The sequence below is a fragment of the Puntigrus tetrazona genome, chromosome 14 (assembly GCF_018831695.1).
Source record: "Puntigrus tetrazona isolate hp1 chromosome 14, ASM1883169v1, whole genome shotgun sequence".
Classification (NCBI taxonomy): domain Eukaryota; kingdom Metazoa; phylum Chordata; class Actinopteri; order Cypriniformes; family Cyprinidae; genus Puntigrus; species Puntigrus tetrazona.
This window is the reverse complement of record NC_056712.1, coordinates 22,482,122-22,770,479: the sequence shown is the minus strand read 5'-3', so window position 1 is coordinate 22,770,479 and position 288,358 is coordinate 22,482,122. Positions and strand designations below refer to the sequence as shown.

Below are 288,358 nucleotides of genomic sequence, written 5' to 3'. Positions count from 1 at the left end.
CAGCAATGAATGTTTGCAAAAAGCAAATAAATCTTGCCCTTGTGCTCTCCTTCAAATCAATACATTTTAAAATCACACTTCTGGACCGCTACATTTGGGAATCCAAGTGAGCAAAATAGTCTGCTATTAAGAATGTCGTTATACGTTTCAGTGACATGTGTGAGTCTGCGAAGCGTGTCTAAAGGCTGTAATGTATCATTAAAGAAGCTAATGTAGAAATAAAAAAAATTAAAAATAAACCGTTGAATTATTGCAGTCTGATTGCAAATAAACCACAGCACAGAATCAGTTCAACTGTCAATTGTTATGGCCAGCTATTTCATGTTTCTCCTTTTCTGTTTCGGCTGCTTTCAACAGTGACAGGACAAAGTGAACATGCAGACAGTTTAATAAAGCAAGAGGAAGAATGAAATCAAAGAGCCGTTTATTGTTTTGAGTCAGTCTAGGGCATATTCTTTTATTTGTGTGTTTGTTTGTCAGTAAGTATATATACTACATTCTGTACGTTGTAACATAACCCAACCTATAAAAAACAATGATACGGTTTATTATCATATCTTAAATACTTCTTCTTCAGTCAAATCAGGCGAATATATTACTCTATGAGCAAAGCTTTGTAAAAAAAATTTCCTCTATCTTTAACACTGACTCTTGGTAAGTCCCTTCAAAAAGGTTGGGTGAAAACTAGTGACAAGCAAAAGGTAATAAAGTTGTTATGACCTACTTTAATTTCTCACAGGCTTCAAAATGATAAATTATGCATTATTTTTAAAATTGTCATGTACTGTATTGATCACCCATAAAGATACATATCATCAATATATCTATATTATTTTAGGACACACGTGTATATGTGTGTATATATAACAACGCTCAAGGAAACCCACAAATAACTTGGCTTTTGGGCCTACAAGCGATATCTAAAGTGAGTGACAAAGATATCTTACACATACACATGCAGTTTTTATTAATAAATCTGTTGAATCTCTAACGTAAGACGAGGGAAACAAATGAACAAACATTTTAATGCCAAAGTCAACATATTACCATAAGAGAGATAAAAGAGCATTAGTTTGAGCCGCAATCAGACAAAAGACTTTTTGTGAATCTTCAGAAGGCAATAAAAATAGGCCTAATAGAGGTTTGTCAAAATAAAAAGTATGCCTGGGATATCCACCTGTGTATTTGTGTTTTGCAGTGTTTTAAGAAGGTGTTTTTTGTAGTTTTTTTTTTTTTTAATTCAGTCATATCAAGGTTTTAAATATATCCACTAGAGGTCGGTATTATCAACTAAAACAGCGTGTGTGAAAGAGAGAGAGAGTTTGTGCGGCCTACATTTAGTATGTTTACATTTATTGACCTAAAACGTTCCAATAAATATCAGAATGTTTATACAAAAACTAAGCAGATTCTAAGCAGATTCTTATCTTTAGCATAAAACACACACACACACACACACACAAATATATATATATATATATATATATATATATATATATATATATATATATATATATATATATATATATATATGTATACACTAAATAAGTTATTTCTTTAACTTTATTTACATAAAATGTCTGAGTAGTGACCAAACATATGCCCACTTAATATCATCAAGACAAATTAGAAATAACAAGGTCCAAAAATAAAGAATAATAATTTTTGAACCGAAAAACAAATAGAGCAAACCAAAGCAGATTCAGGATTAGGGAGATGGACAGAAATCAAAGAGCCTCCATTAACCATTATTATTTCTAGAGTTTAGCCAGAGATGACCTTTCCTCTTATGTAAAATATTAGCTACAGTTGTTCCAAATAAAATAAAAGTTGTGTGACGGAAAATTATGATTTATAAATATGTTTCCAAGCCAAAAGCATCTGTTAATGACAAATTGATAGGGAGTTTACTAACAGAAAAATGACACATTAATAAAAGAAATGATACCACCTAGTTGTGAAAATATATACAGAGGGATTATATTCCAAATACAAGACTGATTGTGTTATTAAGAGACAATGGTTTATTCAGTATTAGTCATATTCTTAAGCCTTACCTTCATTTTAGTGAAAGAAATGTGCTTTGTTTATATAGTACAGACCAGAAAAAGGTGAGTGGCTTGTCATATCCAATATTACTTCTTAATAATAAGGATAATAAATCAATAAAGGAGCACATTTACAAATAATGATTCATAACCCATGTATTGATGGCCTCTCTGACATTCTGAATTCTGGTTTTGTTAAATAATACACATTTTTTAGTTACTGGCCTGATTTACCTGAATGTTTTAAGATAAGTTGAGTTTAAGCAGAAATTCTTTTTTGCTTTAAAATATTTAGATTTTTATATATGGTATTTTACATATTTTATACCTTTTTCACATTTTACCAAAATATGTTTGTATGTGATGTGTATTTATGTGCATGTCTTATAAACAAACGTCAGCTGGTCCCAAACACAGCGGCTAGAATCCTTACTAGAACTAGGAAGTATGACCATATTAGCCCGGTTCTGTCAACGCTGCATTGGCTCCCTGTCAAACATCGGACAGATTTAAAAATCATGTTGCTTATAAAGCCTTGAATGGTTTAGCTCCTCGATACTTGAGCGAGCTCTTATCACAGTGCGGTCCTGTATGTCCGCTGCGTTCTCAAAATTCAGGTCATTTGACAATGACTTAGAACGCTCTCTACATAGAGTGATATCAGACAAATTGGGCCATTTTTGGTTTTGAAACATTAACTCCCCCACATTTTTTGAGATGACAGTGTTCAGTTAAATACAGTCAGTCAGACCACAGAAACGTAAAATAGACATTTCTGATAAAACATTTAATTATGTAATAAATTACATTAGAACATCGATTTGAACTGCATAGACAGAGAGAGAGAGAGAGAGAGAGAGAGAGAGAGAAAATGGGTCGTGGCTTGATGAAGGCCAAACCAATTGAGAACCACTACACTAAAAAGTATTAAGTTCAGAACGATCATTTTAGCATACCTGGTCTCATTAACACACCTTAGTGCACTTCTTAGCGAGCCACGGAATATGTACCAATAAGTACATCAGTGCAGTTTCCAAAAGAAATGAACACTAGAGGCAGCAAAACTCTGATACTTTTTATTCCTTTTCACACAAATGTAGAGTTTCGATTAATAAAGCGTAATTTTCATGCAATTACTTGAGGAATATTACGTTATGACTTAATATTAATATTCTGGGAGACTCGAAAACTGGTGTTTTTGAGCGTTAGCATCACACATACTTGGTAGCCCACGTGATGCAGTGTTGCACTTAAAACCGTTTAAATCTGAGTAAAAGGCAGTTGAAATGGCATGGTTGCATCAACAAATGCCTTTTGATATTGGTTTTGCAATTGTTTTACACTATAGCCATTCACTATAGGAAGGTTTAGGTTTGGATTTGGTGATAGGGTATATTTCCAACATGATAAAGCAACTTTTAGCGACAGCCCACAGATATTTTGATATTTTAAGCAATGCAATAAAAACACAGCAATACTGACCTATGTCAACGTCATAAAAATGTGCCAGGGTCACGTATTGAACCTGTGTTTTAGCGCCACTGTGGACATTTCTCTTGGAAACTGCGGCAATACGTGCAGTAGTACATAAAACAGTGTTACACAAAAAGTGCATATTTTTTTATGAGATCAGGTTGTTTTTAGCGGCTCCATTTATCAAATTATTAAAATATAAATTAGATTAATTGTGTTGTTAGTACATATAATTTTATAAGTAAAGGTAATTGGAGAGAGAAATACATTTTAAGCAAGTCGTCGAAAAAATCAGGTTTTATATTATTATGAAACAACATACTGTTTAAATATACATTCAAATGCATTTTTGGTGGTCATTTGCATAATCGATTTAAGAAATTAACAACAAGGAAAATACAATCATCTCTTCTTGAGGCATGGTTGCAGATTTGATGTGATTAAACACAGGAAGTAAACAAAGATATACTATATATGGCTCTGTTGCAAGAACAGGCTAATGAAAGCATTTTAGTTTAGTTCTCCATTTGCTAATTAGTGGCTAATACTCTACACCACTGGATTGTCACGCTTACATTTTATCTTTCATGCAGTTATCTATTTTACATTTATTCTACATTAACAGATAATCCTTCATGACTGTATTTACTATACTATATAACAATATACAAACTCAGAATTGTACTCATACTGCATGACTGTTCGTGGCGGTGTAAAAATGAGTTTGGTTTTGACCAAAACTCAATTCTGAATGCTTTTCCTTTTTAAATGTTTTTTTTTTTTTAATACGTATTTGTCTCCTGTATCGCTAATGACTAAAGGAAATAAGGAGGAAATGAGTTACTATCTCCTCATGCCAGTTTTCCTGTGCAAATTAAACTTAAGGTGGGTGGACAGACAGTTCTCTATAGCAATCGTTCAACACTCCCTAGACTTTTAGGGACTTTACATAACCTAATATCTTCTGATTTACTTATCATGCAAATTTCATGATCAGGCTGTTCCCTCGGATCTGGTAATCTTCGATAGTAAGGTTATCTTTGTCCTCAGTTCTGAGGAGGACTCTGAATCAGACCTAGAGCATCGGAGAGCCTCCCATAACTTCTTTCTGAAGTCCTTAGACACGTAATAAAAGATGAAAGGGTCGAAGCAGCTGTTGAAGGTGCTGAAAGACAAAGCGATCTGGTATGGGACATAAAGGTCAAAAGCTGATTTGGAGTAATGCAAAAGCAAGAGAATGTTACTAGGCAAAAAGCAAACCATAAAAACCATTAACATCAGCACAGTCACTCTAATCGCGTGGGCAAAACGCTGGCCTTCGGCCATAAGAGTGCGTAACACTGCAGAATAGCAATAAACTACAACCAGCAGCGGAAGCAGGAAGCATATGGAGAAGAGAACAGCAAAGTACGGCAGAAAGTACTTTTCATGCTGTTCTATGGGCAGTGCATCATGGCAGGTTGTTTGAGTGTCGGTTATCGTCTGAGACTGCTGTGAGGCTAATATAGGCACAACGGCAGCTACAACCACTATCCAAACCAAAACGCTCATGCAGACAGAATTCTTTTTACTTCGAAGCATCTTGGCACCAAAAGGGTGAACGAGAGCTATGTAGCGATCCACGGCGATCAGTGCCAGACAAACCACTGAGCCATACGCGTTTCCATAGAGGAGCCCGATCACAACACGGCAGAACGGTTCTCCAAATGTCCAGTTGTTGCCCAGGAAGTGGTAGATGATACGGAAGGGGAGCACCAGCAGTAGCAGAAGATCGCAGATGGTGAGGTTGATCAGCAAAATGGTGGATGGGAGCTTCTTGGTCCGGAAGAGCAGCACAAAAAGGGCCAACAGGTTTGACGGAAGTCCGATGAGAAAGGCAACGAGGCAGATAAGAGGCACCACTACTGTAAAGCTGTAGCTCTGGATCAGCACCTTATACTCTTCTGGAAGTGTACCGTTGATTAAAGGCATGGTGCGCGCCCCTAAATGGAGGAAAGTCAGATTTTGTCAGTTTTATTTCTATCTATAATAAGATATTTCACATAAAAAAGATGTTTACATATAGTCCGCAAAAGAAAACAATAGTTATAAAATTGATTGCTTATTAGCATGCCATGCCTTTTATTAGAATATTAGCCAATTATTAGTGCTAATTAAGCCTCATTCTACATCCCTAATACTAAACTTAACAACTACCTTACTAACTATTAATGAGCATGCGCTATTAAGTGTATTAATGTAACAAGTGTTACCTGTTCTAAAGGGTTACCATATGCTCGTACGAAACTATCACAAAAGGTTTAAAAGCTCACCGATGCTTCAGAAGGAAAAACAAGGGGGTGAAAACTTTTTGAATTCGAAGATCAGGGTAAATTCAACTTGTTTCGTATGTCTTCCGTGGCTTATGAAGGGCAGGACTAAATTATATGTAGGCAAAATAAGAAAAATGTACACATCTCCATTCTGTTTAAAAGTTTTAAAACTATTAGTTTTCAAACCACGCGTTTAGTATGATCCCTCTTATTTTGGTAAAATATTTAATATTTTGCAGAAAGGAAGAAGTAAACTTTTAAACCGTCATTTTTCTAATGATAGAATAGACGTCATTCGGTCGCAATGCAGGACCACCCGGAAAGCAGTCTGGTTTCCTTTTCCCTACACCTTATTTTGCTATTTCTGTCATCATTTGCTCATTATGACTAATCATCACAAGTCAAAAGTTACAAAAAAGTTGAGGCCCATTTTCACCACCACCGAAAAAAAACCCCACTATTCTAAAATGAAATGTCTAAATAATAAGATTTAGAGAATAGCTCATACTTATGACTTATGATGTACATTTATTAATCCTGTTTTCTTTAATGATTACGAGGGTGAGTATGAAATTATTTACATGTATGGGTCACCTACATTTTAAAGGATTATTTATCCTTGGGTCTAAAAAAAAAAATGTGCTCACCCTGTAGCCTACTGGTAGGCCAAAATAAGTGAAATAGGCTATGTTAAATGAAATCTCTTGTCTGTGCTTGTTACAGCTCAGTGCCACCCACATATTTTCTACATATTCTGTGTTGACCTAAATTCTATACGAACCGCTATGTTACAAACAAGATTGATAACAGCAATGGTACTTTTCTCTCATGTTTCAATAAAAAAAGTGCATGAGTTAAAACAAAACGTTTTAACCCTAAAGTCACTGATATAATGAGAATCGAGACTTACTGACTGAGCTGTTCGCCCTTGAAGCTGATGAGGCGTTCAGAAAAATGAGGAGAAGGAGAAAAGGCGGTCGAGGAATTGCAAAGAATGTCATGGCTCTAAAATCTTCAGATAAAAGGTTCAAGTTGAAATCTCTCCTTTTGTTGATATTTTTTTTAACAGCGTGCTATTCGAAGGTGTTTTTTTTCCCGGGTTGTGGTGCTGGTCCGGCTTTACCGTTTATCATCTATTCGCTTTGGTAGATGCAGCGTGTTTTAATAGTTTGTTATCTGCTGCGGTTTGTCTTCCCACCCCTCGTGAGGTTAGACCAATCAGTGAGCCTCTCTTAGCTGTTTTTCTCTCTGCTCGTCTGTGAAGATTTGAAACGGATTTAAATGTCCCCCTCACTGTTTGAATATTTCCCTGCCGCTTGCTTCACGTGGGTAGACTTATAGCTCAAGTCGTTTAAGAATCACAGCTACCCTAATCATTGTGAGCGATTGGTGTTGGAATTATAGAGCCGGTTGATTTTGTGAGAGACGTCTGGAGATAATTATATATAGCTATAGCTGCATTTAACTGACACAATGTACAACAGAGATCTGGAATGTCCCATAACCGCACCTCTACACCAAACAGGAAGAGATAGGAATTAGGGAGGAAATGAAAAGTATTATATGGGGAATATCGGTTGCTGGACAAAATACTTTTTACAAAACCATTGGCTTTTCTGTAGTTCCTTTTTTTAAAAAAACGGAGAGAGAAAGCGAGAAGGTGAATAATAGCGTTTTGTTCCTTAAAGTATTTGAGGCTTCTTTATTTATCTCACCTAAGAGATTCCGTTAGGATTCGGTCCGATGTGTGTTTATTCGATATTTCTTATCTTATAAAATAATTTAGTAAATTATTTTTTTTTTTTTGTAAAGAATCAGAGTAGTGCCGAGCAGCCCTGACCCCTGCCGGATTATTATCCCCCTAGTATTGATAGGTTTAGGGATTAGGCGATCAGAATTAGTCGATCGGGTGGCGATTTAAACGAGGGGAGTAATAATTTGGCGGAGAGTCGAAAATCAGCACAACACCTGGTTTTCATCTCAATGAACACGACGCGTTTGAGTGACGTAACTTCATTCCAATTGAGCGCTAGATGGCGCGGTCGCTGCATTCTTGATGCGCGTTAAATCATACAACTGTTTGGCGCGTGTTTGATTCCAGTGATGGGCAATATTTCCTACTGCAAAGCATCTGAAGTTTTAAGTATTGACAGAGACTAGAAACAGTGAATGAAACCAGTAGGGCTGTGAATTATGACGGGAACCGCATCCTTTTGTGGATGGTATACGAGTCGTTTCTTTTATACGTATTCGTGTGTATCGTTTAAAAATATATATATATATATATATATATATATATATATATATATATATATATATATATATATATATATATATATATATATATACATACATACATACATACATACATACACAATGTATTGAACATTAATGATATGATGATGTGAATGTCGTTAAATTATTCATATAAAAATATACCTTAAAATACAGAAACAAGATCATTTTAATGAGTAAAACTTCTGAGAGTTCCGAAGGAGATTTAGTAATAGATATATATTCACAGTAGTAACAACAAATGATGTTTTATTATATATGATTAGTGTGTTAATAGATTATTAATATAAACTATTATATAATAACAGTTGTGTTAAAAATTAATAACATGATAGTCTATTTTGCTTTTTGTAATATTGTAAGTGTATGCATTTTACCAAATGAAACAATATGCATGACTGCAAACTATTAACAGGTTAACAGGTTAATTTGATAATGTGAATCAATTAGTTAAACACTTTACAATAATAATTTATTTAACATTACTTAACTACATTAGTTACCATTTTTTCATTTAGTAGACGCTACAAAATTACTAAAAAAGAAGATTAAAATGTGATTATTATAACACAAAAAGTAACATTATCCAAGATTAAATGCTTTAGGAATATTGTTCAGTTGGGTAATTTCTCACATTTAGGGTACTAATACATTTTTGTAATTAAAGTTATCAGTACACAATAAGCAATTGCATTTTTTCAAACTAACATTGCTAAAGAAAAAAAATCTGAAAGTTATATTGTTAGTTATTGTTAGCTAATGTTGACAAATCCTATTGTGAAGTGTTACATTTACTTATTTAAAGGGGTCATGAACGGAGAAACCCAAATTCTTTTGATCTTTAGACATATAAGAGGTCATTGTGTTATAAAATCGTCCTTTAAGTTCTTTTTTCAGAACTCAAAACTTTATTCTTTGTCTAAAGACAGTCTAAAGGCAGTCTTTTGGGATGTTCTACTGTACTCTCTGATGTAACAGTGTGGATAAGCACCGCCTCCGCAGAAGAAGACCAGCATCACTGCCTGCTTAACCCTGCCCACCATCTTTATGAGAAAGACGAAGAAGCAGGTCTACCGGATTCACTTGCAAACAAGGCACAAGATTTTCAAAAAGATGGAAAAAAAAAGATGACGCTTTGCAGACTATATTGGGTCTGACAGTGATATCACAACACAAGTGTGAGTAACAGAGCATTGTGATGAGGGGGTGGAGGTTTAAAGAAAGGACAGAAAATAGCTTATTGATTTAAATAATATATTTTGATGTAAAACATTGTTAACATTGTAAGTGACTTCAGTACCAAAAAAAAACCAGTCTGATTATAGATCATGAACAAATATTGTCAATATATAACAAACCAAAACGCTTTTTGATTTAGATCAATATATATATATATATATATATATATATATATATATATATATATATATATATATAGAGAGAGAGAGAGAGAGAGAGAGAGAGAGAGAGAGAGAGAGAGAGAGAGAGAGAGAGAGAGAGATTTGGGAGTCTCTGACATCATCAGTACTGTATTATGCTTTACATGCTTCTGGCTTCTTTTCATAAACACCGTCTTCCAGATGAGCAAGCTGGAAGAAACAGCTGAGATCACCAGCAATGTAGAAATGATTTATAAAAAAACGCATTAAATGCATCACTGTAGTGAACTGTATACTCTTTAAATGTAAAGTTAAACGGTCAAAAAATGCTACGGCTGGTAGTAAATGAGTGATTAAGGCCCAGCATACGCAGAGAGGATGGTGATGTGGCCCGTCTTTCCCTCCCACTGATCTGATCTCACAGTGCGAGAGACGCGCTGCGTCGCGCATGCGCACACGAGTAAGGCTCAGTGTTGGAGAGAAGGAAAAAAAAAGCGAGCAGAACAGCAACACATCGGTCTGCCTATGGCCGAACGAGCCACGGCGCTGTGAAATACCACAACAAAGATAGAGTCCGACTGTAAATAATACAGGTGGAAGCGCCCGAGCAGGTAAGATATAATGTCATATTCTTTTTTTAAGTGAACCAAAATCTCAGCTCGTGAGGAGAGGTGTTTTTGTTGCATAGCTGTTGGGTTTAAGGGCTGGTTGCGCGAACAAAGCGGACCTGACAGCAGAAGAGATACAGTTGTTGCCCTTTAACTGTCGTTAAAAGCCAGTGTGCTAGTTAAAAGACCTGTAGACAAGCTTAACCGCCTGTAATAAAACCAAACAGTGATCGTTATACGAACCCAAGCCCCTCCGCTGAAATACACGCATTTTGTTGCCATCGCAAAGTCAGTAACGTCGAGAAATCTATCTAACGTAACCCTTTCTTTCTTTCAGTCTCTCAGGAGAAGCGCCGCATGGCTCTTCCTATGAACGTTGTGCCTTGAGAGGAGGACAGCATGTTTACATGAGGGCTCTTGTGACAGAGCGCTGACCGTTGAAAGATTCGCAGAGTCGGGTTGCGTTGATCGGTGAAGATATTGCCGAAGATGCTGAAGAGATTGGCCGCGCCGGCGTCATGCAGCAGCTGCCTTCTTGCGTTCCTCCTCGCCTTCGTCTCGCCCAGGTGTACGCTGTCTATCGGTGCCGACAAAACTATGGTGAACAAGGAGGATTATTATAGCGCCACGGTCAACGCCACCGTCCTGGACCATAAAGGCAATCCTCAACAGATGGTGACGAAGAATGACGGGCGCTACGGGCAGAATTCCCCCAAAACAGAGGCGAAGGGGATCGTGATCGCACCTGCTGCTGTTAATGGGGGTGAGAGAGAGTGTGTGTGTGTGTGTGTGTATATATATATATATATATATATATATATATATATATATATATATATATATATATATATATTTATTTATTTTTAAGCAGGTAAAACAACTTGACTTATCAGAGACGATGACACTTGAATAACCCTGTTGAGGGAAAGGGTATCTTGAAGCAGTCTTGATATAGTTTGAGGGCCGTCTCTGGTCTCCTTGTCTATGTGAACTGGGCTGTGCTTCCCTAAAGTAAATCATAGACCTATTGAAACCGATCGACTTAAACTGCTTGTGGGAATCGCAGCCCTGGTCTGTAGTTTAGCTATGCAGCTAAATGGCTTGAAAATACCCAAAACCTTCGTGAAACCAGGCCGGTCAGGCAGAAAGACCAGGTAAACCATCATAAGCTTGGTATATGTTCATAGATCATCTTGAACCAACTAATTTCTATAATTGCACCGGTGTTGAAACTGTATTTTTGTCTACATAGTGAACCTAATATGTTTTTTATTGTTTGTTTGTTTGTTTTATTTACTCACTTTTGCAAGTATTTTAAAATCGTTCTTGCTTCATGAAACGGAACAGCTTTGACAGTCATTTTAGTAAAACGTGGGCATGCAGATCAGAAACTTCCTGTGATATTTGACATCTAAACGTGACTGTCCTGTCATTTCCTCTGTTGTACACAAAGTGTGGAGTAAACTGATGCTGAACATTTCCTACAGTTGAAAGCTTTAGAAAAGGTCTGCTGGTCATTCAGTGGAGTTTCTTTTCTTACACTAGATATTGACAGTTGCTTTCCGTATCTGAGATCTTGCTGACAGTCAGTTGCCCTGCTTTGGCTGATTCTGTAATAATTCGGTAAACAAAACTGTACACCCTTCGCACTATATACTTACATAACTTCCCCTGAAGAGGCCCTGCAGCACTGTGTGCTCTGTTCTGAAAAGTCAGTGACGTAGGGGGTAAGGGACACAAGTGTGGCTTGCTTTGTTTGCAATAACAGTAATACCATCCCCTGCCCTCCTCTGCATTAAATGAACAGTTCTCGTGTCTCAGAGCATATGTAAGGTGGCCCTCTTGATGCCAGCCAATGTTGCGCAATTGTTTAACGAACTTGTAATCCCAGTACCGTGAATGGTCTTCGAGAGCAAAGTTACTCTGCATTGCCATGGCTGCTGTCTGTGGCTGTCTTTATCAATCTCCCATTTATTTTTTAGCTGACACATTTAGGCAAATTCATCTCCATTAGCTGCGCTTGTTGTTCAAAATTTTGCTGAATCGTTAAGTTTTTCCTAGATCCTCCTGTATGTATTGAATGGCTCGAGGGAAGTACAGTATCTATAATCATTCTTAGGTTGGCTGGTATCGTCTTCCAGCGTTCGGATGTATATTTCTCTCTCTCTCTCTCTCCTTCTCTATCCCAGTTGTTCTTTTATACTCCGCTCGTTCAGGTTACAGGATACTCAGAAATCACCAGAAATCCTTGAAACTGAGTTTCTCTGTAAATCAATTATTAATCAATATTTATAGCACCATTAGAATGCTTCTTGAGGTGCTGGACACTTTTACTTGGTATAGTGCCATTGTGGTAAGACTAAGGAAGATGAATATGTCGATATCAAGCATTGCCATCCATACTGCTGATCGCAGATTTTGAGTTCTGTTTTCAAGGCTTGTTTTTGATGAGTTCAGCAGGGCAGTTTTCTGTCGCGTGTCCATTCTTCATTGTACCAATTTTAGCTTACATGCTGTTCTACTTAACCTAGTGTGTTGAGTTGACCTGAGGCAGTTGTCTGACCTACTGGTCATTATGCCAGTGAACCCAGTGGAGGTCATTAATCCTGATCCAGTCAGGAGCTGGAACAGGGACACCGGGGCACTATATTTAATGTGAAATATGTTCTCAAGGACATTAGCACATCCATTCTCCCATTTAAAGTGAGTAGAGATACTATACTACCCCCAGAAAGACTATAGCTAAAGAACGTTCCATCATTTAAAAGTGTGCACAGTAAATCTAAAGCTAATCTTCCACAATTTATTCTGCTTCTTTTATTGCCCTCTCAATTGAATCTGAGGTAAGGTAATGATTCTTAGCAGAAGACTGCGTAAAAAGAGACCAGAGGCTTGACATAAAGCAGTAACACCCACTTCCTCCGTTACTCTAATCACTTTCAGGTCAGGATACGCTCTCTCTCTGCGAGGATGGCTGCATTTGTGATTTCACTATAGCATAATCATTCTTGAGTGGTTCAGTTCTACCGATCAGCTGACCAAGAATTTTCTCCCAAAGGAAGGAATGTTTGGGATGTTGTTGCACTCAGCTGCATACATTTAAAGAGGAAGATGCGTGGGTTTGGGCTTGTCTTGTTTTTGTCACATAGTCTTTTGGAGTGTTAAATAACACTGATTAAACTGATCATGTTTCTCCAGTGGGCAATGTGGTAATTACATAAATGCGTGTCAAAAAATAGTTTCAAATGACTTTTAATGCGGTTTAATACAGAAAAATTTATATGAAACTGAAATCGCCATTAAATCAAAATGGACAGTTCTTGTTTTTTGAATACGTAACCCATTACTAAGCATTTAATTGTGCAGGTCATATTAAAAATATTAAGTATTATTTTAATATTTAAAACATTAATACAAATTAACTAATAGCAGTGATTCAACGAACTGTGCACATTATTATTATTATTATTTTTTTTAAATCACATGCTCTTGTGATCTTTAATTAAAAAGCATTAATACGAATTAACAAGTGGCAATGACATAGATATGACTCAGATATTCATTGTAATAGGGAAGACAAATAGGGATTTTCAGTTTGACTGAAATGCAGTAATGATAGTAATAGTAAAAGACTAGGTGCTGTTTTGTTCTTATGTACTATTAAAGCTCACGCCATCTGTCTGCCATGTTACATCAAGCATTCTTTGATTTGTATTTGCACCTTTCCATCATTTTTCCATTTATTTATTTATTTTCTGCTACTAACTGGTCATAGTGTTTATATAATTACAGGAGCTATTCTTGAAACTGGGCAAGTTGCCATTAATGCGTGTTTAACATTTATGTATCTAAATGCAAACAGCTGTAAACACATTAATCCCGCAATATGTCCGTGCTGGACTCGCTTTTGGCAGATCGTGGGTTCAAGAGAAATTTTGCCTGACACTGATTCAAGTCCATCCTTGTTTGCTGGCATTGCACTTATAAGCCATACAGGAACAGGTTTTTGAAAGCGGTTGCTGAACCTTGATAACTGTCAATCGCTAATACCATTTGAGCTCCAGCATTAAACAAAACATAAGAGTGTGCAGTATTTGTCTTTGGAAAAACTACTCAGTCACTATAAGCCTCAGTGAGCCTGTCTTATGCAGAAAAAAAAGGCAGCTCACAGGCTTCCTGTTTGACTGCTTCGAGATTATATTTCCTCAGGAGACCTCAATGTATTCGACTGACCTCTGTTTATCTCTTCTCCTGCCCCTTAGATTGCTTACCAGTGGCTCATCATTCTAAACAAGGTGGTGAGCACAAAAAATGATTTTTTTGCACCTAGTTCACCACTTTGAAAGAGAGAAAAGAAGAAAAAGACAGAAGGAGTGCAGGTCTTCACTCACCATTTTCTTTTTCACTCAATTCTCTCCGTTTCCCCACCAGCTGCTCCTATCATTAGGGGTCTGGCAACATAACAAACCACACTTAGCTAATGGGTAGTGAGACAGAAAATCACCTGCCAATGCGCAGAGGTAACTTAGTGTCCAATAAAAGCCAGTCCAGCAAAGTCTCCAATCAGACATGAAGCGTCAAGCCAAAGAGATACTGTAGCAGCCTTAAACACGGCTGTGACCAGGGGGAAGTGATGCATATTTGTGGCATTTATAAGCATCCTTTAGCTTGATTCCCAGTCCATAGCGATTAATGACACTTCAACGAGCCCAAATGGCAGTAAATGACCCTGACATAAGGGCTAATTAGATTTGCTCCAGGTCATGTGCACAATAAGTGCACCAATGGGCAAGTGACCCTATGGTCCATCTTTATCAAGTAGGTTAATACATTTCCTGTAGAGTTTGTGTAGACTAAAAGTATTAATTGTGTCATTTAAAGTAGAGACTAAAGATATAAACTTGAAGAGAGGATAACTTTGTGTTTCTTTTCTCATACAGGATTTTCTTTTATACATTTCTTTTTTTTATTATAACGAGAGAAGGATATAGTGGGTGGAGTGGTGTTATCCACAGATGTCACAGATGTTGCTTATTCAATTGGATGAAAATATTAATAGTTTTTTATGCAGCAGTAACATTTGAAGCATTCCTTGTTGTACTATAAAGGCATTGAAATGCATTCATTCCTATCCATCTTAAAGAAATAGATCACCCAATTTATTTTTTGATCATTTAATCCGTACTCTTTATATTTGGATAAATTTAGGATTACACCATTGGACCGTCTGCAGTGAGTGGGGGCCATCATAATGAGCATCCAAATAACTGATAAAAACATCAAAATAATCCACACAATTCATTTTTATTTTTGATGGTAGATCTTTCTGTAATATATGAACTATTCCTTTAAAGTGCAGGAACAAAATGGTAACCTAAAAACAGTAATTGAATTCAATTGAAAAATATTATTTAATGTCATCGAATCAAATATATTAGTTTTAATGTCTCACGTGATGTGTAACACAGTTAATCGATTTGATATTACCCACAGAAGAACAGAAAAATCCATGTGTTGAAAGAAACCGATGAAAGAACGAACAGGAACCATGTGACATGCCATATGCTTCTAATTGATCCAGGCAGGAAATGTGAGCTGGAGTAATGTTGGGACATTGATTGCAGCGGTGGTGTTGTCATATGAAGTGAGGTTGGAGAGGGCCACAGGGTTGAGGAAGTAAATTGGCTGCCTGTGTTTTTCTTAATACCCGTGATTTTCCTCTGTGTGGGTGCATGCGAGGTCGTAATGTATTCTTATTTAAGAGGAACGCAATGTTAGGAGACAAGCTGCAGAGGATCAAATTTGTGTTGTGTCTGAACCTAGTTTGTAGTGATCTGGTAAAGATGCACTGTAAACCAGGTTGATATTCACACAGTTTCTTAATGGGTTTTGTGGCTCATCTGAAATAACATTGTAGATTTTATTTGTTTTTGAAGAAGCATTTTAAAACATGCATTTAAATTCTGTGTTCTTGTAGGGATTGCTTGAGCTGAATCACGAGAATTTGCATTTCTCAAAAATTAGCAAGCTCGAGTTCTACGAAAGACGCTTGGAGAAAGCATAAGCTGCTCGTATTTTACTTCCTCGTTTTTGTTCCTTAGGTTTTACTAAAACGGCACAGAAAAGCGCTTGTATGTGTCTGCGTTGGAGATAATGCAGTGAGCTGCTCATCAAACAATGTCTCTTTCAGTTAGGATTACTAGAGTTTCTAGAAATTGATTTTCTGTTACTAAGCAGCAGATAAAACATTTTTAATAGTAAATGAAGTCATGCAATCAATGACATAACACATTATTACATTCAAAATAGTTTGTTTGCATAGATTAAAGCTTAATAGCTCAGGACTGCTTTGATTTCTATAGCACTACGAGGTGTTTTAAAGGGGTCATCGGATGCAAAATGCACTATTGTTGTCTAAATGTAAATGTGTTGGAAGTGTGTGTGTGTGTGTGCGCACATATCAATCATATAATGACTGATATAATGATAAACAATCCAGTGGTCATCATTTGTGATGCAGCTTCATCTACTAGGGGTGTAATGATTAATGTATCGTACGATTCATAATCATTTTCCAAATCATCAAAGTGATCATCCTTATCCACTTGTTAGTGGGGACTTTGGAGTGAACAGAACATGTGCATGTCCAAGTCATTCTGAATGTACTTGACTCACATCATGCTGCGTTTGTTGTCACAGGAACATCCCAGCTAAAGATAATAAGGAAATTGCATCGCTCCCTTCGGCAAATGCATTCCAAACGACTGCATTACACACATGTGCTCTGCTCACTCAAGTCTCCCCTAACAAGGGGATAGGGGATTGTTTCAGCGTTGCTCTATAATGAACCATGCCAAATATTCGTTAGGGACAGCGAGGTCATTCCTGTCGTGCAGTACATTTTGAACATGTAATAATTTAAGAATGTGCTTGTTTTAGAATTATAATATCAGAAACATGCTGTACTTTATATTTAAGACCTAAAATAGTGGAGTATACATTTTTGGAATGTTTAAATAGGCATACAAATTAATTTGATCAAACAAGATGGAATGTTTTAGAGGGAAACAAACCCAAGTTATTGCACAAAACATTCCAGAATTCATCGAATTGTTTCTTCCTCGTAGAGGATGTCATTAAGGATGTATGGCCTTTGCTCGCATGTACTCACCCTCTCTCTAGAAACTTTACCTCCTAGCAGTTAGCGCCCAGATAGCCAGATTTAAATACAGTAGATATGACGTGCCTTGTGATCATCAACAGTTCTCATGTGCACTTCTGTCAGGAGGATTGACCCACATATCAGTCTGTTGTGGAGTTGTGCTTTGGATGAATGACTCGGCATCTGTCTGAAAGCTTTTCCTGGAATTTAATATGTGCTTTATGTAATATTGAAGTGATTAAAACTACTCATTGTAGATTAACCCTGAAAATTGTTCTTAGCATGATGCAAAATCAGATACGGGATACGAACAGGTTTCAGCTGTTCAGGTTTGCAAACCCAAGTTGTATCTTTCTTACCCCCACAAAGAGAGATGAGAGGCGCCTCAGTGAGATATGGGTTATTGTGACGTTTGTCTGGTTGTAGAGCAGGTGGTCTGATGGTAGGATTTTGTTGCTTCTGCTGATGGTATCTAGCATTCCTAAGCTTGCAGAAGCCTGTCATGGTTATGCAGAAAATGTCAGAGGTTGAAAAACAAAGATAAAAATGAAGGCTGTCTTGAAGGCAACAGATGTGTTCTGCACACACATTATGATTTTATGTTTGCAGCTTTTTGATTCCTAGTTGAGTGGTATCAGTTTGATTGGATTGTTTTTTGTCTAAATATTAGTAGTGCAAAAACAAATGCGCTAATGTGCATTGAACAGGAAATAAACAGACTGTTACGGACAATATTTAATTATATCAAATCACATTTTAATCATATAAGAATATTTTATCACTAATGTTCTAATGTGATCATGTTAATTATTTACAATTAGTGGTCTTAACCAAAATGAACATAACTTTGCGTTTCATTTTACTTCAACCCCAAAAATGAGTTGACAGACCTTTTGACCCATCATTTAGATGACACATAATTTGGTATATTTTTTATTCGTAAAGTTAAGAAAGCTCAGATATCAAAATAGCAATAGCGATATCAAACGGAAGCTTTACATTTGGTTTTTCAACATGAATGGTTTTGTTTAGTTCATGACTGAGTAGCTGGCTTGATTGTATGTAATGTAGCAATAGAAATATGCACCAATAATAATTAATGCCGATGTGTCCCAACTGCCCTATGCTGACAAGCAGACTGTGGTCAGATACACTGGATCAATTCTGGTTTAAAACTCACGCTGATCATGCCCCACATCGTCTGATTAGAATTAATGGAGACGGGTTTCTAGGAAGCACATGTCCTCCGGCACTGCATTTAATTTGTGAAAACCATAATGCTCTGACTAGCTATTGGACAAGATCCCGATTTGATTTGCAGACAATCTGTTCATCCTAGCTAATGATTGGCAGAAATGACCTAGTGCCAGATTGCTTGACCAGCCTCTGAACCAGTGTTATTGGCTCTGAAAATATGGGTCATGTCCAGAACCGCATTAGAATTGTGCTCTGATATTAATGTCCATGTCTTCATTATAAGTTTATTTTGCAGCTACGTGGTTGAGCGATGAAGTAATGATGCGGTAATGGCAAAGCATCATAACAAATCCCATTTGGATGACTGCATTAAGTTTTCGTCTCGGCATTAGTAATTCTACCCATTTTATTAGAGAGCAGAAAGTGGACATGGGAGAACGTGCATTTGAATGTTTCTCGCTTTGCATTATTCCATATCCAGGCTTTGCATTTAGTTCATTTACATGTTGATGCAATCAAAGGAAAATGAAGACAGGCATTGTTTATTTCTCTTTTCTAAGAACCTGATTGTTTACCAGCTTTTACTAGGTTACATGGTAGCTTCTTGAAGCTTTTGGAAAACCAGAGTCATTAATTTTAAAGTATTTCCGGTTGTGTATTAAGTAGAGCAAAGCTGAAAAGATGCTTTAATAAGGACTTCTCACTGCTATAGTATGACAAGGAATTTAATCCATTTCAATTCTCCAGCAAGACGTCTTATTGGGATTACTTTTAAAATCGTGTGCACATTCCTGCACTATCACCCTAACTTGATAAACTGTGTCAGATGTTTTGGAGGAAAGGAAAAAATCATAAAGGTAAAAATGCAAAATTGATTTTATTTGGTTCTGGTTCCCGAGCACTATGTTCTGTTGGACTTTGAGCTGTTGTTCGCTAGCCAAATTGATGGCATTACTGCTGATAAATTTCTCACATGGTTCTCTGACAGATGGAGAATTTTGGCAGTTTTCATAAATTGGATACAGTTTAAACACACTGCTCTTTAAATGGGGATTTTTCACATGGGGATTTCTCACCTCAGAGGTGTTGACTCTTGCTGTATCCAACAATCACGTGCCAATGTCATAAGTCTGTCATAATCTAATTGATACTTTATTCATGTAGGATGATATTTTAATTAACAAAATGTGATATTTTGATATTTATAACCCAACCTCGTTCTCATGAAAGTACGTGCTTCTACACATACTTCAGTGCAAATTTAAAGTGAAATGTCCAGAGAGTGGCACACTTGTTTAATATGTGACTGCAGTACGTTTTTTATTGCTTTGGTATTAGGGATGCACAATATTGGATTTGGTTAATTTTCTTCGCAAGAGCTTGAATGTTGGAATAAACAACAATTACGTTATTTTACAATGACGGTACATAGAAGCTTTGTAAATAATTATGAATAAATTACAAAAAGAAATTCAGAAACATGCAGCGGTTGCCATAACTTTTTAACATTTGTAGATTGTCTAAAGCAGAAAAGTTGTAAAAATTCGGAAAGTCTTTTAGAGAGAATTTCTATAACATATTACACATTAAGGAATAAATAAGTATAAAAATGACTTGAAAAGGGTCATGTGTTTTAATAGTTTTTTCACTGTTGATGTAAGCTATAGCTTGTGACCTTTTAAATCATAGCATACTCATGCTTTTATGACGTCAATTACTGCTTTATGCAATCAGACATGTTATTTGTCCATTTTATTTTCATTTTATTAGAAGTAGGCCAGCAGCACCCCCTACAGAACTAAAACTCCTCGCTGAGCGGACATTGGGACCCAGGGGAGGCTGCCGCTGCGGCATTTTTCTGTATGTGCATTTCCAGCTTTAATTCAGCGATTTGAAACAGTGAATTTAATCCTCATTCAGGAAAAACTTTGCTTCGAGAATAAGCCACACTTCTGACTCTAATCTCTAGCACACGTGAGTTAACTTTTTCAACATATCGGCATAAGTTTTCATATCGGGCAGATGCCGATATTTACTTTTAAATCCCACATTGTGGAAAGGAATAAAAATTGTCCAAGCTTTACTGCCTCTAGTGTTAATTTCAACTGAAACCTGCAGTGATTCATGCATATACGTAATTTTATAGCAGCCTTGGTTGGCACAATCTTATTAACATATGATTTAAAACATGTCTTAAGTTCAGTATTTCCGCCACATTCCAGTTACTGCAAGATGAAAGTACAGGTTTCTTGTTTTGGAAATCCCCACTTAGGTGACTCTTATAGTGGTACTTTTTTTTCATTTGTAGGGGGAGAGAAAACAATGACTCTATTAAATGTTACTACTTAAAGTATTTATGTTTTTACATTTTTATATAATTGCGTTGATTTATATTTATATCGTTAAATAAAATGCAATTGCAAAATTGTAGATGATGGTATAGAGTAATGTGCAAAGCTTACACAGCTTAAGGAAGTTTGATTTCAAAGGTTAAATCGAATTTATAGAAGCTTTTTTATTTTAGTTTAATTGTAATAAATGGAAAAATAAACTTAACGGCTTAATGACGATTAGCATTTTCTAAAGGTTAAAGCTCTCCATTTCACCAACCAATATTATTTCATACCTACGGAAAGTCATTTTTGTTCCACAAGACGTGAAATGGACTCGCGCTAAAGACAGTTCAAATATTTCCATGTTAAAGTTGAAGAGCAGGACTGAACAGTCCCGATTGTTTCACGTGTTCTTGCTTGATCACCAGGTTTTTGGGATGTCATTGAGTTGCTCATTATATAACCTTACGCAATTTGGAGAAAGATCAAATAGAAGACCAGATTTCACCAGCTTTCCTTACGAACCCAAATATGCCCTCTCAGCACTGATAACACCGCAAAGTCAGAGATGCACTATGCAACACCAACCTTGACCTTAAAGGACTTTCAGTACTAACTGCAATTACAGCATTGGATAAACACAAGCATGAAATCAGTATACGAATTGCCAAAATTAGATTCTATATTTATCTCTTTACTTTATTTTGTGGAATATCATTGTGAAGGAATTTTCTCCTGCGAGCATTTGTTATTTTCTTTTAGTCCTGATGTACCATCAGGCTGTTTTTATGCTTTAATATCAAGTGATTTTTGGATTCATATTACGACGGTAACCGAGCTCTGCTCATCGGCTGCTGCAGGTCAGCTGCATGAATCATTCATGCTGATACTAATATTATGGTGCTCATAGGGCCTACGATATTAGCTTGTGGACCAACGTTATTAGCTTCTGGACTCGTCTGTTGCTCCTCCACCCCAGTAAACACACACGCACACCTAAGCACCATCATTATCTCAGTGTCGATGCTGCAAACTGATGAATATTTGATTCCGCTTCATCTTCTGTGTCTGTGAGCGTCCCCAGATATGTGAAAATGCGCGCATTTGTTTGGAGATTTCTTTCTGCATTTATGCGTTAAGTGCACACGTCTGGGATGCCTTGAGGGAAGGACGGTGGGCTTTGCTGGGAAGGTGGGCTGGGTGCTGAAACAAGCAAAAGCTTTCGTATTACCTTTTAAAGACAATCAATTATCGTGACCTGCTCTGCCTCCCTGTGGGGGTTCCACCTCTCCTCGAGAGCGGGCCAGGCAGCTTCGACATATGAGTCAGTGTTTGGAAGTGACAGGGCATTAGTTTGCATAGCCCAACTCATCAGAGAGCCTCAATAATCTCCAGTGTCAATGGAGCAGTCACATAAGAAACAGGGAGGCAAGCAGCCCCCCCGTGTACTCTATTACATTGCTAATGAGTTTACTGGTGATATGCTTTCAGTCCACAAATGTCATGGTGGCGAGTGTGAGTTTCATCAGAAATGCAAGTCAACAGAACACAGCGAGGCTGCATTTAAGCACGACCTATTGATAATTCAGTTCTTCCGGTTGGATTTGTAGTGGATTCTTAGTTGATCTCTTTAGGACCGTTAATGAATAAGACTGCTTATGAATTATTACTGCTTTCTTCAGCATTGCATGATGCTTCAGAAATCAATCTAAAATGCTGATTGGCACTCAGTAGAATATTAAATATGAATGTGCAATAAAGTGTAAAATAAACTGCAATGTAAAACACAGAGACTTCAATATATTTCTGCATTGGAGCCAACAAGTATAACTTGCATTGAAGTGTATGTGTAATGTACAAAATGCAAAAAGACAGGAACTGAGGCCTTGTTTCTTTCTTTCCTTTTTAGCAGTGGATTTGCAAGGCTGCTGTCCACACACGCGGTTTATAGTCCCTCCAAAAACCACACACTGGGTGGCCATTATGCAGAGAGGGAAGTGCACCTTCAAGGAGAAGATTCTTAAGGCAGCTGCTTTCAATGCCTCGGCTGTCATTATCTACAATAACAGCACCAAAGAGGACACAGTCACGATGGCTCATGAAGGTGAGCGCCATAATCAATGTATTCTCATTATTGCTAATGCAACCATCTCCTTCTAATCTGTGTCATGCAGGCTTTTCTGACTTCTGTAGCTTTTAGATGGAAGCTTGTTCCTGTCGTGGTAATATCTGCACCAGGTGTTAACATTTTAAACGTGAAATTTTGTTCGGAGTGTATGTACATGGAAATGGATATTTTTATTTGACTAAACAAATCAGTTGTGTTGGCTGAAAATATAGGAAGTGGTAGCTGATATTTTATGACTAAGCAGATGCACCTGACCGGTTACTTTAAGGTCTTTGTAGCGCTTGCAGCAGATTTTAATGCAGTGAGGTACATTATCTGGAAAAATCATTGTCCAAGGACTAAATGGGAGAGTGTGTATTGTGCGTGTGTGAGTGCAATAAAGAAAGAGCCAAAATTTGCAAAGTAAAGCTAACTGCAAAATGAAACTATGGTCAACAATTTTGTGTTTGTGTGTGTGTAGCTGTCTCTTACTCTAGAGGTTTGTGCAACGGACAGCAGACAGTTTGAGGGAAAATGTCGCTGTGCTCAGCAAAAATGTATTTATATTATTATTTATTTTTAAAGCATTTTGGTAAAAGCAACAGCTGACACAGTAATTTTAATGGCCATTACGTTCCATTAATGTTTACTAAACAGACCACGAAGATGGTAACTGGACACCACAATGCATCAAGCTACTGTACATATAATACATTATGGATTGTTTATTATGAATTATGCAAGTTTATATAATACTTCATGTAACATTAATCAAGCTTTTGGAAAATATTGTGGTCCCGTCAGATAGATCAAATTGTAATGCACAGTTTGATTTTAATTTTGTTTTGAGTCAGTGACGTCATTAGTAGTGCTTTTATTTAAATTAAAATTTTTACACCTGTTCAGAATTTATAATTGATTCTTTATTTTACAACTGTGTCATTCTGTCTGAGGTAGACTTGCTCTTTTTTTTTTAAGCTGTTGATCTGTGTACACATGCAAACTGACATCTGTGACAGCATCGCAACTATTTTTAAAATGTTTTCCACCATGGGTGCATTTTTAAGATGCATCGAAACGTCTCAAAACCTCTGTGTTCCGTTCCTTTATGTGCTGCTACGTCTAGTTTTTTTTGAATGCAAGAACATATCCCGTGTGAACGTTTCCCCAGTCATTCTGTGTGGTGTGAGGTGTGTGGCTTTTAGTGGCAGCTGGGACTGGAGGTTGTTATTGTGGTTCTCAGCTGTTTAGGACCAAAACAGCAGTCTTGATCAGCGGGAGCATTCAGGATTTATTGTTCGTGTACGTAGGTATTTCATAATTTGTCATGGGGTTGCAAACCCGCCTTCAGAGTGTGACAGAGACTGTTGGTTTGGTTTTTGAGGACATGGGGACATGGTGAAGGACTGCGCGTACTGGAATCCATCCCTCAGTGCAGTCACTGTTGCTCTGCAGGTGCACTCTCACACACACACACACACACACACACTTCTAGTTTGGCACACATCCAAGAGCTTAGGATGCACAGGGAACATAGGATTCAACCTAAAGCTTCTCAGAAGTGTGATAAGATGTATAAAGGGGTGGGCTGGACAGCGAAAAGGGGAAGATAAGGGGAGATGGTGAGTCACGGCAGTGCTATCAGAACGGGATCGATGAGATGTTTAAATATAGCAGGATTGCATGATTTATTCAGAGGGTCCTTTTCCCCTGCCACCTATGGGATTTAAACCTCAATGTACCAGCTGTTAAATCTTTAGGCACTTCACGATTCAGCTGGATTTTGATTCATAGTGTCATGAGACAGTTGTCCAGGGGTACTTGATAGATATCAATTTTTTTTTCCTCGACAGCATAGGGATGCAAGATCTTAACAAATTCATTATTATTCATATTTATTTTTTATTTTTTGTAGGTAATTAGAAAGGTATAAAAATAGCGACAATAAAAACAACAAAAGCACAGAACGAAATGTCTGTGTTTTCTGGCTCTATCTAGAACATAAAAAAAAAAAGAATTGCAATGCATCAGCGTATGGATTTATCACTGTCCTTGCACCACATGATATTTTTCCTTGTTGTTCTTGCTGTTATTATTATTATTATTATTATTATTATTATTATTAAATGCATGTGAGACAATGTTTTTATACATGTAGATTTTAGTCACACATTCAGATTAAAAAAAAAAAAACACCCACAGGAAGTTTGGGGTTGCGTTTGTGCATGTGTGTGGGTGGTGAGACATGCTTGCACACTGAAAACTGTAAGCAAACAGACACATTATTTTCAAGAGCAACAAACCTAATAAAGGAATATGCATTTTGCATATTGTAAATATAATGAGTATAATGAGTCATATGCTTTTCTCTGAGCATTGTTTGTACAATAGCATCAACACCTTTAAATACCTGTTCAAGTATGCAGTTCATATGAGCCAGCACATATATTTTTAAAACCAGCTACATGCAGAGTGCGTCTAAATTCATATCTCCACATGCTACGGTTTGAAGGATTGCATCACCTCCACTGTCAGTGTCAGTCAGCACCACCTTTGAGGGAGTTTCCCCTTTAACACAGATCAATATTTGCATGCCTTGACCTTTATGCAAGGAACAATCGATAATGAATACAATTAATTTCCAATCACTGTTATAAAGTAAGGCCATTCAGCAAATCTAAATGCTTGAAGAATGCATTTTTTAAAACATTTTAATCCATATTTGGCAAATTTTCTTTAGATCTCTTTCGGATCATATTCAATAATGATGCAATTATTACTACAGATCATAATATTTGTTTTGATAATACCGTATGTGTCTTAAACAGACTGTACGTGTTTACATGAGTTATGCACTGTGACGCACATCACGATATACATCTGTCGGTTTTCACACTGCTTATGGAGAACAAACGGCCTTGGAGTTGGTCAGAAGCGCTCTATCAGTCACCGCCGGAGCAAATTGTCCCCGTCCTGCCCTAGACATCGTCTTTACTGCTGACAAACGGCCTTCTGAGCCAGGCAGCGTGCTAAACAGCCACGTCTCATTCACACCTGCGCATAAACATAAGTGCTCACGTACACCAGCGCGTATAAAAAAAAATCTATGCAAAATCATACCAGCTGGTAGACTGCAAATTAAACCTTTGTTTATGCATGATGAAACAACCCTAATGTCAGACCCACAAGCAGCCGCGTTCACACTGACATTCTGTGACATTCAGACTCCTTTTTCACACTCTTTGCACCCTTGTGACATTCAGGATTTGTCTGTAAGATGCAGCAGTGTTTATACACAAGGGATGATGCACCCTTGATTACGTCCATAATAAATGCATGCTTGTTCACCCTTTAGCCCTAACCTACAGTCATGATCTACTGAAACTCTTAATAAACTAATGGACATTAATTACTTTCAGAGTACTCCTCCTATGTAGTTTTAAGCTATACTGTATACTGTATGTAGCTGTTTTTAACATTTTATAAAAGTACTAATAAGTAGAAAACAACAGGTTAATACAATATTAATGTTTTATACAGTATAGCAATTATTTGGCGTTTATTAAAATCTTTCTATATAAAAAGCTTATTTCGTTCAACATTTCCTCAAAATGTAGACATGTTTAGCCTCTGGTAAAATGCTTCTGTTTTGCTTTCTTTTCTTATTAGGGGGAAAAAAAAGATCAAAGTTTTTTTTTAAATGTTTTTGTATCCTGAAGTTTGGAATGTGTGTTATCCTGATGATTCTGAGATTGCGCATTCTTTGAGAATGATCAACAGCATAGGACAGCATCCAAATGCACTTTGTACAAGGTCAATAGAAATCACGCAAAACGTTCTTGTATACATTCACATGGCTAGTATTAAAGCTGTCAATCTATGCCATTTAGAAACGATAGGATTTGTTTCACAGCGCTTCGCATTTCTTTGTAATCAACATATTGCTTTAAAAACCAATGTGGTGCTTTTGTGACGTTTTTTTATAACCCGTGTCCCTTGTGATATTTTTTTCCCCCCATAGCCATGCCATCCTATCCGCTGCTACGAAGCTGTGAAAGTAGAGATTTGTGTCTTGTAGACCCTAGAGGCATTGAGACTCGTCACTTGACAAAAAAAAAAAAAACGGCAACAGTTAATGTTGCATTATGGCATCTCAGTGGTTTTTCGAGGACCTTTACCTCAAAGATGCGTTTCTGCAGTCTGTCAGTCCAAACACTGGGAGTCTAAAATGCCAGAAACCACAAACAGAAAGTTGCATGTGAAAATGTCAGGTCACAGCTAGATTTGACAGAGGCAGTCTGGGACTGGTTTGTATTTCGAGTTTGTGCCTTCAAGGTTATTCATATCTTAGATACAGTCAAAATAACAAAGTTTTGAATCTCATTTGCTTAAATGCGTTTTGACCAGCATAATAATAGTTGCGTGATGATATTTGTCATCGCATTTTATTTCTTGTATATAGGGCAAGCGCAGAATATGGTGAGATTAGATCGCTGATTAGAACAGGTCTGCGATAGGTTTCCATCTGTACTGTTCTAACCTTATTATCGCAAAGCCTAAGGGCTAGTATTATATCAGTGTCTATGGCACGGCCTAAGCCCTAGATCGGTGTTATTGTGAGTATTTGTGGTGGGGGATGGACGGGGTGTTTGTTTGTCCCCATTTTGTGTTGGCATGATTACTGTGCCATTTGTGTGACTGCGAATGTTTAATAGGTCAGATCAGGAGTATTAAACAACATCCGTGCATTTGATTAGATTTTCTTTGTATGCTTTTAATGCAGCTAAAAAAAATCCATGCATCTGCAATGGATTGTGTAGCTTTCCTGTAAAATATTGTTTGTATTGATCTCTGTGTATTTATTGTATATTGTCTGTACTTCATATTTAATACTTGAGTCACATGGAAAGCGTTTTCTGAGATGATATGCCTGGGTCACATTCTCACTGTATTTGACCAATTCAGTATGAGTATAGAATAATAAGGTTTTATTTTTATTTATCCTAAAATTAAAAATAAAATAAAATAAGAAATTTATTTTCAGTATTTGTAATACTGGAAAATAAGTAATACAGAATTTTATTTTACTGTAAAATTACAATACTAATGTTTAAGTACTATTTTCTTTATTTTCAAACAGTATATAATAAGGTTTTTTTTTCTGACAGGTTGCAGTCACATATGCAAATATTTAAATGTGAAGTTTGAAGGGTGCTGTAAAATTATAAAATACTTATTATTATTATTATTATTATTATTATTATTATTATTCATACTTGCAGTATTTTTGTTTATATAATGGGTGTATACTGTGTATATTTCTTATGTATCTACAAAGACAAACAATATACATTTAGAAAATATTAATGTGTCTATAAATGTATATAAATATATTAATATATGACCTTAACTTATTTTTCCTAAATATATACATGCATGTATATTTATAAGTACATTATAAATGTGTACAGTACACACTTATATTATAAGGATTATACATACTATGGTAGTTTTCATGAAACGTTGCCTAAAACATTTTCTTGGGTGAAAATAACTCTCAATGTAATTGATCTCTCCTAAGGCACTGGAGACATAGTGGCAGTAATGATCACAGAGTCCTTTGGAAAGGAGATTTTGGGATTTCTGGAGAAGAATCAGACCGTGCTGGTGTCCGTGATGGTTGGGTCACGAGGGCTGCCCAAGAATATCAACCGCGGCTCCTTGGTGTTCGTCTCCATCTCCTTTATCGTCCTGATGATAATCTCCTCTGCTTGGCTGATCTTCTACTTCATCCAGAAGATCAGAGACACCAGCGCGCGGGATCGCAGTCAGGTCTTACACCACACACACAGATATATCAGCCATAGCGATTCTGCTTCTGTATTCTCCTGTTGCTCTTTTGAACAAAAACACACATAAACAGACTCTCACCCTCAAGCTTGCGTCTAAAAACCTCGGCAATTTTTTCTTTTCCCAAAGATCTCTCTGATATTTAACAGGCTTATCTGACCTTCAAGAACTTCCTGTGTGTTCAAAGATAGTAGTAAATGGCCCAGCCTTCCCAGCTCATGAAATCTTAATGCAGAAATGTGTGTGTGTGTGTGTGTGTGTGTGTGTGTGCACTCGTTTGGTGACACTCTGCCTCTTCAGCGTCTGGTTCCACACACGCACACACACAGTTCTCATTACTCCACTGTAGTGTTGATGTCTCTCAGCCCTTTCGCTTTTACTAGACCTCTGAACTTACTGCTGGCATAAACAGACTTTCATCAAGCTGTATTAACAGCTGCTGGTATAAAGGTGAAATATATATTAAATCAGAATCTCTTATTTACCGGTTAGATTTAAAGTAGTAGACACAGTTTATACTATGGAGGACTGAAATAAAAATAGTTGCTGCATTTAAATGCAAGCCTTCGCCCTGACATTGTGTAAGGTTACTTAAATCTTTTTAATAGGGGACAAGTCATAAACAGCAAAACCTCACTGGCATAGCTTTGCTAGTGTGATTACTGCTTATTCAGCCCTGTGAATACATCTCACTTTTTAGTGGGTTTGTATTATTAGCTGATATTTGAGTAATAAGCCACCATCATTCATCATATATATATATATATATATATATATATATATATATATATATTTATTTATTTTTTATATTATTTTATTTTTTTTTTTTTTTTTTGTTACAGTAAAACACATATTATTTTAGAAAATGTTTCTATTTAACATACAACATACATTCAATTAAACTAATTTCTGTTTCAGTTCTTTTAAACTTTCTGTTTATCCAAGAATCCCAAACATGATTTGCTTCCACAAAATATTAAGTACAAAATATAAATAAATAAAATAAAAAGTAGAGTACCAAATTGATATTGGGATAATTTCTGAAGGATCTAATAATTATGTTAACTATTATAATAATACTTCACAATATTGAATGGATTTTACTGTATCGCTGTATACTTTATTATCAAAAAAATGCATAATTGGTGAACATTAATAGATGGCTTTCATATATACACACACACACACACACACACACATATATATATATATATATATATATATATATATATATATATATATATATATATATATATATATATATATATATATATATATTACCAACCCCAAACTATTGAATGGTAGAGTATTTGGGTGATTAAAAGGTCATTTGCAGTGTTTTGGAGGCATCTAACCTAAATGTAATTGCAAACATATACACACCAGCACGCACATATACTGCACCTCCCACTGACTTTTATTGTTTTTTAATTAAGCTTATTATAATTAGTGCAGACTCACCTTAACCCCTTTGGCATTTTTAGATTTTAATTAAACCATCATTTGTCCTTTTTATGAACCGTACTTGTGAAGACATCCTCACGAGTAAGTTTATTTGTGTCTATGTTTGCGAGTACATTTCGAGACCCTTGCAAATATAGCACACACACTCACAGTTTAGCTAGCGCAAATCCTTTGGCCCCGGTTGCCCCTTTGGCTTTTTCTGTAAACTGTCGGCAGTAAATCACTGAGCTGTTTATTTAGCAATAAACTGGCAGAATGACGACCGAGGACATCTCCGAACAAACACTCATAAACACACACACAGACAATGAACTGCCTATCACAGACTGCACTTAGAGTCTTTTATTTATGGCCCGCTCTGTCAGGCCTTTCACTAACTCAGCCTCATTTGCTTTATACAGTCCTGATAAGACACTCTAATACGGTGCTTTTATCACAATTAATGTTGCTAATGGTTTCTCCTCTGCGTTACAATTCGGCTCTACCTTGTTTATCAAAATCCGAATTGCAACTTTGTTTGGTCATTTTAATTTCCTGTTTCATTAAGCCAAGCTGTGAATCTAAAATTACGTGAATTACTGTCTCCTCTCTGTCCTTTGTTGCTATAGCGACGGCTGGGAGATGCTGCCAAGAAGGCCATTAGCAAGCTGACTACCAGGACAGTAAAAAGAGGGGACAAGGTGAGGTCTTTTGACGTCATTGCTTGTTTACTTTTCTCAAGCTCGACTCTATCCGTGTCTGCCAGGCTATAGTAAGCAGCACTGTGTCCTATTATGGAGCTGTTTGTGCAATTCTCCATTCATAATGCATCTCCGTATTCCATGAAGGACTCAGTGGACACGTACGCACTGCAGCTAAATATGGCTGTCACTGTTCTTCTGAGTGCTTAATCACATTCTTTATGCACACAGCTTGGTTATTTACAGTTGCGTTCAACAGCTGAAAAATACAAGTTGATAGAAAAACATTTGCATTAAATCCAGTTTTCTCCCACCAGCCACCAGCTGTCTAGAAGCAACCCATACTTTACAATCTACACAGAGTGCATGCGGTTTAAAAGCAGACGCCTAAAGAGCATAAACAAAACATGGCGCCTTTGGAAATTGCTGGACGGCGATGCGTATCTGCTCACTATTATTACTTTAGAAAAAGCAAACTCAGAGCAGGTTAAACTGTTACAGCAAAACAAACAACACTGCACTGCATGTACTGGTTTGAACAAATGCTCAGTGAATCGTCATTGCTTGCATAATATAATGCGTTCATAGAAATTAATTTGTCTATTCAGCAAGGATTTCGGGAATTATTCAAAAGTGATAAAAAGACATTAAAAATGTTTCAAAACAATTCTATTTCAAATGAATGATATTTTTAATGTTCTGTTTATCCAAGTATTATTAAAAATATATGACAGTTTTCATAAAAATATTAAGCAACGTGACGTTTTTTGAAGGTTTTTAACCTTGATAACAATAAGTTTTGTCTTGAGCACTTCTTGAGCACTACTGAAAATTCAGCTTTGCCATTACATAACAGAATTTTATCTTTTTTTTTTAAATATAATACAGCAAAACAAACAATACTGCACTGCATATCTGGTTTTAACAACAAATGCACATTAAATTCATAATTGCTTGCATAGTATAATAATTAGTTTTTAAGAAATCAATATTTTAATTAGTGATTATAGTAATTTATTTATAAATTTAAGTAAATTTAAAATAAATACATTTAGAATATATTCTTATTTCAGATAAATGCTGCTTTGTTTTTGTTGTTATTCTTTCTGTTCATCCTAGTATCATTAAAATGTATGACGGTTTACATAAAAATATTACCTTGGTCACTTTAATGTTTTTTCTTGATCATTAAGAGAGCATAAATTCTAGGCTGCTTTAAATTCAGCTTGTCATTTTTAACATTTTTAAAATATAACGAAAAGCAAACTCAGATCAGGTGAAACTGTTGGAAATCCATCTTTCTGAAACGGCAAAACCAACACTGCACTGCTTTTTTGCCCTAATTATGGATCTCCGAATTTTTCAAAAACTTATATATATTATTTAGAGTATATTTACGCATGTCATGCATAATCGCTTGTATAATAATACAATGCATATTAAACCTTTGCTCAAGGTCTCATTTAATCAATAATTGGCAGTTAAATATCGGCGGCAGACAGTTTAGGTTCATCTCAAAAAGTAATCTTGCTGAATGGACCACAAAGTCCAAAGAAAGACATTGACCTGTGTAAAGGTGAATGACTGTCAGGTGAGCGATGAGGTAAGAAGGGTCGTGAGACTTCACAGCTGTTTGGTTTGGAGAAGGGGTGGAGTCGTGCCAGTCAGTGTGTATCACAGCCCAGTCAAGGTCAGCTCACATCAGCCATGAATAAAACATCAGTGGCCTTGGAGAAGTGCTGCAAGAAATTGAAACCTTTCATCTGAGAGGTCATGCTCGGTAGAGATTGAGTGAGAGAACATCTGTCTGTCTTCCTCTGCCTCTCTCTCTCTCTCATTCTCCTTTTCAAGTGATCGCATACGCTTTTTCGATCAGTTATGACGCATTTTCCTGCTCCGATGCATTCTTACAGCTTCACTGCCTTGGTTGAAGCCTCTAAGCCTTTGAGTATCGGCCACGTCCCTCTGCAGGGACTGACCGGACCACAGTCGATGGCTCTCACGCTGAGAGGGGCCCATTAGAAACCGAACACCACTCGCCACAACATGACCTTGACCATGCAGAGTAGACAGGACACTGCCAGGTGACGGAAATAGCATCTAGAGTAGAGAAGATGCTTCCAGGAAGAGCAGGGCAGAGTGTGATATAAAACCTAGGAGGATTTTTGTCACTATCTAAATGGCTCCATGCCCAGGGAGGTCTAGTTAGCTGCCTGAGCGATGCGTTGCCTGCTACTAGAGGTATATTAATGCTACGATAATATATAAATAGTATTTGAAAGCATTACTGCTGCTTGCTTTTCCTGCATGACTTTAAGTCTTTTAGGCAATTTTGATGAAGTTACATAAAATACATGGTAAAAATGTCACATAAGTAGTAGCACTATATATAATTGAGCTTGCACTGCCCTTGTATCGGTATATGTATTGGCAGTAACAGCAGTAATCTACAGCTAAAAGCAATAACCAACAGCAGCAGCAGATCTATTCCGACAAGACCGAATGCATTAACATTGCCATATCCATTACCATGCTAACAATTTTCAGTTCTTGTGATAGAAAAAAAGCATGTATTAACACATAAACATCACTAGACTGGCTCATTTTGTCACAAATTTGCTATAATCAGGCATTTATCATTTGGTTCTAATAGGTTACAAAAACCACTGTATCTTAGTATTATGCTTCCAAAGAAAGGCAGATCACTAGACACTCTTCCGAGTAGGCAGTGTTTCCTCTGTGGTGTCAAGATTTGCTTCAGACTGACCTCATAGGTCAGTCAAGTGACAGATGGACTGAAAGCAGAGCCAGAGAAATACAGAATCTTTGACACATCGTATCCACTAAATCTGCTGAACGATCGCTCTCTCCTACTCAAGTCACCCTGCAATAACTAGATAGAGACACTGTTATCCGAGCAGCTTCCTATCTCTGGGAGTCGACATGAGTTTCTAAAACCGGACCGATGGAACGTTTTCCACACTACTTTCTGTTTTTATTCTATTTATATTCGAAGTATTTTTGGGATCTCTGGTAGGAAATTATTTGACACAAAATACAGTCGGAATGCTCAGAATGGCACGCTGTCATACCTTACACTAGGAATGGAGTATGCTGTAAGCGTCCTGTGCAGAGTGCGCAAATTTACGGTGTGTATGGAATACCCAGATGACCTACTTCATTTGCCAAAATGATTTCATCCCGTAATACAGTGTACTCATCTTGTTCTTTATTTTTTTTGTTCCTAGAATTCTGAAACTAAAGCCAGTGTGTGTGTGTCAGGACTATTTATGCATTTTTTATGCATTTACACGTCACTATATTTTGGACACGCGCATTCTCTTGTGTCAGGAGCCATGCGTTTTAACGTAATAGCATGCTAGCTGAAATATTAGCCTACAGCTTAGTGCATATTTCGCTGCCTACTATTTGGTGAAGTAGTATGTAAAACCATATGCATCATGCAGAGATAATGTTGAACTGTATTATTTAATAATACACTCATTATGCAGATCACATGCTTTTAGGTGACCTCATTTACATGCACTTTTTATTAAGCTATTGACAGGCAGTTATTCTGCATTTATATCCTTTCTGTCCTTGACGTATTGTTTGACTGGAATATCAGATGTTAAGAGATTATTATGTGCAGTGTGATTTTATCTTAATAGGATTCTGCATGAAATACTGTGTAAATGTATGTTACATACTTTGCTATTGTAACTATATGCGTTACTATCTATTTAACGAATTTCGTATTCGTTTGATTTTTACTTTATAATGGAGTGTATGAGTGCGGTGTCTGAACCTTAAATGGTGCACTCGAGAATAGCTAGGGAAGATGAATACAAGGACAAGGCAGCGGGAGGTCAAGAGATCAGATCAATATAGAGTGAAATGCAGGTACTCAAAGCATATTGCCAAGAGTTTAAAGAGAATTTCACACCTGCCTTATTCCCATTTCTCACAGATACGTGTCATAAGGCCATCATACATATTTAATAATAATGGGCTAGTGATGCCTAAGTAGAAATAGAAGGAAAGATTCAAGGTCCTAAAGGGAGTTATATTTCTGTATATTGTATTTTTGTATCGATATTAATTTACCTTAGTTTTTCTTTTTTTGTTTAGTTTTTTTGTCCTTGTTTGTCACATCCAGCAATTGATAAGCAACAGAACCTTATAGCGGTCACTTGGTTTCTGCGGTGTCGTGCTAAGTAGCATTGGTCAAAAATGCAGTTGCATATTTTAGCAACATCTTCTTGCCTATTTATGTGTCTTTTTTTTTAGACACCATTTTCACTTTTAAGTGTGGTCAGAGATTATTTATTGCATTTTAGACTGACAAATGATCCTAAAACTGCCCTGATGTACCCTGTATCTCTGTCCTAAAAGAAATTTCTAAGTTTGAATATTTCATTTAAACTATAATTTGACTAATGAAAAGGCTAATCTATGTTTGTCATCTTGTATTCATGTTTTGTAGGAAACGGAGCCAGATTTTAATCATTGTGCAGTGTGCATTGAAGGTTATCAGCTAAATGATGTGGTCCGGATCCTGCCATGCAAGTAAGTTTGTGTGTTTTTACATATGCATTTAGTTGAGCTTTGAAACAGGGGCAATGAGGGCACTGTTAACTGCAAATGAACTGTTTTTAAAAAACAGAAACTGCTATATATATATATATATATATATATATATATATATATATATATATATATATAGATAGATAGATAGATAGATAGATAGATAGATAGATATTTTAACATTTTGGCTTACAGTATGTTGTCCGCTGTCCGCTGGCAAAATCTTTTTGCATTGTCCAGTGCAATTTGGTTTTCACCCCAGACTTTGAATAATGGTCAAATGACTTTTGGAGAGAGAAAGGGAGATCAGGGGTCACTTGCTGTTGTGAGATGTGAGTTTGTTGAGGAAATATGGCACTGCTGTGGCTGTGAATCACTGCCCTGTCAGACCCGCTCTGCTTATTTTTAGCAGCTCAGCTTCCAGTGACCTCTAGGCAGCCAACACACAAACACACACGCTGTTTGTACTTACAAACAGATACACACCATTCATGCACAGTATATTAAAGGGATGTGACATACAGTATGCACACACAAATACACAAACATGCCCTTTTCTACCGTTTCAGACACCATCTGCCGAGTATGACCCGGTCACACAGCTGGAAGTCTAGCTGCTAATTTTGTGTATCATCTTACACCAAACATGCATACTATATGTGTTCACATGCTATAAGTGCTTATATAGATACACCGTGAGCTGCTACGTGCTACGCCAGTTTCCTCATGATTATCCCTTCCTCTTTTTGACGTGCATTTCTTTGTTGCTAATGTATTTAAGAATTTCCTTTAAAGTAGATGAAACCATCATGTTGTTCCAGACCTGTATGACTGTATGATCTTAAACATTGTGCCAAATATCTATTTGGTCTTGCAGGTTTGGAACGAGTAAATGATTCGATAAATACAAACCGGCGAACTATCTCTAGTACAGTATCAGTCATCTCTCCATGATATCTACTAGCACTGATATTTTTTGCTTTTCATCCATACCCACTCACGCTCTATCCTTATTATCTCTTTCGCTCCCTCTTTCTGTCTCTATAACTGTACAGCAGCGATGAAGCGCTAATCCAGAGCCTGGTTAATTGCATTGTTCTCTGCTTACAGCTGAATCACTGCTTCACTCCAGTCAGATCAAATAACACACTCATGAGCTGCAGCCTGTGCTGCCTCAGACAGCTGCTGGCATCCAGCAACAAACCAGTCTGAAACTCTTTAGTCATCATGAGAAACGGTTGGATGATCATCCAGGTCTTAAAGTACCCCAAGTACTTAAAGGACCCTGTGAAATTCAACTTTTACTCTATAAATGTTGAATTTCAGGCATTGTGTATGGTAATGTAGTCCTAAAATGAGAGCTCATCGTTGTCTTAACAATTTTAGACATTACAATTATTGGGTGATGTAACTTGAATAAAACAAACGCTTATCTTTGATTTCATGGGGTCTTTAAGATACCAATGATTTCTAGCAATTCCTCTTGATTACAATAAGAATGTTTAAAGATATTTGTCAAATTTACTGTTCAATATTAGATATTCACAGCTAGTTTAGCTTCGAGGGATCTGCAAAAAGGCGTTCAATTAAAAGGAAGCAAATTGCAAAAAAAGGTTTAAATACATAATGCACAAGCATGACCTCCATAAGGACAGGCACTGACGTTGAACGATTCATACGCAATTTCAATTCATCCCAAAAGGTGTTCAATAGGGGTTTGAGGTTTGACTAGGCAAGTTCTTCTGAACCTTTATGGAACTTGCTTTGTGCGCCAGGTTTATTGTCACGCTGGAATAGAAAAGTCCCTGCCCAATGTTACCATGGAGTTGTCATACAGCCGTGTCATTCTATGCTGTATCATTGAGATATGTTTGGAGATTTGAACAGGAATAACTAGAATGGCCAAACCCATTTGATATTCAGATATAAAATATTCAGGATATACATATAGTGCAAGATTTTAACAGTCGAGATCACTGGATCATGAAACGGAAGCATTAATTTTATGGGTTAATATTATTTTTTCCCATGAGTGTACTATTACTAAGGTTACTGTGTTTTGATGGAAGATTATAAAAACAATTCATTGTTTTCATTGGAAAAAGTTTTTTTTTTTAAAGAAATGTTTACGTACATTTGTTAAATCTTATCAGAAGCAACATTAAAGTCATTTGTAATGCTGCAAAAAATGATTTCAAATATATGCTGTTCTTTATATTACTGAACATTCAATATCAACTTTATATCACAGAATACTTCAAAAAGTGTCACGGTTTTCATAAAAATATCAAGCAGCATTAAGCAACTGTGTTATGCCTTGCCTATAATAAGAAATATAAATCAGTATAATAGAATGATTTCCGATTCATCATTTGACACTGAAGTAAAGACCCTAACTTTTAAGTGTGTGTGCGCGTGTGTGGAAATGGTTGTCATCTGTTCTTATCTTATGGTTATCTCTTCTTAAGGTGAGTATCTCTGCTCTCTTAAGCCTAAGCATCTCCAGCCACAATCAATAACTCATAGCACAAGTAATGGCAGCACACTTGACCTAGCCATGGCCATTCAATTTACGTCCCTGTGCATTAGCTTCGCTTTAACTTTCTTAGGGATGTGCCCTTCACTTTATGTACATGACTTAATGTTTTGTGTCATGGTGGACAGAAATTTGTATTTAAATATGCATGCGCTATGGTAACTGAAATATGATATAGATCTAAAAGAGTGGGTCCACACACAGAGCCGGTTTATCTTAGTTTGATGGAATTCATCTCTTTATGTATCCTTCGTGTTGTAAGCACCCTCATCATTAATTCATTTGACCCTTGTTGTTGCAAGTTCTTCATCCAAGCAAATAAAGCTTTGTTTGTCACGGGATCATTTCGGAAGCATACGTCCTTTTAGCACCCATACATTTCACTGTGTCGTTGGCACTTAGCATTATTTGACATCCTTAGATAACCCCTTTGAAATGCATTGCTGCAGCAGTATTCCACAAACTCTCTTGCTCAGTACTTCTGTTCAGGTTGTATTAAAATCTCTCTCGAAACACTTCTTAGCTGAGGAACCTGCCTTTATTCCTTAGGGTACTTACGTAACACCGATATAACTAGCACGCTCACTTGAGGGGTTTTAAAATTTGGTTTTGGGCCCCCTTTTGCTGTGTTTGAGGCTGCTGGGGTGAATGCAGAAGGGATGAGTGATAGGCTGTATTGAATATATTTGCATTGATTTTTTGGTGTTTGTAATACTTTTTTAAAATCCCCATGCTTACCAAGGCTGCATTGATTTGATCAGATGTATAGGGAAAACAGTACTATTGTGAAATATTATTACAATTTATTTAATGACATTTTTTAATATACGTGACGACAAAGCTAAATTTACAGCCAGTATCAGTGTCACATGATCCTTCAGAAATCACTCTAATAGGACGATTTGATGCACAAGAACAATTTCGTATGATCAGTGTTAAAAACAGCAGTTCTGCCTAATATTATTGTGGAAACCATGATGCATATATTAAGAAAGTCTCTGAAAATGAAAATAGTGTTACAGTCTATATAAACTCTTTGTGCATACCAAAATACATAATTGTTTTTAAATATAATTTGCCCTCCTCTATGATTCAGCGATAACTATTCTTCGCGATCTTCAGAGCCACAATGGCTGCCTTGTGTCTAGCATGAGCCTCAATGGCTGGCTTGTGCCGAGAATCTCCCTCGTGAAGAGGGTTTCCGCTGTCGAGAGCCCAGGGTCTTTCCTGGAGTAAACACAGCTCGGATTGTGCAGCAGCCGGATATGAGGAGGAGGAGAAGAGACTCAAAAGCTCTCTGTGAAAGCTCATGTTGCGCCTTTGAAGTCCACCAGCTTCTTGCTTTTAATCTTCTAATCTCACTCTCTCCTCTCTCTGGGTGTAATATAAATGTGTAATGTGCTTTTACATGTAATGTCCTTCTTGCACCAGTGTTCTTAGAGCAGTTTCAAATATTTATCGGGGTATGGTGATATCAAAGGCTTGATGCTACATCTCAAGGTCTTACATCGTTATAATAGAAATGGAATGATTAGAAACATTTCATTAATATTTATGGTGTTGCAACCAAATGTTTTACCACTTTAAACACAAAGTAAGCAGATGATTGCATAAGTGCTTTATTTATGGCTATTAAATGTTTTTTTTTTTTTTTTTTTTCAGGCACGTCTTCCATAAAATGTGTGTGGATCCATGGCTAAATGAACACTGCACCTGTCCAATGTGTAAACTCAACATCCTCAAAGCTCTGGGAGTTATGGTGAGCTCTCTCTCTCACACACACACACACACATACACACATGTGATGGGTTTACATGTTTTATGGGGACATACTATAAATAATGTTTTTTTGTATACTGTGCTCAAGCATTGCCCACAAAACTTTCTACAGTTTAAAAGATGGTTCTGGATGATGTATAACCTCATCCTACAAGGTCAAAATACACTGGTTTCCATAATTTAGGGAATACCAGGACCACACACACACATTAATAATGTTTAAATATGAATGATTTATTTAAATAACCTTATAAAAAAAAAAAAAAAAAAAAAAAAAAAAAAAATATATATATATATATATATATATATATATATATATATATATATATATATATATATATATATATATATATATATATATATTCTGCTATATATGTATTCTGGGAACCATTTTCCCCAAAGTACAGTTATGTGAACACACACTGACTTGGATTTATTACAAAAACATCAGACACATTGATCTCGGAGGGCAGCAGGTTGTGACATCCCTAAGGCTATTATATGATTTGTTTTTGTTGTGACTTTATAATGATTTATGCCCTTGAAAATAACATAAATTCCTGCAGTTTAATTGGGATGGATTGCCTGTATTATTACAGATCTGAGCACGTAAACGCATTACTGTAAAAAATGGCCAAATGAATATGTGTTGCTGGTTGCAACAGAATGAGATAAAGTAATTTGGCTGTAATCTCGTTTTTTTGCAGCGAGAGGTAGAGGATTTTTGATCCTGTAGCTCCCTCTGGTGGTCACTTTCAGTCTTTTCATAAATCTTTTCATGCCATACAGTTTTCTCTTTTTTTTCTGATATAATGACGTTTGCATTAAGACGTTCATGTACTCACAGCCCAACCTGCCCTGCGTGGACAACATGGCTTTTGACATGGATCGGATGTCCCGCAGTCAGACTTCCAGCCAGAGGACAGCGCTGGTGGACTTGTCCTCTGAGACCAGCATCAGTCTGGAGCCTCTACGTCACTCCAGCTCCTCCCAGCTTCCCTCCGACGAAGAGCTCATTCCACGCTCCGGAGAAATCAACATTGCTGTTACTAGTAAGAGCGGGGCTTATTCTCTCTTATTTTGTTCTCTCTTATTCTACCTGGTTGTTCTTTAAAGGTGAAGCGTGTCATTTCTGCATCGCCAAACTGTAATGCAAAAATCGCACACTTCGTCTTGAGGTTTACTCACCTCTGTCCCACCTTCTCCTTCATTTCCTCCCCAGCAGGGGGTAAGCTTTCCTTACTGTAGTGCACTGACTGCATCGCTCCACCTGTTGTTCAGGGACATCTGTGCGCTGTGACTCATGTGCTGCTGAGGCTGAGCTCAGTGATGTGAGCAGGTGTCTGTGCTCCACCGCAGTGTGTCCTGCCTTTTACTGCAGTGAATATTTTTGTACTAGAGTTTTTAAGTTACTGTGTGTATGTCATGGTCTCTCTTCTCTGGCATATAGAAATACATTCAAAATTCTATGTAATATATATATATATATATATATATATATATATATATATATATATATATATATATATATATATATATATATATAATATTAGACATACATTTATATATATATATATATATATATATATATATATATATATATATATATATATATATATATATATATAATATGCATTCCTTATTCTCATAAAACCATCTGACTGTATATTATTGGTTATGTTTTTAACATTTAAGTTGTAATCATTCACACATTTTTAAAACATTTAAAAAGAAAACCTTTCCTTTCTATTTAAGTGGGCCTCTTTTGTAAAATGTTATTTTATTATATAAAATACATATAAATAAATATTTGTTTTAATGATAATTTCAATTCAATTAATCATTCGATTAATACACAGCTAAACCAGGTGATAGGATGCACCTATTTTTTCTGTCAGCCACTGCTGTTTTCCGTCTTTGTATGTCTTTAATCTTTTATTGTAGTGGCTGAATGTAAAGTGACTAAAATGTACATTCCATGCCATGTGTTATGTAGTAATAATATTTGAAAATTCATATTGGTTGGCAAATTTTTAAGTTTAATTGTTTTGCTACACAAGCCAAACCTTAGACCTTCATCAAAAACAATATTTATGTTTATGGCAACATCATATTCACCCTTTATATTCCATATTATATCTCTTCCTCTTACTGTATCTTGCATGTTAAAAAGTTACATTTTAAAAGGTTTTTAGACAAAATGCACACCAGCAACTTATTTTATTTCTAAATCTTTATTTCGCCTGGAATCGACTGAGATCTGTTTTTTGATCTCTTTATCTGTGCAATCAGACTTTCCTCAAACCTGTGACTCAACTTGCCAACATGCTCAAGTTGCCTTTAAAAAGAAAAAAACCCACCCGTTTGCTTTCTCCCTGAAGTTATTTTATCGTTAAGGTTGTGTCAGCATTTTTTTATTAGGTTACGCAGAGCAGTGGCACACATGTTGAGCACAGCGACACTAAAGAACAGAAAACTGCATGCAAGTAAAATAAGTAAACGCTCAAGGAACTGCACACCTTTGTTGCAGAAACAGATGTAAGGTAATTACACATTTGTGGGATAATTTATTATTTACCAACCACTTGTCCTGGTGCTATGTCTTTAAAATATTATGTTCAGCAATTTTAACCCCTCCTGTTGGCCTGCGTTTGTATTGCAGTGATTAATTATATTAAAGAAGCCCGAGCAGGTGTATCTGCTTGAACAGCTCTGCAATTTTTAAAGGTTTTTGGTTGTTTCTGAAATCTTAGTGGTCTCTGTTTTGTCTTTAGATTCTGTGAGAAAAAAAAAAAAATATATATATATATATATATATATATATATATATATATATATATATATATATATATATATATATATATAAACACCCTTAAAAAGTCTATGTGGAATACTTACTGATGCATTTTCTAATGACATGGCAAAATTCTCTCTGCTTTGTAAATGTACGGCTAAGTGTGGTGTTACATTTCGCTCTCGTGTTTTATCTGTCTTGTTCGCGATCATCGCTTGCCTATGGTTTCCTCTCCTGGTCCGCGGATTAGAGAAGTGTTCCTCTTTCCTTCACACCTCCGTCTTTCGCCAGTTTCCTCTTCTCTTCGGCTCTCTGTCGAGATGATACCCTGGCCCCGCCCTCAACAGAAAATGACCCCCTTCCCCTTTTACTCTGTTAACAGAAGAGTGGTTTATTGTTGCCAGCTTCGGCGTCCTCTCTGCTCTCACACTTTGCTACATGATCATCAGAGCCACTGCCAACAGCCCCATCTATGAGTGAGTATTGTAGATCAAAAAATACATTTAGTACGCGCCGCGCAGCATGATTTGTCACGTTAATGTACTGCTTTTCTACAATTAATTGTAAATTGTCAGTATTATGCTGCTGTAAGGGCTGTAGAATCTTTTTAACAATTAATTAAAAGTTAGAGGATTAGAAATTATATATATATATATATATATATATATATATATATATATATATATTTATAACAGTGTTACTTTTATATTAAGATACTATTACAATTTTTTAAATTTACTATTTAATTTTGATTTGTTATCCACATCTGAACATCTGTATGAAATTCCCGTTATTTCCATGTGCTTCACATCAGTGCCCGTTAAATGCTTTTTCTTTATTTTTGTCTTTTTCAGACTGAAGTTGGAATGAAGATATCTTGAGGCATCCTTATTTCTGAAACAGAAATGCATCCTGAAAAACAAAGCTGCAGATTACACAAGCCTCTAGCACAAGCATTTGTAGTTTTATTAGTTAACTTGCACAATCAGAGCTTTTCACTGGATGATATAGCTGATGATAACTTCTTGTTTTACTTACTTGCTGTATTTAATACACTTTCAGAGATAAAGGTGCAAAGGCTGTCACGTGGGATGGTACCTTTTCAAAAGGTACACTTTTGTACCTATTGGGTTAAAATATATACAGTTTGAATGCTAATATGTACCTTTTAGGTACTAAAATGTATCTTTTGTACAGATTCCTCCCTAATGACAGCTTTTGTACCTTTACTTCTGAGAGTGTAAGCCTCTTTATTTTCATTTTAAAATGAATAGTATTATATGTTAAATGTCTCTTGCATTTGTATATTTCTTTCAGATCCTTTGAATTGTCTTTGTTAAAACGAATGACCGTTTTTATTTTTTCAAACATTTGTGTGTGTATTAAAATTGCTTTGTGCAAAAATCGTTGTTGTGCTCTTTAGTTTTTGATTACTAGTAATAATTGCGTTCCTTGATACTGTGTTGATGCTTTTGTCTTTCTCAGTTTATCATGGACTCCCGAATCTAATTTTCAGCAACCTCCATCATGCCATTTCTACTAGACGCACAATATTGATTTATTGTGGCATATTATAACGATACAGTTTAATTCAGCAGTTCCTTACAGCAAGTCAAGCCAAGAGCACTAAAAACACTACTATATCTATGAGGACAGATTGTGTTTTGTACCTAAAACCTGAAAAAACCCCACACGAGCAAGCTAATAAAGGACTGACGGAGTGAGGCCAACTTTTCTGTGTTATTTTGCAATATGCATTATTAGGCTGCCGTATTTCAGCCTATAATCATATGATTACGAGTTACATTACTTTACACACGTGCTGTGTATTATGAAATAGTTAAATAATAGTTAAAAATATATGGAGCATCCGCATATTTGTCTTAACAGTCTGAAATTGAAAGTTTAGTACTTGCAGCATTTTCTTATCTGTGTATACTAGACATGATATAAATTAAAGAGAAAATTTAGACATAAAATGTAGTCTATTTAAATTTTAGATAAATGATCATCATGCTATATTATCACTAAATCTTGGAATCGATATTTTTGTCAACTAGTTTTCTTTAAAGTTTTATGTTTTATGTTTCTTTTTTTCCAAACTCACTGGTCTGTTCTTGCACCCCTTATTTATTGAGCAAACAAAACAAAACATCATTTATAGCTCATTTTTTAGAAATTTCGAAAGTTCAGTTATTTTTGACCAGTAACACCAAACGCGTGGGGGTATAAAAAAAGTATAGAATTAATCAGAAGTTTTTGAGAAGTTGTTATTACATATGCGAACAAAATCAGTAATTAAATAGCGTTTTCAGGTAATGATGACAACATGAGGTTTAAATCAAGCAGCTGTATATTATTAAAACACCCAAACCCTTCCATTTAAAAAAATAAATAAATCATAAATAAAGCAGTGAGAAGCATGATGGTAATTAATTGGTCTGGTGTCAAGGACATAATAAGTGTTGATTACACGTAACCGAGCGACATTGATTTTGTGCTCAGATGAAATGTCAGATTTGAGCGCAACCTTTATGAAGGAGGCGAATAAATCTTTTCAGTCAGCGGGAGCCGCGTCTTTAATATTCCATTAACATTCAGAAGAACCGTTCCTTCTTTCGCCCGTCTCATTTCTATCAAAAAACGGCATCGTCTCAATGCGTCCTAATCTAACCCCCGTCGTTTTTTTTTGTTGGTTGTCTGTTTTCAGGTGGCCATTTCTTCAACCGCAATTCTGTGTCTCCGCGCAGCGTCGTCTGTGAGATGGAGCTTCCAGACATCCAGGCGTCTCTGGACATGTACGACGACAACAAATCCTGAGGCCACGCACCCGCTCCACCTCCAGCCCATTCCTCCATCGTCCTCTCCCCGACCCCAGACCGCGGGGGAACAACCTTTACGAGTGTGAAATGGAGTATTGACAGTGAGCGCACTGACTCTGGCGATAAACTCTACCGCTGTAGAACGATCCTCAGAGCGATCGGTCTCCTCAAGCGAACCTGATTGGACAGTTGCACCATCATCAGCCTCCTCACACTTTAACACTTACTTTTTTTTCTCTTACGTTTTGAAAGACGGTTTCAAAAGACATCTTTTTCGCGGACGGCTGTGGGGAGTACCTCTTAGTTCGTTTCTCTGGTCTCCTTCGGTTAGCCCGTCGTGTTGACTGTCGTCTCATGTATGTAATTTGCTGAGCGTTTTTAAGTTCCCGTGCTTAATATTGTTCCAGATGAGGAAAGCTCTTCTCTCGTGGACGGTCGTGAATGCGGGATCGGAAACCGAGCCTTTATAGAAGAGCCGTACGCTTTGTATCTCTTGCTTTTGTAGCTGAACGAGATGCGAACAAACTCGTCCTTCATCCGCTGAAATGCTGCAGCTTCACGTTTAGTGCTGGCCCGTTAGCACTCAAAACTCCTCGACAAATCACCGTTACTTCCTTGTAGAAATATATACAGTATTTCTCTGTACATAGAATGAAAATGTTTTAAACATGTATTTAAAGAAAATCCTATGGAATACCTACAAGCGAATACTAATCAGTTCCAAGCAAGGGGACCTAATATATATATATATGAATATATACAGTATTTGCATATAATAATTCATATATCTCTCTCTCTCTCTCTCTCTCTCTCTCTCTCAAGTGGCCTCTTAGCACAGTTTGTCTTTCCTGGATCTTGTCCGTGCACAAGAGTGTCTGTCTCTTTTGCGTTCTCGGTTTTCGTGACCAGTTTTTGGGGGATGGTATTGTGACCATACTGGCCTGCACTCACAGAGATCTTTGTGCTGATTCCGCATCGGTTTTGTTTTCTGTCATATGTGGTTGCAGTCAGGACAGAGCCGAAGCTCTACTCTGAGACAGTGAGTGAGTAAAGGCTCTGCTTTATGTGGGTCATGATATGGGCTACCTATGTTACATACTGCCTCAGCATTAAACTTGTCATAATTGCCTATACTGTTTGCTTTCTTTGAGTGAGGTTTGAAATCAACGCAACACATCTTTTAGTATTTTAAATGTGTTTTTATACTTGTAGTTTTCATTTTAATATCAGCTTTAGGAAATATGTTTTTGTGGGGTTTTTTAATTCAGTATATAGCTTTATTATTTTTATTATTACTATTTTCAGTACTTCTGCATATTTTTTTTTATATTAGTTGCCAAGGCAACACCTTCATTTAAATTTCTAATATTTATTAAAATGCAATCCAATTTTTTTTTTTTCATTTTATTTTGGGTTGATTTCAATTAATTAAAAGCTAGTTTTATTTTCGGTTAAAAATAATAGCACTGACATGGATGGATGAATAAATGAGCTTTACTGGGGCACCAGCCACTTTGGAATTCAAAGGAATAAATTTGCTCCACCCTGGGAAAAAAAAAAAAAAGCTAATTGGATTTTTATTAAGGAAAACATTTTTTTTATTAAGAATAAATAAATACGATTGAATACTGATTTAAATATTTTTGTTTAGTATTAGCATATGTTTATGATTATTATTATTTTATAGATATTTTAATATAAATATATAGTAGTATAGCAAATCAGTGACAGCTAAAATAAAGCATCACTACTTGTATTAAAGGTTACTAAATTACTATAACAATAACAAATTAATATAACTATAAGCAGCAGCTTCCCAATTAAACAAAATAATTCGTCAGGAAGTGTAATGGATTCACAGAATTTGTAATGGTTTTAATGAGTCTTGTTTAGTATTGGTTTTAATGGAAGATGTAATGGTGTCCTTTGGTAATTTGTAGCCTTGGTTGCTTGTTAAAAAGTAAATCCCAATGAAATATGTCCCAAAACGCACTACAGAAGACCTTTTTATGGTTTTAGTGGTTAAAAGCTCATGCCCAGTAATGTTTGTAGTGGAAACTATCATCATTTCTGTGATGGCGTCTATTGTTTTTCGCTTATTTTGTTTTGTTTTTGTTGTTTGTTTATTTTCCAGCAGGAAACCGAGTAACAGACGCCATTGTGTGTGACCTTTAGCTTCTCGGAAAGTAATTAGAGTTTTGGTAATTAGACACTATTATATTAATTTCATTAAAGTCCGTTTAGTGTCTGTTTAGTATAACCTTTTCCTGTGTGAATCTTCGGTGTTTTATTTTCACACTTGAAGTCTGTTTACCTCAGGTAATGCGTTCATTCGCCGCGAGAGGGCGATAGAGCCCTACGATCTGCTGCAGGAAATAACAGAGAGTAGAAATGAAAGTTGTTCAAGTGTACGGAACGTTTAACGTAACGTTTGCTAATGACTCTTTTTAAATGGCGTTTGCTTCAACGTTAGTTGTATTGATAATTTGCCACGAACTGCTCGCGGGATCCGACGGCGTCGAACTAATCAGGAAATATCTGACGGACGGAGAAAGACTGAAGACTTTTCAGCGAGAACATGAAAACATTGAACACCACCGGAGCCGGATTAATTTCCAGGTACATTTATTATACTAACTCTGAATACCTCACAGCAATAAATGAGAATAACTACAGCATTAAATAAGAATAATAAAAGCTCAGTCGTACGGCTGATAAGTGACAACGACCGCGTTTCAAAACCTAATGAGCTTAGCAAATATATACTGTATCAGCTTTAGGCATCGTAAATGAGCTCCTTCATACACATTCATGTGCCTAGAAATGATATTTAGTTAGGCAGCTTACTCGGTTTTGAGAGGTAGATAATAACTAGCTGATCTAAATATTAAAGTAAATCTACAGTTAATAACCTAACATACTTATTTAAAAAAAAAATGCAAGTAATGCCATTAGTTTCTGTCATGTGATGTGACCGATTTCCTCATGTGATTCACATCTCACCTGTTGGGCATGACTTGTTTTGTGTGTTTGTAGAACTCACTCAAGAGACAAGTCTTTCTAAACCAAGCGCTGAAGAAATCCAACCACTCTGCCCGGTATGGCATCAACCGGTTCTCAGACTTATCCGCACAGCAATTCAGAGGTGACTGTATGCAGGTTATCGGTGCTTAGAGATGAATGCACTTTCTATGATGTAACCTAACTATTTTTTTTTCCCCCCTCTCAGAGCGATATCTCACAGCTCGGGCTGAGACCGCTCCGAAGTTTGACCCCTCTAGCACTGGAATTGAAGTTAAGATGAATAATCCACCCAGGTTTGATTGGAGGGACCGTGGAATTGTTGCGCCAGTCCGAAACCAGGAGTCGGTATGATGTAGATGTTAATATTAGCTTTCAGACTTGCACTTTTTCCAACTAAATTTATAATTTTTTTCATACTCTTATTTACTCTGCATTTCTTCTTGCTTTTTCGTCTAGTGTGGAGGATGCTGGGCCTTCAGTGTGGTGGAGGCCATTGAAACGGTATCTGCTAAAGATGGTGGAAGACTGCAACAGCTCAGTGTGCAGCAGGTTATAGACTGCTCCTATGAAAACAAGGGCTGTAATGGCGGGTCTCCTGTTGGAGCTCTGGATTGGTTGAAACAGGTGCTGTCATCTGCTGCGTCTTTTTCATGTGATAATGTAACTGGGAAAGATTAAATAATGTTTATTGACATTAGTACTATCGCATAGTGGCATCGTAATTTTGATGGTTTGGATACCCGAAAAATGTTTTCAATATTATAAATAAATAATTATATAATAATAAAATAATTATAAATGTTCATTGTGCACCGAATCGCTATATTAAAGTATTTTCTGAAGCATCATGAAAGGAAAGGAAACAAAGGTAAGGACAGGATGAGACTTTTGGCCAGGTTTGGTGATCCATACATTAAAAATAAATAAATAATATTGTATAAATATTGCTGCCTATTACTGCAAATATACCCATGCTGCTTATGACTGGTTTTGTGGTTGTAATTACATTATTATAATAATAATAATAATAATAATTATTATTATTATTAAAATACTTCACAATATTACAGTTTTCAAACTTTCAAACGGTTCTGCAATTTGTACTGATAATTATTTTTTGTCATCATCATTTGTACGTTTCTTAGATTTGCAAACAAAACACTTCAAAGCTTACAGCTGATTAAAAGCATTAATTATGTTGGTCACATCTGTATTCGCATATATTGCGAAGTGCACAATCTAAGCTTTTAAATGACACCTTTTTTTTTCTTTTGAGAAGCTTTTTAATTAGTATTTTAATAAGGGTGTTAATTAATTCGCTAGCCGCAGCGGTTTTGAGAGGGTTAAAACTTGAAAGTGGAAAAAAAAAAGAAAAAGAATTTGTCTGTACCAGCCCCAACAAGCTGCTGATTAAAGATGTTTATCATCCCGAAAATCTCATAATTGCCACGTTCTAGTATCCTGTTTTGTGTATCCTTTGCAGACCGAACTGAAGTTGGTGAACGAGGCGGAGTATCCCTTCAAAGACATGGCTGGGATCTGCCAGTACTTTCCTCGGTCTCACGCTGGAGTGGCAGTGAGGAATTACTCAGTTTATGACTTCAGGTAATGGATGTGGCATGCAGATGGCTTGAGCTTTACATCAACAGTCAGCTGTGCCATTGCATTAAGTGCAGCGTAGACCTCACGTACTATTAAAATTCAAGGTTGAAGTTTGTCGAGATGTGAGCCAATGTTTTATGTTTACTCATCTGTTCTTGTCAACTCTGTTCGCAACTCAGGGTCAGGTGCTGAACGGCCACTGACTGTACACTCGCAAAGCTGATGTACCGCTGCTCAAATACTGAACCAAGCGCTTCTGACCTGTGCTTCGCTGTCTTACATTTGTTGCAGATGTCACTTTCTGCCTCACCTATCGTTCTTATTATGGCAATTTTTAATGACAGTTTTTATCTTAACCAACTGGGTCAACCAGCGAGCTGTTTTGCAGGTTGCAGCGAGGTTTGGTTTCCAAAGATATAAGAATAAGAGATGCACCCAATCAGTGTGTTAGGAGGATTTCTGAATGCTGTGTCACTAAAGACTAGAGTAATGATGCTGAAAATGTAGCTTTACCGTAACAGGAATAAATTACGTTTATAAATACAATGGAATAGAAAACAGTCAGTAGTAAATTTGAGCACTGTATGCAGAGTCTTGTGTGATTTAGTCAAAAGTTTAAACGGTTAAACTGCCCACAAGTTCTTTGATTCTCTATCATTCTTGTGTTTAAACGCTTTCCAAAAATGACTGTTCGATTTTGAGATCCATCTTTTCGCACTGAGGACTACAGAGGGACTCGTACGAAAACGTTTTGAGATTAAAGATCAAGGCAACTTATTTTGTCTTGCGAAAAACTTCTTCTGTAGCTTCTGAAGGGCTTTGCTAAATGGAAAAAGTAAATATTTAGGCAAAGTAAGAAAAATGTGCACGTCTCCATTCTGTAATGGCTGTATCTGAGTCTCTCAGTTGTCCTCAGATCTCAAATCATACAGTCATTGCTGGAAAATTCAAATACGCGAGAATGCTGGAAACCCAAAGAATTTGTGGCACCTGAAGGATTTTTCTGAAAAACAGCAGGCAGTTTAACTATTCAGGATAAACAAGGTAAAAAAACCCACAGTGAATCATTCAGGCAACAGCGCAGTATTAGGAATCGAGCGTATGTAAAGAACTGTATGTTGATGCAGTGGACAGGAGGAGGTGATGAAGAGTGTGCTGGTGGAGTCGGGGCCTCTTGTAGTCATTGTGGATGCCATTAGCTGGCAGGATTACCTGGGCGGCATCATTCAGCACCACTGCTCCAGACACAACCCCAACCATGCCGTCCTGATCACCGGTTATGATACCACAGGTACACACACGCAGACACGCGTGGTTAAACACTCTTTACTTGTGCCTCAGAGCATATAAAGGTTCGGAGCACTGGCCTTCACGGATTACGTCCTGTCAAGGGCACAAAATTAAGCCGACACTGGCACGCTCTGGCCGTGTGCCAACATCCCAGAAAACTGCCTGATGTGTCTGCATTATAATCAGCAAGCTGTCCGCAGCGTTTATCCTCTGCCATGATTTGTTCTCTCTTGTTTGTTTACTAGTTTAAATTAGGTACTTTCAGCGTAAAGTAGAGAAATTGATGCTCCGTATCATGCCCAAACCGTGGCTGCAAGCATTATTAATCATTCCGTACCGTTGTACTGCGTAGAGCGACTTGTTATTAATCATTTCCCATTTTCAATGATGCGTCTTCGTATTTTGTCATAGGGGAGGTGCCGTATTGGATAGTACGCAATTCATGGGGGACCTCGTGGGGTGACAATGGATACGCTTACGTAAAAATAGGGAATGACATGTGTGGTAAGTTTATAAAGTGGCCCAGTTTTAATGCATTTTTACCTTGTTGACAGTCACACAATACATTCTGCTCTGAGGCATGGTATGCGTTCATAAATATTCATGAAATGCTTGGACGTTTGGCGAACACTCAATACTGTTTGTAATGTAAAAATCAAATCATAAATGCTTATTCGATCACGTTTAGATTTCTATCAGACGGTTTGGAGATGATGCAGCGAGGTCATGTTTGTTAATTGTTTGCAGTGACTTTAAGCAATGTCAGATAACAATCATCAGCCACTGCTTCTCTTTTTCCAGGCATTGCGGACAACGTTGCTGCTGTTTTTGTGTAATTGTCAATAATCTTTGTACTTCTGTGAAAAGACCGCGATGGATCGACATTTTAAAATATCACCCTCAGGATGGAGATCCTCCGGTGTAGCTGATGAGAATTGTAAAAATTCTCAAGGGGATGCGGATAACAAATCCTGTTGCCTCTCGAATGCAAAGCAAGCACGCTGCTATTTGAGCTAATACACCACATTTCTAATCCCAGCCACTGTAGCCCAAAATAATCACAGTCAGAGCCGGATTCTATTTTAGCTAGATCTGTCCATAAGGATGTTTTAATCTTTAGAAAACACTGTTAGTTAATGCAAGCGCGCAGCCGAACACATTATTATACATGAATACTAATTGCAGCCTTAAAGAGTTTTGAAAGGAAAAAGTGCCTTTACTACAGTATGTGCCGGATATGTTCTGCTTTTAAAAACATTTTTACCTACAAAGTTGACTTCTTGTTCCGCTTGACAGTTTTGCATTTGCTAATGCATTTTAAAAACTATGCGAATTGTTTACTTATAGTATATAAACTCTATCCAAGTTTACGTTTTGACAAAAACAGTTTTTTATTTTTTCAAATAAACATGAAGTTTCTCTATTTGTGTATATTATTTACAAAATAGAAATCAGTTTCTATCATATTGACACTATATACACAAGTGCATCGACAGTTTTACTTATGTAGATGTTGTTAAATTGACTTTTCACTCTCATTCTGTCATTTTCAAAAGTTTTCTGTGTCGTCTCGGAGATGGTAGGCTTGCGAGGTGTGAAGCTTGTTTTTCTTCTGTACTCCGCAAACGTTTGTCCATCCTCTCCTCATCCCTCCATCTGTTTAGTCTGAGTCATCGCTGCTGCTGCTGCTGCAGTAGGAGCTGTCGCAGCATTCGGCCATGTACAGGAAGGTGTGCTCGCTCGGGTCCAGCTTGGGAACCCATTCCCTCGGAACCAGGAAGGTCGCCAGGTTAAACAGATCCACGAACACCTTGTAGCGATCACTGGCAAAACGCACACAAGGCTTGTCAATGCACGCTTGTTCTTGTTTTTGAGTGGTTTGTGTTTAGAAGACGTTTTGCACATTGCTGCCAATTCACATATCATTTCTCAGCATTATGTTTCACATGGATAACTCCAGCAGATGCAGAGTGTTTCGTCTGATGACTGGATTTGTCCCAGATTATTTGGCCTACCTGACAGTGGAGCGCAGGTACTGATAGCCTGATGAGCCACCTGTGCCGTCTTTACTGCCAATCATTCTGTGCACCATACACACATGGTTATCTAGGGGGAAATTACGTTACAGATTAGGCGGGAAGTCAAATAAAATCATTATTGATATGCTTTTGTTCTTGTGTGTCGACACTCCTAATAGGCTCTGCCCCACAGGGTGTTTCAGGTCAGGTTTATGTACTGTTCTGAGGTTTTCACGTACATCTCCATTTTGTCATGAGCGTGTCGATGTCCATCAGAGATGTCAAGAGCTGAAAAGGAACCTGAAACCGAGGCTCCTCCCTGAAAGGAGATGACGATGAGTAAGTAAATGAGCTATCAGAAAACAATACCATGGTGTTCTTTTAAGTGGTAATCTTGTAAATGCTATATGAATATGAAAAGTATCATTTAGAACCATGACATATTTCATGAAGTACAATATCACATTCAATCTGTTTTGTTAGGAGCGTTATATAAATAAAGGTTACTTGACTTTGAAAGCACATTTATAAATATTAAGGTAATGTTTTTAGTATCTTTCAGTCAGGAGAGTCGTATTTAACAGGTTGGTTTTAAGTTTTCATCGCTATAGCAATACTATTAATAGCATGAACTAACAATGAACAACACGTTTACAAAACTTTTCTTAATCTTATCTTAATACTTATTAATGTACCTTAATTTCTACATACAATTCTTAAAAAATAAAATATATATAGATAGATCATTAAAAAAAAATTAAATAACGGTTTTATTCAGCAAAGATTCTATAAATTGGTCAGATATGACAGTAAAAAAATACGTACAATTTTACAGAAGATTAAAGCAGCATGACAATTCTATTCATCAAATAACATCAAATAAATTATTTCACAATTGATAATAAGACATGTTTCTTGAACATCAAATCAGCATATTAGAATAATTTCTGAAGGATTATATGACACTGATGACTATTGTAATGGCTGATGGCTTTTAAAATAAGTTGTAATAAGATTTAAAATTGTAATAATATTTCACAACATTACTATTATCACTGTTTATTTTGCTCTATTAGTAACACTTTACAATAAGGTGTCATTTTTTAACATTAGTTCATGTATTAAAATGAACAATGAGCACTACATGCATTTAATAATCTTTGTTAATGTTTATAAAAATACAGTCGTTCATTGCTCGTGTTAGTTTATGGTGAATTAACTAATGTTAGCAAAAAAAAATTGTGATAATGATTATAATATATTATTAAATGCTGAAAATTAACATTAACTACAATTTTTGAATGCTGTAGATGTATTGTTCATTCATTGTTAATATTAACTAATAAATCGTACGGCAAAGTGTTACAGTTTTATTTCATTTTAATGCCGCTTTGTTGAGCATAAGAGTCTTAGTGACTCTTGTGATTCAATTAGCAGGTCTTCCTGCAGATAGATGTACCTGTAAAAGTAGATCATCAGGGCTCCTTGCAGTGCTTTATAGGACAGCCTCCTCTGACCTGCAGACAGAAGCAGATATTCGCTTGTAACCGCTAGAGGATGTGTCACTTGACATTGTATCTCTGCAGCGTCTCGAGAGCTTTGCTGACCTGTGCTTACTAAGTGATCGTGTCTTTTCTCATCAAAGAGCGATAAGAAAATGTCTCTCTGCTTAATGAGCTCAGCCATCATCTCCTCTTTCATCTCCGAGTCTGGTTTTTGCTATTAAGAAGAAACAGACGTGTCACTTACAACTTGGATGCGAGCATTGCACAGAATTATCAAGGGATGCTCCACATACCTCTATTTTTTCCTTCTCTCTCCTGAGCCCCTCAAAAATATTGGTTTCCAGTTTCCACCAAAAATTGAAGCCATCTTCCTCCAAGCCAGGCGTTCTCTCCAGCCATTGCTGAAAAGTATTGATCGCTTATGAGAAATGTTAATCGGCAGGTTGCCGTCTATTAGATTAATCCTGACTTGATGTATAAATTGGCTACATAACCTATTCCTCTCTGAATACCAATAACCTGCAATGAAATCCAGTAAGTTATGGTTTTTGTGATGAATTTCACTGATTAATACAGTATTCATGACTTCACAGCTAATATATCATCGTATAATGTCATTTCCCTCAGGTTTACCTCCACTAACTGGAGCAGCGTGTGCTCCTGCTCTGAATGAAGGAGCAGCTCACTTTCCTGGTCACGGAAATTGTCCCGGTAATGCCTTCTGTTGTAAGGGACCCTCTGGTTGTGTGGGACCCCAATCTTGTTTTCCAACAGTCGAAACTGCAGACTCTGGAAACCCGAAGCAGGTGAGAGATATTCCCTGTGCACAAAAAAAAAAAAACGCAGATCAATCGAGCTAAATGCAATTATGCTAAACACTGGCATTGATTTTGATTTAACAAATTAGTGCCATCTAATGCTTATTTACTGAGTTAGCTATCTCCCGTCTCTCGAGTGTTAGCACATTTCCAACAGCGAGCTCGCCCCAAACAATGCTGTTATCTAGGAAATGTATTACTTGCTTTCAGTAACTGCACGGCAGTAAGGCGTTTTTAAACGGTATTAGGAATCGGAATGATGAGAATTTTATACACCTTACCTGAAGTCATAGAAGTCTAAGGCGGTCATGGTTTCCAGGACGGCGAACTGGTCAAGCAGCAATCTGAATATCATCACAATCCTGTGGATGCGAGTGTTGACTTTGAGCATGTTTCGCTCGTCACGTACCTGAGGAAACATGCAGTAGATTTAGATTTATTTTCACCGGTCTTTATAATGTCCCTGAACCAGACTGAAGGTGGCAGCCTCATGCTGCGGCGCACAGCCTTTTTTTTTTAAACTGAACTACATGCATCATAAAACTGAAGGTTTGGGCTGTTCATCATTCTAAAGGCCCCCAAACAATAAATGAACTGAATATTTAATTAGGCTTAGAAGCGTGCGTATGTAGCGCTTTGACAAGAACGTCAAATATCCTTATAAAATGTGAAGCAATATATATAAAAAAACATTTTTTAAAAATATATGAATAATTAGATTCAACTATGATGAAATAATGACATTTCTGATGTTTAAATAATTGCAGTTCATTTAAACTTTCTATTCATCAAAGAATCTTGAAAAAAAAAAAAATGTATCCGTGTTTCCACAGCATTATTAAGAAGCCCAATTGGTTTTCAGCAGTTATAATAATAAAAAGAAATGTTTTGGCATATTCCAATGATTAACAGTGAAGACTGGAGTAATGCCTGCTGGAAATTTTGGCTTTACCATCAAAGGAATGAATTGCAATTAAAAATATATTACAATAGAAAACATTATTTTCAATTTTTAATGGTATTTCGCAATATTACAGCATTAGCGGACATACCGTAAGAGACTTCTCACAAAAACATTACAAAAATACAAATAAAGTCTTACCAACTTTACTTTTGAATGCTAATGCAGAAAATAAAAGATAATAACATTAAAACGATTGCCGTGCTTGTGAGGTGTTTTATTTACAGATATTTATGAAAATCATTCATCATCTCTCGCTAATCTCTTGTTTGTGCCCTGTCAGCTTGTACCTTCATTAGATGTAATATTCTCATTAAAATGGTGTTTAACAAATTTTTAATAGGTGACTTATTACATCTTAATCGGTCTACGTTGATTAAAAGCAGGTCCGTTCAAGTTAAGGAGCTAAATCTGATAACTCCAGCTGTTCGTAACCCAGTTTTTTTTTTTGCGTCTTTGTGTTCGGGCTACTCACATGTCCACTGATGAAGATCTCTCTCACCGAGTCCAGCTCCCACAGAACTTGTTTGAACCACAGTTCATATGCTGCAATACAAAGAACGAGTTAATCATTTCTTCAGGTTGCACGCGAAAAGTCATTACATTTCAAGGTTAATGTACTGAGACACCATGCCACTGAACTCCAAGGTTATGAAAGTCATTAAATTTCAGCATGCATTTATTTATGTATTATGTGCATGAGTAATGCTAGATTCACTGGCGAGGTAGATGCCTGATTGTTGACGTTAAATCAGATACGGAACACCGCATCCAGCTATATGTTTTTCAGTTAGTCTTACCTATTTTAGGCTGCAGCGAAACTTGTCAACATTCAGCTTTATAAATGGGGAAATGAATAATTTTTTTTTGCCCGTCGTGTTTTGGGAGCTTTCATCGGAGAGAGGCTAAGACTGATTTGCCCGAAGGCTGTTTAGCGTTTGTTTGGCTCACCTTGATGTGTGACGATGAACAGATGTTCGTCATGGATCTTGTTTCCCTTCAGCTCACTTTGAAGCACCTGAGATGTCACTATTTTATCCAGCTGGGGATGAGAGAACGTTTTTTTGTTGTTTTTTTTTGTTTCATGGAAAGCAAGCCAAAAAAGTCTGAAATTAAAATAGAACGTAAAACTAACTAGTTCACTCTTTGCCATTAAATTCTGAAATGCCTGCGTTTCCCAGCGTTAATTAATTTGGCAACTAAGGAAGAATCGCATGGCGCTCTGAACGTACAGACCATTATAATAAACTTTAGAGTCCAGGGCTGCCCGCCAATTAATCATAAACTATTTTAAGAGAAGCTATGCTTTACGCCTATTAAAATACATAAAAGTACCATTAATAAGCATGAGCTGATGTGTAGTTTACCTGCAGATAGTCGCCGTAAATAAGACCTCCTTTGCTGGCCTTGTTAACTCCAGTCTGAGAATCATCGTTCTCATCTTCTTTCGGATGTTGCTTACTGGTTGACCTGTATTTGGTGTACAACATGCAGTGTAGGTTTGTCTTCTGATTTCAGATATAGAAACATTATCTTCTACAATTCATGGAGAAACGCGGCTTTAAAATAGGGTATCATTATATAATCTCAATTATCGAACTATGTTGAAAGCTGAAAATACGTACACAAATTTCCTTTGAAAATAAGGACATCCACTCATGGCTGAAATGTAAACACGAGACGAGCCGGATTGTTTTCTTTCTTCAGAAAGACAGATCTGAAGGATGTTGAGAGGTTTTTATAACGTTCCCCCCCCGTGCTAACTGACCAATCGCCTCCAGATCCATCCCACCTCCCTACTGTCCATGTTCACATGGCAGTCAACATGTTGAACTTTGTCTTTTTCTTATCTTATGTAAAATCGAACTGAAATAGACAAAATGGAAACAGAACTTTGACTTTATAACAGTATGAGTGGGGCTTTTGTACATAAAGTGAACGTGTGGGGTCACGGCGGAGGGTTCAGACGAACCTAGGCAGTTCAGTTTTAACAGTGTTCCTATATTTACTGCCATTATTAGTGTTCCTAATACTTAGAAAAAAGTCATTAAGTAGTGGTAGGGTTATTTTTATGTTATTTATATGCTACTATACATATATACATATACATATATATATATATATATATATATATATATATATATATATATATATATATATATATATGTATATATATGCAGTCGTGTTTTTTTAGTTGTTGCTTGCTTTTGTTATTGGACTAAATTTGGTTCTGTTGAACAGAATGACAGTGTTTGACATTGTGTGTCAGTGACCTGTTAAACAAACCTCTCACACAGTTTCTCAAAGACTGATAAACGCACCTGCTTACATTGTCCACTGTGCTTCTGTTTTAGGTTTTTGAAGATCGGTATTCGTGTGCACTGACTGGACGCAGAAGGAACGTTTTAAACCGTGACGGTCCACACGTGGTGAGTTATGCGTCACTCCAATCATTTACATCAACTGAACCATTTCCGTGGACGCCTGTATACTTGGAAAAAGCGGTAACACTTTATAATAACTACACGCTATGAATCATTAGTTAAGCATTCGTAAATAGTCAGTCCATTGTTTAAAAACCATTGTTAGAACATTAATAGTCATTAGTGAGCAGTTCATGAATACAGCAGTACATGCCTGGATTTCTAAGCAGATCTATTAGAAAGCAAACAGAAAAGCAAACGCACAACACAGAGGGATACAGGACTATTCATTTCAAGATGCCAAAAAATATAAACTGTACAACTGTACACTTCATTTTTTTTTGCAGAGGTTTGTTGTTAATTTATGAAGCGTACAATTGTACGGTTTCATTTATTGCATCTTGAAGAAATATTTCAGTGTTCTATATCCCTCTGTGTTGTGTTTGTTTAACTTTTAACAACTGCCTTTACGTCTCCTTTATAAATGCTTTACAAGCTATAAATAGTGCTCACTTTAGATGAGTTCAAAACTGAGGGCTGGCAACTACTAAATACTTTATGACTTAATCATGAATTACAGCAGGACCATGTGTTATCAAAGCTTTATGAATGTACGTTTATTAATCATTTACTTAGATGTTCTTAATAATGTTATAATTCAGAAATGATAAATTGATCATTAATAAAGTATGAAAACACAATTATTAAACATTATATAGATGCTCACGAACAAGGCATTTATAGATGCACCTCTTACTCTTAACTAATGGTTCGTACTTCGTTACCGGAAAAGATTATATGAAAGAATCTGGGAGGACGCGTCTTGGTATTATGTGTAAACATACAAACTTTCCAGCTGAATTGTGGGTAACAGGTAAACTCCGGCTGGCCAGAACAGATTGTGAAAGGTTAGAGGGTTTGGAACGAGAGTCTGGGGAGCCGATGTGCGTGTCAGAGACAGACAGCAGGCTTGTCTTTGTGTGGTAGTGTCTTGTGTCCTTGTAAACACGCAGCTCGCAGATATTGAGCGGTCTGTGACGGGGATTGGGTGACGCTGTCTTCATACCTTTTGAGAAAAGTTGGCTAATCCATCAAATCTGCCACTTGGGGCGTAAGCGGCAAAAAAAAAAAAAACGGCTGTCGGAAACACAGAAATGAGTGACCTTCATAAATCAAAGGATTCGGTTTAACTGGGCGAGAATAAGCTAAAATGCTCCAAACGCAGTAAAAATGAGTCAGACCATCAGGAAACGCGTTGAGTGGACTCGATTGTGCGTAAATGTTGCGTTTGAGGGCGGTGTTGATCAGAAGCCGGGGAACAGTACGGTGCGTCGTGGATTAAAGCGGAAAACAGAGACCATGGCTAATACGGGTGATCCAGGGAAGGTTTTCCTCACCGCATTTGCATATGATTAGCATGCATTGCACTGAAACAACACAGTGGTGGTGTCGGTAGCATCGACAGACCTTGTCTGGCTCACTCATGCTCAGTAAATACGATGGCAATTTCCTAAAGGAAGTTCACTGGCCTTTTAAATATATGTATGTATACGTACGTATAAATTCACAGCTCTTATTAAAATCATTTACGCCATTATGCATTTCATCATACGGGCCTTCATCTTAGCTTCGGTTGATTGGTTGAGCATGGGGTTCGCTACGTGCCTCTCTAGCTTTCCAGCTGAATATATTTTGCCGCCGTGGGATCCGCAGAAAGCTCCAGCTCAAAAGGGGGCTTTACGTAACGCCTCACTTTAAAAGTACAGCCGTGTTACGTAATCTCATGTTCTACTTTACTCCCTTGCTATAGAATTGATAAAGTTCCTGCTGCACTTATACGTGTGGTTATTCAAGTCGTGTTTGGGGTTCAGATGTCAGTACGCAAAAATCTATTATTGGTTAACTAGCATTAAGGCACAGCTGCCGGATTCAGCTCTATTTCTGCTATATTTTGTTGTTATAATGCCTGAACGGATTTGAAATGTCTACCTAAAAAGCGCTTTGCTCTTGTGTGCTAAACAATTTAGCAGCAACTTTAGAAATAATGATATTGCTTGCTGGAAGTTTAAACGGCTGAGAGCATTGAGCATCCAAAATTTGATTTTAGTTAGTTAATTACTTATGTATTTAAAGTGAACTTTTTATTGTTGAAATTTTCGTTGTGAACAAACTCTCCGTATTCATAGCCTACTACAAAATGGCAAAGAATAGAGCTTAAGTACACATATTGAGCTGGTTTTTTGACATTGCAATTGGCAGCACCATGGTAAAAATGTTGTAAGATCATAATTAGTCTAGAATCTGTGCGACGTGGAACGTAAATGTATGCAGAAAAAATGAAGGTTAGCGCTAGATTTCTCTCTAGATAAGCAGAGCCGGTTTCTTTACAGGTACAAAGATCAGAGATAATTCTGCTAGCTTTTTCAAAGCTGAAATGATCGATTTTTATAAACGGTAACTGTTTTTTTTATTTTCATTGTTGTTCTTAATTAACTGAATATTGTTAACGTCTTACAAATGTTCAGACATCTTGACATACAGTACATTCCCATAAACCTCATAAGTACATTTACAAGCGAAATAAGAAAGCCGTCTGCGTCCGTCTGCGCATCCAGACGCTTCCACTTTGCCTGATCATCAGCATTATTAGTCTGAGAGCTTGAATAAATCATGAACGCGCGCGGCTGACCAAGTATTATGTTGACCTTAAAGATACCGGTGGAGATCATCTCCCAGTGCATGCATACACCTAATAGAAAATCTGAATTAAAAAACATATTTGTAAGTTAAATGCTGCAATTACCCCATCACGTACTGATACAGTTGCACTTGTGTGTTCATAAACCAGTTTTAAACGGCTAGAAGGGCGTTGCAGAAATCGCGTTTTAGTGGGTTTACAAGTTGCAGTGATGCAAGAAGCAAATTTTCAGACCCCGACTTTCTGCCTTTGATCACTCATTAATCAGATTTTTACACACAGAGCAATTATAAATGTAAGTTAATATTTAGGGATTAGCATTAATCGACCCACTGTTGCTAAAGCAGATGAAAGTGAGTTTTACTCATGACTCAAGCAGTTTTGCCTTTGATTAAAATGAATTCACATAACCTCTCACATTTAACTTCAGACTGCCCCAGTGAAATTGTTAGCTCATCGATACAGAAACAGCGGTGTAGCTTTAGTGGACAAAAAGGTTGTTTTTTTTAAAGGTCATTGTTTTGCCAAGACTGTGAAAACAGGCCAAAGTGTATCATGCTCTTAAAAAAAAACTGTTTTAATTTAAACTGCGCTCAAAGAAATAAAAACTGTAAAAAGTAATTTTATCATTTATTTTCTTTTAAGTACAAACAATTTTCATAAATATTTCCCTTCGGGACCTGTAACCAAATGAGCAAATAATTGCTTTTAAATTTTAAAAATATGCAGGTAAACACCCATTTACATAAATACAGACATTTACATATTTTCTGTGCTGTGCTGCCATTTTATTAATTATTTGTACAGTTTATTCAGTTAATGTAAGATGGCTGCAAATCAAAGTGTCAGATGTCATTTATAAAACACTTTGTTTTTGTAACTGAAAAAAGTTGAATCGGACATAAATAAAAAAATAACACGATCGACTATAAAATCATATTTTAGGGGAGTTTTCATTGCACATGATTGACAACAAAAGCATTTTTTTTTACTATGGTATTCATGAAATGTACAGGAAAAAGAGACGCGTCTCAATAAATATAAAAATATTACAGTGTATAGCTGGCTACAATAAACCACCTGACATCACATGTGGTATTTTTGCAGTGGTACAGTGATATGCATATGTAAACATTTTCATTTTCCAAAAGGTATGCTGTTTTTCTCTTCAGGGACGTATTTGAATAGTGCTTGTAAAAATGAATCGTTAATAAATAGTTAAATAAAGATATCAACAGCTTTATGAATCTGGCCTTTCTCTCACCGCTGTTAAGTTCGTAATTTCATTGTGCTCCGCAACTGTAACCTTGTTAAGGCCTTAAATAGGTCTTGAGAAAACACAATGTTTCGCAACGCACAGCGTTGTTTTAATGCTCTTTTCGTCCCCCTAGGTAGCACTCTTCTTATTAGACTAGGAGTAGTAGCATTTTTACAAACTTGGAGAATGTAATAAATGCGTCCGCTTAACTTATAGTTGCTAATCTTGGTCTGTTCACTACCTTTTGCCGATCTCATTTTGTCGGAGGAACTGAATGTTATTGACGCTGTCGGCTAGTTCGGGATACTGCTCCACCGACAGCACGTAGTATCCGTCGTAGCCTTGCACTCGTCCAGTGCCGAGGAGCTGCCTCTTCTCTCCCTCCGTCCACAGACGGGATCCTTCCTCTCCGTTTCGCACCCGCTGCTGCTCCTGTGCCCACGAGACGGCGAGAGCCCTCTGTCTGGCCAGCTCTAAAACACGCACTCGCTCCTCATCCAGAGACGCCCCGTAGCGCACGTGCAGGGTGAGAGCCCCCCTCTGAAACTCCACATCTGCGAAGCGGCGGGTACGGCCGCCCAGCACAGCTGTGGACTGCGACACCGTCACGTTCACCGCATTCTCAAGTTCTTTCCGTCCGCTAGTAAGCCGCAGAGCCGCCAGGTCCGCTTCGGGAGAATTCATTTTAACAAAGAAGTGCGTGTCTCTGCCGTCTATGATAAAGTGCAGGTCTTTCAAGTAAAGAGCGCCATTGAGGATGTTGGCAACCTTGACGCAATCCTCGTTAGCCAGGCTTAGTGCGCGAGTTATCACGAAGCCCTTGTAAAGGGCCAGCATGATCCCGCGACCTATCAATGAATCGCTTGAGGCAAACCACAGCCAGGGTTTATCGGCCCTTTGGCTATGGCCGAACTCAACCTGTGGCAGATCCCCAAATGTTAGAAATGCTTCGGCTTGTCGGATGACATGCTGCTGGACTGCAAAGCTGGCCTGCAAAAGAAGACGATACACATTTTAAAGAAACGTGGTGAAAATAAATCTTCAAAGGAATACTACAAGATCTAAAAAAACGACAAAAAAGGATTGTAAAATAAATTATTTTCACTGTATATTATTAATAATATAATACAATATAATCCAAAATATTACTCCTAATTCTGTTAGTATTTACACTTTACAGTTAAAGTTAATATTTTGAATATGTTTTTATGTTAATATTTTCCAAATTAATTTTACTTAAAGATCTCATATTGTACACCTTTTTGGAGTTTTATTTTAGGTACTTAAGAATATATATCTGCAGTATAAGTATCAATATTTTCACAGCTCGAAACAGCTTGATTTCGTCACACGTCAGCTCTAGCTGGATGCAAAACAAAGGGAAGACTGGAGGCGGCCCATCTAAACTAGTGAAGATTCGGCTGCACAAGGAGTTTGTTTATGTGCTGTCTGCCAGAATCAACATAATACAGCCTTAAATTAGAAATATGATCGCATACCCAATGCCACTGCCAGAAAAAAAAACAACTGCTGTGGTTAAATGTGATTTAAATAAGCAGACTGAACAAAAACCATCAAACGATCAACGTGATTTGAGTTTGCACACTTCTTATCAGAAAAGGTTTAATAAAGTATTGTCTTTTGTTATTGTATTGTGTTTTATTGCATCTCACAACTATGTCGTTTATGAAATTATGTCCGTGTGCATGTGTGTAAAACAACAAACTGATGATTTATATATAATCATGTTTATTTGAATATGCATTGTTGTGATTTAAGTTGCCTGCTGAAACTGAAATGTCTCATCATGTCTAGAAACACTGAGTTTGTTCTTTCTACACACACGTGAGATCTGATTCACCTCATAGTAACGGTCCTGTCAGATCGTCCATCCTTGAAGTGAGAGCACAGGTCAGCCTATCTGGTTTTTATCTGTTAAAACTAAGTTAACCTTTTTTTACATGTGGGCGGTGCTCGGGTGATGATTGAAGGCGTTGACTGAGTGGATCTGATGTCACGTTTTTACCAAAATCATAAGGCTTGTGAAAAATCACAGCTATGTTATGCAGGCTGTGTGCAGTTTATTCTAGATTTACTGTTTGATACTCACTTGATGCTGCCCCTAGACATGAACATTTCAGATTTGACAGTATGGGGTCCTAGTTTATTTCTTTATTAATGTTTATATAGCTTATATTAATTTTTATTTCAGTTAGTATATATATATATCAAGGCTTCAACCATCAGCTCCTGTGGTATAGATGGTAAAGCACATACCGCAGTCTTTTTGATGCTATCTACTCATGTTCAAACCCCCTTTCGCCAAAATTTTGTCCTTCACACATCTGCATTTATTTCCAAATAAAATTAGGGAAATAATCAAAACTTTGAGAATAAAGTATTGGGTAGGATTAGGGAAGGTAAAGGGAAGGGGTTTTAATGCATACTGTTGTGTAATATACTACAACACTGAAGTGCAGGTAACTGTAACAAAAAAATCTATTTGCTATTTTCTATTAGTGTAAAAAGTATATATATAATAAATAGTATATATAGCTAAGAAAATATGCTATTTGCACTTTAAAATAATGTTAATGAAATAATTTAACATTTATTTTTTATTTTATATTTTAACGTTTCAAACAATGATTTTAATGGTTTTCGTTTTAATCAATTACAATAACCTTTTATGCTAGTATGTGAAAACATTCATCCAAAAATCAACTTACTGTCAGGTCGTCCCACACTTGACTTTTGGCCAGTTCGTAGGAGGCTTGCGTCATCTCAGAAATGGGGACAGGGAAACCAGGGATACTATTATGGAGATGGAATCCAAATGTGACCAGCCAGCTGTTCACATCTGTAGCAAATATCAATGAATAAATTTAAAATCATAATTTGCATGGGGGAACTTTGCAATATATAGCAGATATATTACTTGCAGAACTTATTTCAGTATGCTGATACAGTAGTTGCAGTGAATCTATGACATACCTGTTAAATAGTCTCGAACTTTCTGCACTTTACTTATAGGGTTGTTGTTTCTGAACATATAGAGATTGAAAGGGCCTGGGTTCTTGCTGATTTTCTCCCACTGCATAAAGTCAGGTGCATTCCAGCGACCTGACATGATGTCATAATCCCGCACTCCAAAATGAAGCAGTTTTGTTAGAGGGTCGTAAAGTCCTCCATGAAACCCAATCACCAGCTGGATATCAGGATTGGAGTCTGAGTAGACTTCGCCGTAAGCCGTATAATGAACTTGCTTCAGGAGGCCACCATCGCTGCCAAAGACAGCCAGTGGCGTTCCTATGTTATCACAGGCGATGTAGAACTCCGCTCCACTGCTGATCTCCATTGCAAAGAGGTGTCCCTGCAGGTCGTAGTATAGAGAGGTGATCTGTGAGCTGGAATGGTTGTACACATGCGTTATTCTGCTTGGGTAGCTCAGATCAGCATAGAAAAACTGCAGGTGTTGTCCCATGCTAGACTTTGTGGAGACTCTTCTTCCCAAACCATCGTAACGATACTGGACAGACCAGCCACTGGATTTACTGTAGACACGTTCAAGGTGGCCATTGGAGTTGTACTGGAAGATCTCAGAGCCTCTCTGGCGAAGAAACCCATCTTCGTCCAATTCGTACTGCAGGTCTCCTAGACGAGTTATACGGTCTCGTAGGTCATAACGTAGGGGCATGATTCGTGCACTGTTTGCTGGACTCAGCAGGTGGATGTTTCCGTTTAAGTCATAGCTATAGCGCCATGTCATTTTCTCATTGAGGTAGACGGTCTGCAGTTGTCCGTCCACGTCATATTCATAGCTATATTTGGTGGCATTGGCAAACGGGCCAATCTTCATCTCCCGCTTGGTGACTCGTCCCATGTCATCATACTGGATCGTGATCCAGAAGAGCAGCGAACGAAAGAGCTCATACTGAATCTCTCGAACCCGACCGTGCCCGTCAAAGTGTTTGGTGTAAGTCATGACAGAGGTAGAAATGATCTGGTTGATGTCATAATAAATTACGCCAAATTTGCCGAACTGCTCCACCTTCCCTGAGATGTCATCGTACTGATAAAGGTCAATAGGCAGTGGGGTTTCATTGATGACCCCCTGAATACTTGTCACACGCAGACTACTGTCATAAGCGTAATCGAAGCGAGCGTTTACCATCCCGTCCTCGCTGAAGCGGTAGATCTGTCTGTCTACCAGCGGGCCGAGCTGCCTGTATCTAATGGTGCATATAAAACCCTCACTCTGCAGATTGACCGTCTTCAGCACACCTGCCGTCTCGTCGTAGGTGAAGCTGACGCGAGTGCTGTCGTACAGAACCTCTGAGAGTTTGTTGTGCCAGCGGTACCGGTAAAGGACTCTCCGTCCTGTGCCCAGCTGTGCCACTCTCAGGAGTCTCCCATCCTCACTGTAGTCTACAGCGACGGAAGCGTTGCTCTCTGGCATATGGTAAAGGTTGCGGTAGTAAGACACCGAGCGTATGGTCTCCATAGTGTATCGTGCCACACTAGGCATAGTGACTGCAGAAAGGCCTCCCTGAGGGTCATATTCAAAGACGTACTGCCGCTGACTCGCCAGTATCAGGACAGTGGACTAGAACAAGAAGAAAACAACTTGCATAAACCAGAGGAATTAATCAACAATTGTTTTCAAACTAGTGTTCATAATTATAATACCCTAAAATAATATGGTAAGACACACCAATTTGCAACGATATCGGGGTAAGGTAATATTATTAAAGGTAATATTTTATTGTGGGTTGGAGTATCCCTTTAATCTTGATGGTCCAATTTTAGGAAAAACGTTTACTTTTTTTGTTCCATGGAAGAAAAAAAACCTCTTGTGTAGGGTGTGTATTTAAAATGTTGAGCAAAAGTAATTGAGTTAAGTCAAAAAAGCTTTACATCGGTGGTAAACAGTTTATACGTGGCAAAGTCTACTGACAAAGCTCTTGACGTCTACCGCAAATAGCATATATCACTAAAAGCAATTTCCACTATCCTGTACCTTCTCCAGATAAGTGTAGCTCCAGGTCTTCCCATCAGGAAACGTTCTGGAAAGGAGACGGCCTTGTCCATCATACTCGGCCCTCTCTGAGACAGAGCCCCAGTGGATGGCACTCAACTGCCCATTGCTATTGCGGGTGAGGTTGACAGGCAGCAGCTTGCTGCTTGGCATCCAGAGAGTAGGCTGACCTGCTGTGTCATAACCAATCTTCAGAAGGAATTTACGGTGATCATCATAGATCTTTTCAATCCTCAGTGCTCGATCATAATCAACAGACAAAATGTTCCGTCCATTTACCTTGAAGTGCAGGCAAAGGAGAGACACAAAATTGGTAAGGCAATAGCAAAATATCAGAAAATTGACTAGAAAATTGGCAGATTTTTTTAATCTGTTACGGTTGCCTTGGTTTCTGTCAGAAAAGTTTAGTTGAATCTTTGTGTGAAAATGAGTTTCATGATTAATAACGTAAGTTTATACAGCTGACTCAGTGGCAAGTTCAAACTCTTCAATCACCCTTTAATGTGGGCTACATCAATTTTAGAATAGATTTGTTTAACCACTGTACAAATGAATTATTTTTTTAACTCCTGCATTAGCCGAGTGCATTCTTCATGTCAAAATTGCTTTATAGATTTAATAAGTAGGAATTGACATAGAAATAACTATAACAAGAAATCTTGCATAATATTTAAATTGCCTATTGTGTCAGATGCCATTTTTAGTCCAAATTGATTTAATTTGCAGTAATTCACATCTAAAGTATAAAAAAAGCAAGATTTTTAAATAGCCTATTATTACTGAGGTCATGTAAACCTCAAGCTAGATGTCGAGTGCTTTGTGTTACAATATGGATAATAGATTTAAGAACCAATTTGTTCTGTGGTTTCTTTCATCTCAGGCTTTTTTTAAAACAATTTTGTCCTTTTGTCCTATAATTAAACTTTACATACTCGTAACTTGCGTCCGAACACTGTGACCTTCGTCCTCGTCTGCTCTTTACGAAAGCGCCATTCCACCAAGTTTTGCCCGCTGTCATCAGGCAGGGTCATGTTTCTTCGTGCCAGTGTAGGGGAGGATGAGCCAGCCAGAATGTGTGGCTCGGTCTGGTAGTGAGTGTTCATTCCATTGGCATACAGAATCCACAAGGAATGGTCGTAACCAATCACATAGTTGTTCTTTAGCTGATCTGCAAATTAAAAACGACAAAATAAATGACAAAAGCAGAAAAGCTGGGAAAAAAACGAATGACATGAGAACACAAGGCTTACCTTGGTGTAACGTGAGGACATTTTGAATTGCTGACTGGTTTGTAGTTATGGTTGCTGCTTCATCTCGTTCAAAACTTTCTCTTTCTACCGTCGAGACAGTATCCATGTCATAAGCCAGACTGGTCACCACTCCAGTAGGAAAGGTTACATTGGTCAATCGTCCCTCTGTGTCATAGCTGAAAGAGAGAGACGGATATTGAAAAGCTGCATTTAATGCAATCCATGTGAATATGCACTTTTCTACTGGTCTATCGGTCTTAAAGTCTAAAATAAAGTCTGTGTTGGTAAGATGTTCTCTAGAATTTTTTTAGATATCATTCAAGTCTGTAGCCAGTGCAGTAACTGATTACATGTAATCTGGATTACATAATCAAATTAAAAAAACTGCTTGTAATTACATTGTCACATTTTAAAATAGAATCAAACTGCAGTTAATTTTCATTGATTACATGATTACATATTATGCAAACAATAGCTATAACATATTTATTGATTCTCTCAAATCCCTCTTTTGCATCTTTAAAATGTTTTGTTAGCAAAATTGTATTATGTATTCGATAGGCTTTCGATTGTCTTTTAAACACTTTAAACTGCACATTCTTTCTTATTTACGTGTAATGCAGAAATTCCCCAAATTGTTGTCATCTAAAAATACCATATATATTCACATAAAGTACCTCTGATATTTAATAATTGTAGAGTTACACTTTTATGATTGAATTAATTACTAGTATTACATTGATATGGTACCAGATTGTCCTATTTAAATCAATGTGATAATTGATGATTGTTACAAATCACATTTTTTACCATGTAATTTGGAATCCTTAACAATTTATAAGTAATCGAGTCAGCTCTGTCTGAATCCCAAATGGCATTGGATAAATACAAGCCAATTTAATATTTGTTCAAATCGCTGAACCTAAATTTAAGCAATAATGGCAATGTTTGCCCTGGCAAGCAAAGAGTAGCAAGCAGAAACGCTCAAACACTCTTACTCATAGAATGTTGTCCATCCATTGGCAGTGCTCTTGGTTGCCAGGAGACCACTGTTGCCATGGTAAGTTAGCAGCACCTGTTCACGCCCCTGTGTGCCAAGGGTCTTCAGCCCACCACTCGAGACTACAGTTAGCCAAATAACCTGGTTGTCAGGTGCAACGATGCGCACAGGAAGGCGGCTGGCATCCCGGCGTATCCGTAGTGTGTTCCCATGACTGTCAGCCACCGAGGTCAGATCTCCCTCATTGCTATAGCTGAAGTTATATTTGAAGTCTCCAGTGATCAGGTTGGCCGTGTGCTGGTGCGTGCCATTACTGTCAAACATGTACACTTCCTGCTCCGCCGACGATGCCACTTCATACAGGCCCATGCTGTTAAGTGCAGGCTTGTTTTTTCCGATTACTCGAATGCGAATGTTTCCCAGGTCGGCTACATACAGGGTTCCATCGGGAGCTGCCACGAGAGAGGACGGCCCGTTCAGCCTGGCGTCTTTAGCGAAGCCATCCCCTGTTAGGTAACAATCACAGTTGACGTCGGTCTTGCAGTCGCAGTCTGAAGGCGCCCCCGCCAGGTGAGTGATCTCGCCATCTGCTGCCACGCTGCGTATGCGGCTCATCTTCCTCTCGTCTGTCTCGGCGATGTGCAGCTCTCCACTGAAGGAGACAGCAATGGCGCTTAGGGATTCCAGATGGGTATGCGTGGCTCGCTGTGTTTCTGTCACCAAGATGTCTGTAGAAGGCATGGGGCAGTGAAGGGGTCTGCCCGCTGCCACGCTGACCTGCCCCTCCTCAGTGATCCGCAAAACCACGCTGCCATCCAGCACAAACAATGAGTTATCCATCGGACTAACAGCCAGATCCGTTGGCCATTCTAAAGAAACCTACAGGCAGATGAATAAGAAAGTTTTGTAGCTGTTATAGTTTAACTCTAGCCAGGTACATATGTTTAATACATTAATAATTCAAGCTGTAGAAATTATAAGTATGTTAACATTAATGCAGCAGTTTTAGAAACAACAATTAATACTTTTACAGCATATGAAACTAGATTAATGGTATTTTCTACATAATATGATTTTAGTATATTAAAATAAAAAGATGTATAAATTAACATCAGTTAATTTTGCCATTAGTCTTGAACAAACATGACTTTTTTTTTAATAAATAATATTCACCTGACATAACATGAAAAAATCTTAATTCTCAATTACAAATAGCATGAGAGCATAGTGTGTGTGTGTGTGTATATATAACCTAGACCAATAAATTTAATTATTTTTACTGTATTAATTGTTACTTGATAATACTGATGCATTTGTTACACTGATACTAAAAATGGTTCTTCTGTGGAATTGCTGCAAAAACACCCTAAACATTATTTTTACAATGGTATAATAAACCATTATTAATGTTTTTTTGGATTTGGATTTTGAGTTAGATGTTTGTTTAAAATATATTGTTTATATGAGTGTTATATCTATACCTCTATAAGGATGCCAAAACATGTCATAGAATGGGAAGGCCAGTGGTCTTCCCATTGGCCTTCCCATTCAATGACAGATTTTGGCATCAGTATAGTATACAACAACAAAAAAGTGCTAATTAATGCAGCGTTACACTGTAAAAAATGTGAAATAAAATCTGAAACGTACTAAAACCAAAAGGTGGCCAATTTAGGTCCCTCTGTGAATCATGATAAATGACTTGCGTGTGTTGATTTGAGCAATTTTGCCTTTACCTGATGGACATCCATAACAGAGTCGCAGCTCAGGGGGCGAGCAGAGGCAAGGTCATTAGACCCCAGCAGGGTGGAGATGATGCCGTTTTGATCCACCTTCCGGATCACGGTCCCATCCACAAAGTAGATCAGTCCGTTCTTGTCGACGGCGATCCCTGGAGAGAAGAGAGGAAGGAACGAAATATGCGGGTCACACAGCTGTGCTCTTTGCTTGCCTGATCCAGGCAGCGGGTACATGTGTCGTGTTTGGCTTCCCATTATTCAGGTCACTGCAGAAAGCATCGCCCTCAATTATTCACATCTTGCCTCCCACTGCTGAATTATTTCTTAAGGAGAAAGTGGAATAGGATGTATTAGAACATCCCTCCCTCCCTCTAGCATTTCAGCCTGTGTTCACTCTCTCTCACTCTGTCTCAGTCGGTCCGTAAGTCTGCTCAGGGTATTTGACAAAAGCATGGAGTGGGAAAGCATCAAACCCACTTTTAAACCCAAATTATGAAAGTGTGGGTTGCTATAGTAACTGCCGCTTGGAAAATGCGTGCCTAGCTGAGTGGTAGCACGGAGAGTTTGTGAGCCTGACGAAAACAGTGAAGAGAACTGACGTTACAGCAGAAATCTCAGTCCCAACCGAAGAAAATGCATGTATGCATCAATGCCTCAGACTTTTTTATAGTTGCGACAGCCAGAATGGAGATCTCTGTGCACATCCCATCAATTCAGCATGTTACGTACCCATCTACACAGGAAATATGATACCTAATGTATCCATCATTCAGTGCGTGCATTCGTGTGTGAATGACATTTTATTGAAAAACAATGAAAACATCTTTTTTTTCTGCATGACGAGATTATATGCTGAAATAGGTTGTCTATATTCACCAGACAAGTGTGACGTTTTATAATTTATGCTGGTGAAGTCACGAATCTTTCAAAGCAGCTTCATCAATCCGTTGTGTCTGGCTCAGTCAAATAATTTAGTACCTATCCCGGGGCTGTCAGTTCCCATTTCCCTCGTTGAAGCGCCAATCAAAAACCTCACTACATAATACAGTGTTAAAAGCTCACAGAGCTTTGGGATGATCTTTCGTGTCAATCAAAGTGTGTCGTATGCCTCAGAAGATTCATTGCAGCCATTTCAGAAGTTTGAAGGAGCCATGTTTCTCAGCTCCTTTCTTGAGAAGAATGCATGACACTTTTGATTGTCAGTTTTAATGATCCTTTAATCATACCTTTGGGTCCCGTGAGGAGGGCCTCAGTGGCCGGTCCTCCGTCTCCGCACTGAGTTTCGTCAAAAGGCAGACAGTGATCTCCGGTTCCCGCCACCACCTCCACATTCTGCTGGGACTCTGAGCCGGCCAGGAGCGCCTGCGGGCTGTAGATGCGTCTGGAATTGGTGTCGGACACGTAGAGCCGCCCCGTCACGGGATCCGTGGTCAGGTAGTAGCGGTGAGCGGGATTGTTACTTGGGGAGAGACATATAAACAGTGGGAGTTATGAGCAAAGACATTAGTCTGCTGTCAAGCTGAGCTAGTGCGACTCATAAATTATTGGTCTGACATTGCAATTGGAGATGGCAGATGAAATGAGAGACTGATTAGAATATTAATATCATTAAAGACGTTGAGAGAATCGCAGCATGTTTTTTCGCATCTATCAAAAGGGTGTGAGCTTCTGACAGATGGGAAAAAGAAAAAAAGAATGTGTGAAAGGGAAGTAAATGTGATGTGACTGGAACGTATTTGCGGAGGCTGTGATGACGACTTCAAGACTGCCAGATCATTTCAATCATTCCTGTTCCCTTGCGGGAAAGGTTCTCTGCGATGCGGTGATGATATGCATATCTTAATGACTGTCAACAACTGATGGTTTTTCAGAACGCTACGCTTATTTGCATTCATTAATTCTGTCTCCCAATCAGCCGGCTCCTTTCTGAATGAGTTAGTGCGGCCCCTCCAGACGTGCCATTAGTGGTTAAATGACCAGTCGAGTCGAGACTTTGTTGCAAGATGGTGTGGAGATCTCTGACCTTCTCCTCTGGGATCAGGCAAATCTTTTCACACTTTATCAAAAACGGTTTTAGGGCTATTCTTGCACTCTGAGCATACTCTATTCGATCGATATCCTGGACTGTTTGGAAACCAATTCACACTCAGAGGCACTGGCCTGTGTAAAATCCAAATGTGAAAATGTGAAACAGTGGTACTTCTTTCAGCTAAAGGCCCAGAGTGTCACCCACTGCATCATAATTCAAAGTCCTCTTACATGGCTTCAGTAAATCTTTTAGACAGTCAAAAAAAGGTGACGTGCAAACATCTCTCATAAAAATGTGCCTTGACATCATCTGGGATCAGTAACAAATCTGGGTTAGTTTCTACAGACGCCCTAAGTTTGTTTCAGTTAATTTAAACAAAAGGTCACGATGAGTATACTCAAAATATGCATGTCTATTAAAACACGTCAGAATTGTAACATTTACCAAATGTAACTTACCTGTGCCTGAAATCCTTATTTCTTTGGAAAGTTTGAAAAAAGGAGGGAAACATATAGTAAGAAGATATAGTATGACAAGGTAAAATAATATAACTGATTCTATATACTTGTCCATCAAGTTCTGATGACTATTGAATGTAGGCCTATTCTCCACAATCCTATTCTGATGTTACAATACACCTCTAAAATTAATTCTTAACAGTGTTTTAATTTTATTTTTACAGTATTTTAGTATTTATTCATATTTTTATTTTTAACAATTAGATTATTTAATTATTATTATATAAATTATAAATTATTAATAATAATAAAAAGGCTTGATTCATTAACACTTTATTTTAAGGTATCCTTGTTACATGTTGTATGTATTAACAATTAATAATAACAATTTATAATGCATAATTACATGCAAGTAACCATTAAATTAAACCCTAATCCTAAACATATAGTAAGTACATGTAGTTAATATTTCTCTGTACTGTATAATAACACTGTAACAACCTAAAATAAAGTGTAACTAAAATTCTGTGTATTTTAAATAAAATAACATCTTTGACAGAGTTTACCTTTCTAACAGGCTAAAGTGGAAAACTGTCTAAAAGTCTCTAAATTCATCCCCTTTCAACCACCGCTGCTACTGCCATCAAAGCTCTGTTTACAGATTCAAAGCATTCAACAATAACTTTCAAGACAATTACTGTCGGACTTCAAAAATCGCCTGCTGTGAGAATTGGTGTTGCTATTATGCAGAATTTCAAGGCCTCCCTTTTTGTGAAGAATATAAACTTCTGTGGATTAAAAATAGTTATGCTTTTAAATGTTTCGTAAAAAAAAAAGACAATGTCTAGACACTGTCTCTCAGCATGCTGTGATTTGTCATGAAATATTTCCTCAGGTATCCTTCCAGATTTCCATACTGCCGAATCACCCATCCCGTTGTTCTAACTCACCTGAGCTCCATGACACTGGTGACATTGCCTGACGGATATATGCGTCTGATGTAATTGAAGTCGCCAACGAACAGGCTCCCATCGATGCCCCATGCAAGAGCAACAGGAGCCAGCAGTTTATTTCCCTCTGCCTGCCCATTACAGCTCGGACAGGAGATGCTTCTGCGTCTGCCATTCCCCATTATAGTGCTGATGATGGGAGGAAGCTGGGAGAGGAAGACATTCTCACCATTTCCCTTATACAGGATGCCTGAATCCAGAGAGTGGGGAAAAAAAAAAAAAGAGGTTTATTTTTCTTTCTCAAAAATAATGATTTTGACATAGACAATGAGAAAATTTATATTACTATATAAAATATTACTACTACTACTACTACTAATAATTATAATAATACAACTAATAGAAAAATATTTAAATAATTCATATTTAAATAAAAGTTTGACAAAAATAAATAAATGTACATTATGTATGAATTTGATTAATTAGTTTTGCACTGGAAAACAGAGAAATGCTCTTTTTATCTGACTTCACAACCTCAAATGCTCTTGTAATCTATAAAAAAAAAAGAGCGGACATTTTTTTCCTGCTGTAATGGAAAGGCCTGAGCATATAACTCAACTAAAGATGAAAGTTCCTACACTGGACATCACTATGAAAAGGGGGCACTTAGCGCTGTGATCTTTCCGAACTTCCGTTAGAAACTCCATTAATGTGGACATTGAAGTAGCACTTTGATGAGGAAGCACCAAAAAGAATTAAGCTGCTAAAGGCATCTGAGCTACCATAATGAACATTTTCATTAATATGGATGATTAGACTTCAACTTTTGAAATAAATTGAGCACTTCTTGAAAAGTCTAGTTTTAAGAAGAATTACATCTTTGTTATTATGGTTTAACATTATTTTCCTTTCAATGCAATTTGAAATGAAAATGAGCAAAAGGATAAATATATTTAATCTGCTATGCTATAGTTTGTGTCAAATGGTATTAAAAATGTTAACTGTCTATATTTAAAATGACTAATTAGCCATATTTGCTTAATTATTTTAGCAGATAAATGCATTTGTCCAGTTATTTCTTGCGTAGTTTTCCACCAACTATTTTACAACGTTTAGAGAAAAGCTTATGCCACACAATAGCAGTTCTGCTGGCAAAACTATAAATGCGTTTTTAAGGATTTCATGTTGTTTGTGCTGTCGAATCAGAGAAAATCTGTCTCAAATGTGCGATATCCAAAAACAGAATACGCTCCTCAGGCATTAAATGTAGCAACCGGAGACGTTTCGATCACCTGAGAGGTGATTGTCTACTCAGCTCTGTGCTTTATTTTCCAGTCCCTATAGATCTCAGGCTCTAAAACCTTTGATCGTTTCAATCATTTTAACACCACTTTCAGTCCAAGACTGAGCGAGGAGCTTGGGTCATTACAGATAAATATTTCAGTCCTGTGAAAATTTAACTTGTTTCTTTTTGGGGTTGGCTTCAAAGAGGAACTTCAAAGGGAAGTGCCATGCCCAGGGCCATAAATTATTCATACTGAGCAACATGTTAGACTTCCAACACTTGCTTTGGCCTATTAATCACATCAATAACACTGCACTGAACCACACTCCCATTGGCTGGTCACTACAACTCAAGTTCAGTAACTAGCTTCCTCAGTGGCTACACACCGTTGCCTTTGCTTTGTAATTGGTTCAGAGGCCTTGTTTCATTAAAACTATAGGAGTCTGAAACTGTTCGGTCTCAAATGTTTTGTCAAGGCTAAAGCTCTTCAGCCTTGTGCAAAACAAAGTGTAAGAAGCAGAGCAGAGATACCTTTTTGACCGTCTTCTAGTGGAGGGTGGTCTACGGTGATCATGGAAATACAGAAAATAGACTACTTCATGATTTTCTTTTTTCATAGGAAGTAGTCATATTTTTAGCAATTGTATGATATATAAGGCAATGTAAGTAAAGTCATGAAACTGAAGTAACATTACTGAAGGATTGAGCTATGACATTTTAATTAAACAATATGAGACTGAATGAAAAAAAAAATAAGAATAAAAAATTGCATCTTCAGCTACATCCCCTGTTAAAGCACCAGCCACAAAAAAAGTCATGCACATTCAGACGGAAATCTTCTGCTGTTGCATTGCATCTTGAGCTGTTTTGAGCACCCTGCCACAAGCATTGTGTTTTTAAAATGGTATGTCATGCTAAAAAAAAAGTCTTTGAAAAGCATGTCAAAACTGTGCACTCTGTATAGCTGTTTTGAACAAAAGAAAGCTGAAGAAATGTGAACCTGAAAACAGCCTAATCATACATGCAGACTAGATGATTTTGAAAATATGTAGATTTGTGCCTATCCTGAATGCACCGTGTTACAGAGGAGTCAAATCAAGTGCATCCAGTGCCAAGTCTCACCGGGCATTCCTCTTTAGTGTGATGACTGTCACTTTAGCAGCAAGCGTGGTAAACTGTCATTGGCTGATATCAGCTGTTAATTCACAGAGTGCTTAAATGACCCAAAACCCTCTCAATTCTGAACTGCATGCGAATCATGGCTAATGTCTTCCCATGTGCAGCTAAGCAGGGTGCATAGCAATTTGTTCCTGCTTGATTAGGCCCTGCCATTGATTAATTGATTGAGAGGAGGACTGGAATGAAGACACAGTCAGAGGGGATCTTGAGAACACCCGGCCCAATAGAAGCTGCTGTTCTTATTCAGAGGTCTACAATGTACCATTAAGTAAGATGAATTGGTCTGGCTGGCTGCTTTTAAGTGTGACTCAACAAAGCCACTGACCTTGACAGCAAGACAAACCAATGACACCTCTCACTTTCTCAAACTCTGTGATTGCTGCATTGCATTGCCCTAATCTCATTATGCGCTGCTCACACTACTTATGAGCCACTGTTCAAATACTAGCAAGAAAATAATGAACTGCTATATCTCCAAAGATCTGATTGTAAGTCCTGTTCAAACCCTGTGCTACAATAACATTAACAATATACTGATTGTAATAATCAACATCACTACCACAAAGGCGTTGTGTGTGGTTGCCAGGATGCAGTTTTGTATGGTTTCTTACTAACAATGTACAATATCTTTATGATACTATATTCCATAGATATGGTTCAGCTCAGCTCCCTCAGCACAGGTCTATGTGTTTGGGGTTTTTTTCCCCAACATCCTCAAGGAACAATAAAACCAGTTGCTGTCCTCAACGAGCCACACAAACCATTTGCAAGCATTGCAAGAACTTCTAATTACATGCAGCGTCACAAAATAATTACATTTAAAGTGCATGTATTTCATTAGTGTTTGTCATTACCATGCAGCATGGAGGCTGTAAATTGTGGCCTGATTAACTTGTGATTTTATGGCTAGACCTTTAGGTGAGAAGCAGTCGATTTGTTTTGGCCACTCTCAGCTACGTGTTAATGTCTATAAAGTACAAGAAACTCTATAAATGGAAATTTTTTTCAATGTCATCTACAGTAATGCAATGCTTATGCTTATTGATTATTCACTGAGCAAATATGCTGATCAAATAGCAATGGGATAAATAAAACTATTTTGTAAATGTCAGGCAAATAAGCTGAATATCAAATCTTCTAGGTGTTCTGCAGCATTCATAAAGAGGCGTCAGACTAAGTCTGCCATATCGGAAAAATCCCCCCCCAAAAGGTTAAGGATTGACACCTTTAGTGGGGTCCAAGTCTGAGGCAACTTTTTTTCCCCTAAAATTAAACCTTTAGAATTTAACATAAAAAATAAATATATTTCTAAGGAAAGAAAAAAATGATAAAATTATTTAAACTAAATCAGAGATTTGTTAGGAACGTAGTAAAACTGAACATGTGAACTAATTTGTACTGATTACAAATGAGTTATTTTGCCTTTTTATAAAGTACAATGTGCTCTGTGGCTCATTCTCAAATCATGATCAGCAAAATGTTTTAGGTGAGCCTTTTCATTTAATCTGTGTTATACTTTTATAATATTTAATGTTTGGATTCAAAATAGAAGCATTTTTGTGTTATCTCTTTTTGGATGATATGATCAATCTTGAAGATAAAGATTGTGATTAAATATTTAAAATTTAAAAAGAGCAAGAGTATGCTTGTGTTATAAGGAAAAGCTCAGCAATGTGATGTAGCTCTTGCTAAAACGCATACACATATGCCCAAGCACACAGTTTGCACAGCCGTCGACTGCTGATCAGACCTGTAAGCCGTAGATATGAGAGGCTCTGCATTATCAATCAGAGAGACAAATGGGACTGTCAAAGAGAAGATCTCCCTTTGGCAAATTGATTACATTTGTGACATGTTCTTCAGGACAAAATGTTTTCCCATCTCCATCACTTCCCATGCATCGCTTCAAATGTACAGAAACTCGCTAATCGAAAAGATTGCAAAGGTGACATGCGCAAATGTGCAAAGCTTTCATCTAAATTACAAAACTCAGATTAAACAGGGTGAGCCAGATTTATGTGTTAAGCTCTTTTAAGCACTGTTCTTCTCAGAGTAAACTTACAAGCCGATGCCTAAGAAGATTAGATAAAGCGATAGATAAATAATGAGTAACCCCGTGTAAAACCACAAACCTGCTAACTGAGTTATGAAGAACGGCCGATCATGTTATGGATTTATATTTAACAGAGCTGAGAGCTCTAGGACAGATGCTCTATGCCTCAGTGCTTTCCATCAGAATATGCAGTTCCCGGGCTTTTTGTTCCATTGCTTTCAAATGTGTCTGAGGTTTTTGACAGATTTAGTTCACAAAAACAGCCAAAACAATGCAGTTAATCTTCAATTCAAAGTCTATGAACTTAAGCAGCTAACAAAAAAAAATGCTGTAGCTAACCAGTATAAAAATCTACTAATATTTACCATAACGGATAAAAATATGCCATGGTGTCATTGCATTGAAAATAATTCTAAAAAGGCAAATCAATTAAATGCACTATTAACTAATCAGTATTAACTATGAAATGATAAAATTTGAACACCAAAGCATTTCTATAATAATGGTCTAATCTAAATGAGATAATGATATAAGCTGTCTCTATATCTCTGAAAATCTCCAATTGGTTTAATCCACTTTGGCGCTTGAGGTGTAAAATAAGACTTAATGGCGGAAACACTGCTTAAACTAGATAAACTGTCTGGAGGTGCAAAAATAAGGCTTGAGCAGACGGCCATGACCATTTGTTCGGCAGGTCGTCGGATTAAAGGATGTGGAAATCCCAAGGCCAACTGGGCATTTAGCCAGCAATCAAAAAGAGGCTTAAAATCTTTGGTTCGAGCGAGGAACAATCAGATGTTGTCACACTAACTAACTCTGGAGAAACAACCTGAGACAACCGCACCCCAAAAATGTCAGTCTAATCTTGTTTTCATTTAGGGCATCGGGATGTGATGCAGAGCCGAAGACTTCTCCCAAAATGCACCATTAGATATGACTGCTGGATCCGGTTCAAACTGTGCACACATCGTCATTTACCAAGAACAAAAAGATGCCATTATGTGTGTGAATATGGAGATTTAAGCCGACAGAATGAGCTTTCCTGTCACCCCGTTTCATTATGAAGACAAAGGAACAGGGAATGTCTGGTGGAATAATGCCACATTTCCATATTCACGCTTGTGTTTTAATGGCACTTTTATTGAATTAAGCTATAAGTATGCATTCTGCGCCTGAAAACTGGATAAAGTTCATTCAGCCAAATCATGTCTCCCATAATGTTGGAGAGCACAGTTCTGACTTGGCACGCTGTGTTAATGATTCCGATTTAATCTGTCATCACTGTGAGCGATTAGCCCTTTCAAACTCTGCTTTATTATGTGCAAATGAGGCAATGAACCATATTTCATGTTAAGATGAATATTTATGACAATGAGTCCAGGTAGAGGCACTGACCCCTGAATTGGTAAGGGGACATTTCCCGTGAGGTGGTTCCGGTGGGGTTTAATAAGCGATTCCTACCGTTTGGCACATCCAAGATGTGATGCTTATCCAGGGTCCATCCGCCCATGCTGGAGGCCTCCAGCTCATATCCTTGCAGCGTGGCTGTCCGCTTTTCCCATAGGATCACATTCAGGCATGATTCATACTCAAAGCCCACGGATACTAAAATAAAAAAAGGCCAAAAGGAATTTATTATTCTTACAAGATTTCTACCTAGTTTAACGTAGGTTTTGTGTCAGTTAAAGCTAATATTTTCAGCACACATTTACATGCTAATATTTATATATATATATATATATATATATATATATATATATATATATATATATATATATATATATATATATATATATATATAGGTGACTCACTTGTGTATTGAATGTATGTATTACTGGCAAAATATATGTGGTATTGACGATTTGCTGTTTGCGCATATGGTAAACTGTTACAATAACTGTTTCAGGGCAGCTACAACCTTGTAAAGGACAACATACTTCAGCATCATGATTACAATGAGTCCAGTCGTAGCAACATTTCCAAGTGGGCTTGTGACCTTCTGAAAGCTAGTGTTTCTCAATGCGCTTCATTTGCAGACTAATTATACATGCAAAGAGCAGTCAGCAATATATAGATGGACTAGAAAAATGCAGCTGTTAATACCTTATATTTATTGCTAGAACACAACCCACTGTCAGTTTAGCAAAAGATGGTTAGGATAACGATTAAGCAAATGCTGCAAATTCAACAAAATGAGATTGGCTTTTGAACTGTGTGTATTTTGAGCAAGGTTTAAATCACACACTTAGTGGCAGTTTTAATATGAAACCATTTTATTGTCCTGTATTCTTCATTTGTCCTAAATCCCTTTAACAACCGTCCGTTTAGGGTTCGGAGAATAATACGTTCAACCTTCTGGCCTGTTTAATAATCAGTTTGACTCGTACTATCAGTTTAGGAAGATTCATCTCACCACTGAAATATCTGGGTGAAAAAAGATTAATTTGCTCCTGGTTTAAATCAGTCCAAGTTAATAATATATTCATACACAGAGAGCTTTATATAGATCTGTTTCCTCCCATTGTTCCACTACCTACCTACAGCTTCTGCGAGTCCATAGACTCTCTGGCCGTACGCATCTGTCTTGTCCCAGATAAAGCTGTAAGAGAGCCGGGTTGAAGCTGGGAACTGCTTCTGAAACATTCTGCCCTCCACAGCTACCATGAGGTGGACCCGAGCCAATCCGAAGGGCACGCTGGACTGGGTCAAGATGACCTTCAGAACAGGTTTGTAGGCTGAAGCACGTGAACTCAAGTAAATCAAGTCTAAATCACTCCCAGGAATGGCCGTGTGCTCATGAAGAACCTGTGATTAAAAATGTGAATGAGAGAGGAAGTTAATTGCCTGTAGTGTAAATTTCCTTGTGGCCTAGTATCAGTTTTATTATACATTTTCTGATATTTCAAACAGAATGCACTGCTTCATAAATTCACTATGAATTCATTCTTCTGCCTAATAGGGGAGGCAACCCTGATGTCAATAGTAAAAAAAAAATGAAGATGCAGATTGAAGCTTTTTAACAGGGTTAAGAAGATCATTTTCAAGCAGCATCATACGAACATCAATGCAGTCCCACAAAAAATATCTATTTTAATTATGTCTGTTCCCTGCTGACTTCCACTTATAGCCTTAAAAGTGATTTATGTTACAAGCATAAAATGTGAATTATTTCTGTCACAGAAACATGACATAGTGCGCCACTGTCATCATTAATTCAGTAGCAATTTCTGAGTGGTGATCTTAATAATATCTGCTTTTCCTGACCGTACAGTACGTTCTGTAAGTAAAAATCACCTGGTTCTCTCATATTTTGTAGTGTCATTAAATCATACAGCTCAGATGAGCTTGAGGCACATAGCCAAATTTATTTTGATTTTAAGGAAAAATGAACCGAGACTCATTTTACTCCCAGATGTGATGCGGAATGACTCACCTGTGTCTCAGGAATGATGGGGCTGGCCTCGGGGCTGGAGCAGTAGAAGGTGGAGAGTGGTGACGCCGTGATTCGGGGCGAGGGTCTGTCAAGGCCACTGAATTCACAGGTTGGCGTGTCTCTTTCCTCTTTTCTCATCACCAGTGTGTCCATCACATGGAAAACTCTCCATGATAACCACACCGTGCGATACACAGCAGAGTACGGAGCACGCACGAATCGCAACGTCAATGCTGTGCCTCCGTTCACTAATAAATCAAACCTGCCGATGGATAAACAACAGTCTTCAGAACAGTGCTCATGCATGCTTGACAAATACATTTTTACTCTCATAATATGGTTCATGCCAATAATGCAATTCAAAACATTAATGCATTTTAATGTAATGTACACTGATATTCATTTAAATAAATCTATAATTTAATTCAGCAAGAATATAATAGATTTTAAAAAAGTGTCAGTGAAGACATTTATAATGTTACAAAAGAATTATATTTAAAATATATTCTGTTCTTGTGAGCTTTCTTAATATATAAGAATTCTGAAAACAAGTATCATTGCTTTTCATGAAAATAAAAAATGCCACAACTGTTTGCAAAAGCAATAATAGTGAGAAATGTTTGTAAAAATCTGGACACAAGAATAATTTCTAAAGGCTCACGTGACAATGAAGACTGGAAAAATGACTGCTATAATTCAGCTTTGTCATCACAGGAATAAATTAGATTTTAAATTACACTGACAGACATTAACATTTAAATTGTAGTAGTATTTCACAATATTACTGTTTTAGAGGTTTGTTTGATCAAATACAGAACTTAGCCTTGGTGAGCATAAGAGACTCATTTCAAAAACATTAAAACATCTCCAAACATATGAACAGCAATGTATATTTACATAATATTTCAATATTTTTTTATGAAAGATGCAGTTTGTGTCAGAATCTTGCATTGTTTGTGTCGGGTAGAGGGCATATGAAGGCTAAGTGTGATTCGTAATTTCCTGTTATCAAACTCGTAAGCGCATGGGTCCTCTCCAATTTACATGGTTTGTTAGCCTCATCAAAGCGCTTAGTTATTGAAGTCTTCCACGTTTCATATCGTCATCTAAAAATGTCTCAGATTCATAAATCCAATGAAAATAACATCTAAATAACATGGCACACTTCACTGTCTTTTATCAGTAGTTTGCTGGCACGCCTAAGATGTTCTATTAGTTGATGAGAGTAGGGGTAGAGATGTGATGTAACTTTTTTGCATTTGAGGGATTTGGATGAGAGATCTGGAGGTAGCAGTTAGAGCAGGACCTATTTTAATTAGCGTGCTATAGCGAGGAGGTAGGCGCAGATTTGGAAATGAAGGGGCGTCTCTTTGAAGTCGTGCTCTATATGAGCTGCTGACTCCCCTGCCCGGAAGGGGAGAGATGAACGGTGCTGTGACTTTACACACAAACAGACACATCCTTGCAGTACCACTGCCTTGAAATTCTCCCTAACTGCTCCTGTCCCTTTTCTCAATCCTGTCATGGCTGGGCCACTGTTCCAGACCATCGGGCTTAAAAGCTGTTTCTTTGCCTCTGTTTCCCCTTGGACACGCTTGCTAACCAAGAGCAGACACCAGCACTGAACAAGCATGATTATCTGAAGCCCATTCCCCTGTGTGCAGGTTTTTAGGAGGGATCTGGATATATCGGATAATCCCCAACATCAGCCTTCCTTCTTTAGAGATGAAGAGCCATCCCTTGAGTATTTTTTTCTTTCATTAAACTCTATTGAAGAGAAAATAAAGTTTTTAACGCATTACGGTCATGCCTCAGTTAAAGGCATAAAGTCGCCACACATACACATGAAAACTCCCACACATGTGACCCTTATGTAGATGACTCACATTAACTGCTGATCTGAGTGATTCCTGATAATGATGGATAATGACTAAAGGGATTATTATAAAGGTACAAGAAGGTCAGATAGCCCCAGAATCAGCTCAGAACTGAGAGTTAAACTCAGCAGACTGCTTTAATCTTGTATAACTACAGTTAAAATGGGGCTCCCAATTGAACATTTTCACCTTTTTACCGTATCTGTGTGGAGAATAGGTTGTGCTTTATGGGTTTAAATCAGTCTTGCGTCCTTCACTGGCTTAATTGAATTGGTCAGAATAGTTATGAATTAATAAAATAATAATAATCACCTAAATAATAAAAAAAAAACATTTAATGCATATATTATTGTATTAAATTTTATTAAATAAATAAAATGCATTTTAAGCAATGTTTCAATTAGCTTTTTCTCTAATTATTAGTATTATTTGTCTAGATTTGTTTGTGTGTTATGCAAAACAAAAAAACTATATATGCAAATGTGATCTGTAAATTTAACTTTTTGGGTCATAAAAAGATCATAAAAGGACATTTATGGGTCAAATTGTAATGCGTTGCCTTTGAGTGACATTATCACTGACATAGGGTTGAGAATGTGCCTGTTTGTGTTGATTTGACTTGACTTGTGTGGGATGCAGCGAAATGTAAATATGAATTTGCATAAAACTATGCAAAATGGTTTTTCACCGACTATCTTAAGGATAGGTATTAGCATAATTATGTGTTTATGAATGTGCTTGTCTGTGTCTGAGTAAAACATATTTGTACGTACATGCCGTCCTGTCTGGTGATGGTATAACCCTGCTGGGGGTAATGCAGAAGGGACACATTCACCCCAATCAGTGGAGTGCCATCACCGGTCACCACCTGTCCTCTCACAACGGACACCAGGCTATTAAATAAACAGACATTCAAAAACACGTGAGTGAAAACAAAGATAAATTAACCAGCTGTTCACAGGACTAAAATTCAAGGTCAGCAGACTGAGAAAAAAATGATAAGCATCTTTAAATTTGGTATTTTATATATAAAATGCATAGATTTTATATAAGAAAAATGTCCATATCTACTATAAAATGTCTCAGTCCATTGCATCTGACCTTCCTCCGTCGTTCTGTTTTGATAATCTTAACAGATGTAATTACAGCACAAATTATTTTACCAAGCACCATTTAGTGGCTGACCTGCAATCTCGCATCTTTACACTAATTGTGTGATAATTTCTTACTGTGCGAACAAAAGAAACCTCAGGGCAGATGGGCGGGATGAGAAGTTTCCTCATCAAGGCATAATCAAAAGCTTCATCAGCCAAATATCAAGAGATTGTAACAAGTTTTTTTCTTGGCTGCTCCTGTTCTAAGGCGGCGAAGACAAGCAGCAATGTTCATATTGTTAACTCTGTCCAAAAACACCAAAGGGCAAAGAACATATTCGCTCAAGATTTCAAATTGAAGAGGTGCAAAAGGTGAGGCGCTCAATTTTTTCACTGGAAAAAGTAATAATTTCCTAAAGTACATGGTACGTTAGCTTATGGTACAAATCATACCAACGGTGGATAGCTTTTCCATCTGCCATATGAAAGCATCAGAAATTAGATAGGACAACATGAAGGCTTCAAAAAGGGAAACTGAAGTTCTGAATTTCTATCAAAAAGGAAAACCCTATTGTTTATTCTGTATGAGTGTGGCTTGCTCTATTTTGCCATGCTGTTAGATCTACGACTGCAAAACGTTACAAACACTTGAAGATTGTGGGAAATTTTGCGCAACACATCAAACGGCATCACAATTACTTTCATAGCCAGAAGGACTTTCTATGCATATACATTTTAATATGTTATGCCACTGATAAATAAAACATGAAATAGAGGCATTATCAGGATAATAATGCATGTGTCTCCATGAGAAGCTTATATATATATATTAAACATTTTTGATGGTTGAAATCATTTTTAAATAACATTAATTTCCTAAAGCAGAACTACTTATGTTATGACATCAAAAAAAATGTTTTAACATTATTTTGAAAAAACGGCTTTCTAAGCTAGACTGGAAGCATTAAAGGGATAGTCCACTCACAAATAGCAGTTCTAAGATCGTTTACTCAAACTCAAAAAGAAGATATTTTTAAGTTGTTGTTTTTTTCTACAACAAAAGTCAATATGGTATAAAACAACATCGGAGTCCAACGAGAAAAAAACTTTTTTTTTTCTTTTTGTGGTAATGTGAGTGAAGTATCCCTTCAAGCAACACTTTAGTTTACTGTAGGATAGGTCCCAATACTCTTACTAAATCCAAACCGAGTTGACTGTTCTTCAGCAGTTCAAGATCTCCTAACCTGCTGTTGAATGTGTTTTCCCCTGGCAGGGTATGTGTGCCCCCTGGAGCTACCAGAAAGCTGACGCGCTGATAGAAGCCCTGAGCGTCTAGAGAAGGTGAGCTGAGGTGTTGCATTGTGCTGGGATCTGGAGCCCCACGGCAATACGTTTGACCCTGACAGGTGCTGTGAATGCAGCAGTCTGGGTCCATACAGTCCACCAAACCATCTAAAATAAATAACAGCAAAGACCTTAGACTACATATTCAGTGCTTTGCAAGTTACGTGTACATTTTAGTACAGAAGTGGGAGCGCCAATTGTTTAGACCCCAACTTCTCATAATTTTCTCACCTCCCTCGTTGTCCTTGCCGTCAGAGCAAAGGGTTTCCATGGCGACATCACACCCCACCCCTCTCCATCCCGACTGGCAGAGGCAGTGCCATCCGTTCTGGTCTAGAATGCACCTGCCGTTGTTGTTACACAGCCCTGGACAGCTATCTACCGGGACAAATTCATCAGTTATACATACCGACCAATCATCAGCCTACGATGTGTCAAAGGGGTGAAGAACTCACCATAAAGAACTGTATAAACATACAGGGGAAAACACGGTGAATGTGTTTCAGTCAGTCAAACATTTGGAACTTGACATTTTAAAGACATTGGACAGGACTCAGGGACAGCTGTAATTTCACATGAAACAGCTGGACAAAATAAGTGCTGCTTGAGTATTGTAAAAAAAAAAAAAAATTCTGCTCTCCATTTCTAGGAGAATAGATTATTAAATTCAGCTAAATACCAGCTAGACAAAATGTTAAAAAAGGAAAAAGAAGGAAAAAATACATGAAATAAAATATTTATGTGAAATCTCAGCAGTTTATAAAGTTAAAAGAACATTCTTATGAAAAATACTAGCAAATTACACATCTAGCAGTGTCCATGTGAATTAACAGCATGCTGAGCTGAACAGCACAAGTGCAGAGAGAGTTTATCAGACGGTATACTGAAGTGCTCCATCATATCCTTTGTCACAGAAAAGTGTGAAGTCAAAGGAAATTACAGAGGAAATGCTAAATTAAGGAGCTTAGCAGCTGCTAAATATTACGTTATGAGACAGTGAGATGTACAACAATGGGGATTTGGGTAATGCAAATGTGTATATGTGCATGGACTGACTGATGATTTTGTGTGTGTCTTTGTATGCCTACAGTTACACTGTATAAAACAGGAAACCTGAAACCGAACACATGTGGGGACACATTAATACACGGTACATAGACATAATGAAAGTCATGCTTGAGAGACAGAGGGGTCAGAGCCACATGCTCTCTTCAGGGCAGCATGACCTTTACCTCTATATCCTATCCAGTCTGCTATCATGAAGAGACATTCAGGGAAAAGAATTAAACATGGGGTGTTATACTGCGGTATGCAGTGATTTAGTGTCATTTTTACAGACAGCCCAGGCAGCCTCTGCTGGATACACACACCTAATATGCTGCGGCTTACCCTCTCCTCAGTAAATATGACATTTTGTGATATTTGCATTGTACCGTTGAAGAGCTCGATTAGAAGAAGACTCGAATGCTTTTGAAATTAGCTTTTTTCCCTTTCTTTTTTTTTTTTTACAAAGCAAGGTCTACATCAGTGAATCTGCTTTTTCGATTTTATAAACGTTTGCATTCAATGAAAATATTATTAAGAAGGAATTTAATAAAACAATAATTAAATAAGAGATACACTTTTATTACGGACATCACACAGAAAGCAGAACATGGTTGATGAAAGCACTGTACCTTTTATTTTGCTGTCCAAAAAGTGAGCTGGAGTAATAAAATGAAGCAAAGGGAAAGAATAAAAGATGTCATTCAGAGGCTAAATATTTTGTTTTTGTGTGTGTGTGTGTGTGTGTGTGCGCAAGGCAAACTATGCTAAAATTGTACCTATTCAGCCAACTGGCAACCTATAATCTCTCATAAGTAGAATTTGAATATGCTACAGTAAATTAATGTGCTAACAATGTTTTTGATTTAAAAATTACTCTCAAGAACTGCATGAATAGTTTGACATTTTTCAGTACGCAGGGCTCCTGCACTCCAAACAATACATTTCCATGACCTTATCAGTCATTTTTGATTACTGGATAAAGATGCTTTCAAAATTAAATGAATTTTTCAGATTTGTGAACTGGTTGTTATAAATATGACTAATCACAAAAAAAAAAACTGTTCACTTGTGAGCTTTTGCTTCACATATTTTGTAACCAAGAGCAACATTTAGCCTAGGAAATATTTTAGTGCAAAAATCATACATTCAAAAGTTTGAGATGGGTAAGATTTCTCAGTGTTTTTGAAAAAAGTATTTTATGCTCACCAAGACTGCATTTATTGTATTGCAAAAATACTGTGAGTACTTGTGAATATCAATAGAATTTTAAATATATATTATTTTAAAATGTAATTTATTCCAAATATTTCAGTCTTCAGAATTGTTGATTTGCTAATTAAGAAACATTTTGCATTATAAAAACATTGCTGCTCAATATATTTGTGGAAACTTTAATATGTATTTATATAGATCCTGAATTAAATAATTTAATGCATCCTTGCCGATTAAAAATAATCTTAATGGCCCCAAATGTTTGAAAGGTACTGTATAGAAATCTGTACTTGACTATTTTATTAATTTCCATTACTTTTTACTTCCATGTGTTTTCACTGTAAGAACACTGAAGAGGACACTTTTAAAAGCTAATATAACAAAATACAAGGTTCACAACAGGGTGAACTCACCGATATTGCAGTTTTCTCCCGTCCAACCTTGATGACACTCACACTTCCCCTTTCGACACAAGCCGTGCTCCCCACAGTGTGCCTGACACTCCTCCTGTTCACACCCTGCCCCCGACCAGCCGTCCGCACACCGACACACACCTCCAACACACACTCCGTGAGGACTGCAATCCGTTGCACACATTTCTGAAACAAACAGCATCGTCTTTGAGTCATCAAATACAAGCGTGCAAGGATACCAGTCATAAAAATGCACTATACAACCGTACCAATTTTTCTGTATAAAGTCACATAGCTTACATTAATGCAATAATGTATGCCATTAAAATAACCCTTATGGATATGCAGAGTCAGATACTTGTACATTAGATTTTAATTTTCATTTTACTTAATGCATTTTAATGTGGAACAGACAATGAATCATTTATTTGAATTTTAGCTTCTTGAAAGGATAGTTTTTAGATAGAAAATCATTTACTCACCCTCAACCTGAAGAAGTTTCTTTCTTCTGTCGAAAATGTAAGAATCTATTCTGCAGGACTTTGGTAACCCTGCAATAGCTGGTAGCCATTGACTTGCATAGCACTTAAACTATAAGTCAATGGTCACTGCCAGCTGTTTGTTTTCCAAAAATCTTCGAAATATTTTATGTTCAACAGAAGAAAGAAATTCCTACAGGCTTGGATCTGCTTGAGGGTGTGTAAGTTATGACTGAATATTCTGGGTGAACTATCCCTGTAACTTGAGCTTTAGTTGAATTGAACTTAATATTTAATTCTTGTATAACATGGTTATTTATTTTCCACAAAAATTAATATGAGATCAATCGTTTGTGGACCCATGCGGTACTTTTGCGGATCCCCCTGTTGAAGACCCCTGATCTACATGTTGTCTCATCTGCTTTGGCAAAACAAATAAGAAATTTCATCTCTTTTACAACAGCACCATGCTGAATTATAACTGCTATGACTGAATGCATCTTTGGCAGTCTAATTCTCACTGCTGGATTGTATTTGAATGTTGGGGAACAAAATTGGCAGTAATCCTTTGATAGTTTTGTGCTAAAGCCAATGCACAATGGCTCTGAACTTGTCATCCTGCAAGCTGTGACTGCTAACATTTCTGGAGCTCTCCAGAGCATCCATCAACAAACACATTCACACACACACATACATTCATACAAGACTTGTGTCTTGTGTGCATTTTCAAGGACAAACGTCTCTTTTACAGAACAACACTGTGTTGAGTTTCTGTGTTTACTGTAACATTTAGCACCTTAAAAAATAAATCGTTCGTCATTGTGTATAACAGAATTCTCTCTATTTCATCTAGAATGAAATGTAGCAAAAAAAAGACTCAAAAAAGTGATTTGGCTCAAAGGTTAAAGGTCAAGGCAACATGGGAGGTTTTTAAAAAAATCATTTGAATTTAAAAATGTGGCTACATGCCAAAGCCAGTTTTGGGGGGTGTAGTTAATAGATAATTACTTCCATAAGGCATAACCATATTCTGTAAGTGTCAGCAAACATTGCACACTCTGTTATTCTAGAGAGACATCTCAAATTAGGAAGACTTGGGTCCATAGATGGCTCTATAGCAACTTCATTACTCAGTTTATATTATACATTCAATTTACCGTCACCTTAAAATTTCCCAGTGGGCCGTAAAACTATTAATCTAAATGAATTAATATGCACACTGTAGAATTACATCTGCATGTCTGTTTCCAGTCCAACACCGATCTGCATGTATTAAAACAACCTACAGGTCAACTCAAGATCGTAAGATTACATCTGTATGCGTCAGACAGCACAAGGCATTTAAATTTTCAGTATGTATTTTCTGCATAAATTCATATAAATCAGGCATTGTCAGCATTGAGCTAGAAATTCAGATATAAAAGTATTCAGGCTAGAGATTCGGTTTTCAGACATGCTGCAACCAGACATAAGTGTGTAAGACCATATAAATGTGTCTGATGACAGATAATGAGAGAAACTTAGACTTGGATTGCCCTCATCCACCTTCATTTCTACTAATCATTATGTTCTCATTTCAAAGTGAAGTAAAATATGGGCAATAACTTGAAATCTCAAGTTTTTCTTCATTTCCATTTCAAATGCGTTAACATTTTTTAGTATGCATGTTAACTCAATTTAGATATTGCCTGTCTTTAGTTAGAAATCCAGCTTTTCGAAAAAACGAAATCATGGCTGAAACCAGGCAGCACTGTGCATCTAAACATGCCTGATGCTAGATAACGAGGTCAACTTAGACCTGGCTTGGCCCCATCCACCTTCATTTTAACTAATCATTATGTCCTTAGAACTATCACCTCAACGACTCCTAAAAACCCACTGAATAACACCGCCATGGGCAATTTTGATTTTATAAGGCCATGCTGGAGCCAATTTATCATCGCAGAGAAATTACACCGGTGACTTTTTCAAAGTTCTCCACCGCAGCCCAAGGCAACCTCTCAGGCAAGTACGGAATTGGTCTTCCATTAAGCCATTTCTTTGTCAAGCAACTTACAGAGTGGAGGAAAGTCCACCTGACAAATAAATAACCCATAAAACCTAAAATTGAATGAAACGTAAGTAAAGCCTCTCTGATGTTTGTACAGGGGAGCCCTTTTGCTGTCCCTCTCAAGAGTTTTTCTTCAGTCGCAAGACCTTGGAAGGTCTGATTAGGTCGCGCTGGCTCTCTGGAATATTAAATTGCTCTAAAAAGGTGAAGGGTTGGTTGATTCATTCAATCTTTCTTTTTTTTTTTTAACAACCTTCTTTTTCCACACCAGTCGATGTAATCAATTTTTCATTAGCGGCAAGGTGTTTATCTGTTTTTAGCACTTCCAGGTTCCAGCGGGAGGCGGGTCGATCAACGCCACACACCCGTTAATTAAAGTTTATTTAATTGAAGTGGAACAGTGGAGGTAATGAAGAGACAAAACCCCAACTGTGCAAGCAAGTGGACTCCCATTGCTCCCATGGCCAGAGCTGCAACTAGAAGTGGTCTGACGTTAAGATCACGAACACTCAGGTGAAAGTAATGGCTTACTAAAGTAAAAATTAAGAAACTTTTTTATGTTTAGTAAAAGATAAAAAAAAATAAGTTAAACCTTTCTGTAGTATTATTGCTGGATTTCATTGCTAATATATTAAATTGCTAATAGATATTAAATAAAAGCCTTACAAAATACATACAACTTATACAGGAATATACATTACCATTATTTATTTATTTAGAAATAAAAGGATACTTTTTTCAGTAAAGACATTGACAATGTCACAAAAGATTTGTACTATAAATAAGTACTGATCTTTTAAACTTTCCATTAATAAACCTAGATGATTTTTGGGGTGCCTGACATGCAAGTCAAATTTCCTTGTTTTTTTCAAATGAATGAATTTCCAGAATTTTAAGAAAACTCAAGCAATAATTAGGTGTTTTTTTACTATGTAGGCTCCTCAAACACAAACTCTTTTTTTCTTTAGAAAGTGGGCGTTTTACACTTCCACATAAAATGTTGTCTACATTCCAAGCAAGATTATAGCCATTCTTTGCAATATCGTTATAGACACTTTTCAGTGAAAAACACTATTTAGTCTATTTAGATTACTAACAATATAGACGTGTCCAAAAACATTTAGGGAGAACAAAAACAAAGTTGAAAAGTCACAGTAAAAATACATTTTTTTACAATTGCACAAACTGTCTTCTGCAACAAAAATATAAACATTGCAACGATTCTCAAAAAACACACAAAATGAGTGAGAAATATTAGTGCACCATAATAAAAAATTGTCATCTAATGTTCTTTATGAACTATATAAGTATTATTTACATAATATAACCAAATGGAGGATTCGCTGGCTGCACTCAAAATTGATTTTACCATAACATCACCTCGCTAAGCTTATACCAAAATTCCAGTGCTTTATCGGATGTGTACTGCTGTTTCATCCTTGTTTTTTGTTTGTTTTATGTTAAAGTACTCTGCTGTGTGTTCTTCTGAGCTTTTTCAGAGAGTGCTCTCATGCAAATGTGTTATTTTGCGCTTGTTCAAATTTCCCCACAAAATATCTTGGATGGTCACGTACACTAATGAGCCTCTGAATAACCAAATGAGACAAAAAAGCAGAGAATCTATGATTCACACCACTTTTTTAAAGCGATTAGCGATTCAAAAGTTATTAAACATTTAAAAAACAATGTTTAGCTGGGGGCGGCTGTCTCGGTCTTTGAGGGTTAATCATAGTATCCTTTTAAAAAAAAAAAACATTCATTGTTTTTTAAGCACCGAATCAACATATTCGAATGATTTATGAATGACCATGTGATACTGAAGGAGCGATGGCGGCAGATTTAACGTTAGGAAACTGTACTAATATGTCACATTATTACTGATTTGATATAAAGAATGCACTCAAAAATACATTTGAACAGATGTTAAATGTTAATAAAATTTTAGTTCACATATGAAGCAGATGATTTTTTTCTTTAATAGCCTACTGTAACAGAGCACATAAAAATGAATGTGGGGTGATCTCTGTTTTACTATAACACTTTCTGATAACTGCAGCAGCACATTTATTGTTTTTTTATCACATTTACATTTCAAAAATTCCCTTACTACAAAACCACAGGCACTTATGATGGCATAATTCCCACAACATTCTCTGAAGAAACAGCCTGACAGCTACATTTCTGTTTCTCTTCACCAATTACTTACAGGCATCACAAGGGGAAAGTAAGTTATAGCTGCTTCTGTAAGAGTAGCGTGCCTTTTTTGCGTCGTGGCCACAGGAAATGCTGACGTGATCAAAAGGGTAATCACAACAGGCTAATTAAACTAAAAACATAAACTTTAGTGTACCTAACAGCACCCACCCAGTGTGGGCAGCATGTCAGAGCACAGACCATTTCCTACAGTAATGACTCAATTACCTACAGTAGGGTGCAAAAGTCAGAGAGCACACTGAAAATGTAAAAATCGAAGTTAAACCTAGAAAAAGCTGATTTGGAGTTTTCAAATAAGTCTCCCAATGTCAACTGCAGGTAATCGGATGTACCTGTAGAGCAGTCAGGACCGGTCCAGTTGACGTCACAGATGCAGGAGCTGGTCTCACTCTGGAATGTACCGTGACCAGAGCAGTGTTCTGGACACATAGAGATCTGCGTCTCACAGTTCGATCCGGTCCAGCCTGAGGTACAGTGGCACTGACCATGAAGACAGGAGCCATGGCTTGAACAGGATGGGTCCACACAGTCCACTATAGAAAACAACAGCACAATCAGACCATTTTCTTAGAATTACCTTTACATTTTTGCAAGGATTTTAATCAACAGGCTCAATAATGTTTTATGGGAGTATAAATTCAGTTTCTCAGTTTCCCTCAAAGGCTGGTAAGATTTTTTTGTTCACCAAGGCTTCATTTATTAAAGATGATAATATTGTGAAATGCTATCGCAATTTAAAATATTATTCCTTATTAATTCTTCCTTATAACTTATTCCTGTGATGGGAAAGCTGAATTTTCATCAGTCAGTTTCAATGTCACATGATCCTTAAGAAATCATTCTAATATGGTGATTTGTAGCTCAAAAAACAATTATTATTATCAATGCTGAAAGTTTAGTATTTTGTGTAAACCATGTCACAGTCACACAAAAACTGACCACACACTTTGGATTCATATTTTACTTATTCCATTTTTTTTTTCATATAATACAGTTGCAAATTGGCTTTAGAATCCAAATACTTTCCAGGCTACTGTGTCATCAATTCATATGCTTTCCTTGCAGTTTTACAGTCATGATAATGATCACACCTTAACATTTTTTAAAAGAAAAGTCTATTTCTTTGACAATTACAAGAGTGCACTCCAGAACATCCTAATGTATAACCATTCAATGATGCTTAGATATGCTATTTCAGCTTCCTGCAGCTATTCAAGAAATCACTCTTGAATTTGAGGTATTACCATCATGGAATATAGAAACATCATGAGGGAACAATGTCTGCACCGTGGGATATGTCTGATCTAGTAAAATGGTTTTTATATTCATGCCATACAGTTATATTATCACGCAGCGCAATCTTTGGACCAAATAATGCACATGAGAAGAAAGCACATACCATGACAAATCCATCATCGTGTTTTACAGCAGCAGACAATGTGGGTTTAAGGTATAATTTGGCTTTCCTAAAACATAAACCCATACAGGTATCAGAAGCAATCTTCAAAAAAGATGACTTCTTTGACTTCCCATGAGTTTTTTTTTTCTTTTCTCAAGGCTCTGTGCACTGGCCATAAATTACTGCAGAAGGAAGCATGATGTACAGTTCTTGCTGAGACTGGGACAGAGGTACTAATTTAATTCTGCGCTATGTCTTGAGGTTGCAGTTTTGGGGAATTTGACAGCTTTCTAGTCTGTGTGTCACTGAAGGTGTCAAATTGAAAACGCTGTTGCATTTCCAAATCTGAAAATTTGGTCATCATTTCACATCTTTCTGAATGCAAAACAAGATATTTCAAAGCATTTTCAGAACCATCTCTTCAATCTCGGCCAAAAGTCAACAGTTCATATAAAAGCTTGAAACTTTTTTACAAAACACATATCAAGAGGCTAACAGAGGGCAACCCTTAGACCTCTTTGTAAGTTTTAATTGGCAATCAACTTAATGTGACCACTGTCGCTACGCTTATTAATTGTAATTTGGTTCATTCTACTGTCAAGCATTTTTATCAAAAGGTGTTTATTGTTTGTGCAATAAACTGTAGCATAAATGTATTTGCTTTTTAAACAATCTATTGCTAGCATGTCTCTCTTTTAAAGCATTTCAGGACTTTCCCTCTCTTCTCGACCTCAAGGTGAGTTACTCATTCAATTCAATGACAATTATAACATTGTTCAAGTGACCCGAACATAGACATCTAAAGAGTTCATTCCCAAGCCTATTGAATGTGGATCAATAGACTCAATTGGTTTTACCCAGAGAGAACAGGAAGGGAAAAAATCAAAAGACAGGAAATTTTTGTGTGCATGTAAGGGGTATTTTCTTGGCTGTCTGCCTTATCTCAATCCCATATGTGGAATCCATTTCAGTCAGTGGATGCTGCTAAATGGTGTGGCTAATTTATCACAACAAAAACCAGTCTTTAAGTCAGTACACTCATCCATGTAATTAGCTGCTCGGTGGTGTTGAAAAAGTGCTCTCCTCCACTACAATGAGCTACATGTGTTGTGTTTTCTTTGCATAGCTGCTGAAATCTGTCCAGTTACCTTGGTCACAGTTGTCACCTTTGAAGCCGGGGTTACATATGCAGGAGCCCGTGACACACAGGCCACGACCCCCACACTGGGCATCTACACACTGACCACTGGGCACATCACATTCAATCCCTTTCCATCCACTGTAGCACTGACAGCGCCCGCCGTTGTATTGGCCATTGCCGCTGCACAGCACTGGACAAGCCGCTAAAAGAAGGAAAAAAATTAAAGCCAGGAGGATAAAAGAGGATCCTGACAGCAAAAACTATATCATTAGAACACCACACACACCTCTCGAGCAGTATGGCCCAAGGAATCCTGGGAAGCAATTACATGTGCCTGAAACACATTCTCCATTGCCATAGCAATTGTGTGGGCATTCCATCACTGACTCTGCACAAGGAAGATCAGATAATAAAATTACACTTTATCGGTGGCATATTAACTGCATTTTTACACAGCTTCGTATTTGTGGTCTAACAAGGCACAGTACAAAGTAAGATGGTTAAAAATACTTGTAGAGTGTTTTTAGATCAAAAATCATAAGGAGGCTCTATGGAAGCTATGCCAAATACTAAATTCCCAGTTAATAAATAAATGCATAAATAACTGAAAAAGCAAATAGTTTCCTTTCGCCTTTTCCCTGTAAATAAAAGCAGATCCTCCTCATGGCCGCATAAAAATCATATTTGAAGATAAAAACAAACAGCTCAGCAGCTCAAGGCTTAGAGATTTAGTCTTTTGGCCTCCATATTCCCTGGCCTGACAGAAGAAGATAGCGGCAGAATCAAACTTATTGATTAGCCAACAACTCAGGGCATGCTTCTGCACGCCTCATTATCACTGCTGCGCTATCTCAGGCACTTGGGTGCAAGACAGAAATATGAAGAGGCCATCTGAAGGCACCTATAAAAGCTTGTAACAACGGCCCAGTTGCTCTGTCAAGAGTCACATTACATAATGTTGGGTATGAAATTACATTTTCAGCTTTGATGCACAAATAAGCATGAAACACAAAAAATAACCATTCACTCTCTGTGGCGCATAAACAAAGACAAACGCGTATGCTCTTAATCACATAAAGCACATGGTCGTATCGCATGTGCTAGCTCACCTAGCACTATGGTGCTGTATGAGACAGGCTCTATGGAGCGGCCATCATTGTAAAAGGCCAGGTGCCACACACCAGTGTGCAGGTACTGGATGAAGCCTGCTTGCTGAACGCTGACCGTATTCTCCAGTCGGTCCCTGAGCTCCGGATCAAACTGAACGCGCTCTCGTGAGATGAGCCTACTGCCATCTAGAAGCTCCACAAAGTCGTACTGAAACACACACAATTGCATTGTCCGCAAATGCTTTACAACAAAATAAAATAGCAGATTTAATATCCAGACACCGTGACATTTAGGCTGCCATTACCCTGTCTGGTTCCAAAATATCATGCCAAGAAATCTTTTACAACACAGTAAAACAGATGTCTATTTTTTATTCATTTGGCATCAAGGAGTGTTACTCACTAGAACTTCCTCTACTTCAAACAGAACATTAAAATAAATAGATAGACCCACTAACTGAAGACTCTAAATTAAAGTTTCTCAGATTGATTTCCTACTGGTCAGCTACAAAAAGCAATAAGAAGACACATGGCAAATTGGAAGCAGCATTCAATAAGCTTGCTTTAGTTTATTGTGATGGCTTTGGGGACACATTGATTGAACATCTACAATAAGTTGGACAGTTTTCTTCAGCGCTTACGAAAGATGCTGCTTTTATTGACACCTGTGAGTGTTAAACACCCAGCCAATCACTGAGACAGAGAGAAGATGTCTTTCTGTTGGAGCAGTTTGTTTTGTTATTATTAAAGGAGGATTTGTTCTTTCTTGGAAGTCTGATATATATATATATATATATATATATATATATATATATATATATATATATATATATATATATATATATATATATATTGTCACGTCTTTGGACTCTTTTGTTGTTATTGTTTTTGTCGTGTGTCATGTGTTCCGTGTGACCTACTTTAGTTAATTGTCTTTATCATCTTCAGCCGTGTCTTGTTAATTTAGTCATATTACGTTGTGTATTTAAGTCCTGTGTGTTTGTATTCAGTTTGTCCGAGGGTCGAGGTTATTACGTGTGGTTTTTGTTCTGCCTGCCTGCATATTATTGTTTTGTCCGTTTGAAGAGGATTAATACTTTTTTAATAACTTAATGATTAATTAATTTTAACCATGTATTACTTATTTGAGACACCAGAAGACTTTGTATTACCTGGGTGTGTGAGGGTGGAAGTCCTCTCTTTCCATAGACTCCAATCAGGGCATTTTTCTGAATGGAAATATTAAACTTGAGAAAGTGGGGCTGTTCAATGAGAAGTCTGGACCTCCAGAAAATTCCTGGTGGAACGGCATGTGCTACTTGCTCACCCAACTCCACCTGCCCTGTGTCTAATGTGGAGTTATACTGCAGCATTACTCCTACCCTTCCTGTGAGCAGACAGATATTGAAACAATATTATGCCATAACTGAATCGATAAGCCCAGAAAACTGTCACAGTTGTATTGTTAGAATATTTGAAGTTTACTCTCAATTCACATAAGACTTAAATGCATAATGATATTAAATAAGGGTCTTTACTGTTGGGCACTCATGCTTACTTCATGTTCTTTTATACTTTTGCCCAAAGTTTATTCACTGCAGCAAACTCAGTCAAATACTAATTCCTATCAATCCGGTCAAGAAAACTTAATTTGCCAATAAAGCGTTTTTGGTCTTATTTCAAGCCTAAAATTTCAAAAGAAAATTAAATTAAAAGATTTTTTTATATTTCTATATATGCTCAGAGATAAATGGTCTCTTCAATGATTTTCCTGATGAGCGCCTCAAAATGTCAAACATTTCCCTAAAACGCGCAGTAGGCATTTGCCATGCTCTTTCATAGTCTCCAAAGGCTATCATTCAGATGACAGTTGACAGAGTTTATACAACACAGACAAACATCTTTATATCGCACTTCAAAAAGAGGCAATAAGTCAATTAAAAGAACACAATATAGCATGGCAGGTTCGCACTCGGAATAAGGAAATCGTCTTTTATGGACTTGCTTCAAACTGATGCTTTCTAAACATGGTAATTAGGACAAACCTAGCACGGTGCGTGCTATTCTTTGGAGACTGTCACTCCGTAAAGAAAGATACTATCACTATTTTTCTTTATAGTACTTTAGCAGCCTTTAAAGGCAACAAGAAACAACATTCAGGTCCCTTTACAATTATTTTATCCACTGGGAATTTACTGAATTGAGAAAAACGATTGTTGCGTACCAAAGTAAACCAATGTGGTTAGCTGTCTTTATATCGCACAATACAACTTTCTATTTCTCAATTGAAGCATTTTATCTTTCTTCCTTGTGACTTCATATGTTACAAAGTGTCTATGTCTCTAAATTACAACATTGTTTCTTGTAATCGTTTGTAACTGTGTACTATTTTACACTAAAAGCACAAAGGAAACTGAAAAGGAAACACTGCTCTACAAATGAATATGCAACTTGAAAGAAATAACTGCAGTCTATGTAAAACAACGTATCTAAAACATAGAGATATGAAAATGCAGTCCTCTGTGACTGAAAGGTCATTGATTTCGGCCTTGAAATGTTACCATCTGCAGAAATTGCAGTCACAGTGTTGGTCGGGAACGTCACCGGTTTGGCTCGTCCATTCTCAAAGGCGTGATTATCCACATCCTTCAGTTTCCAGTTCAGGCCAAGTACATGCATGGCTGCGAGAGAAGGCAATTAAGATCATGAAATGGAAGAGCAAGCACATATCATGTCATGAGACATTCTCATTTGCAAAAGGATATAGTTTGAAAAGCCACTCTGGAAGGTGATTTGCAGTCTCCTTTATGCATGTATTGGACACAAGCGCAGTGCATATAAAAAGAAAAGCTCTCGCTCATTAGACTCTCTAAATAGTACACCAATGGCTTTTTTTTACTATTTGAAAACATGTTCTTTGAATTATCGCTGCATGGGGTCTTGACACAAACTGTTTTGAATATACTCCAGATTAGTCTTTAGCTTGTCACTGAAAACATTTACTGCAGAGAAAATGGAATTATATTCCAGTGATTAAAAAGAAAAAAGAGGAAAGATGTGAAAATCAAAAGCCTGAAGATCAAAACATGTCTGCATTATATAATACAGGAGTTTCTCCCATTCTGTCTTCCCCCTTGCTGTCTCTCGTCTTTCCCCCATTCTCTCTTCAAAACATTCTCCTCTTCATGCACTGCTGTTAAATCTTAGGCAAACACTTTCTAGTTGTTTTTTTTAACCATTCGATCTGTGTGAAAACAGCTTGGGAAAAGTCTCCTTCAAAGTTCACAGTGAGGGAGCTCGCTGAGGAGGCTGTGCTTCACACACCTCTCTTCCTCTCGGTTTGATCTTTGTAGGGATGAATGTTTCTAACAGGCCTTCAGCAGGGGAGGAGGAGTCCCCAACTGCGGCAAATAACTCACAGTGGGGAAACAATGTAAAAAAAAAAAAGGAGAGAAAGAAAAGAAATTGTAGGTTATAATGTTTTTGTGAACTAACGGATTGAATATAGATTGCTGCGGACAATAAAATCATGCAGCTTTTGCCTCGCTCCAGATATTAATCACTAAACTGATGTCTTTTTCCCTGCATATCCGTGTGTATGTGACTTCCTAGAGATAGGGCAACTATTTAGAGCAGAGCACCAGGTGTTTTGGCCACAGATGAAGGCAGAGGAAGGAAAAAGTCCACTTGATGAGCTTTTTCGCTATCTCTTTTGGGGGCAGGCTGGATAAAACACCTCACACCTGAGTACCTCATGGTCACATAGGGATGCACGCACACACACAACCACACACACACACACACACACACACACGCAATTACCTATACAGTAGCAGAGCAGAATTGACAGCAGGGTGGCCACGCCTACAGCACTGAGTGCGGTGCATTTCCATGAACACCGTTTAGGTGACTTGTTAAATTTGAATGCACCTCTTGATAGCGTGTTGCGGGTTAAGGGACGGGCTGGTGGAGAGTAGACAGCCCCGGTCGCCATAGTATAACCGGGATTGGGAGTTGTGAAGAGAGATGTGGTGCCGGTTCCAGTCTTAAGCAGGAAGTGCCTTGGGAAAGGGAGATAAGATATGAGATGATGAAATATATAACAATAACCTTGCTGAAAACTTTCATAGTGAGCTGTGAACAAAACCTCAGGTAAAAAAAAAAAAAAATGCAGCGATGTCTTTGTTAAAAGTTATTAAAATTTCTGACCTATTGAGAATTTTAAAGCTACACCTTTTTCATTGATGTGTCACTATTTTTATCGCCATGGAAACTGCAGTTATAGCTTTGCTATTTCTTTGTTGTAGATGCAAGGTTTTGTATGTAACAAAAGCTGTAATTTAATAAGCTGCCATTAAAATCCTAATAGCTTCATTGATTTAGAGGGCTGTCATTGGATCAGTGCCTGTACTTGTATGAAATGAATGTCTCTAACGATGGACTGTGATGGAAAGAACCATACAAAGTCAAGTCAAAGTGAACGGCGGTTAACTGAACTCTAGATTTTACGATGACAAACATAACCCATAATGATGTGTATGCATCAGCATCTGATGGCAGTGTTTTCTGTTCTGCTTTTCATCAGTGGCGCTCCACCGCTGCCGAATCTTCAACGCCACAGCAAAATAAATCATTTTTTACCTGAGTTGTTAATGTTAAGTTTGCTGTCTGTCTTAAATGTAATGAGAAAAACACAAAACACAAAATAATAACAAGAAAAGTTTTGAGCACGTACTAACTTTAAGTTTGAATCAGTTAGGCGAATCTCTCACTAAATGAACACTGGATGACCTTTGCTGACATCCTTTCTACAATAGTCACACTTTTCTTAAGAGTCTGGAGTCAGGAACCTTTGCTTTTCTTTTAATACTTTTAAAACCAAAAGCAGTGCAGGTGATAAAACTGATAATCATTTAAAAAATGTTTATTGAGCACACGATGAATGATTTTTTCAAAAATCGTCACAATAGATGACAATGTAAAATAGTTAAAGATAGAAAGCTGTTGCAAAATTTTACATGTTTTCTTGGTGAAGACATTTTTACTGCCCCCAAAATTCTGAATAATATTTATTAAAATATCACCTTATCTTGCTGACAAATTCTTTAAACTGACCAATTTAAAAATAGCCTATTGATAGTGTGTATATTAATGTGAAATAAACACAAATACACCACATGTATTCATATATGTAAACAAAACACATCTAAAATTAAGGAACAGTATGGTTAGCTTGGAATACAGTATACAGAAGACAAAAAGCTTCTAGGAACAACATTTTTAATTTGAAATTATGATATTTTGTTTGTTTTGCTGCCTATGATTCCGCTTCAAAAAGGCCCTTTGCTGATATTTTGATTTGTTCTCTTGTTTTTTTTAATCTAATTCATTCATACTGCACACATAAAAAAAAAACAGACATTTCCAGCCAATTTTCATGTGATGTTGGTGGTTCTTGTTCACTCTGGCTGGCTGTTACATCCCTGCCTGCTTCACACTGGCTCCTGCGTACAGTCTTGCGTCCTGGAGGCATTTTACAGTTGGTGAGCCGTCGGTCCTCCTCAAAGCTCTGGATGTAGGGCCTGTTTATTCCATTTTATTATAAAAATGCTTTTCCATTTTATGTTTACTGTTCAATTTAAATGTGATTAGTAAATGAAAAATAATAAAAATTAGGACAAGAAAGTGCCCATAAAAAACACAAATTACAATCAATTATTTGCTCCGTAGCAGATTAATTTGTGTTCAAATTAAGTTTCATTATTTTATTTATTTATGCATGTTTATGAACTAGAGTGCTGCCTTTATACTTGACCAAATTGATTGCTTGTCTTTTTTTTTTTTTAGCTGTACAACAGTACACATAAGAAATTTTATACCTAAACTGTTATAATGGCTTTTACTGTTCAGATAGAAAAAGCATTTTCCCACTTTTTTTTTAGACAAGGTGGCACCTACAAGAACACATCATTATTAGACTAGTCTTCATCCCCTCTGTACATTTTTTGTACATTTTGTACATTTTTAAATTTAAAAAAGTAACCGGGTTCCACATTCTACACAAACAATCCTTGACTGTGTAAAATTTCAGATGATTAAAGATTTAAACCTCGCCAGCGACTAACAGCTTTACTCTTTAAAAGTTCAAACTTCAACGGTCAAGCAGCACTCAGGCGCTTGTTCTTTTGTGCAATTTTCAATACAGGTCTGGTTTAAGATGCCTGCTTTTCATTCAGAAGGACTCCATTGTAAAACTTCTACTTTATAATCTGCACGGTTATGAGCTGCTGCCACGACTCCAAACGCGCAGGCACACACACATTTTTCACAAGGGCTCGGATAGGTTCCGGGCCACTGCGCACTGAATGAGGCACATTTAAAAGCCTTCACAAACGATTAACAAATACACTGACAGTGTGCCGTTTTGAGGCCAAACAATCCATAATTGATTAGCGGGAGTGTGACGCCAGGCAGAGAAAATGACTAAGCTAATCCTCATCGCCCCTTTTTGTAGGGTGTGAGAGTGTTGTTCGCATTAGGACGACTAAGAAGTAACTTCGCCCTAAAGAGTTTTTTTTTTTTTTTTTTTTTTTGCTCTTGTACAATGTGATTCTCTGTCAGTGTCCCACCTTTCCTTGTCATCGGCTTGACGCTTGGAATGTTGCAGTGCGAAAGAAGAGGCCCTACAGAAGGAAAAAGGATTTGGAAGTTGAAAGAGAAATTGCAAACAAAAGAATAAAAGTCCTTTCCTGGCATAATCTGATATATAATGACTGCCGCATTAGCTAGGCTAAAGAAAAGAGTGGGCTTTTCAAAAGGACTACTTGTTGACTTAAAGAGTTAAAACGATTGAGTCTACACGCGAAAAGAGTATGCGACCGCTGAGGTGAGTTTAATGCGAACACAAGGCCTCTTTTCGACAAACGCGCACGTGAGACTTAAGTTAAATGAAAGGGGGGGGCTGTGAAAAACAAGGAGGACTTGCACGTATCCTCTCCACTCCAACTCGGATTCAAGCATCCTCTTTGAGGCGGAAGCATCTGCCACCTCAGTAGGGGTTTCGGAGCAGCAGGTGCCTCTCCGGCACTCGGCAGAGTGGCGGTATTTTAAGACGCTCCCTGGAGGTTTCTGCGCCACTGCCATTTTAGGACAGTCCCTTTCTGTTGACATGTAAAGATCAGAGTCTTTGTGACAGACAGCGGAGTGGAAAGTTTTCAAGATAACGCTCCGAGAAAGGTAGAGTAGTGAGAAAAGGAGATGGTGATGGATCGGTGTACTGCGAGGAGGAAAGCAAGGAAGCTGAAGAGAGAGAGAGAGAGAGAGGTAGTAGAGGAATTCTACTGGGATCATTAATAACAGGAGAAGCCTGTGTTCTCTGCCTAGATCTAGACACACAACAAAGATTCTTCACTTGATGTGATTACAAAACATCTTCCCTTCTCATATCCATAAGAAGTACGCTCTCGCTAGAGTCCTTTGTTTTCTTTCTTTTTGTTGTTTTTTCCTCTCCACAATAGAGCACAACAGCTGTGGACCGCAAAAGATCAAAAACCTGACGAGCAGCGTTGCCAACACTTCTGTTGGTAATGAATGTGTACAGTGTGACTGCAGAGTGGATTCTTCGTTAAATGCCATTTCAAAAAAAACACAATTTAGTGACCAATTTACCAAGTTAAAATGATTTTGTAAATATTAAAACTTACTGTCCTTTCTGTTGTACATATATTCCTGTACTGATGGAAACCGACAGTTGGCTATTTCATGTTTAGATTTCTAGGTTTTTTTTTTTTTTTTTTTTTTGGAAGTTAATGAAAAGCATTCAAGAAAAAAAGAACGTGGGCATTATGTTGAAATAGCAGGGAGAGAAAAGCCATACTAAATTGCAGGCCAGGCTGATAGTAGACTGAAATTAAATTTGATTCATTCATACAAGATGATCCACTCTACACTTTTTTTCAATAATGACATCCCATTCCTCTATACGTGCTAAACACACACACACACACAGATACTTTATTCAAAGGTTATAACTTAAATTAATTTTGTATCCACACACATAAAACAACAGTGAATACATTGCTTTAGATACAATGGTGCGTAAGGCAATTTAAAATAGTGATTGTTGGAAATATTTCAGCTGCACATGTAGCTGTTAGTATTAGACTTAATAATAGCTTTTTGTTCATATAAAACATGAAATAGCAAACTGTGTTCTCTTTTGCCTAAAAAATAATAATGGCACTAATGTTTTTTTTTTTTTTTTTTGAGACGAGCATTTAATGGTACACACCTTTTGTTTTTAGTTTTTTTGTGGAATGATACTGTGAACAGTTTAAATCTGTTATTCATCTTGTTTAACCTTTTGAGTGGGTGGCAGCTCAGGCTCCTGAGGGTACATGCAGCAATTCAGGGTTACATAAACTGTGCCATTATGACATTATGCGCAATGTATCATCCAGGAAGAATTTAACTCCTTCATACTTTTTAAAAAAAGTTGCCAGCGTCTCTCTCTCCATCTCTCTAAATATATACACTATATAAGAGTAACACTGAACAGGCATTTGATGTAATTTGTTGATCAAGTGTTTTTTGGGGGATTTCTGTGTCAAAAAAACCCAAATCTTTTCAAATGAGCAATTTTTGCATCTCAGTTTCAATAAGATCTTTTTTTTTTCTGTGAAAGAAGTTTCTAGATCTTAAAATGACAGTATGTTTTTTACAATCCAAAAAGTCTTTTATTTCAAAAGATCAAGGAAGATTTGTTATGATACCTTTAAGCTAAAAATAAGCATATTCTTTTTGATGTTTCTTCTACTTTGTCTAAATATAGGCCAAACGAATTTTATAAATTGATTCGAATACTAATATTATTATTTCACGAGGAACGACATCTTCCTTTGTGCTCTGTGTCCACTACTTGGTCATCTAATTACATGTGTTTGCATAAAATTGCACGTATACATAATAGAAATGTTTTGTTTAGTTTTTTTTTTTTGAACATGGTGACTTCTGTTTTGGTTAATTAAGTCTACTTTCAATGCTTTTGCATTCATATTCGTCCTCTGCAGGACCCAGTCTACCGGGACCTTTCCCTTCAGCCTTTTGAAGTGAAAATGCTGATTGTAGCGTTTAGAAATCTGCATAAGGGTGTGGAAAATCTATGATGCAGTACATTACTATTTACTCTGTGAGTCGGTTATGAACAAAGGCTGAATTTTGTAAAGGAAGATATCCTTTCATAAAGTCTTGTATTGTATTTTTTGTCTTTAATTCAAAAGCACTGGCTTATAATTGAACAATAAACAGATTAACAGACTGTGTGCACTATTACAACAAAACATTTTTCGTATTATCATAATAAGAACAAAAGTGTACATACAAATGCTTCTGGGATCCAAATGATATGTGTATCTGAAGAGGGTGAGACTAACATGATGTGTATTTATTTATGCTTGATATGATACTCATGTCATGCATACATAAATTCATTCTGTCAGGTGGATGCTGGGTAGGCAGCCCTCAGCTTGAGTAGTACACTTCAAGAAATCTGTAGTGACAGCTAGGTGCATTATATAAAGGCTTGTCTTGGTAGTTTTTACCACAATATTTGCTCAAATATGAGTAGTGATAAATAACTGATGGGAACTTAATGGGAAATGAATGAGTATACAGAGTATGATTTTTGACACAAATCAAACTGATTGAGTGGAATTTTAATATTTATTAACACAGCTAGTCATGATACACAATGTTGAATCTATATATATATATATATATATATATATATATATATATATATATATATATATATATATAGTTCACTCCTTTATCCATTATGAAATCCGATTTAAATAAAGTACACTCACCAAATCTACACACACACACACACACACACACACACACACACACACACATGCTCGGCTGAAATTTATTGCATTTTTTTATCACGGAGTATCACTTGCAGATAGCATATTCATCTATGTGAAATAAAATAAATAAAATATCATATAAAATTAAATTAAATTTAAATTATTATTATTTTTTTTTTTTACTGTGCAAAATTTTCTAGTTTTATACAAATTATAAACATTGTTTTGTGTATATGTTCGATAATTCACCTGTAAAAAAAAACATGAATAAAATAATCAAAATAGACAAAAGATGAATGGTATAATGTAGTTTGAATCAGCATCAGAATTGGAAGTGAAATGAGTGAGCAACTTTATGCCTGTGTAAAAACACGTACCTGTTCTCCAAGCCCACGTTGCCTCCTAGAACCCAATTTTCTTGCAGCTGCACACATTCAGATGCGCTCTGAAGCTCTGCCGGCTGATTGGCCAGTGATTGGTTGAGGGAGGTGACTGAGGGATGCTGCTTATGTTGATGTGGAGCAGGTGGCAGAGGAGGCGGTCCTGCTTGGCTGGGAAGCTGGTCTATTGGAAGAGGAGAGGCAGAGGTATTAGTGGAGCTTGTTACAGAATTCTGCTTTACACAAAGCGCAGGCGGATTCTGTGCCTGTTCCAGATTGGATTGGGTTAAATGGGATTCTTTACAGGATGATTCGGTCCTATGAACACCTTCAAATATTCACTTCACTCCGTCCAGCTTTATTTAAGAGAGACAGAAGGGACACTGAACACTACATTATGAGAATCTCACGGTTTACGGCAATGTGATTTAATTTTTGAATTAAAATAACCATTTGAAAAATTCAGGATTTAGCTTACTAAATAATGTGGAGTATTGCAGGTAATGTTGTCTGCTTATCTGTTAGAGATAACAAAAAATAGGGGGTGGAATAATCTCTTATATATATATATATATATATATATATATATATATATATATATATATATATATATATATGTATATATTTAACAGAAGTTTAGTAAAAAAACTCTCAAATTACAAAGTTTTTTTATTACAAGAAAAAAATATATATATATATATATATATATATATATATATATATATATATATATATATATATATATATATATATATATATCAGTAATAGATATATATCTATATCAGTATTCTTAACAAAGTAGTAGTAGTAGTCGTATTTGCCTAAAGTTAAAAGACAGCAGATTTAGCCAGGAAATGTGAACATGGCTCAGAGGATAAATGGAAACAGTTTGCAACTGTAAAATGTACAAAGACTTGAAATTGAGTAGCAATAGTGACATGGTGCTCACCGACTTTTACGACTGAGCAAACGTAAGTCTCCGCAGGCCGTTGCTGGGGAGCAGATGTTTTATAATGGGCTCTTAAACTGAACGCTTCACGTTTGATTACAGCCAGAGAGAGACTCTCGTTTAACTAATGACCGGAACCTCCATTAGGACAGCAGGAAAAAAACAGGTTTTCTCATTTCACTCCAAGCTGGGTAATTGCCCCCCAAAATGACACTGTGTGATTATCTCACTGTCCCATCCTGCCGCCGTGCTGACAGGTCTGTTTCCATCTGACTACGGGTGTCCAAACATATGCTGTCACACACTAGATTGTGACAGGGACGTACTGCGCAGGCAAGCCATAAAAATTCAATATTTGCCTTTATTCTCATGCGAAAGCATCGCAAGGAATAAGGTGCGCGCGGCGGAATAATTCGTTATGAGCTTTGCCTTTTGCCTTTTTCCTTTTTCTTTTAAGTTCAATCATTTAAATGTCAAAATGGTACTGGCAATGATCAAATCATACTTTATAACCCGTTATTAACGTTTTAAATGCGTCAGTCACAAAATCACAATCCAGATATCTATGTTTTTCAGCCAGCATTTTACGTATCATTCTATATGTTGTAAAATAGAAAAGCTACAAAAATATTGCGATGCTTAAGCCACCCATAAAAATGTACAAATTGTTAGCCTAGATATAAAACATATTAAAAATCATTGATGATCAGATAGCACCCGATCATGATAAAATTAGTTTTTATTAAAAATGAGAGCGTGATCAGATACAAGGACATTCTGAGCACATTCAATGAGGTATGAACACTATGTTTTTTCATTATCAGCTATACAAGTGATTTGTGACGCACGCGCTGCCTTGCAAATAATCATTATGCATCACTTTGACAGACTTGGTTGTAAATTTTCCATCATGCTCTACTTTATCCATAAATAAAATATTGCAACTCTTGGCATTTTTAATGTGACATTTATATCACGAGAGCTTCTTAAAAAGATCTTCTTTAGTCTTACCAAGCGCTCTGTACTTGGGGACAGATCGTGCAGGTTCTTCTTTTATTCTGTCTCTCTCGTTTTTCTCCCCGGATCCTCACTCACGTGTCTCTCCCAGGCTGTTTCCACGGGGCCTTTTAAAACTTTATTTTCTTCCCTTTTCTTTGCTTCTAATCCTTATTAGCATCCTTTACTGTGGGAATGTTTATAAAGTACGGAAACGCAGGAGACCAAACGTATTATTTTTATCTGTCAAAATGACAGAAAGCATTTGAAATTATGCCTCAATGTTTTTTTTTTTTTTTTTTTTTTTTTAAATTCAGTAAATAATGTAAGAGGCGTTTTCTTTTCAATTTTGTTGAGATGACAGTGATCGGATCTCTATACAGTCACACTAGAGAATGCAAAGTGTAAATGCAATTCAGATGAAGAATATCAAAATACGAAACACAGGTTAATGGCAAAGGAGTAGCAACCATAACCAGATAGTATCCTCTCAATTAATAGGGATGCGCTAATTAGACGTTTTGTTTCTTTTATTATATTTTTACAAATACGGAAATATGGACAATTTAGTTATTTATTTTGCCAAATGTCAATAATCATTTAAGCAGTTCCACCATCAGTGTCAAAGATGTAAAAATTTTTATTTTTTATTTCGAGTTCTAAATCTACTCAAGTAAATAATTATTAGATGCACTTACTTTACTACACTATTTGAAATGTTGTTCATGTTAAGTAACGCGCATAACTAATAACCGTGCATTTGCGAGAAACAACCCAGTACAGTTACTGCAGGATAAACTGTTATTGCTGTTATTATGGGGAACATACATCTCTGGCGAGCTCTTAAAATGGGCCTGTCACAGACTAGTGCTGTGACAAGTGACTCTGAAGTCAGTGGGTTCGACTGAGAACGTGCATGTGTGCACAAACTACTGTAACAAAACACGTGCGGTACGGCTGCCGGTGCTCGTGTCACCTCAATTATACTTAGGTTTGAATTTGCATCTGTGTTTGTTGTTTAATAACAGCAGTTTATTATTGCGTCAAGGCTATTTTAAATCGCGCCCATTTCATTTTACATTCAAATCGGAATTTACCCTTGGACATCACGCAGGCCGATGTAAAGCACGATCATTAAATCTAACAAGAACTCTAAAGTAACTAAAAAGCTCATATATGCCACAGAAGCACCAGTCATGTCAAGAACCACGAAACACCAACTAATACTAAACGGACAGAGGCCGAAGCGAAGAAAGAACAGGAATCATTATGACAGGTGTCTCGCCGCATTCGGGACGGGGTTAAAATAGCCCTCTGTGACAGGTGCATTAGACAAAGTGTTGGAGAGGAAACACAGCACACACTCCACTCCGTGCGCCTGACACAAAGAGGTCACCCAGTGCAACGGCAGCGATGTTGTGTCATGCCCAGACACGGCGAACACCGTTACACTTTCATGTTGTTTGCATTCGCAAATACATCAGACGGGACCCGAGACAGTGGTTGGAAACGAAACAGCCAGCAATCTTAAGAGACAGTGAACTTCCGCGGCGGCACAATTTGCCTTAAATGTGCCCTTAAGGTAACTCATGCCTTTTTGAATGCGACTTAATGGAAAATTGTAACAAATTATTTCCTTCAATCTAGATAAGGAGGCGCCGCTCTGATTCAATCTGAGCGCCGCTAGACTCCACATACTAACAAATGATTACACACAGCATGAGCAGAATGTTAAGGCATTCAGCAGGCTTTCCATCCAGATCTGAGGCAATCAGCTTTCTTTAATCAAACTCCCTGAGCAATAAAATACAATTCTCTCTCTCTTGATTGGCCGCACACATGCTGTACACAGATTTCTCTTAAATGTGCATTTCTGTTCTTCGTAAGTTTATGTTTACCTTTAGGTTGGCATATCCTGCAAAAAAAAAGAAAATTCCTTTGCGTTTTTTCGTTGAAAGTTTCGTTTGCAATCTGGGAAAGACAGATACAGCCGGCATGAAATTTCTCAAAGTCAAGTTGTTCTGCTATGATTTAACGGGATGCTTTAGTGGGCCGTTTTGATTAATATTGGATGGAGTGACTGAAATGACATCCCATTTTACTGTTAATGCTACTGCTAACGTCGGCATAAAAGACTGCTGAGGGGTCATCTATATTTTCCTCTCTCACCACGAAGAGCTAAGGAAGGCATAGGCATGAAAATATTCTATAAACCTGCAATTTATGCCGACAAACATCAATATAGATTTTTTCGTCCGAAAAAATAAAACATTTGAAACAAACCATTATCTTTTCTGGTTTTAACATATCAAATGATGTTTTCCAGTAATAGTGAGACAAATAAATAAATTATGTAGGCAACTGTTTTGTTTCAAAACAGAATGCAAACAATTAGTCTTTTCTACTCTTTTATGGTCTCAAATACCCTTTGAGTAAATAGCTGTTTTCACAACAACATCTATCATTTATCAAAAAGAAATAAAAAATACATCCCACTGCCCATGACAAGAGTATAACATAAACTGTCATACTTGATAAATGAGACTAAATAGTACCAGAAAAGGGGGTTTGGTATTGCATTTCTGTAAATAATGAAAAGAAAATTGCATTCATGAATTTTGTGGTAAACAGAGGACCCTTTGAGACTCCATGAGCATGTTACGGTAACAGATGAATGTGAAATACACATAATAGCCTGTGCATGTCTAAAAAGAAGCTATTAAATATTATTCAATCTCAACACAAAGAGCTGAAAAACAGAACATAAAATACCTTTAAAACACAAACGCTGAACAGTAAGAACACATGCACATCTGAAGGCAATGAAAATGATGAATTAACATTGAATACACATTATCTGAGCATGTAATTTTTGCGGAACATTTTTGCTTTCTTCAAGAGCTTTTGCACTTACTCCTGCACCCGCTCCTAAGACAGATTATAACACCATTCTTGATTATTCTGCACCGAGCATACCCTATATTTAGACATCCCTCCTTAGCTCTCCTTCCATTGACTTTGCCAGTCGGTATCACATCCAATCACTTGAGAGAAAATGTCACAGTTGGAATAACCCTCCGGAGCATGGAATAACCCAGCAGTTACCAGTGGACTATAATTGTATTTTACTTCAAGTTCAGTCTTCGTGAGCCACTGCTACATCCTCCAAAACAACCCAAAAATGTATGTGAAATATGAAAGTTTTTTTTTTACCCTCTTATAACTTAATAGAAATGTTTAAACAAGCTATCCAATCAAAACAAGAAGGATGGTGTTTGATTTGTTTTTTAAGTTTCAATATGAAATACTATATTGATGCCTTATTTACCCCCAAAATGTGTCCTAAAGTACATATTAGCAACTAAAAAGACACACCATTTAAAACTAGCGCCACCTCGGAGACATTCTTGTGCATTGTTTTGAATGTGCATCATTATGGCAAGAGGCATATGTAAAATGAATTACCATTTAGGTTGTGATCAAAGAAAATTAAAAAAAAAAAAAAAAAAAAAAAAAAAAAAGTTATCCCTGCCTTCCAGGCTTTTAGTCTGAGCTCAATTTATAGGAAGTATTGAAGAGATGTAGCAGTGGGGAAGAGCCCACCCATGATGAGAGTAAGAGTTGTGGAGGAGTTGGCAGTATAAGACTATAAATCTAGCATAATAGTGAAACTTGTCTACCTGGCATGACAGGCTATTCAGGAGGCATTCAGAGTCCAGCATAAAGCAGAGCACAAGCATTTAATCAAAGTCACACCGCTGCGGAGCTGAAAGTGTTCCCTGGGACCAAAACCTAACAGAGAAAGATTTCAGTCCCCCTTGGTGTTTTTCCTTCAGTTTGATTTCTACTTGTTAATAACTGAATATGCTCTATAGGTACAATTCTCTCAGATGTGAATGGTAGTTATTTGTCAGTAACACTGTGACATAACTTTCCCAGAATTTTCTGTCAGACAGGAACTTTAGACTAAAAGGAGAGATGTTTCCTGTGACACAATCACCCTCAAGCCATTCCATCTGAAACTGACATCTGCAATCTGTTTCAATGTAAAACTTCACCAAGACCCCGGTAAAGACAAATCGTACCTACACCACATCAGTCATGATGCTACTGAGAGACAGAGTTCAGCTTTTGTCAATCATAGATTTTTATTCTTTCCCTCGAAGGGAACAATCACCAAAACCAATTAAAATATATAAATAAATGTTAAAGTTCAACAATCTGAAACTATTTATTTAATTAATCCATCTGAAATCACATCTTCTACTAAGCAAATATCATTAACCATGTCCGCATACATTTGCAGGGTTATGGCAAATGAAAAATAAGTGATGTGCAATTAATTTCGATGTGCAACGATGTTATAACACTTAGAAATAGTGACATCAATAATAATCGTATTACCCATAAAATAGTGTTTTACTAATGATAAATAACTTAAATGCATACTGGTGCTATGCACAGCAAACAGAAAAACAAAAAGAACCATACTGCATATTAGGACTGTATAATTAAATCAACTAAATAATCATGAATACACTTATGTTTCCCATTGCGGTTAACCCTTGCAAGTTTTTGCAACGGTTGAACACTGTAACCAATCACTGACATGTCCCTTGCGCACTGCCATGTACTTTTACTTATTTTATTTCCCCCCCGGCTGATATGCTTCTTAATTTACTCTGCCTTACTAAGGCAAGTTGCTGTCAGTCAATGTTACCATATGATCTAAATTCACTGTGATTTCACGTCTGGTTGAATAATGATTAAGGAAAAATTGCCATTCAACAAGCTAATTCAGCATGATTTTGGTTTTCTGCCAACTGTAGGAACCTGTCAATAACTGTATCGTATCACCAATGAAATGGTAAAAAAATAAATAAATAAACATAATAGTAAAATAAATTAATTAATAAACAAATCTATTTAAGCACCTTACCACTGTTCCCCATGAGTTCTTCCGCATTTGATAATGCATCAGTCAGTCTTTACAGTTCTGCATGATATTAAAACTTTGTTCGATATTCAATAACTTTGTAGACCATGACTTCAGCGCTCGCTTAGAATAAACGCAATATTATAATCCTTTGGTGTGGATGCAAAGATAGTTATTGTTATAGCTTTGATTTTTGGTGTAATGGCCCTTAAAAAATAACAAACTGGTCACAAAACAAGGGAATAAATTATCAAAATTCAGCTCTATTGTACTTAAAATGAGGAAAAGAATAATTAAAATGTACCCAGGATTTAATTAAAACAAAATAATTAATAAAACATGCTCACTTAACAAGCTGAATTCTTAATTATTGTCCACAATATATTTTTCTTGCATGTCACGGGAAACGCTCCATGCATAATATTATATCAGTAATAATTTATCATGAATACCGCATGAAAAAACAATGTGCTCATACTCAAAATTAATCAATCATTTCAAAGGTCTGTAGCACTGCTGAAAACTTTCCCCTCTCTCGCTCTCTCTCTCTTTTTAATTTCACCTATAGACCTGTGTTGAGGTTTTATTGTTGTCTAAAAATAATTTGTGATGTTTCGTCTCACCGAGTATCAAAGTTTTGCAAAACAGTATAAAAGAAAAAAGAATGTCAGCAAAAACAAGCTCTTCAGACACTGTCTGCTATTCAGCCGGGGAAAGGTCATGCATTTGCACGTTACCTTTGATTTTTCATCAGCACGATGCTTCAAAAACAGCTGTGGCAAAATGTGCTTGGATCAACCAATTTAAATGCTAAACTTCTCCGGGGGAGATTGAAGCTTCTTCTTAAATACACACTGAAAACAAATCACTTGGCCCACTTTGAAGAGCGGAGTGGGAAATTGAATGACCCTAATGTTAAGGTGTATTGTGTCTGGGCTGGAGTAATGGAGATGCTGCTGTCTGTGTGGCCTTAAGAAACAGTTTCATCCTTAGACGTGTTAGTCTTTAAATCGGGTTAGTATTGATAGAGCTTTTTGCACTCCAATGGACCTAATTCATTATTCTCTTTGCTTCATGAGGTATGCATTCATCCATCTATTATTCCATCTAATATAAATCTAATATAAAATTAAGATGTCACAAATAAAACCCAATAAAATAAATGCAATGTTTACTGAGCTTATCGCATGCTCTGACATCTGCATCAACCTGGAAAAAAATATTAAGCCAGGCTTTTGCCGTAGCTAAATGTGGCCACAGGCCCACCGCCACAAAACCCGGCTTCAACATGCGTGTCTCAAAAGATCACCTGATCCTTTTTTAATGTAAAACATACCCTACATTCTCAACGATCACTTGTAATCTAAGCCTGTGCTCCGTGTTCTCGCACTTCACAATTCCGCAGACTACCTGATAACTTTCAGACGGCCTGTACAACCCTACTTTCAGTCAGGTTGGTTTCACGCCTCGGGGTAGAGACTCAAACCTTAAGCTCTCCTCGCATGTCGGAGGAATGCACAAAGGTAATCTTGGCCTGACAGACTGTGCCGCTGTGTACTACTCCGCTGCCTTCTGAATAATGAATCCGGCGCTTCTTCTAGTCATCCTCCAGCAGAGCAGTCTGGAAATAGCTCCACAACCGTCCAATCTTAAAAACCTCACTGCTGAGCTAGCCTTTAACCCTCTCTCTAATCCCAGAAAACACACAAGAGCTGCGCCTCACTCCAACAAGCATGCAGATCTGCGCTCAATCGCATCAGCCATCAGGTTATGTGCAGAAGGTTTTAGGTGTTCTTATCATCTTTAAAGAACGAGAAAAAACAGGATCAAAGTAGGGTAGCAGACTTTCTTTGAATGCCGTTGTGCAAAGCGAGCAGGCATAGTAATGACCAATGGCAGCTCGGAGAGCTGAATGATGGATGACAGCAAAAGGGGGAAGCAGGACAGAGGAGGAGACTGAGATTTTGAAAAGCAAGGCCTAATTATTCAAACAGCTTCACCCTGTTCCAGGAATTCCTTGGTGAGAGCTCACAGACACACCAAAGTGAGCAGACGAACTCAGAACAGAAATATCGGGATGAGTGTCCCTTCATTAGAAGATCAAAGTGCCTCTTTTTTCCCCCAACTATAGCTGGGATTAATTCAAAGGAAATGGGTCAGGGTGAGCGAACATTCAGTCGCTGCAGAGGCTGACACATCCCAGATTAGCCTGATCGTGTTGAGTGGCTAATCATTCAAAGTATCGCCCTCAAAACACTTCAATTATACACGAGTTATTTAACAGATTAAGAAAATTCCACTGTTAGAGCAATAAAGTGATTTTATTCATTCTTTGCCAGCTACGAAAAGCCAGAAAAGACAGAGAATATTCATTATTGAAACATAATTTCCATAATAGTTTAGCTTTCTTAAACAGACAGACAAACTGTCTGATTTACGTTGACATAAATGTATTCTAAAGGTTTAGGAGCAATTTCAGTGCTATTAGCAGAATCAAAACAAAATTGCAAAAACACTGCCCTCAATCAGGAAGTCTTTCTCTGAACTCGTGCCAGCCATAAGAAATGAATTCATTAATTTTAAATAAATTTATATTGTATTTATTTATTTATTTTTGATCCCATTTATACATCCAAAAATATTACAATGGTGTTCATGTTGTATTGCAAAGCACTTTTGCTACTAATGAGTCGGGATATGAGTTAGGGTCAGGTTTGGTGGTATGGTTAGGTTTAAGGGTGAGTTAACTATAAATATAACTACAGAAATGATATGCACTTACAGGCAGGTATTTTTGGAAATATAAGTACAATGAAAAACATGTATGCACACAATGCGTACATTGTATCACATGATTAATTTAAACATAAGTACATTACAGTCCACCGAATATAAAGTGGGATCTTTTTGCGCTTATTGTTTGCATTGTTTCAGCACACAGTGCAGCAATGCACTCAAACATGTTAAAAATGTGCTCAATATTTATACCACCTTTAAATTGTGAACAAAGCTTGAATCAATAATAACCCTAATTTACATTGTAAGGAGGCGTTTTAGGCTCAAAAGACAGTTTAAATATTCAAGCAGTGCTATTTAAGTGCATTTAGTGCTAGGTAAGGATGGATTACAGATGGTTCTCAAATATAGCGAATATATGACACTAAAATATTCAGTGAATTCGCCCTATTGTTTATACTCGGTATACTAACAAATGGCTTGTCTTTGCACATTAAACTGGCACAGGAGAAGTTATTCACATAAACACTTCACTTTAAAAAAACAAGTTAACATTTTCTAAACTACACTACAAAGTTGTGTAATGGCTTTTTAGCTATTACTTGGCAGCCTCGTTCATACTTTAGCATTCTGTAGCTTTACGGGACGCTTCAAACTCATTGGTGCTGTTGTAGTGAAAACACCATAAACAACATTATAGGCTTTTAAGATGAGGACTTCTGTCTCTCTCTCTCTGCATTAATGTGCCATCTATTCTGATGCAACTTGAGAGCATTGTCTGAAAAACAAAAAAAACGAACAAAAAATGATCAGAAGCTAGGAGCCATGCCCAACTCTCCTCTTCTCCCCATCACATCTTCTAGAAGTCTAGAAGTAAAAGTGCAAAAGCAACATATAATAAATGAGCTGAGATATTAGAGGAGGACAATGGAAATGCCTACTTAAAGAAATCATGCAAATTACAATGCTTTAACATGCAATAAATTAATGAACACAATTGTGCAAACAGGTGCAGACTGTACATATATGTAGTCATCATATCCTACAAAAAACAATGCTGCACACCTCACCTTGTGGCCCCAGCCATAAATCAAATAATAGGCCTGCGCAGGCAACAGAACATTATATAACACTTGGAGCAGGACGATTATGTTACCTTTGTGTTAGTGCTTGAGTATGGAGACCTCTGTCATCTGTAAATATATGTGGATTTGCGTGCACGTGACCCCGCTCGACTCTGCTGTGCATTTCGGCTTGATGTATCTGTTCTGCTTACTCTGGCCAGCTCTCTGTACACACCGATTACTCTCTGTCCCGGCTGCTAGTGCTCTACTAAGCACTTCAATCCATCATTGCCACACCTGCCCTGATGCAGGCCCCTTGTTAAATCATAGTCTTCCATACCTAGACCTACAGGACAGGGCAGGGCAGGGCAGTGGCGAGCTACAGCAGTGCAACGCTGCATTTACCAGCTCCTATGAAAATGTGTCAGCTGGAACTGATCCTGCTATATCATTTATACCTATGCTATAGTGGCATGAAGCATTAAATCTGACACTAATAGGGTGAATTCAGGTAATGTGGGACATTTTTGGCCACTGAGAAGACTGGGGAAAAAATAGACTAATTATGCAAACTGTGCTGCAGCATAAACAGCTCCATCAATTACAATGGAAAGGGATTAGGTTTGACACACCTTACAGCTCTAAGTGTAAAAGCTGGTTGTTTATGGTTGCCAGATTACGTCACTGCATAGAATTCAACTTATGTATGGTCCCAGGTGTTCGTATATTTTACAAGGGTTGCAAATGAGGCTTATTCAATCTTTCTAATGTAGAATTTTTTTATCCTTTTGATTTGAACTCATAGGTGAATGCAAGGTGAAGCAGCTGGTGGAGTTTCGATATGGTTGTTGGAAAGAGCTAATATTTTTTGGAATCCAATTAAAAAATAAGGAGCCTAAATCAAACACAGAGGGGATAAGATTTTTTTTTTTTTTTGTTAAGTATTAATAGAAATTAATACTTTTTTTTTAGCAAGGACGCGTCGAATTGCTCAAAAGCGACAGAGAAGACGTTTACAAAAAAATTATAAAAGGTTTCCACATAAATATTATTTTAAATTGCAATGAAATGTCATAACTGAACAGTCATGTACAGTGAATAAAAGAACGAAAAATTAGACGAGACTACATTATGTCATGTAATATATAACTAAAACAATTTTATATAATAAAATAAATACATGCATAAAAACACATATTGATACCATGATATTATGATTTAAGTCAGAATTATTTGCTATAACCCTATATATGTAACACAAAATAATAATGTTTAGTTATAAACAAATTTCGGGAGGAGCGCGGGCTGATAATTAACCCGGCTGGCTTCTCGTTTTCCTAATCAAGCCATTATCCAACCAGAGCAAGAGAAGCCTCCTATAAATTCACACAAGCCTCTTACCTCGATATCACGGACAAGAGGAAAAAACTCTGGACTCGGTAGTCCTCCGAATTCTGAGCCCTCTCCCTGACAGCACCCTAAACACGCTTGCTTTTACCGTTACTATGATTAATTATATGCAAGTGCAAACTCGTGAAAAGACATCTAATGAAAATGATCATATAATCTGAATCTGTAACATTCAAAATTTCATTTTCGATTGTTGAGCACACATATAGCCTTAACCTCAATGTGTCAGGCTGCAAACAATGTGAATATCTAACAGCGGGAATTCTGCAATACACATTTCCCTCCCGCTGTCTACCCTTAGATATTCGTGCTTAATGTGAGGGTGTCACATTCAATTTGGCTCTCAGCTAATGCAAACACAGCAACGTCTAATTGAAATCTATTGGAGTTATAACCACTGATTTACTGTGTGGTATTGGTCATTTAATACGGCACCGTGGTCTATAAAAGCATGTATTAGATATGCAGGGACATTTATTTGACATTAAGTAGTGGGTAATCTGAAATACATTTTTCTTTGCTGTGCAATAAAATAAAATCTGATAAAACATCCCAGCATTAACATTGTTTAAACAATGTAGCATGCTTTTGAAAGTACTGAGTGATTCTACCTACCACTAGTAATTTCATAAAATAAAACTGAACGGTGTGTTTCGTTCTTTGATGAATTTTACCTCTAAATAGCAAATGTGCATTAAAAAATCCTATTCATGTGCACATATGTGTGTGTGTGTGTGTGCCCTTGGCTAATCTATTCCCCGGGAAAACTGCTGATGTGTTAGATCAAGAATTACAAAATATGTATTGTTTAATATTTAGAATAGTTTTGTAAGACTGCTGTAGCCATTTAACACCATTTCCTTTAGCAACACTGGGCTGACATTCTCAACATTATTTCACCTCTTTTCAAGATTCAAAATGAAATAAATAATGAAAATGGACTTTGACAAGTGGCTTCTTGCAAATAATATTGTTTTTTTTTAATCAGAAAATGCTTTGTAATAGCAGCATCACATGAGGCTGTTTGTCATTAGCTTGCAGAATTGTAAACTGAATGTGCTCTGTTTGTTAATACCGATTTAAATATATCAAGCTAAAATATTAGTAATGTAATAAAGGCTTAAATATTAATAGCAACACAAATAAGACTTTCCATTGGGCTTCATGAAAAATGATCCAACAATGAATAATTATAATAACCAATTATGTATCACAAAGCAACCATCTGCCCACAGAGCACAGGAAAAAAAAAATCAGCTAAGAAATAAAATCATAATGATAATCCCATTGCTTCAAAGAGTGTGTCTAGCGACAATATTCTATTGAGACGAACACAAGACTGAAATGGGTGCTTTTTTTTGACATTAAGAACTGAGCACTGGAGAAAAGATCTGACATTATCACTCTCGAGTGCCAAGTATCTAGGGCATAGTTGCCATTTGAATATGATAAATGTCTTACTAAGAACTCTCCTATCGTAACAATCCAGAGATGAATTGGGAATACAATAAACAAAGCGGACATATGTTTCATAGCACACAAACCCCAGGAGACAGTCTATATGGCATTAATCACTCCACTGAAGAACACTAAAAACTCTCAAAGCACAACATTACAAATAGCCCTGTTTTAATAAGCGTTAAGATGTTCCAAAAAGTTACTGCATCAATCAAACAATGCATGAGCGCCGCACGTCCAGAGGTCTGTAATTGGAGCCGCGGTACTGGAGATGGATTGGGGTCGGACTGTCAGGCGGATAAGCATCAGATCAGAGGCACGGTCCGGCAGCATGATGTCTTTGCCTCCGCTGATCCTCTCAGCCGGGTCAGGCTTTTCCTGAAAGCCCACTGTGACAGCCAACCACACACATATCGACACACACCTCATTACAAGCGCGGTTGATTTAAGCGAGGGGAACTGTGTGGAGAAGGACAGGCGGTAAAAGACAGACGTTGGGAATTTTGCATCTACTATGTTGTTAGAGTAAACAAACATCTTTAAAGGGCTTTTGTGGATATGCTTCTAGTGTAGCTCAGAGGCAGTGTGGATCTTTGGCTTGTATACATTGATCTATCTGCAATAAAAAAAAACAAACAAGGGCCGTTCATGCGGGACATGTTCTTGAATTATAAAAAAAACAAAGCTTAGTGTGAGATCAGTGTTCATTTGAATTAAATGACTTTAATTAAAGCAGACTGACAATGCAAACATGACAAGATATACAATGCAAGCAGTTAACAATGCTTTCTTAATATCTTGGGGACATGTCTTTGTTAAAGGTGCTTTGAAATAAATTCCACTGGAGAAAAATCGAATTGACTTGGCTTGACTTGACAATGCACTAACAATTTTATTTTAAGAAGAAAAAAATAGAAATATTAAGATTTTCAAATAATCCAATTATATTATACAGTTTTGGGGACTGACCTGCTTTAGTATTTTACACATTACAACGATGTATTTCTGATTCATCGAAAGTATTCCATGAACCATGTGTTACTTCCTGTTTATTTTATTCTATTTATTTATTTTAATTAGATTCTTTACTTTAAGGCACACTTTTTAAAAGTTATATATTCACCATGGTTGCATTTATTTGATCAAAAACATACAGTGAAAATAGTAATATTCTGAAACTACTACATTTAATTACTACAGTTAAAAAATATATATATATTATTATTTTTTAATATATTATAAAATATATTTATTAATTTTTAGCAGCCATTATGCCAGTCTTCAGTGTTACATGATCCATCAGAAATTATTTTAACATACTGAAAATTTTTAAAAAAAATACTGAATACATTTAAAGTATAATATTAACAAAATCTACATATAGTAATAATGATAATAACAATATGGAAAGAAATGAAAAAAAAATGCTGAAAAAACACATCACAAGCATCCACCTAGTGCACATTTACTTTTAGAAAAATTATTTTTAAAAAGTGCAGGAATGTGTCCTTTGTGAACTGCCCCTTGAAGGTGTCTCCTCATCCTCGCATTCCCTTATTCAGCGTTCATATTTTAGGCGTGTTTGTCCTTGCCTCTTTTTTAAGGGCATACGTAATCAAATCTGCAAGATGCCTTCCCACCATTAAAGGAGGCAGTTGTTTTGAGAGATGCACATATAATGAAGGGAGCTCAAGATGAGCTATGCTCTTTGAGATGCAACAACTTCAGGATGGATGTCAGGATGAAGGGTTTGAATTTAGGTTTGGCAGGGAGGAATACATCGTCAGTCAGAAGCACGGGCGCATTATGCATCCATTAACTTTCCAAAGCATATAGCTCGGTACCAGAGTGCAACGTACATCTATATTAAATGCGGGGAAGAACACAAGTGTCGATTTGGGCTCTTTTTCAAGTGCCTTGCGCACCTGTGTGCCAGTATCAGTGTTTGAGGGACCGAGACTGTCTTGTTGTTGATCTGATCTACATTATGGGTCGCAGCAGGGGTTCCTGTGCAAGAATAATCCGGATTGAAGCGAGTAGTTGACAAGGATGGGAACGGCAGAGATGAAGACCCCTGCAGCGAGGCATGTCAAAACCTACCCAGGGGGTCTTTTACATTTGCACCTGGTTTTCACGCCCACCGAAGCAACCGCGACTGGACATACGTAATGGAAAAGAAAGGGGGGCTGCCATTTTGGTCCGAGCACCACCTGCACCTTTGCATGACAAAAACGACGTGTTTAAGAAGTCAGAATAATTTTGAATAAATGCCACCTGTAGAGCAACATGTTTCACAACATAGTCCACAAATTATCGTCACAGCATGGGGAGTTTAGGTCTAGCTGACTCATTATTCAGCACCTGTTAGACTCAGACACAGTGCAGCTATGGGACCGACTTTCATCGGTGGCAAAATGGATCTTTTCAAATATAGATGAGGCTGCGATTGCAATTTATTACACATCTTGTGATTTATTTTCTGGTTGCTCTCTCAGGAAAACCAATTCAAGCTGGCAGGGGAATACAAGCAAAACCAAGTCACAAGGAGTAATTCTATCGTTCAAATTGAATGTTACATTCTCTAATAAACAGGTCATGGCCAGGAAATAAAGCCTGGGCACAACAAATATCTCTCCTCAAGTTGTGGAACATGACAAAGAATCTAGGGAACAATCTTGCAGCAACAAATTACATAGAGAGCATTTTAAGCACCCTCAATTTTGATTATTATAGATTCATCCAGAAGCAGACTCATCTGAAACCAGTCAAACAACAAAATCACAGGATTATCTGTCTGTGGTGAACGCTCGAGCTAAGACTAAGGGTTTTAGCTGATGCATGTGGCAGCTATTAATGCAGTTTTACAAATCCTGTCTCATAAAGTATATATATATTTTTTTAAATATAAAACATATTTATTATAACATCAATTGACTATTAATAGGAAAGGAAATGCTTTTCACATGTTTTTTAGACCTTGAGAATAAATGTAAACATAAATGGTTTATTCACAATGAAACTTGTAAGTTATGATTTAATTAGATGCCCCAGGAAATATTTTTTGATAATTGTTTTTTTTTTTTATGTATTGCAAATTTATAATTAAAAAAATCTGTCTATTTAAAATAATTAATAATTAATAAAACTTCAACAATTTAATCAACAATTCACATTAAAAAAGTTGCACAACAGAACTGTATAAATCAAAACAATTTTGGTTTATATTAAAACAATATCTTCTTTGTATGATATTCTTTAAAAAATAGTAACATTATTATGATTACATGAAAGGAATACTTCACCCAAAAATTAAAATTACAGCATATTTTACCACGAAGCCATCTTAGGTGTTCAAATTCTAACCTAAATAACCTAAATACCTGGCTTCCTGCAAACTTCTGCGTGTGCGTCCCCAAGGGAGGCACATAAGAGCATGTCTTGGCTGACTTCTGTCTCAACATATGACACTCGAAGTAAGCTGCGTCATATGTCAAGTCAGAGTTCAGCCAAGACACGCTCTCAGGGATGCGAGATTTTATCATATTTAGGTTATAATTTGAAAAAAAGAAATATTTTGAAGGCATAAAGGGTAATTTTATGTTGCAGTACTTGCGGATATATTCATTATGCACAAGCATTACCAAGCTTGAAAGACATATTATACATTTTTTAAAAACTCTGACTGTGTTCGTCTGAAAGAAGAAAGTCATATACACCTAGGGTGACGTTGTGGTGAGTAAAATATGATAAAATGTTCATATTTTGGCAAACTATTCATTTAAAGGGTTACTCCTCCCCAAAAGTAAAATTTTGTCATTAATTACTTACGCCCCAACTTTGTTGAATAAAGTCGTTATTTTTGTTTTCTGTCCGTACAAAAAGCATTTTCTATACTTCATAAACTTACGGTTGAATCACTGATGGAAAATGTAATATTCTGATGATACTTTAACACTTTTCAGGATCTTGACAGTGGTATTTACAGGGCAGGCAATGGGACACTCACAAGCCTCCCGGTTTTCATCCAAAATATCTTAAATTGAATTAACCTTTAAGAAGTGCATTTCAGTATACAGTACTGTATTTCTGTAATAATTTCCTCAAGTTAAATCAAACTTTTATTTTGGCGTTTGTTGGGAAGTTAATTTTTTCCATTTTAATTGCATGGTATCTTTTCCAATATAACAATAATAATAATAATAATAATAGCATTGAGAATACTGTAAGCATCATCAATTTCTTCTACCAAAGAATCCTCAAGAATCAGACTCATCTGAAACCATTCAAACAGAAATTTAAACTTAGTCTAAGTTGACGTAGCTAAATAAGCTTATGCAGGTGACAACTATTGATACACTTTTCAAATATTCCTTTTATCTTTTGCGCAGTGTGGTCGATGTTGATATGCAGAGAAGCTGTTACATGTTGACTTCTAAGCCCTTGCCATTTTCGTGGTCGACCTATGTTCAATATCCTGATTGAGGCTAATCATTACACCAGCTTGCTGAGACAATAACTTTCTCTCAGACAGCGGGCTTTGCCAAGGACTCCGGGGATCTAATGTTTTTCCTGTGGCACACGGCCTCATGGCTTAAGGCATTAAGAGATTTCACTACATGCTACAATCTGCACCTAAGAGATATCAATATCACAGGACTTCTTTTTTAAATGCTCGTTTTAAAACCACTACAAGCATAGTGCTTGAATTGTTGGGACTAGTCAAAAGCCGTATCACATTTTACCTAATTTATTGGTTCGATTGAATTCTAGAACATTTTCATTTTAGCAGGAGGCCGTGAAATGAGAATATTCCCACATTGTCATAATAACATTGTGCAGCAGAGGTAGACAGTGTAAGGAGAGGACATTGAGAGAGCAGAAGATAGTGAATAATGGTTTGTCCCACTCAGCACTTAAAGGTTGGATCTCTATTACCAGCTGAGATAAAATGTCATTCGCGTCCCCGGGAAGAGTGGATTGTGATATTTAATGGTGGGTCCTGGGACTTGACTTTCTTTCCCAGAGCTCTCTATCTTCCTGCTACATTATTCACAGGGCTGTCAGCGAGCACCTGGCCAACATACAGCAGCACCTACGTCTACAAACGCACTGAAGGGTAGAAAATGGACTCGTCTCCAGCAAAGCAAAGCTTTTATTGAGAATGATGGTTCTGCCATGATGGCTTCACAGATGCATAGCACTGTCTTCAAAACACCAGTGCCCTGAAAGGATTTGTGAGATTCTTCTTCCATTTTGAAAACTTTTTTTCGATTTTCATTGATTGCTATTGCAAGTTTTCTCTGCATGATCTCAAGAAGGCTTGTTGGACTGTTGAGCAACATAATTGGGCGAGTGCTGACAAAATAGCAATAATCTGTATGAATGTTATGGCTACACACCGTCTAAAACTGACGCGCTCTAATCTCTCAGAACTTTTGCACAACATCTGTTTATCAGGATGTTTTAGAGTATGCTAACAGCGTGCTAGTTTTTAAAAAAAAAACATCAACTGTGCATTCTCCCAAATAATAAGTGCACAAGCATACACTATGATTTCAAAATCAAAACAGCTCTATATGATAGAGAAAAGCAATGTGAATCATTATGCAGAAAAATAATATTTACAGATTTTACAGAAAATCTTGATGACTTCTTTTTTGTTTTATTGTGTTTTTCTGAAAATAGCTTCTATATTTAAGGTTCAAAGGTTTATTTCCCATCAACCCTTCGCCACATGTAGTGGATGAAATGCACTAAAAGTAGTATAAAAGAATAAAAGCACCCCCTTTAAGTGGTTGATGGACTATGCCATATAATTACAGTTATTTCACCTCATGGCAACCTGTTCAAGATCTATTTTTACCTGGTTCATTGTGACCAGAAAACAGAGGCTTTTAAAGCTTTTAAGGAGCTTGATGTGTTGGACAATCTGTCAGTATTTGAAAGTACTTCCTGTACAGTAAGTCCTGTTTTTTTGTCAGTTTATTGTAAATTTGCATAGTCTATAAAACTGAAAAACTCATCACTTGCAAAGATAGATTAATGCAGTGTGCTGCAACATTTTTGAGCAAATCTCAGCCATGGCAAAATCTGTATGTCACACAGCAGAGAGAGGAAAACAAATCCACCATAAAGCAAATTTAATGAAGTCCCAAACGGCAATACCACTGAATATATCTCTCTGGCTTTAAAGACAAGAAACATCCCACAACACCCCAAACTGTCCTTCAATATATTTCGAAAGTAATGCAGAAAGTGAACAGTCGAACTAGTAGTAGGGTTGAGTGGCACATGTCTATTAAAAGTACTGCACATCCAAAAATCTTCATTCTGCACAGTTTGGTACATGACCCGGACAGCAATGTTCTGATATCCAATGGAGCTGACAGCTACTTGTTATTGCCAACCCCCCCATGTCTCTATGGCGCTCTCTTTCAAAGATACCCAGTTAAGATGACTTAACCATTATAATGGCAATGTCTGATACATTATTGGTTATGTGAACTGAAAGCCCATTCTCCTCTAGCATTCATATTCATCACTCATGTAACGACTGAGCAGAAGTAGATTTAACACATAAGCTCTGTTACAACACCTGCTGTTTATCTAAACAGCAGTTTAAAGCATCCTAGGCCTCCCTAAACAAAGACTATCTGTGATGCCTTCTGAGATACCTTATATGAGCCAAAAAATTGAAAAATCAATTTTCAACATTAATGAATTTAATAATAATAATAATAATAATAATAATAATAATAACTGTTTCCTGAGCATATTGGAGTGAAAGATCATGTGACACTGGAGACAGAAAATTAATATTTGCCATTAAAGGAAAAGAAAACATTTTGATCTTAATCTTGGTCCTTTAAATGCATTTTTTTTCTGAAACTCCCTACCAAAAATGCTAATTTAATTGGTATTTATAAAAATGTAAGTTGATTTCTTTTTAATAAAAAAAACAACAACACCGAAACATTTAAAAAAATATATCTTTGTGTTTCGCAGAAAAAAAAAATCATACAATTTTGAAATAACATGGGTTAGTTTTAGTGACAGAACTTAGATTTTGAACTATCCCTTTAAAGTAGGAAGAGAAAATTACATTGACATTGACTAAATGACTTTTAAAACCTGTTTAGTAAGAAAGTTGCCGCTAAGAATATAATTGCAAATGTAAATGAATATGGATTTTGATACATAGCCTTGTTATACTTCAGACTGTTGATATTTTCCTGCATTTGTTCAAAACCATCTGTTATATTCTGGTGGCAGAATTCTGAAGAGATTCGTGCTTCAGAACAGAGCGTTCCACCAAGCAAAACAAAAGCATGTCAATCTGAATGTTGCTCAACACAGCATCAAAAAATTTGATTTGTGGTTTTCTGGTGTTTGCACTGCCAAGTTGGGCCTGAGCCCATCATTAGTGCCAAAGATTTGGCAGATACTGTTCCCAATTTCCAGACAACTGTACAGCTGCCTGATTGTTTAACAGACGAAAGAATTTATTTGAAGTCTCTAAACAAAGTTGCAAGACCATCTTCACGGAATTAGACTGACACAAGTTGGAAGGAAACCAAAGGCACCTGCTCTAATATCCATTTTACACAGGATTAACCTTATTTGCTTCAAAGTATCCACTACTTTTAACAGTCTAAAGGATAAGTGAAGAAATAATTAGTTTGGGTAAATGAAACAGCTCTGGGTAAAATTAAACTTAAAGTGAACCTTTGTTGAACAAGAAGCGTAGCCATATCCAATCAGGCGGTATTGAAAGCCACATTGCATTCAGACAACATCCAGATGGCATTGTGAGCCCCACGCTGGCAAGGATCAAGAATAGGCTGCGGCTAGAGCAGGAAGATCACACCACCATCATTAGTTTGTTATCCAACAGTGTCATCTCGAGATAATGGACATTTATGGATTCGAAATGATGGATGAAAAGAGCCTTTTCTGAGAGTCGCCTTGCTGCAGCGAACCCAAATTACATTGCGAATGACGCGAAAATAATGTAATGCTGGTGCCTTCAACATTTAATGTGATTTAAGGGACTGTTCTGAAGTCGATTCGCTGTAGAGTCACGAAATTGTCTTGCTTTTTTTAATCCAGGATGAAAGATCCTATGGCCTGAGTCCGAGATGGGTGACGAGTGCCACCGAAGACCCATGACCTCTATATCTAATTCCACTATGAGGGGTGCAATAAAAGGATATGGAGAAGGTGAATGAGTTGTGACCCCCAACTTCCTCAATTTATCTCGGAGTCCTATGAAGTAGGCAGCAGAGGTCCTGAACTGCATACGTTCACCTCGCACACGGAGTCAAAAATCTATATCCTACAGGACGAATAGTCCTAAACATAGGTGAGTAGGGACATTAAAAGCCTGTGGTGTTGTTGGTAGTTTAAAATTAATAAACAAATAGAAAGCAGACCAAGTCTCAAAAGAATGGAAAAGTGGATGAATATTAATAAATAATAATTAGCATGCAATCAAATGCGAATAAACAAACTATGGCCCTGCTATAACATAGAAGGTTATTAATAGATCTAAACTGTTTATACAAAGGAATAAACAAATTCCTCTCCCCGTAAATTAGGGTTTGTATGATTGGTTTTGGCAGGCTGGTTTGTGCATGTTACGTATTCAAGTGGTGAGTGCCAGATTTCACACTCCCGTGTGAGAGTGGGAAGCTTTTATTCGTAAGACGAAAGAGAAAGAATGATAGATTTTGTAGAAAACAATTAGATGAGTCCGAATGCCTTTTCTCACAACATTGTCTGTGATGGGAGATTTAAATCCTTGGGTCTTGTCTTATTTGGTGAGAAAGAATGTTTGCACTTTGCAAGTGAGAGATGATTATTGACATGCTGGATAGAGAGTGATGTAGTGGGCTACCAAAATATTAATCTGCCCTAAGAACAAAGCTGATGTTCTCACTCTGCAATCACATGCAATCTCATGCAATTCTTAAGGGGGAATATATATATAGAATATATTAGACAAATAGGAATCACACAAGCAATTAGTACGTGCTTGAGTGAAAGTGTGATTGACTGAGCATTCAGACGTGTTTTTTAACTAACCTTGGCTGGGTTTCCCCAAACAACGTGCAGAGCACTAATGGAACTTAAAGTGTACTTAATCTCAACAGCATGTTTCCCAAAAGCATTGTTATCTCTGTCGTAAGTAAAAAGATTCAGACTAACTTAAATTGATATTTCTGCTCTTTTATCAGAAACAACAGGCACAAAATAAAGACTATTCATGCACTTTGGTTATCACAAAGCTCTTGTATGCTACATGCAAGAATAAAAGACGCTGGTATAAAATGCCTTTAGAATGGTACTCTGCAGTCTGTCATGTCACATGATAGGCTTGAATTATACATTATAGACAATAAAATAGACCTTTATATTGGCCTAATTGGGGATGAGAACTAAAAATATCGAATTATAACAGTGGGCATAATTCATAATTAAAAATATGCCTTCATTTACTCACGTGAATAAAAGTTGAACTATTCACTTTCTTTGTTCCAAAATGTAGGCAAACCATTTCTTTAATAAATCACATTTTACAAGGACTATTAAATCCAGCAACTGTTTTAGACATATGCATATATGTAGCCTTAAATAAATGTTAACACATTAAAGTTTAACAAAATAGTTATTTTTGTTTATTTGATTTTGAAGTCAGACTGTTTGGTTTTCAACATTCTTTAAAATATCTATTTAATATCTAATTTTCATTTTTGGCTGAACTATGCCTTTAAATTCAGATTAAAGGCCACTGCACATTGAAATCTGAAATGTTCCCCTGCGTTTTTCAGTTTTTTGTGTGTGTGTGTTTTAGTATTCATCATCCTTTTCATCAAAATCCTTGCTAAGTATGTGAAAATTTAACCTGATCTAAATGTTTTAATGATGGACTAAAGTTTCGTAGGCAGTGTGTAAACATGCCTGACACGACGTGAGATCAGAACATTTTTTTCAAGATATGAAAACTTTGGATGAAAATTTCAGACTCAGTGTGCAATGACCTTTCAAGGGTCCAAAAAACAAGCAGGAAATGCAGAACGAGGGAAAACTCTTAAAAGATCCATGAAGCAACTTTTGTTGATCAACGTTTAATATTTAATATTATTTTGTGCTGACCTGGACATTTCTTACCAAAGCTGTACTTGTTCTTCCTACTCACTAATGTTTTAAAGCTGCAGTCCGTAACTTTTTTTTGTGTTCAGAATTTACCAAATTTATATATAATAAGCGAGTACACCATGAATCCATCTTCCAAACTGTGTTTTTGGCTTGTCCTGAATCACAATGGTACATCTATAACAAGTGTTTTTATTTAGACTGGTTTGAGTAGGTACCATAGGTTGATTTATGTTCTAAACAAATTTAATGCAAAATTTATTTTAACATGAAAATGATTTCTTATTTGTAATCCCATTCTTCTTTTTTGTGCAATTGTGCAATGGAACACAAGAAAATGTTGCTTGTGTTTTATAATACATGCCTTTTTTGTTTTCTTTCCACTACTCGAGTTCTTTTTATCACTATTACAAAATGGCAAAAACCACAAAATCTTTCATGGCGACGTTTGAAGATTCCTCGCCTCATCGCAAACCACAGCCATCTAGGCTCACAGTTGGACAATTAGAAATACCAAAAAAGGTCCAAGTCAATTTCTCAAATTGATTCCAAAACAATATTGTATTTATAATTGAGAGCAACACTTTCCAAAAACCCTAAAGCCCAGATAAAGACACCCTCCATCTGTGCTGTGGGATACAGAAAAAGTCTTTTGAAGAATCGCACAAGCGCATCATCTTTTTTAGGCCATCAAAACCTAATCCTGCCATAAGCCGATCAATTGCATTATATATAGCTATAGACTGTAACCTTTAAGGCAGAGCCCTCTTGCTGAACTGTAATAGAAAAAGCAGAACAGACAAAAAGACAATTTGACACATAGTAATTATCTCTATCAGTTCTTGTGCTGCTTATGAAGCTAAAGCTGCGCTGGCACTCCGTGTGACCTGTTTTCGCTCGCATCACTCTGTACTTAGACCATCAGACCAAACTCTTCTACCACCCAGAGTAATGAGAATGCATCAAACACAGGGCTCATCAGTCTTTCTGTTTGAAGTTTGTCTATAGAAAAAAAAAGAAAATCCCTGTGAAAACTACACTTGAATGGCTTGCCATCTATGTTGAGATTGTATCCAATTTTTTTACATTGCGAGAGAGACTCATTCAATCTCTTAGCTGCCACAGATGGTTGTACACTCCTGGACATTCTGGGCATTGTTGTGGAAAAGTGGAAATGCATATGGAAAACAAGCTGGCCTTGGTGTCTGCAATGATCAATGGAGCAAACACCTTGATGTCATAAAGAGAGGCGGGGAGATGTTCGCAGACGTGACAGATGGTTGGTTAAGCATCCTGGCGATGGGTGAGGGACGGCCTACATGGACGCACATACCCAAACCTGCTTCTGGCTGCCCCTCTGGGAGTGCGAAGAAGTTTTTCCTGGTAGTCTGTTATGATATGCATTTCAATAGAGCGATTTCCCACCATTACAAATCGCTATAGTTGATATAGATAACGTGCATTAGCAACGGGTTCTCCATCAGTGCGCTAAATGGAAATGTGGAGCAGATATTACAGTACACAAGGGAAAAGGGGTCTCAGTTCTTAAACATCATTATAAGATCAGAGATTCCTCTCTGATCCTATAATGATGTTTAAGAACTGAGACCGCATTTCTCATTGGCCTTAGGGGGTGAGAACGTATACACACACGGAGCCTATATATACTCCTCTCGTGTGAAAACAGTGCCAACACTCACCCGCACACGAAAGAGAGAGAGAAAGACAGAGAGAAAGCTTCACAGGCACTGAAGATCCTGATAGGGGTCATTTATCCTCTGATAATAGCGACCATGCCAGACAAAAGCAGGGGGCAGCTGGGTTTCCAGGCTATTTCCTGGCCAAACGAAGAGCTTCTCTAACTTTTGTTCACAGTGATGACTTTTGTCACGATGTCTTTCTTGGCCAGACTGTAGGGGCTTCTAACATGCCTTCCAGGAATACAAATTAGCTAAAGTTCCTTTAAAAGAAGAAAAAAAGTTCTTCTAACTTTGAAACCAAACCTGGCTCATACGTTGGCTTCTATTGTTTTGACAATTTTTTGTATGTGGGAGGTCTTGCTTGAAGGTTCCCTTAATAAGAAAGTCTCCAACCTTAATTAATTCCCTTTATAGCTCCCTTAAATATGCACACATGTTCACTTAGTCATGAATATAATCTTTCAACTCACTGACTGGCCTTGTCTGATAATAAAGTGTTTTATTCAGAAAAATAACTTTTTCACTTTTATGTTCCTGAATTAGGATATAATTTTTTTTCAGTTCGTATGAAGCACAAGATCCAAATGAATTTTAGAAACACTTTCACATGAACATCCAGCTAAAGCTTAGAGAAAGCTAAAAGCTGTAGGTATTTACAGCAGGAGCACAGCTGAAATATTGTTTTATTGCCTATTTTGAAAGAAGCCTTGTTTGGATGTTTCCTGAGTCGCTAGATCTCAGACTGTGCAATATATCTTCGAGAGCTTCATTAAAAATGGATCATCTTAAATGATACCAGCAATGAATATGGTTTATAGCTAAAACAGATTCTGATATATGATGCTCTACATGGGTTATATTTATGTTAAAAAAGAGGTGGATTTCCTATTTAAAGGTGTAGTTTTACCAAAAAATTAAAATTCTCAATCTTTTACAATACACACTATCAAATATATGATATAAAGATCTGACTGAAGATCTTTAAAGGAAAAAAGGATATTTTTCAAGATATCTTTTTTTATGTTGTTCAGAGGAAATAAAGTCATGGTTTGGAAAAACTTGAGAGAAAAAATGGATTAAATGCTTTTCATTTATGGGTGAGCTATCCCTTTAAATGAGGATGGATTTATTCAGGAGTACCCATAAGGGATTATTTATACTTTGTCTTGATCAGTTGGTATCCAGCCGGGCATGTGCACATTTCACCACATACATATGTGTAAAACTGCTATTCCTCTGCTATATGCAACGCTAATGTGGGGCAGCAAAATTCTGTTGAATGCTGTCTCTGTCCCATTATTATTTGAGTTTTGAGACCGCTCAGTCCACGTGTTTCATCCATGATTGCTTGTTCACGCATGGATTACAAGGCTCCCAAATCTCCATATGTGACATGGTGACGTTTCCATATCTAAACAGCCAAAATGCATTTAGTGTTTATGACTGTATCTCTAAACAAACCATTTATAATATAGAATAATTTATAATGAAATCATTTTAATTACATATTTATTTATAGACAAAAACATCAGAAACATTAAACAAATAAGGTCTATTTAGTTTAGGGGTTTTTGTGTTTGTTTTTTTAAATAATGAATGTGAATAAATATTTCATATTCTGTAGATACTCCCATAAAGTTCTTGTCTAAGTATTTTTTTTTCTCAGTGTGATGCAGTATGTGCTGTCATACATTTATATAGTTGACCCTGCAGATAAAAAATTAGTTTTAATAATTGCTTACACAGGTAGTAAAGGACAATCAAAATGTCAGAAGCTGACAGAATGCACCAAAAATCATAGCAGACACATTAATGTAAGAAAGGGGTCACTGTTGCTAAATGAGCAATGAAGCTAAATAATGATCTATGACATATGAATCTAGCCTATTTATTTAATTTATTGCAAACAAAGGCATAACTACTAGGTACACGAGAGAGACAAATATAATTAAATATTATTTTAGAGAGAGATTGGAGATGGAAGTGTAACAGGTATGCTATAAGGATGATGTTTTAAGCAGTGCTTTTCACCCTGCAGCTGAGCGGCTCTGAGAGCATTACCCACAGCATTTTTACTGCTGCTGCTTTCTTTTCAAAGGTACCGTGCAACACAGTGCATACTCCTCAGGCAAACAGTGCAACGCAAGGCAACAAATCCAAAAGACCATTGCAACGGCATGCCGAGCAGTCAACGTTGTCGAGGTGCAGTCAGTTTTGTTGATAATAACGAAAGTGATCGTTTTTTGTCGTTTAAATCACTTCAATAGAAAAAGATCTACGCTTGAATTCAGACCCTGCTTTGCATGGGTTGCCAAAGAACCGTCTCAGAACAATTTACAGTCAGCCTCAATGAGGTCTGTGTGGAAACTCATCCCACGCCTTTAAAAGTGCATCTTAATTGTTACAGTAAATCACGCAGTGTCACATTTGCATGAATCCTTCACGGAGAAAGTCCTACTCCTAAGAGATCCTGAAATACGGACAAATAAATCTGATTGAAGCATATTTAAAAATACAATTTTTATAATTTCATTTCTTTTGAAATATTTGTAGCTTTATGTACCACTAAACCTTCAAAGGGTTGCTCTACCCTAAGACCACATACTGTAAAACCCTAGAAATACATCAAACACTGACTGTACAAAATGTAGACTAATCATTGATGAAAAATGCCCTTTTTACATTTTAACACCCCGACTGACTAATAAATAAGCATAGTCACTCTCCAGAGTCGTCTATAACTTTATATAATAATGACTAGTCCCTCTGGAGGAGACTGAGTACATAGAGTACAGTGCTATAATACAGCTTTAGCTTATTTTGCATAGCAGACTGGAGAGATTTCGGGAAAGATAGGGAGAGATACAGAAGCTGAACGACTGTGCAGAGAAACTTGACCTCATTCTCTTAATGGAGTGCTGTGAAGCAGACAGCCCGCTCTCAGCTACATCATTATATTTTGACTCAAACGGACCAAGTCCCAGACCTAATCCACTGCAAAGAAAAATGGCTTCGAATATGCTGGTCAAATACTACAGCTCACCTGCATGTCTGAGTCAAATATTTCATATAACTTTTGCCATAGCACATATAAAAAATGTTCAAAAAAACAAGGAAAAATTATATACACACTGAATTCCAAATGTTTGAGACTACCAGTGATGTTTTATTTTGTCATTTTTTAGATTTTGCAAAGTATACATGCATTTTAATCCCATTATTACATTAGATTATTTATCTCAGATTTTTAAAGTGTACTCAAACTGCGATATTACTTGGTTTATCCTTTTGTGTACATATTGTAAGCTATAATCTGACAAGAGCTTCTCAAGAGTGAATTATTGCATTATATTAAACATTATATCACACCAAACGAGGAGACAGAAGCAGTAAATAGTGTCTAATGTGACATGTAAATTGAGCGTGTGCATTTCAGATGCGGTTTCCTTTGATCAATGCAGTGAATGCTGAACAAGAGACACTACAGATCTTCCATTAGAAATTGTTTAGCCTGCAATGAGTAGGATTACACTCCCCTGTTTTCCCCTGTTCTCTTTTAAAACAACATTTTCCGCGACAAATACCCATGTCAAAAATATCCACTGCACGGCAGAACAAAAAATCTTTACACTTTTATTTTTTCCCCTACTTATCATTCACATGCTGCAATAACTCAGCAGCGAACGTATGAATATGAATAACAAAAAAAAAAAGCCAGTTTGGCACAGACTATTCTGTTTTTTCCTTTGAAAGCAAAACTAACTAGACGCATCACAAAAACAGCAAACAAACATAGTCCAAAACAGTCAACCACACTCACTGCAGAAAAAAAAAGCTATTTATGCTTTTTTAAAAAAAAATCTAATTAAAATACAGATGTGTGTGCTTTGACCTGCTTGTATTTTTATATATATAGACAATTTGCTTTTTCAAATGCGCTCCGTAATCCGCAAGGCATTAAGGATTCCAACGCAGACCAATTTGCACTTCAAACCAGTGGGCCCCTCTTCATCCACCGTAGCGTTTGTTCGCAGGCCCGGCAACACCCTGTGGATCTGCGCACAAATATGAGTGACTTTAACAAAGCCATCTACGATTCGGCACAGGCCCAGAGGAAGTGTCTTACAGTTCTCGGCATCGTTTGCTCGTATGCTTCAGAAAATTACGTTATTTTCTCTGAAATGCCTGTAACTCCCACCATGCCCCTTAGGCTCCAGACGTAACAAGTCGATCCATTAATACTGTCACCTCATCCAGTCATTGGATACCGATTGTTAGCTCTAACCAATTACGTCCTTGCCCTTGAGTGACTCAAGGTGACTTTGCCTTGACTTGCTCTGGGGTGTTTTCCTATTTCCGCAGTTTTACATTACCAACATTTACTATCTGAATTTTGCTCAATGTGAGGATACAACTGTAAATAAAACACGGGTGGACTTACCATTCTCCTGATCCGATTTGTTGTCCTGCTCTGTGTCTGTGAGTGTTAAAGCAGAGTTGGACCGACTGGACAGCTGCGATTCCCGTCCGTGTGCCTTTACCCACAGCATGGCGCAGTCAGGAGAAATGCCCCCTGCGTTCTGGATGGGCTCTGCTCCGCTGAGCTGTGTATGATGACCGAGTCCGGTCTCAGCACAGAAGCTCAGACCACGTCGTGGTGCAGGACCGCATATCCCAAGCTGCCTCAGTGACAGACTCTGGCCTGCAAAATTCAAAGTGCATACTTAATACGGAGAGTGTATGCATAAAAAGTAGTGCACAACATAACTGTGAACTTGCTGGAAACACACGCACACACTATTAATTATTTAAGCTTGCATTCAAACTCTTGCAGTATATACTGTACACTTTCATATTAAAATATTTAAAGCATTTAAATAAAGATGCTGCAACAACAACAGCAGTTTTAAGTTCTCAAGTTCATGTTTGTTATTTCTGTGGTGTCTATTCTTTCTAACCAGGGAATGAATATGTATATATATATATGTGTGTGTGTGTGTGTGTGTGTGTATATATATATATATATATATATATATATATATATATATATATATATATATATACATATATGTATATATATAAAACCTAAATATTAAAGATCTATTTTACATTTGGGTGTTTTTTCACACCCTACCAATACAAAGATTTATTTGATTTAAAAAAAAACAACTAAAATAAGTAAATTTACACAGAATACAAAAAAACATGAAAAAGAGAAAACTATTAAAAGAACCTTTTTTGTGATGCACATTTTCTTGATTTTTATTTTTTTTTTGCTGCCTTTTCATAGAGCAAAAAATAATTTAGATAACAATGAATACTCAATTCAGAGTGGTCTTTGTTCAAAAGAATAGCGCCACAGAAACAGAATGAAACTTATCGATACAGTTTGACTCAGTATACAAAATGACAAACCAAGCGAAACTAATAAGTAACAGTAACATTCAGACAGTTTCAGCAGAACAAAATATAATATTGATTACCTATTAATGGGCACGTTTTGCTATACCAACCCACAGTTTGGGAGTGTATTTAGTGTTTATTTTAACACTGCATCAAAAAATATGCTTTTATATTATTTTCCTAATTTCATTTATGTTCATTAAAAACATGAAAAAGCTAAATTATACCCACATAAATTCAATGTAAAAAATTTAACAATAGTCTAACTTCAAAAGCCTAATCTAGGCTTTAAAAATAGGCTATTTGTTTATTTATTTATATATAGATTTATTTTACACAAACATTATATTTCACTGACACGTGATTCTTGACAGTGTGCGTTACTTGTTGCATAGGCGTATTGACTGAATGATGTTTTTCTGATTTACCAGCTGATTTAGCAAGTGAATATCTGTTCAGCTGAATCTGAATGAGAGTAAGCTCTGCTTCTTCCAACGCAGGATTTACTACACAGTGCAAAATAGAAGCTGTTCCACTTCAGATTGAAATTCACCTTGAGACTCACCAGCCCTCTGTTTCCTTCAGCTCTGCTTTTAAAACCATATTCCCGTACCTGCTAGCATATGCTGAGTGCTTTATGACTAAAAGCCCACAGAGTAGGTGACACGTGAAAATGAATACACCGGAATTTAAATTATGAGTACACTCATAGATTCAAAACAAAATAACTCACCGCAAGTGCTGACATTAATTACCACATGAGGGCATTATCTGAAATACACATTTTGAAATACTGCAAACTGTGGAAGCCAACGCAGGGCAAAGTGCCACGATTTAGCCAGGCTGTGATTAAAATAAAATGATGGAACATTTGTATCATGAATACAGGCGAGATCTCTATCCTTCGGCTTTTGTGCCGATCAGGCACAAACACGGCTGCTAATTAAAGACGTCCCCCTAAGTGTAACAGCCTAAGGTTATGGAGCGCACTATAAAGCACAATTAACCAACTAAGTGTATTTCTAATGAAATTAAATTTGAATGAGCAGTATTCTACCCTCCCACTTAAAAAGTGTCTTATCATGACAAACCATCAAATATTTATAAAATAGTTTGAATAGTTTGTGAATAATCAGCAAATGAATGTCTGGTAGCCTTTGTAAAATATCAAAATTGAATGAAAATGACGGTGGCCAACCTGAATACAGCTGTCTGACAAAAGTGTTTTGACTAACTGTTCTGCGCTGATTGAAAATACTTTCATTTAGACCGCTGAAGTGACAGGCTGAAATAATACATTCAACTTAGTCAATTAATCTAATTAAAATTTCATTAAAGGGCTTACATTTCTAGATAATTAGCGCTTTGCAAAAAACTACTGCTCTACAACCTCTACGACTATTACTTTTGGTCTGCAATATATAAAAGTTATTCAAGATGTTGAAGAAATAAACCGTGGGTGTTGGATCACAGTGCAACACAGCTGTTAAATTGATGTTTGCAAACCGTACTTTTATTGATTTGGAAACGTGTTCATTAAACAAGCAAATTGTCTGCAAAGTAATTCCGTTAAGAGTTATAAAGAATTAGCTCTCCATGTTATATTGTATGTATTTGCTGTTGATAAGAAAAGGACATGGAAAATAATAATAATAATAATAATAATAACATTAAAATTATAATTTTAGTTTTACTACAGAAATAATGCCTGTATGTCATGTATATGTGTTATTGAATAGCGAAAACAATAAAATAAATTAAAAATCTGCTTGCTCATTATTATAATTACTAATTTTACAATGGCTTTATTTTTATTTTATAATGGTTTTGTGTGTGGATTTTACTGCATATCCAGTTAAGGCAAACCTTATGAAATGATCTTTGACCTAAAATGTACTTGGAAAATAATGTTTAAAAAAAAAAAAAAGAATGTTTTGTCAAGGACATGAAATTTACTTTCTGGATAAAATGTAATTAAATCTTAAGATTTAAATCCTGTTTGGGTTAAAGGGTCAGGGTCACGTTACTCACTGGCCATGTATCCCAGTATGCTATAATGAACTTATTTAATTTATAAAGATTTTCAATACAACATTACACTGTGCAAGTTGAAAGAATTGAAAGAGTCATTTTATCCACCGTAAAATCTTTTTAGAGCGAATATATGTCTATAGTTACATGTTTATTCAGTGTAACGCTGTATGCTGCATTTCTTATTTTTTTATGTTTTGTTTTTAGCATTTCAAACGTCTGCTTTCCTTTTCCTTGTTGGTTTTAAAAAACATCACATTTGCAAGCCTGAAGGACTCCAGAGTCTCCTGTCCATATGGTGAATGTTAAAGAGCACTTACCTGGAGCTCTGTATTCCTCAGTGTCCCTTGGCACCATGTCTGGCATGCGATGCCCATAAAGCCCCTGGGTGGACGGGTGTTGATCAAAGGCCTTCAGCGTCTCACTGGAGCTATAGGACTTCTGGGTAAGGACGGAGGATGAGCCGGTGTGACGGCGGTTGCCGGGACCCTCCCTGTAGCCCTCCCCCTCCTCTCGGTCTCCTTCCCTCTCCCAGTCTCTCCCTCGTTCTCTCCTGCTCCGAGAGAGAGAGCAGTAAGGCCGACGCTCCTTCACCTCCATGCTACATTCATGCTGTGTTCCTCCTCTTCTACGCTTCTCTCTTGCTGCTGTCTGTTCTAGTTTGCTTCTTTCCAGCTGTCGGTCTGTCTCCGCAGCTCTTTCTCCGCTCTAAGTTCCACTCCCACCTGCTTTGAGACACAAAAAAACACTGCTTAGAGAGAGAAAGAAACGGGCAAAGTAGGCAGCAAAAGAAGAAAGAAGACAAGTAGGATGCTGAAACAAAGCCCTAGCGAGATGTCGCTCCTGCTTAGTTCATCATGTTCCTTGTAAAGCCTTTAAAGAACAATTAGTCACTAAGATAGAGTAAGAGGGGGCACAGCAACTAGTATTTTTCTGATAACACTGTTAAACCACATAATTAATCTCTTGAGGTGTTTAAGCACCTTTGTTTTTTGCATTTACATTCTCAATATTTATTTATTAAGCACAATATAAACAAGGGAGCATTAATTAATGATTTGCTCCCAAAATAAATGATACAATTCTATTCTATTGTTATATTTTTACATTTTATAGTGCATTATATACACTGTATATTAATGTAATGTAATATAATATTCATAAAATATAATTTAGTTGAAAAGAAGAACTGTTTCTGTCAATACAATGAAAGTCTAAAGCGTCCAAAATTCATTTACTTGTTTTATTATATTTGTACTCTCGTAACATTAATTCATTGTTTAAAAAAAAAAGACTTAAAAACAAAAATATTTAGTTATCTTCTATTTCGTTCAGCAGGGGAAAGCCATTCTAATCATTTTAATGACCGGGCGAACTATTTATTTCATTCGAGCATGTTGAAACAGAAATCACCGCAGTCCTCCGCAAAAAGAAAAAGTCTGTGTTTTCAAGCAAAGGCAAAGTCAAACGAAGTGATACTAAAAATGCTCGCTTTCATTGCGCTGGCTTTGTCATGAGAGATCCTCGCATACTTGTAAGCCTTTAGTAGGTTTCCTGGGAGGTTTGTGCCAAAACCGTTCGACAAAGCTCTGGAGAATAGGTTGAGTTTTACTGGTGTGTGAGTTTAAGGATATTCCAGGGCTTCTTCTCGAGTGTCGTCTATCTTATCTAGTGGAACAGTCGAGACACAGACACAAGTGCAGAACGCATTTGCCTAGAGACCCCACTGTCAGTTTAAAGCAGTATAAAGAGGACAAAAGAAACAATGAGGATAATAAAACACTGGAGGAGGAAACAGAGGAGACTAGGTCAGCATTACTGCATACGGCCACAGTAATGGGATACGATTGGTGTAAAATAAATGATGCGCCAGTATCAAAATGTTCCTGTCAGAAAGAGAGAGTGAGCAATAGTTTATTAGACAGTATTTCAGCCAGATAAATTAAATGTAGCTCTCTTTATAGCACTGGTCATTTGATTCTCTTGTGTGAGTGCGATGTTGCGCAAAGAAGCAGTAGGCCGACTGAACACACCAGCAGAAACCCTCCATCCTTCATTGCATTGGACAGCACCCACTGAGTTATCCTCGGGTAACACGGCCTCTGTATTCGGATCAATTTAGATTAGCCAGGAGCAAGGGAGGCTCAGACATACTGGTCTAGCCTTAAACGCCTTTAAAACTGATCTCAGAGACTGTAAGATTATCATCGGATTAATTTCCAAGACAAAAAGAATGATGGTTGATTAATGAGAAATCAAACGCAGCGAAATAAATTACTAATGAAATTGTGCTCCTTAATTTTCTTCAATCATCCAGAGCTTGTGTTAGAAATATTAAAACTTTCCATCAAGGATAACAAAAAAATAAAAAAATAAAATGTTGGCATGAGTTTTAGAAAATATAGGCTAGAAATCACCCACTTACAAAAGTTTAGAGGGAATGAGAGGCAGAGATATAAATCACAGTAGAGCTCTGGCGGTCATATCATGCTCAAATGGGCACTGACCCATGGGGCCATTGAAAAGCAAAGACTCAGCAGTGAGCAGAGAGGCCAATGGGAACTATACTGGAGCAAGAAGCAACCAGGCAAGAGATGTCACTTGACTATACCTCACTTACGATGATCTAATGGCAACGGTTTCACTAAATCAGATGCCCGACCATCTGGAGTAACTGAAGAAGGTGAGAATGAAAGTGGATCCTGACCTCGGGCTCTACGGATGACCAACAAAACACACTACTGTCATAAATGATCTGTCAAACGAAATGCAAATAAAACATTTGGTTTTTAAGGTAAAGTGACAGTTTTCTCCAAAAATGAAAATTAGAGTGGGAAAGCTGTACACATTTTTTTAAAATACAGATTTCAAAAGAAATGCCATAGAAATCTATGCCAAAGAATCTTTTAGGAAATGAGGACAGTCTTTTCATTTTTAACTGAAATCTTTCAATCTTTTTAATGTCTTTTTCAAAGCTCAGGACTGAGGTTTTTCTTTCTTTTCTTTTTTTTTTCGCTCAGCAGCAATGCTATTTTCATGTCAAGAACAAAGTGTATAACAGTAGTCACAAAATTAGCAAAAAAATATATAAGACATTCAAAAATGCAACATTTGAAATAAATCTAATCTATTTTTTAAATACACCACTTAGACTTAGATCTCTAAATAAAAATGTTGCCTATTGACATTGAAATCAGTGTTATCCATTAAGTATCTAGTAAAAGAATAGGATATGAGCATTGCATCTCATTCTATCTGTCGCTTTAAATAAAGGAGTTAATTACCGGTTTAAAGGTGAAAGAGTGGATTTCTCAGGCAAAGACGTTATTGTCATTGTTTAAAAAAGAAAAGCATTTATCCTAATGTTTGACATAAGAGCTTGTTTACATGCACCAAATACTAATAATGAAGTAGTCAGAATTATTGTGAAATCACTTTGCAACCTCTCTAAATTCCAGTTGTTGTCGTTTTTTCAAACTTTCCGTCGTCGATCAAAATATTCCTGAATTATTCTGAATGGTCTGTTCTGGAAAGCTGTATGTGATGTTTGTCCACACCTAATGGATTCACAATAACTGAGAGCACCGCCAGATACGACACCATGACTTTCAGCCAGTGCAGTCACCCATGGTTAAGTAAATTGGTGGCAACCTTCATGACCCATCTTTCTTACCTGAAGCACATTGCGTATTCTGAGGATGGTGTGAAAGCGTGGGTCTGATGGCTGAAAGTGCACATCTACAGCAAGTCTCTTTGTTCGGTAATTACATTTCATTGGGACTAGCTGCGGATATCGGATTCCACCTCTGACCCCAAACTCCATAAATAATGATCATCGTAGCAACGTCAGCCTCTGAGCCTAGTACCACCATCCAGATGTTGTGTTCCGATCTTCATCTCACTTCGTTAACCCCAGATCCATCTTATCAACCTCTTCACACCCAAGCAGTACATTCCTCATGTATTTTCATCATCTGATACCACAGCATTTTTATGAGCACGCTATGGTTCTACCTTATTATTTTCTTCTCATTGTTGCATCATATTTATCAGCGAAAGCAATTTATGTGCATCCTTGAAAATCTTCTTCTAAAAGAACTAATCTACGGTACGTATCCCATATGCATTCATTTGCTATCAGTCCACTGAGACGTCTTTAATGTCAGCTTCCATATCCTAAAAATCAGTTTTAACTAATTTTTCTCCTATTCAAACAGTTAATTCATAATTCAGGCACAAATATGAAATGTAAATATAAGAAATAATGATCTATCCTTCCTAATAAGCAAACTTCCAGGCAAATGTGTTAGTCGTCACAAGAACTATGACTCTTCTGCTTGTTTTGACTATTTTGGTATGGAAACATATTGCTGGAAATAGATAAAATATAGGCTTTTTAAAGAAACCACAGACTTTAACAGTATCCAGTTACTTCTCTGGAGTATATAAATTTGCTTCAAAGCTGCTCATCCAGTGAGACATGGGATGGTAGCTTGGTGAGAGAAGGCCAAGGGGGAGATGGTCCGGCTGTAAAAACTCCAGCTCAGAGTGCCAGCAGATAGGATAACTAACAAGCTTTTCAACCGGAACATTGCACACAATCATCCTTAGTAAAAAAGTAACTTTGAGAAAACTTCTAAGAGGCTGATGTATGTATCTTCAGAAGCATGCTGCAATGCAGTGTAACTGTATGCATAAACATTTCTCAAAAACAATGACAAACAGGCCAACAAGACGTGAATAGAACAGATCAGACAATTTGAAAACAAAAGAGAGGATCATAATCTAAAGAAAATGTACAGTATGATTTTGTATTGCTATTGATGGTTCTTATACGAATCTTTAACAATATTTATAGTTGGCAAAGGTCAGTGTTTCCTCTAGGATTTTTTTAGCTGTGGTGGCAGTACTATGACCACGCCCCCTCTCCACCCAAGAATCATGTGCACTCAGAATTTAATTTAACTAAAAAGTAAATAATAAAATAAGAACAACTAAATTACTTACAATCGATAGCACAAAAAAAATTGTGGCACAGAAGAACACAAAAGTGGCTTATAGGGGCATTTTCAGACATTTAACGAGGCTCAGATGTGGCATGAGTGCAAATAAAATTATAAATTCATATTAAGATTAATGTTTTAAAAATGTGTATATATAACATTTTAAACATAGAAATATTAAATTATTTCAATAATTTAAATTACAGGTTAAAAATAAAATTTTATCCACCAGTAGGTGGCAGCAAGTCATTGGTTTTATCCTTGATTCATTCATTCAAATGCTTCATTTAAACAACTGATTTATTCATGAATGAATCAAGTGGCTGTCTTTATGAATAGGCAATCATGAACCACTGACTCATTAGATTCATTTATACGCACAATTTCTTTCATAAATGAAACACCACTGTGTTTGCCTTTAGAGATGCGCAGTGGCTGACCTGTTTGTTTTGGACTTTATTTGGAACCATTTTCGTTGATGAAATGAAGCAAAATCAGGCAGTAGTGTTATAGTCAGAAAACGTCTTTTTATAGGATATGAACTTGTTTATTGAACCGTTACTGTCTATTAAATCAATATCACAAATAATTTTTAAAAGCTCTCACCCTCCATAGTTCATGGTGAGCTGAGGATGCAGAGAGTGTGAGTGAATATCTTTCATTTTAAATAAGCAAGACTCAAACACGTGGAAATGATACATTCCGTCATCTGTCGTCATGCTATTAGCCCAGAACCTGCAGAAATGAGTGGAATTATCATTAATAGCCGCAATCCCACACTGAAATTCAAATTCTGCTCTTAGCGCTCTACTAATAACCTGACTGTAAACGATGCGAGCTGCGTCACTATGTTGTCAGTGAGAAGCTGCAGCCATGTGGGGATCATCTTTGGTGTGGCAACCCGCCACGTTAGAATGTAGCGGAAACACTGAAATTCTTTATTTTTTTTTCACACACTAAGGCCCTATGCACACAAAGATGCATTTAGCCATGTGTAAAATTTAGTATCGTATCAGCGTTTCGGGTCTCAGGGTGGATAAATCGGAAAACAACACCCATGCATACCTCTTTGGCAGAATTACACAGCCACATACAGGTCTGGCATGTATAGTACATCTATTGTGTGAGTCTCATAGTTTTGTGTGTACGCAGATTTTTCTTAAGACAGGAGAAAAAAAGATCGGATAAGGGAAAGCTCTAGTTTTGTGTGGATGCGGTCTAAGACAAATTTTTGTTTTAAAAGGGTTCTTTTAAGTACGGTTCACAGAATGAGTCTTTGTTCTACAGCATCGCTTTTAAAACCTTTAAAAGTTAGTCTTAAGAAGGGTAAAGTAAACTTTTTGAGCACACTGCTTATTATTGAAGACAATATTTTACACAAATGTATTGCCATATTTAATTTTAACAGAGTTGTAGACTCATTTCTTATTTTATTACAGACAGTAAAAACGTGAAAATGAAAGAGATTAAACTCAACCTAGAAACTTTGAAGAGTAGAAACAGGACCAACACAGAATGAAAAAATCTAGATGCTATCGATATATGTTTATGGTCTCACATATAATCTCATCAAACGACCCCTGCTGTATATTCTGTTTTTGTAGCACTCACTATAACAAACCACGGTGTCTCACAGCTTCACATCTGAGTCAGAAGGAAACCTGAGACTGGAACAAACATCTATAGTTAAATCTGCAATTCCCTGATTTATATATTTGCCCGATGCAACTTAAGAATGGGTCAAATCATACATCACTCCAAATGGGCTGCCTCTTGGGAGAGGGTTGCTGCGAACAAAATGCATGAAATAAAATAACCTGATACAGTAAGTTGCTACTTGGCTTCCCAATTTCTAGAAAACGTTCAAGTGGTCATTAATGGCATTGTTTCACCATACAGACAGTGAGTAATCCTGCTCATTATTTAGTACGTTGTACATAATAAATTCTTGGTGGTAGTCTGTAAGATCTCTCTCTGTGACAGAGTACCCAGATGGCACCGCTCTGTTGTTAACATCCATGGCGGCTGCATTGTTTATTTATGCCTATGATTATATAGAACCGCACGAGCATAAATTTTATAACTCCCCACATTAAGATTAAGATTAAGAATTCATTTAGCACCCACCATTCGGCAAACCGTAAAGGTGAAGATATAAGACGGTTTCTCCAGCGTTAGCATCTCATTAGGATGCATTACGGTTTAATTGAATCAAAATCATTTTTATGTCTGCATCAGCAGCGTCCTCCTCCATCATTTCACTGCTTTATTCTCCCGTCTGGAAGCCTTTCTTTAATCCTCCTGCCCAAATCTTTCAAATCAGCCTCCGCAGTCCGCAACCAGCCACTAAAGTTCGCTCCAGGATACTAAGTGCACATAGCCTAAAGAAATACAGAACCCCTCCCTCCGTCACCGCCGCCCCCCACTCAGCCCGTTCTGAGCTTTAGTGTGGCCGCCACCACCGACAATAGCTTGCTTTGACAGCTTTGCATAATTCATGCGCTGAACTGCTCTCCCTGAGCCCAGCCCAGCCACTCGCTCGCTGTGAGACAACGGGAAGAAAAAATACAGACGGGAAACAAGGGCACGCTTCCATTAGCCGGTGCCTGTTCCCACACTACACTGCTGCACCCTGGGATAGTGCCACTATTGTCTGGGGGTCGTCATTTTCACCACCCCCGCATCACGGTGAAGATACGACGCAGAAAACACAGATGTGCACAGGCCTGGAGGAAGACACATCCACTTGTGTTCCTCTTTTTCAGTATTCATGACCTCAAGGCTGTGCTTTTCTTGGACGCGTTCGGAGTAAGAGGTTTGCCGGTGAGATTTAATTTAGAGCATTAATGTCTGATATTCTGACTAAAACATCGACTAGGATGTGCAGCTCCTCACGAGATGACTAAATGGTTTGAGTGAGCCCAAATTATTACTTTAAGACCAATAAGACACCTTAACGCATCCTGAATTAGCCTGCGTAATGTATAAGAGTCTTATTGCGAGATGACGATGTCTTCAGTGGCTGTTTTGAAGAAGTGTTTTAATTACTGCACTTTCAATTAAATGGGCAATTTCTACATTTCGGCATGGGCCTTAAAATGATCAAGCAAAACTTTTACAATTCTCCTCATGTCAGCATATGAAGAGGTGGGTGCCGAGGTTCTATAGGTCATGATCAGAACACTCAATATCAGAAAACAGAGATCACAGGTTCTTATTAAAAAAACCATTTCACTAAAATGTCTCACATGAAGATAAAGATAAAACTACTGCAGCTTTAGGATTCATAAGAGTTTTATATTTGTGCATGTTTGCCAATATATACATGCATTCAGTACGCATGCGTTTAAGTCAACAAGGTCAAAAATGCATTGTTGACAGAAAAAAAGAACACTAGCTTTTGTATATAAGAGACATTATTACATTCAAAAATAATGTAAAATATCTGTTCAATTTGCAATTTACTGAAAACTGACCATTCCCAAACAATATAAACACTACTTGTACTTTAGCTCCCCTCATTACACAACAAATCTGTTCATAGCAGGAATTCAAATAGAAATAGAACAGGAATTCAAAAAGTCTAAATTATAAAGCATGCATGAATTGAGGTGACAAGCAAATCTATTTAAAGAAAAACTGGAACCAGATTGTAGAAAATAATACACTTGGGCTCACGTATCCCCCATATTCAGATCAAATTCTAAGTGAGTGCACTTTCTGCACTGTATAAATCACTTCAGGATATAAGGGAATATAATGCAGGATTTTCTGTTTGTATGCTTCTGGAAAAATAATATGTAGGAATATATCCAGAAACACTGGAAACATACTTTTATCCATACTTTCACACATCTCCACATACATTCAATGCATATATATTCAGTATATATCCTATCAAATGCATTGATTATTTTCTGGATTCTATTTTAACTGTTCCATTAAATAAAAAATCAAAAGCGTCTTTAATTGATTTTATTTAAAAAAAACATATATATATAACATATATAAATATTCCTGAAAAACACTGTTATGTATTTTCATTTTATTAGTAGTTTTAAGTAATATATTTCTGTCAAAGTTTCAAGATACACCAAATATAATTTTGATAGGTTGCTGTGAAGACATTTATATATGACAATGTTTTTCTGAAAAGAAATGTCAAAATGCTCTCAGAGCAGTTCTATGTGTTCATGCACTCATGTATTGACACGGCATAGGCGGAAAACACGGAGTGTCACACGCGTTTCAGTATGTGTGTAGTAAACTAACCATGCATCTGTGCCATTCATTCACACAGAGACACGCAGAACATGCATGATTAATATTTACATCATTTTCTTGCAGCCTAATATTCACAGAAACTAGTCCATTCTGGTTCATCATGTGAAATTCTGCGTTCTACAGTAAATTCAGTTTTATGATTTGATTTTGAAATTCCGTCCACTTTTTCCGTATCACGAAAATCATAGGTCCCTATATAGATAATATTTACAAGAATGTAAACATCTTGATTGCTAGAATTACGGCCAACGGTGTTCCCCTAAGAGGTGATAGAGGTTTTTAGATAAACACAGTGTAAATATAAATGCATACACTGTAAAGAATGCAATATTTTGTGGTTACGTAAACTTAAATATGACCTACCAAGTTTGCATTCACTTAATAAGTTAAATGAAAAGAGAGAACCGACGGGGAAAGCTCAGGTGAAAACATTCAGCAGTATTGAGCAAATGCAGTGACAGCAAATGAACAAACCAATTTTCCTCGACTTGATATCAATATGAAGATTGAAGGGAAAATAACTTTGATTTCAACATGGCAGGCTGGATGACTTTTTTAAGGAACATTTTCGTCAGTAATAACCTGAAATTGTTTTCACCTCAAATTATAAAGTGACATTGGCTTTTCCTCTTAGATTTCTATAAGTATTCAGCAGCAAACAAACCTAATCACACCAAACTAGACATCCTAATCCAAAATGAATGTACTCCATCCTAAACTGAATTTGAAAAAATCATCGGTCTAATTTCATTACAGAATATGACTTGTGCCACATCCACGTCCTAACTCATTTCTCATATTTACCCGTTCTCATTTTTCTCTTAATTTTTTTTGTTCTCATATATAGCATTAGCTTTTTACTGTCGTCTCTGCAGGACATTAATGTAAATCCCTTGGTTCCAGAGCTGAGGCAGTTTGGAAGAAGGATACTGGCGAGCTTCATTGCCTGGTCAGCGCACTTCCTGCCTGTGGCAAATCATAGGCTGCCTCCAACACAGCAGGAGGCAGGCAAGAGAGCTCCACAGCAAATTGGAGAGTGGTGCGGGGTTGGGAGGGGGCTGAAGATGGGTGGGGGTGGGGGTGAGTGAGAAAAAGAGAACGAGAGAGAATTTAAGACTGATAGGAAAAGAAACAAGGATGTTATGGAGGTTGGAAAAGTGTACTGCAGGCAGCCAAGTCTGTCATGGACTTTAGGACATCTATAGCACACAGAGAATGCCTCTGACTTGTAGCAGCTCACTTTCCCGCACACACACACACACAAGCACAATCCACAATGTTCTTATCCCTCGGGGTGAAACAAAATGCATGACCAGAAATGCACAGACACTTTCTAGATGCTACAAAGAGACAGAAAGTTTCGAGATACAACTGCAACAGCAATACATCACACCACTGGCTCTTGTAAAATCATGTAAAGTGTCATGTAAAGACAGATGCTGCAGGTAGCAATCCATCACAATTCAGTGCTAATAAGCACACAGAGGCGCAATGCACAAGAGACCTTGGCTGACATTTATTTCAGCGTGTCTCTCACTGAAATATGCCTGGTATTTAGCTAATAAAAGTAGATTTGATACACAGCAATACTAGCAAAAAGAAAGGAAAACAATTCTCCGGGATTACAAATTGCATTGATTCATTTCAAGCATGCCCTTAACGACAAATTTAGTTACTACATGCCAACATGCAAAGGCCTGGTCCAGTCCTCTGAGACTTACTTTGCATGTGTTCGCGGCGCTGCATTTTTGAAAATCCTGATTTGTCTTCCACACCAGCTTTAGTGGCAAGCCAATTTTAAATGACACCGGTTTAAAGAGTAATCAATATGTGTAAAGTCCTGTTGACGTGCCGGAGTTCACAAGGGAAATCAGATGTCAATTTGGCCGTAGGATCCTGTAACTGTGACTGCTGGCAAACAGTACAACATCTCTGATTTTCCAGCGGTGATTTTAAATTGATTAGTCTTTAAGTCTCTGAGGTGTTAAAGTTTGTTGCTTTAAGCAAATATTGAGCAAGACGTATTTGTGCCTGCCTTTTGGCTTACTTGTTTGTTGTAGCATTTATTTGTGTGCTTGTTAGTCGAAGCATGCAATGGCTAAAAACGGATAAATCTTATGCAAATGCTATAAATGGATTTCAGCCAAAGACAATTTTCAGATCCTCCACGTTTAAAAAAAAATATGGCGTACTGGGACGATAAATGTGTGTAGACGATAAATCTGATTAATCCATTTCAGGCTGTGATAACCTGGACAATGTTAAGCCGACAGAGATCGGGTCTGTCCACTGTGATTATGCAGAATAAATATAGTGTAAATGTGATACGCAAAGGCTGGCGTGCTGGCAGTGTGTGTTTGTCAGGGTACATTAACCTGCGCCTGTTTGCTTAGCACTGTTGAAATAGGCACTGATGGCTGAACTACTTTCATAGACACACACACAGTTTTATTCACTCTATCTCTCCCTGCGCCGGACTAAAAAAGCACCTTCATCGGGAGTGCTCAAGCAAATACACAAATATTGAAAGAAGTGACCAGGGCTTTCCTACTCGATAAACTGCCAAAAATGTCACTGTTAGAATTGACTAGTTCTTCGGAGCGTTTTTCGAACAAACAGAATGCATAAAACTGTCATTTTGCAGATGGAAAGATTGGCGAAATACCAAGGAAATAATAGACTGACTACAGTAACATTATACAGGAAGCCCCGTCGTCGTGATTTAGCCCTGCAAACATTTGTTTTTATTTTAAGACAGTGTCATAAAAGGTCCTTGATGGCGCGGTGCGTTAAAGCACTAACTTCGAGTTTTTCACTCCGCAGTAAACACGGTAAATAAGAGGGCCACATGATTTATGAAGCACGGAGCGGGGCTGAATGCAACCTTTCACTTCACTGAAGCTTGACTTCTGCTCTCTTCTTTTTTAGTTGCCCTGGGTGTTATCCGAACCGATTGATATAAGGTAAAAGACTATGACACTCTCTTCCTGCCTGAATATGTGATATATGAGACCATATCTTCTAAATAAGCAACTGACATGGGTGACCTTTCATTTTGTTTTTTATCTCTAGCTTAGTTTTTTTCCACGCTCTGCCCTTTTTCAGCCCCCAACCAGGCTATGTGTGCGCTCTTCCCTAATCAGGGGATGATGCGGCCATGTGTTTTCTCTGCAATCAAGGGTCTATGTTCACAATGTGACCTCTATTTCCGACGTGCCACAAAAACTGCAAAATCATAATGAACTGTCTAAAAATTTGCTGGGCTTCAATCCGTCATTGTCTTATTCTCAACACGGCGAAAGAGGTGAAGGAAAAACGTAGGAATCATCTACGCTGTTTCTGTATCATGATCGAGATAATCAGAGCAAATCAAAATGGCAGGCCTCTAGTACTACCTTTTTGGTCGCCACAAATCCTGATGTGGTGCTTTTTCGTTCCGCCATGTTGTATCACAATGAGGTTCTAGCATTTTGCACCGTGGAAGAAGCCTTTTGGGATAAAATATGGATATTTTGTATTTAACAAAAAATTGAGGGTTCGATCACAATATGCATTGGGGAGTTGTCAACGTTACAATAGAACTGAAACGGTATCGATTTAAATAAATCAATGCTAATGAAAAAAGCTTCGAAAACCTATTTTAGTCATACCTTACTTGGTAACTGTTCAATAATCTGTATCTTTGTCTATAATGAGCGTCCATTAATATAAGCCTTGTTGAACTGATTTGATGATTTATTGTCTTATAAATCGCTTCGTGCCACGAGTGCCCTTGATGACAAATGAGCTCAATTAGTGATCTGCTCATCTCCATGTATAAGTAATCCGAGACAATAATGTAACTGCGACCGCGTTTAATCGGTGAACGTTTCAGTCACTCCTATGGACTGGCCCCTTTAAAGGGGTCTTACAACCAAATATCAGATTGACCAGACCAGTGCAATCTGGATTTGAAAATAATTTCTCAATTATGTGTGTCTCGTACACCAAGCGAACATTAAAACGATGGTTGCAGTGCTCTTGTCTTGTAGTCGTAACCGAGATCTCGCTGTCGCGTTTCATCGACGATTCTAAAGTCTCCCGAGCCTTCGAGAGTCCGGCATCAGGTCGGCGAGGTGAAACTCTACGATAGGAATTGAATAAATGCGATAACCTACCGCGGCTGTAACGCGTAAGTATCCAAATCAATGTAGTCTAATGTGTTTGGTCATCCAAAATGCGAATAAAATGCATTTTCTTTTGTTTACTTTAATGCGCTAACCGTAGCCTACCTGGAATGACTTTTTTTAAACAGACGGATATTTGAAGGAAACATTTTAATATTGCATGCGAACGTAAAATGACACAAAAAGGAATTAGTTTAAGCTCGGTCTGTGGAAACTGCCTCGCGATGGAGTTCGTAACTTGATGTTTAGCTAACTCTGCTAGTGGCGCCAATCTGAGAGAATTGCGTATATATATATTTTTAAACAACACCAAATGTTTTGTGACGTATTTCTAATATGTATTTGTAAGAAAGTTAGAAAATTAAAAATAGATAATGATACATAATATGAGTATGTATCATTAGCCTATCGACCTACCGGGCGCAATATCGAACGCGACTTTTGCTCGCTAGTCGGTTGGCAAAATATGTGCCCTGACTAACTAGTCCCATGCCTAACTTTGTATCATTAGGCTACTAAAAAAAATCAGATGGGGGAAAAAATGCCTAACGTCTTCTAAGACCTCCCCAACCTTTTCTTTTGACTTTCTTTGGGGGAGTTCAAGCCCCGAAAGACCCCCCCATAATCCAGACCGTGGTTTTATGCGCTGAAGAGGAATGGTTAACTACCTGTTTGTGCTCGATTACATTTGTAAACATTTTCATGGCACGTCAAATGCAGCGAAAGGCTGTGGGACGTACGACAGCTCCTCGGTCCACTCCGAAACTATCCTGTTCACGTTTTCCAGTATAACGCTAACGACAAGGTTGGAAAATGCTGTAAATTTGCGTCCGGCTTTTCCCTGTACAGCTGGACGGCATTCAATGCCATTAAAGTGTACGAGGACGCGGAGTATTTCAACTTGCAAATTACAGCTGCAAACGGGTCAATAAAATACTCTCCAGTCTACTTGAAAGGCTGTACGTTTATTTATTTATTTTTAAAAAAACAGTGGTATCTCCGTATGATTCCCGAATACACACGTTCACCGACTGCTGTTATTAACGAGTCACAACAACATTAAACAAAAGTACGGACTCTTATGTTTCTGCATATAATTTCTTACCTCGTAAAATTCGGCTTACATCCCCATTGTAGTGGAATGAGATGAATAAAAACTTTACGGTAGGTATCCAAACTTATTAAAAGCAGCAGCTGCGAGGTGAGGTAAAATAACGGTTAGGACGATAAATTTCCCGCAGTCACGCCTTCCCGCGTCTCTCACACACTGAGTGCTCTCGAGCGCGGGGAAATTCCTCCGCAAACGACCAGCCACGCACGCACACACACACACACACCGCCTAAATTACGAGACAACGACCCGGACCCGGCGAACCCAGAGGCACAAAGTCCAGAAGCGTTAGTTCGATCTGTGTCAGAAACACATGTGATGGAGCCAAGGACTGTACCACTCCTCTGTTCTCCCTGTGTGTGTGCGCGCGCGCTGCGGTGCTGATGAGAGGACGGGTCGTTTGCGCGGGATCCGCGCGATACTAGTGAGGCAGTGTCATTAGCGGCGCGAGGACCCAGAGCGTCGCTGAATGCTACAAGAACTCAACAAACCTTATTTTCTTTTTCATTCTTATTCATATAAGTCTGTATTTTCCCCAAGAACCTTAATCTTGATAAATGGATGGAAACTTAGCCTATCGGTGTCACGGACTGTACAATTACGCAATGAGCTTTATTTATTAACCCTCATATTCTGTTTCGAGATGTATTGGTTTGTGCTTGTAAATATTATAATACTAACCCTATTAGTCTAATTGTCCATTTTACGTTGTGTTTCTCTGCCTGATCGCGAGTTTATAGGCTCTGTGCAAAGGCTAACCTTGTTGCAACAAAAATATATTGTAGTAATAAAATGAAAAAATAACTAAGTACAGTAAGTGCCTGTTTACAGCGCATACAGGCTGAAAGAGTCTTTTTTGAAAACTCACCGCATTCATATTTTATGGTTCTCTGAAACCCCAGACATACGTAAGGAAACATTTTTCATGGAGGCCAGTTGCAGCAAGTTGAAGTTTCTTTATTACCAGTTCTTATGGGACAATATTGCGCAGGCTGATGCTTGAATGTTAAGTATATTTTTCAAGCTATAGCAGAATGCCTTGGGCGTCTGTCAGAAACCAAACCGAGCATGAGGGTTAAAGTACTTCCCATTAAGACCCAACATACATTCAACAATCTACTAAGAACCCACTGTTTTGAGATGGAGAGTGCGATATTGCATGCGAGACGGAGACTGTGTTATTGCATGTGATTTGGTCGTAACTAAAACAATCATGATTTTTCTCACTCGCGTGAGGGCAATTGACCAGATTCCCTTAAAATAAAAGCTCATTTTGCTTTAGTTAATCAGTTAATTAGCAGTACAGATGGTGAGGTTTCTATGTGGTATCGTCTCCCCGAAGACTGGCCTTCAGTGGCATTTTTCATGTAGTTGTCCCTGCTTAGAGGACATTAGAGGGCCTTTTGGCTTTCATCAAAGTGCTGATGTGAAAAGCACATGGCATATGAATCGCACTTTGACGGCTGTGAAATGACAGCTCTCACAGAAGCTGTGTGTGAAGAATGAAGATCATTAATTACAAAAGCCCCAGCTACTTAATCCCACTCGAAAGAGAGCTTGAGGCGTCTGTCGTTCCCTTTGCCCTCCTCTGTTTTTCGCTTTCCGATATCTCTTGTTTTCCCTTTGGTCGCCCCCATTTCTCCTCCCCCACACCCGTCTAGCCGTATTTTTCTCAGATTCATTCTTCTTTCTCCTCATTCTCTTTTCAGCTCTTTTCTTTTCCATTACAAACTCCACTTTTATCTCCTCATTCTTTCTCTGAATTACTCTTTTATCTTCACTCGCCCTTTGCATGTCATGGAGTCCGGCGAGAACAGAATCAAGAGTTCGAGTCCAGAGGTTTTGGACTCAGCAGGGGGAGCGGTAGTGCTCTCCTCACCCTCCTCCTGCGTCCCAGCCTCAGACCTCATGCTGAGATGGAGTTATCTCTCAAGGCAAGCTGTTCCACTCACCAGAGCTTTGTATCCAAGTCTCAACGCCAAACATCAAACTCTCTCCCAACAGGAAGTGCCATTATCTGCATGAAAGCCAGCTTGATCAGTTCTCTGCCTTATACTGCAACTGAAGGACAACAACAGAAAAGTGATGCGCTTCTATCTGCGGAGGAGTCGGGCTGGTCCAAAATTTGTCGGTTTAAACTCATTATGTAAGTATGTCATTCTTCACCATGTCAATGAAACGTTTTTGCTCAAATATGTTATTACAATTGCATACTCAAGGATATTTCATGTGATTGCAATGGGCACCATATAAAACAATATACTAATATTCCCTTGACGGAAATTTGAATTCTTAAAATTTGCTGTAAACATGTCACAGCAACATATTTGTCACCAATTCAGATGTCCAACCTACAGCTTTTCATGTTAAACTTTATAACAAGCACTGTAAACAGTGGTTGCTCCCATCAAACTCTGATTCTTCTGCAGACCTTCTGCAAACGTTGCTCTGAATACCCAAATCCTCGAAACACAATTTCTGGGACAGTACTAAATGTCTCTTTTTCCAGCTAATCCATCACTTTACCACTGCTGGACTCATTTGTACCCTCTAGTGGGGATGAGTAACAGTGTAATTTTTCATATTAGATGAGGGCACATCTGTCTGTTTGAAAACAAACGATTTGGACATGGAATTTGAGGGTGGCACATGCACATACAGTATTCAAGCAAAAAGCAATTTCCATTGATCGCAATAAAAGGGTTGTCCTCTAGACACACAGCAGGTGTTTTTGATATAGCTGAGAAAAATGTTAGATGCTTGTGGGCTTCTAATACGAATTGAAAATCGGTGAGGATGTACGTAATAATCTCTCTTTTTCTGCCGCAACAAAGGTGGTGGGATGAAGTTTACTGAATGACTATTCACTGATTCGAATACCAAAATTGTCCACCTTTATAAGCATTCAATCAAAATATGTGTGTCATCACATTCGGCTCTGAATAGTAGCGTTATCAACATCTTGCCAGGATCCATGCGGATGAATGGCCACCAGTCAACTTAACTGAAGTTGACAATAATTCTTACTATGTATGCCACCTTCCATTTCAATGTACAACAGTATCTGAGGCGGTAAATAGCAAAGCGATTGTAAGGGTAAAGAGTTAGGGGCCATGAGGGAAAATGAGAAGCTGCACTCTTGTTTGAGTTACTCTCAGAGGAGGAATATACCAAATTTAACTGCTTAAAGAGAAGAGCAGATTTTATGCTTTTATATTCGCTGTCACTATGGTTGTATTTCAAGCTTAATCAGATCACATTAGACCAGATCTAAATTTAACATCTGCAGTTATGTTTTTTTTGTTGTTTGTTTTTTTCTTTGATGATTTATAAAAAAAATGTTTTATACTCACTTCCATACTCACCAAAACCCTATTTATTTAATCCTACAGTAAAATAAATAAATGAAATTAAAAAAATACAAAATATATAAATAAAAATAGTCATATTGTAAAATATCTTTGCAGTGTAAAAATATGTTTGATAGATTTTAAAATGTAATATATTCCTGTGATGGCATTTTTTTTTTGGCAGCGATTAGGCTACTATATAAGTGTCAAATGATTACTCAGAAATCATTTTAATATTCTGCTTTGGTGCTTAAGAAAGATTTTTTTGTATTATTAATGTTAATGTTTAATTATTAATTATAATTTTTTTCCAAGTTACTTTATAAATGTAAAGTTTAAAAGAACTTTCACAATGTACTTAAAATGCTCTTTTTTCACGCAATAATTTTGCACTGAATATGCAGAAAGTATAGTACTTCTTTCTTAAAAACATCCAAGTGTACTCAACTGTGCTATTTTGAGATACCATAAATCTGAACTAAAATGAGCTTTTAATACTATCTTTGTATATAATGATAATAATAAATGATTTGGTTATGACGTGTATGACACATCTTTCACTGTTCATACTTCGTTGTAACTATTTTATTTTATTTTATTAACACAGATTGTATCTTAAAAGCACATTTTAGTTCATATTCACGGTGTCTCAAAATAGCGCAGCATTTTCTTTTTCACCTGGGCACTTTTGATCAATTCAATGTGTCTTTGCAGAATAAAAGCATTAATTTCTTTTAAAAAAACACATTTCACTGATCCCAACAAGCAGTTTGGTGAATGCATGGATTGATGGGAATAACGTTTTATACACTTGTTTGTTACTATAGCTTTATTTGTATTTTTTTATATATATCAAACAGTAACAGTTTTGTCACTACCTTTGATAGCATTTGAACATTCACTTCACAACCATAAAAAGTGAGACAAAAGCTGTTGTTTGATAAGCAGAATGGTGGGCTATTTAAAGATCAGAAAAATAGAAAAAAACAATTTGAATGGCGACACAGTCATATACAGTGGCACATCACTGAACAGTTTACATGTTTGAAAAAAATGATGCACTTTACAGTGACCTTGAAGTGTCATTTTACAGAATCAGTTTCCTAATTAAGTCTGATGTCTCTAGATGACTTCCAAACACTCACCATGGCACAGAGTAACCTTCCAAATATAGTGTGGTTAACAAGAGGAATTGCTTCATCTGAGGTGACAGTGTTTCCAAAAACTTGGCCAATGATGAGCTACTTACTGTTGAGGCTTATTCTGTTCGCTGTGAAACTGTATATTCTAATTAAATGAAGCTGCGAGTCTATTAAACTTCAAAGAATTATCCCCAAACCTACAGACTGCTGAAATCAATTACAGTGTAGAGAAATGTCACCTATGTCAAAACATCTTAATGTTCATCATTCAACCAGGACACTCGTAAGAATAGCTTGCAGGAATAAAAGCAGAGAATGCTTGTGTCCATACCACCATCTCCAGGCATGAATCTGAAAGCCATGGAGATGAATGACCAGTCAATAGTGATCTCCATAATCGTTAGTCCTCTGGTGATTCATCAAGCCAATGACACTCGTGTCCCTAATACCACATTTATGCAGGTTTGAGCAGAGGAGATTGCGTGCTGTGATTTTCTCCAAAATGATTGATTATATCCAGCCTCTTTTGCCCAGTGTGTGTATGTGTGCTTAGATGACTAACTGAACGAATGAGCGGGTAAGTGAGTGAGTGAGTGAATGAATAAGAGATCAAGTGTGTGAAAGAGCAAGAGAAACCGAGACGCAAACCAGACAGGAAAGATTTCGAGAGTAAGTATGAGTGAATAATCTATCTCTTTGCCTAAAACACTAAGGGGAAATTATATTTTCACACACGTGCACCTCGCATATGCTGGCTGTACGCTGTGCAATTTTGCAAAGGTTTTTTGGCCATCAGAGATTCATTTCAGGATTTTTTTTTTGTTTGCAGTCTTGCGGTGTGGATACTCAGTGACTGACTAATGGAGAGCCAAGAGCAGCACAGCGATTGATAATATATGTTCATCTGTATGTAGAGAAAGAGCGAGAGAGATGAAAAAGCTCAGCTATATAGAATATCTCATTATTTGTTCCCTTAAAGCAATAGTTCAACCAAAAATGAAAATTCTGCCATCATTTACTCACCCTCAAGTAGCTCCAAATACAAAAAAGTTTGTAACCAGGCTGTTTTGGGTCACCACTGACTTACTATAGCTCAAATACAAATACAAATAGACATGCATAATAAATATAACCAGTATACACTAATAAATTATGTAAACAAAGACTTTTATTTTGGTTAGCGTTGAAAAGAGTTGTCCTGCTTATTATTTTTGTGGAAGCAATGGTACATTTAAAGATTCTTTGATCGACAGAATGTTAAAATTATTATTTTTTATATTCATTTATTCAAATAAAGGGGGGAGGGGTCTTTATAAATATCATAAACATTAGGGGAAATGACAGTCGATGTCATACTGTCATACCTCGGCTTTAACTCAAAATCTTACCAGGCTGACACTATGTAATCTGACAAGCGACAATTGTAAAGGTCAGAGGGGAGTGTAAGAAAAATAAAACGCACGGTAAACCCCTGCCTTTGGTCTGTAAAATCAAAGAAAACATAACAACAAACTACTAGCGAATTAAGCGAATCCATGCTGATACAGCAGTCCTTACACGTTCAATGAAGCAACAGAACTGTTCAGTTCAATGAGACACATAACCATCAACGGCAAAATAGTGACAGAATGACCCATCTACAGTGTGTCATTCAATTACTCCTGATATGTTTAATTAAAGAACAAGTCAAGCTCATTCCACTGCTGTCTCTCTGATCATGTAATCCTTCTTTAAACAGAGCTTGATCAATACTTAATAAAGGCTTGCGATAGCACTGCAGACTAGGGAAACAAAGCAGAGAGAGAGCTAGCATAACCTGGGTATTTGTTTTCCGACTGTATAAATACACATATCACACTTCTGCTCCATTTCTGTGTTATTTTGCTAAATGAAGTGTACATATGAGGATTCCACAGGCACTTTCATTTAATTGAGTGGGGAATTATAACAATGCAGTATCGAATTCCCCTCGTCTGAAATGTGCACACATAGAGCTCCAGATGTGCCTCTCACATCCTGTGACAGCGGGACACGTGCGATATAGATTCTCATCTTGAAAATACAAGACAAGCTGCCAATACAAGAGCTACCTGTGGCTGTCTGATGCCTCGTGTGCGTGTGCGTGTGCGTGTGCGGACTTATATGTGTCAGTCTGAGGGAAGGCTTTCTCTTCCACTTCCATACAATCCATTATCCCCCATCATCCTCCAGCGGTGGAAAACTAACAACCCTGTCGCTTAAAAATTCTCAAGATGGCCGTTCAGTCTGAGGCAAAAGTGAAGTTTGCAATTAAGGAAATAATTATGTCCATATCTGCTTTGAGATGTGAGGACAGGGGCCTTCTGGAGTCCTGTGATAGAGCGATACTGAGGACCTTAACAGCAGGGAGTTGATTTAATTGAGTCCAAATTACACTCTCATGGCAGTGGCACTTTCCTCTGAGCTGTAATGGCTCACTGTGCGGTTGTCAGGGCTGCACGCTACGTTTTAGCTTTTAAAGGCTGGAGGTAATATCTGTAGACTTAAGGTAGAGTAGATCTCTTCCTTCTAAATAATGTAAGAACCATTTTGATTTGTATTAGTTTGGTGCTGTAGCATTAAACCCTCTTTGAATTTTTTATTACCCGCTGTAAACTGATGGTGATGGTTTTGGAGTCTTGCTATTAGTTCAATTCATTCTTTCATCAGAATAGCATTTCTAAATCACTTTTTCACACAGGCTGACACATTCTCGTATAGGCGGTTATTACAGACCAAAAGCTGACGCATGAGTAAACTGTTGGTATTCGAGTACAGCAAGCATTTTTATGCAAATATTGGAAAATTACATGAAAAAAATCATATTAATGTGCTAATATAACAGTATATAATCTACTAGATATATAATTTACTGTTCAAACATTTGGGATCGTTCAACAATGACCTGAACATTTCGTAACATTATAAAAGCATTTATCATTCAAACAAATGCTGTTCTTTGGATTGTTTCTGTTCATCAAATACAAATAAATGAATCAATAAATACAAAATGACAGTTTCCACAAGCTATTAATCAACACAACTTTTTTTATTAACACCGATGGTAATACATGTTTCCTGAGCCCAAAATCAGAATGAGAGCTGAAGTATCATGCGACTGGAATAATGGCTGTCGGAAATTCAGCTTTCAGGAATACATGATATTTTACTGTATATTTTAATAGAAGAAAATAAAAAACAGTTATTTTAAAGTATAATAAATATCTCACTATATCACTGTTTTACTGTGATTTAATCAAATAAATGAACCCTTGGTTAGCATCTAGATACTTGTTTCATAAACTTTTTTAAAAAATTTACATTTGTGACGAAATCACTATCAACTGCAATTTTATATAACATAATATAAATTGCAATGACATTTTACATTATCACTATTTTTGTTTTATTTTGAATGCATACACACAACACACATAAATAAGAAGATACGTGCACATTATAAAAACTTTTGATAGCGGTCATTCTGAAATGAGACGAGTCAGAGGCTGTCATCAGAACAGTCTGGTACTATTACATCTACGCTAATCTCTAGCAAACATCAAGTCAGTCAATAGAAGCTTATAGCTACACTGCAGGCCACAAATAACCTAAATATATTTAATAAAAGAGCCACAGTGGCTTCCATTTCCATCTTTTCATTTTATTCCAAAACACGGGTTGAAAAAGCCGTTTTGTTCTCAAATAGTTTTTGTAGTATCATTATCTTTTGCATAAGTTAAATTCAAAGCTTGGACAGTAACATAGCTAATGGCTTCAGTGTGGACTCAATAATTATGTAGCTGTCTATAGTGTAGTGAACGGTGAGGAAGATTTAAGTGTGGTTCAGTTAAGACTTCCTGCTGGGCGCAACCTTAATGATTAACTGGCTGATTGTGTCTCTCTCTCTTTTGGTTTCTCCCTCTGTCATTTTCTCTTTTTTTCTGACCAAGCAACTGTGAGTCACGGTAGTTGGCACCCACCATCCACACCCCCAACATTATAATTCCCTCTGCAGTGTCTAAGGAGATACACACGCCATCTATCACAATACTTGCATTCTCCCTGCATAGATTCATTCTCAGCCCAATTAAACTCGTTCTTTTCCTCCTCCTTTTGTGAATAATTAGGCTTTCATCTCACATGGATGCATCGTCAAGATTCTGCTCTTTCTTTGAGCAAGGCAACATCAAAAAAAAGAATGTCTTCTGCCTTCTTTTATTCCTGTTTCTTTAAGCCTAGTCAATTATTGAAATTGCTTGGGCTACAACTGAACTGGCTGGTAAAAAAAAAAAAAAAAAGTAGTGTATTTTTATTTAGAATCCAGAAAACAAGAATCAGCATAACTGACTATTACAGTTCAGAATCAAGTAATATTGCACGGATGACTGCTTGCAATATTGGATTTAAAAAATTGTGTTCAACTGAGATTTTGAGGGCATTTTTGCTGATTTGCATTGAATTCCTTTAGTGATACACACACTTAATCAACACAAACAGTATGTGCAAATTGCAAATAAACTCTATGAGCACAGCGTTCACAAAATTCATTCTCAGAGAATCCTCTCCATCTCTGTCTTTTTTGCCTAAAGGGCTAGTTCACCCAAAAACTTGAATTCATTATTCACAGATAAAGTCACCACTTTATTCACCCTCGCTTTATTCATCTCATTTCAAACCTGTATGATTTACTTTCATCTGCAGAAAACAAAATAAGTCCATTTTAAAAATGTTTCCGTGAAAGTCTGTTTGGACTTTCTTTAAAATACTATCTTCTCTCAAGCCTGCAGGAGACAGAAAATCATATAGGTTTGCAACGACATCAAGGTGTGAGTAAATTATTTCATTCTTGTTTGAACTATCCCTTCAAGGCGAATAAAAAGTATTGACATATATATTAAAATAATAATAAACACTCAATTAGAACTAAAAGGACTACAACTAAATCAAGATGTAAACTTAATTCCTATAAAATATTATATACAGTATTTTATAATTGAAAAAAATAAAATGTAGATTTTATTTTCTGCCTGAATAATTTCTTTTAAGTAGTTCTTGAAAATTCTGATATCATAAAACAAATTAATTTGATTATACCAGTACCACTTTAATTAATTATACCAGTCTTTAATTAAAGTAAAAACCGAAAAATATATATTTCCCCCTGAATAGCGTTTTTTAAGCAGTTCTTGAAACTTCTGAAATCAGAAAATGAATAATTGTTCATTATTTTCAATATAATAATATTCACAGTGTCTGTTTGAAAAAGGGTTTGAAAACAACCAGTATTACAATAATTACAGCTTTTAAAAAGGGATGGATGGAAGGCGCCTTTGAATATCGTGTTGTATATTGTGTTAACCATCGAGTTAAAAGGTTGAGAACCACTGCTTTAACCAATTACGAATGAGTTTCATTTTGCCTATATAGAATTATAGACACCTCCCAAACGTAAAGGGAATGTGCATTTGCATGTGTATTATATTATATGATTTGACAATGCATCCATCTAGGGAAAGAGGAGGGAGACAAATGCCAAATTATAAAGCCATTACTTTAATGCAGAGCAGTCACTAGTGCAAGGCACCTGGAAAACAACCTTAGGGATCAATACTCCACACACATTTCATTACATAAGTGGAATTCAGATTCATCTTTCCCTGCCCCGTTCTCTCCTTGCCAATAATTTCCCCAGCACGGAAATTAAATTGGTTTAGTAATGATTACCTGACTCAGGTAAAACTAATAGTCCTGTGGCTTATTAACAAATGCAGTGACAAGGGCATGACGATGGGCCGGTATTCAGTAGCCGTTAGCTTTTAGCACACCGGATAAAAATCTCATGTCTAACCTCAGGCTGCGAAGACACCGCAGATCAAAAGCCGTGCAAAATATTCATTGTTCCTCACGAACGAATGTACAAAACAATTGGAAAGTTGGAGAACAGAAAACTTCCTTTTGTGTTTTATGCTTTGTTTCATAGCCACTGCTAGCTCAGACAGTTTAAAGCCACTCAAAGAAAAATAAATGGGAGAAATCAAAACGCTCAATGCAGTGCTGTAGAAATATGCAGTCCCATGCAGCTTGTTCACAGTTGCCTACATTTGAATGTGTATGTAGATTAGCTGGAAGCTCACCTTAAAAATGTTGTTTTAGCATTATTTGTGCTGAAGAAGCAAAATGTAGCATACTATGTTTTCAGATTTTGCTTCTGATATGGCACATGAAACATAATCTTAACAAACAGTTTTCCATTCAAGTAGACAGTTTACTAGCTGCCTGGAGGCGTTAACAAGACGACCCGCTGAGTGAACTTGGCTTAAAGGGAGTTTTCTACTTGTGGGTCTGTATTTGCATGTATCTCTTTGTGTGCTTCATAAATCACACGGCTAAATCTAATGGATGAAGTTTTGAAATGTCACCTACGGAAATTTGTTCTAATACGTTTAATACGTCTAATATTTTTACGTATTATATAAGATACACTTAAATTGAGAGAATTCATGTCTATAATATTTTCAAGAAGTTTGTTTTAAAAAAAAATGGATGGATGGATGAACAGATGGATGGTGAGATGGACTGATAGACGGATGGATGGATGGATGGATGGATGGATAAAGGATGGACTGATGGATGGATGGATGGATAGAAAGATGGAAGGATGGGTGAACAGATAAACAGATGGACTGATGACAGATGAATGGATAGATGGACAAAGGATGGATGGACAGATAATGGATGATAGACTGATAAAGGATGGAAGGATGGATTCATGGATTTATAAAGGACGGATAGATGGATGGACTGACGGACTGAAGGATTGATGGATTGATTTATTGATGGATGGATGGATGGATGGATGGATGGATGGATGGATGGATGGATGGATGGATGGATGGATGGATGGATGGATGGATGGATGGACGGACGCACAGCTGTATGGCTGGATGGAGAGACAGATGGATTGATGGATTGTTGGATGGAGGGACAGATTGTTGGATTGATAAATGGACAAGCAGATGTATATATATGGATGGATGGAAGAATTGATGGATTGGTAAACGGACAGACAGATGGATGGGCAGATGGATTTATGCAGTAATAGATAATAAATAGATGGACAGATGAATGTTTGAAATTTTACCTATAGAAAATGACGGTTTCCCATAACAAATACATCCTAAACAGAAAAAGAAAATGCTTGAACATAGCATAATTTTTTTGTCAGCTTCTTATACTATCCAAACATACTGTAAGAGTCAAATAAGCCACACAAGACAATGCTGACTTGTGTTACAATGACATACAGTATGTTGCATCGTACGAGGTGTTCCTAAATCACTTCAAAAACTAGCTGGAGCATCTGCAGCCCCAGTCTCTGAACAATTTAGGACTGGCTTCCAGAATTAGACAGAGAAGACCACAAAGCATCCTAGAGGCATTACTAAAGTATGGAACAGATGTCAGCTACTTTGAACAAACGAACAGCATGCTGAATCAAACACCAAGTGCTTTTTACGAACCAATGAAACATAAGCCAATCTATTTACTAAACCATAAGGCTACTAGTTACAGAGGTATAAAGCCAGTGCATATGGCCATTTGAAATGTTTTGCAACTATAGTCACAAAGATTTTTTTTTTTTGTCACAAACAGGTTCCCCCACGGCGACTGAAGTTTTCTGCAAAGGTTTGTGGAAGTCTAAACAGATTGACGTGACAGATGGTTTTAGGGAATCGGAAAAGAAAGTAAAATTGGTAGATTTCAATAGAAGCACAAAGGCCGTGCAACACATTTTCTTTGTACAGATATAGGCTACCTCATACCCAGTGGTGTGAAAAATATGCTGTCATCACATATGCATTCACATCGTTCTGAAAATTACACCTTTGGCAGTATTTATTTGAAGACTTTGATCACAAAATAACATGTTGATATCTTAACACAGCAAATCCTCTTTGATGGACAAAACTGTCCCTTATCTAACTGTCTGCACAGTTGTTTTACCCTATTTAAGCGTGTCCATCATAAATTTTGCATGCATCAGCTTAATGCTAATTAATCACCTTGAGAATATGACTGGAAGAGGGAACATATTTGTTGCACAGCAGGAAACATTTTTTTCCAGGGTGCATGATTGTCTTCACAAGTCTAATGGCAGCATTTGAGCTGTTAATAGACAACACCGAATGAGTTACCCACACACAGTTTTCCTGTTATATATTTTCAGGTTGATTTCACAACACTTACAAATATATTTATATTCAGTACTACTGTTCAAAAGCTTGAGGTCAATTTTTTTGAAGTCGGTATCCATTGTATTGCTCATAGGTGACAAAGACACTTATTATGTTACAGACTTTTTATGTAAAATAAATAAATGAATGTTCAAATAACTCTAAATAATCCTGAAATAAATATTAAGCAGCATGTGTCGTTTTCATCATTGATAATGCTTCTTGAGCATAAAATCAGGAAATTATTTCTGGAGAAGACTAGACATTTGCTGCTACAAATTCAGCTTTGCCATCACAAGAATAAATTATATTATAAATATATATTAAAATAGAAAATGCTGTTTGTAATCAAACAAGGCAGTATTTGTAAGCATAAGAAATGCCTTTCAACAATATAATATAATATAATATAATATAAATCCAGTATGAATACATCTCATTTTAGAACTGAATTTTATCTTTATCCATTCACGTATGAGCTACGTGTTCTGACTATGATTGGCTACTATAACAGCAAAGGGCTTTTTTGTTTCAGAGTTCACCTTGCTGAGGTTACAGTTTGATTTACATTGTAGCTTTAGATGAGGAACGTTCAAAGTCAGAGGAGCTCACAGAAAGCGTGATTCTCACAGGCCCCCCGCTGCTCACACACAAATGAGAAAATTTCACCTGCGCTCATACTACAAGTCTAATCGCTATCTTCCAACGACGGAAACCTTATCCAGAGACAATCTGCACCATATCAAAGACAAAAGCTGTCCGTCATGTAAACTCGTTCTGTTGTTCACTCTTGATGAACGTGCTGCAAATATTAAAAGAGCGAGGGAGAGGAAGGAGAAGGGGATGAGGCGAGATGAAAGTTGTTTATGACCTTTCGCTCGTGTGTGTGTGTGTGTGTGTGCACGTGTGTCACCCATTTCAAATACTAAAGATGGTGTGTGTAATTTGTTTGATGTTATAATACTTGTCCTATCTCAGCGATTCAAAGACAACAGTGAGCAAGCCATTTGTAGGCTGGTCTCCTAAATAAAATACTGGTGCTCTCAAAACAATTCGCTGTTTGTTAGAGACCAAGCTCAGAAGGTCAAGATTTTACCGTTACAACGTAATATATTCATTAAAAAGCCATTCAAAAGTACATTTAAAATACTGTTCGAAAATGTTAGTGTCAGCTTTATTTTTTTTTTTACTAAAGCAATTTTTGGAGCAGCGATGCAAAATGTGATGTTTTACATTTAAAGCAAGCGATAATAATGCTACAAATAAACGAAACCAATTAAAGGAACAGAACCCGAACAGTTGCAGACATGTAATCAATCAGCGAAGCGTTAAGGCCTTCAGGATCGTAAAAAACGAAAGAAAAAAAAAACACTGACGCGATTGTAAAAAGCTTCTTCAACGATTTCTCTCTAAAACACATCATTGATCAATGCAGCAATATGCAGCAAGTATCAGCTGTTGTGTTATTGAAATTCTCGTCAGACACGCCAAGACCGTCTTCACCACCCTCCCCACAGCTTGAAAGGTTCACTGTAAAATGTGATATTGGACTATAAGCCCAAAGGGGAAATACTGAATGGACGAAAAATGAATACCTCACTGAGGAGAGCCATTTTAATATCAGACACCCTAGGGGTTTCACCGTCAACTATTATTAACTAAATCTTCTTTAACTAATTAAAGATACGAGGACGAGCTTTTCATGAGGAAATTAACACCCACCAGAAGCACAATTCTCACAGATGGCTTTTGACCATCCCATGCAGCACGCAACACCGTCATCGCATGGGATTTTGCCATTTATTTCTGCCTCTGAGCTATAACGATCTGAACAGTGTTCATATCACAGTGGGGTGCAGAAAAACACTGCTATTTTGGTTGAGTAAGGGAGGCTTGTTCTTAGAGATGGAGAAGCATTAAATTACACTGCACAAGAGATGCCAGCTTGGCAAAATTCACAAGAGGACCGAGAGGATGCGGCCAGTGAGCCACAGATGCATATAATCCTGTTGATTTCTAGGCAGCACCTCACTCACTACATGCTAATGTGATATGCAGCCCCGAGAACGAGTCATGATGATAAGGCTTTGTAAGGTGACAACAGAGCTTCATTTAGACTAATCGGTTTGGCTGAGGAAAAAAGAAAGAAAGAAGAAGGTGAAGGAAAGTAAAATACAAAGAATAATATATAGATTAATCCTTGAAGTAATGGTTTGCGTTTGATTTTCCAATTGGGATATGTTATAACTTCTAAAAGGCAGTCCTGGTCTCCCAAAAATTAAACAGTCTTCGCACAGCAACTTCGCACCGTCACTGAAGGGGAGTGGACCAACAATCAATAACCTGATCGGCTGTAAAGATGTAAAAGATGAAGACATGCTGCACTGCGTGAGGCAAATGGCGGTCACAACAGATACTGCCTGGTTTTCGGACCTTTGAGTTCAGCTGGGGGCCAAAACAAAGTGTTGCGGTTATAATTTTGCTTAATGTATTTAAAGTAGCACGTTTTTTACATACATTTTGACCCATACAATGTATACAATTACTGGCTATTGCTACAAATACGCTGCTTATGACTGGATTTGTGGTCCAGTGTGACATATGTTTATAATACATACATTTATAATTTAGGTGTTTTAAGCTTCAAACGCATGCTTCTGGCTAAAACACTAGTCCTCTGTCCATAATAACGGCACCCATTCACTGCAGAGGATCTACTGATGAGGAAAAGATTTAATGCTAAATTCCTCCAAATCAGTTCTGATGAAGAAATAAACTAAAACATCTTAAATCTGTATGATCGAGATATTACAAAAACGGTGTTCCTTTTTTATCATTTTAATTTTTAATTAGGCCTATTTTAGAATTAAATGAATTCCCCCACCCCTTTATTTTCGAGGGCAGCTGCAGTCTAAAAGACAAATATCACAATAAATCGCAAATAAACCATGAAAAACACATCTTTGATTAAATTTGGCATTGTAATGCTACTCGTTACTCATTTTAAATAGCAAGTAGCCCCTAGAAGTAAGACAACAAGAGAATGACAAGAGTAACACAGCTTTTTAAAGCCCCTGGAGGATTATTTGCGCGATATCTAACCTTAACCTCAGATACAACATATTACAGCCCTTACAACACCAGCCTTATCTGCACTGAGCAGACAGAAGGTGGAAGAGAGTGTAGCAGCGGGGAATAAGTCAACCATTCAAGTACGATCACAAACACCGCAGGCCCTTGTGTTTTCTTCTGTTTGAGATAGATTACACCTTAAAATATACAAACACCACTGCAGCAGATTACTTACAAATACAAATTATCCTGTTTGCCAGCAATATATAGTTCAAAGGAAGCAATGAACGAACAGTCCTGGACCCCACTCTATTATTTACAGCATTATTTCATTTTTAACTCCCTGCCAAAGTAATGTAATCCTAATGCAATCCTGAAGCACTGATTAGACCAATTATATTTATTGCATGTTCCACTGTGACTCTACAGCCCCATCAACTGGTCAAAGAAAGGTTCTTGTCTTATTCAGCTCATATTAGATCCCGAGTAAAATAGTCCGGTCATAAAAAAGCAGGCTATAACAATAATAATAATAATAATATGTGTGTGTGTGTGTGTGTATGTATATATATAGTATAGCAGTATTTCAGATCACTGATTTAATCTTTAATACCTCTTGCAATTTTGAAAAAACCTCATCCATGTCAACCAGCTAGATAATATCAGTTTAGCAACATATGAACATCTGCAGATTTTGAAAAAAAAAAAAAAAAAAAAAAAGTGAAAATGGTTAAATGCAAGTCCAGATCTTCAATGTATTAAAAATCGCAATAAAGTACTGAAAATGACAGGATATTGAAACTTATACTGTGGATTTTTTACTGTCTAGGTTAGAATAAGTGTTTTCAGTTCAGTTTACAGCATGTTGAATCAACGTTAATATGGAATTTACCAAAAAATGAAGTAATCTGTTGCCTTAAATGATCTTCTTCATGAACAGGCATTATTAGGGCTCTCTCTCCTTAGGCTATTAAATTGAATAAGGACATCAAAAATTATTTTCTTCTCTACCTGAAAATAAGTGTCTATCAGAAACACGCTTTAGGGAAAAGTTTAAAGCAGCTGTTCTGCTGACGTTCACAACATTCTGAGCTGGAAAGACGGAGACAATAATGAGGGAAAAAATGTCAGTCTTTCTTTACACTCTGGGACTGCGATATTTTAAAAAATGTTAAGGAAGATTTTTTTTTTTTGGATTTTGATTGAAGAGCTACGAATAAGACAACAGAACTAAATAAATACACCATGTAAAATTACTTTAAAGAAACGGTTCTCTCAAAAGTTAAAATGTGCCCACTCCAGCCCAACCAGGATGTAGAAGAGTGGGTTTCTTCATCAACCAGATTTGGGGAAATTTAGCATTACATCATTTGCTCACCAACAGAACCTCTGCAGTGAATGGGTGCCGTCAGAATGAGAGTCCAAACAACTGATATATACATCACAATAATCCACACGACTCAGTTGCACTTCAGAAAAACTATATTTACAAGAAACAAAACCATTGCTTCCAGTTAAATTTGAGTCCTTTGTCTTTAATATTGTTTTCTCCGGTGGAAAGCCATCTATGCAAAGATCAAGAACCAAGTGAAAACTGTCCAAAGCAGCTCAACTAATGTGAAACAAATATGTAAGTGGATGTTTGGACTTCTCCTCTGGAGGAAGCGTATTTATGCATTAAGGGCTAACATTTTGGCTAGAAACTATGGTTTGAAGTAAAAATGTTTTAACATTTTGAACAATTTAGGAATATGATTCAATTGTTGTTTTCACACAGAGAAAGATCTATTGGGAAAAAAAAGAAAAAAAAAAATAGAAAAGAAAATTATGTTTATCCTGAGATGTTTATCCAGTGTGAGATTTATTTTCTCAGAGAAGACAGCGTATTTTGTACGGATGCTCAAATTCAATCAACCCATCTTCAGCCTCTGTGTTAGGAACGTGGAAGTCTTCTCTTTTTTCTTGCTTATGCAGCAAAGATGGATACATGCTGGTAAACTCAGACCCATAATTCTGGGAGCTCAAGTTTTGCCGGAAGGCATTCATTCCACATTAATGGTAGTTGCTGGGAGCTGGGCGGGAATGAACATAGATATACAGCTGAAAAATGAAGCTGCTCCGGGGTTGGCTTCCTGTTTAAAACAGAAATCACAGTCCCTGACTGGACAGCTGACACGGACAAGACAGGGTGGCTATATATGTGCCATCACTGGTGCAATAGCTTCAATGACTGACCTTTAGGTCCTAGAAGAGATTTGAACTGCCTCAGAAGCTTAGACGCTCTTCACTGGACGAATATAAAGCTGCTTCAGGCGGAATGCAACTCATACTGGACACCTGTGGGAAAACACAAGGGCAGCTTTTCTTATAACTAAATAAATAATAGTGTGCTTTAACTATTATTTTTGTCTGTTTTTCTTTTTATCCTTTCCTTCTCACACCGCATTTTATATTTTATTTCTAATGTTATCGGCATATCCCAGTGGTGAAAACCGGTTTAAAATCATGGCATTATCTGAATAAGAATGAATAAAAATGTTATATCTCACTTTATATACATAGTTTGAAGGGATACATAGATATACTGTATCTAAACTAATATTCTATTTCTTTCAGGAATACTTGGAAGTAAATACTACATTTCAGACCAAACACTTTTAATGTGATCTCCATGTAATATCCAAGTAACATAATCTAATTTCAACTGTACTGTAGAGTCTCCTTTGAAATGTACAGGATTTGCTTAATTTAGTGCTGACAGCCATGGTAAATGTTGCATAAAGACACTGAGACACTGTATATATTGGTGTCAAAACGGCTTTAAATGCCTGATTTTTACCCGTAAATCATATTTAATCTCACATTATGCTACATATTTGTTGTTAAACATCCTAAAATTTGTCATGTTGACACCGATTTTGTAATTTCCTGTTTAAAGCAGTGCTTTGAATGTTTCTGGCTTGAAAATAGGTCTGACTATTTAAGTGCAACAAAATATTCGGAATGGCACGGATACAGTGTATTTTCCTCAGAGCGATTTGTATGTAATTTTTAATAACTTCTAGCTTATTTTTATGATTATCTACTACTGTGTCTTTGTTTTTGTGCAAGACTAACGACACAAAAACAATCATAATTTAAAAAGAAATGATAAATCTTTATAAAAGTAGGTCACAATCTGTTAAATATTTTTTGAACGGATGGTCAGTGAGATTTTTTGCTATTAAGCGACATTTTGGGTGACCTTAGCCTTCAAAATCCCATATATTTAATTGCTATCTGGCCTAAAAATACATGCCACAAGCTACCTAAAACATTTGTATAATTAACATTGTTATTAGCATATGATTGGCATAATTTTAAAAGTCCCTTATATAAACACATTTTTTTGTGAGGGCAGTACAGTTCCCAAACCTTTGTTCATCAACATTCGAGATCCTTTGATGACAGATCTGTCATTGTTAAACGTTTATTTGTATGCCAAATATTGAAATTTGATTGCAATTTTCCCCATTCATCAGGTTACTGCTGTGTTAGTTAATGCCACCTCACCTGGAGTTTTACTCAGTGTGAGATTTGACCGACTCCAATCTTTTAAATCACTTTAAAAAGAACTTCATGAAATTCAAATTTATTTTCAAAGTCTGGCACGTTAGCAAACACATTAGGCCATCTGTTTGACTTTTTGTTTAAAGACATACGGAAGCACGTCTTTGTAGCGACTTGTACATAACAGCCTGAATCCAACACACGTTTTCCAGCGCACTTGCAATCTTAGTGCATTTTGGTAAGATTTCAGAGCTATCTTTGCCTTCATTAGTAAATACATTTGTAATATTTTTGGTTTTTACCCAAAATACCTCTCATTAGGCCATAAGATAAGAAAAACAGAATTTAATTGATCCCTAAGAGGAAATCTGAATAATTTCACCCTTTAAGACCAAAAAGAACAACATTGTTGTTAACTAAAGCTAAAAAAAAAAATTGGAGATTAAATAAAATGCAAGTATTAGGGGAAAAACTGAAAAGCTTTTAAAGCGAAATTAAAATGAATTAAAGCAAATTAAAGCAAACAATAAATGAGTAAAAGAATTAAAACTGAAAACAAAAACTATTCAAAAGTATATCATAATAGTGTAACTTTATTCTTCGCGTTCAAACAGGAGGTATTGTACAAATCAAAGGCTGAGTCATTCTTCATGACAAAGTGGTCCAATAAGCGTGTTTCTGAATGCATTCTAAAATTGCTTTCTGTATGTCACTAAGTCCTTTCAGAAGTGCATCCCAGGGACATTTCTATTGCGAACATAAATTTTCTTTTGATTGAGTCTGCTTACCATAAAGAAATTGCTGTATCACGCTCTGCTTATGTCACTTAAATGAGTAGTGTTAGATCTGGCCCTACTCTCTGTGTACTGAATAACTATTTCTATCGGCCTTTCAGAGCTGTCCTCGTCTAAGCTCCGGCACAGCCCTCTGTTGCATACAGACTCTTTTATAAGACATTATTGTATGAGGGCAAATCCATGAATAAAATATGCTATAAAACTGTATACTCCTTCAATGAATAATGTAACAGCAAATTCAATATCTTTGCATTCTTTCGCTGGTTAGAGCAACGCTTTGTCAAAACCTGTACTGTATGTACTATTGCTGTCATGTTTAGCATAAGAGGGCAGGCCACGTAATTGTTCCCCTTTTTCTTCCTATTTTTGGTTCAGAGTTTCTGTGCTGGGGTTCCTACAGGATTCACGGTAAGATATACTACGCTTTATTTAACCAGCTGACTAAATCCCATGTGATGAATAATGTGGGACTCACAATATAATAACGGCGTTTAAATAGCCACTTTTTTTGACTCTATAATGTAATTTACAGTATCCTTTTGCAATGATTTGCTGTTTTGATTCCTTTGTAGAAGCATACGCAACATCATATTTTTTCCCAATGAATAAATCAATCCCCTATGGAGAAAATGTATGTAATTTTACTTCTCAAACCTGTCTATTGAACTGTACTAGGGGGTAGGATTTCTCATTAAAATAAACAAATAGATAAAAATGAAGACGTACAGTGTCAATAGACTGTACATCCTCAAATCTACTAAACAGTACTGAAAGTAACAAAGCTCTGTAAAATAAAAAAAAATGTAAAAAGGGATGTTTTTAGTAACCAATCATTTAAAACGCTATTCACACATTTGTTTATTTTCAATACACGCATCTCAGGAGATTTATGTAATTAGTTTTTCATGTTATATCTTATTGAATGCTATTGGCTAACTTCATGGTTAGCATTATGTCCTAAATACAAACAGTTTATTATAATTGGGTTTAATTTGACAGAATTGTTATTTAGCGGAAAGAACTTGGCACTGTTGTTTAAATTGTTTTAGTTTCAACCTCTAGAATATCAAAATGAATCTCAAACCGAATTCAAGCCCGATTGTTTTCTCAAGACATTAAAAATGTTATTTGCTGAATTATTTCAGACTACGCGGTCCCTTTAAATATTCATTAACATAACGCCGTCACGTGAAAAAACTGTGACTCATCACGTGACCAGGATGTTCCTATACTGTGAAAGAAATGTAGGATACGTACATTGAGTATTATAACATGATTCAAAGAGTATTGGTCGTCGTTTGTTTGCTTCCTCTAAATCAAGCTACGCTGCCCTTGGTAATTAACACTTGGAACTTTAAAAATGCAGCTAACGCAGGTGACAGGCTAACCATAGCTTTACCGGGTATGAGATCTGAGGAACGTCTAGACTTTAAACGCGTGTTTTCTCTGTGCAGCCTGGCGCACGCTGGAAGAGGGCGGCTCGGTTCTGGATGCGGTGGAGCGGGGCTGCGCGCGGTGTGAGCTCGAGCAGTGCGATGGAAGCGTGGGCTTCGGTGGGAGCCCAGACGAGCGCGGGGAGACCACCCTGGACGCGATGATCATGAATGGGTATGTATGCATGGACATCAGTACACTTAACCAGACATTCACCCTGTAATGTTAATTAGACGTAAACTAAAATGACACTTGAACCTATGTTACTGAAAATATCGTGCTAAAATCTGCAACTAACAGTTGATTAAGACTATTCATTAAAGTTATTTGGTTGCAAAAAAATAAGTAATGAAGGTACCATAAAAGCGTCCTAGAAAGTTGTAATGTAGGGCTTTTTATCAATAGATTTGAGTAATTTTTCTTATACATCCTTGCATTATTTTATATTATATTATGAAATGTTCTTCCCTTTAATATGCTTAATATGACCTTGGACCAAAAACTTAGCAATGCACATTACTAATCAAAAATTAGATTTTGATATGTTTAGGAGGAAATTTACAAAATATCATAATGAAACGTGATCTTTACTTTATATCCTAATGATTTTTGGCAATAAACTCAAATGTATGATTTTGACACATACAGTGTATTGTTGGTTATTGCTGTCATCATTTACTCACGCTCAAGTAGTTCCAAACCTTTTTGAATTTTTTGTGTTCTACCAAACCCAATATTTAGAAAAAGTTTTGGTCACCGTTGAGTTCCATAAGAAATAAAATACCATGGAAGTTAAATGGAGACCCAAAACAGCCTGGTTACAAACCCTCTTCAAAATATCTTCTTTTTTTGTACGACGGAACAAACTAATTCATACAGGTTTGGAACTGAATAAATGATGACAGAATTTTTGGGTGAACTGTTTCTTTAAGGCCGGTTTTGTGATCCAGGGTCACAAATCTCAGCTGTGTTTTGTTTGCTGTCTGTCCTGTGTTTAGTGACACGATGGAAGTAGGGGCAGTGGCAGACCTCCGCAGGGTCAAAAATGCTGTGGGTGTTGCCCGAGCAGTGATGGAACGCACAGAGCACACCTTTATAGTGGGTGAATCCGGTAGGAACCGTACACTTCATATCCACTTCATATCCAAGCAACCAATCACGTGGCTGCAGTGGTGAAGAGGTTGAGTTGTTGTTTACAGTACATCAGATAGGGGAAGAAATGTGATCACAGATGGAGCGATAGGAGTGCTAAAAGGCCTCTTCAACTATTTATTTCTCAGAATTATGTGCAGACACTGAAGGCCTGGACAGACTTTATGTCCCCCTTGAAGCGTACAGCACTTCACATTTTGTAATTCTATTTATAATGTTGTGCTGCTCTATTTATTCCATCTGCTCTCCAAATTAAAAGGAATTATAGAGTACTAAAACAGCTTTCATTCTGTGCGTGTGACTGTTCGACATCCACATTACAATAAAAAAAAAAAGGCTGAGTCAGCCTCCTTCTGCTCCATTTTTTTTGCTCTTTCCTGTATGTAATGTTTATTTCAAATCAGCTCTACTATGTGATTCCGTTTTTTCAAATCTCCTTTGCTATATAAAATTTAGTAGAACTGAAAAAAACCCATCTGTCTTTATACAGCCACGATCTTCGCTGAAAACATGGGCTTCGTGTCTGAGGACTTGTCAACTAACAAATCAATAGCTATTTTCTCCCAGTGGTTGCAACAGGATTGCCAACCCAACTATAGAAAGGTGAGTCCCCAAAAACCGCGAACTTCGGTGTAATCATCACTCCAGGGTTTACCTTTAAAGTTCTTAAGCACCTTTGGCAACTTCAAACATGGGTTTAGAAGAGGATCTGTGGTAGATAACAGTGTCAGTATACTTCAAATGTACCAAACACCATTGAAAGATGAATACGGTTTCAGTCAGTGTTAGGGTTAGAATCACAATTTTTTGTGTATTACGAATCTTTATGTGTACATAGAGAAGCAGAGAGTCATGTTTACCTCAATTCGTGCAGACTTTGCTGAGAAGTTTTGGAAGGATATCAGTGTAATCACTGACAAGAAAATATGCACCGTGAAACACAATGAATAATGCATAGTGAGATTTATGAAGAATACAGTGGTTCATACCAGCATTCTGCTATTGGCACAATCAAAGCCCTATGGAAATATCCGAAACAATGCTCTGAATACATTACTTCATTTTTTTTTTCTTTGTCCCCATACTTAGATTAAACTGTAAGCATTGTTGGCCAAGTTAATCAAAACTTTGAAAATCAGACTCCTTCCCCAGAAAACTTTAAGAAATCAGAGAGCAACATAAAAAAATACAAAGCCTTGCGATGTAATTCTCATTTTAAATCTTTAAAGTCATAAAAAAACAACTTTGTTCTGTGTCCCAGATCGAAGTGTAAATTAAAGCATAATAAGTTATTATAATGTGTTTATTTTGTATTTTTATTTTACAGAATGTTTTTCCAGACCCTTCCAAATCATGTGGGCCGTACAAGCCCAAAGCTAAGCTGTGGAAGCCAAAGAATTTAAAAAAAGGAAATTTTGACCCCAGTTCTCATGACACAATTGGTAACTGTTGATTCTTATGAATTATCTTTTAAAAAAAATAACACTCTGGCCAGATAAAACGATCGGCCTTTACTCTGTAAGTGAAAACGCATTTTCTGAATCCAGACATGGACTTGTCCACAGAGTACCAAACTCATTAGATTTAATTTGCATCACAAAAATGAAGCAAGATAATGCCTTGAGGACAAATTTGAAAACCGTTGCTCGATTCAGTTCATTGATGCATATGATCTTAGCATTACATTCTTCCCATAAATTCCCACCAGGAATGATTGCGATTGGTATGAAAGGACAGGTGGCTGCTGCAACGTCCACCAATGGAGCAACGCATAAGATACCAGGGTGAGTATGACAGCCTGTCAGTATAGTATGTCTCGGCTGTCCTGTTGAAGCCAGAATGCATGAGTGTTTAAAACTGAAAAGAAAAACAGAACCTCAAGAACCTCGTTCACTGAGATTTAGCTTTACTGACAGAAATGGGTTTCCAGTCCCCTGTCAATAAAGCTTTAGTGAAGTATATGCATGCCGATCTGTAGCCGTGTAGGCGATTCACCAGTGGCTGGAGCAGGGGCTTATGCCGACAGCACAGCGGGGGGAGCCGCCGCCACAGGGGATGGAGACGTCATGATGCGATTCCTTCCTAGGTAATCACCAGTTTTGAGAGATTGCTTTATACAAGCTGCCTTGATAAATTAAATGCGTGATTCTGCCGAGCTTTCTAATTGAAGGCTTTTATTGATTATTTATATACATTTTTTTATTTATTATACATGCATACTTTTTTTTTTGAAAGTTTTCTAGCCGTTGATTTAATGAGAAATGGAGCCCAACCCACCGTTGCCTGTAGGACAGCCATTTCCAGAATCAAGAAGTACTACCCTGATTTCTTCGGAGCAATTATTTGTGCCAATACTACTGGTGGATACGGTGAGAAAAGGCTTATATCAATGTTTGTTTCTTAAAACATTTTATGTACTAATTCTGAATATGAATGATAATGGAATTTATCGTCAAAAATCTTTTGTCCAAAGGTGCTGCTTGTAACAAGCGTCCTGGGTTTAGCCAGTTCCCCTTCACGGTGGTTAACCCACAGACAAACCGATCTCAGTTGCAGAATGTGGACTGCTTTTGAATAATTGATTGGTCTACGCCTTATGATCAATGTTCACTTTGCACTACTTTTTAAAAATAAACTTTTTAAAAAAAATCTGTTGTAGGAGTTTTGAAAGACATTGAACTCTGAGTTGTTTATAACATATGTTTTCCCGCTGAAACCAAAGGAGAAGATGGAAATTGGAAATGCTTTATTTCAAAATATATATATCTTTTACCATAAAGAAGCACACACATATTGTCGTCATCTCAACATTACAAAGCAATCATTGCTTAAAAAGCATTTAAAAGCATTTTGTCATGTTCAACCTGAATCAGCAGCCAGGAAGAATTGAGATGCCAGGGCCGTTCTCGGCCCACTGGAAGAAATTGCATTGCTTGCCCATTTTAACTGGGCATGTGTAGAAGTTGCGGCCGTTATTTGGTCCCAGTTTTAACACGGTCTTCATGAGAGTCCGTTTGCCATGATGACACATAGGAAAATGCAGGTCTGCCCACTGTTGCAAGAATCAGAGATGACATGAATACAAACCACCAATTCTAATTTAAGTTTCAAACTTTCAGTTTATTCCTAATTCATTTTGTTTTAATTTTGCATAGCTTTCAAATTCAAGTTGATTCTTTCTTACCTCAAAGAAGTTGCACTTAGTCTCTCGTGGCAGGGAGCAGGTGTAAAACTGCCTGCCTTTGTTTTCTCCTTCCTTCGTGACCACCCTCAGGGTGCATGGTCGGTGATGGCTTTTGCAGCAGGGGGTTGTGGGTTGGGATGTGTTATTATTACTCTGTGCACCCCTGATTAGTTGTGGCGAGATATGATTCTGTTATTCGAAATCGGCTTGTATTTATTTTGTCATCAAATCTGGTCGTTTACCCAAAAATCATCATGCTTAATTTCAACAATATTTTTGTTCATGCAAAACAGCAGTGCCTTTCATTGTATGCACACTAAATACCCCGCTAGTATTCTTTGGTTATAGAGTACATTAATGAATAGAAATATCACAATTTTACCAATACATCTTGTCACAGGCGAAACTGCACTCACTCACCTCGAGGATCCGATGTGCTGCATGCTTCCTCCAGACAGTCCGTTCGTGGTTTTCATTCTCTTGTTAGGCTGACTGTGGTGTGCTGGAGATTCTCTCTTATGGGGCTCATTGCTTTTGAATTGCATCCCACTCACGCCATTACTGGGACTCTTCCACTGCCAGTTGCCGTGCGTGCTCAGACCCCTCATTGTCTCTAGTGTGTGTGCCTGGTTAATAGCAGGACTTGTAGGAGAGTCAGGTTTTGCGCTGAGGCTGGTTAGGACTAGAGTGGTGGTCCCAAATGCGGTCGTACGATTCATCTTTATTTCCTGCAGGGGTTTGCTGAAACTGTTGCAGGGGTAACGGATCAGGTCTCGACTCAAAGGTGACTGTTCCCGTTTTGTGGGCTCTTTAGGTACCGAGAAAAGAGAGAGCGAGGTATAGATGGACTACACTCATAAATGTACATTTCTGCACTGGTACATGTCTGAAACGTACCTTCCGGTCTAGGGCTCATACAAGCGTCACAATACTTGTTAAGTGGCCGATTGATTAAAGTGCAAAGAGAACATGCCCACTCTTCCTCCTCTTGTTTTGCCACATGATCACTGCTGCTCGTTTCTCCTTGATAAGCCCATCCAATCAGGCTATTACGAGTTGGGAGTTTACTGTCAAATCGAAAATTCAGCAGCTAGATTGGATTCTCATGTGCCAATGCGTGTATGCGAATTAGTAGCTACGAGAGGAGGTGCAGCTCACCTAATGTTCACTTCACTCGGATCACCTGTTTGACAGCGCTGACAGTAGTATGTCATCCTACCGTTGTCTCCCAGTCGACAGACGGTGACAGCTCCACCGCACTGGCCACAGTTTGGACGTTTATACACCTTGTAATGCTTGTAAAGTGGGGATCCATTCTTTCTACACTGTTTTGAAAAGTATAAATCGAATGCAGATCTGGCAGAAAAAGTGCTTATTTATAGTCTGGAGAAATGCAGAGTAAAAGATACCTTATAAAAAAGGAGTGTGAAATCTCGCGTCATCTTTACAAGATGGTGAACTTGTTCGCTTGTCAGCTGCCTGACCTTCAAAAGCACAAAAAAATTAATTGAGAAATAATACTCTAAAAATATTTGAAACTAGGTGTAAAACATCCACTCTACTGTACAATGCGACAGAGATATTGACTTTTTGTGTTGGTGCTGCACAAAGCAAATTGTACCTTGACAGCGGGGTTAAGGCCACTGTCGAAGAGCGCTTCGTTTTTAATTATGTTTCCAACACCAGGTAAGACAGACTGATCCAACAGAACATCACAAAGCATCCTCTCACTCTCTCTCTTTACAGCCTCCACCGCCTGAGAGAAGCTAAACTTGGGCGAACAGATATCGAGAGCCTCCATGGCTCTTACTCTCTGCACACAGTCCTCTGAGAGTCTAGGGGAAGCAAACAGAATTATTATTCCCCGAGGAGTCAGAATCTTTGAAGGCTCAGTGTACAAATGAAAAGAGTCAGGCTGTCTGGATCACGCTGAGTTATGATAGTCTGGAATTTAATCCGGCATAGCCGACGTTTCTGCGACAGGGAAGTTGCCTACTTAAGACCTGCACTTGATGAGCTGACCTCTCTGATGTACATTAGGATAAAGTGCTTTCGATGAAGATGCAATCTAATCTGGGATTAAATTAATCACTTATCCTAGAATACTTAGGAATTAAGTGGAAGTTATATTTAACTATAATCTAAGCTATTAGAAGAAGTGTTACCTGATTTCTACAGTTGTGTCAAAGAAACAGACGGCGTCATTGGTAAGTTGAATGACCAACACTGGGGGTTTTCCTTTCAAGTCTTTGCCCAAGGGGTTTATCCTCAAGGAGCCATTCATGCCGAAGTGCAACCTAAATCAAAATCGATTGAAAGTACAGTTAAAATGATTTCACTGTTTTTATACCATATGACCTTTTCAGTCATTTTTGATTGCTGATCCAGTGATAAGGACTTTCAGTGATATCTGTGCTAGATTTTCATTTGTGTCAAGTACCAATCATTTGTAAATTTAATCATCACTTTGAGCCCACCACTTTGAAAAGATATTAGCTAATAACATTTGCCACTTTATCGGAATCATTCAATATTTTAAAGCAGAACATTTTATCTACCTCTCTCTCTCTCTCTCTCTCTCTCTCTCTCTCTATATATATATATGTGTGTGTGTGTGTGTGTGTGTGTAAATCCTAACGACACAAATGTAACACTAAATTGACTTCTTTCCAATACTATCAGTTGTGCTTTAGGATGTTCAAAAATGCAGTCATTACAGCCAGCAACATAATATAACCATAAATCAGAACATAATTTTATGATTTCTTTTCAAATTTAAACAGGGCTCTGGGAAGCAAGCCAGAAAATTTCCATCTAAGAAACTAATATTTGGTCCACAACGTCTAACAAATCGCTAAATAAATCATCATTTACAATAGAAAGCAAACACTGCATGATAAATCTACCCCTATTTAATTAATTGTTTTTTTTTAAACAAACCTCAGAGTTCTGAAGCCAAAATACATGAAGAGCTCTTTCCCCAATGTGTCCACCCCTGTAAACTCACAGCCCATAAAGCACTGGAAAGAGCTGCTGGAGCTGTCATCTGACTGAAAGAGAGACATAACAAGAAAACATTAGTGTGTTATCATTTACGCAAGACTGTTGCGCTATAGCTGCCATGTACTTACTGAGTTGTTGGTTTCGTTTCTTCGTATGTCTAAAACCTTCTGTCCCTTTTGAACTCTTGCACGAATCTTCTCTCCATTTAAAGTGCATCCCGGACCCTCGACCATTGTTTCTTGTATTTAACAGTCCGAATATAAGCAAACTACGAGCAAAGCAAGAAGATCGCTAATGTTTTATGCGAAATATGCGACAGAAAGCCCCGCCAGATGATTCAAATCTGCGCATGCGTAGACACGTCGGAAATCGTCACGGAGTAAAACAAAGTTGCTAAAACTTGAGGACATTACCTATTTAAACTATAACTTCATATTAACTTTGATCAGAATGTAAGTTGTCTGTCTAATCTATTTAATCGGTTTATTTAAAAACACAATATAATATATATTCACTTGGATAAAATAACCATGAAAAGGATTTAAGTGTTTTGTATTACACCGAATTCAACTGTTTTTTTGTGTTCAGGTGAAAAGTGACAACCCCCCTTTACTGAGCCCCAGTGGGAAGGCACATCAGAGGACGATGTTGTCCCCCCTGACCATGGAACTGGCACAGGTAGAAAGCACGCCACATCTGTGTCTATGAAAATGTCATTATCCATGTTTTTATATACGTTATATATATATGACCCCCATTTTGCATGTCTCCCTTACCCATGAACTGAACAAATGAGCTGAAGATCTCATTCAGGTCTGTTAAACGTGGGGATCCCCAGGACTGGAACTGAGAACCACTGCATTAGAGCAGTGTTCCCCAACCCTGTTCCTTGAGGTACACTGACACAACACATTTTCCAGCATTTCCTAATCAGAATCAATTCCACACCTGAATCAACTCATCAGCTCATTAACAGAGACTCCAGAAACATATTGGTCAAATAAGGGAGACATCCGAAATGTGCATTGGTGGTGTGCCTCCATGAACATGCTTGGGAAACTCTGCATTAGTTTCTTTTTTTTTACTCTAATCATACCATATATATTACTTATAGGCTTTAGGGGAGACTTGTGCAATAGTAAAATTCCCCGTGTTCCTTATATCCATGCGAGTGGGCCATCATAAAGGGGAAAACATGTGGTCAGGATGATTGTTTTCTTCATCGTTCCAAACTTTTCCTTCAAAACAAACAGATGATACCCAATTCTTACTTGAGCTGCAGTAAGGACCCAAGTGCATGGGGGGTGCTGTTGGGGTGGCTTACGGCAGCGCACTCCGCTTATCCTGCCCCAAAACAATCTTAACACAGCCATGACAGAGACCACTGAGGAATACAGGCCATTCGCAGCACAGCTGTCCAATGTTTACCTCACCATCCTGGCCCTCTTCTGTTTCAAACTCTTCGTTAGAATCACTCTTAATCTTCTCACGCACTTCTACATCATCAAAGGCAACCGCAAGGAGGCTGCCCGGATTTCAGCTGAGTTCTATGATAATGGTCAAGGGCATGGTAAGTAGAGCGCGCGCTTACATCACTGCACGCCACTTGGGCAGCAGGAGTGTGGATTTAATTTCTTATTGCCAGAGTTTTGCCCTTTACGATGGCCCGTTTGCATGGATATATATGGAACGTGGGGAGTATTGCTATTGCACAATGGTTTTCCCGCGGTGTAGCTTTATTTATAATAGCTGCCATTGCAACAGGGAATTCGGTTTTACATTACGGTACTTTAGATACGCTTTTCAAACGTGTCATATCTGCACATTCTTTTTTGTGATTCCTATTTGCACTTCAGTATCTACGATCACATGACCACAGATCCTAAACATGCAACATCAAGCACATGGAGGTTCACTTAGTGCGTTTGCGACGCGAAGCCCAGGAATGGCTGCCAGGCTGCTGTTTACAGTGTTGTATAAATAGAATCGAGGCCATGCGCCCCCCCCCCCTCCCCTTTGACTATACAAGAAACGCAGTTATCTTCAGTCTATCAAGCACTTGTGCAGCCAGACGCATGTCTGCTGGATTTTGAGCAGTGCAGCCCGGCCGTATAAACAGCAGTGAGGGCTTTTGGTGTAAACAAGTTGTCTCGCCGAGCATCTCAGAAAACAGCTTCTCCAAAGTTAAGATCAGGGAGAGAGGAACAGAGACGGACGATAGTCACAGGGGATTGCCATAGTCTGGCATTTACTAAGCAACTTAAGTAGGGCAACATAGATAAAAACAGCAGACAGCTTCAGTGACTCTTTTAAAGCATTTTTTTGAAAAGAATGATATAAGGAGGAAACATTTTCCTGAAGGGACACAAGCTCTGTCAAAGTGGAAGTCTTGCTGAGCTGGTTAACCAGCCAAGGTTGGTGCTTTGATATGTTTCGTGCGTACGTGAACCGACTTACAATTTCCTGAGTGCAAAAGTGAGCTGTGTTCTTGAATTAATTGTTCTTGAATGTGTGGCAAAGAAGGAAAATCGAAAGATACAGATTTGCGAGGCGGTTTGAACGGTGCCAGACAGAGCTAGTGCTATTTATGCAACCTGAACGATGATAATAATAAACTATATTTGAGAGAGGGATGAAGGGAGGTGACGATGATGACGACGACGTGTGGAATGCGTCAGCAGTTATTCTGGATATTGACTCAGGTGTGTACGCTGGTATGTAAGCTTTTGCGATTAGTGCTACATGTATGTGACTCTGGAATACGAAGTCCCATTTTCATGGGAAAATCAATTAGCGGACTTGGAATCTTTTTTTTTTAAACAAAGAAAACTTAATGAAAGTAGGAAAGTAAGAAATATTTCATATTAGCTTATGCTAATAATATAATTGAAAAATTTAAATGAGAAAAATCTGAATTAAATTAGAAAATAAATGAATGCAAAATAGAAAAAAATATATATATATATATATATATATAATTTCTTATAGCTAATGTATAAAAATTATAATATAATATAAATATAAAGATACTATATTTATATAGAATTCAAAATTAATATTTCAACAAACACCGTATAATAATAAACACACAAGGCATATATTTAGAAAAATGCAAAATCTAAAAATTTCTGCTGTATTTGGGTTGTTGGGCTACAATATATTACAATATATTTGCATGCATGGATGTATGTATGCATAAGTAAAATTCCTGTTTTCATTCTTCTCCAGGGTCTTGGGCTGACCGCTCTGCTCTTCATGACGCTGCCAGCCAAGGACGACTGCTGGCTCTCAAGACCCTCATTGCTCAGGTAGTTTCTCATTCAAATGACCTTTAGTTGAACCGTAAGATAAGAAATACGTAATTGTGTTAATACGTGTGGTATTTATATCTAGTAGCCACATGCACTCTAGCGGATATGTCATGTAATACATATTTGGTGTAGAGGTGAACGCTGTAAGCCTTCATGCGCGCTAGTGAAGGGCACTGCTGCCACCATCTGGAATGTAAAAAATCCTACACATTCTAATGCAATATTCATTTCTCTTAAACTGTCCTCAGGGCCACAGTGTGAATGTGCTGACAATAGACCACGTTAGCCCTCTTCATGAGGCGTGCATAGGGAGCCATGTTGCCTGTGCCAGAGCCCTGATAGATGCCGGAGCCAACGTTAGTCTCTGCAGGGCTGATTGGTAACACTTTCATTTCACAGGTCTTGCTAAGCAGGCTACGCTTGTGTTACTGAGTTTAGCGTTTTGCAACACAGTGGAAGACTTTTGCTATTACACTGAAATATGATTATGCTAATTGTTAATTCAAAAAATGTTTATAAATTTGTATTTGTAGTGCTTTCAATATATATTTAGTGCTGTCAAATAATTAATGACATGCAAAATAAAAGTATCAGCTGTGAGACAAAGCAGCATGTTTTTATATTTAATCCAAGAGCATTATTTTTATCTTTTAGAGAGTGCATTTTTGCAGTAATTTTATTAATATTTTCATTTCAAATTCTTACATTTGTCTCATAAATGGAATAATGTAATTGTTATCTATAGCCTATTTTTAAAATATAAAAAAATTGTCATTATACTATATCGTATTTAGATTATTTTTATTATCTATATTTTATTCTTATTATCTATTCAATAATTCTAGGAATTTATATATATATATATATATATATATATATATATATATATATATATATATATATATATATATATATATATATATATATATATATATATAATTTTTTTGGTCATTATTATTATTATGTATAGTATAGTATATTATATATTGAATTATAATTTTATTATTTTGTCTATTCAGATAGAAGTTGCAGCAAACCTTAATACTTTGGTAAATAAGTTATGCCATAAAACTGGATAAAACATTTTATAAACATTTGTGTCCAGCTGTTGCATTTTTCATATCATTTCATGACACGTTCTGTTCTTTTGCCTTGTATTCTATGTCTGTGTGTTCAGGTTAATGTGACAACTATAGATGGAGTGACTCCACTGTTGAATTCCTGCTCAGCTGGCAGTTTGGAATGTCTCGAGCTGCTTTTGCAGAGTGACGCCAGACCACAGGCCCTGGCTGTATGCCAACCTTCACCCATCCACGAGGCAGTCTGCAGGGGTGGGTATAAGACCGGCGCTAGAGTAGACTGCCGTAGTCCTACACAATTCAAAATGAGCCCAAACTCTTCAAATTTTTAATATGACAGGGCTTTATGTACTTATGTACAAAGGCCACAGCAAGTGTGTGGAGGCGCTGATAGCATGGGGTGTGGATGTGGACTACGAAATCCCTCACATGGGCACTCCTCTGTACAGTGCTTGTCGATGTCAGGAGTTCTTATGTGTCCGCAAGCTGCTCGATGGAGGTAAACGAGATGCAATTCACAAGACTAGTTTCTGAAGTACATAAAAAGCAGATTTCTTTTTTAGACGGACAATGCTGAGAGTAACTGATTCAGTAAGTTCATTTAATGTTAGACAGAATCATCAAATCTCACAGAATGCAAATTCACGCCAGCATCGACTCTGGCTCAATCAGCCAATCGTATTTCTTTACAGGCATCAATAAGCTACTGACACGAAATAACAAGCGGTGAAAACACTAATATCATTTGTAACAAAACGGTAAAATGTTAGAATGGAATAAGAAAAAAAAAAAAAAAAAATACCGAGCTGAAGTGTTTGAAAAAAATATCCTATGTTGGATGTTCACCATCACAGGTGCAAATGTGCAGAGAGGCACACGTTTGGAGAGCCCTCTTCATGCAGCAGCCCAGAAAGACTGTATAAGCGTAGTGAAGCTCCTGCTGGAATTTGGGGCAGATGTAAATGCACGCAACCTGGAGTACAAGCGGCCCGTGGAGGCTGCTCCTCCAGGGAGCCTTACAGAGGGATTCCTATTGATTTATGAAGGCAAGTTAAATGCGCAAGCAGCACGATAGGCTCAAAAATCACTTATGTTTTGACTTTTTACCTGTTTCACTGCATGGGCCCTCATCGGTTTCGTTCCTTTCACAGCGACGCCCCGGTCTCTGCGTCAACTGTGCCGTCAGCAAATCAGGGAGAGTTTGGGACGTTCCCGACTGCATCTTTTAGCGCGTTTGCCCCTCCCGAAAGCAATGAAGAACTTTCTGCAATATAGATAATGTGCTTATGTTTGCTTAGTTTTACTGTATTGACTTAAAAATAATAAAAGCCGCTTTACCTTTTTTTCATTTTCCACAAATCAAATTATCGTCTCTTATTTCCGTGGCCCGACTGAACAAAATAGGCCAGTGATGGCCTTACATTTGCATTTAAGAATCTAGCAGATGCTTTTATTCATACAAATGGGAGCAAGTGCTAAGCGGCCTAACATAGTACATGTAGGTTTTAAAAAGAAAACGGATAGGATAGAAAAAGAATAGTGTTAGAGGCCTTATTATTATTATTTGCTTTTTTGTTAGTTGTATAATAAATAAAAAACACGCTAGTGTTTTTTGTATTATTTTTAAATCCAAAAAGGGCATGCTTTTAAGAATAGTATTAGAACAGAGAGTCATGAGTTAGAGGATCAAATAAAAAAAATATGAATAATAGATAATCTTGTGACTGGCACCCCCTCTTGTTTATCTAACTTTAATAAATATACCTCAGTGACATTTTAGACTTTTCTCATTCCAGTGAACCAGTGTTCCTGTAAATGGATAGTTCATTCAACAATTAACATTCTGTCATGATTTGGCAACCAGTTGAAAACAATTGACGGTAGCTAGCCATCGAGTGTGGGAAAAAAATCAATGTTTTAAAAAAATTGTACAAATCATACATATGACCAGCAGGCGGCAGCACTCCAGCGCGTGCCGTCGAGCTCGTTTCCATGCGACTGTAAACAATGAACCGAAGGGCTTTTGTGCTCTTTCTCTAACAGCTGTAAGATTGCTCCTCGTTTCTGTCGTTGCCTAAAATAAGAAATGGCCTATTCCCAGTCGCCCAAGAAGGCTGGTCTACCACGAGAGGTTTTGAAATGGCTGCAAAGTCTTGATTTATCGTTTTTCCCCAAAAACGTGCGCAGGTGAGTAGAGAGGATACTGTAAGTCCCATAAATTCGAGCCGTTCAGGGGATCTCCGTATATTTGTACTTGTGTAAAAGCTTAAAAGTGGTTTATAGCTAGTCAGGTTAGTCTTCTAATCAAGTACAATAACAGTAAATATGAATTTAACATAATTCCCTATTTCGCTATTTACATTTTGAATAAGATGTTAACGTTTAACATGTAGGTTTATGAAAAATACAACAAATGTGGTTCAAAAATAAACAAAATATAAAGAAGTTTGAATTACTATTTAATATGTGTTTACATGCATTGCTGTCTTTTGACCAAAGAGACTTTTCCAATGGGTATCTAGTGGCGGAAATATTTTCCTGGTACTTCCCAAGGGATTTTCATATGCACTCCTATGATAATGGTGCTTCACTGACTGCCAAACAATCCAACTGGTCCCAGATCGAAAGAGTGAGTCTGACACCAGAAAAGTGACCCGAAAAAGTGGCCTGTTTTTCTAAAAGCAAACTAGTGTAATAAAGATCTTTTCTGTAATACCCGTACTGTATCTCTGGTTATTGAATAGTTTTTTGGGAAGCAAAACATCAGCCTGTTGAAAGAGGTCATAGATGGCACAATCCACTGTAAACCTGGAGCTGCGGAGCTTCTCGTGCAAGACATTTATTCCTTCCTGACCAACCGAAGGTGAGCTTTCATGTAGACTTTCTTTGAATGGTTTTTCTTTCCCGTTAGATAATGTAAATCACATACTAGCAAAATAGCATTGTTTGCAAATGTTCGCATTTTGCTTTTCTCCATTCTGGTATTTAAAGCCCACCTTTTCCATTCATTTCCAAAATATATTTTTCATAAGATTACGTTGAAAGGACACGTGCTTCCGCTTCACCTGCACTGTACGTGCTTTCTACGTGAAATATGAATGCACAAATTGGCTTGCAGCCACGATTTTGTAACGAGCCGCATATGCTTCAAAGGTTAAGGACTAATTAATCTCACACCTTGTCTACGTTTGGCTCGTTTTGTGCTTCCTGTAGGATCCAGACCATCCAGAGGGTGGAGCAAAGCTTCACGGATAGGGCTTATCAAGACCGGTTGCCTATGGTGGCTCGAGCCACGGCCTCGGTGGCCATAAAGAGCAACTTGAGCCTCAGTGAGGTTATAGCCGAACCAAACATCATCACCAACCAGCACAAGGTCCTTGCCATCATACGCAGACACATAAAGCAGAGAAAAGAGGAGAGAACGCAAGACCCAAGTGAGTAACACACCGTGAATTTTTTCTGTTTGCTTTGAGATTTGTATGTCTTTGGGGAAGCATGATTTACAGTAGTGTATATTTTTTTTGACTTCTTGATAGAACGATTCAATGTTAAACCCACTCTTGGAGAGCAGGCTGTCAGATCTCCTCCGCTGTTAGCCCACCAGAGCGAGCCAAACCTGCAGATGACCACCGGTCAAGCAGCTTGTTAAGTTCTTGGCCCTGCCCTCCCGGTAAGAGGACAAGACATATGTAAGCCAACTGTCTAAATATTACCTACATTTGAACAAATCGTGTTGTTGTTCACAAAAAGCTCCTCAAAAATGACTCCTGGCAAGGCTATACACTACTAAAACTTTGCTAAGCGCTACCTTCCTCATTCGTTTATAATTACTTTAACAATAAAGTAATTGAAAATCTGATTCGAAACATCTGATAGAAAGGCAAAGGCAAAATGTTGAAACAATTTTTACTATTGTTGAGATTATTAGTGTTACCACACTACTTGAATGAAATGCTATTATGATCATAATAAGAGATACAAAATCTCAAAAATTATTATTTTATTTAAATTATTTTGTCAGTTAACTGAAAATGAAGCTACCAGTATAATGAAATGTAAATATTGGATTAAACAAAAAACTTAAATTATCTTAATGACTAGTAATAACTACGAATACTAAAATTGCTTAAATGTATACTAAAAAAGCTCAGGTTAAATAGAAAGCACATATTAAATTTACTTGTAAAATGTATCTAAAACTAAAGTAAAAATGAATTACTGTTAATACTAAAATATGCTGCTGCCCAACATGAGTCTCAAGTGTATTATAGTTTAACTGTGTTGTATTTAGGGCATGTTTGTCTTCTTTGTGCAGGTTCTGTGGCATCTGACATCAGAAGAAGATGCACTCAGATATCAGAGGCAAATTCTGAGACTAAGGTAGATGTCTAACAGAGGTCTTCAAAGCACATTTCAAAACGCAACCCTAGAAATTTAAGCAGAAGATTCATTCACTCAAAAAATAAAAAAACAGTTTAACAAGCGTACGCATCAGTGTGCAGGCTGCTTTTGTTGGCCATGTTTGAACAGAACACAGACTAACTAAAAATCCTAAAAAAATCCAGGTTTATTTGCTTTCGAAGGCTTGTTGTTCTGATTGGCATTGGATTTGAGTTCTCTACACCATTCTCTACACAGGGGGCCGCCCGGTGTGTAAATTTGTGTAAATTAGAATTATTGACAAGTTATTTAAAAGAAACTGAATATTATATGATACTTAAAATAGTTTTGATTTTAAATTAGATTTTTTTTTTTACTGGAATATTTAACATTTGAAATTGAGGATTTTTTTTTTCAAGCCAGAGTTTTAAAGACATTTATATTTTTCGCTGCAAGTATCCGGTTATTAAAACTACAGCTCGTGTTTTCAAGGTGAAGAAAAAATTGGAACATCGAATTCAATTTTCTAAAATTCGAAACGCTGAAATTCAGATTGTACAAAAAGTAGGTCAGAGGTCGTTCACGGGGAGGAATAGATGAAGCATTTTGGCCGATCACACAGCTGCAGTAGTTTTCTGGTGCCAGGTGCGGCTCAGTACCTGGCAGCAGAAAACTACTGCAGCTGTGTGATTGGCCAAAATGCTTCATTCATCTACTATCATCTGTTTTTCCCCGTGAATGACCTCTGTTAACTTTGTTAACTAGCTTTTGTCGATGATTAAAATTTACACTATTCAAATTCAGACTGTTTTGTCATAATACTAGCTCCATAAGAGCCACTGCCCCTCTTTTTTAATTTTTTTATTCCTGTGATTTAAAGCTTATTGTTAGCATTATTACACCAGTCAAATTTAACCCTAAAGAAATCACTGTAATATTTTTATTTGCTTCTCAAAAACATTTATTATTAGTATTATGTTGAAACAGTTGAGTAACAGAAATATTAGAAAGTTCAGAAGAACAGCAATTACCTGAAAAATAAATAATTTGTCAAATTGTAAATTCTTAATTCATTATAAAGTCTGTATCATCACTTTTGATCAATTTGATCGAAGCAACTTTGCGAAATGATAGTATCAATTTATATAATATCTTTCCAATATACTGACTCCAAACGTTTGAACGGGTGTAATGTACAAATGCTGATCTTTAGAAATTGCTATTCATCGCAGAATCTTGAAAAAAATGTACTCGGCTGTTTTAAATATTGATAATAAGAGTAATAAAATTAAATGTTTTTTGAGCAGCAAATCAGAATCTTAGAATGACTCCTAAAGGATCACGTGACATTCGAGTAATGATGCTTTGGTCACTGCAGTAAATCATAAAATGTATTAAAATAGAAATCAGTTATTTAAAATAGTAAAAATATTGTAAAAGTTACTGTTTTGCTGTGCTTTGGATCGAATAAATGCAAGCTTCGTAAGCAGAAGACGACTCTAAATCCATAGCTCTTATTAATTTTCATGATATTTGATTCAGTGTAGTTTCTAAAAAAAAAAAACACTTCCGCTTGTTATGATTTAATTTTTCCACAGTTTCTTATGTTACACTTTGGGTCTTTTTTTGAGCAGTCTGGAAATTTTCCTCCATGGACAAAAAAAATGAATCATGTAGGTTTGGAATACATCTAAGTATAAATTAAAAATACATCAGTTAACTTCAGTAGCTCTTAGGACTTCTTCAGCCTGTTGTCGCATCTCCGTTATCTCTGCATTGATGGCTCTGTTTTAATTGAAAGGCACAGCATGTTCTCTTCTCCGCTCCACCTAAGACCCACTGCAAATTAGATATTCATTTAGCAAACTCACTGTGTGACAGGCAGGATTTAGGCAACTTGCCCGGGTCCTTGTTTACCCCCTCTGCCTCTTTTACTCTGTTTCTCTCCCCCTTGTACACACACAGACACACAGTGTTACACAGTCTCTTTCAGTCTCACACACAGACAAACACTCTCACGCGCTCAGTGCCACTGTCAGACATAAAGAGTGTATCTGCTGTGTTACCATGCATCTTCAGACTCAATTCATAGCATAAGGTTGCCATGGATATCTAAAGCAAGCATACTGCTTTTCATCAACGTTCCTAGAAAATAACTTTTTAGACCACCTCTCCTCTCTCTCTCACGCTCCCCCTGTTTTTCTCACCCTCCTCCTTCTATTACATGCTCATGCTGTTTTCCGTCTGAAATGGACATTTAAAAAACCAAATAATAGGCTTTGTGTGGAATGAAACGCCGTGAGGTGTGAATGGTATGACCCTGAACGTGGTTTAATCATTAGCATAACTGAGATGTAACTGGAATCGCTGTCTACTCTTATTGATTTTTATAGTCAACAATAAAAGAAAATAAAAGTAGGAAAAAAGACGAGTCTATAAATTGAGTATGCTCAAAGGGTCTGTTCACTCCAAAACTAAAAAGTTTTTCATTAAAAAAAGTCATCATTTACTCACCCTCATGACTTTCAGTATATTTGAAAATGTATTTTGTATGAACTATTAGTGTCGGGAAAAACTTCAAAAAGTGTTGAGCATTAGGCAACCGACATTTGTATATGCATTACATCTATCTACTGTATATACATACAAGTACCGTAAATTCTGGACTATAAGCCGCTACTTTTTCATAGGTTTTGAACCATGCGGCTAATACAAAGGTGCGGCTATTCTGCTGATATTTTTTTTCACCGCTAGGGGCGCTCTAACCGGAATTAGAATCAAAACTAAGACAAAATAAATGCAAAGAAGAATACGCTAGTTCCTCTTTAGCAGATATAAGTCGGTAGAAGCGGATAGAAGGACGACAAATTACCAATCCTGTCAAACTCTATCTTTTCAAATCCTCACCCCTTCATCATGGAACCCACACGAAGAAGTTCGTATGATGCAAGTTTTAAGTTGAAGTCCATCGATCTCGCTATACAAGAAGGAAACCGCGCTGCTGTTCGGAAGCTTAGCGTCAATGAGTCTATGGTGAGACGCTGGAGGAGGCAGCGGGAAGAGCAAAACTTTTTTAAATAGAGCGGATGCGGCTTATATGCAGGTGCGGCTTGTTTATTTTTTTTATTTTTATTTTTTTTTAAATAGAGCGGATGCGGTTTATATGCAGGTGCGCTTTATAGTCCAGAATTTACGGTATATTGGCTCTTTCTTGTCATTGGTGCCTTCATATGACTCAATGTGGCTCAAAGTATTTTGGTAAAAATGGCCTTTGTGGACTTCTGTATTTATTTTATAGTGAGCCTTTAAAGAATGGCTTGAAGCTCAGGAGTCTCCAGTTAAAGTGAGAAAAGCTCTGAATAGCAAGGAACTGGTGAAAAAAAAGGTTTTTGAAAGAAGTCTCCCTGTGTTACATTTATGTAAAATTATTTCACTGTTTTATTTTTCACATTTTGCATTATTATTACAGTTTTAGTAAAAAAAATCTTTTTCAGAATTCTCAAAATACAAAATTGATTTGAAACTTAGTTTTTTGTAACAATAGCTGCTTTTGAAGAACCGTTCGATTCCACACAGGCTGGTACAGTTACGGATTCATATCTAACTGCGGAGAAGAAAACGGTTTCAATACAAACAAAGTCACGCACGCCGTTCCAGACTCATGTGGAAACACAACTGAATCAGTTCAGAAAAATGTAATCTGTAAGAAGTTACAGATTGCAAATTACTCCATTTAAAATGTAAGAAATGCTGTAACGTTTCCAAAAATATTAAAGTACAGTAACTAATTATATTTTATTATTTAATATATATTATATTATAATATATATATATATATATATATATATATATATATATATATATATATACATTTTATTATTTGTCGGTTACTGTCATTACAAAATTTCTAACAAATGTTTTGAACTGTTAATCCTTTTTAAACATTAAAAGCACACAGGGTTAGCCTAGTAGAAGCCTACTCAACACTGATTACTCTCTGAATAGCTATGACAGGAAACGCCTGCATCTAACAATTCCTTGAAAAACTTGGAAAAAGGTTTACTACACCCCAAAATAAAAATTTTGTCATGAATCACTTAACCCAGTGTCATTGCATTGTTCGTCTTCGGAACACAATGTAAGATATTTTAGATGAAAACCAGGAGTCTTTTGTCTGTCGGAGCGCAGAGAAGTATGAAAGACACAGTCAAAATAGTCTATCTACCATCAGTGGTTCAATCTCAATTTTATGAAGCTACGAGAAATAAAAATAACAATTTGTCTCCTCTGTGTCTCTTCGCATCACCTTGGCGCCATTATGGAGAGTCCAAACTTTTGAACAGTGCTGTTATTAATATCCGATCTTGCTTGAGGTGCATTTTCTATCTTTAAATGGACTTTGCAAAGGTTTTGGGATTGTCTAAAAGTTTAAACCTTAAACCTATGTCTATTAATTGTGTATTTGGTAACTGTCTGTCCAAAAATATACAGCTATTCTGCGATTATCATATAATGAACCCTTTCCTGGTGTGACACAGGACCATGACAGGATGGATAACCCTGTCAAGATTTATTTTTGCTGCGCTGCATATAAAACATGGTTTTTCATGCTCTGTGCACATTGTGTGCTCAGCGCATGCATGTATGTGTGCGTGCGCTGCCTCCTGGACAGGCGACATCTAAAGTGTGTTTCCATGGTAACAAGTCGGCTAGAGCTACAATCGAGCGGGCGATGGTAGCGCTCACTGCAAGCATTTCAAAAACACGCACACTGGAACACATTTTGTGCGAGGCTTTCCATTGCCAACTAACTGCATGTAGACGGCTAGATGCCCTTGTAGAGGCCGCTAAGCCATCTGTTGTGTGTTTTTTCATCTGGGCCTGCAGCGCAAAACAGGGAGGATGCATGTATTCGAGAGTTAGAGGAGGGGGGTTCGGATTCATGTGTTTAATCCAGACAGAAACATGACTAGCCAGAAGGGGGATTGGGTGTTAAAGTATCGCTCATTAACTTTGGATTTCCCCTCCAAAACCCACCCCACACTCGTTGCCTGTGCATCGCACATTAACACATGCACATACGAACAACACACACACACACACACGCACGCACTCGGAAGCAAGAGCCAACGTCGCTCTCCCACCACCTTCGTAGAAAAGCAGCATCATCAGGGACCAGGGTGTGGCTGTGTTTGTGCCTGCATAGACTCCATGACATGTGGCAATCACACCGGAGATCATTTTCCTTCTGTAAGATTCACACCCATTTTATTTCTTTTGCTATAATTGAATCATATTGTTAAAGAATGTAAGGTAATGTTTAATAACTTATACCCTTTAATGTTATATTTGAATGATGTTATGAATATTATTTAGACATTATTTTTTACTGAACGTTAATACGTTTAATCTGCATTTACATGTAATTACTATTAAGAATACAAATACATATTAATTTTATTAAGTAATCATTTATATGTATATAATATAATATATAATGTAATATTAAATTATGTAAATATTTTTTGTATATCTAAATTTAATCTGCTATTTTCATGTAATTAAAAATCATTGGATATTATTGGATATTTTTACAGATAGATGGATAGATAGAGATGTCCGCAAAATTGCTAAAAATCTAATTTATTTCACAGAAGAAAGTACTTTTTTTTTTTTACAAATTTTGTCAATTATTGACAAAAGTTCTCTTCTTTCATTTTTTTTTTTTTTTGGCCAGTATCTTTACTGTTTGGTAATTTAATAATTTAATATTATATAATTGTATGCTGTCGGTGGTGTATATTGTTATTACTATATTATTTAGAAGTTATGTCAATGTTATTTTGCATTGTTAATAAATATTACCTGCTACTTTTATGCAAGTAAAAATCATTAAGATATTGTTAAACAAGTTTACAAATGTGTTGTTTGATCATTTCTGTTCAGTGACTTGTCAATTATTGACAAAAGAAGATTTTTGCATCTTTCAGCCAGTGTCAATTACTTTATTTCCAGGTGTCTTGTTACACTGTAATTACTGAGTAATGTTAATTAACGACATGTAATAAAGTAATAATAATGTAATAAAGCTAGGTTAATGCCATTTCTTCTTGTAATGTGTAACAAGGAGACCTGTTACACAAAATAAAGTGTTTCCGTCTGTTCCTTAAACTATTGTTTCTCAACCCTGTTCCTGGAGGCACACCAACGGTACAGATTTTTGGATGTCTTCTTATCTGATTCATCCCTTTGAGGTCTTGGAGTCCATCATCGAGCTTTCGGGTTTGATTTTGAAAATGCTTATTGTTGTTGTGCCTCCAGGAGAAGGGTTGGGGAAGCACTGTTTTAAACACCCGGAACACAGAATGCCTTGTATCCTATTATATCAGTGTTGTCAAATGTTATTCTGCATTTGGTGTTTTATGTCTGCAGTGATGCTATTCCTGAAATAGAGCCCTACTCAGGGCAGGAATTTTAAACATGGCATGGCAGCATATCAACACATTAGGCAAATTGTTATTGTCAGAGGACATGCAGTCATTTGGGGAGGGTTGGCGAGTGTCCCCTAACACACTTTCAGTAGCAACTAGATGCTATTCTTGGATTCTAAATAAGAAAGCAGGTCGGCCTTCACAATAATTTTAGAACTTAAAACTCTTGGTAGAAAGTAAATCTGTCAGCATTTTGGCCAGGACATGCTGATGTATTTTTCAAAGTGTCAGCAGATCATAAGCCATTATTTGAAATAATGAGGCCAGTTAAAACTCAAGCATCTGTCTCTTTTTCATCTTCTAAGACTGAAGTGTAAATGTCCACGGCTTTAACACGTATGCATAAAAGCGTCACTGTAAATATTGAACTTTTAAAAAGAAAAAAGCGTTCAATACATTTTCACTATTACATGTTACAAGATGAACCAAATCTTGAAAATGTTGATTATAGCATTATATTCAGATCAGTTCCAAAAGCGTTAGAGGTGGCAGCGCTGGCATTTTTTAGCAGTCATGTCTTTTAAGCTCACAAATGCATTGCGACTCCTTTTCTCATGATTGCTTTCATTACACAGTGCAAACATGATGTGAATGAATAGATTCATTGTGTCATATAGAAACTGTCCGTGATTATAACGGGAGTTTTGGTGAAAGTGCAGAACCCAAATCACTGATAGACTCACAATTACCTTGAATTGATTGACAGCTCCAGCAATTATAAAGGGAGCGCTTTCTGTATATAATTTAATTACAATTTCATAACAGATGATTTTCATGCTGCTACAGGAAGAGTGAGAAATTGACTGTTTAGTCACCGGCTTGATTCACTGACACGCAAACAGCAATAAATCATTTTGCGATTAAAAAAAACCTCTCGACTGTACATGAGTCATTACATATTAGCATTAGAATTAACATGATTACTTACAAGTTATGGCATTCTTGTCAGTCCATTTGTATCTTTTCATAAACGTCTGTTTGCAAAAACAGCATTGAATTGTGACTCGTTTACCAAAGAATGCACGATAAAATGTCTCTACAAAAATGCTGGGTAAAATATGGACAAACCCAGCAATTGGGTTGTTTTTGACCCAGCGGCTGGGTTACTGTCCGGAAGGATGAGTTAAACATTTAATCTAACTGTTTGCTGGAAACAACCCAAGCACTAGGTTTGTCCATATTTAAGCCAGTATTTTTTTTTTTGAGTGTATAATGTAATAAAACCCAGAAGTAGAAGAAAAAAATTGTGAGCTCAAAGTATGTAGTCCAGGTCAAATTTGGTTTCTCAGATTTTTAAATACATTGTCTTGCATACTATGTATAATTTCAAGTTATGTCTGTTCTCTAGAGTGGCCATATTTGCAGCTATTTTGCGAATTTCAAGACCAAGTCCTATCTGCTTGACTGAAATGTCAAAAACGGGATGCCACACTCACAATCTTGTTTGTGTGAGGTCACTAGTTGTGATATATTTCTATCTGAATATTAAACAGGGGGCAGGGCTTATTTTAGCGTTCCTCTTGCTCACGGCATACTAATGGTCGGAGGGGATTGGTTAAGAATGTTCTGGCCAGTCCACCAAACTGAAGGAATGCCATTCCAGAGCGAGAGCAAATGTTTAAATTTTGATTAAAGATTACCAAGACGGGCAATTTTTTTTTCTGTGGATTAACTTGCATGGATTACCTCGAGTAGCAGTGTGCACTAAAAAGTCAAGACTGTCAAATCTGAATTCATGCAGACTTTAAGCAAAAAATCTGACCTGAAGTGTCAAACAAATATAGTTTTGATGCTATGAGAGCATCATTTTAGGCAGAACCAGCCAGTCGTGCGTGTCTCAGGACATTGGCTGTTTCTATAACCTGAGCTTCTAACAGCAGCTGCAGTTACATAATGACTTTACAAATTAGCGACTGGCTCTTTCATTTAAAAGGTTGGACTTATTCTGCCATATTGTGCACTGCACATTCTCTCACGTAGTGCACCATCTTTGCTTTATCTAAAGTTTTTGGTATTGCAGTCTGTCGCAGATACAGAAACAGCCCTGTATGCAAGTTGTTTTGTTTTGTTAAAGAATCAAATAAGTGATGTAGACTACATGTATGAAATCATACAATAAAATGAATATGTTTCTCTAAAACAGTACTTGCTTCAAAAAGAAAGTACAATCTCACTCCAGTCCAGTTTATGTTGTATTCCAAAAAACTTTGCTGCCGTCAAGGTGGAGTATGGGTAAGGTAAAGGACAGGTTTGGTGATATAATTGGGGTTAAGGGTGGGTTAACAATGTTATTACAGATAATTGCATGCAGGTATTCCTAAAAAAAAGTACAATGTAAAAACATGTTTGTACACAATAAGTGCATTGTACCAAATGATTAATACGTGTATGTACAAAGCCACTTAATATAAAGTGGGCCCATTTCTAACTACTGTAAATTCATAAATCACAGGCCAATATTGAGAAAAAAAAAAAAAGTTAGAGGCTTTTTTCTGTTTAGCACTTCTTACTAATTCAAAGGTTGTAACAAACAATCTGATTAAGTGATTAAAGCTCACTTAAAACAAAACGCCTTTTATGCTTTTTATGGTTTTGTCACTCCCTGGAATGACATAAAGAATCACGTGAGTGCACCATATGATGTTATATTCATCACATGCATTCATATTTCATCCATGTTGCGCACAGAAGCAGCAAAGCTGAAAAAACCTACTCAACATGTCATCATCATATTTCGACCCCCTTAGATTTATTATTACAAATATAGTATGTGTATAGTATGCGTTTCTGAAAACTTTTTAAAAGCAATTATTCTGTAGTATATACACCTGTCACATTATGCTATGAAACACCCAACGTTCATATGTATATGTCAAAAAGTGCATAGAATGTGTGTACTTCATTTAGCTCTAGAATGTCAAATATCCTTTTAGTGCACCAGCTATATATATATATATGCTTACTATATGATTTATATAGGGTAACTTATATAAGGCAGCGCATATTTTTTTATCTCTAGTTTAATGCAGCAGAGCTGTACCCAGCGTTAACCATCCTTTTAGAGGAGGGGTGTAAAGAGAAGGCTTTTTACTGGCTTGGTGCTTGACTCCCCTTAAAACCCACCTCTCTCTGTTCACCCAGTGTGCTGCTCCGTGTTTTTGGGTGGTTGTGGATTTGTCGTTTTTGCATCCCACGCTTGAGCTTGCGTTACCTTCTATAAACGCATATACAGAAACATCTATAGAGGTCTGAATGTCTTAACACTCACTGGTTTGCACAAGGCTGCGCTGAGATGCCACACTCAACCTCCGCACACAAGAGAAGTCAACTGAAAAAAATCGGTGTTGACAGCAGCTCTCCTCTGTGAGGAACAGGGTAGTAGCAAGAGCGAGAGAGTGAGGAGAGGGAGGAGGGAGTGAGAGTCTGAGAGAGAGAGAGAGAGAGAGAGAGAGAGAGAGAGACTTGTGCATCGAGAGCCAGCCTCAGCCTCTATTGTGGTAAGCAGGCAAGGGAAGGCGTTTAAGGAGCGGACTTTAAACCCACAGGCGCAACACTGGTCACCGCTGTAGAGACCCCCGAAATCAGAGGACAAGGCAACATGGAGGAGGACATGGATGAGGGACAGACCCAGAAGGGTAACGGAATGCTTTTTTTTTTTTTTTTTTTCTCCATTGTTTTCCCATCCGTCTTTCCGAGTGTGTTGTTTACCTTTGTGCCTAATCCCTCACTGCTTTTCATTGTCTCTGATCTTGTGGATTATAAAACGAGGTTATGAACGCTAGCGGAATATAGGTTATTCTTATTTTTTTTCCCCCAAGTGCATTCTGTCGTATTTTCGGGTTCAGTGTTTTATCGAATTCGACGATGATGTATTCCGTGCCAACACTGATGCAATGCAGGATTTTTTTAGTTTTTGAAATCTATGAAAATGACACGGTCTTCTTAAAAAAAACCCCAAAATTGTTAGATTTTCAATAGGATGATTGTGGAGGGGTGTGTGCAGGGGATGGAACCCTTGTGAGCGTGTGTGTGTGTGTGTGTGTGTGTGTGTGTGTGTGTGTGTGTGTGAACAATCTGATGGGTCTGTCTTTGTTTGCCGCGCATTTCTGTCAGTCTGTCTGAGAGAGGCTGGGACAGACGGGAGAACCGTCTCCTGCATGCAGTGGACATTGAAATATTCGTCCTAATTCAGCCATTGTTTCGACCTCTTTCATTTTCTTGGCTCGCTCTTTCATTTGTGTGCAGGGGCATTTGTTTGCTTTGTGTGAGAGGGAGCTTGCTATTTATAATACCACCATTTGCAGGGGCTGAGGTTTCGTGCTCAGGGTGGAAATCACCGTATGCTTTTTTTTTTTCCTTTGGTGGTCTAAAGAGAAATATTCGCAAACGACTGCGTGGTAGGCAGCTGAAAGAAAGAGAATAAAAATAATCGAAACGCCAGCCTTCGGAACTCTCTCTTCCTCCTTTTCTCGCTCCATCTGTGATGGCTCTATATTTCAGCGATTTTCCCCTCCTCCCTTCTAAAGCAGTGTGATGATAGCAGCCATGTCAGGTCTGCTGTGCTTAGCCTGTCAGTGGGCTCCTGTGATATTTAACACATGAAATATGAGAGGATCACCGATTTATGCTCAACCCGCTGGGGTGTTTTGTTGGTTTGATATTGTATTTATTGTTTATTAGATGCCATGACTGGATGTGTCTAATAATGTGATCAAAAATTCACAAATGCATAGTTAAAATATTCATTCATTCTTTTTCTTATATATTTGTAAGTTGTTTTGCTTGTTTTGTTTATATAGAGAATGCTTACTGTTCTTAAAGTGCACCTGATGAACCTCTTGATATAAGCATAGTATAAGATGTATGTCTCATTTTACACGTTTTTTTCTTTAATATTTTCATATGTACTGAGTGAGATTTTCAAATTTTGGGAATCCCAAAAAGCGCGACTTAATACGAACTCGATGAACATTAATTTGATTATAAATCCATAAATATTTGAATGTTGTTATTGTTGTTGTTGTTATTTGTATTACTTGTCTGTTTGGTTTTGTTGTTGTTGGTGACCGTATCTACGTTTATGAATTCGGTAAATCTTTTGCAAAATGCAAAGCAACGTTGCAGTTAAGGATAACTTTTCATTTTTTATCTAGTTCAGTTGTTTCCAGCGAATCCATTACCTTAGCATCGTTAGCGCCGTGCAATTCTGTTTGATCTATGAGAATGCTTTACAATTTCTTTTAAAAAAGCTAAATTTCCCTAATTCAGTGCAATTTGACACATCGCATGATACTTCCTAATGCTACATTAACTGCGACACGTATCTCTCCATAACAGAAAACCATCAATCTCATAATCAGCTGTAGCATTCACAGATGTGCATTGACCGGTGTGTTGACCCTACCCCTGCACAATAGATGGAGTGGGGAACTAAGCGGCCTCATGGGAGAATGGACATTTCATTACCTCTCATGATTATTGGATTAGAGGACATTAGGCCGTTAACACACACACAGATACCGTCCCACTCCTCATCTTTTATTTATGGTATTTTCCTGCACATTTCTGTCATCGCCGCTGTTGACAGAGTTCGGTCTGTTAGATGGGCTCTTATCAGTCTCTATTGACTGCGTAACATCATCCGCTGATAAGATTCTGAGAAGAGTGAGTTTTCAGCATCGTGTGACACGGTGTGAGGGAATTCACATATATGTAGCAATCTATGTACTGAGACATGATTTAGCACAGATTTTTGCCTCACAGGTGTTTTGCCTGACGGTACAATGGTCCTGTGTCTTCTGTACATAACTGTATAAGTTCTGACATCAAAAACTGGGCAATGCTGTGTTAAATTTTCTTGCATAGTGAGATGCATTGAGTAGATTTTTGATATTTTACCTATGTTTTATTGTACCGTGCATGTAAACACACATATAAGAGATTTTTATGCACACCATTGCATGCTGTTATGCCTTTTATACTATTTTTAGCAGCTCAGCATGTAACAAACCCTTTTCATTATTAATATCCAATGCAAGCTGTGATCGGCTGATGCATTAAACTAGGAGTTATAGCATTTATTTGTATATTCCATTTAGTCTTGATCCATTCTTTGCTATGAGACGAATCTAAAGCACCCCATTGTTTTAAACAGCAACGTTGCAATGAAAAGCATAACGGAAGCATAACTGAATTCTATACCTCAGTGGGATGCAAGTTATTTGGCAATCCCTTCCTGTTTTTCATATACACTATCTTGTGAGATCCAGAGGAAACCCTCTAATCTGGAAACTCCTATTGTTTCTACACTACAGTCAAACCTCTCAGGGACACTAAAGTTTCACTAATTGTCCTTAAAACTGAATCATGGTTATTAAAATAAAGCACTATTATTTTCCCTATTGATTCAAACAGGCCAAATGACAATGAGAACAGAGAATGGAAAACAAAGCAGGTTTTTCTTAAAAGTTTCCATTTTGTTCTACCTTAAAACACAACACAATGTAATTGGATTCAAAATTATGGCCTGTGAAACTCCTGCATTTTACAAGTACGATTTTCTTCACAGTTGGTTTATTTATAACCGAGATACAAACGAATAACACGTTACACCCTTAAAAATAAACACACCAAAAGAGTGTTTTTGCGGTTGTCACGGAAGAACCGTATTTGGTTCACCACAGAACCTTTCAATGCACCGTTCTGAAGAACATTTGTGACCCTGGTCTTAAGTAGACCAGGTATATTTGTAGAAATAGCCAATATACACTGGGCCAATATGACAGTATACTATGGGTCAAAATGACAGATTTCATGCCAAAAACCATTAGACTGTAAAGTAAAGTTCACGTTGAAAGTTCAAATTTCCTAACGTGAATTTTTCCAAATTTTTGATTAGTAATATGCATTTAAAGGCGATTTTCTCAATATTTAGATTTTTTTGCACCCTCAGATTCTACATTTTTAAATTGCTGTATCTCGACCAATTATTGTCCTATCCTAACAAACCGTACATCAATAGAAAGCTTATTTATTTAGATGATGATGCTTAAATCTTCATTTCTATTGACCCTTACGACTGATTTCGTGGTCCATGGTCACATTTTGAAAATCGAAAGAACCTTTTTACAAGTATAAAGAAGTGGCGTAGTCCTGCCGCGTTGTGTGCTGGACTGTGCTTCCCTTCCTGTAATCCTTGTAAATGTGTCTCCCATTCAGTCCGTTTGCCTCTGAATGTGTTGACACACGGCGCTGTAAGTGGGTCATGGTGCGTGCACAGGCCCGGCCCATTCTTAGGGCCCCGCACCTCCATCGCCATGGCAACCCTGCTGGTTGATTAAACATGCGCAGATTCGCGGCGTAGACGTGCGGTGATGAAAACCCGCGCTCTTTCAGGGAGGGGCCGGCGATCGAGACGCACAGCGCCTCTCGTGCAGCCACTTGATGTGACTGGGTTCAATTGAATTTGAATTCTTTTTATCTGTCCGGGGAAAAAAAAAAAAGCGGCATTCGGGGTAATGAAATGCTAATCACTTTAAATTGACAAATTATTCAAATCCTATTAAAACAAAGGCAGAAGAGGGCCGATTGAGCTGGTTTTGAACAAAGAGTGTAAAAATATTTTCATGAAAATAATTTCACTACGTTAACCAACACTTGCGTCTGTTTTCCTCTCCATCTGCCTGTCTCTCTGACTCCCACTGTCGCAATCTCTTATCCCTTCACTCTCCCTTTCTCTCTCGCGGATTAGCGTTAGGGGCTACAGTCTTTTGTTGCACGCTCTTTGAGAGGCCTGTGAGAACGTTTCCCCTCCGAACGTGTGTGGATATCAGGGTGACCACTGGTTCGCGGTGACCCCACAGTCCCGGGGATTAATTGGAGGTTGGGGGTGGGGCGAGGCGAGGCGGGAGTGGCACTGGGGCTGTCAGACTGACAGATGGGCGTTGGGGTTGGGGGTGATTGAGGACATGGGGGAGGTCTGGGGGCGACGGGGTGGGAGCTGCCATCGCTTTATTATTAGAGGACCCTCCGGCATAGAGCTTTTGTTTATGTTGTTAGGGTTAGGCCCGTCTTTTGTGTGGTTTAACATCTGAAAACCACATCCAAATGCCAGTGTTATTTTAGTAATTTTATATATCATTGTAGGCAATATATAATATTATTGTTATGCATTATTATAGTTAGTTAATACGTTATTAATATTCAGAATTGGGATTTATTTTTTTGTTTTACTTCATTTTCATTTTAGAGCAAGTTTGAATCTTTTTCTACCTAAAAACTATTTTAAAAGTTACATTTGTTTTCATAAAATTGCACATCTATGTATCTGTCTGTAAAATGACCTAATAATATATGATTTTTAATTACTTGAAAATTGCAGATCAAATTTATCTATACAAAAATAAATATATAATGTCATATTATATATAAATGATTACTTAACAACAATGCAATTAATGAATGGTAGTGAATGAAATGTATTATTATACTTGATAGTAATTGCATGTAAATGCAGATTCAATTTATTAACATTCAGTTAATCTTTCTATCTATTACTTGAAAACATAACACTAAATATTGTGTGTGTGATGTTATTGGTTACTAATCACGTTTTAGTGACCAATAACAACTTTGCCGAATGTATGAATGCAAAATTAATTTGGAAAGTTTCGTTTAGTAAATTAATTAATGAAATGTCAGACTTCTCAAACTTTTAATGTTATGCGATGGTTACATTAAGCGCATCAGTTCATCTAAAGATTTTTATCAAGTATCTTATAAAGAAATATGAATTCAATACATTGATTTGGATGCATATACTTATTCAGAATAATATTTATTACAAAATACTTTAAAAGTCTTAGCTGGTATTGTTATAAAAAACAAAAAGAGTTCATGTTTTCTCTAAAAATGTGCCGTCTTTTGAGGCAGTAGTTGGCAGGTGAACATTAGCCATTAATCTTCAAGGATTTTTGGACTGATTTGAATAGTTTAGTTTAGTATCTTGGACTGAAATTTGGTTTCTTTCATAACAAAGATTTGCATTGGTACGCTAAACCATTTCTGGCTTTGGCTGCGCTATTTAAGAGCGTGAGATTGCAATATTTTGTCTGCATGTGATCTGTTGTGAATCCTGCCAGCGAGGCTGTCCTGTGAGAATTTGTATTGTAAATAAGATTCAGTGCCCTGTATTAACAAAGTGTGCGAGCTGCGTTCATTTCTAATACCATTTCATGGTCTAACGCCCTTGAGTGATGAATATAAGGCTGCATTGTAAGGTAATGCAATTTGTGGTGGATTCAGAACATGTGATTACTCTCAACCAACCAGGAGTCATGCATTGGTTTCCACAGTGCAAAGAATCTCATAGCAGGATCAAAGGGGCAAGCAGTATTGTGTAAATGCTAATACTGTTACGCAAAATGGCAGAAATATAAAAAAATAGCATTCGTAATTATAAAAACGCACATCTAAGTAATACTTTAAATCAAATTTTAAAATATTATTAAATATGACTTAAGAAAGCAGCATTTTAAAAATTGTTTAAATGCATTTTTGTAATATCTATACGATATTTGTATCAATTTAAACATAGCAAACGTATAGATCTACTACAAAGAATCAGATCCTGTTTATATTCTCACTCCTTGCGATCCACAGCAGTTGCTATGGCAACAGGTTGATCCCTTGCCAAAGCCACTGTAAAGCCAGGTCTGAGGTTCATTACAGCGTCATTACCATAGCAGTGTTTGACAGTATTCAATAATTCACATTCAAAGGCCTAAAATGGGAGCAATAGCCTCAGAAAAACCGTGCTCCATAACTCTTCACAGTGTAAATCATGCAAGCTCCTGCACTCGTTTTATAAGGACTGGCAAACAAACACTGAGTGGGAACATATGTGAGCTGAAATCAAAGTTTATTCTTCCTCTGGAAGTACAAATGCCAAACTTCCCACACTGCACAATATGCAGTTTGGAACGATTATGTAGAAATGGTAGAGTAAAAAAAAAAACCCTCTTAATTAATTAACTGTATAAATGCTAACTGTGTTTTTTCTAAGTATAATTTATAAGACTTTTAGACTTTAGGCTTCATAAGTCTATGTTATGTATGGGTAATTATACATATATAGCATATCATTTCTAAGATTTTTTTTTAATGTATGTCTTTTGCTGTGACACAGTAAGACACACTGATATATATATAAATGTATGTATGTATATATATATATATATATATATATATATATATATATATATATATATATATATATATATATATGAATGACAGATCTAAAAAGAAGAATCCTCTAAATTATATGCTATATATATATATATATATATATATATATATATATATATATATATATATATATATATATATATATTCTTCTTTTATTTTTATTTGGTTAAGAAGATAGTGTTAATTTTATGTAATTGTGTTACATTATATTATATTAGATAATAATGTTTATTATTATGATAATGATTATTATTATTTTATAAAATAAGGATAAAATTGTGGGTTTTTTTATTGTCATCTTATAATGTTTTAATATTGTTACTGTATTTTTACTGTCAATTTAAAGGTGACATGTCCTGAAAATCTGACTTTTTCAATGTTAAAATGCTAGAATCGGTCCCGATGCATCTACCAACCCAAAATACTTGAAAAAGAACAGCCCAGTAATTGTTTGGATGAGCCTTTTTCTGCAAAAAAAAGAGACTTGCTTAGATTTAGCTCCCCCAATGACATTGAAAAAGGATCTTATTATAATGTTACCGCCCCTTAATCTGCAAGTTTCTAACCACATCACCACCATTGTGTGTCTTGCACGTACAAACATGTGTATATTTGACCCCTTAAGCACAATATGACATGAAAGAGAGTTTAGTACTCAAATGTCACGTGACGGCCACTTTCTGTGTGTGTGTGTGTGTGTGTGTGTGTGTGTGTGTGTGTTCAGAAAACTGTATTTCAGTGAATATGGTTTAAATGCAAGCCTCAGCGCAATAGAACAAAATGGTATAATAAATGATCTGTGGGGTGTTTTGAGCTGAAACATTATATTACTTATGTATTGGAAAAACTACAGGCTTCAATTTTTATCATAAAATTAAAACATTTTGTTGCTACACAAGTTGCTACACACTTAAACAGATATAATGAAATACGAAAAAACTGCATTTCACATAATTCACTTCAGAGATGTAAAATCTAAACTTAAAGTAATGATTTTTTGGAAGGAAACGCATGAAAGCAATCATTTGGAAAAAAAAATAAAATCGGGATGACTAAGTGTCAAAGTCCATCTTCACATCCTACTATCCATTTTGTTATTCATGAATCATACTGTTATGATTCACTCTGATATATGATGCCAAAGGGAGAATTTAAAATAGTCTGCCGCAGGGACAATTTTGCACATCATTGGAGAGTAACAAACACGCACACACACACACACACAGAAAGAGAGAGAGAAAGAGAGAGAGAGAGGGAGAATCAACTGGACCTCACTGGACCCTCAGAGTGAATGAACTGAGGATTTACTTCCAACCGTCTGGGTACTTGTTAGTCCTGTCAGGCAGCTAGACGCTAAGCACAGAGGACTGCTTACACTAGCTTTGCTTTCTGTGCAATAATGCCGCTCTGTTAAATAGCAGTTAACTGTGGAAATTAAACTTAACAGATACAGAAAAACCTGATTTGATCAAACACAGACACACAAAACATCTTCAAGATCTTGATGATTAAAAAGCGTCTTGTTTTCCCCTGCCGCAGCTTTCAGATGAATAACATGACCTCTTTTCTCTTCCTCTTCTCAGGATGCATGGAGTGCTGTTTGAAATGTCTAGGAGGAATCCCTTATCCATCTCTGATTGCCACTATCCTGTTGTATGCTGGAGTGGCGCTCTTCTGTGGATGCGGACATGAAGCTCTTTCTGGAACGGTCACCATCCTCCAGAATTACTTTGAGGTGATCAGGGGACCTGGAGATGGTCTGGATGTGTTTACAATGTAAGCGTCAGCAGCATATTGAACCACCCATTTGTCACTGTCGATTTTATATATATATAAATATTATATACAGCACAGCTTATATACATGTTATATACATTTTGTATGCAGCAAAAAAAATCTAAGCATTTTGCAAAACACTGGCAATATTTTCATGTTTTAAGCATATGGGAGACTGAGAAAAATAAATAAAACTTTGCAATAAATAAAAGTCCACCTCACACCATCAGGTTATTGTGTAAGCATATAAATTATTAGAGGTTATCTAATTCATACGGTTTTAAAAATAAGCATCCTTTAGTAAAATAAAATATAAAAACACATACTACAAACACATACAGCAATTATACATGCAAAACTGAACTCTTTGCCCATGTTTTGTTGTTGAAACTGACTTAAATTAACCTAATAATTCCTATTTTAATTATAAATTAATTATTTAATTGTATATTAATTATATATAATATATTATAGAATTTCTCTCCATGTACTTGAGTCCCAGATAAAATATTATATATATATATATATATATATATATATATATATATATATATATATATATATATATATATATATATTCTTATTTTTTTAACTGTAAAGCTAGAGTACATTAACGAAAATAGTTTTTGCAGTGCAATTAAATTATTGATAAAATCGTGAATATATATACCCACAATATAATTATTGCCCCAATTTCCTCCATTCCCACAGCATTGACATTATCAAGTACGTGATCTATGGCATTGCCTCTGCATTCTTCGTGTATGGCATTCTTCTGATGGTCGAAGGCTTCTTTACAAGTGGGGCCATCAAGGACCTGTATGGAGACTTCAAGATCACCACCTGTGGACGCTGCGTCAGTGCATGGGTGAGAAATCACCGCGGTAGCTCCATGCATTGTAATGTAGAAAAAGGGCAACGGCAAAGCCACTAAGAGTAACTGCCGCACATAAATATGGCATCCGTTTATAGGCTATAAAAGTTTACAGTACACGCTGAACTCTGCAAGTTCTTCTCCTATCATTTGTGCCAAGTGAAACATGAAATACATTGTGTAGCTGCAATTATTGTTACTCATTTATAACGCTTATGGTTTTATTCTCAATTGATTTCTAATTAAGCGCTTGATTTTAGCCTTAAACGGTCTTTTTCTTCAGTTCATCATGCTGACGTACATCTTCATGTTGGCTTGGCTGGGTGTGACGGCGTTCACCTCTTTGCCCGTCTTCATGTATTTCAACATCTGGACCATTTGCCAAAATACGACCATCCTAGAGGGAGCGAGTTTATGCCTTGACCCACGCCAGTTCGGTATGTTTTGCAATCTGTGGGATATAGTCCCAGATGTTTAGGTGTGGTTGACCATATATGAATATCTTTTAATGATCGTTTGTATTGCTGCTGTGATTTTGTCCTTACTGGTAGTTACCCATGGTGACGGGAAGGTTATTTTAGAAATGTAATAGGTTATAGATTAAGTTACCGTATCCTAAATGTAACAAGAAATGTAACTATTTCAGTTACTTTATTAATGTAATGTGATCATTATTATTCAAAATTTCTAACAAATGTTTTTTTTTTTATTGTCAAACATGCATGGTTAACTTTACAGTAATACTCTGTCAGACATTCTTCATCACTTGAATTAAGATTATAATCATTTGATTTTAAAGCACAGCCGCCACAAAATAAGACTTTAGCTCCTCTATTAACTTTAAGATCATTCAGATTTTTATTTATTTTTTTACATGTCCAGCTCTGGAATGCATTTTTATTACTATTATTCAAAATATCCTACCTTCGAAAATACTATCTGTAATTTAACTTCACGTTTTTTCCTAGTAACTGTAACAGATTATTTAATTTTTAAAACAAATGTAAATTGTCTAATGCTGTTACATTTAACTAGTTACTTCCGGGCACTTGTTATATATATTATATCTATTTTTATACACCCTACAAACACAGTTTGTTCTTAAGGAAATAATAAAGTGTTTTTCAGGTGTTGTGCCCATTGGTGAGGAGAAGACTGTGTGTGCAGGGTCAGAGAAATTCTACAAAATGTGTGAATCAAACGAGGTGAGTAAATGTTTGTCAATGATTTCAAATGATTGTGTAGATTACTTCCACAGTGAAAAGCAATCCACGGCTCATTTCTCTCTCAATATTTTTTTCCTAAAAAGCTGGATATGACTTTCCACCTGTTTGTGTGTGCGTTGGCTGGGGCTGGAGCCGCCGTCATTGCCATGGTGAGTTTTGACTAATAAAATACAATTATACTCAGTTCAGACTCTTTAAGAAGAGGTTTCATGTGTGGGTTTTACTGCTGAATTTTTAATGAATAAAAAAAAAAGTGTTAATATGTGCTACCTAAAGGTAAAATGTAAAATGAAGTACACCGCTCTCTACCGCAGTTATGGTTCTGTTAATGCTAAAACGTTGTACCGAATTATGTAAACATTATACAAAGCAATTCTTAGTTTTACATAATATGAAACATGTTCCGTCTCTATGTGGGAATATATTATTCTTTCTCTCTCGACGTAAATAGTTGTAATAAGTCCAAAGCTGGCAAAAAATAGTATAAAAATTATAATGTGAACAAAATTGAATTAGCCTCTTTTAAATGGTCGACAATGTGTTATTTGGGTGATGATGATGGCAGCAGAATTAATGACATCACCTGCTTCAGCTCCTTTATGTCTAAACTGGAACGAGATAAAGTCATGAATCACTGTCACTGCTTTCCTAGGGCATTCTGGGAGAGGGAAAAAAATTGAGCATTGGGGGCGTTGTCAGCTCTCTCTTATTGGCTTTTCTTTGTTGTTGTTTAACATCCTCCTTTTATCTTTGTGGCTGTTTTTGTTTTCTTTCCTCTCTCTCTCTCTCTCTCTCTCTCCCTCTCTCTCTCTCTCTCTCTCTCTCTCTCTCTCTCTCTCTCTATCTATCTCTCCCTCTCTCTCTCTCTCTCCCTCTCTCTCTCCCTCTCTCTTCCTCTATCTCTCTCACATAACGGAGAGACGCTAGGCATGTCGTTTTGTTGTCATGGAAACTGGGAGAAGAAAGGCCCTAGAGCTTGTAGCAAGCAGCACTCAGTAATTTGCGAGGAACCATTTTCTGAAAAAGAGAATGTGGTTGTTAGTCTGGGATGATGTAGCAAATTATAGAAAGAGCTTTTCCGTCCCCTGCTGTGGAAAGAGCAAATTTAACCGATTGTTAAACACAATGCGTCCTCGCGCTCTCTGGGAAGGGTAATAATAACCGAGCTTTTCTTTTGTCGGGACGAAAAAATCAGGGCGTGGCCCTATTCAAATGAGCGCGCATAATGTCACTCCCATCTGCATAATAATTCGCTGCAGTAAACAACATGCTCTCGTGCGCTACAGAGATTCACTTATAACCTATTTTTCGTGCATAGCTGTAATGTAGATAGAATCAAGACTACAGCTGCTTATTCTCCGAAACGCGTTGATTTCATGTGGCGCGAGGTGACCCGTTATACCGTTTTTGTCCGCACATGTAAAGCCCTTGCTAGGTTGCATAATGGAAACCAGGGCCTTCATCAAGGTATTTTGCATATTTGAAGTAGACTGTAGAATTTCCTCTTCGGCCAGGCAGGCTGCCAGCACACTGCTTCACAATGCTGCCTCCTGCTGGTGTCACTGCTAATTTTAGAGCGACAAGCATGCGTCATCACAGTCTGCTGTCAGCTTGCACATCTCTCTTTCTTATTCAGGAGTAATTAACAGCATTTTAATGCATCCACACACACACATACACCACTGTTCAGAAGTCAAATAAGTCAAATGCTTAGTGGTCATGTCATTTTTAAAAATTGTATAACTGATGAATATCGGTATTAATAAATTCGGTAATAATAAATAAAAACTGCATAAAAAATAATTATAAAAAGTCAAATCTTTCAACATAAGGATACAGTACAATTAAAGAACAGCAAATTCTTCTCTAAATTCACTCTAACACTTTGTTTTTCAAAAAAAGCCAAAGAATAAATCTGTTTTAAAACAATAATCATTTCATTAAGAATTCTACATTTGTGTATGTTTTGTATGAACGGTTGTAACAGAATAATACAAATGCCAAACTTTTAGTTGCTGCTGTTTAACGCTGCATGGTGTTGTTTTAGATCCACTACCTGATGGTGCTGTCTGCCAACTGGGCCTACGTGAAGGATGCGTGTAAAATGCAGAAATACGAGGACTGCAAGTCCAAGGAGGAGCAGGAGCTGCATGACATCCACTCTACACGCTCCAAGGAACGGCTCAATGCCTACACATAAGACAGGAAGCAGCAGTGAGGGCGAGAGGACCCTCAGTGCTTTTACTTCCTATTGAAGGGAGTTTTGGCACTGGTGCAGTCCAGGTGGTGTGTCGTATGACCAACCCCATGGCCAACCCATTACCTCTCGCACAAACATTATTATTATTATTATTATTATTATTATTATTATTATAATTATTATAAGTGCTAGCAGTAGTGTTGTAGTTTTTTTCACATTGTTGTATTTCTTTCTCTTTTTTTCAAAAGAGATTGTCTTGGTTCTTTTTTTTCTCCACCACATTTTACAATTTTTGAATATGTTTTTTCTTTTCAAACCCATTTTTTGTATTAATACATGACTCATTCTTATGTAGAGGGTCGGTTACTGGGGTGAAAAAAAAGCACATTTTTCATGTGTGTCTGTCTCTTAAGGTCTCATTATCAAGGACTTAAAGCATGAAAAAAATTTTGGTAAAAAAAATAATAATTCTCTCTCTCTCTCTCTCTCTTTCTTTCTCTATCTCTCTCCCTCTCTTCTTTTTTTTTTTTAATCATCAAGAAGGTATGAAGCCCGATACCAGCAGATGGCTTGCTCATTCTGCGTTATTTTGGTAAAAGAAAACTCAAAAACTGAGACAGAAAGACAAAAAACAAAATTAAGATATAACAGATGTACCATAAAGTGTTTATTTATTATTTTTCTACAGATGTCATTGCATAGCTTATCAAGATGATTACAAAATGACAAAATGGTTATTATTTGCTTGCCGTGCCAGTCTAGCTTTCAGACCGCAATCGTGCCAGTAGGTGGCGTTGTAACTTCTCTGAGAGGGAGAGGAACTTTCTGACCGCTTTTAAGTGGACATGAAGCATTTCAATCTTACCACGGTGTCAACGACCCCCTCTTCAGCATCAATGCAACTCTCCCTTTACTGGAAGCAAGCGACACATGCACAAGCCTACAGCGTTTTGACCCCTCTTTTTTTATTTTCCTACACAAATAGATATAGTCACAGGGTTTTTAATTTGACGTTTTTGATTTTTAGCTTTTGTACATAGCCATTCTGTAAATGTATGTACTGTACGTTAGCACTTAAACTTCAGGTGAATTCGTATTCGATTGAAAAACACATTCCATGACAGGATAGGGTGGGCGGAGGGAGGGCGTTCTTCTAAAAAAAAAAAAAAAACACGAGAAAAAAGACGGAGGAGAAGCAAAAACCAGGCGACACGGTAATGTTTTGTGACAGATCACTTTCTTTCGGTGGGTTTTTTTTTTTTCTTTCCAAAGGGGAACATCACGACGAAAACAAATATTAAAAGAGCTTATGCTATTATCTCGATGACAGTTACTCGTTGTCTTGCTAACAAGTCATTATTATATCGGACGATGGAAATGTCTTCTCATTCTTTTAATGCCTGGCAAGTCATGTTCTGTCGGTGTTTCTAAGAGCTAGTTTCGTGCACTTATTTGACCATTTCGTGAGCTCTTTCTCGGTGTAAGTGCATCGGGGCTCCGGCTGCGAAGTCGCGCCCCTGTAATGTTAGGTAAAGACTGTGAACCTAAGTGTTATTTGTGGCATGGTCATGCATTCAATGGTAATCGTTTTTACTGGATCAAAAAATAAATAAATAATAATGATGATAATAATAATAATGGAAAAAAAAATCAAAAAGAAAAAAAAAACGAGAAAAACAGTTTTCATTTCATCTTTTTATGAGTTTGTTATATGCGACTGTCTTGCTGGGTCATCCCCTTCCTCATAATGTGCAGTAATTTGAATCCTATGCTGAATACATTGCGCTGAAACTCCTACTCTTCGATGGTAGTGTTTGATTTGTGCCTGTTTACTTTGTGGTGATCTCTCTAACTCCTCTGAGTCCTCCTCTCACCTTTCTATTACTATTGCTTGTTGAGCCCCTAATGCTTTCTCTGAACCCTCACCTCTCTCTCTCTCTCTCTCTCTCTTACTCTGGCTCACTCTCTCTGTCCTCGTATACTAGTCTTTTTGTACTATCACTAAAGAATGCTTAGTAGCAAGCTGTACCATTAATTTGTTTTGTACATAAATGTGCCAACCGCTTGACAGTGGCTTTTCTGATCTGTAGGGACAAACTGCTTGCATAAATAAACTACACTGGTGTACTTGTTAATAAATACGGTTGTTGTTGTTCTTAACAGTCTGTGTATCACGATGGAGTTATTCACTTAACACGCGCTCTCAAAATGTTTCGCTGGTTTACTTTTATGTGGTAAGATCTAACTGAATTGAATTTGCTTCTGACTGAAGGGGATAGACGGCGTAATTCGCGACGGTCAAATTTAGAAAACAGCATTTTCAACTGGTTGTATATATGTTTCACATTACTGTTTGTTTATATATGCGCTAAAGCTTTAGATATGCATTTTCATGAACTCACTTTGTTGCTCAACAACAACAACAAAGTTTCAGTGGTACGTACAACCACTATTAGGCCTGACATTCGAACATATTTAGGACACCGAAGTTCAAAAGCTCAACAAGGCTGCAATTACTTCAAAAAAAATACAGTAATATTGTGAAATATTATTACAATTTAAAAGAACTGTTTTCTGTATTTATTTTAAAATGTAATTTATTTCTGTGATGGCAAAATTAAATTTTCAGTAGCCATAAATCCAGTCTTCAGTGTCATTTTTAAATAATTTAATTTATCATTGGTGAATAATTTTTTTTTAATTTATTTACTTTTTTAAATGTCAACAATAAATAATGAGCCCAAACTTTTAACGAGTATTGTTTTTACAGCTGTTATTTTAACTCGAACCACATAAGGGCAGGCTCTTGTCCTAGACCACTGTATTTAATTTGAGATCTTTTAAAACGTTTTAAGATCTTTTAATTTGGTTTCACAGCACTGATTTTGAGATCAGATGTTATGTTCGATAAAAAAGAAAAATTATTTTAAAAAATTATAATAATAGTAAAATGAAAAATAACGTTTCACTAAAAGCAAAAACAATGAAAAAATAAATAAGCTATAATAAAAACTATAATAACAATAAGAAAATCAGAATTGCTTCCATCGAGGAAAATTACCGTTGCCATCAATTTACTGCACTTTTTTTGAACATTTAGAATTTATTTACTAATGAAGAATATAAATAAAACTATTCAATTCCATAAAACTGAGCAAAAATGATTGCAACAATTAGGTGAATGTAAGGTAAATTGCATAAGGATGGACACGCTTCATAATGATGTTTTTTTTTTTAATTTAGCATGTTTTCCCTTGATACTTACATTGGCCTACATAAACAAACCCTTGGCAATTAGTCATGTTTTGACAAATTGGTACAAAAAGAAAAACATAAAAGTTACATTTCCTAATGCGCCTTAAAGGAATAGCTTGCCTAAAAATTTTTACTCATCCCCAAGCCATTTTAGGCGTATATGACTTTCAGACAAACACGGTCGGAGTTAGTTTTTTGTTTCCTGGCTCTTTCAAGCTTGGTAATGCTCGTGGATAGCGGCCATTATTTTGAAGCGGAAATAACCATAACGTCTTCAGGGGGTCACCACAGTCCTCTGAAGCAGATCGATGAGTTTTTGTAACAGACATATTTCTAGTTCTCAAAGTATAACGTAAATAACGGACTACGGTTCCTCCTTCTTGGCTAACCAATGATTAGACGCATTACTCAATTTACGTAACTTTACGGCGCTTCAAAATAACGGCCGCTATCCACAAGCGTTATCAAGCTCGGAAAAGCCAGGATAAATAAAAAAAAAAACGTTGAAATAAGAAAGTCATATGCGCCTAGGATAGCTCGGGGGTGAGTAAAATATTAGTATTTTTCATTTTTGGGTAAACTGTTCCTTTAAGCAGCTTTTATTCATACACCGTCAGTTGCCAGTGTTGTTTTCGTCTCCGTGTTTTCTGAAGCCATTATAAATCTCTCAGACTCAGACAGAACAGTTTGGCCTGTCTGGCCTTCTCTCACTAAATCACGACCTGTACTTCAGCTCACACAAAGGTGTCATCTAGCGTCCAAGCACGCAAACGCTTCACAGCGCGAGGCAAAGACCGGAAGCGCCGCCAAAATCAGTTCACGCACCAGGTGAAGGATGGAAATGTGTCCGAGGAGGAGCGGTCACGTGATGATGCACGGAGAAGAACCTTCTTGTAGTTATTATAGGCGATTAGCGTGTGCCTGCAGGGCTTATCCTCCTCCTCCTCGAACTCAGTCACACACACCAACGCGCTCATACACGCAAATAAACTCGCACACGCTTCCCATCCCACTCCGTTCAACTTTAGTGACCTACTCAGCCTTGAGAAATCCTCTTTCTAATCTGGGTTCCCCCGCCCATCCCAATCCTCCCGCTCTTCTCGGCTCTCACCTGTTAGCATGCTAAACAAGATGCGGGCTGCGAGGTATTTTTCTTGCTTTTATCGGTTTTCGTTGAGGACTGATAAAGGGGTTTTTGTCCACTGATGGTCGAGCGGGATCGGATGTGTGTGAGTGTGTGTGTCCGTGCTGGTTCATCTGACTGAAGGATGTATCGTCCGCTGGTGGCCCTGGTTCTCCTGGGCTGCTGGAGCGTGGCACAACCCTTCTGTCCTTCCCAGTGCACCTGTGTGTACCACGGACGCAGCGATGGCACTGGCAGCAGGTAAGGACACTCTTTCACTATAGTCGTAGTAGTAGTAGTAATAATAATAGTTTTATAAAAACATGCATGAAGTAAAGTGACGCAAATAGACAGACATGGGAAATATAATGAACTGGAATAAAAAATAAATAAAATAATAATAACATTTTTGCATTTTTAGAAGTGCCTAAATGTATAACTGCATTATTTGATGAAAGAAAATTGAAGAGATATAGGCCTATAGGCTTCAGCGGAATAACTTGGACAAAAAAACAAAACAAAAAAAAAAACGGCAATATAACAGTAAAATAATACAATATAATACAGATTAACAATACAAATTATCACATACACATTTTTTATATATATATATATATATATATATATATATATATATATATATATATATATATATATATATATATTTTATCTGAATGAATTCTTTGATAGACACATTTCATACATATGTTTTTAATGGCATTGATCAGTTTAAACAGGACTACATAAATTCTTGGCAAATTGATCTTGTTTACAGATTGGCATTAAATGAAAATCTGTTTTTTTTTGCTAAATGTAGTTTTCCTTAATGTTTTATTTATACATTACAATTATGTTTTAAATTTTTAGTTTTGGAGTTTAAAATCTTTAAAAACACCTTTGTAAATCAGTTACAGTTTACTAATGTTAATGTATATATTCATATTAGTCTAATTCTATACATGCTTTAATAATCAAACGATTTCAAATGCGCTAATAAGTCATGCACTTGAATAAAAAATCGATTTAAACTATCACGTGGGTTATTAGCTTGTGTTTATCTGGGGAGCTTAGCCGTAGAGTGTGAACACACATGTTAGAGGAAACCATTTTGAATCATAGCCTGCTGTTGTAACATAGAGGTTGGTTATACACACATAATGCATAATATATTTATAATGAAAAGCAAAAAAATACGTATATATTTTTTCTTTATGAAGATGATATTCTATAGGCCTGGGGTTCTCGGTTCAGGCTTTCGAAGTCCACTTGCCTGCAAAGTTTAGCCCAAATCAAACACATATGAGCAAGCTAATCGAGGTCTTCAGAGTAACTAGGAAGTTATAGGCGATCAAAACATAAACGCTGCAGGAAAGTGGATCTCGAGAGCCAGAGTTGAGAACCCCTGTTATAGGCTAATAAAACCCTCAATGAACATCACCACTCATACTGGTCAAAGTGATTTACCTCTGCTATAAAAATCTGCCCCAGGTCTGTTCTGTGCAATGACCCTGACATGTCAGATATTCCAGTCAACGTCCCTGTGGACACGGTGAAGCTGCGGGTGGAGAAGACAGCCGTGCGTCGAGTACCCACCGAGGCCTTCTACTACCTGTCCGAGTTACGCTACCTGTGGATAACATACAATTCAGTCACGTCTGTGGATCCTGGCAGTTTCTACAATCTGAAAGTTCTTCATGAGCTACGACTGGATGGGAACATGATCGCTACCTTTCCCTGGGAGTCTCTGAAAGAGATGCCCAGTCTCAGGACCTTGGACCTGCACAACAACCGATTGACTAGTATTCCTGTGGAGGCAGCACCCTACCTGGTTAACATCACCTACCTAGACATTTCTAGTAACAAGCTGACCACCCTTCCCTCTGACCTGGTGGACATCTGGCCTCCATTCTCAGGCATCCTGCCCAGTGCCAATGCATCACAAAAGATTGTTCTTGGTGGGTAAAAATGATGATGGTGTATCTTAAATATGCATTATAATGTTGAATGTTGAGTTTTTAAAAAAAATTCTATTAGAGGTTTACCATTTTAAATGACATTAATTAGTCGGCAAAAGAATCTCAGTATTTAAAGAGGATTCACATTAACATTCATAGCAAGCTTACCCTTATGAAAAAGTTGTGCACTAAATTGTATGTGCACTTGTAGTGTACTTCAAACCTCAAAAGCATATTTTACCTGCATTAATATTAATGAAATAAGCCACTTAACTATACTAAAACACACACACACACACACACAAATATTAAAGCAAATGAGAAAAGGTCCTTTATTATGCTTTAATAATCTGCTGATACTGATGTGTTTTATTTTTATGTGTATTGTGTTGATGTACTAAAGTACATGTAAAATGCTAAATTATAACTGTAGTGTATTATTTAATATTAAATTTAAAGTTAATATCTGAACGCGTGTATTTAAAATAAACGTAACTATAAAAATAGCTACAAATAATATACATACAGTCAAGTATATTTGTTTATATTTTTTTCAGTAATAAATAGGCTACTCTTTTTGTAGAGCATATGCTGAAGTATCCTTCTCTTTCACAAGGGTTGGCTCTTCCTAAAACGCTCAAAAGCAAAGAATCTGCGTGGAGACATATGAAATACTAAGTAAAACGATTCAACAATATCCCTCTCTTCACCATTTCTTTTTATAGTAAGTCCAAGTATGATCTTTAAATATCTAAATCTAGGCTGCATCTTCATGGGCTCTCCCAAGTTAAGTACAAGCTAATCTTCTAATGGGACTTCCAACTGTGTGTAAGGCTCTGAGATTTGAGTTTCTTTGAAGTGCTCATCTGGGAAGAGGATGATTCATATGTTTGTTCAGTGGCATCTAAACAACAGAACGCAGCTGAAGAGAAAGCTATAATAACGCACTTCTATTGAAAGTGTAGAATACTTTATCAGCTGGCGAAGGTGACATGATAAAATGTGTGGTGAAAATTGTAAAATGTGTTTTCATTAGGGCTACAAAAACAACATTGATCACAGTTGGTCAATGCACATGGATAATTGTCAAACAAGTGGATTTTTCCTACCTTCGGTGATTCTACTTGTAGGTTAAATGGTTACACCAGTAGATGGCAAAAAAAAGGCTGTGTGAGTGAGTCATTTGAATAATTTATTCAATTAAACATTCAGGAAGTGGCTCTTCTTATTAGTGAGTCACTGAATCAGTCACTTAGCCAATTCGTGCAATAAAGTCAATCCCCTACAGCTTTTCTGCAAAATATTTATATGACAGAAACTGGTCGTTTTATGCCAGAATGTTGTTCCCAATTCAGTCTCGGACTTAGTTGCTGAATTATCCAATCAGCATATTTGTTCAGGAAGGGTTGATTAGTATTGTTTTCTTTTGAATTTAATTGGCAAAAGCCTATTGTGTTTAAAATGTTACTCGATACAAACTTTTCATTTTTTGCTCTGTTCAAAAACGAAAAGAGAGTCCCGGTACAAAAGCACTTTTGCTTGTGTGATATAGCTTAAATGCAACGGCATATTCTATACTTTCACCAGGCGCCATACAAGTGTAAAAATGAGCATAGAAGCACAATATGACCAGGGTTTACCCTGTATTATCAGAATATTATCAGTTGCCACCATCCAGCTGTTGAATTGCATCAGCGGACCGTCTAATTCCCTGTTTACAGTCAACCGATCTTCATCCTGCCATAGACAGAATTATGGGCACACTGTGGTGTTAATGTCCAACACCTGATGTATACGAGCCAGACAAGACATCCTGGCTTCAGGATTTACAACTTTCTGATTTGATGGGAGTAAACTGCTTTTTATTATTGTAGCTGAATAATAAACTTGCAGTTTTTGTTTCAGTATGTGGAGATGCTCAGTAAGTGAAGTCCCTATTCTGTTTCTGCGTTGGGCAGATCCCTTTACCCAAATTATCTCACAGTTGTACATTTTATCAGTTTACGTATTTCAAATATGTCTTTAAAATCAAACACGACTTAGCTAGTGCTGTAATCTGTGTTTGAGGTGCACTTTTGCGAATAATTGTATGCGTGGGTTGCACAATTCGAATTGAAGCAAAACTAGAATTAAAATATGTTTGCAAGTTCATTTAACAGTCTTATTTGAAAGTCTTGAAAAAAGTGTCAAAAGCTTGGGGTTTGGAGTGTGTAGGCCTTACCATATTGCATTCATAAATATGTTCTAAGCAAATATTTCAATATGTGCAGGTCTACAGGACAATCCCTGGTACTGTGACTGTCGGATTTCCAAGCTCATTGAGTTGTCTAAGATGGCCAGCATACCTGTGGTGCTGATGGATCAGGTTCTGACATGCAGTGGACCGGAGAACTTAGTTGGCGTTCTGTTCCAGCGAGCCGAACTGGATCAGTGCGTAAAGCCATCAGTTATGACTTCAGCAACTAAGATCACTTCACCACTGGGCAGCAATGTGCTTCTGCGGTGTGATGCCACTGGTTTCCCTACTCCCACCCTTCTCTGGACCAGAGCCGATGGGGCGGCAGTTAACATCACAGGTATGAGTGTCACAAAGAATGTTAATGTGTGCGTTTATAATCAGTTTACAGCATTTTTTTTTTGTTTTTGAGAGACAGCCTTCAACTGAAATCACCACATGTTTAATTAAATCTTTGAAGGATTTTAAGACATTTATTTAGGACATCTATTTATGAGTTTGTGTTAATTATAGTCCAGTTAACAAGTATACATGCTGGACGAAGTCAGACTCGTGCAATTTCAGCTGGACTAAAATATTTACATTAAAAAAATGATAGTGAATGAATAAAAGTACAAACTGCATGATTATGAGTTATAGTATTGATATTGGACATTTCATTGTTTATGTTACTTAATGTTTTTACGTTATTATTACCCACTTAAAGTTGAAAGCACTAACATTTTATTAAAATTGTTGAATGTAATTTTTTACATTTGATGAATAGAATTTTGATATTATACATTATAATTGTGTGATAAAGTTTTTAGTGTTTCACTCAAAAATAAAGTGTCATCATTTACTCTCTCTCATTTTGTTCCAAACAAACCTATATGAGTTTTTTACTTTAAATCTAATTTAAAACACAAAAATATATATTTTTTGAAGAACCAAACTCCCCATTAATTTCCATATTAGAGAAATAAACACTATGTTAGAAATATTAAAGGGGACATCAACTGTTTGATTACCAGCATTGTTCAAAATATCATCTTTTTTGTTCAACATAAGAAATGTATAAATATTTAATTTATAAATGTTTAATTTATTGCCTATAACAAAAAATAATTATTGTCTTTTTGGTATCAGGCAAATTTTAACTTCATCCCTAATAATCCCTAAAATGCAAATACATAAATGCATCCTTTCAAAAACATAAAAAAAATCTACATTGCTGCTACACATTTCTTTCATACCAGCAGAATTTGAAAATGATTTAATTCCTAATATGAAAATACTTAGTTCTAACAATCTCTAAATCATCTTTTAACCTTTTTCTTATAAAAGGTGTTGTTTACCATTGCATGTTTCTGTAGTTGTGCAGGAATCTCCAGGCGAGGGTGTGCGTTGGTCCATCCTCAGTCTGCACAGTATCTTGTTTAAGGATGCAGGCGATTACCGCTGCAAAGCCAAGAACTTTGCAGGAAATGCCGAGGCGTACATCAACCTGTCTGTGGATGGGGTGCAGACCTCAACACCATCCTCGCCGACAAACATAACCAAGCGGCCCAACGATCAACCCATGACTTCTTTTGCTGGGACAAAGATGCCATTGTATACTACCTTAAGCCCAGCGCTCACAACCAGAGCTTCCATGACCACGATCCCACCGCTGACAACCAGGAAGAGTCCAGGACCAGGTGGAGGAATTCAGAGGTCTCCACCAGCTGGGGACAAGCCAGCTAAGATCCAGCAAAGCAAGGGCAGCAAAGGTTCGATGTCTGGCGAAAAGTCCAAAAAGAAAGCTGATCTCAAAGACATTGAGGTAGTGGAAGAGACAAGTGACACGGCGGTCCTATTATGGAGAGCTGAAGGTTTGCCAAGCAACTCGCCCTTAACAGTCTTTTACTTTCCATACGATGCGAAAGACGACAAGGAGACGGTCGATACGGAAGTTGGTCAAGGGAAACTGCTCTTGGAGTATCTGATGCCAAACCAGGTCTACACGGTGTGTTTGACTGCTAAAGGTTTGGTGGCTGGGAAAGAGCAGTGTGTGGATTTCAGTACTCTGGATAACAGTGGAGAAGATGGGCAGAACAAAATCCTAATGATCGCCAGCGGGATCGCGTGCGCAGTCGCCGTGCCTCTCATTGTGGTGTTGCTCTACAAGATCGTATGTCTCTGCTGTAAAGGAAGCAGTAGCAGGAACAATGGACCAGACGACGACCTTTCAAAAGAGACGTACGTAAAGTTCGAGACGCTCACTATGAAACAAAGGACACTGAACGGGCAGGCGAATGATCTTTGGGCACGAAGGCAGACTCAGGAGTCAGAGAGGATGCTCCTGTGCTCACGGTCAAGCATTGACTCTCAAATGACGTACAAGAGTGACAGCTCTAGATCCGAGTATCTGTGCTAATGTATAGCATATCGGCTTTGTGTGTTACTTGGTATTACTTGGTATTAGACAAGCTGTGGCAACATCAGTTTTAAAAGATTAGCTCTTGATACGCTGTCAAACTCGTTGCCTTACAAGACTTATCTTGACCCACAAATTGTCTCATCGCCCATTTTTCGAAAGCCATATTCTTCACCCAATCACACACAATTCTGTATTTGTTTTTTTTACGAAATACAGTGTACATATATGTAAATATTGTGTATTTTTGTTTATGCCAACATATGATGAATTAGAGTTACGTATTACGAGTGGTGAAAATTGTAATTAAACCTTTTTACTGCCTAAATGAAGCATTGATATTTTGGTGTTATGTGCTGCAACAGAAAAGTTTACACACCAAATAGGCACCAGGCTCTCTTTTGCTTTTAAATTTCAAATCAAGCAGAAACATATACTTTGTTGCAAGATCATATTTAACGTTTCCGAGATGATGTGTGTGAGTTTGAACGATTATGCATAATGTCCATTTCATGTTTCAGCCCTCTACTTATTTTTGTCTTCTCTATCTTTCTACCTCTCTGTCTTTTATTTAATTGTACATTTATATGCAATGTTTGTGTAAATCCCTTATGTGTGCCATGCATGTTACTAAAATGTCCCTATTCCCATTTTCTTCCATTAGAATGGAATGTTCAGAATTAGAGTAATTTTCAAATTCAGGATACAGCGCAGCATGAACATATTTAATATAAAAAAAATCTAAACACAGCTTCCAAAAAAACAAAAACTCATTAATTCTGCATTAATTTATTATTGTTTCTTGAGCACCAAATCAGCTTTTGTCCTCACAGGAATTAATTACATATTTATAATTTTTTTAATTGTAATAATACAGTATTACTGTTTTTTTTTCTGTTTTGATCAAATAAATGCAGCCTTGGTGAACGTAATATTCTTGCAACAAATTCTTACCAACCCCAAATGCTACAAATTCTGTAAATTCAAGTTTATAAAGTTTACATATCCGTCGAATTAGTTATTGAATTCTGTCCAGCGTGATGTCATGGCGGGTCCTGTGAGTGTGTATCAGAGCGGACATTGTGCTGAATTCCCTACCCTGCTTAAGCAGAAGAACAGGGAGGCTGTTGTCCCTGTACCTGCCGCATTTTTCCCAGAGAAGTGCCTGTAATTTCTGTGACAATATGGCAGTCATTCGTATAATAAGATAGCGTGTATGCGGGTAAATAGGAAACGGGTGAAGCACTTACAAGCCCCGTCTACATCCCCAGCCCCTGTGATTCTTCACTCTGAGGGACAGACAGAGCTTATACAGACACAACAACACTAGTTTAATGGTTTGTGTGTGAGTGAGGAAGCTTCTCATTACTCATGAACGACACAAAAAAGGTATGACCACTCCTACTAAATCACATGCATAGACTGGGAAAGGCCAGGAGGTGAACTCAGGGTGACTTGTGTTATTCTTTTAAGTCGTAGAAGGGTAGTTTTTGTGTTTCTTGAGCTCAGGCTCAGAGTCTTACACCAGAGGGAATACCGTCTTGCTGGTCTCACCATGTGTCAAATTTACCATGGGACTGTCAGGAATTTCATACTTTGCTTCCAAAACAGCTAGAGAGCAGGAGGACCGGAGAGATTGAGACTCTGTGTGTGTGTATATGTGTGCCTGACACAAACCTGGCCGTCCTACAGGACTCTCACTTTCAACCTGCTTTGTGCGAAAAGGACACCTCTGGGATACAGATGCACTTTTTGGAGACTTTTCACCCAGGTTCTTATTTAGTTGAAGCTGGTTGGCTGCGTGTGTAAGATGTGTGGGGGTTACAGCTGCATGGTTTGGTGCTGCGATCGAGGAAATACCTAAGAGAGAGGCCTGTAGAAACTGAGATAAGATTATGTTCTGGAGGACGATAGCAGCTACCTTTTATTTGTGGTTCTGGATAGCGAGTATTGGCCCTGTCCAAGCTTCAGGCCGCGTTGAAGGAGCGTTATGCTGGGGTGGACGACCCTGGGCTGCTGGAAACTTCAGCTGTGTGGGTAAGATTTAATGTTTCAATCAAACACTAGGGATGTATTTTATTTTATTCAGTATTGTTATAGTATTATTAAGCAAAACTTGAACAGGCTTTTGCTAGGGCATGCTTTTATATGAAACAATTTTCTATGAACTTATTACAGAAATATTTTATGTATAACCATTTTCTATTATTAACTGTTTTATTTTCATTTATATATATTTAGTTCTTTTGAGGCTTATAGTTGTATAGAGAAAAAAAACTCCAAAGAAACTTGTGTTCCACTAAAGAAGGAATGACTCGAATGAGCTAAGGCAATAATGACTTGCAATGAATAGGTGACCTGTTGCTTTAATATTTATTAGGATGAGCATTCTATAGCTATGAAGAAATAAAATCTTATTTGAAAAATAACAAATGTTAATGAAACACTTACTCTTAAGTCCTTTTGCACCCATTGCTTTACCTGCAGTGAGAAAGAACTTGACCCTCCATTACTGAATCATAATATTTATTCTTATTTAAATAAAAGTACATCTTAAATATAAAGACTCCTGGGAGTTTGTCTTTATATTTAAGATGCACTTTGATTTAATAGGTATTAAAAAAACGGACTAAACATAGCTACCATTTTAATGGATTATCTTTTTATTGCTTGACAGACTTTGTAGAAATCTTCAATCATTTGGGTTTAACATCAGAATTCATCCTCTTTTGCAAACTAGTAACTATTGATTGATGAATACTAACAATCACCATATTCAACATTTTCCTTATTCGTCTCTACACATCCTAGCAACATGGCTGTGTGTTTTTGTAATCCATTCACTTCTCCACCACGGTATGTGTTGCTAGGATACGGTTGCTTTATTTCTACAGGAATCCGTGAGATTGATGTGTGAAACTCTTCCCATTAAAGCATGAAAAGACCTGTTGCAAAGCAACAATAATTCACATTTTCAATGACGTTATAGGTGTTAATATGGATAGGGGAGGAAGAGAAAATAATTAGCAATTTTATGTCTAAAGAAAGAATGCAATTGTTCACCGACAGGCCTCATTTATCAAACAGGGTCTCGCTATAAGGTTTCAGGGTAGTTTCGTGTTAAAGTCTATATAGATCTGAGTTTCATCTCATCAACATTTAAATATTAATCCTACTTTTATAAGAGTTACATTTCTGCTAACTGCATGTGTCTGCATCTACAGAGATGCACAATAATATGCAAACAAATAAACTGTGTGATGTTTATGACTGTACATCTTTTATTGCGTTGAGTCTTTGTTGCAACAGAGCACATCATCTTTACAGTTACACACGCGTTGCAACAGAGAAACAAAAAACAAAAAAGAAAACCAAAAAAAAACGTAAAATAAGAAAATGTCGCCTAATTATAAAGTCTGAGCGACATTGCTACCAACCAATCAGAGCCCTGATCCAAACATCAAGCCCCGCCCCAATAATTACAGGCCTGTGGTTGGTTGTTAGAAATAGCATTCAGGAAAAAGCGAATCTGTAACGATGACCTCATTGCGAATCAAGTTTTATAGTCAAACTACTTATTAAATCACCATAATTTAGTATGTATATTGTTTGTTACTGTGCAGTTTAATCCTAAGAATGGATTTAGTAATAGTTTGATGTTAGTAGTAGTAGCGTTTATTTACTTGTTAAAATGGTTATTGAACTTCAAATTAGGATCAGACTAGAAGCGATGCATTCAGTTTGTGTCATTTTAAATAGGTTTCTCAGGTTTCTCTATTTGTCTCTTTACAGACCCCGAACCTTATTTGTTACTTGGGCTTGGAAACAGCATTAAGAGAATGAACCTTGATGGTGGGGATCAGAGAAAGATCTTGTCTAAGGTGGGAAGGTCCATCTTCTTGGATTTCCATTTAAGTGAGGGGACAATGTTTTGGGCTGATACACATGCAGGACAAATCAACAGAGCAGGACTGAATGGAACACACAGACAGGTACTACTGAAGCCCCATCAATGTTATTGTTCTTCATTTTATTGTTTTTTTATATTTAATATGTATGTAAGTATCTATAGTTATATATGAGTTTAGCTGAAAATTATTTATATGCCCTATACGTACGTTATTTTAGTTATAAATGCAACCAGTGATTGTTTGACGCCTGTTTCAAGAATCTTAATGCAGTTTTGGTTCATTTTTTTTTGTCAGAAGCTTCTCTCGTCAGTGAAAGGTGTCACGGGTCTGGCTGTGGACTGGATTGAAAACGCAGTTCTCTGGAGCAATGCAGAAAAAGGAACGATACAGAGAATAGACACAGATGGGAGAAACGAAAAGATTGTCCTAAGAGACCTGTCTCAGCCAAGAAGCGTTGTCGTTGATCCAAATGAGAGGTAAAAATCAGAAAAACTAACTACAGTCATTCAAGGAAAGGAAAAGCACTTTGTCAAACCTGGCATATTTTTCATTTTGGAAAAAGAAAATTAAAAGTACAATGACAATACAGAAAGCAACAAACTTTTTTTTTAACAAATATAAAAATATTTTTACACTACAAGTCAAAGGTTTTTGAACAGTAAGATTTTGAGTGTTTTTTAAGGAAGTATTTTCTGTTTACCTAACCTGTGATTATTTGATCCAAAGTACTGCAAAAACAATGCAAATTTTACATATTTCCTTAGAAATGTAATATTCTGAATTGCTGCTCAAAAAACAAACTATTATTATTATTATTATTATTATTATTATTAATATTCTGTTGAAAACAATAGGTTTTTTTCATGTTTCTTTTATGAATAGACAATTCAGAAAAACACAATTCATAGAAATAAAATAAAAAAATATATAAATTGTAATCACATTGTTTTAGCTTTTGATGGGTATAGTGTGTAATGCTACAAAAGCTTTTATTTCAGATGAATGCTGATTTTTGCATACTTGTATCTTGAAAAAATGCTATTTTAATGTATGATAATAATAATAATAATAATAATAATAATAATAAAATTTTCATTGAACAGCAAATTAACATGATTTCAGAAGGATCATGTGAAACTGAAGACTGGAGTAATGATGCTATAAATCTGTGTTTTATCACAGGAATAAATTACATTTTAAAATCTATTCAAACGGAAAGCAGTTATTTACAAGGGTAAATATATTTCACAATATTACTGCTTCGTCTGTATTGTGGATCAAATAAATACAGGTGAGTAGGAGATAATTATTTTTTAAAAAAAGGAAAAAAACATCCTCTTCAATTAGTAGTATTTATATAATTGAAAAATGAAAATAAGCCATAACTAGACCTACATAAAAGAGCTAAAACTTCAAGGTCAATAAAAAAGAAGTAAAGAAGTTGTGAGCATATTGAGAAATGACTTCTGGAGCAATAGGTCAGAGCTGTTACCCACAACTACATGTTTTTACATTTTTTACTCTGTTCTCTCAGCAGTGTGCTTGTTGACTGTAGGGGAGAACGAGGATGACTAAAGGCTTTGTCATTTGCACAGTTCTTCTCAGGGCCGTGTTGCTCCAATCCTAGTTTGCTCGCTAGCTATAAATGCTGAAGCGTTCAGACGGTCACATTCTTTGAAACACGGCTGGCACGTAGGTGCAGACCTAACAGAGTGTCTCAAACAGCACACTGGCCTCACCTTTCTGTTAAAAGAGCGGTCTGTGAAGAAACAAACCAAGCCACCATTCTGGTTTCAATACAGATATCTCAACATTAGGGAGCTGAAAAGAAAATCATTTCAGCTGTATTCCAGCGAACGTTTATACTGATGCAGAATTAATAATACTAAAAAAAACCCGATTCCGGCTAATATTGTATTCATTATTTTAATGTTATAGCCAGTAAATGACCCATATAAAAATACTGCACTGTTTTAGAGAGAGACGTATAAGAATGCTATCACAACATTTTTCTAGATATATTTTCTGGCTGTCAGATGGGTTGACTCCCAGTCTCCAGCGTTCAGACGTGACAGGTGGGAAGACGACGACGGTGCTGAAAGCTGCGGACAGACTAAAAGTTTTGGCTATAGACCACCGGGACAGGAGACTCTTCTGGGTTCAGCAGGGCCAGGGAGGGCACACTGCTATGGGGTCCTGCAACTATGATGGCACCATTATTAACGTCTTTAATCAGCCCTTGAGGTAAAAATGAGATCCGATTTTTATGTAAGAGATAAAATACCCCTGTATAATATAATTTATCATTTAATTACGGAAGCACTTTAATGTACAGTCAACTGTACAGAATGTAGAATAAGTAAATAAAACGATATAAAATGTTCATTTTAGATATTATTTAAGCGGTGTGATGTTAGTGAGGTACAAGAAACTATCGCGTCTATTTAAGAAATGTTTTTTTCAAGACAACAGTCATTTGAATAGTTCTGTAGTCACTATTCGATATTTGAATGTAAACCAGTCAGAATTTCAGTAATCCATGTAATAAATTGTTTAAGTGACTGTTAAATGATGGCAGTATAAATATAAAAAGGGTAATAGAGGTAATTAATACATTTCATATGTTACACTTTTATAGTGTAAAAAAGTAATATGTCCTCTCTGACCTGCTTCTAGATCACAGTCATTGAAGATGACGATTTTCCTTGATTATGTGTACCTAACGGACTCTAAGTCAAAAAGAATAACACGAGTAAACAAGTACAGGGGAGGCAGAGGAGAGAATGTCAGCTCCCAAAGGATGCCGCACCCCCCTGCTGATGTCAAAGTGGTACATCCCATCAATCAGCCAGTGGTGGAAAGTCCATCTCCATTCACTCCAGGTCGGTGATGGAAAATGCAGTAACTCCACATAATTTGAACTGTGTCAAACTTGGTGATTATATGGTGTTGGGGAAGTTATAGTTAAAAGTTATGCATTACAATATTGCAGTACTCTATAAAAAGCTACTAACTGCGTAACTTTTCATAGAAAGTAACTAAGTAATGCAAAATGTTACTTTTGTCACGTGAGCTGGGCTTGCTTATTTTTTTTAATAACAAAAATAGTTATATTTTTGGCCACTTTAAAGCCCATTTAACACAGCACTGATCTGTTATTCTAAACCTCACGCACAGAGCGAATTTATTACATATTGGTGGTTTGTTCTTGGATGGAGATGCCTTTTGTTCTTGTGCAGGCTGCAATCGACACACGGGAGAGTGTGTGAAAGTGTGTTCCAGTCACAGTGACGCCGGTCTGTGCCGATGCAGGGACGGTTTTTCCCTCAGTAAACAAGGCAGCTACTGTGAAGGTACAGCCTCCATTTCCCTAGTGAAACACAGTCACGTCTAAAACACACAGTTTTTCTTTCGTTTAAAAAAATCTCTTCTACTCTTTTAGATATCAATGAATGTGCCCTGTGGAATCACGGCTGTTCGCTGGGATGTGAGAACGTTCCGGGCACATACTTCTGCACCTGCCCCAAGGGTTACCTGTTACTACCCGATTTGAAGACCTGCCAAGGTAGGACTGGAAAATTGAGGAGGGATTATGAAGCGCTAGGGCTGGTAACATGCATATCAATGAGCTGGAATTCATGGGTCAGGGACAAAGCGCAAAAGACATTTTTCGAAATGAAAAAGGACCGGAGAGAGACAGAGAGCATCACTAGGCTTCATTATTTGTGCTCTATATGTGCATCGAGGCAGAGCCGGACAGCGCGGTGCGATAAGATAATGAGGTGACATCAGTAATAAGGAACATATTTAGTCAGCAGCTTTGCCTGGCTAAGCAGGTCAAGAGCAAAGCAACAGCGAGATTAACGCTCAATACAGTTCTCGCACCTGCGGATGCTCATATGCACCTGCAGTCAGGTTTTCTGACGGGAAAAATGATTACAGACCAGGAAATTGCACTTAAAAAATTTATTTATGGATTTATTTTTTTTTTTTTTGTAAATCATTAGGATAAAATACATGAAACTTTTGAACGCAGAGAGATAGGCAAATTAATGCAAAAAAAGCATAGTTTGAGAATGGGATGTCACGTATTCATTCCGACCCCCGTCACATTTTCACCTGTGGGTGGGATTATGGTCCTGACATCATAACGGGATTGGAGTGTCCCGTTAAGAAGCTTGTTTCCCACCATGTGGCTTCTTCGACACCTATCGTCGTTATTGGTGACAGAACCATTCCCATTTAGCAGTAAAAATGGCTTATTTTTTTACTTCTGTCTATTCACATGTATATTTATATCTGTTTTAGCTAGTGAAATTAATAACGTAACTACAGGCATTGTTTTATATGTATTAATTGTTAACCTGAATAAAACTAGATCTTCCAGACGTTGTTAATTGTTTCGGGACTGGTGTTTTGCAAATATAGGATGATTGGATTTGGGATTATTAGGTGTCAGAATAAGGACTGTCTGATAGGCAGAGCGCCACAAGGTCTGTTGGTTCAGAGAGGTGTTCGTGGAAACTTTGAGGTGAGAATTGATCATCTGAGGACAGGGGTTTTGGAAATGAAAGATTGAGGCCGTAAGCTTTAGACTTTAGACTTGTTTGCGTTGTCTTGTGAGGCTGTACAGCCAAACACACGTCATTCCATTTCCTCAGGTGACCACGCTTTAATGCTTGGTTTGAGGACAATATTCATAGTGCCAATGGAATTAAAATGTCTGGGTTGTGAACAGATTGTTTTTGTCCCTCAAACTGTTGAGATTGACCTTACTGTTATGTTTAGGGGCCGAGCGTGTAAAGTAAGTGTCAATCCTAAACTTTTACTTCAAATTAATGACCCATTCAAAATCAGAACGAGAACCATTATCCGTTCTAGTAACACTGTTTTGTTGGTTTTGGGCTTAATATTTACTAGTTCTACAGGTATTGTAGAAATTTGTGGATGTGAGAATTCCCTCAATTCAGATGATATATAATATAAATCTTGTTTAAATAATCTAATTCCAAAATATTAAATGCCTCAAGGGTCAAAAAGCTCTTTTTCAGTAAATGCAAGATATACATTTATACACGGCTGCATTCATTTGATCAAAAAACAACACTGATTTCCACGTTTGATAATAAACCAGCACATCAGAATGATTCTGAAGGATTATGTGATACTGGAGACTGGAGTAATGATGCTGAACAATCAGATTTGCATCACAGAAAGACATTATATTTTAAAGAACATTAAAATAGAAAACCATTATTTTAAATTCTAATAATATTTTACAATATAATTTTTTTTGGATTGAAAAAAATGCAGTCTTAAAAAGCAGAAGAAATTATAATTATGCAATAAACTCAAAACGAAAAAATCTCATGAATAAATGCATTTATTTTGTTGCAGTAGGACATTGCTGTAAATGGGAGAATTTTTAGTGGCCTGCCTACATTTGTCTGCAGAGACTAAACCATGCGTGGAGAGTGGCACAGTTTGTGATCATGCATGTGTACACACTGCAGAAGGAGATGTGTGTGTGTGTCCGGAGGGATCTGTACTAAATTCTGACGGCCGTTCGTGCACAGGTGTGTGTTTTTGTGAATCAAAGTACATCACAAGCCGGATTATGTATGTATTTATGCCTGTGGCTGTTTTCCTCACCATTGTCTTTGTATTTCAGGATGTTTGTCTGTAGATCGAGGGGGCTGCAGTCATATGTGTGTGACTTTATATCCAGGCAGGTGGGTGTGTGAGTGCAAGCCTGGATACCAGCTCCAGCCGGACGGAAAACACTGTGCTGCCACAGGCAAGGCATACAAACTATCTTTATATTCTTAATTCTACCAGGGTGCCTGTCTGTCTCCCACATCTTGTCCTAGAATTATTAGGTTAAGCATGCAGTTAATCAGTATTTAAGTGCATTTGCTTCCAGTGACCTTGTGTGTCTGGAATCTCCTGGAATCTCTACTTTATTTCAAGCAGGACCTCCAATGTACCTGTTGTTTGCCAATACAGTGGATATAAGACAGATTAACACACATGGCAAAAAGAGCGAAACACTTCTGGAGGAACCGAGAGGCAGTATCATAGCTCTGGACTACGATCCAGTCCAGAAGCAGGTAAAAGATCACACACATGCCTGAAGATTGCTCAGGCCGGGGAGGCCAAGTTCAGAGCTCATGTTCATAATGTGTAAATATGTGTTTACTGACATCTTGTGGCCACAGTGTTTAAATGCAAGAGGACCCTTTTTTTTCAACTGCTTCTGTTCAATGCAAAACTCACCAAAAAATGTGGGAACGTGACGTCATGGTCGCAAGATTTTGTTGAGTTTTGTTGAGTTAACAGCATCCTTATTTTGTGGTTTCAAGATGCTATGTTGAAGGAACAACGTCTGTTTCTCGTGGCCACGACTATGTTGAGGGAACGTCATATTATCACGTTCCTTACGACTTAATATGATTTGGCCACGACAAAACTAACTGAACCGAAGACGTCTCCTCCGTAGTACAAAGTTAATGGGATTGAGCTCATCATTTCTATTTAAACTATTTATTTATTTAATATTCTTCTCTGATATTCACTTAAGTGTAATTTTCCTTGAAAGTAGTCACTTGGTTCTGTTTGTTTGTTAAGGTGTATTTCGCAGATAAAGGCCTGAAGCGTATAGAGAGGGCTTCACTGGCTGGAGGTTTCAGAGAAATGCTGTTTTCCACAGAGCTCGGCTCACCCGAGGGTCTGGCTGTGGACTGGGTTCATCGCAAACTGTACTGGACTGATAGAGGGTAAGACAAAAAAATACAAACACACCGCCTCAAATGCATACCGGTATACTCAGCCGACTTCACTATTCTGCGTTTCAGATTATCCTCTATTTCCCGCAGTGGTTTAAATGGCGTTGACAGAGAAATCTTTATAGATGAAGACATACAAAAACCCAGAGGCATTGCCCTACATCCTCAGGCACAGTAAGACCTTTGAAACTGCATATTAATTTCTTCATTGGTCTTCATTGACATCCTGTGCACGGTGGCCGCTGCCAATTTATTATGAACACCCTTTTAATTTATTTCATTGTACTGTAGTCACCCCCGTGATTCCAAAGCAGGCTGTGAACTGACATGGATTTTGACATGCTGTAACTTCTCGTTTATGTGTCTGGAGGAAGGTATATTGGACGGACATGGGTAGCCGTCCTGCAGTGGAGCGCTCAGGTCTGAACAGAGACGTGCGTGAAGTTGTGGTCAGCACCGGGCTGGTGTCTCCTAGCGGTCTAGCTGTGGATCACGGTTCCCAGCGTCTGTACTGGTGTGACGTGAGCAGAGGAGTGATCGAGTCAGCCAATCTGGACGGTTCTGATCGCCACATGCTAAGCCAGAACCAAGTAGGTGAGGCTCCTCTGCCAGAAACACGCACATCTTCACTACACAAATAAATACTGTATATACAGTACATGCATGGAACACAAACTACATTTGTGGTAAACAACATTTATGCTTATGGATGTTTTCTGTTTTTGTTTTGGCTCAGGTCGGCCATTTGATGTTACAGTGTTTGAGAACGTGCTCTGGGTCAGTGACTGGGAGGGTCACATGCTGTACAGGCTGAACATGACAGCTGAACGAAACCCTCAGCATCTCCGTGACATCTCTATCCAACCGGCTGCTCTAGTTGTTGTTCATCCTCTTGCCAAACCAGGTTTGGGTAGTCTTATTAAAACGATATCTGCTTTGGGTTTGCATTATTTTTAATATTCTGTAAAAGGGTATAAATGGTGGCTGTTGCGTTATTGTTTTATATGTAAATGTTTCTGAAAACCTTTTATGTTCAGGAAAGCTTGCATTAATTTGATGATGAATAATTAGTTAAAAATGCATTCAAAAAAAATAAAACGGTCAAATACTGCTTTAAAAAAAAACTGGAAGTTTGAGACTGATGTTACTTCCGTATTGTGACCTAATTTCTAGAATTAGAACTGAATATTGAATGAGGAAAATTGAGGGTGTGGCTTGTTTTTGGAGGGGCGTGGTTTAGGATGCCATGCTCATATATCGTAAAATCATGCTCATATATCATATATCTGCCATATATCGTAAAATTTCATTTATTTCTGTGATCTCAAAACTGAATTTTTTTCAACTATTTATTTTCAGTTTCACATGATTATTCAGAAATGATGTTAATATACCTAATATGCTGATTTGCTCAAGACATCAGTGTTAAAAAAGCAGTTTATTTGAAATCTTTTGTAACAAAATCTTTGTGCTTTGGTCAAGCTAAAAATGCATGTTTGCACTAAAAAATGTTTGTTTACATTTACATTTAATCATTTAGCAGATTATTTCATAGAAAGCAACTTGGATGACAATAGAAACAATCAAAAGAGCAAAATATGCTTATCATGTTCTGTCAAGTCTCCTTTAGCCTAAAAACAGTACATGTAGCAAGTGTTTTTGTTGTTTTTAGTAGATATAGAAATAGAATAGAGAAAGCTAGTGCTAGTGACCTTTTTCTTAAAGAAAACAAGCAGGAAAGAGAGACTGCAAGTGTCAAGTCAACAATCAGAATAGAGAGTACTAGAGGGTCGATCAAAGATTTTAAACGTTTCATGAAGATGGCTAAGGACTTATCTGCTCGCATTGAACTGTGCAGGTCATTCCACCGTGAGGGATCAGTTAATATAAAAGTAAATATAGTATAGTTTTGACTCTCTTTGGGAAGACACGATCTGACTGCAATGTGACACATGTTTTCTGTTCCCTAGGAGCAAATGTTTGTCTTCATGAAAATGGAGGATGTGCCCAAGTGTGCGAGAGCAGACTGGGATCGGCTCATTGCTCGTGTCACTCAAAGCACTTTCTTTCCGCCGATGGAAAAGACTGTCTGCCGATTAATTCGTCGCTCGCTGGTCAGTATCACGAGAACAAAATTAAACAAAGTCACATTAAACCCGTAAATCAATCTGAAAATGAACAATTTGCATAATCATGTTAAAAACAGCCGTGTTTCTCCACACAGAGCCCGATGAAGGTGAATCCAGAGATCGTTTGAGAAATAAAACACTGAATGATGAGAGCACACCATTGGCCATGCTTTACACGGAGAGGATGGTTTCAGGTAGAAAAATATCTCGCTATCATTTTTTTTGTAAAATGCTGTAACTGTCCAGCCAGTGTCAAAGCGTTCCAGAGCTAACTATAGAGATAACTTGAGGCCGATGTGATCTCATTTAGACCAGAATGACTGCTACTCTCTCAGATGTGACGTGAATGCTCAGTGTACACAGAAGGAAGGCCGAGCCGCGTGTCGGTGTGTGGCAGGTTTTGCTGGAGACGGGGAGCTGTGTGTCGGTAAGTGTGTGTAAGTCTGTGTGTGTTTGTGCTGCATGTCAGATGGTTTTGATTTAGTATAGACTGAAGAAGCTGGATTTTGATGCATGTGTGAAACTGAATTTGAGTGTATGGATATCGATGTGTGTGTGGGTGCGGTATGCTCCTGCTGTTGGGTGTATTGATGGGTCTTTATGTAAATTTGGGTTTGTTTAAATGAGCACATACAGTATTGACAACGTGTGTGTGTGTGTGTGTGTGTGTTTGCACAGACGTTGATGAATGCAAAGCAGGCCTGGCAGATTGTAGTGTATCTGAGGCTGAGTGTGTGAACACAGCAGGTGGATATTTCTGCCAGTGCAAGACGGGATTCACAGGAGATGGTCACCATTGTATGGGTATGACAACATATGCATACATTTATATGTAATTGTTTCAAAAACATGCAGTAGCATCACTACGGTGGCTTGAAATGATTCATTCAGCTTCTGATTTGCTTGTAGTTATTTAGTTTAAGACTAAAACTACTCAAAGTAATTGACATTGTGTCTGACATGTAAATTATTCTACATGGTAATTAGTTAATATGAACATTGCTATGTATAAACAGTTTTCATATTAATCTAAATGTCAGTTATAAGAATGTAAATTATGTGATATGAACAACTGTTAAAATTTTTAGGGTGTGCTTTTTTTTTAAAGAAGTGAATGCGTTAAAGCGAGGATGCATTAAATGGATGAAGAAAGTGACAGTACAGACATTTATAATGTCACAAAATAATTTTATTTCAGACAAATATTTTGTTTTACAGGATATTCACACAAGAATCCTAAAAAATGGCAAAATGAAATATAAGAAATGTTTATTGGGGGAAAAAAACATTAAACAGGAATAAATGAATAGTTATTATTAAAATATTACAATTATTTATATTGAAATAGAAAGTGGTTATTCAAATTGTAATAGTGTTTATTATTGTATTAATATATCAATATTTTATTATTGTAATATTATTTTTTATTGCTAATCAAATAAATTAAAAATCATAAATAAAAGCCCACATCATAAGCATTTTCACAATATTTTCAATGCATGTTTCCTGTGTGTTTCTATGTTTACAGATATAGATGAGTGTCTATTAGATATGCATGGCTGCGATGTAAACGCTGAGTGTTTGAATGCAGTTGGAAAATTTCAGTGCAGATGTCGACCTGGGTTCACAGGCACAGGATTCAGCTGTCATAGTAAGATTCACCTTTTTTTTCCGAAAACAGTATCTTCTTAAAATCATGCATTGTCTATTTGCATATTTTGTGCAATATGCTGTAATCCTTTGAGACCATGAGCAGTTTTTTGATAGTGCCTGCAAACCTGAGTTTGTGCAATATGCTATTACACTGACATTCAGCAGAAATGCATGATGCAACATAATAGTGACCTAATTTTCATGCTCTGTTTCTTGTTGCAGAGGAGTTTAAGAGCGCCACCTCTTGGCCGAGTACAGGAAGTCCGCTTGATGCCACATCGCCATGGCAACACAACAATGCTGTACAGAGCTGCCCCTCTACACACGACTCATACTGTCTGTATGATGGAGTCTGCTTCTATTTCCCTGAGATGGAGTCTTATGCCTGCAAGCAAGTGTTTGCTTTTATAGCTCTCGTCATGTGGAAGCTTTAACCTGATTTTTTTTTTATAATTCTCATAATCCCTGTTTTTCATATACCACAGTTTACTTCCAGCTTCAAACATAAGCTGATTTTTACATCGAGGCTTTAGTTAATGAGCTGTAGATGGCAGTCTTGTACTAAAAATCATACGGCCTTTTACTGAACGTTTGCCCTTGACGAAAAGGACACACTTTAAGTGTATTCAGTAGACCAATTTATTCTAATAACTGATGGAAATAATGAATGTTGCTTTTAATGATGCTCTGTGTGTGTTTGTGCTGCAGCTGTGTGTTAGGTTACATGGGGGAGCGCTGTCAGTTCAGTGATCTTGAGTGGTGGGAGCTGCAGCAGGCTGAAGAGGAGAAGAGGAGGAACATGGCTATAGCGATGTGTATCGTGCTCCTCATCACTCTTCTTTCCATTGCTGCCTGCATCACCTACTGCTGCGGGTGAGAGTGATGCACCTTAATAACACATGAACTCATTACTGTTGCTCTCATGGCATGGAGGCAATGGATTTTTAAAGAATAAATAATGAATATTCAAAATTATTATACATTTTTGTAAATTAATAATACGCAATATACATGATCAGTATGTGAACACATCAAACATTATATATATATATATATATATATATACACATACACACATATACATATACATATACATACATATACACACACATATATATATATATATATATATATATATATATATATATATATATATATATATATATATATATATATATATGTGTGTATATGTATATTTAAATGCACATTAATACACTTCATTATTTTACTCTTGAGATATGAGGTCAGTATATTTTTAAAGAAGATATAATGAATAATCTAAATTGTTATAGTTTTAACACTACATGTTAAATATTATAATATTAATACTACATGATATTAACACTACATGACCAACAGTATATAGAAAACTCAAATTGTATATTTTTTAATGCACGTTATTAACTCTTATTTCTGTTACTCTGGAGGCAATGTGGTTTTTTTTTAAGAAATAAATAACGAATAAAATGTAACTCCTAACTACTTAAAAAAGAAATAATTTTTGACTTGACAAAGCCTTTTTAGAATACTAGTTTTGATAGATGGAAATATATGAAATGCCCTATATTAACATTTAATTTACATATTTTTGCATATCTAATTAAAATAAACACTTTCCCAGAAGTCAGAATGTTACACTTTTTTTTTTACATTTGCAATTCAGTAAATTTTTAATCCTGTCATATCAGTTCCCAGTGACCTTCCTAAAGTTATTTCTACATGCAGTTTAATTTAAGACTTGAAAATGGGCCAGAATTTTGCACAACCCTATCGTACCATATACAAACTGAAAAAGGTACAAAACCAGAGCCACAATTTGATCTAATGCTTCCGATTTGTAGTGGATTCAAGAAACAAGTTAAAAATTGTGACCAAAAAAATGACTCCAAAACAGCCTCTTTCCATTTTCCTCAGCCTCCGAAAGCCACTAATGGTTGGATTGCTGCCGGTCTGGGTTCATTTCCCTGCTTTATCAGGTGAACAGCGTGTAAAAGTGGCATTAAATTGTTTATTAGGAGAGGAGGCTGCAGATTTAAAGATGCTTTCATTCCCTTGAGCATGTGTCAGAAGTCTTTAAAAACACACACACACACACACACACACACACCAAAATAGCTGGTTGATCTTTTCCTCACCCTGGTTAAGTGTCTAATTCTCTATGCCTGTGTTTAGTGCCACTGACCTGTGTGTGTTGTGTTTTGTTATACTCCTAAAGCAGCATACTTATCTGTGGTTCCTCTGTCCCCTGCACCTCAATGTAGCAGTCGCACGCTTTCAATTACATGCTTGGTTTAGCTTGTACTACAGCAATTACATATCAAAATAGGTCATTCCTACACCCCAAAATGGACCCAGTGATCTATAACCTTATCTAAAAGCTACACGGGGGGCAATTTTTCTGTCTAAAATTGCGTTTTTCACTTGGTTACTCATGTTTCCGTTTTATTTTTCTTCATTTTTCTATCTATATCAACTTAACACACACTTTCAATCTCACACTCCACACCCCAAAGCCTATTATTGCCTCGGGTGTAGGGGTGAGACGCACACATCCAATACACATGTTTGTAATAATGCTACTTATCATACCTTCACGTCTCACTGCGGGTCTCCATATTTCATCCTCACTCAACAGGATCCGGAGATTGGTTTTGCCCTCTGTGTCAGTTAGCAGGGCGCCAATCCATGAACGGAAAAAGTCAAAATGCCTCAGATTACTATTTACATACATATGAGTGTTATGTGACTGTAATACATTTCATAGGAGCCAGGTTCAATGAATTTGACATTTTAGCCTTTCGGAAACAAACAAACAAAAAATACGTATTCAAAGGTCATTGAACATACAGACTTCATAACAAAAGCAGACAAGCTCAGGCTCCATAAAACGATAAATGAAACGAAAAGATGCAGCGTACGCCCAAACTGACTTTTTGTAAACTGCTCAATAGGTTATTGTCATTCACTGGCTACGGCAAGTATATTTTAAACAGTCCAAGTGATTTTTTTGGTCATTATCAGGTCTAAAAGACATTTTGGAGCGTGTCCCTCAGAGGAGGACGTGGGGGACATAAGCATGAGTGAGGACAGTGTGACAGAGACCACAACAGGCTCTCCGCAGGTAAGATGTCTATTCTTAACGAGAGCTTTTCTGTAAGAATTTAGTTTTTTTTGTATTATATTGTTTATTTACACGTTGTATGCAGGTCTATGTGATTTTGGACGCTTCTACCTGCGTTGATGAAAAGGTCCTTCATGTTGTAGGGTGTCCCAGAACAACAGTATGCCCCTCTTGCTCTTTAAACACCAGTAAGAATCTCCTTTTTTATTTTCTATTCAGTTTTCATTTTATTCAAATTTAAAAAACATCTCAACATTTACAGAATTCGGGTTATAGAGATAGATAGATAGATAGATAGATAGATAGATAGATAGATAGATCTCATGTCATTAGGACATCAGCTTTCTGTGTTCTTATTTGTGTTTTTTTTCTTTACTAGGAGACAGTTTTGCTTTAGAAGAGGCTGGAAAGCTACAGAGAGACAGCTGTGCTCAGGATGTTGCCATCTGCTGTGTATCCTGCGATATGAAGACCACTGAAGGTCTCATCTCTTTAGAAGGCCCTCAGACAACACCCCAGTGATTCATCAGACGCTAGTCTTCGTTGGAGACTGACCATGAACTGATCACATGCATATGTTCCATTTTAAAGTCAGTGCCCTTCAGTGTTATAGTACTGCCAACTATCAAAGTACATTAAAAACCGGGTTGTTTGAACAAGATTTCACATTCGAGTTGCACCAGTTTTCAGTCAACAGATTTCATATAAAAGTAGGTTACTTCTGTCCTTTTGTACTTTTACATGTCATTATTTGTTGAAGTAATGAGATCTGCACATCCCTCAATTGGTTTCATGCAGTACATAAGAGCTATAGAGTGTGTTTAGATCATCAATGTAAGTCATCTAAATAGAGTCTTGTATTTCTGCTTTTAATGTTTTTGTTTATAACCATTAGACATAGAATCCAATTGCATAGCTCTGTAAATAATAAAGATGCTTTTTTTGCTAAATAGGATCTTATATTGAACTTTGTATTACAGTTATGAGGAAAAACACTCATTGTTTTAATAATGGTGCACGGTTGGTTTGAGCTAGTGAAGAGAAAATGGAGAGACAAATCCTGCTTTGTGAGCAAAAAATAACATGTACTTGGCCTATTTTGCTTCAGGTGGTATAAGAATAACATTTCAGCGGCATATCTGAACCTGCTAACATCAGCATTGGTTTCACAAAGAGATTACTATATAAAACACATCCTACTATTAAAACCTCAGGTATCAAAACATTATCAAACAGATAACATATGGTATCAAAGAGATCGAAAATACAATATTTAAACAAATCAATTCAAGAACAGGAACGTTTAGTAGGTCAGATACCTCTCTGACTCTATAGTCAAACAAATGTCTCACAGATATTCTCATACGTCATGGGAAAATATCTTTTTATATCCATATAAAACTAACAGCCAATGTATAGGCTGGGGTTTTAAGGCTTTAACCTACTTCTGCTATTTTGAAACAAAATCCTAGAACAAGGACACCGAAGGACAATGTAATAAAATCAACCAGACAGAATAACACCCGACTTGATGCCTTTTGTTCTCACCTAATTTTTTCAGCTGTTTTTTTCCTAATTGATGTGATGTCGTATATGCATATTTATAACATGTAAAATATAAACATCTCAAAATAAAACAAGAGAAGCTCATTGTGCATCAAGCCTCATTTGCACTAAACAGAAAAAAAAACACCCCACAAATATATCTGTTTATCTCGTGCTACACAATTTTAGATGATGATTATACAGTTTTTAGTTTAGATTATTAGACAACCTAATCTTTAAAACCTATTGTCAGCCTACACGTGATAAGTTCTTTTGGCTACAGATGCTTTAATAGCGCAATGCTTGTCAATGCTTGTCCTTTTGCAGATATTAAAAATCCATGAATGAAACAAACGGTCATGTGATGAGTTTAACATAGTAATATTTATTTCCTAGTTTTATGTCAATAGAAATAATATTGTAAATATACTGGTACAGACTATTGTTTCAGGACAAACCTACAGGGAAAAATCTATAGATACAGTGAAGTTATATTTACTTAGACACATTCAATTGCACTTACAAATGAGACAACAAAAAAGCAATTAGATGGTTAACACAGTACATATACTGTATTACGTTTCTGTTCTATAGCAGTATCAGCAACATCTGACCTCTCGCCTGAGGTCAACTGTTAGCTGGCTTTTTGTTTGAAGGGAAGAACAACCCACACACTTAGCACACACACTCTCTCTTTTAATCTTTTTTTTTTTTTTTTTTTTTTTTGCCATCACTGGCTCACATATCTATTGATTTTCAGAGAAGGTCCACTTATCTATATATTGCTCCCTGATTTGATGAACACTGGAGTCCAGGTTGCACTTCAAACTGGGGGAATGGAGCTTGTAATAAAGATGAAATTGGACCTACGTCGGTTTCCAAAAAGCCAAGAGACCCCAAAATGAGTGGACATGTTTTCTTTAACCTCTCAGCATTTTGCCATTTTTGGTTTTCAATGCCCACACAGCACACCAAGACCATTTTTGGTCATATTTGTTTTAATAGTCTTAATATTGATGTATTTCATGTTTATACTGATAGGTAATGTAGTTGGAAATTTGACCATTTGGATTAAAATATAGTTAAAAAACTTAGATCATGAAAATGTTATTACATTGAACATTTCTGGAGGAATTCTGTCCCATTCTTCTTTACAACATTGCTCCAGTTTATTAAGAGGTTTGTGGGCATTTGTTTATAAACGCTTCTCATCACATGATTTCAGTCAGGATGAGCTCTGGTCTTTGACCAGACTGTTGCAACCCCTTGATTCCTTTCTTTCCAGCCGTTCTGTTGTAGATGAGCAGTTGCGCTTGTGCTTGGGATCATTGTCCTGTCGCATGACCCAATATTGGCTAAGCTTTAAAGACTCTAGAACACTTTGGCATACAGAAGGTTTCATATGAAATATGGGGGAAAAACTTCTTAATCTCTAATATCTATCTATGACACGAAATGCACATGACTCTTATAATCACAAAACACCGATGCGTTTCCTACATTTCTGAGTGAGCTATCCCTTCTAACATTACAATTTCAGTATGTCCTGGAAAGAGCCGTGCTTTCCCACTTTTTTCCAACTGACAAAATGTGAATTAGGATCTGAAACAATCTGGCCACACTCCCTCTCTCAGCTGTAGGGAATTAAAAAGGGGGGATCAAAGGATGAGAGAGCTAATCCACCTGAGAGTGGAAGAGAAAGACGGAGAGAGAGAGAGGAAAAGTGTGTGAACAAAGGTGTTTGCGGTTGGCCTGCGACCGTGGATCAGTGTCCCGCTTTCAGCATTCTTATTTCCCCATCCTTTTCCCTCCCATCAGGCAGGGGAGCAGTTGGTCTGTGAAGATCCCAAAAGGTGCACAGATGAGGAGACTAAATAAGGCATTAGATGCCCACTCAAAGGCTTTGTTGTTGATCCTCCAGGTCAGTGCAGCGCCCTTGTGGCCTGTGACCTGCCCAGAGCCGTGCTGCCTTGCTAGGCTTTGAGTAGATTTAGCTCAAGGGATAATGCATGAATTTGGGCACAGGCACATGTGCTTAAGTCTCAATTCTATCGACGAGGATGCTCGTCAGTCCCCTAATAGAGCTGTCGGACGGACCGCAGAGTATTGTGGTGAGCTGGGGATTCTGAGAAGAGTGCCGTGTCGTGTTCGAGCTCATTTAGGATATATGGCTAATGCGTTGTATAGATGTATGTAATCTAAAAATACAAGGTTATTGTCACAAATTCAATATAGTAACTTAAAAGCGTGCTTTGTCATTTTATGAGATTTATGCATTATGCAAAAGGTTTTGGTTACTGACAACCACTTCAACGTTTTTTGTAAAATAAAACTATTTTGAGAAGAACTAGAAACTTGTTTTTACATTGCTGATGAGGGGATTTCTGATTATTAAGTTCACATTTAAGTCATTATCCAGGTATGAATAAAAACGTATTGCATTACTGTGGCTGTAATTCAGGCCACATTGGAAATGGAGATAAATATGTTTGCAATAGAAATATATAAACAAATATGTTAAAACTAATCAACAAAAAAACATATATAATATACTGTGATTTCTGTAAAAACAGATGAAATGCAGTCCACACCAATTAACATATACATATTAATATAGATTCACTTACTGCGTTTACATCTTGCATCCATAACCTTTGTATCGACCAATAAAGCGCTACAATGAAAAATATTTTTTTAAACATTCGTGTCTGTAGTATTAGCTCTAATTAGAGTTTGCGTGGGTATCACCTGTCCAGTAGGGGGCGCTGTCAAACAGCACCGTTGAAGAGGTGGCGCGAGCTCGCGGCTGCAGGTGTTAACGGTCCTTAGAGCGTCGAGGAACATGTGGAACAGGTAGGCCGTGAAACACGTGTTTGTTCGGCGCTCTTATCGTGTCCTCCCATCCAGGTTTTCTATAAACCGTCTCACAACGCGGTTAAAAGATAATACCTACGGCTTTTGTGACTGACATCGTTTAAAGTTGCATGTTTTATTTGTTGCTTTTGCTGTTTGTTTGTAATGATGGTGATTTGTGTTGCGTCCTACTTTTTAGTCGTTTTGAAAGTCCAAGTCTTTTAGCAAGTATGAATATGGGGGTTATGACACGGACTTTAAAAATGTCTTTGTGAAATAATAGTTGTTTATTGTCTGAAGGTTTATGCTGTAGGCTACAAGTACATTTAAGAGGACCGTTCTTGTGTTTGTGTTATCGCGTCTCTTGGAAATGGCTTTTTATTTGGATAAATATATTTTGTCTTTTGTGATATGGCTGATTATAGTTATTATTCATACTGTTGTTGAATATATTTTATAGGGTGTACACTCTATGCTAAATGTACAATTTCACAATGCAGTGTCCTTAAAATGACCTCTCCTTTCATTTAGCCTATTTTTAATATGTATTAGGTAATATAAAGTACACACTTATTATAAAGTAGTCGGCTAGTATTCCATTCTGAACATACGTACCCTTTTTAAAGTATATATGAGATCAGCTAGTCTTTCTTTTTTATTTATACGCAAGCCTTTTGAATTTGCAGATTTTGTATTTTCTTTTTAATTGCAGTTGTTTATTAATAATTACGCACAAATATCTGGAAGTAATACAATTTCAAACCTTTACCAGTCCTGACTGACATGCTACGCAGTCTGTGGAGTCTTTGACCTTTCAAAATGATAACTGATATTTTGTGAGCTAGACAGAGCATGGCACATCTGACCTAAGGCTTTTTGTGGCATTCTTCATAGGGCAGTGAGTGAGTCAAATCAAGTTTATTGCCATACACGTGACTGAAATGCAAAGATGAGAATGAAATACGCATTCTGGATGTCACAAATGAAATATCTCGGTTGGCGATGTCACTCGATCTAGACTTTAGAGAACATTATTATCCGTGGAAGCATTGTTTAATATATGTAATGTCTATCTAGACGGAACATTTTTCACAGCTTGATTTTCTTTATCGTTTTTAAGTAATTTCCTACTGTGTTCAGTTCGCATTCATTTAGGTTAAATGAACGCAAACAGTCCCGAAGGGCTAAACTTTCATCACGTTAGCCATGTTTTGTTGTACTTTCTCACCAGTTTTTCTTGTTTCAGAAGCAACACATATGCATTGGCTTAACAGGAAAGTAAACTGTAAAGGAACCCGATCACTCATGTGGAACCTCTTGTGGGTTTCAGTATGTTGAAATGATTTCCAAATCTAAATACCTCTGCACTAATGCACAGTTTCAAGCACACCAAGTTGATCAAAATACCCTTGTTGTGTCACTAAATTGGTTGATTAGGTATATTTTTTGCTGCGACTTGTATAAGGTGGATGATTTTGATGCATTGGTAGCTATATTTGTCTGGTGTTTTGTTTTGCTCATTTAAAATGCCAAACCTTTTTGACCTCAGCGCTCCGCTTTGCCTGAGGCGAAGTCTGTAAGCTTATAAGTGCTGAGGCCCTTTAGTGAGTTGCCTGGTTGAGAACCCATGTCTAAAAATAATGCATAATGCCAAAAAAAACCAAGAAAATAATCAAGTTATTAATATATACTTTTATTAAATAAATCCAGTGCTACCGTAAATTTATGTTCTTGAGTCGTTAAAACCAACACTTGCTGGTAGGAATTTCATAGACATCTAGAGTTAGGCAAAACATTGAAATAATATTTTAGTATAACAGCCGTGTATAATGTTAATGAAGTTTTGTAATCTGTTTAGAATACAAGCTTTTAGAGGTTAAGTAGTGGAAACGCTTAACAAACTGACTTGAAATCTATTGATCAGAAACTTTGGTCCATTTTATCCATTGCCAACAGGCAGTATTTCATTGCACTTTATCTCCTGTAGTTACATCATCTAAAGATTTCCATCCAAATATGACGACATATGACGTACGCTGTAGTGTCAGATTTCAACTGGCCTTTGACCTCTGATCAGTGCAATTTCATAGTAGCGTCAACACACTTTTTATTACCGTATGGTTTAAAATGTCAGTCGGTCGTAATTTCTGTCACACTTTTACTGCTCCACCACATAACATTCTGCTTCAGAAACCAGGGCAGTCTGAACTTATGCCTTATGTCACTGTGGCTGAGGCAGTAGTGCTCCCATCTGGCATGTTGCTGAGCCTGTTCACAGCGAGAGTGACGGTTCAGATCTCCTTCCTGCAGAGTCGAGAGCAAAATATGCACCAGAAAGAATCTCTCACGCAGTCCTACCAGGATAAACAAGGAGAAAGCGAATGAAAAACACAGACACATTGTTATTTCAGCACTCTTGGCTCTTTGTTAAAATCGTCTATAGATGCTTTACATGTATACAGTGCAAATGCACAAGAGCACAATGGACACCATTCAGTGACAGAGATTATTCAGATTTGTTACAGTGATATAGACTTTTTGTTTAAGTATGCCTGACTTCATGGTCCTTGCTGTCTGCATTTGGAATGGATGGTAATACAGTAATGATGACCTTAAGCCATGAGAAGAAGACCAGGCCTTTCAGAGGTCAGAACAAATACAGATTCGGAGAGGTCCGATGATTCATACTCCACAAGGGCCTCAGGTGTTCTGATGATCATTTAGCCCCAGTGTCCTCTCAAAATGGCCTTCATTGGTCTTTTTTTACCCTTCCCCTTTCATTTATTTATTAATTTTTCTTGTGTGGTTGCTTGTGTATGAGTAATCCAATGCCATTAACATTTCAGGCCTATTTGACTACCTTGACTACCTTGACTATTTTGCCTTTTTGTTTCGTTTTCTTTTTTTTCTAAAATGATATGAACCTCAAATGGAAAACTTTTTAAGACCTGAGAGAATTTTGGTGCTGCGACGCTGAACACGGAACACACTGTGGCATTTTTAGCTCAACATTTACCAGTCTTCCATTGACATGGCTTTCGTACAAAACTACCGTACACAATCTATCTAATCAATAAAAATAAAAATGCAACAGTAACATTTAATTATTAGACATAACCACACAAATATTAATTCTATCCATACAAGTTCCTTTCTCAAAATGTCCCAGTCCATTTTGACGACGACTTTTAATTTATTTTGCATCCTTTTTTTTTGTTTGTTTGTTTTTTAATCTATACACTTTTTTTTCTTTTTTTTTTTTTTTTAATACAGAGAATTGTATTGGGCACATAAACATTACATAAAGACACACTTTTTTTTTTGTTCAACTGATATAATCGTAATGATTTCTCAGTGCAGCTCGATAGAGCTTCCCTAGTTGCGGGGAGGTTTATCTCTATACGTTAGTAGTACAGTATGCACAAGCTTTGATAGTTGCCCCTCATGGTCTTTCTTCTGCAAGTTCATAAGCCCTAACTGTAAAGACTCATCCATCCATCCACTACCAATCATTGGTCCGTTTAGTTTTTCCCCACCTCTCCTTGATTAATTTTTTTTTTTTAAATCATTTTCTTGATTTATTGGTTTTTCTTGGCTGCATTGGATTTGGTCTTGGTGATGTAGGCTTCGAAGAAGAACTGGCAGAAGAGCACAAAGTAGCTGAGGTACATGAGGGACGACCACACAATGTTCTGAACGTGGGACGGGCACTCTTGACCTTGCTGCATCCACGAATACACCAGGTAGTTGACCACGCAGCCCATCACCATCTGGGTGATCTGCGTCAGGGTGATGAACATGGCAAACTTGCGAGAGATTTTGAAGCCGGCGGCCCGAAGAGCGTAGTAAGAATACATGACGGCATGCACCAGATAGTTCATGGTCATGAACCAGCCTCCGCCAGCCACCATGTCCTTGTAGGAGTACCAGGAATAAAGCAAAACTGTGATGTGATGATACCAGTGCAGGAAAATCAGCTTTTGCTTCCGTAAGACGATGAACAGTGTGTCTCCTGAAAGGATAAGAGCAAGGGACTTATTGAGAGAGAGATTTAGGTAGAGGATAGAGAGAAAAATATTTCGTAATTGTTTGGTTTGTGTAAATGAAGGATGTTTTGCTTAGTGTTTCTCTTTGGGTTTTGAAAATGGTCATTACAATTGTTCCAAGTAAGCCAAATTAATATCAGAGGGCAAGTGCAGCTGGTCAGAAGTCTATATATGTTGGTATGCTTCCTGCTGTACATCATTAAACGGGACATCATGACTCGTTATGCTTGACCTGTGCTTAGGAGGGATATTAAGGGTCCTCACATTGTCTCAGTGCTGCCTTTTTTTTCTTGTCTCTACAATAGGCCTGGTAGCCTACTAACCGGCAGGACATAGCATACACAATAGGCCCAGGCAGGCGGAAAATAGATCCACTATCCTAGATCTCTAGACTTGGGGTTATGCTTCAAGGTTCATGCTAACAAATTCTGTTATGCTTTCACAACCAATTATATTCATGCAGATGAACACTAGGCTTCTCAGTAGTGCTTTGTCACTGGAGCAAGCTACACAGAAGAGGAAGAACGTCTTTAACGTTTTTTAAACTTGATTTTTTTTCTTTGTTTTCAGGTTTATGGTACCCAGTTTTGTGGTATTGAAATTTCTACTTTTTTAAAGCATGTATTGGTATTAAAATTCTTTCAATTATTTTCCAGCTCCACCAACCCTTTACATGCTGCTAATGAATACTGTTATATGCATTTTATATGCTGTTTATATTGATTTTGTAAAGGCTTCATGTAGCAATTTAATGATTTAAAAAAATAATTAATTGACGCACAAGAAGATTTAGTTCGAAAAACTATTAGCAGGTACAACACCGATACATTGTGCATTCCTGCTTACAAACAAATGTATAAAATAGCTTAAATCATAACCTGTGAAACTGAAATAAAATGGGATATATAATTCTTACCTAGTTCAGGTGCCTTGCTGAGGACAAAAGCATAGGCCCAAAACTTGCTGACTGGTCCATTGTAGAAACTCTGATCACACACTGACTGCTTTAGGCCTTTGGTCATCAAGATGTTCATCATGTAGCCTCCAGTTCTGATGGCACCGAATATACTGAAGAAGGATGTGCAACAAAACAAAAGAGACTCTTTAAATCAGATCCAAAATTGTATATGCTTTATTTAACTGTTAGGACTCATAGCTTTACTACTAAGGCTAACGATGCTTTATTTTAATTGGGTGTGCTTATTTATTGAAACTTGACATTGTGTGGCTGGGCAGTTACTTGGCACTCAGGTTCCAGTTTTAGGTTTCTTATAGTGGCTGCCAAAGGCCGGATCATGTGATAAACCTGGAAGTGCGATGTAGTCTGTCTCACCACCTTTCAACAGTCACTATAGTGTTGATCTCCACACATAGAAGAGTGAAGGATGTTATATTAAGTTAGATGTTACATGTTAAGGTGCAAGCTCAATATGAAATTATATGCAGGCCTCTTATGTACCATATATGCAGGTCTTTATGAAGTAACTTGGAACGAGGAAGGGGCTTGTTTTTCTGGCTATAATGCACACCATTAATCTGCTAAAACATGAAACAGTTTATAAATGCACAGTATTCACTACAGTGTCTTTTCATTCTGAGCTGTAATCTGTCTATAATCTTGCACTACTATTGAATATCTGATCTGATGTGCCGTTAAAGCTTCAAAAATAGGCCTGTCTCTATGAATAATGGCCTACATGGGCTATTACTTTTACTTGTTGTTATTTTACGTTACATTTTAATTTCCATCACTCGTAGCGCTGCAGTGTGTTAAGCAAATATGTTTTAGCATTAACAGGTGCTGTAGGCAAATGGATGAATGCATGTAACACCCATAGATACACCCTTAAACATTTGCATGCACGATCTATGATCTGTTTTCATATAGACATATTTACCTGAAGGCTGCAAGTGTTAAAGACCATAGTACTAAAGGTTTCCTCAATTCAAACTTCTCCCTTTGTTTCATTACATGCCGTCCACCAAGTATGCAGGCAGCATAGAGCGCAGAGAAAAGGAAGGACTTCTTCCTGTAAGGAATGAAAAAAGATTGTCAAAAAACTATTTAAATTTCTAGTCATTTTGCTGAATTTACAATTTTGTAATGATTTTGTATAAAAGATTGCTTTAGCCATTACTCGAGTCGTCGGTGTCACAATATTCTTCAGAAATCATTCTATAATATGCAGACCTTCTTCTCAAAAACATGTCTTGTTTTCAATATTTTGTGAAAGCCCTGATATACCCTGATAAGCCTTTGATGAATATAATGTTCAAAATATTTATTTTAAATAAAAATCTTTTGCAACAGTATAAATAGCTTTTTAATCAATAAATATTCAATTCCAAGAGAGAAAAAAACTAAACTTTAATTCAAGAGCACAGCATTTTCTTTCTTTCTTTTTCTTCCTAAACTGTGCCATGTTTTGAATGAAATCCGGCATCCTTCATATTACATAGTCAAATTTACAGACTACGGTGAAAGAACCAACTGCAAACTGGTCCAGTGACTATTCTGATTACATTATGCAGCAGTTATGTAGCTTTTAAAAAAGCACCAGCATCTCGTAATTCCAGTCTTAAAAATTTGCATACTGGGCTATAGTGTGTACTCTGTAAAAAAACAAATAGGATGCATTAAGATTTTTAGATATATACAACTCCGAATGTAATCCATTTGGTTGTCCAAATGCATAAAACATTACATAAATACGCCACTGTTTCTTAAATCCTATATTTATCACTTATCTGTTGCCAAAATGAAATAAACTGTTGTTGGAGCTTTTCATCACAAACAGCTTATTGGGCTTATTTTGACAGCTTGTGATGCTTTTAGGATCTCTAATATCTGGCAGCTCTGTACTGCATTTATATGGTAGCTGGAAATATCCACCATGCAGTCTAATTCAATTTTGAGGGCATTCTGATCCACCTAAATCTAATTTAATAAAAATAAATTTGTTTCCTTAAGGCCTATTCCATGTCTTTTTTGAAAACAGAAATGAGGTAATCTGAATTGAAAAGAAAACATTCTGGTTTCTGGTGAAACTGTTAGGAAATCTCTGCAGGAAGTATATCTGTTAAACATACAATGACAAAATTATGTTCAAGGGTACTAATATATAAAACCAAACATTGTTACAATATAAAATTTGAGTAGCCAATTCCAACAGGAGATTTCATCGCTCCACTCATTTTGATATCATGCTCCCAAATTAAACTACAATGGCATATAATAATAAATGAACAAACAAAAATCCAATTGTTTTTAGGCACCAAATTAACCATAAAGTAAACATTATCAAATAATGCCCAATTGATGCTGTCAGAATCAGGCTCTCGAAGTTTCACTTGCCTATTAAAACATAAACTTGAATTAATGATGACAGACATTTTTAGTTTTTTTGTTTTTGGTTAATGGAAAAAGTCAACCAGATGGGAGCTTTGCCAGTCCAGCATCCAGCTGGCATTCGGAGCCAAAACTGGGGCACGTCTCTCTCTGCCGGTATAATTTCTAGAATGATGTGTGTTCTGTTTCCAAGAACTACAGTCAAATCAATGAACGAGGAGCCCCAGAGGTTCCTCTGGGTTTTAATTACCCTTTTTGCACAGGTAAAGTCTTAAACGATTCCTCTGTTCAACAGAATTCAAATAATACATCAAATGAAATCTAAACTTCATGCAGAAGAAGTAGTGCTACATGTCTTTTTTTATGCTTAGGAGTTTGTTTGGGTCTGGGTTTTTTGTTACACATGACCTCTATAGAGTTTGTGTGAAGAAGAGTAGGATGTAGGTTGTGAAGGCATGCTGAGCATCATTTTCATTTTCTGCCTACTGGATGTGAGAAACACTGACCTCACTCTGCTCAGAACAGCGAGTCCATTCTGTGAATACAGCCCCCTCCCAACCTTGACTTGTCATTGCATTGTTCTTTGTGTACAAAGGGAGGCTGCAGCAGTATTCACGTATTTTATTGGACCAATTTATCAGTTTTATTGGATGACTGAACTCTTGTTTCTGGTTACAAATCAGTGAAATGCACTGGGTGTGATTGCTCACACTAACAGACACATTCTTTACAGTGCCAGCTAGCAGCAGGCGTGTACTTGAGAAAACAGCTGGCAGAAAGATGCTGCTAATGGTAATCCAACTTCTGTGTTTGTATGCCATTATGTATCGTGCCAAAAACGAGCGTTTGATGCAACTAGGGCTGGGTTTTTTATTGTATTGTTTTGATATGCACTATGCCTCTTCAATTACAGATGTTTTTTGGTTTTTTTACCAACCATTGTTGCCTATTTAAAATCTTTGAGATGTAATATTAATATACTTTTCAGATGCACAGAAGCAAAAATAAGCAATTCGATATATTGACCGGCTCTGGATGCAGCGAAGAAGGGAAGAAACAGCCAGGTTGAAACGTGCAAGGCGATTCATTTTAAGAAGCTTGATGTTCAGATGGGTTTTTGAGCTGTGCTGCAGTGAATGACAAACCAGTATCTCTCCCTTTTTTATTAGCGCCTTTATCTGGAGACATGTTTTGGGGGGGATTTCAAATATCCTGCTAGAGGAGTAATGGAGCAAGTGGCATACGCCGCACGGATGCTGTAAAGCCCTGTTTTATACCATCCAGTGTACCGACCAACGGCAGTGCGAGGGAATATTCACATCTGGCCTTGCTACAATGTTGATAAAGCAGAGCTACCGGAGGTTTCGTATAATGCAAAAAAAAGGTAGTAAGACAGAAATATCCTAAGCAACATATATATATATATATATATATATATATATATATATATATATATATATATATATATATATATAGTCCGAATAGATTCAGGGCCTGCGTCATCAACTTTCAATAAGTAGGTCTATGTATTGCAAGACCATCAAGTCCTTGACTTCTTCATCTGCGGTTTTTGTCTACGTTCTCATTTTGTTTTCCAGCTGAGAGCATTAAACCTGCAGTGGACAAAGACTGATGGTGAAGCTACCTGCAAGGACTCACATCTGGCTCAAGCTGTTTAGGCTAGAAGTGCTTCCCAAGTCATTTAGAGCCGCTAAATAAACAGATTTTGCAGCTTAATAGCAGTTTTAGACTAATGACGGTAGCAGAATCTGTTCTGCTACATTCAGTGAATTTTATCCGAACGCAGCACAATGTCGGAAAAGTGCAGGATGGTAGAATTAACTGTACAAGCACAGAAACGGGTTTCTGTCAGAGCAAAACCTTGACATAAGGACACGCGAACACGTTTTGTTTTTAATTCCATGTTAAAAGATTTTTTCTGCCGTAAATTAAAAAAAAAACTGCTATGGAATAAAAGATGCCAAAAACAGTTCTGCCATAAATTAATGATTAAGAGGGGTGAAATTTAATATGTAGATGAGTTTGTTTCTACGTTAAAACATATTTGTAATAACTTAGCATTACATCACTTGCTCACCAATGGATCCTCTGCAGTGAATGGGTGCCGTCAAAATGAGAGTCCAAACAGCTGATAAAAACATGATGATAATTCACAAGTAATCTACACGACTCCAGTCTATCAATTAATGGCTTGTGAAGAGACAAGTTAAATGTTTTAACACTGCTTCTGGCTAATTAATATTCTAATATTGTTTTCTCCAATGAATAAGTTGAATTTCTGTCCACAGATCAATTAACATTTACAAGTGAAAACCAACCAAAATGCACATATTGGTGGATTTTAATGTGGAAAGACCTTTTCAGAGTGTTTTGGAAAGAAGCTTTTTTTTATGTTAACCTGATGGGCTGAAGTCATGTGGATTATTGAAATGTTTTTATCAGAAGTTTGGACATGCATTTTGACGGCACCCATTCACCATAGAGGATCGGTGGGCAACTTATTTACATCTTAGATGGCCTGAAGATTACATCATTTTCACTATTTATTTATTTTCACATTAAAGGATGAATTACTAATTTTTAGCAGAAAAATAAAACTATTTTATATATATGTATGTGTGTTTAAATTAGTCTTTTTCTAGCTAACCAGTTTCTGGCTGAGATCTGACTGCGATAACATGGATGAGGCTAAACAAACAGAAGGCTGATGTTATAATTTGTGACATGGTGGAAAGGGCTTTAGCCAGAGGTATTTGTTTTTCTCTACTACCCTCTCCCAACATCAAATGCAGCGTCTTCTTCGGGGCTACTCACATTGAAAATAGAAACAAGGTGACTGCTCTTTCAGAGGTCAAATTTTGAAATTCATTTTTTGTCAAGCGCCTCTAGTTGTGGTGAGTGGCAAAGGCTTTAAGTTCTGTCAAAGACCTTTTAGACGTGTCAGTAGAAAGAAGGAAGAAAAAGCAAATCTTATTTATAAAAACATAATCTCTCAAGGCCAGTCGTGTAGTAAAGTGACTGTCTGCATTCATAAGATTGCATTAAGTAACATTTATTGCAGGGACAACGGTTTGTGGTGCCAGGAAACTCTACTATGTGTCTCTATTATGTAAACCTGGCAGACTGTGCAGAATTCAGTCGACTTTTATTTATCCACAGTATTTTTGTACCTCCTGTCTGCTTGTGTCTGTATTTTGAGAGACAGATTCTTACAATGAGAGCTCATTAAAGAAACTTTTGGGCACTGTAGTATTGTGAGGATAGAGGTTAAAAATACACCCAGATTAGAGATGACCTGTGGCTATCTTCACAACCAGAGGCTAATTCTCTCTGGTCAAACCAGACCAGCACGAAACGTGGCGCATTGCATAAGCTATTGCAGCTCTGTCTTATTGATCTTCGCTGGCAATTTTGCCAGTCAAAAACAAATATCAGCAAATATATATAAAAAAAAAAATATATATATATATATATATATATATATATATATATATATATATATATATATATATATATATATATATATATATATATATATATATATAAATTTCTTTTTTTTTTTTTAATGGCAAGCAGGTATGACTCTGCAATGTCAAATATTAATGAGCTATTTTTAAGTCATGATTTTCATAACACATACATGACCTGTAAAATGTATGTACATGTTTATTGCTACATATATTGAATATCTGAGCACCGGCACAGCTGCTGAAATGCAGAAGTACCTGTCGGAGTAAGATATTTGAAAACACTGAAAAAAAAAATAAAATAAAAATTGCTATGTATTTTCACAAGGCGCTTCTCTGCAGTGTTGAGTACTTCTATATCTGTCGAATTTTAAAAGCTTCCTTCCCCATGAAAACACAGGGTGCTTTGAACGATCGGGTGATAATTATACCTAACTCTGTATTGCATCAATCGATTCACATGCTCACATATTTACTCTTATTTGTTCATATAAAGGATCTTTTCATCTCAGAGACGTTCAGGAAACTCCGAGGTCTGTGTTGAAACACCTGTGCTTGCCTAGCATTAATAATTCAGGAATTGTTTATCAAAGCTGACATTCTGTTTCCCTGATCATCAGGAAGACGTACGAAAGGATCCTGCGGTGTTGCAGTCATTCATCACAGAGCAGAGCGTTGGGTTATTAAAGCAGAGACATGAGCCTCAGAACAGGGGAGCGGTTCTGAAAAATGCTTTTCAAGCAAATGTTTAGTCTCTGTATCTATGCATTAGCCTTGAATTGCCAGGCTGATCTATAGTCCTGAAAACGCTGAGTAACAGTACAGCTAATTGGTATTTAACCCCTTTGTTCATCCCCTCCCTCTGATGAATGACCACTGGCAAAGACTTGGGTTGTAGAATTCTTATATAGAAATGATATTAAAATATAACCGATTTATAAAAAAGAATGGTTGTAGCAAGGAGATGAATAAAATTAAAAGGTGGAAGAGCTAAAAAAAAATAGATAAGAGAAAGGTCCATTATCATAATTCTACTCATAAAGTTATGACTACAATGAAGTATTACAAAACCAAAGAACTTGTGATGGTTGTAAGTTAACTAAATAATTGTAACCGTGGTTACAAGCTTGTGCTAAATTGACATTAAAAACTTCCGTTGCATGATTTAATCAGTTGAATTTGTGTGTCAGGTGCCAGTCTATAAATGTTATTTGGTCTTTATTTATTTTAGTCTTACAGTCATAGTTCATTAAAACATGGAACACTTGTCTTCATTTACTACTCGTACTGGCACGACTTTATTCCGTGAAACAAAAAAAAAAAGATGGGTCAGGCAGATTGACCGTTACAATTCATTATTGCTTCATCTTTGAAATGGTGGAGTTTGTCAGTCTGCCTGAAATCATTTTTCATCTATGGAGAAAAAAAAAAAAGTAGGTATATGAAAAATGTTTTGAGCGTAGGCTAAATAATGACTAATAAAGAAGTGTTTGGGCTACCTATGCCTTTTATATCAAAACAAATCACAAGACCCTGTATTCAGAAACAGACAGGCTGAAATAAACTAATTTTAAACCAAACATACGATGTTCGAGACAGAAGGTGTTTCTCCACACAAGAGGACACAAGATGATAGATGTGATGCAAGCAACCCCGAGAAGTCGGCACAGTGACGCGGAAACGTGATTGGTCAAATGTGTGTCAGCAGACATCAACAACCGTATCCCATTGGTTAGCCGCTATGAATTCTACACCAGCCTCACTTCACCGTCTCTAAACTCGCTACATAATTACAAAAGCGTGAAATTGAGCCACTGCGAGTAATAGTGTTGACGTTACCATCAGATGCTTTAAACAAGCGCTACTGTTGCCAAGCAGGAGAACCTGGCAAATGCATACAAACCACCGATGATTTCTCATATTAACTACAGAATAACGCACATGCCATGTAAATATAAAAAGATTTTACAAAGACCCTAACGTTACACGTCTTCATGTATCCAGTGTAATTTACGTCCAAGGTTCTATATGATTATGTGTATTATGGCGTTCACATTTTGCTACAGAGATTGTGGGCTATGCTAGGATTTAAGCTGGTGATGGGGAAGTCCGATTCATTTCCGCGAATCGGTTCTTTTGAACGAATCGTTTAAAAAAGGTTCAAAACAAATCTTTTACGTCATGGCGTGATTGTCACCACGTGGTCCCTGACAAACCGGTGTAGCCTACTCTAACGTACCAATAAAACAGTATCATTTTCTATATACATTCGCGTTTATAGCCAACATTTTTATTTTTTTATTAATAGCGTTTATTGATGTAATTTTGTGTGCGTAACTGTGATCAAATCAAGTCGGCAACACATGTTGATAGTAACGTTTCTGCTGCTTGTACCTTTAGTCAAATCTTTTTAAACCAGCTTTGTGAATCGGTTCGACCGATTTATTCGAAAGATCCGACTCTAACAGAATGAATCTCTCCGAATCGGACATAGCTACTTTGGGCAAGCTCTATTTAACCTGGATCAACGCCGCTTTGAAACTCGCATTCGGTTTCGTTTGCGAAAAATCGCGTTTTTCAAATAAAGGTTCGCGCAAGATCCGAACCCGCGCGGCATCGTGGAAGACGAAAGTTACAAATACCAAGAAGGACACAAGCAGAGCATCACCTTGAATAGGCTTTGAATCTAATTAGAGTGCAGCGATGCTTCAAATATAGCATCGCTTACTGCACGTAGATCGCTCGTGTTATTAAATAGAGCGCGATGTTTGGGTCTCGGGGGGGAAGAAAAAAAATCGCACTGTGCATCGTGGTCTGGATGGTACCTGCCAGTGACTTTCAAGAGTCCCCCGACGGTTTTTAAGCGTTCGGCTTAATGCATTGTTCAGATGTTTAATATGCTAGTCAGTCAGTGCAGAGGGCTACACACTATCTGACGAACGGCTTTGTGGGCATCATAGCTGTGATTACAATGCTCCATCTTATTTATCATGCATCAGAGCTACTGTACCAGTTCTCCTGCATCCATCGAATGGCTTCATCTTCATTGAATTGCCTCTCGAATTCGTATTCTTGCAAAGCCAGCACCGACATGGTCTCTCGTCCTTCGAACGCTTACTGTAGAACGTCAGGCTTTCTTTGGCGACCAAGTGAGCTCGGTTTGACGGATTTCCTAGCTGTGTCTCGCAGGCTCAGCTCCAGCCTTGCCCTCGCATCGCTCTTGCCACCCCCAGCACACTCGTTGAGTTGTTCTCGAATGTCAGCCTATTTGACTCTCAGCCCGTGCCGGCATACGCCCTCCTCTCTTCTGAGGAAGAGGAGCGCGAGGTCCTAATGCCGCAGAACTGATGCATCCTCCTGAGCTGTCGTCATCCCAGACTGCGGTGACCTTTGGCATATATTCACAAACGATGCGTTTTTCACCACTTTAGGTCGAGGTTCAGACCGGGCGGTATTTGTTTGTGAAAATAAATCAGCTGTGACTAACATTAGCATAACATATTTCTCACGTCTGAACGAAAAGCAATCCATCATCCGCAGGGGTTTCTAACAGACCCTCTAGCAGTTCTTATATTCTCTCTACCATTTAATATATGACTTAACGATGTATTGCCTTTTTTGGAATCTTTGAGGTAACTAACCTAGAACCGCAAAACAATTTATTTAAATTGAGATTTGTATATCATAAGCTTTCCATAGATGTATGGATTGTTGGGATGGGAAAATCTGAGGATGCAAGAAATCTAAATATTTAGAAAATCACCTTTAAAGTTACAAATTTTTAAAAGTTCTTTGGTTAAAAAATATAATAAATTATAATATATATATATATATATATATATATATATATATATATATATATATATATATATATATATATATATATATATATATATACACACACACAAAACTTATTCCCATTTTGGAAAGTTGGAACAGTAAAGATTTTACCTAATGTTGCCATTCCTTTTTACACAAAGATGTTTAGGGACCGAAGACACCAAGTGATGAAGAGTTTCAGGTGTAATTTCTTGCATTCTTGCTGCAAACAAGTCTTCAAAATGCGCCCCACACATTCTCTATTGGACACAGGTCGGGACTGCAGACAGGCCAGTCAAGTACCTGCATCCTCTTCCTCCGCAGCCAGGACTTTGTAATGTGTGCAGAATGTGCTTTTGGATTATCTTGTTGAAATATGCACATGGGGCAGCATATCGTGCTCCAAAATCTCTGTGTACATTAATGGTGCCAACGCAGAAGTGCAAGTTACTTTTGCAAAGGGCATTGTTAACGTAGGGCTTCCTTTTGGCACAGTACGGTTTTACCTGGCATTTGTGGATGTAACTATATATTGCGGTACCTGACAAAGGTTTGCCAAAATAGTCCTGAGCCCATGTGGTGACATCGACGATTCTGGATGCAGTGCCGCCTGAGGGATCTGAGATCACGGTTGTTCTGCTTAGGCTTGCACCCTTGTCCTTTACGCTCTGAAATTCCTCCAGATTCCTGAATCTTTCACTCACGTTAGGCACTGTTGAAGGTGAAATACCCAAATGTCTTCCTATCGTTCCTTGATGAACATCGTTTTTAAACGCTTCAATAATCTTCTCACGTATTTGTTGGCAAACTGGCGATCCTCTGCCCATCTTTCATCTTAAAAGACTAGACCTGTCTGCTTTTGTACCAAATCATAATTACGGTCACCTGTTGACATCACCGGTTTCAAGTCACATCATTGTTTAACCAATTTACCTGATGACTAGCACTAAATTGCTCCTGTCCAGACCTTTTTTGGGAATGTGTTGCACGTCTGAATGACCAGACGAAAGTTGAAAAGAAGTTGACCAGACAACACATGAAATATTTTGTGTTTTGTGTTCTGAAATACAAGTCGAAGTAAAATTAGAAATCACTACTTTCTTTTTTTGCGTTTTCCACACTGCCCCAACGTTTCCTGATTTGCATAAAAGTGAACAAATGACAAAAGAACAACATTTATTTGAAACCGAATTTGTTTCAAACAACAACAATGTCTTTACTGGCATCTATTTTATTTTAAATCCTTGATAAAAGTATTAATTCCTTTAAAAATGACTGACCCCAAACGTTTATAAAATACCTTTTGTATGCAGTTCAGGGTGATTAATAAAAATCACCATGGTGTTTTTTTCTTTCTCTGACAGATTATCATTAACAAAACAATATGTAATGTTGACGGATGCTCAATCTCTCGATCAAACATAATTACACTTCAATTACTGGAGCTGTGGCTGTGATTGGCTGGGTCTAAAAGGACTAAGTCAACACCTGAGAGAGAAAAAAAAACAAAAAAACTGGTTTCTTGGATATGCATATGGGTTTGGCCTATACCATCCAGAGGTGTGTCATCAGTACGATTATCAGCTAAAAGACACATTTAATCTTACAACAAAAAACAGTTTACATTAACCTGTACGTACTTATTTTTATTAGATTAAATAAGATTATTAACAAACCACTTAGCTGAAGAACACTTCTGATGATCTCCAGTTATTGTAAGCATCACAGTAACAATAACAAGGGTGGAGGATGGAGAAATCGTTTTTTTTTTTTTTACTTTTTTAACACCACTACAAATACCTGCTGTGCAATGTGAAAGTGCACAGGCTATATATCTTTGATGTTATTACTGCTGTGGTTTCATAATTTTTTCCCATATGAATTCGCATGCTCCAGTGTCTGAGTCAACAGCTCTTACCTGTCCTTCGTTAACTTCCTCGAGGCCCCTCTAAGGAGCCCCAGCAACTATGAGCTTACTTCAGCTCCGGGGACAGTAGTTGTGTTGATTCTAGGGAACACGGTTGATTCGGCTAAGCGTTTCGAAGCAACTCGCATTAGGAAACGGAATCAACGATGCAAACTTCCAAGATAAAGGCAAATTTAAAATCTCTATTAAAAAGATAGAGTCATTTATTCAGCTCCAGTTTGGTTCGGTTCAATAACTAAAGCTCGTTCATTATGAAACAAGTTACCGCTGAATTTAACTTAATTCAATTCAAAGATGATTCGGTTCGGTTGGAGAACAATGCGAGCGCTCTGTAACATCATGCGCTCTATACAGGTGCAGAAACTTTATGGCAAGTTCAGCAAACAGACTTGAAGGGAGACTGCAAAATAAAAAGTGAATTAAATGCTTTTAGGAAAGTCAGAGGGTGTGACTGAGAGAATGTGAGTCATAGTGGAGAGAGGAAGTTAGTCAATTACGGGCATCCAGATGTATTATTGGGTATTATCAGGATGTCATATTTCTATTGTGATGTCAGTTTAACTGTCAAAATGTGCTGCTATTATACCTTTACTTTTGTCATTTGTGTTTTTGCTCTCATGAAGGATGAAGGTGTAATGATGGGTGACGTCTAATTGGAGCAAAACTAAAAGTCCAAATTGATCGGATAACACTGGTCTGGTGAAGGATTTTGCAATTATTGCTGTAATGTAAACAGAAAGAGATTTCTATCAAAAAAAAGCGAAAGTTCAGGCTGATATGTTTGATGGAAAGATTGCTCCATTCATTTTCTCATACTGTCACTGGAGCCAAATCGTGTTTTGTAGAATAATGTGGATTTTTTTTTTTTTTTCACAGACGTGCCCGATCCTCATTTGTCATCCTCAGACTAAACTTGTCAAGTCCTGTAGGCAGTTAAAAAATGAACTTGTTTGATATCGAGGAAGTGCTGTGTGTGTTAATCATGTAAGTTGTTCTGTAAAGATTAATGATTAATTGTCCTTTTACAGATGCATTTACTACAGTAAAGGTAGAGATATTGAATTGTGGTATGATTATTTCAGAGATACATTGTCTGAAGATAAATGTAAAGCAGTGGCTGATTTTAATCGATCTGTGGTTCACCTGTCTGAATGTGAACTTGCAACTTTTAAATTTGCAATCTCCATCCAATATAATATAATATGCTATGCTGTGCTATAATATAATATAATAGGCCTATAGTAAAGCGTTGGGCTTAATGTCTCTGATATGGTATGAAAGAGCATCGCAACAAAATTGGCAGTTAGTAAATTATTTTGAAATTAGTGTTATCCTTTTAATTTCATTTTTAACTATTGATCTGTTTTGTATCATTCATTTGTACAACACACTTTTTGTGTCCTTCCAGCCTAACGTTGCACCATCTAGTGGCCACGTAGTGAAACAACCGTTCTACGACGAAATGTAATTAATATCCTTTTGAATTAAAATGTTCTCCAAACTGAAACTTATTTGTTTTTTAAATAAATAAATAAAAACACGACTATTTATCTGCATTATATATTGACTTCGATACATCTATTAATATGAGCATAATAACCATATTACAAGTAGTTACGGTTCACATTTTTTTATGCTGTCAACTACCTTTTAAAAAAAAAAAAAAAAAAAAAAACTCTGACCATCCGTCCTACAGAAAACAGTTGAGACTGAACAAATTGTAAGCGCATCCTAAAGGGGGCTGGGTGGGATGGGATGCAATTATAATGTTCATGTGTATTACCTTTGTTAAAAAACGTTTATTAAACAAGGATAGTTGTGTGGGACATTTAATGCATGAATGCTTTCAGTTATGGGTCTGTAGCCCACTTTTAAATTTTATTAGTTGTACTGCCCCCTGTTGGACGTGAGGGTGTGTCACAAACGTTTGAAATAGTGCTTCGGGCATTTAGGTTTTGGTTAGGTGTGGTGGAGTTTTGAATGCATTGTGCTGCAGGGAATTAGATGATGTTTTACAGAGCGTATACTCTTTATAACAGCTACGCCATTACATTCACATCCTCTTATTACATCAGACCGGCACGGGTAGCTAGTACTGTTTCTTTATAAGTAGATTTTCCATCAAAATCCGTAATGAAATCGCAGCAGCATGGCATCTCAAAGGAAACACTGCACCTGCTTGCAGTAAGCCAGTTAAAAAGCTTAATGCTCCAGCTCATCAAGCCATCGCAGAGCTGATGGACGGACACAAAACGGTCCGCTTCCCTCCTGAACTCTCTCCCCTGCACGCGCACTGCACTTCTGCATCTGCACATCCATTAGCGTCGATCGGCTCGCGCCATCTTTCCACTGAGATTAGCAGGATTTCGGGGCGCAAACCGCGGCACGTAACGAGGAGGACGTTCGAAAAAGAATCGCAGCAGATTGCTTTCACTGGTTTATTAGGCAGCCTGCGGGTTCAAACACGTCTCCCCTTATGAAAGATTAAAAACGTCAGACGAAGGCTGCGGCGTGTGCATTAACGCACATCTTCCAGAACAGTTCGCTGCTTTAAGTCCTGCTCGAAGCCCGATTTGTTACCCATTGAATATCTTCTCGTGCAGTTGACATACAGTAGATTTTAGCACCCGTGTAGTAACAGTGCGGATGCGGTTGTCTTGCTCGAGGCTTAATGCTCTTGACCTTTTCGCATTTGATGTGTTAAGGCTTAAGCGAATGATGATGTCATATCTGTGAAAGGTGATGAGGTTGAGAGAGCCGGAGTTTTTTGTTACTGTTAACACCGAGCTTCACAATGCTGTCATTCATTCTCTTCTTACCTTTCACTTAATTCTTTAGGCACTGCGGGCGCACACACAATTTAACACCGGTCGCAACTCTTATACATTACTTGTCAACTTTTTTTTTTTTTTTTATGTGTATGCAGCTGCTTTTCAAAAGTTTGCATAGCAAGCACAGAACTGACAGAACAATAGAGAAGAGTGTATGTTCTGGGCCTGTGTGGAGCTCTGGTCTGTTTTAGGGTGTGTGCTTCCTAACATAACTAGTTCCTTTTGAATTGTTTATGAGAAAACGGCCAACAGGTTTTCGGTTATTAAACAATGTTTTGTTCTTTCTTAAGCAGTAGCCGCCGATAAAGCAACACTTCGACGTGCGGAAAACGTGTAAAGAAAGAAACCCTATATTAGATCAAATAAAGGCTAAATAAAATAAAAAATTAGTAAGTAACTTTTGAGCTTAACGCAATTAGAATGCTTGTGGCTGATTAAAAGCGCTACATTAATATATAATAGCAAAGACAAAGCTTTAAAACAACTTAATAGCACGTTAATTAAAAAAATGGCAATTTACACACATTTTTTTTTTTGCACGCTGCATATCAACATGCTTTACATCCTCAAAATATTACTGGAACACAATCACAGCTGTTATTTTGGGAAAATACTCTGTATCTCTCTGCATCCAAAATGAAAAGCTTCTCGCAGTCTGGACAGCTTATAAGGCTTTATTTAAGCGTCGCATTACATCATCAGTCCTCCCTTACTCGCTTCCCCGCTGCAGAACAACAGAGAAATGTTGCGGTCGGGCCTCTTCGCTGATACCATCTCTGTTAATTCCACACACATCCGCGCATCTGCGATTTCACGGCGCTCGCTGTGTGGAATTTCTAATCGATTTTTCGAGTCAAAACATTTAAGATGTTTCTTTTTAATATGAGTTGAGAAAGCAGGAAGTGTCTGAGTCATGGAAGTTTACTCCGTGTCTGATCGTTCACACGCTCCCACGCTAGCACACGCCTGCGGCCAGAGAAGCCGTCCCGGCGTCACACTCAGCTCATCAAAGGCAGGGCCGTGTCAGACGCACACACACACCCGAATACACAAAAAAGAACGCTCAAGCATGTCAAAGGATAGGATATATACACGGATACACACAAGCTCTGGCACATCCTAAGAAAGGCAGACACACTTTGACCAACGAAACGCGAGCACATCGGATGAAAGGGTATAGACGTGCATGTTAGCAATATGCCAGCGCTTTTTCCAAACACAAAAAAAGAAGAGATATGTGCACAAAGAAGGTACGGGAGAGAGGAGGCACAGGTACAGACACATAGTTGCCCTATAGAAAGCATATAATCATGTCAATTTTTTTTTTTTTTTTTTTAAGAACGGTCTGATCTTAAAGAAGTAGCTCATCCAGTTATTTATTCGCCTTCATGTTGTTTCAAACCTGTTGTTTATTTTGAAATCTCTATTTCTCTCTCCATTCAGTGAAAGGCAGCGAGATTTTGGAATTCTTTCGTCGTACAGACAAAAACAGCCGAAACTTTCTTTAAGATCATAAAGGTTTGGAATGGCGTTAAAATGTTGAGTAAATGGCGGAATGTTTAGTTTTGGGTGAACTGTCCCTTTAACTAAAGCCAGTGACACATGTGAAGTTTTCCATACACACCTCCACACCCGTAATCCTCACATGCATTCACTCCAACAATTCAAGCTCACCCCGTCTAATGTTTGCTCACTCTTTGAAAAACCTCCAGCTCAGTCAGTGGGTCCTGCGCATGTAATGTCTGGAGGATCTACAGAGTCATTCTGGGTCAGTACCAGCTGGCCTTTGCGCATTTTCCCCAAATGCATCAGCATGATTTAATAGACAGCAGAGAGATGCGTTTCAGATCCTACTGAATGAGGCATCCTACTGTGAAATAACTTTGTTCTAACTTTGTTGTACTTGACCAGCATGAGTTTCCAATGGCTGGTGCCAGTAGAGAAAGCATGGCGGCTAATAGCCCATATAATGCTCTTATAGGCCTGCAATGCTAACGTTTTATGGAGAAAAGCTAAGGAAATGGAAAGTTCATCAAATGACATGGCTGTCAGTGGATTTTGGAGCCGAGACATAACCTTAACGTTAATTAGCCATCTAGACACCTGTTTTTGGACAGAGCCAACAATCATCTCAAAATAGCCAAATGTCAGCTGATCAGCCGGAGTGTCCAATATTGTTCTATATCTCTTCTATAGAAACACGTTTGTAATCGTTACAATGCTGATTAGTGTCTGGTTATTAAAATATGATATTGTGGGGGGGAAAAAACGATAAACACGTAGCGGGTCTAAATATTTTATTGCTGGATGTGCAAATACGAGAATTGTCGTAGTGATTTAAATTCTGAAGGCGTTGCGGGTCAAGCAGTGTCGTTTAAGCGCGAGAATGTGCGAGGTCATCTCGCGCCGACCTTGCGCTTAAATCCTTCAACCTGATTGGACAATCTGTGTTTTTGCCAAAATTGGGTGGTAACAGCGTCGCGGTTCAGTTCATCAATACATAGACTACTCATACAGCGAACAAAAAAAAAAAACAGTCTGAACAATATGTGGTCATAACATGCAGGCTACTTTGGAAAATATGGGCAAATGTAAACATATATTTACTTGTATTACGATTATTTTTAACACCTTTGCTTCACCGACATATATTTAACCGGCGAAAGGAAAAAAGCTTTTGCTAATATAAGGCAGGCTAATCATTTTAATTGTTGCATCTTTTCACACTTACTTACTACACTGTAGATTAGAACTTGAATCGTGAGCAACTGACTATACTTCAGAAATGGATTTCAGAAAATATGAGGGATTTAACAAAATTTGTGAAGGCAGTTAAAATTAGTTTTGGTGTTATTCGGTGCAGCTGTTAGTCATATATCAAAATGAAATACCGCAGAATGTTAAATACGATTTCCCTAAATATCTGCTGCAAACTCGACACCAAATACGCGTTTAAAATGCCGCTGAATTATAGATTGTATTAAACTTTTTTGTAAAGGCTGTAACACAAAAATGCAAATAAGAGACCACTGCACGGTTTGAATGAAAAAAATACCAATTATTATGGAAATCAGAAGTGATATCAGCGATACCAATATTGCATTACAGCAGTCAGACAATCAAAGTCTATCGGGTGGGATTTTGGGGTAATACAGCGGCCGCTGAAGATAGGCCGTTTGGTTCCGCTGTATAAATAGATTTTTAATCCGTTCCAAAAGACAAGGGCATTAAGAGTTAGGCCTGAGGTAATTTTTGAAATAGAAAAATACAGGAATTATATTTAATTATTTCAAATTTAGCGAAGGCTACCTTTCAGGTTCAGCAGTGGGTTGTAATACAAAGTTGCCGGATTAACACAACGAGCAATTCAAGATGCGGTCGAAGTAATATTCCGCGTCATGGAATGTGCTTTAGGTGATAAAATAAATATTTTAAACCGGATATAGTTTTCCCAAAGACAAAAGCGTATTTTTGTTGGCGCACAAAAGCGCGAGCGCGGCAAGGCAGCACCGCGCTGTGAGGGAAAACGCGAGCTGAATGCAAACTTTTGGCGCTTCTCTTCGTCATGCAAGGACACGTTTGTAGTTTTCTGCTGATAATACGCATTAAAATGCCTTACCTTTGTGCAGTCTTCTAGAGAATAGAGGCAACAGCTTCCCCGGCCGTGTTTAGGTCGACTGAAGGGTTCCTCTCTGGATCTGCTCTCTATTGCTCCCGTGGGCCCCCCGCTCACAGTGTTTATTGAGATGTGTATTGGGACCCCAGACCGTCATGTTGCTGGGAATGAATAATTTAGGCCTGGTCAGATTGAGAGCTCTTCGCTGAGAGAATTAGGAATGTGTGCACCTGAAAACGGGTGATTTATGATCTGCAGATCGTTTGCTGTTTTAAGTAGACGCTTTAAATTAGAATAGGCGTTTTATTTTTCAGCGGCAGTACTTATTTTTAATACCTTAAATAGTAGCGTTCGGTTTTTACAATTTCCTCTACTCCACCCTTGTTCTGTCCGCCTCATTAATCATCACTATATGAGAGCATTCATGTTAAACAACTCGCTTGTGTTGTACACGGAGTAAATGTTCAGTCATTGTGATCTGTACGCGCTGTGACATGACTCTATGGATAGAAACACACACACACACACACACACGCACACGCACGCCTGTGTTGCATACCTCTCTTTGTTTTGATTGCTCTTCTATAAACGAGATTGCCCGTGCTATAGAGGTCTTTTATCGGCTATATGCACCGGTGCAGTTAATGACGGACAACAGACGAGGCCTAACAATAGTAACAGTGTAAATATTTCCCCGGGATAGAGAACAAGCGCTTATTAAATTGGAATTAAATAACCTCGAGAGTCACACAATAGCAGTTGCATTGTATTAGGGGCACGGGACTTCTTTGCTAATCGCCTTTCCATTTTTATTTTGTTTATTGTAAAGCGTTTTCTACAGGCTACAGTTGTTTGACGCCGCGAGCTTTTCTTTGTTTACAAACAGTCCGTCAGGTGACGATTACTTCTGATCGTACAGGCCAGGCTACCGTGTGCCTGATTTAAAAAATATATATAATAAAATAAACAGTTTTGTTTGCGCAGCGGGATGTCACTTTATATGTTATTATAAGTAATCCATAATTCATATGAGATATGAGCCTTGTTTTCGACTTAATCACGATCCGATGAGCTTAATACCGGACCATCGTGTATCACCTCATATTTTATTATAACTTTTTTTTAAGTTCAGCTGGCAGATGGTTCAGTGATGTGTGGTCCAGCCAGCCCCGATCTTATTGCAATGTTATTTCAAGCATCGCCGATCACTCGAGGCCCAGCCTCCAGTCAGTCTTGTATATTCGACTCCTAATCTGTTCGGGACATCTCGCCCTCTTCACCGGACTTCTCATGTCACGTTGATGTGTATTAGATACGTTTTCCTTCCTCTCTCTCTCTCTCTCTCTCTCTCTCTCTCTTTCTCTCTCTCTCACTCTCTATAAACCTCGGAATGCCACAAAGCAACAAATGCGCGCCACGTACACGAGCGTGCAATAACTGTGAAGAAAACGTTTCGAAATGTTTTAGAACAATATATTTACTTCCATTAAATAAAACACAATAGTTTATTTTTGGGGATGTTGAAAAACGAAACAAAAATTCCGTACCAAATATTATACACAGAGCAAAAACCAAGTTCATTTCGCAGAAACATTTGCGTATTATTACCCAGGGTTGCTATTCTAGATCTATATTCAAACAGACATTTAATAATAAATTTATAATATCACACACACGACTGGTGCGTTTAGTATGTACATTCCCTTGATCGCAAGCAAGACATGATTCCTGTACGTTTTCCACATGCTGTGTTAAACTGAATTCTCGAAAATGCTTAAGAGTTAGAGCTTTCGCCTCTACAAATTGGAGATGATATTAAGATATATGTATAGCCTATATACAACCGTTCAGTCAGTTACTGTCCAAAAATTGAAACGTCAAAATAAATGAGCTTTTTTTTTTCTTCTTTTTTTTAAATATTCTGGTATCCTAAACCCTTCACTGGCTAGTGTGCACTTGCTAGTGTAGAGAGCAAATCTTATTAGAAATGGCGCGTTTGCCTTCCGTTCCCGCTTGACATTCCATCACAGGATCGGACGCGTTTCAGTGGTTTATTCTTCTAGTGCCCTTGAAACAAAAAGTGTAGTCTCTCGTTCCTGGGATTCGGGATTGTAACGCTACAGTCGTCTCTTACACCGGTCTATCCACTGCGTACTGGCAAGCGCTGAGGTTGGAGGCCGGATTCTGAACGCTCGCGTATCCAAAACTCGAGTGCTGCTTGGCTTTCAGTCTCAGACTGGCCAGACTGGAGTTACAAGTGTCCCGGTAAACGTACGGAGGTGTCGGCGGGGCGTAAGGGCACGCCGGCGTGGGAACCCCCGAGTTTAGAGAGGGGTTGCTGAGGTTGTTCAAGTTATTGAGGCTGTTTAAGCTTGATCCGGGCACGCCGGTGACAGCAGACGGAACCATGCTGGAGGACATGCTCATTGAAGAGATGGAGTTAGGTGGGGAGAACATGGTCTGAGAAGACAGCGGATTGACGTTCATGGAATTGAAAAAGGGGAAGCTTTTGGTGGAAAGAGAGGCCGACGTGAGCCCTTTGGCAGCCCAGTTGTTGTACGTGTAGCTGGGATACATGTCATCGTAGGGCTGCATAAGTCCGTTGAATTGAGGGCCGAAACCGTTTTTACACAGCTCTGCCTGTTGGTTCCTCTCCCTTTTTCTCCATTTGGCCCGTCGATTCTTGAACCACACCTGCAACAAAAGCGGGAGAAAAAAACATTAGACCGCGTGATTAATTATTTTCCGAAACGACCAGCGAACGATTAAACGGCTAACCTATGAGTTTTCGGAATTGCTGTCACCGCGGGCCACTGCTCGGTAGATAAATGACACGGACGCTGGTGTCGAACTCGGTTAGGGTCCCTAATTAAATCGCTTTTTTTTTTTTTATCGGTCGCCCGGAATCTTGTCTGATCCCGGGAATCCCAATACACATCCAGTCTTACAGCGGTCAGTGGGCCGCCCGACGCTTCAGATGTGTATTCTCCCCAAGCAGGCGGAGACACGCTAACCTTAAGTATATACAACACGAGAATGACAATCACAAAATACAAGCTTTGCACCTCTTAAAAGGCGACTGTGTGACTCCATTAAGGTCTGTCATCGTTAGGGCGTCACTTGTGTTCACTGCAAACAATTTGACTCGCCCGTAATTAGCCTCTAACCAGTGACAGATTTATATTTAAATGATTAAATAAAGTCGTATTTAGCATGTAACCTAATTAACATAACGCGATTGTAGACGGTAGCTCAGTCTATAGCGCCCGTATAGCAGTAAAATAGGCCGAAAAAAGTTTTATATGTAGCCTATGAACCAAATAACCTATTATAACTCTAATCAGTTAATCATAATTGTATTATTATTATGTAATGAATAATAACCATTAATTCGCAATAGGCTAATTTTTTAATTAATAGGCCTATTGTTGGCGCTTTGCAGATTTTTTTTGTTTTTAAGCATTTAAAACTTAACAAATGGACGTTGAATTGTGGATTTGCTTCCAAAATAAATGTAATTGAATTGATCAGACTTACTCTGACTCTGGCCTCTGTTAAATTAGTCCAAACAGCGATCTCCTCTCTGGTGGACATGTCCGGATAGCGATTCCGCTGAAAAGTGGCCTCCAGTTCCTGGAGCTGTTGGCTAGTAAAATGCGTTCGTTGCCGCCTCTGTCTCTTCTTTTTCGATGGGTCATCAGTCGAATCTTCGTTTTTACTCTGTCCCTTCTCTTTCTCTGAAATGCAAAGCAATTCAGTGTTTTAAAACAAATGTTTTAATCCGAGAGGAACAGTTTTTAAGCTCCGGGCTCTGTTTTGACACATTGAAGAAGTCTAGGTGAATCTGGGTGGGGGCGGTAAGTTTAATTCCGTTTTATTGAATTGAAAAGATTTGACATCATAGTAACAAGCAGGTTCCCTGGTAACAACGCAACGGGCTAAATTAATTAATGGGTGTTGCTGAACTAAATTTCCCGCTAATGCCGTTTCCCCGCATGCGATTTCTTGAAAAGCCAATAATAGGCCTACCTGTAAAAATCCACGCGCAAATATTCTAAAATCATAGTTCGAATATATTTTATCTACGGGCGCGTCGTTCCTTTCGCATCACCCTCCCCCAAAAAAAGAACATTAGCGGTTGAGAGTGTTTGCATTATTCCGTACAGCACGCAATGCCGCAGTGTAAACATTTGAGAAGCCCACATTTTCACACACAAATTAAGTAAATAAAGCTCTGTCAATGGCCATGACATATCGCAGTCTGCTTCAACAGCCCTACGAATCAACCAACCGCCGGCTCCGTGTCTTCATATATTTGCATGCCTCTGACTGTAACCTACTGTTTTCAAATTGAGGGAGAAGTTTTAAACGGTTTCTTTTCGGAGGCAGCGCGCCTAACTGACACCAAACCCGAAAACGCTCCAACTAAAAAAAAAAAAAAAAAAAAAATCTCCTCAGAGGAACCGGGGCTTACCTACGGACTCTGGACTGGAGGTGTCTGAAACAGTGTGAACCTCCAGCCTGTGTTTAGAGTCCACAGACCGCTGGAGCGGCTGCAGACTAGAGGCCATCGTGAGCGGCGTGTGTTTGCTCCCGGTAATGTGGTGATTGTGGTGATGGTGGTCCAAACTCAACGGATCCTTCATAGAGCTCATGGATAACGCAAGCGATTTACGGACGGTTCGTGAGCAGATGCAACTTCCTCAGCGTAGGTCACAAACACAGGAGAAAAAGATAAATGAATAAAAGAAACGGACGTGTCCGGTCGTGAAGTATCGGCAAGCGCTCCTTTCTCGCTTAAACCGCTCAAAGCGACGCTCCTCAAACGGCTGCTATCGTAAGAAAATAAACCCGGCGCTGAAGAAAGAAAGTTTAAGTTTTTTTTTTCGTTTCGACTGGGTGAAAGATATCTCGGTTTCAGCCGAGAGCTACAAGGAGAGCCAGAGTGACAGGGACAGGTATGTGATATTATATCCACTTGCATACACACACGCTCTCCCGCACATCACAGCTCTCGCTCTTCATTTCAGCTGTCCTTCTCTCCGTCCAACCGAGCGGCTCTATGCGTCCTGACGTCACGCAGGCTCCGCCCACAATCTGACGGAACACTACAGCCTATACTTGACAGATTTTACGGCCATCCGACTAAAAAATGGCCCAAAGAAATGAGAAAATGCAGGCTTTTTTTCCCTTTAAAGATCATGTAAATAAAGCGAGGCCGCGCGTTCGCTAGTGACTTCCGAGAAGAAATATCTCACATCCTAGCACACCTTTTTTTTTTTTTTTTTTTCCTGTGCAAGTATCACAAAAACAACGTTTCATTAGCATTTTAACTCCAACGCCGACTTCTGTCAAAGTAAATTAAGCTCGGTAAATGGCACAACTAAATGCGACAACGTACAATGGCGCTCTCGAAGATGCTCATTTGTGAATGAAAGTTCCGCTTTTGTCACGTTAATTGGATGAGTCTTCGCAACAATGGGTTGACAGGGTATCAAAGACCGCGTAACAAATTCATTTGTAACAAATAATCTCAGTTAGGTGGGTGCATTGTATCTTCTTTAGGCCTACAGAGAAAACGGGGGAAAAAACAAGTTTTTTTCCCCCTGCTTGCATTGGTTTTACAATTTAATTTAGGGACTGGAAGCACTTTGGCGAGGTGCGTTTGTGCGCCTCGTGCCCGTGATTATTTCGGGGGAGAGAGAGCGCCCGCTTTGCTTTTCTGAGTATGCCACATTTAATCTGATAAGGCGCTCATTTGCTTAAGAATTTTAAATGGGCATCTTTAATGACTTCAAGCTCCTTCACCTTGTTGTCTCAAATTCCTTCAAAACGCTGCAATAATTTACGCACGTTTAATAACTGCGTTGTCATTTTTAAAGAAAAAACTATTTGTTAGACCTAATGAATTTAAAATCGGCTTATTTGTATACATTCTTTAATTACAGGCCTAATTCATTAATGCATTAGTTACATTATAAAACAATAGCGGAGGAAAAAATGCTTTTCCTTGTTGGATTTCTTTCCTGTTGGAGTTATGATAAGATTTTAGTTATCATTTAAATAAAAAATATCATAGTAAATGTGTCATATATATATATATATATATAAGAAACTAACAAAAGCAGCAAACCCGATTTCATTGTTGCAAGCAGTTTTCTTATTAAAAACTCAATAAATGAGGAAATTTGTGTAACTAAATGATCTAACAAACTCTATACTTTTTTTTTGCTTCCCTGTTTGTCCTGAGAAATCACCTGAAATGTCAAACACACCAAGTAGGGGGAGAAAAAACAGAAAACGGCGTCAGAAAATGACCCGACCATCTCAATCTCTGACTTTGATTCAGCTCACGTTCTTGGTATTGGATATTAATTTATGGCATAACAGATGATCCAGGAACCGACAAACCTCGTATGTACAGGTATTTTTGTATGAGAATGTGACCTCGCGTTCAACGCGTTTGCGCCCTGACACCGCAAGATATTAAATATCATGTTTCGGTCCGTTTTCTACTCTCCGTCCCATTCGTAAAAAATATATATATAACGTATGACACATGCGAACGTTTAAATAAATGTAGTGATTATTCTAGACCTCAGATGGAATCGAATATAACATGAATTGTGTTTTACGCGCAGAAATATTAATTTGCGCATTAAAATTCCATACAGGCGAAAGTTGCAGAGCTCGGTTCTTGTTAAACGCACTGATAGATGTGGACTACATTATTGCTCCGTATTTATTTTGGACCCTCAAAATGCTTCAGAGCCTGCTGTGGATTATTGGCCATGGCGCACCACAGAGCCATTAATTACCAATTCAGTCAATATAAGGGAGACGACAAAGCCTTTTCCATAGGATTAAGAGGACATTAGATTCTTCCATTAGTATATTCCTCCTCACGAGGAGGCTTTCATTACACATTTACTTTTCCCCTGAGTCTATCTAACGAGCGCTGCATATATTACCGCAGAGGAGGCGAGATCGTCGGTAATCAAAGTATTTTCCCTCTTACGTTGCTGTTTGCATTTTACGCTCGCTTTTCTTATTATTTCTTATCATTTCTTATCTGCGTTATTCTGTTTGTATCGGTTCATAGCCGGAATTAAATGACAATGGGAAATGGGATATCATGACAAACGGACTAATGCGGCTAAATAAGTGTTATGATTGGTTCTTAGTTTGCTTTAATTAGCTTAATGAAGACGCCGGACGATATGGAAACCTGCCACACATTAAGCACTGGCCTTCTCGCAGACCGCCCATTTTTTTCCCCTTACAGTTTTAATCGAGTCTTTTTATCTTTCTGTTAAGATCGTCCTTTGCGCGCCAAATTATAATTGAATACAGAAAACGGCTATTTATGCTTTTTTGCGTTTAATTTACCCTTAGTAAATCTATCACACCGGATTATAATTTTAACTCTATCTGATTTTGTTATTTTAACTGCCACGTGTTTACGCCGTTTCATCGAGGACGCGCGTTTCATCGCCAGGCGTTCTGTTGTATCCGATCAGTATTTCATTTGAACAAACTCGAGACCTTTCAGAGATCAGAAGCCTCTAAAATCGCACAGGCGTTGCTTTAAACCCCTAAATTCGGGTTATTATGAAGCCGTTGTTACTTATCCGTGTACGATCCTCTCCTACCACCAGATGTCCATCTTTGACTACAAACGTCTAATGGTTCCGCTTTCCTTATAACCCGCTCACGGGCTATACGTCAAACGCCAAAGGTGGTTCACAAACGCCTTACTTTTTACACCAGACCAGTTTTTAGCCGCCATTAGTATTTTATGCAGGCCAGACGACGTTGAGACGCTTGATTAAACCAACCAAGGACATTAATGAATCCAGATCTTCTCTGGAGATTTAACAAGGAGGGGAGGGGAGGGGGGCTCGTCATTCAGCAAGATCTTCTTACCTAATTGAGCACACGTTGATGCAAGTTTGCGGCAGTGGGAGTCCATTTGCTAGATTATACGTTGAGCACCTGTGGACAAAAAAAAAAAAGAGAAGAAGGTTTATTTTACTTTTTATTAAAGTGTTGATATCGTCTCAGGACGCGTAGGCCAACTTCTGCGTGAGAACGTTTAGTTTCACGCCAGCCGGTGATGATATATTTCAAACTCATTGTCATATATTGGACGGTTCCTGCCTGTGATGGGATGTGCGCATTCCTCGTGATTTGTTTTGAAATCCCCCAGCGCTTGCTCGAGTCCTTCCTAATTAAGACTCGTGTCTCCAAACGCGCACGAAAACAAGGCACAAAGAGGAGCCACCGCGCGCGCGCGCGCGTCGGCGAGAGAAAGAGAGCAGTTTGAGCGCTAGAAGTTGAGTGATTCCGCGGTAAAATCAGGGGATTAGTGTCTGATTGAGATGTCTGTCGGTTGGATATTACAAAATTCATTATCGCAGCTCTATACTAACCCGATATGAAGTAACACAGATGGGCCTTTATTAGCCCAGGCTTCAGCTGTTTGCTTATGATAATTTCAGGCGGAAATTTGCATGCAATCCTGCTGTTAACCGTTTTCCCTCTCCATTTTTCTCTCTCCGAATGCAACGCTTTACTTTAGCCCTCCCCTTATATCACCTGCCTCGCATCTGTGCCTTTAGTCAAAGGCTTGGGGACTTTGGAAATTAAATTTGTGCGCGTTTCTTTGTATACGTGTGCCGCGTGATACGCACTTCGCGCGAGGGCGAAAGTCATTCATCCGAACACCATTTTGAGATGCTGCTAAAAAGTTTTTTTTTTTTATTATTAATCGTCTAAACAATTTACCAAACAAACTAGACTGTGAAATCAAAGGTCATATAAACTTTCGTCAGCTGAGTGAGTTCATGCAATCCGTTGCGTTTTGCTTTGGGATGCTTATATTGGTAAATTCACTATCGTTGTTTATTATTATTGTTATAGATTTATTATTATTGGTTTGTTGTGTATTGTCCTACGCTGATTTAATATTAAATGTGACAAAGTAATTTTCAAACAGGAACAGGTAAGAAACAAAACATTACGCATGACTTAAATGCACGGGATTATAAGGTGGACTGCGTCAATGCAAATATATTAACAGATAACAGAAAACATGAAGGCTGTGTACAAGACGTGTTTAGATGTTTGTAATATATTAGTTATTTTTATTTGGGGTTTTATATTTAAAACGTAGTCTGCGCAATAACAGCAAAACAGTAAGAAGAAGGTTTTGTTTGCAAAAATTTTGTTATGATGATCAATTGGGGGGGTGTTTTTCTTTTGTTTATTTTAAACTGGTAACATTGTTTAAACTTAATAATAAGGACAGTACTGTAATATTCTCAGAGGCTCGCGGGCCTATAAAGATTTATTAATAAAGTGTTTACTTTAGAGTGATTGTGTTTGTAAATCTTTTTAGCTACATTTAATTCATCTTGATTTATTGGTATACAAACGAATAAAACGAAACTGCTGCATTAGCTCACAGAAATATTTTTTTCCTTCAAGACAAAAGCGCTTTCAGAATTAATTAGGCGTTTGCGTGAACGTAAATTTAGCGCACATGTAATTTATTATCCTCTTATTTAATATGAAGCTGTCGCATTATTCAGCAATTAAATCTTAATTTAATCAGCGCGCCCGTTTCACGTCAAAGCACAAACTTATTAATAGGAACGCTGTTTAAAAAACGGTATTTAAAATTTTGCGCAAGCACATTTCGTTAGCGCGATTTATTTGCGTTTACGCTGAGCAATAATGCACGTGTTAGTGTAAATTACACGCTATGAAGTCGCAGTCCCGTTTCTCTCGCGGTGTTAACGATATATTGCAATAAACCGCAAAGTCAAGGTAAGACCTGCCAGAGCATCACTTATCGCGCCTCTCCATCTAACTGCACTAAAGCTGAAGTTCACCCGTGGCTGGCAACCCAGAGGTGGAACGAATTCCTTCACTCGCATTATCTCACATTCAAGATAGGGTGTCATGTGCACTCACCAGTGGTCGTTGAAAAGCGGCGCTTTGCGGCCGTGCCAGTCTCGATGTTCCTTTTCTTTTTTTTTTTTTACAAAAAAAAAGATAAATTCCACACCTCCGAACAAGTTTATCTTTGCCCTTGATGCTGTCCGGGTGCATAAACTGTCGCTGCCAGGTCCAAACCGAGCGTAACCTCTTCTTCCTCGGTGGAAACGATTAGGGATGTTATCTGGGTTCTTTGCAAACAACGCGAAAACGGGCACGTGCTACCTTCGACCCGGGGCGTCTTGGCTACGAGCTCACGAGTTGCTTTAGTAACTCATGTTTTCTGCGGAGCCTCCGCGACTGCAACTTTTTTCCGCAGAAAGACGCAGAGAGTGGCGCATTTCCCCCTCTCACGAGCTTTGACTGTCAGCGCGTGGGCGTGAGTGAGAGTTTGTGTGTATAAGCGCGTGCGTGTGCATGCGTGCCACGGTGGGTGTGTTTGTATGCACAACCGACGCGTCGAGTGTGAGTGTGAGTGTGTGTGTGTGTGTGTGTGTGTGAGGGGTGAACTTTGTGATGCGAAACGGTAGGCTAAATTAGACAACAAATTAGCCATTAAAACACGGCGATGCGTCGATTCAACCAGCAAAAAAAAAAAAAAACGCCGAATGCTGAATGTGGATCAAATCGAGGCGTTTTGTTTATTTAGCTGTAATTAAAACGGCCAATCTTATACGACAAAGTTCATTTCTTCCTATGTTATTAAATAGCAGAAACACCGAGTGACATGAAATCCAAAAATGCAACGTATTGAAATGAACATGTAGCCTATAGCTTAAAATAGAGTATACTTTTAAACCTTCAGCTTTTCTATTATTTTAACACACAGGCCTATTTTTAAATATACACTTATTTTTTTATAATATTGCATTGTTTATATCGAATTCTATTTTTAAACCATGGCTACCGTAATAGAGTAAACATATTTATATCTATTAGGATATTTTTGCTATTATTAGCTTATTGTATGTAGTCCATAATAGGTTATACTATAACACATGTCGTCTCGTCCAATACTGAGAAGGCCTTTGCAGAATGTGATCGAGTAGTTTTAATTTTAGTAATTTACTTTTTTTTAAAAATATATATATATAATAATGCATTTTAACTGAGCACATTGCTAAAATCTGAAATACCAACTTCTGCTGAAAAAGTGTGTGCGCTTTAGACTTTGCCGGTCAGGAATGAAGTGAACAGCTGGCTTGGATGCAAATGATCTTTAAAGATCCGCGTGCACCGAAGTGATTTCCATCCGCATCTCACGCGAGCAAAGCAGACCGGACGGAGGTTTCACGCGCCTAATCCGTTTTTTACATTGTGGGTCATACACCCATTAAGCAAGTAATTAATGCGCTCGGCCACGGGGGAATTCCCAAGCCTGTGTCGGAATACACCGCTTTAATAGGCCCGGGAGCCTAAAATGACATGCGCGTTTATCTATAATTCTGCACGCCGATTGTTGTTATTATCTACCGCAATTACCTGATATAAATAGGACACCAAACAAAAACCGACACGCGAGCATCTTTTTGCCACTGCAAATAAATAACCAAATCTCATCACCATCAAGATACATAATTCTCCGTGTGCCAATTATATTTAAATTGCTGCTTTAAAATATTAAAGTGTTCATTTTTCAAAATACGAATTAATTAGTATTTATCAACCACAGTGATCGCATCCGTATATCTGCCTATTTTTAGTTTCCATTTATAATCAAGATGGTGCCACAAATACCTTTTATTCTGTTCTCCATCATCGTCTATGTTGTGATTTTAAGAAAAAAAACGACAACGCTCGTTTAGGTTATATAGTACATTTTTTTTCAATGACTTTTTAATTCCCCCCAAACCGTATAACCTACAACTTATAAATCCATAATAAATGATATGATTCTTATTTAAACCAAGCCTGCGTTAAAGAACAGGCTATTTAATTTTTTTTTTTTTAGAGTGAATGTCAATCACGTGCGTCTCATCCTTACCTTCATCTGGCAGCAGCTGGAGCCTTCGCTTTCTCACGCTGAAAAACCCTGCAAAGGAATGCCTAAAGTTCAGAAAAAAGGGGTCGCTCGAAGATCTTCATGCCTCGGGGGCAGACCGGCGGCTTCTTTTCATTTCTGCCTCGTTATCGATTCGCTGTTGTCATCTTTGGCGTCGTAGAAGGACACTTGAAAGAATATCGCGCGGGGCTCTGATGCGTGGGCTGAAATGACCCGAGCGAAACTCTGTTCAAAGACTTTACAACCGCATAAACCTCTCCACGATAAGGCAGTGATGTGTTATATATGTATATATATATGCTCGTATACAATAAATAAATAAAATGAAATAGCCTGTATAGAAACAGACATCAGGTTCAATGTAAATGTGGACTATTGAATGCAGTTGGTATGCTTTAAATGCCTGATAGATAATATATTCCAGACTAAAAATGCGTATTAGTCAGTATTTCTATGGGTGGAATTGGATCGGTAAAATATTGCAGTATGGCCGTGCATAAAACCTTAAAAGGATCGGTTCGCATGGATGATTTGTATTTTTGAGGTCACAGTATTTTGTCAGTTATTGTTTGTTTTAGCTACAATATATAATGGCTGATACTGTTTGCCATGCCCCCATAAAACAAGTAGTTTACAGTAAATGAAAATGTCTAGGTTTTCAGCACATTTCTTGGTACAGTGCAGTGATTTGACTCCATTGGCAAAAGACAGAAGGTGCGAAAGATCCATTTCCATCACAGTTTAGAGCCTCTGACATGCTGGGTAATTGCTTCAGCATAACAAATAATTTTTTTGCTTTTGTTGAGTTTGGATTCATTAAGAGTGAACCCGGGTTTCACACAAGGAATCAATTAAACGTGACTTAGTTTGTCAGGCTTGTGGGCACAGGAAATAATTCTATGTTTCATTATGATGCCCTTCGGCGCACAAGAAGCTCCGTTTGCTTAACCAGATCTGATGCAGGGTGACAGATTATTGATGTAACCCAGATTATAATCACGACGCTGCTTCGTAGATTACGTTCAAACCGATTACTGTAAACGGTGGCTGTCACACACTACTGTCTTCGCGCGTGGCGTTTTTTATGATTTTTCCAGTGTTACTTGTCAAAGCAGTGCACACAAAGCCGCAAGCCATTAAACAAATAAGTTTATGTCCCGCTAATATGTTAGACCGGCGGGATTACCATGAAAGGAGACTTTATTGTGGGTTTAATTTCTTTACCATGACTGCTGTTAGCTAGAAAGAAGGCGTGCCTAAAAAAAAGACAATGTGAATTGCCAGGTTAGCCAATATGCTCAAAAGCTCTTAATTAGCCTTATGGCTGTATTGACCGGTTTTAAAACTAGTGTCCAGACCGTGAGAAAATTCTGGAACGCATACAACGCCATCGCATACATACGCACTGTGGTTAACGTTTACTGTCACGGCCAGGCCTATGAAGGACAAATATGGAGTCAGTACCTACACACACACACGCCGCACTGAACCCAGCGACGCAGTGGTATATATTTAAAAAACACTCAACTGTTTGTCTTGGGCCGATATGCTATTAACATCTCATTTACCATGGTAGCAAAAACTTTCACTGATGTAATGTGGTTTTGAATGTTCAATGATTTAATATCTTTTAGTTTGGTGCAACGGATAAGGCAGCGTTACTTCCAGTTTTCCGATTTTCATGTCATCGCTGACCGTACATGATATAAAATGATATTAAAAAAGGATGCAATTTATCTAAAATATCTATATCTAATTATATGCGACAAGTCGCTTATGTATCTTTTTTTTTTTTAAATAGGAGTGGAAAATATAAATGTGGGCAGACGGTTTTAATTACCGATGCAGGGGGACCAATAAACAGCTGGAGTGAGCGAGTGAGAGTGGTTAGCTGCAGTGATGCCCCTGGGTTGCCGGAGGGAAAATTGTCCAAGAATGAAATGGAGGTAATGAGACAAACATGATGGGCGCCAGCACCCGGTCATCAGCAAAAGAGATCAGATGGTTACTGAACCATTGACAGCAACTGCTCAGGTGCATCACAAACCTCCACAAGAGTCAGCTTAGTGTTTAATTAGTCCACTGTGACCGAGAGATAGATGTAAAGTGAAAAGGAAAGGTCATATTATCAATATTGACAATGCAAACATCTTTTGTGCTTTTACCTTGATGCTTAGAATATTATGTGTTCGGTTCAACCCGGTGCCTCCAGAGGTACTTTGGGACACACGAATCAGCTCAGGTTTACTATTTGGTTGTGCGGTAATCCTCGGGTGAGACATGGTGCGAGTGTTTGTGTATGAAGGGTAGAGAGACAGTCTCTTTGTGGGGGGTTGCTTAATCCAGTCCCTATGTGAAACTGTTGACATTTGTGCCTTTTTTTCTTCATTATGTGCCTGTGCCTGTTTTCTGCTGGATTAGCCCCAAATCTCCTATGCAACACATTCAGCATGCCACTACTTTAACTTCATCAATAATGGATGAACGCATTGTAATCGGAAATCATCAAAGAAAGTGTGAGGGGGTGCTCTCTGACGGTGCAGGGTTTTATTTTAGGTCTACCCCTAAATCGACGATGGCGACTACAATCATTTCTTTGGGCCGTGTAGTTTTTGCCGATCGATGGTTGCAATATGGCAGTGGAAGTGGCTGCGGACGGCGCAGTGTGGGTGGCAGGAGGGAGAGCGGAGGGGTGTTCATATGTGTGTTCATGTTTGTCAGAGTGTGTATCTTGCCTGTGTGTGCTGTACTGTTTCTCATTGATTGTGTTTACTCAAGCTTCTCATTGCTGCCTATTACTGGAGACAGGGAGACACGCCCTGCCCTGATGCAAGGATAAAGGAGATTAACACACACACACACACACACACACACACATGCACGCACACACACGCAGTGATGGATCAGTCTTCACTTCGAAGTAATGACACGTCTGTGATTTATGTCATTTCTCTTAAGATTTTTTTGTTGTGTTAAATGTTTGCCAATGTCACAGGAACACAACAGTTAAAGTTTTAATAAATGCCCCGAAAGCTGAGTAAAGTGGCTGGTGCGACGCTCATCAGATATCGTTTGTGGTCTGTTTGACTGCATGAGTTGAATAGTTTATTTTAGCCTTACTTTTTGACGTAACAAAACATACAGTTCTTTTCATTATGAAGATTGATGATTCGGTTTCATATACTGTCGTAAGACAAGCGGTTTAATAGCCTGCGTTGATGTGTATGTTTCATCGCGTAATCACGAGAGCACCAACATCCACAAATTTTGGTAATTAGAGCAAATTGTACTTACGGTCACTAAATAATTCCTCTGTTTTGTAAATGGGAG

At 37.3% G+C, this 288,358-nt stretch overlaps 14 protein-coding genes and 1 long non-coding RNA gene across 35 annotated transcripts; 9 read left to right on the top strand and 6 right to left on the bottom strand.

The window, feature by feature from the left end:
* Nucleotides 1–1,565: 1,565 nt before the first annotated feature.
* On the bottom strand, nt 1,566–8,024 carry si:ch211-132p1.2 (proteinase-activated receptor 4). The gene is made up of 2 exons (XM_043257613.1): nt 6,744–8,024; nt 1,566–5,503 (listed from the first exon to the last, which is right to left on the bottom strand). Exons 1-2 carry the CDS (start codon nt 6,832–6,834, stop codon nt 4,515–4,517), a joined length of 1,080 nt encoding a protein of 359 aa, XP_043113548.1. The 5' UTR covers nt 6,835–8,024; the 3' UTR covers nt 1,566–4,514.
* Nucleotides 8,025–9,927: 1,903 nt separating this feature from the next.
* Nucleotides 9,928–46,557, top strand: rnf130 (ring finger protein 130). Of its 5 annotated transcripts, XM_043257215.1 has the most exons (10): nt 9,941–10,118; nt 10,453–10,878; nt 22,717–22,911; nt 28,496–28,746; nt 30,837–30,908; nt 35,395–35,477; nt 39,694–39,790; nt 40,658–40,862; nt 42,987–43,080; nt 43,459–44,267. In XM_043257215.1, the coding sequence occupies exons 2-10, from the start codon at nt 10,605–10,607 to the stop codon at nt 43,472–43,474; spliced, it is 1,287 nt and encodes a 428-aa protein (XP_043113150.1). In that variant the 5' UTR covers nt 9,941–10,118; nt 10,453–10,604; the 3' UTR covers nt 43,475–44,267. The 5 variants fall into 5 exon arrangements, with proteins under 5 accessions (XP_043113149.1, XP_043113147.1, XP_043113152.1 ...); XM_043257214.1 differs by lacking the exons at nt 42,987–43,080; nt 43,459–44,267 and adding an exon at nt 45,300–46,557 and having other exon boundaries at nt 9,928–10,118; nt 22,720–22,911; XM_043257212.1 differs by lacking the exons at nt 42,987–43,080; nt 43,459–44,267 and adding an exon at nt 45,300–46,557 and having other exon boundaries at nt 9,937–10,118.
* Nucleotides 46,558–47,783: 1,226 nt separating this feature from the next.
* Nucleotides 47,784–52,765, top strand: ctso (cathepsin O). Of its 2 annotated transcripts, XM_043257425.1 has the most exons (8): nt 47,785–48,045; nt 48,463–48,571; nt 48,656–48,795; nt 48,907–49,074; nt 49,934–50,055; nt 51,180–51,343; nt 51,754–51,846; nt 52,144–52,765. In XM_043257425.1, the coding sequence occupies exons 1-8, from the start codon at nt 47,878–47,880 to the stop codon at nt 52,176–52,178; spliced, it is 999 nt and encodes a 332-aa protein (XP_043113360.1). In that variant the 5' UTR covers nt 47,785–47,877; the 3' UTR covers nt 52,179–52,765. The 2 variants fall into 2 exon arrangements, with proteins under 2 accessions (XP_043113361.1, XP_043113360.1); XM_043257426.1 differs by lacking the exon at nt 51,754–51,846 and having other exon boundaries at nt 47,784–48,045.
* On the bottom strand, nt 52,709–58,398 carry tdo2a (tryptophan 2,3-dioxygenase a). Its single transcript, XM_043257424.1, has 12 exons — nt 58,270–58,398; nt 58,012–58,114; nt 57,596–57,686; nt 57,120–57,190; nt 55,965–56,092; nt 55,499–55,685; nt 55,159–55,266; nt 54,968–55,079; nt 54,820–54,877; nt 53,600–53,679; nt 53,358–53,448; nt 52,709–53,165 (listed from the first exon to the last, which is right to left on the bottom strand). The coding sequence occupies exons 1-12, from the start codon at nt 58,302–58,304 to the stop codon at nt 53,003–53,005; spliced, it is 1,227 nt and encodes a 408-aa protein (XP_043113359.1). The 5' UTR covers nt 58,305–58,398; the 3' UTR covers nt 52,709–53,002.
* A 3,980-nt stretch (nt 58,399–62,378) lies between these two features.
* si:dkey-237h12.3 (teneurin-3) lies at nt 62,379–156,822 on the bottom strand. Of its 6 annotated transcripts, none has more exons than XM_043256436.1 (32): nt 156,462–156,822; nt 142,224–142,631; nt 138,911–139,171; nt 109,063–109,249; nt 105,446–105,499; nt 102,639–102,877; nt 101,378–101,497; nt 99,989–100,203; nt 98,817–99,024; nt 97,994–98,095; nt 97,715–97,909; nt 95,500–95,700; nt 90,425–90,610; nt 89,429–89,455; nt 88,985–89,005; nt 87,984–88,130; nt 87,653–87,860; nt 86,088–86,207; nt 83,438–83,699; nt 82,542–82,809; nt 81,466–81,609; nt 75,488–75,737; nt 74,538–74,558; nt 73,277–73,509; nt 72,048–72,202; nt 70,310–71,190; nt 69,312–69,487; nt 68,994–69,229; nt 68,044–68,340; nt 66,018–67,629; nt 65,753–65,883; nt 62,379–64,013 (listed from the first exon to the last, which is right to left on the bottom strand). In XM_043256436.1, exons 2-32 carry the CDS (start codon nt 142,501–142,503, stop codon nt 63,261–63,263), a joined length of 8,190 nt encoding a protein of 2,729 aa, XP_043112371.1. In that variant the 5' UTR covers nt 142,504–142,631; nt 156,462–156,822; the 3' UTR covers nt 62,379–63,260. The 6 variants fall into 6 exon arrangements, with proteins under 6 accessions (XP_043112371.1, XP_043112373.1, XP_043112372.1 ...); XM_043256438.1 differs by having other exon boundaries at nt 88,985–89,002; XM_043256437.1 differs by having other exon boundaries at nt 142,224–142,628.
* Nucleotides 82,592–89,492, top strand: LOC122357176. The gene is made up of 4 exons (XR_006252433.1): nt 82,592–82,730; nt 83,417–83,546; nt 87,682–87,749; nt 88,008–89,492. It is a non-coding gene; the product is annotated as an uncharacterized LOC122357176 (long non-coding RNA).
* Nucleotides 156,823–158,537: 1,715 nt separating the features above from the next.
* Nucleotides 158,538–181,930, top strand: aga (aspartylglucosaminidase). 2 transcript variants are annotated; one of them, XM_043256443.1, is made up of 11 exons: nt 158,538–158,613; nt 168,631–168,663; nt 177,005–177,037; nt 178,084–178,237; nt 179,062–179,174; nt 179,706–179,818; nt 180,543–180,657; nt 180,924–180,999; nt 181,194–181,301; nt 181,451–181,584; nt 181,689–181,930. In XM_043256443.1, the coding sequence occupies exons 1-11, from the start codon at nt 158,553–158,555 to the stop codon at nt 181,787–181,789; spliced, it is 1,041 nt and encodes a 346-aa protein (XP_043112378.1). In that variant the 5' UTR covers nt 158,538–158,552; the 3' UTR covers nt 181,790–181,930. The 2 variants fall into 2 exon arrangements, with proteins under 2 accessions (XP_043112378.1, XP_043112379.1); XM_043256444.1 differs by lacking the exons at nt 158,538–158,613; nt 168,631–168,663; nt 177,005–177,037 and adding an exon at nt 177,820–178,004.
* A 16-nt stretch (nt 181,931–181,946) lies between these two features.
* neil3 (nei-like DNA glycosylase 3) lies at nt 181,947–186,290 on the bottom strand. The gene is made up of 11 exons (XM_043256442.1): nt 186,179–186,290; nt 185,531–185,670; nt 185,340–185,449; nt 184,565–184,696; nt 184,021–184,234; nt 183,809–183,883; nt 183,558–183,724; nt 183,297–183,466; nt 182,820–183,207; nt 182,400–182,562; nt 181,947–182,267 (listed from the first exon to the last, which is right to left on the bottom strand). Exons 2-11 carry the CDS (start codon nt 185,633–185,635, stop codon nt 182,085–182,087), a joined length of 1,707 nt encoding a protein of 568 aa, XP_043112377.1. The 5' UTR covers nt 185,636–185,670; nt 186,179–186,290; the 3' UTR covers nt 181,947–182,084.
* Nucleotides 186,291–186,367: 77 nt separating this feature from the next.
* On the top strand, nt 186,368–191,151 carry asb5a (ankyrin repeat and SOCS box containing 5a). Of its 6 annotated transcripts, XM_043256450.1 has the most exons (8): nt 187,432–187,816; nt 187,923–188,116; nt 188,631–188,710; nt 188,962–189,069; nt 189,891–190,044; nt 190,133–190,291; nt 190,647–190,838; nt 190,944–191,151. In XM_043256450.1, exons 2-8 carry the CDS (start codon nt 188,035–188,037, stop codon nt 191,069–191,071), a joined length of 903 nt encoding a protein of 300 aa, XP_043112385.1. In that variant the 5' UTR covers nt 187,432–187,816; nt 187,923–188,034; the 3' UTR covers nt 191,072–191,151. The 6 variants fall into 6 exon arrangements, with proteins under 6 accessions (XP_043112383.1, XP_043112381.1, XP_043112382.1 ...); XM_043256446.1 differs by lacking the exons at nt 187,432–187,816; nt 187,923–188,116 and adding an exon at nt 186,380–186,972; XM_043256447.1 differs by lacking the exons at nt 187,432–187,816; nt 187,923–188,116 and adding an exon at nt 186,406–186,972 and having other exon boundaries at nt 190,157–190,291.
* Nucleotides 191,152–191,272: 121 nt separating this feature from the next.
* spata4 (spermatogenesis associated 4) lies at nt 191,273–196,923 on the top strand. Of its 3 annotated transcripts, XR_006252432.1 has the most exons (7): nt 191,273–191,979; nt 192,292–192,421; nt 192,537–192,655; nt 193,006–193,226; nt 193,329–193,462; nt 194,108–194,172; nt 196,138–196,923. XR_006252432.1 is itself a non-coding variant. In XM_043256452.1 (6 exons), exons 1-5 carry the CDS (start codon nt 191,879–191,881, stop codon nt 193,439–193,441), a joined length of 684 nt encoding a protein of 227 aa, XP_043112387.1. In that variant the 5' UTR covers nt 191,273–191,878; the 3' UTR covers nt 193,442–193,462; nt 194,108–195,653. The 3 variants fall into 3 exon arrangements, 2 of the variants coding, with proteins under 2 accessions (XP_043112387.1, XP_043112388.1); XM_043256452.1 differs by lacking the exon at nt 196,138–196,923 and having other exon boundaries at nt 194,108–195,653; XM_043256453.1 differs by lacking the exon at nt 196,138–196,923 and having other exon boundaries at nt 193,329–193,481; nt 194,108–195,653.
* A 6,951-nt stretch (nt 196,924–203,874) lies between these two features.
* Nucleotides 203,875–219,144, top strand: gpm6aa (glycoprotein M6Aa). The gene is made up of 7 exons (XM_043257866.1): nt 203,875–204,298; nt 212,492–212,684; nt 213,396–213,552; nt 213,842–213,995; nt 214,687–214,763; nt 214,868–214,933; nt 216,832–219,144. The coding sequence occupies exons 1-7, from the start codon at nt 204,262–204,264 to the stop codon at nt 216,982–216,984; spliced, it is 837 nt and encodes a 278-aa protein (XP_043113801.1). The 5' UTR covers nt 203,875–204,261; the 3' UTR covers nt 216,985–219,144.
* Nucleotides 219,145–220,336: 1,192 nt separating this feature from the next.
* lrit3a (info leucine-rich repeat, immunoglobulin-like and transmembrane domains 3a) lies at nt 220,337–228,761 on the top strand. The gene is made up of 4 exons (XM_043256690.1): nt 220,337–221,623; nt 222,851–223,317; nt 225,588–225,893; nt 226,909–228,761. The coding sequence occupies exons 1-4, from the start codon at nt 221,508–221,510 to the stop codon at nt 227,949–227,951; spliced, it is 1,932 nt and encodes a 643-aa protein (XP_043112625.1). The 5' UTR covers nt 220,337–221,507; the 3' UTR covers nt 227,952–228,761.
* A 2,714-nt stretch (nt 228,762–231,475) lies between these two features.
* Nucleotides 231,476–247,091, top strand: egf (epidermal growth factor). The gene is made up of 24 exons (XM_043256730.1): nt 231,476–231,547; nt 231,744–231,943; nt 232,157–232,338; nt 233,879–234,106; nt 234,539–234,744; nt 235,102–235,215; nt 235,305–235,427; nt 237,316–237,438; nt 237,534–237,659; nt 237,836–237,972; nt 238,490–238,638; nt 238,717–238,821; nt 239,018–239,241; nt 239,384–239,551; nt 240,618–240,761; nt 240,872–240,970; nt 241,087–241,203; nt 241,455–241,580; nt 242,305–242,427; nt 242,652–242,820; nt 243,138–243,302; nt 245,451–245,550; nt 245,636–245,738; nt 245,930–247,091. The coding sequence occupies exons 2-24, from the start codon at nt 231,791–231,793 to the stop codon at nt 246,070–246,072; spliced, it is 3,327 nt and encodes a 1,108-aa protein (XP_043112665.1). The 5' UTR covers nt 231,476–231,547; nt 231,744–231,790; the 3' UTR covers nt 246,073–247,091.
* A 4,529-nt stretch (nt 247,092–251,620) lies between these two features.
* On the bottom strand, nt 251,621–264,147 carry elovl6 (ELOVL fatty acid elongase 6). 2 transcript variants are annotated; one of them, XM_043257832.1, is made up of 5 exons: nt 263,842–264,147; nt 255,893–256,024; nt 255,454–255,533; nt 254,911–255,062; nt 251,621–253,960 (listed from the first exon to the last, which is right to left on the bottom strand). In XM_043257832.1, exons 2-5 carry the CDS (start codon nt 255,917–255,919, stop codon nt 253,527–253,529), a joined length of 693 nt encoding a protein of 230 aa, XP_043113767.1. In that variant the 5' UTR covers nt 255,920–256,024; nt 263,842–264,147; the 3' UTR covers nt 251,621–253,526. The 2 variants fall into 2 exon arrangements, with proteins under 2 accessions (XP_043113767.1, XP_043113766.1); XM_043257831.1 differs by lacking the exon at nt 255,454–255,533 and having other exon boundaries at nt 263,842–264,141.
* A 10,336-nt stretch (nt 264,148–274,483) lies between these two features.
* On the bottom strand, nt 274,484–283,401 carry pitx2 (paired-like homeodomain 2). 2 transcript variants are annotated; one of them, XM_043256694.1, is made up of 4 exons: nt 283,003–283,401; nt 280,951–281,019; nt 276,562–276,761; nt 274,484–275,718 (listed from the first exon to the last, which is right to left on the bottom strand). In XM_043256694.1, exons 2-4 carry the CDS (start codon nt 280,994–280,996, stop codon nt 275,155–275,157), a joined length of 810 nt encoding a protein of 269 aa, XP_043112629.1. In that variant the 5' UTR covers nt 280,997–281,019; nt 283,003–283,401; the 3' UTR covers nt 274,484–275,154. The 2 variants fall into 2 exon arrangements, with proteins under 2 accessions (XP_043112629.1, XP_043112628.1); XM_043256693.1 differs by lacking the exons at nt 280,951–281,019; nt 283,003–283,401 and adding an exon at nt 277,499–278,231.
* Between the last annotated feature and the right edge of the window lie 4,957 nt (nt 283,402–288,358).

Coding starts and splice junctions, on each gene's coding strand:
- si:ch211-132p1.2 (XM_043257613.1), bottom strand. CDS start 6,834: ATGACATTCTTTGCAATTCCTCGACCGCCTTTTCTCCTTCTCCTCATT. Junction 5,504..6,743: donor AAGGGCGAACAGCTCAGTCA/GTAAGTCTCGAT, acceptor TCCTCCATTTAG/GGGCGCGCACCATGCCTTTA.
- rnf130 (XM_043257212.1), top strand. CDS start 10,605: ATGCTGAAGAGATTGGCCGCGCCGGCGTCATGCAGCAGCTGCCTTCTT. Junction 39,791..40,657: donor TCAAAGCTCTGGGAGTTATG/GTGAGCTCTCTC, acceptor ATGTACTCACAG/CCCAACCTGCCCTGCGTGGA. Junction 40,863..45,299: donor AATCAACATTGCTGTTACTA/GTAAGAGCGGGG, acceptor TTTTTTTTGTTG/GTTGTCTGTTTTCAGGTGGC.
- ctso (XM_043257425.1), top strand. CDS start 47,878: ATGGCGTTTGCTTCAACGTTAGTTGTATTGATAATTTGCCACGAACTG. Junction 48,046..48,462: donor GGAGCCGGATTAATTTCCAG/GTACATTTATTA, acceptor GTGTGTTTGTAG/AACTCACTCAAGAGACAAGT. Junction 50,056..51,179: donor TACTCAGTTTATGACTTCAG/GTAATGGATGTG, acceptor ATGTTGATGCAG/TGGACAGGAGGAGGTGATGA.
- tdo2a (XM_043257424.1), bottom strand. CDS start 58,304: ATGAGTGGATGTCCTTATTTTCAAAGGAAATTTGT. Junction 57,687..58,011: donor TTTACGGCGACTATCTGCAG/GTAAACTACACA, acceptor TCTCATCCCCAG/CTGGATAAAATAGTGACATC. Junction 53,680..54,819: donor CTGATGATCTACTTTTACAG/GTACATCTATCT, acceptor ATCTCCTTTCAG/GGAGGAGCCTCGGTTTCAGG.
- si:dkey-237h12.3 (XM_043256436.1), bottom strand. CDS start 142,503: ATGGAGGTGAAGGAGCGTCGGCCTTACTGCTCTCTCTCTCGGAGCAGG. Junction 95,701..97,714: donor AGGTGACAACTGTGACCAAG/GTAACTGGACAG, acceptor TGTTTTCTATAG/TGGACTGTGTGGACCCATCC. Junction 88,131..88,984: donor AGACTGGATAGGATATAGAG/GTAAAGGTCATG, acceptor TTGTCCCGGTAG/ATAGCTGTCCAGGGCTGTGT.
- aga (XM_043256443.1), top strand. CDS start 158,553: ATGCGCTTCTATCTGCGGAGGAGTCGGGCTGGTCCAAAATTTGTCGGT. Junction 178,238..179,061: donor GACGCGATGATCATGAATGG/GTATGTATGCAT, acceptor TCCTGTGTTTAG/TGACACGATGGAAGTAGGGG. Junction 180,658..180,923: donor CAGTTCTCATGACACAATTG/GTAACTGTTGAT, acceptor AATTCCCACCAG/GAATGATTGCGATTGGTATG.
- neil3 (XM_043256442.1), bottom strand. CDS start 185,635: ATGGTCGAGGGTCCGGGATGCACTTTAAATGGAGAGAAGATTCGTGCA. Junction 184,697..185,339: donor TTTGGCTTCAGAACTCTGAG/GTTTGTTTAAAA, acceptor ATTTTGATTTAG/GTTGCACTTCGGCATGAATG. Junction 182,563..182,819: donor CAGCACATCGGATCCTCGAG/GTGAGTGAGTGC, acceptor ACAACTAATCAG/GGGTGCACAGAGTAATAATA.
- asb5a (XM_043256446.1), top strand. CDS start 186,774: ATGACAGAGACCACTGAGGAATACAGGCCATTCGCAGCACAGCTGTCC. Junction 188,711..188,961: donor TCAAGACCCTCATTGCTCAG/GTAGTTTCTCAT, acceptor AACTGTCCTCAG/GGCCACAGTGTGAATGTGCT. Junction 190,292..190,646: donor CCGCAAGCTGCTCGATGGAG/GTAAACGAGATG, acceptor TCACCATCACAG/GTGCAAATGTGCAGAGAGGC.
- spata4 (XM_043256452.1), top strand. CDS start 191,879: ATGGCCTATTCCCAGTCGCCCAAGAAGGCTGGTCTACCACGAGAGGTT. Junction 192,656..193,005: donor TCCTTCCTGACCAACCGAAG/GTGAGCTTTCAT, acceptor TGCTTCCTGTAG/GATCCAGACCATCCAGAGGG. Junction 193,227..193,328: donor GGAGAGAACGCAAGACCCAA/GTGAGTAACACA, acceptor ACTTCTTGATAG/AACGATTCAATGTTAAACCC.
- gpm6aa (XM_043257866.1), top strand. CDS start 204,262: ATGGAGGAGGACATGGATGAGGGACAGACCCAGAAGG. Junction 212,685..213,395: donor GGTCTGGATGTGTTTACAAT/GTAAGCGTCAGC, acceptor CCATTCCCACAG/CATTGACATTATCAAGTACG. Junction 214,934..216,831: donor GAGCCGCCGTCATTGCCATG/GTGAGTTTTGAC, acceptor GTGTTGTTTTAG/ATCCACTACCTGATGGTGCT.
- lrit3a (XM_043256690.1), top strand. CDS start 221,508: ATGTATCGTCCGCTGGTGGCCCTGGTTCTCCTGGGCTGCTGGAGCGTG. Junction 221,624..222,850: donor AGCGATGGCACTGGCAGCAG/GTAAGGACACTC, acceptor AATCTGCCCCAG/GTCTGTTCTGTGCAATGACC. Junction 225,894..226,908: donor GGCGGCAGTTAACATCACAG/GTATGAGTGTCA, acceptor ATGTTTCTGTAG/TTGTGCAGGAATCTCCAGGC.
- egf (XM_043256730.1), top strand. CDS start 231,791: ATGAACCTTGATGGTGGGGATCAGAGAAAGATCTTGTCTAAGGTGGGA. Junction 239,242..239,383: donor GCTAAGCCAGAACCAAGTAG/GTGAGGCTCCTC, acceptor GTTTTGGCTCAG/GTCGGCCATTTGATGTTACA. Junction 239,552..240,617: donor TCATCCTCTTGCCAAACCAG/GTTTGGGTAGTC, acceptor TCTGTTCCCTAG/GAGCAAATGTTTGTCTTCAT.
- elovl6 (XM_043257831.1), bottom strand. CDS start 263,924: ATGTCGGTGCTGGCTTTGCAAGAATACGAATTCGAGAGGCAATTCAAT. Junction 255,063..255,892: donor TTAACACTTGCAGCCTTCAG/GTAAATATGTCT, acceptor ATCCTTCTTCAG/TATATTCGGTGCCATCAGAA. Junction 253,961..254,910: donor CAGCAAGGCACCTGAACTAG/GTAAGAATTATA, acceptor TTATCCTTTCAG/GAGACACACTGTTCATCGTC.
- pitx2 (XM_043256693.1), bottom strand. CDS start 277,679: ATGAGCTCTATGAAGGATCCGTTGAGTTTGGACCACCATCACCACAAT. Junction 276,762..277,498: donor CTCCAGTCCAGAGTCCGTAG/GTAAGCCCCGGT, acceptor TTTGCATTTCAG/AGAAAGAGAAGGGACAGAGT. Junction 275,719..276,561: donor TAACAGAGGCCAGAGTCAGA/GTAAGTCTGATC, acceptor CTTTTGTTGCAG/GTGTGGTTCAAGAATCGACG.